General features: G+C 52.3%; 5 protein-coding genes across 7 annotated transcripts; 1 reads left to right on the top strand and 4 right to left on the bottom strand.

Moving 5' to 3' along the window:
• Positions 1-5,220: 5,220 nt before the first annotated feature.
• Fibcd1 (fibrinogen C domain containing 1) lies at positions 5,221-29,791 on the top strand. The gene is made up of 7 exons (XM_042681219.1): positions 5,221-5,292; positions 11,753-12,232; positions 16,775-16,934; positions 17,330-17,466; positions 26,048-26,144; positions 29,025-29,204; positions 29,532-29,791. The coding sequence occupies exons 1-7, from the start codon at positions 5,221-5,223 to the stop codon at positions 29,789-29,791; spliced, it is 1,386 nt and encodes a 461-aa protein (XP_042537153.1).
• Positions 29,792-42,259: 12,468 nt separating this feature from the next.
• Abl1 (ABL proto-oncogene 1, non-receptor tyrosine kinase) lies at positions 42,260-160,213 on the bottom strand. Of its 2 annotated transcripts, none has more exons than XM_042681049.1 (11): positions 159,015-160,213; positions 69,040-69,213; positions 68,233-68,528; positions 59,945-60,217; positions 55,344-55,428; positions 54,324-54,501; positions 52,489-52,673; positions 49,992-50,144; positions 47,772-47,861; positions 47,294-47,458; positions 42,260-45,443 (listed from the first exon to the last, which is right to left on the bottom strand). In XM_042681049.1, the coding sequence occupies exons 1-11, from the start codon at positions 159,148-159,150 to the stop codon at positions 43,723-43,725; spliced, it is 3,456 nt and encodes a 1,151-aa protein (XP_042536983.1). In that variant the 5' UTR covers positions 159,151-160,213; the 3' UTR covers positions 42,260-43,722. The 2 variants fall into 2 exon arrangements, with proteins under 2 accessions (XP_042536983.1, XP_042536984.1); XM_042681050.1 differs by lacking the exon at positions 159,015-160,213 and adding an exon at positions 86,677-86,846.
• A 5,663-nt stretch (positions 160,214-165,876) lies between these two features.
• On the bottom strand, positions 165,877-177,258 carry Exosc2 (exosome component 2). Its single transcript, XM_042681058.1, has 9 exons — positions 177,122-177,258; positions 174,801-174,902; positions 173,539-173,584; positions 173,290-173,379; positions 172,118-172,183; positions 170,013-170,081; positions 168,529-168,705; positions 167,961-168,089; positions 165,877-166,645 (listed from the first exon to the last, which is right to left on the bottom strand). The coding sequence occupies exons 1-9, from the start codon at positions 177,241-177,243 to the stop codon at positions 166,565-166,567; spliced, it is 882 nt and encodes a 293-aa protein (XP_042536992.1). The 5' UTR covers positions 177,244-177,258; the 3' UTR covers positions 165,877-166,564.
• Positions 177,259-182,597: 5,339 nt separating this feature from the next.
• Positions 182,598-200,273, bottom strand: Prdm12 (PR/SET domain 12). The gene is made up of 5 exons (XM_042680870.1): positions 200,051-200,273; positions 198,063-198,253; positions 195,681-195,836; positions 184,270-184,381; positions 182,598-183,025 (listed from the first exon to the last, which is right to left on the bottom strand). Exons 1-5 carry the CDS (start codon positions 200,271-200,273, stop codon positions 182,598-182,600), a joined length of 1,110 nt encoding a protein of 369 aa, XP_042536804.1.
• An 18,395-nt stretch (positions 200,274-218,668) lies between these two features.
• On the bottom strand, positions 218,669-271,170 carry Fubp3 (far upstream element binding protein 3). Of its 2 annotated transcripts, XM_042681114.1 has the most exons (19): positions 271,044-271,170; positions 257,175-257,280; positions 243,177-243,210; positions 240,455-240,504; positions 239,830-239,901; positions 238,480-238,537; positions 236,375-236,537; positions 233,706-233,804; positions 232,884-232,988; positions 231,930-232,032; positions 230,935-231,035; positions 228,707-228,848; positions 224,467-224,627; positions 223,706-223,776; positions 223,520-223,600; positions 223,351-223,427; positions 221,234-221,305; positions 220,445-220,566; positions 218,669-219,969 (listed from the first exon to the last, which is right to left on the bottom strand). In XM_042681114.1, the coding sequence occupies exons 1-19, from the start codon at positions 271,125-271,127 to the stop codon at positions 219,961-219,963; spliced, it is 1,710 nt and encodes a 569-aa protein (XP_042537048.1). In that variant the 5' UTR covers positions 271,128-271,170; the 3' UTR covers positions 218,669-219,960. The 2 variants fall into 2 exon arrangements, with proteins under 2 accessions (XP_042537048.1, XP_042537049.1); XM_042681115.1 differs by lacking the exons at positions 218,669-219,969; positions 220,445-220,566; positions 221,234-221,305 and having other exon boundaries at positions 223,520-223,608; positions 223,709-223,776.
• Between the last annotated feature and the right edge of the window lie 4,142 nt (positions 271,171-275,312).

The raw sequence follows: 275,312 nt of genomic DNA, 5'->3' as shown, positions 1-275,312 counted from the left end.
CCTGGGAATCCACCTACGGAGATAATTAGGTGAGCTAGGCGTGCGAGGAAGGCAACAAGGCCGTCTGCTGGGCATCGTTAGCAACAGCTGGAAAATGGAGCTCAATGTCCAAAAGGAAAAGAGATTTACCACAAACGAGTCCCTGCAGTCCCAGCTCCAGCCTCAGACCCCCAGGGCGGAAGCCCCCCCATCCCAAGCTGTGAGACCTGCTTCTCAGACCCCCGCGGCCGTGACTGGGGAGACAAATAAGACACGGCTGTGGGTCCCTGTCAGGCTTAGTGGAGCACACTCTGCTCAGCCCTTGGCTTCTGGAACATTCTGTGTGCACATCAATTAATACCAGTCGACAGGCTTATGGGTTTTTGGTTTCTTCGTTGCTTTGCTTTTTGATGATACTGGGGTTTTTTTTGTCTTTGTTTTTGTGGGGCTTGAACTCTGGGTCTGGGCGCTGTCCCTCAGCTCTTCAGCTCAAGGTGAGCGCTCTACCTCTTGAGCCACAGCACCACTTCTGGTTTTCTGAGTGGTTTATTGGAGATAAGAGTCTCATAGACTTTCCTGCCTGGGCTGGCTTTGAACCACGGTCCTCAGATCTCAGCCTCCTGAGCAGCTAGGATGACAGGTGTGAGCCACCGGCGCCCGCGGTTTTAACACAGAGCCTGGTGCTTGTGCAGGTGATGTATTGCTGCTTGAACCAGGCCTCTAATCCTGCTTCTTTGCTGATTGTCTTAGAGTCTCGTGGACTTTTCTGCCTGGGCTGACCTTGAACTCAGACCCTCCAGGGCTCAGCTTCCTGAGCAGCTAGGCTTACAGGGACCTGGCAGGGGCCTATGCTAAAATGTGAGGTGCAGGATTTTGAGGAGCCTGTTATCCTAGCCTGGACGCTCCTTGACCCTTGGCTCCATCCTCAAGGTCAAGGACACACAGGCCAAGGCTCCCACCTCTGTACTGGTCTCAGGTGGCCTCTGGCCTGTGTAAACACAGGTTAAATTAGAACTAGCCAGAAGGAACGGGAGAGTTGTGTGGAGCCTGGGCCGGCTGCTCCTGGCTGCCTCCGGGCAGCTTCCTCCACAGCAGCCTTGTGCACTCCGGTGGTGATTCAGAGGTGCCCGGTCAGCACCGGGGACAGGGAGCCGCCACGGGACATGTACGTGGCAGTGTGTGGCACAGGGCACCGGGGCCCTTCTGAGCTCCAACATCAGCGTGTGTGTGTGTGTGTATGTGTGTGTGTGTGTGTGATGAGGCTTGCATTCAAGGCCCAACGCTGTCCCTGAACTTTTTTGCTGGAGGCGAGCACTCTACAACTTTGAGCTACAGCGCCACTTCCGGTTTTCTGGATGGTTTATTGAAGGTCAGAGTGTCATGGACTTTCCTGCCCTGGCTGGCTTTGAATTGTGATCCTCAGATCTCAACCTCCTAAGTAGCTAGGCTGACAGGCGTGAGCTGCCATCGCTGGGCTTCCAGCCCCAGCGTTGAGGGCTGAGCCCCACACGCGCTTCTCTGGTGACATCAGAGGCTTCATGATGGACCTGGAGCCCAAACCCCCCACCCAGGCAGCTCGAGTCAGTACAGAGATACACACATGCACACATTCTGCCTCTCTCTCTCTCTGCTAATTCTCTCCTTTGATCGCCGTCTAGGGTCTGTCCTCACTACTCAGTGTTGACAAAGCAACACAAGAAAAAAGAAAAGAAAAAAGAAAGAAAGAAAGGACCGGCGTGCTGTCTCTGGGGCTCCGCCCCCGCCCGGCTGGGCGGCCCCTCCCGCCTCTGCCTTTGTGTTCCGGGCTTATGTCAGGTATGTTGGATTGTAAATTAAATGTCAGCCTGCTGTACGTTTCTGGCGTTTCTGGCTCCAGCCGCAGAAAACGAGGAGCTGGCGCCGGAGCCTACCCCGCCGTTCGGCTCGCCGTGCCTAACGCGAGGGGTGACAAGCCGAGTGCGTCGCCGCCGCACGGAGCCTTCCCGTGCCACCACCAAGATAAATTCATTTTTAATGACAAGTGCGACTGTCGGGGTTGAAGCAGCTTCACCGGGAGAGCCGAGCGCCGGGCAGCGCCGGGCAGCGCGGGGTAGAGGAAGGCCAGAGGTCCCGACCCCTTGTCTGGCCAGCTCCCAGGCCTCTGGGGACAGATGTACTTGACATGCAGCCCACGCGTGTCAGGCCCCTCTGCGTGGCGGCTCAGCCCTGACAGCCCAAGAGGCACTGAGGCATCTGAGGTCTGGGCCCTGGTACTGCACATCAGGTCCTGTGCCTCCAACTGCTGTGGGAGCTGGGTGAAGTCGGGCAACCTCTCTGAACTTCTTAGAATCTGTTTGGTATGGAGAGTTGAACTCAGGGCCTTGCACCACACGAGCCAAGGCTCTAGCATCTTTTTGCACTGGTCATTTTTGAGGTAGGTACTCTTGCTTTATATGTGGACTGTGATCCTCCTCCTTTGTGCTTCCCCACACTGCTGGGGAAGACAGGCATCGGCCACCACGCCCAGCCACGGGTTGAGATGGAGTCTGGGGAACTCGAACCACCCCACCCCCCCCCCCCCCCCTCTGCCTCCCGGCTGTGATTACAGGCCTACAAGGTGCATTTTAGCACTCACCGCGTCTTTTCACTGCGGGAACTATTAGGGGAACAGCTTACCTTTCTGGGTCAGCTTCCGAAATGGGGCTAACGCCAGGGCCCAGTTGTGAGGGGCTGGGCGACGCCAGGTGCCCGGCGCGGGGCTCAAGAGCTGGCGGGACGTGGGCACCCTCTGTCCCCGCCCACTCTTCCTTGGGTATCTTTGTTTCCATTGCTCCAATGTTGGCCCGCCTGGCCTGCCTCACTGCCTTCCCTGCCCCCTCCCGCCTCCTCCTGCCTCAGGTGGGAGGAGCCACGCCCTCCCACCAGCCACACCCACCTGACCAGGGCAGCTACCTTGGGCCCTCCATGATCTAGGCTGGATGCACCTGGCTCAGGAGGACAAGCTGAAGCACCTCCTCGCTGGAACTGCACCTAAAAAATCCCAGACAGGCCTGTGGCTCGCGCCTGGCGTCCTAGCTACTCAGGAGGCTGAGATCTGAGGATCACAGTTCAAAGCCAGCCCGGGCAGGAAAGTCCATGAGACTCTTATCTCCAATAAACCACCAGAAAACCAAAAGTGGTGCTGTGGCTCAAGTGGCAGAGCGCTTACCTTGAGCTGAAGAGCTGAGGGGCAGCGCCCAGGCCCAGAGTTCAGGCCCCACAACCGGACCCAAAAAAGAAAAACAAACAAATCCCCAACAAGAGGTGGCCATGGGTGTCTTTATGGCACAGACAGGCTGCATGGGTGAGCCGGAGATGACTGGCAGCAGCACCCGGGGTGAGCTTGGGTCTGACTCCTGGCAGGTTGTGGGCCTGAGTTCTGGTCTCCCCCCGGGGTCCTGGCAGGTCCCTGAACTGGAACACTTCCTCCGGAGGTGTCTGGTAAGGCTGCCCCGGCCCCAGGCTGCACGCTGAGCACAGCGGAGCTGCCAGCCTCCGGCAGGGCTGCAGAGGAACAGACCCTCTGCCCCACAGGGCCGGCTACCCTCCTCCCTGGTAGATCTCAGGGCCGGGGGTGGGGGGTTCTCTGCGTCACCCTCTGCACATGCAGCCCTCCCTCCCTCCTCTCCCTGGCTCAGGCTGGTCTGTGACAATGACGAGTTGTCTCCAGGGGTCCTGCCAGAGGCCCTCATACAGCAGTGATGGGTGAGGCCCGCCCCCTGGCACCGGTACCTTCCGCACCTCGCATGCCTGTGGCTGAGCAGATGCAAAGACCCACCAGCAAGGACTGCCAGCAGCAGCCGCTAGGTGGCCCTGGTGCCCGCCAGAGGCCGCTCGGTGGGCCTGGGACAGCCCCCAGGCCTGCTGCCATCTTCCTCAACTCCTCTGACCCTGGTACCCACATCCTCCTGAACTGTCTGTGCACCGCCCCCGGCCCCGGGCACCTCACGGAGGCCTCGGGTCCCACCTCGTGCCCCCCTCAGACCCACACTTCAAACCATCTCCTCTGTGCAGCCTTTCCCATCCCCGCTCCCTGCCGGCTGGCATCGGTGGGATGGCAGACCTGGGCTCCCGCTTCCTGTTCAAAGGGGGGAGCTGGGAGCAGGCAGAAAACACCAACTGTCTGCTCAGAGCCAGGCCAGGAAAGTTCCAGGCCTTCCCTGCCTCTGAACCGCCACAGCCCTTGTAAAGGGGGCAGCGATGCCCCCCCACCAACAGCACGGTGGGGAAACTGAGTCAAGGGAGTGCAGTCCTCTGCCCCAGGCCCAGGGCGGACCCTCCACACCTGCCAGGCCCAGTGCACGCTAGGCCGCTTGCTGAGGCCCCAGGGCCTCCGGAAAGGGCCTGGGCTGCCGCGGGAGCTGCGGCTCGGGCCTCTCCTGACCCGGGCACCCGGTCCCGCCGCTGGGCCCGGCGCCCGCGGGGCCGCGGGCTGGGGCGGCCGCTGGGTGTTGGCGGGTCGCGCCGGGCCGTGGCGCTGGGAGGCTGGGGTGACGCTGCGGGTGCGTGGGGCCCCCCGCCGTCTCCCGCCAGGCCAGGGGGCCGAGGACGGTGCCGGGGAACCGGGGAGCGGCGGCCAAGGCGGGGGGGGGGGGGCAGGGGCGGCAGGAAGTGGGAGGCGAGGGTGCGGTGCCGGGGCGACTCTGGACGCGGGGCGCGCGCTCGGGCCCGGCGGGGACCCCGAGGCCCCGCGGGAGCCGTCGGGCAGCCGCGGGCCGGGCCCGGCGGGGCGCCCGGGAAGTCCGCGCCCGGCCCCGGCGTGCGGGGGCGGCCCGAGCGCGGCCCGGGGTCCGGGGTGCGGCCGGCGGGACCGGGGTCTTCCCGGGGTCTTCTGGAGGCGCCAACTACCCAAGTCGGCGGCGTGCGCGCGCGCGGGGAGGGGGCCGCGGAGTCCGAGCCGGGCGCGCGGGGAGGGGGCGGGGGACGGAGAGGGAGGGGAAGGGCGGGCGGGGGGCGGAGAGGGAGGGGGAGGGCGGGCGGGAGGGGGGAGGGCGGGAGGGGGGAGCTGCCGGGAGGGAGGGAGCGGAGGCGGGCGGCGGGAGCGGCGGGGGCGGAGGCAGGGGCGGAGCGCGGCGGGCTCGGCGGGGCGGAGCGGGCAGCGGGCGGCGGGGACGCCGCGCGGCCGTGGCTCTCGCGCTCCGGCTCGCTCTCCGCGCCCGCACAGCCCCGCACAGCCCGGCAGTCCCCGCATCCGGGGAGCCCGGCGCCCCCTGCGCCCCGGAGATGGCCAACGACCGGTGGAAGACCGCGGGCGGCGCTGCCCAACTTGAAGACCGGCCGCGCGACAAGCCGCAGGTACCGGGGTGCGGGGGTCGTAGGTCCCGGGGCTCGAGGTCCACAGGTCCAGGTGCGGGGCGCGGGGCGCGGGGTCCGCGGGTCCGGGTGCGGGGCGCGGGGTCCGCAGGTCCGGGTGCGGGGCGCGGGGCCCGCAGATCCGGGTGCGGGGTGCCAGGTCCGCAGGTCCTGGGGCGCGGAGTCCGCAGATCCGGGTGCGGGGCGCGGGGTCCGGGTGCGGAGCGCGGGGCGCCGGGTCCGCAGGTCCTGGGGCGCGGGCGGCGGCGGGCCGGAGTTTGGGGAGCGTTCGGCCCGGCGGGCGCCCCCTTTTCCGCGGAGCTTGGAAGTCGGGGCTCGGCCGGGTGCGGGTTCCCCCCCCCCGAACCTCGCCGGACCCCTCGCGCCGGGGCGGGGGCGCTGCGTCCTTTCGCGGCCCGGACTCGCGCGCGGTCGGGGCGCGGTAACCGCCCCCCCCCCTGCCCCAGCCGGGACCGCTGCGTCCCGTCCGCCACGGGCTGCGCGGGATCGGGTCCGTGCGCGGCGGGGCCCGGCTCCGGGGTGCGGAGGGGCCGGCGAGGGGCGGGCGTCCGGGCTCCAGGCTCTGGAGGGGCCCCTTCTCCCCGCGCTCCCCGCCCGCCCCGCATCGCCGCCGCCCCCAGCCCCACAGCACGCCCTGCCGGCCTCCCCCCCCCCCCCCCCCCCCCCCCCCCCCCCGTCGGATCTCCTCCCGGTGCCCCAGAGAACCACGCCCGCCCGCACATCCGCCCCTGCCCCTCAGTGCCGCGCACACAGGCGGGTCGGGGGCTTGAACTCAGGGCCTGGGCGCTGTGCCCGATCTCAGGCTCAGGGCCAGGGCTCTACCACTTGAGCCACAGCTCCAGTTCTGGCTTTTTGCTGGCTCGTTGGAGGTTCGAGTCTCAGGGACTTTCCTGCCTGGGCTGCTTTGAACCTTGGTCCTCAGCTCTCAGCCTCCTGAGTGGCTAGGGTGACAGGCGTGAGCTCTGGAACAGCATCTTGTGCACTTGTCCTCCAAGCCCGAACTGGGCCAGTCCCCGGGCCCCTGTCCCCCCCCTTGTCCGGTCCACCTGTCCCTCACCCACAGGGTGAAGGGTGACTGCCAGTCCTTTGCCAGCCCTGGGCCCCATCGCTTTTCCAATCTTTGCTACCCGTTTAGTTGACTCTCCTGGACAACACACACGTATACATACATACACGTGTACAACACACACACATGGTGTATACATACAAACACAGGTGCACACATGTGTACACCTCCACACACACCCTTCACTCAGGTACACCTACATGTTCTTAAAGACTCAGCTCAAAGGAGGCTGCCTCCTCCAGGAAGCCCTCCCTGGTGCCCGCATCTCTAAACCCGGCAAGGTGTTTAGCCGGTGACCCCTGGCGCTTTATCTGGCCGTCTTGTCCACTCGCTCAGGCCCCTTCTCCATGGGGCTCCGCGTGGCCCTGCTTCCCCACGACCTCTCTCTCTGGGCCTCTGCCTGCCAGGCTCCATTTCTTTGAAGGAATCTAAGTGGAGCTGAGGGCCATTTGCTGGGCCGCTGGAAGCTTCTATAGGAGGAGTCTTGGGAGAGGAGCCAGTAGGAGCTGCTGTGTTGGGGAGCGGTGGGAAGGGCCAGCCTCCCGGGCCGGTCCCCAGCTGCTCCCCCGAACCCCGCCTCTACCCCGCTCTGGCTGGATTTAAACCTTAGACCCTCGATCCTCAGCTCTCCATCAGTCCCATCTTCCCTGCAGGAAAAGAAGTGGGTGGCCGGACTCTGGCCTTAACAGGAGTCCCAGCAGGGGGCGCTCCGGGAGAGGACGCCAGGCAGGGCACCCTGGCCTGCGCCCCCCCCCCTCCCCAACGTGGCTCAGCTCCTGATTTGCAGGTGACTTTGGCACGTTGTTAATGTGTCCTCCCCGCACAGGGACGGGGCATCCACACCTTGGGGGTGGACAGAACTTCACAGTTAGCGGGATGAAAAGCTTTAGAAACAGACATGAGTCTTGTCTTGGAGAGTAGGCAGAAAGGCCCCCCCCATGACCGTCTCCCTCCTGAGGCCCCCACGGCCCTCCCCTTCCCTCCCACCCCCACAGGCTGCCACCTCTGACCCATGCCCAGACAGTTTATTGATGTTGTCAGAACTGGATACAGTCTAGGAAGGAAGAAGAAGAAGAAGAAGAAAAAAAAATCTCTCTTTGGGAAGTTCCTCCTGATGTCTAACCTCAATGTGTGGAATTCGCTTGGTGGCTGTTTACAGACACCTGCGTGGAGCCAGGGGATGCGGCCTGGGTCTCGGGGGCATGGCATCCCCTTGGGCAGACGCCCACAGTCAGCTAGGGCCGCGAACCAGCTCTCTGCCTCTTTCTTCTCATTCCCTGGAGTGAGGAATGAGGGCATGGAGGCAGAATTGAGGGGAGGGAGGGAGGGAGGGAGGAAGGGAGGGAGGAAGAACCCCCCCCTTCGGCCCTCTTGAGCCCAGAGCCACCAAGGCTGGGGCCAGGCAGGGGGTGGAGAGGCGTCCTGGGGACACCGGGTGTGGGTCTTTGAGGCTGGCAGCTGAGCTGGGCGCGTGCTGAGGGGCACCATGGTGGGGAGGGGGCACTGTGCCCCCCCTTTAAGTCTGGGTGGCCAGGCCGCAGCAGGCCGCAGCAGGGCAGTGGCTTCCAGCTAGAGGTGGGCCTGGCAGGGATGGGACGCAGGGGAGGGGGGCCCGAGGAGGACCTGCTTCTGGGGGACTGGGGGGGGGGGTCGGTCCAGCCCCAAGTGTGGGCCCCGGCCGGCCATTGGTGGCCAGGCGCAGTGGAGGGGGAGGTGGGTGAGGCCCGAGGGACAGAGCCGATGTCCCCCTACTTCCCCCCCTCCCCTGTAACTAGAGCTCTGGGACTCAAACACCCCAGGGTGGCAGTGCCAGAGCTCCAGTGCCCCCCAGCTGCTCCTCTGGCCCCTCCCACCGCCCCTCCCACCGCCCCGCCCCAGGCAGGGACTCCGGCCCCTCCCACTGCCCCGCCCACCGCCCCGCCCCAGGCAGGGGCTCCCGCCCCTCCCACCGCCCCGCCCACCGCCCCGCCCCAGGCAGGGGCTCCGGCCCCTCCCACCGCCCTGCCCCTCCCACCGCCCCGCCCACCGCCCGCCCCAGGCAGGGGCTCTGGCCCCGCCCACCGCCCCACCCCAGGCAGGGGCTCCAGCCCCTCCCACCGCCCACCGCCCCGCCCCAGGCAGGGGTTCCGGCCCCGCCCACCGCCCCGCCCCAGGCAGGGACTCCGGCCCCTCCCACCGCCCCGCCCACCGCCCCGCCCCAGGCAGGGGCTCCGGCCCCGCCCACCGCCCCGCCCACCCGGCAGGGGCTCTGGCCGCACAGGCCCCGCCCCTCTCTCAGTGGGGGGCGTCCGGGAAGCAGGCGCTCATATCAGCTTCGAACCTGGGTCTCCCGGCTCCTCCCAGGACTGTTCCCAGGACGCCGGTGTCCTCCCCTCCTCAGAGCCGGGGTACCCCGCTCTGCCCTGAGGAGCTGCAGTTTTATTATTATTATTATTATTATTATGGGTCCTGTAGAGGGCCTGAACTCTGGGCCTGGGCGCTGTCCCTCAGCTCTTCAGCTCAAGGATAGTGCTCTACCACTTGAGCCACAACGCCACTTCCGGCTTTTTTTTTCGGCTTATGTGGTGCTGAGGAATCGAACCCAGGGCCTCATGCATGCAAGACAAGCGCTCTACCACTGAGCCACCTTCCCAGCCCAGGAGCTGCAGTTTTGAGGCGCCCTCAGCACCCTGATCTTCCAGGGCCGGTTTCTTTGCCAGGCGCCTTACAGACAGCCGTAACTCCACTTTCATCTTTAGGGTTGATCTGCCTGCCTCCATGCCCCCCCTCCCCAAGGAACCCCACGGCTTCCTCCCCCATACCCGCCTCCTCCTCCCCTTCCCAGCCACCTCTCAGCTTAATGCCCAGGGGGCAGTGGAGCTGCTCTGCTCGCTGGGGCAGGGTGTCCGGGCGGGACCCGACGCTGCAGAGCTGCCCACGCAGGGCTCCGAAGCTGTGGCTGTGTGGAGGCAGAGGACGGAGGTCGGAGGTGGCTCCGTGACCGCCTGTGGTCCAGGGCTGACCCGTGAGCTGTGGGTCCAGCTCAGCCCCGGAGTTCTTGGAGGTTTCCTTTTTCTTTTTGTTTTCTTTTGTCAGTCCTGGGGTTTGAACTCAGGGCCTGGGCGCTGTCCCTGAGCCTTTCTTTTCAAGGCTAGCATTCTGCCTCTTTGAGCCACAGCTCCACTTTTGGGTTTTTTTGGTGGTTCACTGGAGAGAGTTTCACAGGCTTTCCTGCCCTGGCTGGCCTTGAACCGTGATCCTCAGATCTCAGCCTCCTGAGCAGCTGGGATGACAGGCGTGAGCCACCAGCGTCCAGCTTGTTTGGAGGTCTCTGTGGCGGGGACTGGGCCTGTGCAGGAATGGTAGGGACAGCGCAGGGCCCGCCGGTCAGCTCTGGGCCTGCCGGACCCTCGGAGCAGCTGCAGGTCCCCTCCCGTCGGTGCCACGTCCCCCGAGGTGGGCGCGGGGCAGAGGAGGCCCAGCCTTGGGGCGCGGGAGAGGGGCATGACGGTCCTGAGCCTCTGCCCTGCCCAGCCCTGCCCCAGAGACCGGGCCTGGTTCACCTCTCAGCACCTCTGCCGGTCCCTCTGCCCATCCACCCAGCAGCCAGCCGTCGGGACTGCCCTGAGCCCGGATGCCACGCAGGCCCTTGCTCAGCGGATTCTGAGTCCCCAGATGCCACCTGGGATCAGAGGGTTGAGTCCATGGAATCCACTCCCCTCCCAGCTGGGGCAGGGCTGGGGGCTGGCCTCTCCCTGACACCCCTTGAGGCAGCCCAGAGCCGGGCTCTTGGGGACCCCAGCGGGTGTGGAATGGAGGTGGGGACGGCCGAGTGAATGAGGAAGAATGATTGCTGTTGCTGGGAGGAGGTAGCAGTCAAGGAGGGCTTCCTGGAGGAAGCCCATCTCTTCTCAGGAAGACCCTTTCTTCTCAGGGGTCCGATCAGAGATTCAGGGCGGTGGGGGGGGAGGGGAGCTGTTCCTGGCATGTGCATTTGAGAAGTTTCTGTTCAGCACCCAGAACACAGAAATAATGCGCTGGGAGGAAAAAGAAAAACCACCTCCAGATGCTGTGTGCACATCGATCATGACATAATAAAAGCCGCGAATATTTAGTGCAGAAACCCAACAAGCCAGGCACCGCTCCAAGGGCGTGAAGATGCTCACTCCTTTAAAGATGCGTCTCAAGTGCGGGATGTTGCAAGTGTGTGTCTTAAAGTTGAAGAGATTCGGTGTATGAGAGGTGCCCGGCCCAGGCGGGAAGGCAGGAAGCTGGGGACTCCATCCCTGCTGCGTCTCTAGTTTGCTGTGTGACTCTAAGCAAGCCCTTTGCCCTCTCTGGGCCTCGAGTTTCCCTGTGTGTGAAGCATTCACGGAGTGGCTGGGAGCGATTCACTTCGGTGAATCTGAGTCCACAAGAGTCATGGCGCCCTTTGGAATTGCCAGCTGCGATTGGTCCTGGTTTCTGGTTCCATCTCTGGTCTTAAGCGTGTCTTCCCTGACTCGTTCTCTCCCCTGCTTTGAGATACGGTGTGGCGTGTTCGGGAGAATCACAGCGTGCACAAAGCCTCATTCCTGCCCGGCGGCCCTGTGCAGGGCCTGCCTGCCATTCCTCACCGCCCCATCAGATGCCACCTTGGGACAAGGCAGGGGACAGGGGCCCTGGGGCCGTGTGCTGCGTGGAGGAAGTGGACTCTGGGAGGCTGGGGAGATGTGGGCTGCAGGCTAGAAGAGGCCCTCGGGCCCGGCCCGGCGCTGGGGGCTCATACCTGACATCCTGGCTACTCAGGCGGCTGAGATTTGAGGATTGAGGTTCAAAGCCAGGCCAGGGAGAAAAGCTGGTGAGATTCAGGTCTCTAAAATAACCAGCAGAAAGCCAGGCTGGAGGTGCAGCAGAGCGTCAGCCAGGAACGAGCCCTAGGCCCTCAAGTCCCTGCATCCATCTCCTGAGTCTCTCTTCTCTGGTCCTGGGCTTGCTCCTCCACTTTTCTCTCTCTCTGTGCAGTGTGTGTGTGTGTGTGTGTGTGTGTGTGTGTGTGTGTGTGTGTGTGTGTGTGTGTGTGTGTGTGTGTGAGTGAACTCAGGGCCTGGGTGCTGCCCGTTAGCTTTTTCATTCAAGGCTGGCACTCTACCACTTGAGCCATAACTGACTTCCGACTTTTTGGTCATTCATCGGTGCTGAGTCTCACGGCCTTTCCTGCCCGGGCTGGCTTTGAACCTCCTGAGTGGCTGGGATGACAGGCGGGAGGCCCTGGCGCTGGGCTCCCTGCCTCCCTTGGCCTCCCCCCATCCTCGCCAGCCAGAGCCAGAGGCCCAGGCTGAACTCTCATGCTGCTCTGCTCTCTCCTGTCTGTCTGTCTGTCCGTGTGTCTGTGCGCGCGTCCTGGACCGTCCCCAGCGGCCGAGCTGCGGCTGTGTGGCGTGCACCGTGCTGCTGTCCCTGGCCGTCCTGCTGGCCGTGGTGGTCACGGCCGCCCTGCTCTTCCTGAACCACAGCCCCGTGCCGGGCACGGCGCCCCCGCCCGTGGTCAGCACGGGCCCGGCGGGGGCCAACAGTGCCCTGGTCACGGTGGAGAGAGCCGACAGCTCCCGTCTGAGCATCACCATCGACCCGCGCTGCCCCGACCTGGCCGACGGCTTCGCCCGCCTGGAGGGTGCCCAGGCCTCGGTGCTCCGGGCGCTGACGGAGCGGCCGGCGCAGGCCCGGCGGGCGGGCGCCCCCGGGCAGGAGCTGCTGGACACCCTGGCCGACCAGCTGCCCCGGCTGCTGGCTCGGGCCTCGGAGCTGCAGGCCGAGTGCACGGGGCTGCGAAAGGTGCACAGCGCCCTGGGCCAGGGGCTCAGCACCCTGCAGAGCGAGCAGGGGCATCTCATCCAGGTAAGGAGGGGGATGGCTTGCCGGAAGCCAGAGGGCCACAGTCTCTGCCTAAGTGTCCCCAAGCGGGACTGTCTGTCCCCGTCTGTGAGTGAGCCGCGCCTCCTCCGGGACCACCTGGCCGGCCCCTCCCAGCCTCCCGCCCATGGGCCCCGGCAGCCAGCAGTACCTTGGGGCAGCCAATGGTGGCCTGATGTCCCGGCCTGTCCCGCCAGACGAGGGGTGGGGGGGGAAGGACAGGGTTTGTTTAGGGCCCCTGGGCCAGTCAGGAGCCATACCCCTTTCTGTAGCCCTCCCCTCCCAGCCCCCTGCCATGTGCGGCCCCGCTCTCCAGAGATCGAAAGCTAGGCTTGGAGCCGTCTTCCTCTTCTCCCTTCTACCTCGGGTAGAGGGGCCAGCTTTCCACGCCTCCTCTCCTAGGGCCATTGAATTTGCCTCCGTGGTTCCCACAGGGACCAGCCAGGCCCAGGCCTCTGGGTCCTGCCCAGCCCCTCCTCCTCCTCCTCCTTTTCTTCCTCCTCCTCCTCCTCCTCCTTTTCTTCCTCCTCCTCCTCCTCCTCTTCCTCCTTCTCCTTTTCTTCCTCCTCTTCTTCCTCCTCCTCCTCCTCCTCCTTCTCTTCTTCCTCCTCATCCTCCACCTTGTATGCTGATACTGGGGCTTGAACTCAGGGCTGGCATTGTACCACTTGAGTTACAGCTCCACTTCTGTCTTTTTGGTGGTTCATTGGAGATAAGAGTCTCATGGACTTTCCTGCCTGCTCTGGCTTCAAGCCTTGATCCTCAGATCCTGGCTTCCTGAGTAGCTGGGATTACAGGCGTGAGCCACAGTGCTCAGCTTTCTCCTGCTGTTCCTTAGCACTTCTTGTGATGCAGAGCCTCAGAGACCTAAGCCAGTTCCTGCCCCCACCCTCCTGCCCACCCACCCCAGCCGGTACCGGCATGGCCCGGCCCTTGGTTGCTCAGAAAGTCCCTTCCCCTCCTCTGAAGGCTGCAGCTGGGAAATTACAGCCTCTTCACCCTGTCTGTGTGACTGACAGGGACGGCTCCCCTCTGGGGGGGGAACCTGGTGGGGGGCTCCCGGCTCCCCTCCCAGGCTGGGCATCACCGCCAATTCCTGCTGCTTCACTCCCTGCTGCTTCCCCAGGCCGGTCAGCCTCCAGACTCTGGGATTTCTCTCTACACCTCACCCTTCCTGCAGCCCCACCCTGGGCGGCACAGGCGGGGTCCACAAACGCCCCGCCCCCACCCCCCTTGAGCTGGGTGCTGCAGGTGCCCCGGCCTGCCAGCCCTGCAAGGTAGCTGGTGTCTCTGGAGTCCTGAAGCCATGGCTTCAGGCCATGTGTGTGTGGGGGGGGAGGGGGTGGTGGAGCTGGGGCTGGGGCTTGAATGCAGGGCCTGGGCGCTGTCCCTGAGCTTTTTGGCTCTACCGCTTGAGCCACAGCCCCACTTCTGGCATTTGGGTAGCTGATGGGAGATAAAGAGCCTGCCCAGGCTGTGAGCTGCAGTCCTCAGATCTCAGCCTGGTGAGTAGGTAGGATGACAGGTGTGAGCCGCCGGTGCCCAGCTCACTGTATGTTTGAGTGGAACTCGGCTGGTTCCGGAGGCTTCCTGGGTCTCCGTGACTCATTGGGAGGCAGCTAGCCTTGGCTTCTGACCCTCTCCTCTGCTCCCCAACCCTCTGTGTTTCTCAGAGCCGGGCCCACGGGTGGGGACTGCTGCTCAGAGGCAGTTCCTGGCTGCAGTCCCATCCCTGGCCCCCAGGGGGCACATGGGAGTCTGCATTGGAGCCGGAGCGGCCGTCTCAGTCCGGCCCTGGGGCTGCCCACTGACCAGGGCTGTCCCTGCCCTGCCCTGCTGGTTGAGTCACGCCTTGGGTCACAGCACAACCAGCTGGGGACTTGGGGTGTCCCAGCCCTCTTGTTTTGTTGTTGTTGCTCTGGTACTGGAGCTTGAACTCGGGCCTGCACACTGTCCTCAAGCTTTCTTTGCTCAAGGCTGGTACTCTCCCACTTGAACCACAGCTCCACTTCCAGCTTTTATCTGATGAACTGGAGACCAGAATCTCACAGACTTTCCTGCCTGGGCTGGCTTTGAACCGTGATGCTCACATCTTGGTCTCGTGGGTAGCTAGGATGACAGGTGTGAGCCACCGGCGCCCGGCTCCACATCCATTCATTTGCGGGGTGTAAACGATGTCACGGGCTGTGCCCGCGGGGTTGTTGGACACTTGATGACCATCCGGGGCTCAGTGGGCCTCTGGTGTGCGGCCCCAGGTGCTGCAGGAGAAACGGGTCACCGTGTGACACTCCGTGGCCTGTGAAGCCCGCAGCCTCTGCCCCTGCGCCGTGTCCCGCACGGCTCTGCGGGCAGAGCCAGAGCTCTGTGAACGGGGGCCAGGTTTATCTGTGCCTTGTCAGCGGTCACCATTTGCCCATCTACCCAGGTCCTCCCTCCCCACCAGGGAGCGGGAGGGGCAGTGTCAGAGAGCCACGGTGCCCAAGCATGAGCCACGGGGCCATCTGCCTGTCCCAGGCACTGCCGTGCCCCCCCCCCCCAGGGCTGGACGAGCCCAGCCTCGGGTCACTGCGGACTGGCCTGCAGGCACTGCCGGTGCACCCCGGGGAATCGCATGCCCAGCGGAGGGGAAACAGGCCGGGACTGGCAGGGACTGGCAGGGACTGGCAGGCCCGCCTTGGAAGGAGAAGCTGAGAATCGCATTTTGTAAACTGCTGGCCCGGCGGGTTTCTCTGCTCCTCCCTCCCCTGGGCTATTATCTTTGAGTGACAGCTTCGGTATGGCGGACCTCTCGGTCTGTCCATGTACCCACCCCCACCTCGCCTGGTATGTGGGGGGGGGGGCAGAGACCACAAGCACTTCATGGAGCCCACAGGGCTGAGGCCCCCTGACCCCTCGGACTCAGCCACCTCCCCTGAGTGGCAAGCCTGGGTGGTGGTGGAGGGAGAAGAGAAAGATAGCAGCTTACGGCTGAGGAAGAGGGCAGGGCAGAGGCCAAAACCCAGCCGATGGGCACCAGGGCCGGCCCCGCCCCCTCCCATCCCATGCAGCCCTGGGCTGTCAGTCCTGGAGAAGAGGCGCCAGCCCTGGTCCCCGTGCCTGTTTGCTAGCAGGTTCAGCTCCTTCTGGGCCTCAGTTTCTCTGAGCGTCACAGAGGTGACCACCGCAAGTCCTGAGCCCAAGCAAAGTTCTTAGGAGAGCTGGAGTCTGGGAGATAACACGCTGGCACTTTGGGGCTGTGGTCCCTGTGGCGGTGTAGCCATGGAGAGACGTCATTCCTCTTCATCCCTCTTCCAAGTTCAGTGCCAGGGGCCTTCAGGGAGCTCCTCCCAGGGAGCTGGGGACCCAGTGGCCTGCCTGATGTGGGGGAGGGGGAGCGGGGGGGGCGCTGCAAACCATCCTCACCTGGACTGACAGACCGGCGCTTGTGGTGCACGCCTGTCATCCTAGCTACTCAGGAGGCTGAGATCTGAGGATCACAGTTCAAAGCCAGCCCAGGCAGCAAAGTCCATGAGACTCTTATCTCCAGTGAACCACCAAAAAGTCACAAGTGGAGCTGTGGTTCAAATGGTAGAGCTATAGCCTTGAGCAACAGAGCTCAGGGACAGTGCCCAGGCCCTGGGTTCAAGTTCTAGTACTGGCACAAAACAAAACAATAAAGAACTGTCTAAAGAACATGGACTGGAGTTGGGTGCTGGTGGCGCACACCTGTAATCCCAACTACTCAGGAGGCTGAGGATCCTGGTTTGAAGCCAGCTGGGCAGGCAAATCCATGAGACTTTCTTTTTGTGTGAGTGCTGGGGCTTGAACTCAGGGCCTGGGCGCTGTTCATGAGCCTTTTTGCTTAAGGCCAGCGCTTTAGGACTTGAGCCACAGCCCCACTTCCAGGTGGTTGGGTTTTTTGTTTTTGTTTTTGTTTTGGTAGTTTATTGAAGATGAATGTCTCACAGGCTTTCCTACTCAGGCTGGTTTTGAACTACAATCCTCAAGTCTCAGCCTCCTGAATGGCTAGGATGACAGGCGTGAGCCGTGGGTGCCAGGCCATGAGACTCTTCTTCTCCAATGAACTACCAAAAAAGCTGGAATGGGAGCTGGGCTCCTGTGGTAGAGCACTAGCCTTGAGCAAAGAAGCTCAGGGACAGTGCCCAGGCTCTGAGTTCAAGCCCCAGGACCAGCCAGAAAAAACTTAATATGGAGCTGGAGCCATCCTGCCCCCTCCCTCCCGGCCGTGCCCGCTCCCTCCTCACCCTGCCCCCTCCCTCCTCAGCCTGCCCCCTCCCTCCTGGCCCTTCCCCTCCCTCCTGGCCCTGTCCTCCGACTCCTCCAGGTTCTAGAAGGCCAGCAGCGTCTGCCAGAGCTTGGCTGACCGGTCAGGTCACAGTAGGAGCCAGGTCAGGGCCACAGCTGCCACGGACCCCCGGAACCCCTTCTAGAAGCTGTGAGGGTGTGACCACCCGGTGCTCCCCGGTTCACCCCCTCCCCAGCTCCTACACACACACCCCATCCCCGGTAACCGTCTGTGTGCTGCAGCTCCTGTCGGAGAGCCAAGGCCACATGGCTCACCTGGTGAACTCCATCGGCGACTTCCTGGATGCCCTACAGAGGGACCGGGGGCTGGGCCGGCCCCGCGTCAAGGCAGACCTCCAGAGAGCCCCGGCCCGCGGAGTCCGGCCCCGGGGCTGCGCCAGCGGTGAGTGCCTGGACCCTCCCCCCCCCCCCCCCCGCCCCAGGAGTGGGAAGATTGGGGCGAGGGTCACCCCACAGAGACCCTGGGGCCTCTTCTTGCTTCCATGAGGCCTATGACCCCGTTCTCCACCACCAGCCCAGGGGGCTCTGCTGGCCGGGGGTGTGGCCACCCTCCTCCCCTGCCCCCCATGGCCTGGAGTCCCATTTCCCAGATGGCACAATCAAGGGGGGAGGGGCTTACCCAGCGTGGAGCCCAGCTGAGGTCTCCAGGCCTGTGCTCCTGACCGCGTGTAGAGATGGTGCGGGAGAGCCGCAGACGGCTCCGGGCGGGGAGGGCGGTGGGCAGCAGCTTGTGGGCTGGCGCGCTGTGCCGCGCTCTGACGGGCTCCGCTGTCCCAGGCCCTCCGCCCCGGGACTGTCTGGACATCCTCCTGAGCGGGCAGCAGGAGGACGGCGTCTACTCCATCTTCCCCACCCACTACCCCGCCGGCTTCCAGGTGTACTGCGACATGCGCACCGACGGCGGCGGATGGACGGTGAGTCTGGCACAGGAGCCACCGGCCCGGTCCTTAGTGTGTGTTCAAGGGCTGCACACGCGTCTGGCTTCTGGGGTGTCTGATACATGATGCGGGGGGCGGTGGCAAGGCCCCGGCATGAGACCCTGGGACTTAGCCTGGCTGTGTGTGGCTGCCCTGGTGTCCCCCAGGCAGAGGCAGGCACGGGACAGCTCAGGCCCGCGGCTTTCCAGGGCTGGAGAGCCAGTGGCCAGGAGCTGGGGGTGGGGCCCTGGGGGGGGGGGCCTGGAAGCCTCTCCTGGAGCAAGGTCCTCCCTGTTGTCTGCAAAGAGTTCTGGAAGGGACTGGGAATGTGGGCTTGGACTCTCAGCGGGCACGGTGGCAGCCATCAGCCCCTTTGTGGTTGGAAAATGAGGAGACAAAAGGAAATGGCAGGGGTGTGGCTTTGTTCCAATAATGCCACTTGTAGACAATGAAATTTGAATTTCATAAAAATGTGCATGCGGTCTTCCTTAAGTATTATTCACAAGACAGCTTCAGAAAAATATAAAACTTTTTTTGAGCCATGAAAAAGAATCCAGCTGGGCGCCAGTGGCGCACACCTGTAATCCTGGCCACTTGGGAGGCTGTGAACAGGAGATGGTGGTTTGCAGCCAGCCCGAGCGTCTGTGCGGTGCGGTGGCTCAGGCCTGTCCTCTAGCCACCCAGGGGCTAAGGGAGGATTGAGGTTACAGGCTAGCCCAGGCAGAAGAGTCTTCAAGACCCCATCTCAGTGGAAGGACGCCCGTAGTGGTGTGGACAGCGTTCATCCTGCCCTGTGACAGGAAGTGTCAGTTAGGTGAACACAATTGGCCCCAGGCAAAAAGTAAGACTTGACTTTAAAAAAAGAAAACGCAGGCGCCAGTGGCTCAGGCTTGTAATCCCAGCCACTCGGGGTCTGAGATCTGAGGATGGCGTTTGAGCCAACCCGGGCGGGAACGTTCTTATGACTCTTATCTCTGCCAGCGGCTGATGGCTCACCCCATAATCCTCGATACCCAGGAGGCTGAGATCTGAGGATCACAGTTCAAAGCCAGCCTGGGCAGGAAAGCCTGCGAGACTCTTATCTCCAAGTAATTAGCAAAAAGCTAGAAGTGGAGGTGTGGCTTAAGTGGTAGAGCACCAGCCTTGAGTGATCCAAGCAAGAGCTTGAAAAAAAAAAGGGGGGGGTGGGCTAGGAAGGTGGCTCAGTGGTAGAGTGCTTGCCTTGTATGCATGAGGCCCTGGGTTCGATTCCTCAGCACCACATAAGCAGAAAAAGCCAGAAGTGGTGCTGTGGTTTAAGTGGTAGAGAGCTAACCTTGAGCTGAAGAGCTGAGGGACAGCGCCCAGCCCCAGAGTTCAGCCCCCACGACCGACAAAGAAAAAAAAAGGGGGTGGGGAGACAGAAGCTCTCCTTGTCTGCAACCTCGCACTGAGGGCTGGCGCCCCGTCTCCACCGAGGCCCTGGCATAGACTATTTTTGGTGAGCTGACGTCCAGGCTGGTGGAAGCGGGGGAAGGGTTTCAGGTCAGATAAATGAGCGTGGTGGAAGTGGAGGAGGAAAGCTTTCAGGGGGCCGTGGCCAGCCGTGGGGGGGGGGGCTTGGAGCTGCCATTAGGAGCCAGTGTGGGAGCAGCTGAGGCCCCCGGGGGCCCCAGACGTTCCCATCTCTGAACCCGCCGGAGGAGAGCTTTTAACGCACCCGGTCTGTGTCAGGGGGTTAAAAGCTCTTTTGTTTTCCTCAGCTGGAGGAGTCTGAGTTATGGCGCTTGCCCGTGAGACCCGTGTGACCCGGGGCGGCAGGGTGCTGGCCACGCGGGGCACAGGCTGCCGCCTTCCGCTCAGGCAGCGGGGGCTGGTCCCCCTGCAAGTCTATCAGAACTTGGGGACTCCTTCCGTCTGGGCTTGGGGGCAGGTAGAGAAGGCTGGGAGAAACTCACAGCCCTCCCCCCCCAGCTGGGTTGGGGCTCGGCCGAGTCTGGATGGGTCTGAGGTGTGTTGGTGCAGGCTGTGCCCGTTAATAGTTAATATCCATTCAGGACCCCCACGAGGATCGCTTCCCTGCCGTGCGGAATCTGTGGGAAACTCTGTTGTCCTTAGGGGTGCTGCCTCTGCCCCCTCCCCCATCCTCATTAGGCACCAGCCTGGACTGCCGGCGCCTGGCATGCGCGGGCAGGGCCAGGGCCAGGCTGAAGAACACGGGCCTCTGCTTCATGCCGCCTCAGGCCACAGGGACGGCCTGGATCGAGCGCCCTTTCTGGGGTCCGCACGAGCCTGGCCAGGGCGAAGCCCCTGCCTCCCGCATGAGGGAGAGCCGGGTGTCCCAGGGACAGGCAGCCAGCAAGGAGCAGGGCCGGCCGGGCAGCGGGCAGCGGGCAGCGGCAGGGTCCAGACTCAGGCCCAAGGGCTGGGCCAATGGAGCTCAGGTGGAGGGGACTGGGCGGCTCTGCGCTGTGCGTTGGGGTCTGGAGGGCCGGGCAGGGGGGCTGTGGGGGGACACACCAGGCCTTGGGCCCTGCAGGGGTGGAGGGGGAGTGAGGGGCGCAGGGCTGTGAGCCGTGTCCGAGGCTCAGTCGCAGGGCTCCGAGTGCTCTCTGCAGAAGCTGCTGTGCTGTGGGTGGCTCTCGTGGCTCCCAGGGTGAGAGCAGACGGGGGAGGGGGAGCAAAGGGGAGAGGGGGCAGGAAGCAGGAGCAGCAGGAGGAAGAAGAGGCCAGGAGAAGGAAGGGAGAAGAGGAGGAGGAGGAACAGAGAGGAACAGAGCGGGGGAGGAGGGGGGAGACCAGGAGGAGGCATGGGAATGGGGGAGCAGAAGGAGGAAGATGAGCAAGCAGACAAGGGGAAGGAGAAGGGAGGAGGAAAGGGAGGAGAGCCTCGCCCGCCCCTCTGCTCCAGGGCCTTGCGGCCAGTGGGCCGAAGGGCAGGTTTCTGCATAATGGCTGCGAGGTCACAGCAGCGGGGGCCCAGCTGAGCGTCTCCCTCAGCAGAGCGCCCCGCAAGTCCATTCCGCTCCGCCCCGTCTCTGCTGCTTGGCTCCGCCCCCAGCGCTCTGACACACCCGACACACCCGTGTGCCATGCCGTGTGTGCGGCTTCTTGGCCGCTTGCTTGCTTCCCCGGCTTCCCCTCCCTGTGGGGTCTCGGGCTCCGGTGGGCCTCTAATTGGCTCTGCTGCTGAGGAGCTGCTGCCCCCCCTTGCTGCTCGCTCACTCGCTCCAGAACTTCAAAGGGGCCTGGCGGGCATGGCTCTGGGAAAGATGAAAGCTCCCAGGGGCTCCCTGTTGGGAGGGGGGGCTGCCCCCCCTCCCGGGACCCTGTCCCACCCCAGAGAACAGAGAAGGGCAAGGGGGGTGCTTCAGACCCCCCCACAGACCCCAGCTGCACCCCGCTGGGGCCAGGGTCGCCTGCCTACCCGCATTCCTGTGACCCGGAGCCTGGGGTGCCCCCAAGTTCTCCGTTGCTGCTTCTTTCTCTTGGCATTACTGGAGTTTGCGTCCAGGCCCCCATTGCTGGCTAGGCAGGTGCTCTACTGCTGAGCCACACCTCCACGCTCTTCTGCCCTGGTTGTTTTTAAGATAGGCCCTTTCTTTTTGCCCAGGTTCATGCCTGGACTGTGATCTGCCTATTGTAGGCTTCCCAACCTAGCTGGGAAAACAGGTGCACCACCACGCCCAACTTCTTGCTTGAAGATGGGGTCTCTCTCCCTTTTCTGCCTGGGATGAAAAGCATTTGGGATTATTGACAGGAGTGGCTGGCATCGTTGTGTTTTTACCTAGGGCCAGCCTGAGACCTTGGTTCTTCTATTTGTGTCTCTTGAGTAGCTGGGATTACAGGCATAAACCACTACACTTGGCCCAAGATTTTCAGTCCACTTCCACAGCTCCTCTCTGGCTCCCCTCCCAGCAGCCCCCACTTCACAGGGGAGGAGGTCACCCAGTCCTGCCTGCAACATGAGTCTGTAGCAGTCCCTCGATGCCCCCTCCTGGGGATCCCACAGGCCACCTCGCCTGGGACCCAAGGGTGGTCTGCCCATCCCCACCTCCGGCCTCAGTTTCCCTGACCTCCTGGTCGGCAGCCTGCAGTCCGGCGGCCTCCCCAGCCCCTGTCTGGGCAGAGGACTCTCGGCCCTATGTCCACGGTTACCACTCTTAGCAAAGGCCGGGTGCTGTCCCTAAGGTCCTGTGCTCAACATGAGCTCTCCACCACTAGAGCCACAGCTCCACTTCCTATTTTTTGATGGTTAATTGGAGATACAAGTGTCATGGACTTTCTTGCCTAGGATTGGCTTTGAACCATGATCCTCAGAACTCAGCCTCCTGAGGATCTAGGATGACAGGCGTGAGCCACAAACTGAGACTTTGGAGGTCCTGCTGCCGGCGGCCTGGGTGCCAATTCAGGGTTCGCCTGGGACTGAGGGCTTGATGGGCACAGGGGCGTGGGGCTCAGTGTTCACCCCACTGGGCTTTGGGGCTCCCTATCACCCTATCTGCCCACAGCTCCACCTCCCATAGAGTTCCCGTGCCTTTCCCGTCCGTTCCTCATTTGCCAAATAGGGGCTGTCCTCCCCCACCGCCGGGCTGTGCCCAGCCCCCGAGGCGCTGGCCTGGTGCCCACGGGGCCAGCCCTGTGCTCTTGGCACTCAGACAGGCTGGGATGGGGGGGGACCCAGCTGTCTTCAGAGGCTGCCACATGGGCTCAGAGGAGACCCTGAGTCCTCGGGGTGGTGGCTGACGCGTCTCCCGCCACTCAGCTGCCCCAGTGCCGGCGCCTCTGTGAATCCACAGCGCGATCTGTGGCTCGCGTGGCCACGTGCTCCCACGGCTGAGCTCCCTCCACCACCCCAGGCGGCGGCTGGCTTTGGAGAATCAGCACCAGGAAAACAAGCCCTGTCTGTCTTCCCACCCGTGGCTCTTCCTGGGGAGGCCAGGGTTTCCATACCAGCTGGAAGCTGAGAATCCATCCGCCCCAAAGTTAGCCCGAGATTACTTGGGACCCTTTTTTGCCTCAGCAAGGATGCTAGGGACAGGGGAAGGGACGCAGGGACACCAGAGGCCTGGACACGTGTCTTCCGGTCCAGCCGGTCCTTGCTGCCACTAACGGGGTTCAGCAGGTCTTCACATCGCTGAAGCCACAGCTGGTTTTTGCCCTGGGTGGCTTGGAGTCAGACAAAAGTTCATGGAACCAGACGGAAAACAGCCGATGGTTGTAGGGAGCTTCTGTGTCAGACGGGCAGGTGTGCTGTGTGCGAGCAGGCGTGTGTGTGTCTTCCTGTGTGTGCTTCGGCCCCTGAAGTGGAAGGTGGCGATTGGTCCTCACGCTGGTGACCACGCCCCCTGGCACAAGTCCTCCCCGCTCGGCAGGGGTCCAGTGCCAGCCGTTCTCCACCTCAGAGCCCTTTGCAGGATGGAGGCAAAGGTGACTCCAGGGGTGTGCTTGGAGGTCCTCAGCACCCACATAAGCCAGGGGCCGGGGGGGGGGGATGCCTGTGACTGGCACCATCCAGAGGGCGGGAAAGGGAGCTGGGGCTAGCGGGCAGCTCTTGGCACAAGAGGTGTGCCTGGCAATCAGCGCGAGCACTGCCCTGTACACGCAGATACACAATGGCAGGACAATCGGCCCTCAGGCTCCAGCAGAATGTGCGTGCGTGTGTGTGTGTGTGTGTGTGTGTGTGTGTGTGTGTGTGTGTGTGTGTGTGTGTGTGTCCAGGGCTTGAACTCGGCCTAGGTACCGTCCCTGAGCTTTTCTACTCAAGGCTAGTGCTTTACCACTTGAGCCACAGCTCCACTTTCTGACTTTCGTGGGTTCTCCTACCCAGGCTGGCTTGGAACCGCGATCCTCAGATCTCAGCCTCCTGAGTAGCGAGGATGACCGGCGTGAGCCCTGGCATTGGGCCCTAGCACCAGAACTGAGCAGGCTCGGGCTGTTTCTTACCTGCGCCATGAAGGCCACTGTCCGCTCTGCTGTGCAGCCCCTCTGGCCTTGCCAGCACCCCGGCTCCTGGCCGCTCGCGGGAGGAGGGGGCCTTCCAGCCTGGCTGGGAGGGGTGGTGCTGTGCCCTTCGGGCTTGGGCAGGGGTGGGGCAAGGGTGGCACTGCGGGGCCCGTCTGTCCGCAGCCTCTCAGTCCTCTGCATCTCCCTCACTGGGCCCCCTGGCAGGACTGGACCTCCCCGTTTCCAGGGCTCCTGTCCGTCTGCTTTGCAGCGCTCTCGGTGGGGTGGGCACTGGCAGCTTTGGCTCTGTGGAGGTCTCGGGAGGGGGAGGGCTGTGACCACGTGGCAGGTGGGTGGATGTGGGGTGGGGAGATCCTGCCCTTTCTCCAGCCCCCTGGAGTCCCTCCCCAAAGCTGTGTCCCCACCCAGGGCTGCACTACTTCCTGCAAGGGTGGGTGGGGCTTCCACATGACAGCTTCAGTCCAAGGTCCCTCAGGCTCCCTCCCTTAGTTTCCCTAACGGGCACCTGGCACACTGATGGGACGCTGGCATGAATGGGAGGGTACGGCAGGTCCCTTGGGAAGGCTGGAGGGATGGGTGTGACAGTGGGGGGGGACCGGAGCCCCCTGGCCAGGCCTGCTTTTGCTGAGCACCTATTATGCACCATGCTGGAAGCATAGTGGATGTGGGGGGCTGCACGGGAGTTCTGTTATGATCTTCCCGTCACAGCTGCAGAAAGTGAGGCAGACAGAGGTTCTGTAAGTCACTGGGAGGGGAGGGGTGACATCTATGCAGAGCCAGGGCTTGGGGACCCAAATCTGCGGCCTCGGCGCCTCCTGGACCCCTCCCCCCAAGATACTGTCTGTGTGCAGGTGCTGGGGGAAGCCGGTCCCCAGGGCCTGGGGGCCCCAGCTACAGCAAGCACCTTCAGTTCTCTTTGTCAGAAACAGGCTCAGCCTCCCCCACGCCCCGGGGGAGTGCCCGGCTTCTGCCGGGATCAGGCCTTTCAAAGCACGCGTGCTCGGGGTGCCAATGCACAGTCGATAGCACGCGCGGCCTGCTCAGATCTCTCCCAGGCTTATCGAGTTTCCCTCCGCCCGGCCCAGCCCTCCCAGGACTTTGAAATCTCGGGGCTGGAACAGGATCAGGGCAGCTGAGCAGGGAAAAAAAGAGGTGTCCTTCCCGGCTCTGTGACGTGGGAGCTGCCCAAAGCCCGTGACTGATCCGGCCTCAGGGACGATGCCTGGGTCAGCCGGGCCGGCCGGCAGTTCCACGCGGCTGGAATCAGGCTGCTTAGTAATGGAAGTGGCAGCTGGCATTCTGTAGCCAAGTCTCTGGTACATCAGACGCCAACACAGATGGAGGCGGGTGGGCGGCGAGGGGAGGCTCCGGAATGAGCAGGAAAAGGCTGGTTGGACAAGAAAGGCGATGGGAAGGGAGGGGGCGGGGAACGGGCCCGTCAGCGATCTTGTAAATACTCAGGCAGCCCGGCCAGTCTGGTCCTTATTTGAAAGCAATTTAACCAAAGGGATTCCAGGCTCCCAAATCAACAGCGCTATGGAGATGAAAATCAAAGGCAGGCCAGCGCCGTTGGTGCCCCGTCACACCCCGGCCTGGCTGGGGCTCCTCATCGCCCCCTACCTCCATCAAGAAGTAGAGTTTGGGGCTCCTGGTTACCTCCTTTCCCCCCCCTGTGATCCCAGTCCAGGCTTCATGGCTGGGGAAAGGAGCTGTTTGAGAGAGGAGGCTCTGGAGGGTGAGTGTAATGTAAAAGATCTGTTTACAAAATGAGAAGGGAAGAGGGCGCCGGCGGCTCACACCTGTCATCACAGCTACTCAGGAGGCTGAGATCCGAGGATCCTGGTTCGAAGCCAGCCCAGACAGAGAAGTCCAGGAGACTCTCCACCAGCAAAACGCCAGATGTGAGCTGTAGCTCAAGTGGTAAAGCACTAGCCTTGAGTGAAAAAGCCAAGTGAGAGTGAAGTCCTTGAGTTCAAGCCTCAATACTGGCACAACCAAAATAAAAACCAAGAGCCTGATGCCGTGGCTCACGCCTGTCATCCTAGCTACTCTGGAGGCTGAGAGCTGAGGATTGCAGTTTGAAGCCAGCCCGGGCAGGAAAGTCCGTGAGACTCTTCTCCCCAATTAATTGCTGCAAAAGCTGGAAATGGAGCTGTGGCTCAAGTGGCTGGTAGAGCACTCGCCTCAAGGCTAGTGCACAAAAGCTGCGGGACCGTGCCCAGGCGCTGAGTTCAAACCCCAGTACTGGCACCCAGAAACCCAAGCCAGGAACAAACAAACTGGAGAATGGGAGCTGGCTGCACCCGGCTGGCGGCCTTGCCTGGGCTTGTGTTTGGCTTCATGTTGGCCTGGGAAGAGCTTTCAGGGCCTCTGCCCATCCCCCTTTCTTCTCCAATGGGGAAACCGAGGCCCAGAACAAGAAAGGTCTATCCTGGCATCCTGAGGCAGAGTGGGCCTGCCAGCTGTGCCTCTTGCGGGGACGGCCGAGGACCTTGCTCCTCAGTCACCGCAGGCTCCTGAGCCTCTGCCCCCGGCCCAGCCCTGGCCATCCTGAGTGGGCAGGCCAGGGGCAGGGGGCCGTGGGACGGGGTTCTGGGGATCATGGGTCCCCCCCCTTTCCTCCCTCCTGCAGGTGTTCCAGCGGAGGGAAGATGGCTCCGTGAACTTCTTCAGGGGCTGGGAGGCCTACCGAGAGGGCTTCGGCAAGCTCACGGGGGAGCACTGGCTAGGTGAGTCCTCCCCCCCCCGCTCAGCGGCCTTTTCCAGACCTTCCTGTTACCACTGGGGCTCCCTGTCCCTCCCTGCCCTCAGTGCCCAGGCCTTCCCGGCCTCTGCCTGCCGAGGCCACTCACAGGGGCCACAGGAAGGGAGCCCGAAAAGCGTTGGCTGGGGGGGACTGCAGGAGCTGGGGAATGGAGATGCCTGCAGGAGGGAGGCTGAGGCAGGAGGATGGACGGCTCAAGGCCAGCCTGGGCTGCAGCGTGAGGTCCGCTGCATCCACAGCAGGAGTGGCTACAGCTTCGGATGAGGGCCAGGGAATGTCGCTCCGCCAGCCCTGCAGCCCCCCGGTCCCGCCACCATCTTACGGAGGCCTTGTCCTTTTTTAGCGAGTTATGAGAGCTCTTTATATATGAAGGCTATGGGTCCTTTAGTTCACATGATACATATTTACTCCTCCACAATTATGTGGTCAGTTTTCTGCAGTGTGTGTGTACACGCACACACGCGTGCCCGTGCCAGTCCTGAGGCTTGAACTCAGGCTCTGGGCTCTGTCCCTTAACTTCTTCACTCAAGGCTAGCACCCTTGGAGCCACAGCACCACTTTGGGTCTTCCTGGTGCTTCACTGGGATAAGACTCTCAGACTTGCTTGTCCAGGCTGGCTTTGAACTGAGATCTTCATATCTCAGTCTCCTGAGTCGCTTGGATGGCAGGCGTGAGCCACCGGTGTTCTGCGTGTAAAGCCCTGATTTGCCTGCATGGTTTGAGAGACATCTCTGTTTTTTTCTTTTTTGTAACTTGTGCTTTTTGGGGCTCACTCCAGGCTCAGCTTTTCAATCTACTGGCAGGTTCAGGAGTTGACGGTGGGGGCTTGGAGTCCCAGGGTCTCCCCTCTGTTTCCTCTCATGCTCTAGGCCTCAAACTTAGGGTGATGCATCTTTTTTTTTAAACTTTTTTTGGGGGGTCCGGTCCTGGGGCCTGAACTCTGGGCCTGGGCGCTGTCCTTCAGCTCTTCAGCTCAAGGCGAGCACTCTACCACTTGAGCCACAGCACCACTTCCGGCTTTTTTCTTTTTGCTTATGTGGTGCTGAGGAATTGAACCCAGGGCCTCAGGCATGCAAGGCAAGTGCTCTACCACTGAGCTACCTTCCCAGCCCGGTGATGCATCTTGACTCACCATCAGGGCCTGGGCCTGGGGGGAAGTGGGTCATGTGACGCCAGGATCCTGGAAGGTCAGCGAGGGCTGAACTTGGCCCCCTGGAGGAGTGGGTGGATGTTTCCCAGCATCCTCGGGGCTGTCCCCTCTTGCCCCAGTCTGTTGTGATGTGACCTGCCCTGGGTCAGGGCCGGACGCGGCTCCCAGCGGCACCGTTGCTCCCTTCTGTCTGTCCCATCTGTGAAGAACTGCCCGGCAGATGAACCGCCCGCAGTGCCCGGGGAGGGAAGGCCGCTGACCCTGAGGCTCCAGTCCGGGGCAGGGCAGGAGAGGGGGAGCCCTAGGCCTCTCCTCCTCAGATCCCAGGCCTCTCCTGTCTTGGGAGAGAAAGCCAGGAGATGCAGGAGGAGTTGGCTTCTCCAGCTCCAGTCCCTGGGCCCCAACTACTGGGCACTGGGGCTCTGCCAGGCCGGGGGCCTGGGAGGGGAGGGCAGGCCGGGGGAGAGGCAGACAAAATGCTGCTGCTGACTTGTGAAGCATTTAATTAAGCCCCTGGTCAACTAGAGTTAAGCGCGTGCGATTCCCAGGATGAGCAGGAAGAGCTGGGGAGAGGAATGGGAGGAGGAGGGAGGGCTGGGGAGAGGGATGGGAGGAGGAGGGAGGGCTGGGGAGAGGGATGGGAGGAGGAGGGAGGGCTGGGGAGAGGGGTGGGAAGAGGAGGGAGGGCTGGGGAGAGGGATGGGAGGAGGAGGGAGGGCTGGGGAGAGGGGTGGGAGGAGGAGGGAGGGCTGGGGAGAGGGATGGGAGGAGGAGGGAGGGCTGGGGAGAGGGACGGGAGGAGGAGGGAGGGCTGGGGAGAGGGATGGGAGGAGGAGGGAGGGCTGGGAGGAGGAGGGAGGGCTGGGGAGAGGGATGGGAGGAGGAGGGAGACGGTGTGCCCACAGCAGGCCCTGGGGACAGCGGGGGACTGGAGTGCCGCCTCTCACCTTCCATCCACCAGGGTGCTTTTATTGAGCATCTGCTACGCCTTCCGCAGCTGCGGGGTCACAGGGACTCAGTGTCTGGAGTGGCGACCCCACAGGGAGCTTATCATGGTGAACACGGATGGAGGGTTGCTGGGTTGGAGAGGAGCCAGGCAGCCAAGGCAGTGAGACCAGGAAATGAACAGAAGGTAACCAGGTGAGGAGCAGGACACGTGTCCCAGGCAGAGGGAACAGCAGGTGCAGAAGCTCAGAGTTCAACAGACCCTGCCTGGGTGTGAGAAAGCCAGGAAGGGTAGGGGTCCTTTCACCCCGGAGCCCTCCTGACTCCTGTGATCCCCTGCCGCCAGCTCAGAAACCCCTGCATTTTGGAAAGCACAAACCAGTGTGTGTGTGTGTGTGTGTGTGTGTGTGTGCGCGCACGCGCACACGCAGGTGCATGTGTGTGCCAGTAGTGGGGCTTGCTTGAACTCAGGGCCTGGGCATCGTTCCTTAGTCCTTCCTTCAAGGCCAGCGCGCTACCACTTGAGCACAGTTCCACTCGCTGCGTTTTTCTGGTTAGCTGGAGATGAGAGTAGCTAGGATTACAGGTGTGAGCCACCAGCCTCCCCTGAGCACGGAAAACCAGACATGAAGAACTCCGCTCTGCCTCCAGCCCCCGCCTGCAGGAAGAAGGCAGCAGCGGCGCGGCGCGCGGTGCACGAGCTCAGCTCTTGTTGCTCCTTGCGCCCCCTCCCCCTCCCCCACGCCCCAGGGCTCAAGAGGCTCCACGCGCTGAGCACGCAGGCCACCTACGAGCTGCACGTGGCGCTGGAGGACTTCGACAACGGCACAGCCTACGCCCACTACGGGAGTTTTGGCGTGGGCTTGTTCTCCGTGGACCCCGAGGAGGATGGGTACCCGCTCACCGTGGCCGATTACTCCGGCACGGCAGGTAGGATGGGTGCGGCACAGCCCATCTGCCCCCCCCCCCCCGCCCCGCCACTGCGGGAGGAGAGGAGAGGAGGGGAGCTAGAGGGGCGCCTCCCTGCAGATGAGCCACGGCCGGGGGGGGGGGGCCTGGGCGCACATGTAGCCCCGCACCCACCCCCCTTCCTGTCCTGTCTACCACCCCAAGTGTGGCCACACCTGCCTGTCCAGGACTCCAGGTACCCACCCTGTCCTGTCTATCACCCCAGGTGCGCCCACCCCCTCCTGTCCATGGCGCCCAGCACACCTGTGCCCACACCTGTGCCCACACCCGCCCCGCCTGCCCCCCTAGGCGACTCCCTGCTGAAGCACAGCGGCATGAGGTTCACCACCAAGGACCGGGACAGCGACCACTCGGAAAACAACTGCGCCGCTTTCTACCGCGGCGCCTGGTGGTACCGCAACTGCCACACGTCCAACCTGAACGGGCAGTACCTGCGCGGCGCGCACGCGTCCTACGCCGACGGCATCGAGTGGTCCTCGTGGACCGGCTGGCAGTACTCGCTCAAGTTCTCTGAGATGAAGATCCGGCCGGCCCGGGAGGGCCGCTAGACAGGCACCTGCCCAGCCCCGCCAGCCCCGCCTGGACCCCCAACCTCACCAACCCCCGCCCGGCCCACACCCCGGGCCCTCACGCACCTCCCCTGCCCCCATGCACCTCTGACCTGGCTTCCTGTGGGGGGCCCAGGCTGGCACCCACACTCATTCCCCTGGTAAAGTGGGGTGCGCACTGCCCCCCACAGGCCCCTGTGCGGCAGCTGACCTCTGCTGAGGCCCAGCGGGCAGCCTGACCCCAAACTCTGCCCACACAGACTTTGGCTCCTGCGTGGGCTGCTGTCACCGAGCAGGGACCACAGAGGGCTGGCTTCCAGCCCTGGCTCTCGATGGGGTCCCCAGGCAGCACCCCACTTGCCTGAGCCAGCACCTGGCATGGTGGGCAGAACTCCCTGGCCGTCAGAAGGGACTTATAGGTTTTTTGAGGCCCACTGGCCTTCCCAGCGCATGCTCCCCCCTCGTGCCTGGAGACCCCCCCAGGCCCTGCATTGTGGACTCACAGCCAGCTGCCTGTGCCCTGCACCCCACGGCCAGGTGGGGCAGGCCACCCACAGCAGCTTGCACCCCAAGACTGAGCACCCTGCACAACGAGACCCCAGCCAACCCTCCTGCAAAGCCAGGCTCCGGCCTCGCCTCTCTGGCCTCACCTCTCCTCCGGCCTTGCCTCTCCTCTGGCCTCCTCTCTCCAGCCTGGGGGGGCGGGGAGGGGCAGTGAAGGCAGAGCCTGCCCCCCAGACTTGGGCCCAGCCTCTTGGACAACGTCTTGGTTTTCCCTGCCAGAGCTGAGGCAGCTGTGGGTCAGCGCATGAACCCCTCCCCCTCCCCCACGCTCAAGGATGGACTTCCAGAAGCCCAGCAGGAGGGAGGCCGGGCCAGCCTAGAGGCTGCTGTCTGTGGGGGAGGCTGCCCCCTGCTGGTCACCGTGGGCCAGTCAAGGCTGAGTGGCAGGAGGGGGGGGAGTGCCTCATAAGGGGCTGGGGGAGACTGAGGCAGGGGCCCAAGCACTTCCTGGATACCGCGTGGAGCCCTTTCCATGTCCACGCACTGCTGAGCTGTCCCAGCCGCAGGTGAGCCCCACAGACCTCAGGGACCGCCCACCGGAGGCCCAGGCACTTGCGGGGGGGGCTATAGTGTGAAGCCTGGGTGCTTCCCTGAGCACGTGGGGAGCCCCAAGCTGGGAAGCTGCCCACGTGGGCACTCCTGGGGAGGAGGCTGGGTGACAGGAGGCAAGTAAGTGAGGCTGTGGGGCTCCATTCACGCCCCCCTCCCAGTGCCCACGTGTGCCCAGAGGGCCCTGGCGCTGTGCAAAGACCCTCACTGCAGCTGGCATTCACAGCGCAGCCATGCACGCGGGCAGCAGAGCTGACACTGGAAGCTTCCTCTGAACCAAAATGATGTAACAAGACGTGCAAAGAGCTGGGCATTAATAGCTCACATCTGTAGTCTCAGGAGGCTGAGATCTGAGGATTGACGTTTGAGGCCAACCCACGTAGACAATCCATGAGACTTACCTCTGGAGACTTACCTCCAGCAAAAAGCTAGAAGTAGAAGCATGGCTCATATGGTAGAGCACCAGCCTTGAGCAAAAAAAGCCAAGCAAAAGTTCAAGCCCCAGTACACTCTCTCTCTCTCTCTCTCTCTCTCTCTCTCTCTCTCTCTCTCTCTCCCCCTCTCTCTCTCTCTCTCTCTCTCTCACACACACACACCATGAAAGGACCCCCCTTTCCTCATTCTCTAAAAACCAGGGGAGCGGGGCAGGGGGCTCCCCTAGTCTCATGGTAGAGCTAGGTGGGACCCAGTTCATCTTGGGAGCCCTGCCGCCAGCCCCACGTGCTTCTGCTGTGTCATCAAGCACACTCCCGTAGTGTGGTGCTGCTTTGCAGACATGGCGGGGGGGGGGGGGGGGGGCGCTGGGGCCTCCTGGGCTGGACCTGGCCGCAGAACACAGCAGCAGGTGACCCTCACCTGATTTGAGAGTGACCACAGGACACAGAGGCAGGGACAGCCTGCTGGGACCAAGGCGGCGGCCGGGTCTGCAAGGGGCCCTGGGCCCCCGAACATCGCCCCTGCTGGACCTGGCTTGACGGCTGGGCTGTGGGATGCCCGGGATGTCTGCTTGCCTGGCGAGCAGCACAGAGCCGGGGAGGACCCCAGGCTGGCTCCGTGGACATGGCCGGGGCCCGCCTCTGAGAAGGAAGCCTGGAGCCGGGGGTGAAGGACGGAACGGACTGCCCCTCCCCCACGCGTGCTCAGAGGAAGACGTGTGAATAGGGGCGGAAGTGAAGCTCCAGGCCCGCCTCACCCCACGCCCCTCACCACCACCCACCTTCGTCCACGAGGCCTCCGGCTGGCTGGTCAGAGCCAGGCCGTCAGCAGCCTGGGCACCACGGTCACCACGAGGACTGGGCACACAGGGCAGCTCTGGGTGCAGCCGGAGATCCGCGAGCTGGCCAGCAGCACCAACACGGACTGCCACCACATGTGGACAGAGGGGACGCGGCCCAGGCACGGAGGGCAGGGGCGTGCGGGAGGCTGGGGCGTGGCCTGGCGGGGCGGGTGCTGCCGGGCACCAGCGGAGCAGGGCTGGGGAGATGACACAAGGCTTTGAGCAAGTGCTGGCTGCCTGCTTGGTCTGTCTCCATCTCCATGTGTGTGAAGGCCCAGACTCGGAGGCCCAGCTCTGAGACTGCAAACCAGAGAAGCAAGGTCCTGCCTCTGGCCTCTGGGTGGTGGAGGGGGGCCGGGGGGGGGGGGGGGAGAAGCCCCGAGGGCCGGCGTGGCACTCACTGCTGCGGGCAGACATCACACGTGGTGGCTGTATGCTCTTGGTGATGTATGCGTTCCTGAACCCAATAAAGTCTTGTGACCTGGCCTCCTCTGCCTCTAACCCTGACCCCATGCCACGTGATGAGGGGAGGGGGGAAGGAGGGGGGGCAGGGGGTGGTGAGCCACAGGTTTCTAGGATTGCCCCTGGGAGACCAGCTCAGTAGGTGTGTGACTGGTCTGGTCTGACTCATTGGGGCCAGCTCCACAGATAGGAGTGCAACTTGTGACCTGGGGGGGGGGTCATGGCCAAGGCTGCCTGGCTATCGTCTCCTGGGCCTGGCCTTCACCTGTGGCCCCAGGAATGCGCTGCCTGTGCTCCAGGCCTCTCAGGCTGGGACTGGAGGTCTGGAGCATGGAGGCTCTTTTTCTTCTTTTTTGTGGGGAGGCCAGTACTTTTTTTAAAACTTGGAGCCTGTCCCTTAGCTTATGTGCACAGCCTAGCACTCTATCATTCCACAGCTCTTCCAGCTTTGGGGTGGTTCATTGGAGATAAGAGTCTCATGGACTTTCCTGCCTGGGCTGGCTTTGAACTGCGATCCTCACATCTCGGCCTCCTGAGTAGCTGGGATTACAGGCGTGGGCACTAGTGCCACTTAAACTTCTTTATTAAGACCCAGTAGCCCCTTTATTAGGAATAGTCTCTACTGACTACATAAAACCAATGTGAGGCTTACGGGCTAACAAGGTCCTGAGTTATTTAACAAACTCCAGTGTTTTCGAAGGATGGTGGGGCCCTTGTGGGGTGCTGGTGGGGAGCCCTCACACCTCACACCTGCCAGGGCTGAGCCCCCCACAAACAGACCTGGGGACCTGCTGGCTGGGGCAGCTCACGTTGGGCCACAGAGCTGAAGCGGGGGACGGGGGGGTCGGGGGGACGGACCCCTGGGCTGGTCCATAGCCTCTGCCACCGCCTCCCTGCAGGGCCACGCCCCCTTGCCAGCCCCCCTCCTGCCATCGCCCTCTCAATGCCCACGCCCCAGCGGCGGCTGCAGCTTGCAGGCTCCGTGTCTTCCCGTGTCTTCCCGGGCGGACGGGGCCTGGGCCCTGGCCAGTGTGACTGTCCAGCCCCAGAGGCCTCCCAAGACACCACCGGGAGAAATGAGGCAGGATGGCTTCCTAGGGAACCTTCCAGAAAACTGCCCCTTCCCGAAGGCCACTTCCCACTCAGCAAGTGTCCCCGCTTTGCCTGGCCACGAACTCCTGGCGCCTGGCTGTTCCTCCCACACCCGGACGCCAGCCCTCGCCTCGGAGCTGCCAGCGGGGACCCCAGCTTGGCCCAAAGTGGCCTGGAGGTCACCCAGCCCCTCGGGTACAGACACCCGGACTCAAAGGGGACGGGGACGGGGGCGGGGGGGGGGGTTACTGGGAAGCCCCCCTGCTGCCACTGTGCTGGGCGCCCTTTGACCCTTGACAAACCCGAGCTGCGGGTTTGGGGGAGCACTGGGACCACAGGCCTGTGAGGCCCCGCCCCCATCCCCCTAGAAGCGGGGTGGGGGGTGGGGGGACCTTGGCCTGCCCTAAAGCTGCAGAGCAGGCAGGACATCGAAAAAGGGGGACCTGTGAGACCCTCGGGCAGCAGGTGTGGATGGCGAGGAGTCTGCTCTGGGGGGGGGGCGCCCACACTGCGGGGGGGGGGACACGCTTCCGCCCAGGCACTTGAGGGGCTGCGTCCACAGCTCCCAGCTAATGATGCCACCGCTCTTGTCCAAAGGGCAGCATCCACCCCTGGCGTCACCCCGCATCCGGTCTGCCTGTGTCCATCCGCACGTCCTCCTTCACCGCCAGCCTCCCCTAAAGGAATCCCAGGCCCAGGAATGTGAAGCAATCAGGCAGCCCCGGGGCCAGGATACCCCGTGGCCTATATAACACCCAGGGCAGCCGGGAGCCGCACATCCGCGACAAAGACCGAGAAGCTCTGCCCGGTCGACGCCAGGCCACGGCTCAGCGGCCCAGCAGCGGGGTGAGTACAGCCCGGGTGCAGGCGGGAAAAGCACGCAGAAGGGCTCAAACCCCAAGACTCGGCTACGCACAGCACAGGCCGCCCGAGCCACTGCCAGCCAGGCCCAGCGCCCTGGGCTTTGCCTGCGGCCTCCTGGATAGCGGGGCCTGATGACCCAGTCTGTGCTGGATCCCAATTCTCAGAGCTCAAGGACCCCTAACTTCTATCCATGCCCTGAAAAGGTAGATGACCCTCCAAAGGGGAGAGAGGCCACTTCTGGTGCCACGCCAGCCAGGGTCCCAGGGCTCAGACCTGGAGTCTTAGCTACTCAGGAGGCTGAGAGGTGAGGTTCTCAGTTCAAGGTCATGAGACTCTTACTTCCAATTCACCAGCAAAAATGCCAGAAGTGGAGCTGGGATTCAAGTGATAGCCAGCTTTAGAGTGACAAATCTAAGGGACAGTGTCCAGACCCCAAGTCCAAACCCCAGTACCAGCATCCCCTACCCCCAAAGAATTCCTTTTTCACAGATGCAGAGGCCAGGGCCACGCTCTGTGTAGGGACAGCAGAGACGCGGCCCCCAGCACCGCCCAGGGACAGCCCCCCACTCCACAGCCCTGTGGAAGGAGGCTCACAGGCAGCAGCCCCAGGGACCCAGAGCCCAGCCGGAGAGCGAGGCCCTTTTGTTGTTTTCTGAGGCTTTGTGACTGTGTTCGCTTCTTTGAAATGTTTTCAAGGGAGCCCTTTCTGGAAAGAGCCTTGGGGAATTTCTGGAAGGCGCGCTTGAATCCAGCTTCACTTGAATCCAGCTTCTTGCAGAGGACCGGAGGGGCCTGCTCACTCATGGTATTTATTACCTAGGACGGGGCGGGGGCTGCCAAGCAGGCCAGCAGCCCCTGATTCTGCCCCATCTGCCATCCTCGCAGGGGCCCAGGGCAGCGGCTGAGGGAGGGCCCGCCAGTCTGCTCCCAGCACCGCTGCACTTCGCCTTGAGCTCAGCTCCCTGCCCGCGGCAGTGCCCGCAGCGCCCGGGCGGCCAGGGCGCAGGCATCGTGCTCGGAACCACCTACCCCCACACCTGCCCCCGCTCCTCACTTCTCCCCCTGTGGCCAGGACCACTAAACCCATCTCTGGATATCAGGAGAAGCTTCTTAAGGCGGTGGCGCGTCCCGCTAACCGGCTTAGCCGGATCCATTCGTTATCCGGAATACACAGACTGAATGACAGGTCTCCCAGACTGCCCAAGGCTCTCACAGGACAGGGCCCCGGGGGTCAATAATTCTAAGAGGAGAAAAGAGCTCAGGTGTCCCAAGTTCTCTGGGGGTCACTGGGACGCTGCCGGGAGCTGTCCAGGAGCCGGGGGATCACGGACCCGAGTGGCAAGCAGCAGGGGCTGCAAGAGACACAGGCTGCCTAATTGGTGCAGCCAGCTCCCCAGCCTGCCAACAGAGGCCTGAGCCGCGCGCTCCCGCCTGTCATCCTAGCTGCTCAGGAGGCTGAGATCTGAGGATCATGGTTCAAAGCCAACCCAGGCAGAAAAGTCCGGGAGACTCTTATCTCCAATAAACCACTAGAAAACCAGAAGTGGCGCTGTGGCTCAAGCAGTAGAACACTCGCCTTGAGCTGAAGAGCTGAGGGACAGCGCCCAGGCCCAGAGTTCAAGCCCCATGACCAATAAAAAAAAAAAGAAAAGAAAAAGAAAAAGGGCTGTGTCCAAGGCAGCCTGGTGGCTGCCAGGCCCTGGGGCGGCGGTGGACAGGGACTGAGGGACAGTTAGACCTGGGGCCTGCGTCTTACTAGTTCCTCTCTTCTCTCTGGTCAGATGCGGGGTCCTTGCTTCCTGACCTTCCTCCTCCTCCTGGCGCTGGGCACCTGCTTTCCTCAGCTGAGTGAAAGGAAGCCCCCAGGCGCTGCCGGAGCTGAGCTGGCCTGGGCCTCCCTGGCCGAGGCCCACAGGCCTGGCCTGGTGTGGGCAGACTCCCAGCGGCCATTGCCACGCCAGCCACGGGCCTTGCTCCCGGTGGCCAAGGATACACAGGCATCTGGCAGAGAGCATGCTGGCTTACGCCTGAGGAGGCAGTCTGAAGCAGAGGCCGGCGGCTTCCCGCCCAAGGCCGGTGACAAGACCAGCACCCTCTTAGAGAACCTGGCGCAGGAGCTCAACAAACTCAGCAGGAAGAAAGGCGGCTTCAACTTCCGCTTCGGCCGGCGGTGAAGCGGCCGGGCGGCCGGGAGGGACTGCTTCGGGACCAGCCCTCGCCCTGTCCACTCCTGGCACCAGCTCCGTCTTCTCCAGCCTCGAGGCCGAGCGCCCAGGACATCGATGTGCTGAGCTCTCGGCCTAGGACAGGCTGGCTGTGCTTGCTTTTGACCTCCAACTTCGCTGAAGCAAAAACAAAGAAAACTTCCTAGCTACTCAGGAGGCTGGGATGGGAGAGCCACAGCTCAAAGCCAGCCCGGGCAGAAAAGGCCGTGACTCATGAACGAGCCAGGAAAAAGTCAGAAGTGGAGCTGTGGCTCAAGTGGTAGAGTGCTAGCCTTTTCTGAGAAAGCTGATGAGGGACAGCGCGCAGGTACACACATACACACACACGCACACACACACACACACACGCATACACACACGCACACACACACACACACACACACACACACACGGTAGAGACACTGCTGTACAGCTCCAGCCCAGCAACAAAGGCTGCTCGCCGCCTGTCTCAGCCCCTTCTTCCCAAGGCCCCGGCCGCCGGCCCCCGGGGCATGCAGCAAAGCTGTGGCTGGGCCGCGGCTAGGCAGAGCCGGCTGTGCAGCTCCGGTCCAAGGCAGGTTGTCTATGATTGCTGTGCAGTTATCAAAGTTCTGTCTCCATGGGGACAATGGGAGCTGACAGGCAAAGGATTGCTGCAAACGAGAAAGTTCCACCCGGTTCAGAGTGTGGCTCTGAAATTCAACATGAAGGCCCACAACTAAACAAACCCTCACCATCACCACACACACACACACACACACACATACACACACACCCCTCACTAAAACAGAATGCAACAAACAAACCCAAAGCCCCACTCTTCCTCTCCAGCCTGTTTACACAAGATCCCTTTGTCAGGAAAGCCTGGCCTTGGTGCTGCCCTTCGGGCCGGCCGTCCACCCTCTGGTGGCCGTGGCTCCGGCTTTCTTAGCAGAGTCCCCCGGGGCACTAATGAGGAGGGAAGGTGTTTTTGCTTCAGCGAGGCTGCATTGCAAATGCTCAAGATATGAATGTGTTGGAAATAAAAGTTGTAACAACTGCAGAACTGTAATGGGATGCTGGCCTCTTCTCTCCAGGTCCTCTGGGCCCTAGAAACTTCCTTTTCTTGAGTTGCTGGAGTGCCTTTGCCTCGGGGAGACTGGAATCGTGCTAGCTGTGCCCGTGCACCTTCCTCCCGTCCCCTTAATTGGCATCCGGGCCGAGAAACATGGGGATGCTGCGCGCTTCTGCCGTCTCATCTGCCCCTTCCCTGGTTTTCTCAGAGTAAAGAGCACCAGGAACATGACGGCTTCACCTCGGGGGGGTGGGGAGCCCATAGCACCCCTTTAAACATAGCTGTGGCACCCCAGGCCCCATCAGACACGCCAGTCAGAAGCTGCTCTCTTCGGGGCTGGCTGCCACTGCTGAGATGAGGACTTATATTGATGTTACCATAGCAACATCTCCCCGCCTCCTCTCCCGAGGTGCTTGCCCCTGCTCACAATTGAATAATTTTCCATTGAGCTGTCACCATTAATTGGTGGATTTTTATTAGCCTTTTAGAATCACACTGGGCCCGGCCCAGCTTGGTACCTGGGCGCGTTTCGGTGTTTTCCGTTCTATTAGTGACTTACATTCCCCAGTAGCAGCTCTCAGTCCTCAGCAGCCAGAAAGTCACTTCATGAAGGGTGACAGGGAGGAACCCGAAGCAGGCTGGCCGGGAGGGGCAAGGGCGTGGAGGTGGCACACCTGGCCATGCAGCATGCCGCCTGCCTGCCTCCTCCCTCCCTCCCTCCCTCCCTCCCTCCCTCCTTCCCTCCCTCCCTCCCTCCCTCCCTTCCTTTCCTTCCCTCCTTCCCTTCTTTTTTTTTTTTTTTGTTGGTCGTGGGGCCTGAACTCTGGGCCTGGGCGCTGTTCCTCAGCTCTTCAGCTTAAGGCTAGCGCTCTACCACTTGAGCCACAGCGCCACCTCTGGCTTTTTCTGCTTATGTGGTGCTGAGGAATAGAACCTAGGGCCTCATGCATGCAAGGCAAGCGCTCTACCACTGAGCCACCTTCCCAGCCCCCCTCCTTTCCTTCCTTTCTCTTTCCTTCCTTTTCCTTCCTCCCTTTTTCTTGTTTTTGTTGGTCATGGGGCCTGAACTCTGGGCTTGGGCACTGTCCCTGCACTCAAGGCAAGCACTCTACCACTTGAGCCACTGCGCCACTTTTGGGTTTTCTACTGGTTTATTGGAGATAAGAGTCTCATGGACTTTTCTGCCTGGGCTGGCTTTGAACCGTGATCCTCAGATCTCAGCCTCCTGAGTAGCTAGGATGACGGGCGTGAGCCACCAGTGCCCAGCTCCTCCCTCCCTTTTTCTAGATGCCAGTAAAACTTGAACTCAGGGCCTGGGCACTCACAGTCCATTAGCTTTTTTACTCAAGGCTGGCATTCTACCACTTGAGCCACAGTTCCATTTTCTTCTTTTTTCTTTTCTGCTGGTTACTTGGAGGTAAGGCTCACAGATTTTTCTGCCTGAGCTGCCGGGATCCTCAGAATTCAGCTTCCTGGGATTACAGGTGTGCGCCACTGGCCCCGGCTTCCTTGGGTGCTGGTTTGTGACAGGAGCTGTCCACTGTCACCATTTCCAAGAACCCGGAGGGTAGCTGCGCCCTGCGAGCATCTCACACAGCTCACGCTCTGCGTGGGCACGGCTCACGCTCCGCGTGGGCCCTGTGAGCGTCTCGCACAGCTCACGCTCCGCGTGGGCACATCCTGTCTGGGCACGGCTCACGCTCCGTGTGGGCCCTGTGAGCATCTCGCACAGCTCACGCTCCGCGTGGACACATCCTGTCTGGGCACAGCTCACACTCCGCGTGGGCACGTCCTGTCTGGGCACAGCTCACGCTCCGCGTGGGCACGTCCTGTCTGGGCACAGCTCACACTCCGCGTAGGCACGTCCTGTCTGGGCACGGCTCACGCTCCGCGTGGGCCCTGTGAGCGTCTTGCACAGCTCACACTCCGCGTGGACACATCCTGTCTGGGCACGGCTCACGCTCCGCGTGGGCCCTGTGAGCGTCTTGCATAGCTCACGCTCCGCGTGGGCACATCCTGTCTGGGCACAGCTCACACTCCGCGTGGGCACGTCCTGTCTGGGCACAGCTCACGCTCCGCGTGGGCACGTCCTGTCTGGGCACAGCTCACATTCCGTGTGGGCACGTCCTGTCTGGGCACAGCTCACGTTCTGCGTGGGCACGTCCTGTCTGGGTTTGATTTCTATTTTATTTTACTTCTTTATTTTGCAATGCTGGGTGTGGGGCCAGAGCATATTGGGCAGGCTCCACCACCAAGCTGTACCCCTAACCTGGCTGGTTCTTCATTTAGCAAGATTCAGTTAACCTTGATGGAGAAGACTGGGGTGAAGCAAATGGGGGCGGGGGCAGGGGCGGGGGCGGCTTTGGGAGAAGGAAGAAACCATCGTCCTGTTTTCACCACTAAACAGCACAGCCATTCCCTCCGGCTGGCGTGTGCACCGAGCTCCGTGTAACCCTGAAAATTCCAACTCTCAGACAACCAAGGGCACGGATCTGCTAAACAGCTGCTGCTGCGCTGGCTAAACTCCCTCTTCAACCCCTGGCCCTGGCTCGGCCGAGGTCTGGGCCTGGCCCACTGCTCACCGGGAAAGCCCACCCCGTTCCCCGCTGCCCAAGGTGACACAGACTCTGGAAAGCCTTCACGCTGCGGCCAGAGATTCAAGTTCCTCCCACTCCAGGGGCCTGGAAACCAGCATTCCTCAGCCCCAGCCTGGGGCATGCTGAGCTGTGCAGTTTACTGTAGACACAAAAGACGCCTCCTCTCCATGAGTCCACCTAAAAACAGCTAGCTGCTCAAATGGACAGTATCTGAAATATTAAAATACACAAGGAAAACAAGATGGGCCCCTGAGACTGCTGCTGTGGTGAGCAGGAGGGAGCCGCTGCCCACAACCCAGTGCCAAAAATGCCACAGGACAGATTCCTGAGCCGGGTGCCGGTGCTCACCTCTGTAAGCCTAGCTACTCAGGAGGCTGAGATCTGAGGAATGCAGTTCCAAACCAGCTGATACTCTTTCCTCCAATAAACCACCCAAAAGCCAGAAGTGGAGCTGTGGCTCAAGTGGAAGAGCATCAGCGTTTGAGCAAAATAAAGCTCAGAGACAGCACCCAGACCTGGAGTTGAAGCCCAGGACTGGCACACTGACACACAAAGATTCCTCTAAGGATGCCAACCCTACCAGGTGCTTCTGAAGCCACACCTCCTTGGGCCCCTGTGGGGCCACAGAGGGCAGGAGGCCTGGCCAGGGACTCAGGTGACCAGGGCAGAGGGCAGAAATGATGAGGACAATGTCATGTTAGCCAGGTCCCACCTAGGGTCTCCACTAGCCAAGGTAAGGTTTTGGAAGCAACTGAGGCCCTGCCGGAGGCTGCCGCGCCTCCCCCCCCCCCCGGACTTTGCCGCTGCCAGTGCCCGCCACAGGGGTGAGCAGATCACCGGCTGTAAGCCAGTCTGCTCTGCAAGGCACAAGCTGACACCTGCCGTGTGACCTTGGCCAATGGCTTCCTGTCTCTGAGCTTTAGCTTCTGCGCCCCTCAAAGGGACCTGTCTCGTCGGGGGAGGGGTACAAGGGCCCCATGTGGGGACGCAGGACACCTGCGGAAGCTGTCACGGCACCCGTGTAGGAAGTGTCACCAACCAAGAGTGTGCCAGCACCCACCTGGCTAGGAGCCAGAGCCAGCCCACGCCCCCAGGCAGGGCCTCGGGTGGGACGTGAGCGGCTCCCCTGGGGCTCGGGCTTCGCCAGCATCCCCTCCCCAGCTCTCATGGGCCAGCATGGGAGTCCACACCTGTCACCCCCCCACCCCTGCGTGGGAGAACCCAGACACTGGCCTGAGGATCGGAGGGATGGCGAGTGAGCTGAGGCCAGGCGGGAACGGTGCAGCAAGGAGGGAACCGGCCCTGCCCAGCAGAGCAGCCCGCCGGACGCGGCCCACGCGAGGGCAGAGGCAACGCCCCATGGCTCTGGGAGTCTGAGTGCCCAGGACCCAGGAAAGGCCTGGGTAGAGCCGGACACCGCGCCTGTGCACCGGGCTGAAGGATGAGAATGCTGGAGGTGCGGGCCTCGGCTGGCACAGGCAGCCGGGTGGTGCGGGCCTCGGCTGGCGCAGGCAGCCGGGAGGTGCGGGCCTCGGCTGGCGCAGGCAGCCGGGTGGTGCGGGCCTCGGCTGGCGCAGGCAGCCGGGTGGTGCGGGCCTCGGCTGGCACAGGCAGCCGGGTGGTGCGGGCCTCGGCTGGCACAGGCAGCCGGGTGGTGCGGGTATCAGGGTGGCACAGGCAGCTGGGTGGGGTGGGGTACACCCCTGCTCTGTTCTGTGGAACCCCGAGCTGGGCCTTGGCCCCTGGGAAATTGGAACTCACCCCACCCCTTCCTTGAGGTAGCAGCCAGACGAGCCGTCTGCCAGGAATTCTGTAAACACGTATTTATTCAAAAAATACTACAGAGGGAGATTTGAATTCAAAAACACAGTCATATACAGGGACAAAATGTACTGGACCAAGAAAAGAAGGGGGACACGGCCGCATTCCAGAAGGGAGCTCGGTGGGACACTATTTACACGTCATTTATAAAAGAGCACATCTATAAAAGAGTGTAATACCAAAGTATAAATGCAAAATATAGTGGCACGTCGTGTTAACAAGAGACCAGTACCTGGAGGACATGGCGGTCGGGTGGGGGCGTCTGGTGCCTGGGGGGACATCTGGCTTGTCTGTAAGGCCGCTGGCGGTGTGGCACTGCCTGCCTGGGGCTGCCGTGCGGGCCACGTGGACCCCCCCCCCCCCCAAGGAAACATGGCTCCGGAGGGCGGATGGATGGGCTGTGGGAGGAGGCGCCGAGGCACCGGGTGACAGGTGTCTCCTGGCCACCGGCCCATGTGGAGGGCTGCTCGGGGTCACGGCTGGCAGCCACGGCCACAGCGGCTCCTGTGCCAGTCTCTGCCCTTGGCTCTGCTCCTGGCTAGTCCCGGGACTTCTGATTGCTTCCTGGGGTATCCCGTGTTTGTGGTTTTTCCCAACACACCCTGATCACTTGACAGAAACCAGGAGCTAAGTGTGGCCAGCTCTGGGTGCTGCTCACAGCGGCAAGGCCCTGGAGCTGGCCACCCCAGCCTCCTGCCCTGGAGCTCCAGGAGGCCACAGAAGGGCCCGACAGGAACCCGCTTTATCTTAGAGTTGGGGGAAGGAGGGGAATGGGTCAGAAATCCAGACCTTTCTGGGCACCCAGGTGTGTACAAGATGGGTCCCTGGTGCTCTGGTGAGCTTGGCCGGCACCGGCCAGGCCCGGACCCCTGACTCAAGCTTTCTATCCAGGATTCACAGTGCGGTCCCGCAGAGGACGGATGCCTGCCATGGCTGCTCCAGCCCTCAGCGCCCCCCTGCGGCTGTGTGGCCCTAGCACCCCAAGTCCCTCCAGTCCACAGCTGTCCTTCAGGGCAGGGGAGCACTGGCGCAGGGCCCGGGCAGGGGAGGGCGGGCAACCGGCCGGCAGCGCTGCCGTGCACAACCCAGGGTGGTTCTTCATGGTGTGTGTGTGTGTGTGAAGCCATGGAGACAGACAGTCGCCAGGCACAACTGCCATCGCGGGCCTCGCAGCTGGGTGAGAGGCTCCGGGCAGAGCCCGGTGAGCCCCGCGTGGCAGCTACCGTCCGCGCTACAGGCGGGAACTCCACAGATGCTACTCGGGCCCAGGTGGCCCAGGGAGCCGGGCTGGTGAGTGGTGCGGGGTGGCTGGTGCACAGTGTAGGTAGTAGCTAGACTCTGGGGCCCTGCTCGGCCTGGTGCAGAGCCCCAGCCTGGGCCGGCTCGCTGGTCCTGTGGGTCACATGGGGGCCGCAGGCGGCTCCGGCTGGCGTGGCCGCTGGCTTCTGCTACCTCTGCACAATGTCGCTGATCTCCTTCACCGAGCTGAGGAGCTTGCTGAAGTCCTGCGTGGCGGCCGGGCCGCTGCCTGCAGGTGCTGGGCAGATCTGCAGTTCCCGGAGGTTGTTCTCCAGTTTGTTGATGGCCTCTCGGAAAGCAAACTTGTTCCTCATCTGCTGGATGGAATCCACGTAGCTCACACAGAACGTGTAGAGGTTCTGGCCGGCCTCCAGCACGGCGGTGTGGCTGGCCATCTGCTCCGAGTTCCTGGAGATGGCCAGGCACAGCGCCTCCGTGCTGTCCAGAACCACGCTTTTGGTGATGGCGCCGCTGGCGAGGCGCTCGGGGGGCTGGCGCGTCTTCCGCAGAGACACACGGGTTGAAATGAGGGGGATGAAGGCGGCGGTGGAGGACGGGTCCCCTGCCAGGGCGGAGGGGGCTGCTGGCAGGGTGCTCGGCGCAGGGGCTGGGCTGGTGGGAGCTCCTGGTGGCTTGGTGGCGGACTGTGGCTTTGGCACAGATGGGGGCGCAGGCTTCTTGAAGCCCTCTCCCAGCTGGCTGGGTTTGGCAGCCTCGCTGTTCGCAGCCTCCACGGCTGGGCTTGTGGCTCTTGCTTTGGTGGTGGAGGGCGCCTCGGCGGCCACTTCGTGGCCCGGGCTCTGCGTGGGCTTCCCGGCCTTCCCCGAGGCGGTGGGTGGCGGCGGCGGCGGGGCGGGCTTGAGCTTCGACAGCCTGCCCCGGTCTCGGTCTCGGCCCGGGGAGTCGGAGCACTGCTTGTGCCTCCTCACTCGGGACTCCTCTGGGGGTGCCTTGCTGGGGCCCCCGGGAGCACCCGCTCTGCTGCTGGGGGACACTGGCTCAGCTGCAGCAGGGGTCCCCAAGCCACTGCCCTTCCCGGCCTCATCCTTGTGGGGCAGGCCGGCAGGCGGCGTGGTGGCCTGGCGACGCAGGACTTTGGGAGTCAGGGTTGGGGGGCTGGAGCCGGGGCTGGGCTCGGCTGGGTCCTTGAGCACCTCGTCGGTGGCCTCCTCGGCCCTCTTCCCCAGCCGGGGCGGCGGCGTCACGCCCCGGGCCCCCTGCTCCGACCTGGGCTCGCTGGCTCGTTTCCGGGGCAGGGCTGGCTTCTCACTCTTGTGTCCTCCGAAAGTGGACGAGTCAAACTGCCTCCCCGTGGACTGGAGGTCACGAGGCAGCGTGACCGACCTCCACTCCGTGTCCCTGGCCCCGTGGGGCACGCAGGAGGCAGAGCAGGAGCGCAGGAAGCGCTTGCTGCCGCCGCCGCCACCGCCACCGCCGCCCTCGTCTTCTCCGGCGGCCAGGCGGCTGCTGGTGAGCGTGCTGGTCTTCCACAGGGGCGGGGACCGGAAGCCCGAGCCCCCCGCCTCCCGGAAGGCCCCATTGGGGACGCCCGCTCCATTGCTGGACTTCGGGGACTTGGTGGCCTCAGCTGCATCGGAGAGGGCGAGCGCGGGCACCCCATTGCTGATCTCCCGGCTGTCCTCCTCCCCGGCGCCCCTGCGCTCCGGCTGCCCGTCCATCTCCCGGAAGGAGCTGCTGCGCTTGGGTGGGGCTGGCGCCATCTTCTTCTTCTTCTTTATCAGGGCGCTAAACAGGTTGGTCTTTCTGTCTTTGGGCAGGAGGCGCTCGTCCTCCGCCAGGCCGCCCTCGGGGGGGCCCCGCTCTTTGCGAGGGAGCAGAGGAGACACGGCAGGCTCGTGGTCCGGGGGTTCTGAAACACAGGGAGAAGCCATGAACAACTCCAGCCCAACGCTCGCCGCGGGGCCTCGGGCCTGGCACCCGGGCCTCGCTCCGCCACCCACACTCAGCAGCTTCTCACTTCTCGCCGGGCTAGGCCAGGTCAGGCCAGGACACCACGGCCGTGCAGGCGTCAGTGAGATATGGAAGGCAGTGCTCACAGGGGTCTGGCCTGACCGAGCCCCAAACTCAAGCCACTGTCGGGGTCAGGAGCCATGGATGTGCTCAGGAAGGGTGGGACACAGAAGGCCGATGGCCTGGTCTTGCAGCCCAACAGGTTCACTTTAGTGTCACTGTGGTCGGTAAAAGTGACAAGGCCAAGCAACGGGTCAGGCCTGTGGCTTGCAAACAGCTGGCCCTAAGGCTCCCAAGAGGCACAGCTGGAGGGAGGGGTCCGTGTACCGTGGGGGCCCAACAGTGGACCCTTATGCACGGGAAATGGGAAGGGATGTCCTCACATTTTTCAGTGGGCAGTCTTTGAACACGAGTGATAGTGGATGTGGAACCTGGCTTGTTGCCCAGCTCCGGCCTGCCTGGGGAACCATCCTGCCGGACCTGCACACAGAACACAGGGTCCCGGCCACGCCGGTCACTACATCAGGGTCTCAGAACACCCAGACCAGGGAGGGGCCTTCCAGAACCTTCATCAGGGGGCGGCAAGGAGTTGCAGACCTGGTGATATGCACTGTGCCAGCCAGGGCAGAATCACTGAGTGACACTGGGCCCCCTCGGTGGACACAGCAGCCACAGCACCACGATGGCTCGTGGCCTGCTTTTAGTACACACACATTCACACTGCCTCCCCTCTGCCCTGAAACCCGGACAACCAAGGGAAGGGAGAAAGGGCAAATGGCCCTGTGCCACGCTTGTTTGCGGGATGGCAGCTCACACAGACTTTGTATAACACGTATGCACCTACAGACAGGCTGGACAGCTAGCTTCTTATTAACAGGACTAAACGGTTAAAAATAATAAGGGGCCTGGAAGGTGGCTCAGTGGTAGAGTGCTTGCCTTGCATGCATGAGACCCTGGGTTCGATTCCTCAGCACCACATAAGCAGAAAATGCTGGAAGTGGCACTGTGGCTAAGTGGTAGAGCTGAAGAGCTGAGGGACAGCGTGTAGGCCCAGAGTTCTGGCCCCATGACTGGCATAATAATACTAATACAAACCCTGGCCAGGCACTGGTGGCACACACCTGGAATCCTAGCTACTCAGGAGGCTGAGATCTGAGGATTGTCCCATTAACCACCAAAAAAACTTGAAGTGGAGTTGTGGCTCAAGTGGTAAAGCACTAGCCTTGAGCACAAAAGCTGAGGGACAGCGCTCAGGCCCCTTGAGTTCAAGTGCCACAACTGGCACAAAACAAAACAAAGCGAAAACTCCAAAATGGGGTGTATGGAAAGCACCCCCCTCCCCCCATCTCACCAGCACGGTGCTGCCCACTCTCCTCATCTGGGTCCGCGGCAGCTCTGCGAGCCCAGTGCCTCAGCCGCTGGCTTCGCGCAGTGTCCACATGCAGGAAGGACCACGTGTGTGCTAACGTGACCCTCCGTGGCACCTCTCGGGCCCTCCCAGTGGACCCTTGGCAGCTGGGAAAAGCATCTGGACACTCTTTCCAGAAACCACAGGGATGCTGGCCCTGCTCCGCAGGTGTCTCCTGGGCCTGCAGAGCAGGGCTCAGAGCTCTGTTCCCAACACCTCTGCCTGTCTGCGCTGAGTGGCAAGCCCGCAGCTCCAGGAGCAGCGGAGAATCTTCCCTCCTTCCAGAGCTGGATGGGGGCTATTTGCCTGTCCTGGACAGCTGGGGCAGGGCGGGCACCTACCAGTCTCTCCCTGGCCCCGGGAGTGGGGTGTGTCGGGGACGTCAGCGGAGTCTTTGTGCTCAGCAGCTCTTCTGGAGGTCCTGGTCTTGGTGGGCAGCTCCGGGGCCTGTAGCACGGCACCGGCAGCGCCCCGCACGCCTTGTTTCCCCAGCTCCTTTTCCACTTCTAAGAATCAGACAGCACAGAAGCCAGCAGCTGTCAGAGGCCAGCTTGGATTGAGCTTTCCTTCCCCTTTAAGCTAACAGAGGGCAGCTGCATAGTTACTGAAGAGGGACCAGATGCTGGAGAAACACCTTAGCGTTTTGCAGAACCCTGCAGGACGGCAAAAGACAGCACGCCACCACAGTCCCTGCGCGGGCTCCTGGTCACAGACAACTGTGCGGCTTACTATTTTGGCCAGGAGTGAACTAAAGACCTACACAGCTGCCCCCACCCAACTTTTTGCCCACCATACCAGGCACTGGGGATGAGACTTTACCATCTGAAATGCTGGATTCCTGGAACATGGTTTCGAAGGCCTGGTGGATTTCAGCAAAGGACGGCCGGTCAGAGGGGCTCCACTGCCAACCTGGACAGACGAGTCCCAAGAGAGACCACGTGTGAGGCCTTGCTAACAGCCAAGCAACGGCCTGGATGGGAGAGATATGCCAACTCTGCCAACACCTTACGCTGAGACGTTGAAAGGACAGATGCCCTTACGGTCTATTACAAATATTAAGAATTTGTAGCCAAGCACTGGTTACTCACGCCTGTAATCCTGGTTATCGGGAGGGTGGAGATCTAAGGATCATGGCTCAAAGCCAGCCCTGGAAAGTCCATGAGACTCCTATCTCTAACTACCAAAAAGTTGAAAATGGAGCTGTGGTCGTTCAAATGGTAGAGCTCTAGAACTGAGCAAAAAAGCTCAGGAACAAAACCTGAGAAATAGCACCGAGGAGCTGAGTTCAAGCCCCAGGACCAGCACTAAGAAAAAGAATTTGTACACATCACACTCTGGCAGGAATATGGGTTGCACATCTTGAGAGATACTGACAGCGAAAACTGCATTTTACAAACATTGTCCCAACCCCGCTCTAGGACGGAGAGGGAAACAGCAAGGCAAATAGCTTATTTCTATCTTTGTTTTGACTTGAAGATTTCCAATGTCTGAAATGCTCTTTTTTGTGTATGTGCTAGTACTGAGAATTGGACTCACGGCTGTCTTCAACTCTTGACTTCAAGTCTCTTGTCTCCTAAAAGCTAGGACCACAGGCATACACTACCATGCTCACCTATACATACTGACTAAACTAAGACTAAAATGAGAAATAAAAGGATCGAGAACTCCCAGTGCTGGTAAGAATGTAAAGTCACTCTCCCCACCCATTTTCTTTTCCTTATATACCTCTGACATGAGTTTAAATTCATACATCTTTTTTGGAAGACCACTTGGTGAGCTATTTTGAAGTTTAAAATGCACCTGGTTCTTTGAGGTGCACGGTCAGCCTTTGGAACTGGCAGCCCCAGAGCAGAGAGGTCCTCGTGTGAGAGGATGTGTGTTCTGGCCTTACTTCTACAATGAGCCAGGACTTGTCCCCAGAGGGCGAGGGCCCAGCTGCCTGGGGCCCAGGCCGAGGGAGAGACAGCAGGACACAGACAGCAACACTTTCTGCTTGCACTGCTAGGTAACAAAGGCTAGGGAAATGACTGGATGATCAAAACCACGAAGGTACACAGATACACACACAGGCCCACACGTACCTATGTCAACAATGTAAATGGAACTGGGTAACCACCATGTAGGTGTGGTGTTTATTGCTCTTCTAGCACAGCATTTGCAGTCAGGCCCAGAGGTTAACTGGAGTTTACTAGTAAAAACCCCAGGTCTAGAATCCATCTATCCCATCCGTGATTCAAAACATAAAAACAGCTGGGTGCCAGTGGCTCACAACTGTCATCCTAGCCACTTAGGAGGCTGAGATCTGAAGATCGAGGTTTTAAAGCCAGCCTAGGCAGAAAAGTCCATGAGACTTTTTTTTTTTGTCGGTTGTGGGGCATGAGCTCTGGGCCTCAGCTCTTCAGTTCAAGGCGAGCGCTCTACCACTTGAGCTACAGTGCCACTTCCGGTTTTCTGGTGGTTTATTAGAGATAGGAGTCTCACGGTCTCTCCTGGCCAGGCTGGCTTTGAACCGCGATCCTCAGATCTCAGCCTCCTGAGTAGCTAGATTACAGGCGTGAGCCACCAGCGCCCAGCAGTCCATGAGACTTTTATCTCCAGTTTAACAACTAAAACTCTAGAAATGGAGCTATGGGTCAAATGGTAGAGCACCATCCTTGAGTGAAAAAGCTAAGGGATAGCATCTAGGCCCGAATTCAAGCCTGTGCACCAGCACTAAAAAAAGGAAAGAAAGAAGGAAGGAAGGAAGGGAGGGAGGAAGAGAGGAATGGAGGGAGGGAGGGAGAGAGAGGGAGGGAGGGAGGGAGGGAGGGAGGGAGGGAAGGAGGGAGGGAGGCAGGCAGGCCAATTCCTGTGTACATTATCTGTAAACAAAGATACAGACGCATTGAAACCAGTGTGTGGAGTGGAGCTCTGCTAGGTGCGCTGCAGGTGGGAGCAGAGCGCTCCGGATTGCTCAGCTGCTTCTTAGGTGTAGCCCCCACACTCACAATCTCCCACAAAGCACACTCAGGCTTCTAGAAACGGGCTGGGAAGGCTCACATGCGCGCATAAGCTCGTAGACCTTCTCGGGGCAGCCTTCGGGGCGCTCCATGCGGTAGTCTTTCTCCAGCAGCTCGTACACCTGGGACAGGTCAATTCCCGGGTAAGGTGACATGCCGTACGTAGCAATTTCCCAAAGCAAGACTCCAAATGCTAAAAGAAAAGGAAAAAAAAAAGTGCTCAAGACACAGGTCACGTCTCACCCTGGCCGCGGTGCCAGGCTGCAGGGGCTGAATCTGGGAGGTGGTCCTGTCACCATAGTACAACCTGCCCAGCACAGAACAGGATGCAATGAGACCTGGGGTCCCTTACAGCTGAGGCATGGAGGCCAGCAGGTCTCCCCTCTAGGAAAGAGTTCATCTGGGGGCCGTGAGGTGGACAGCCCGAGGCTGGAAGTCAGGCTCTGTGGACAGCTCTCTGTGTGCCTGTATCAGGCCACTACCTCTCATTTTTGGGTCTCCAGGATTATTTCAAGCCTCCTCCAATTCTCATTTCATAAATGACTTATGAAATCTTTGGAAGGTTTGAAATTCCACTCCACACAAATGGAACCAGGCATCATTGGAGAAAAGCAGGTGGTTCGGGTCGGGAGTAGGGCAGACAGAGTGGAGGTTGTGGGGGGAGGAGGGACTACAGGGCAGGGCCAAAGGAAGGGAGCTGCGTTCCCATCAAGCGGTGGTGAGACGGGGCGGGGATCAACAAGGAGCACCACCGCAGCCAACTGAAACACACGAGCCAGTTAAACCCAAAGTTCATAATCATAGCACAAGACCACTCATTCTGAAAAGTGGTTAGAGACCAACTCGTCACTAAGTGAGGTGGTGGATGGAGGTAAGGTGCTCACACGTAGCTGCTATGCGCCTGTGCAAACAGTATGCACATTTGTGCAAAGAAAACAGCAGATGAGGGGCAGCTTCTTCATCAAAGTATACTGCTAACCAATGAGTGAGTGCAAAAAAATATACATCACAAGATACATACAAGATGTATCTGTAGGCCTCGGCGCAGGCCCCTCCCTCTGACAGTGAGAGAAAGCTCCCCAGACCTCGCCTTCCATTTTCTAGGGGTTTACTGTTGGTAGCCACACCATGGAGACATGATGGTGAAGTCCGAATGGAGGAAACTGGGGGGCTGTGAGTTTTTCTTCAATACACAGTGGGAAATACAGACACGGGGGAATTTAGGACAGAAAGGCTTCAGGCTTAAGGGCAAGATGAACTAACACAATGTTGTGAACCATACTTGGTTCAGGTCAAACTGTAAAAAGAGGTTTGACTTTTATGATTCAATTCCAAGTGGAGAGACACCAGACATTTTGAAATATTCAGAATTACTGTCAAGTTTGGGGTAGCATTATGGTTACAACAATGAGACATCTGTAAGAAACTAATACTGAAATAATTCTGTGAAAGGTAATAATAATTTCTGGGCTCCCCCCACCAAAAAATAATGAGCATCAGGAAGTAGGTGAGCACAGAGGGCCCAACATCACCATGAAGCAGTTTTCTAATGACTGGGTGGTGGGGACAAGGGGGCTCAGTATGGAACTGTCTTTTTTTTTAATTTTGGCCAGGGGAGGGGGGGGGTTGTGGGGCTTGAACTCTGGGTCTGGGCGCTGTCCCTGAGCTTTTTCGCTCAACTAGCACTCTACCACTTTAAGCCATAGCACCACTTCAGTTTTCTGGTGGTTCATTGGAAATAAGAGTCTCATGGACTTTCCTGTCCTGGCTGGCTTTGAACGGCGATCCTTAGATCTCAGCCTCCAGAGTAGCTAGGATGTCAGGTGTGAACCACCAAGTGCCCAGCCTGAACTATCTTCTTCAGCATATGCTTTAGTTTGCCATTTAAACCAAACAGAGCTGGGCACTGGGGGCTCACATACTCGGGAGGCTGAGATCTGAGGACTGGGTTTTGAAGCCAGCGAAGGCAGAAAAGTCTGTGAGACTCCAACTAATGACCCAAAAGTCAGTAGTGGGAGCTGTGGCTCAAGTGGCACAGTGCTAACCTTGAGCAAAAACAGCCCAGGGAGCCAGGCACTGGTGGCTCAAGCCAAGAAATGGAAGTACCCTACTAGCCTTGAGTGAAAAAGCTCAGGGACAGTGCTCAGGCCTCAGTTCAAGCCCCATGACCGACAAACAGGTCAGGGACAGCACCACGGCCCTGAGTTCAAACCCCAGGACTGGCACACATACACACAAAAACCAAACAAACCTGTGGCTCCCTGCACCTAGCTGAAAGATCAGCTAGCTGCCCTGGTAAATCTAAGCAACACAATTGAAAGGAAGACATGTATTAAAATAAGGAAGTTACTATAGATCATTTAGAAAAAAAAAAAAGCCTACTCAATGGGTATTTCATTTTGGAGAGAAAATGGAAGGTGAGACCTTAAAATGAGAAAGCACAGCAATAGGAAAGAGGATGAAGCCAGAAGGGCAGAAGAGCGCAGCGAAAGGCTGGGAGAGGGGAAGCAGTGCCGCGGGGCCCCGGAGGCCCTTACCCCACACGTCCGACTTGATGGAGAACTTGTTGTAGGCCAGGCTCTCGGGTGCGGTCCACTTGATGGGGAACTTGGCTCCAGCGTGGGCTGTGTAGGTGTCCCCTGTCATTAACCTGCTCAGGCCGAAATCAGCCACTTTCACCAAGTGGTTTTCCCCTACCAGGCAGTTTCGGGCAGCAAGATCTCTGAGAAAGCAAACGGTTCATCAGTGAGCACGCTTGGTGAGCACCATGGTGAGCACGCCTGGCAAACTTCCCAGCTTCGCAGACTCTCCAGCATGCAGTGTGGGTACAATGACACTGGGAAACCCAAGCCTGGCCCAGGCGGTGCTTTGGCCCACCGGAGAGCAGTGCCAGCCCTCTGGCACACACCCTGAGCTGCCACCACGGGAGCCCCCGCGACCTGGATCAATTTAGTGACTCTGACACTCAGTCACCTCATCCGTAAAATGAAGATAATAAGAGGCCCATCTCCGGCCTGCCGGGTACCAGCAGATTAGCATGCCAACCTGGCATTTATGAGCTCAAGTGCCACACGGGGCCAGACAGTGGGGACAGACTTAGCCTAGCCCTCAACTGCAAGAAACTCTGGTCTCATCCATCCTGGCAGATTTCACAGGACAGGCGTTGTTTCCCCATGTGCCTGACTTCCCTCTTTCTTCTTGATGCTTACCATTCTATCCTAGAACTCCCCCCTCCCCCGCCGATAATCCATCCGCCTCCTCTCCTTGCCTGCTTCTCCCCAGGAGGCAGGCAGGTGTCTAATCTTTGGTTCATGGATGTTAACCATGAAATCACAAGGCAAACTGGAAGGCAAGGAGAGGAGGTGGCAGCTTAAGTGATGGCTGCATGAGGAAGCCTGGGCACTGGCAGTGAGAGGAATTAAACGCAGAAGCGTTGTGGCTGATAGGATTGTTGGTAAAGCGCTTTCCGTTTGCCTGAACGGGAGGGAACGGAGCTAGCCATGCAAAGCAGAGCTGAAGTCAGGAAATCTCAATTTGTAGCGTCAGAGGGCTGGCTCATCACTGCGCTGAGTGACGGGAACAGCTGGCGTGGGCTCTGCCTCCCGAGGAGCCGCCAGCGCGTCACACGCGCTCGTCTCGTTCCTGGCTAGGAAATCTCATGTAGAGCTTTCACACTTGAGTTAATTGGTAGGAAAGGTCACGGCAGTGGCGTGGAGAACGTCTTGCATTAGAGAGGCCAGTGAAGTCGACGAGGCTCTGCCCGCACAGGCCAGCACTGCTAGGAAGCCACTTCCACCAGCAAAGCATGCAAAGACCAAGATAATTGTGGCACGCCTGAAGGTCAACACGCTCGAGGCTTGACAAAACAGCGAAGACGTTTCATTTAGGTCAGCACACGCACAGTGCTGATGACTAAGCACCATCCCGGAGCTCGGTGACAGCAAGTTAAATGGACAGTGAAACAGTAATAGAGAAGGGAGGGAAAACACAGACTTCATTCCCTGGCTTTCAGGGGAGAATTTGTGTAAAAGCCATGTGAATGCAACGGGCAGGAGTCCTTACCAAGGAGCACTGGGGTTATTCCAAGTACACCTTTTCTGAACTCCATTTAGTATTCCACAGAGTCCAAAACGGGTACAAGTGAAGAACTTCTTACCCCAGGACCGGCTGCTTCCGTGTCCCGGCCCTGGCCCAGCACTTAGGCCCGGCAGCTGCTTGAAGCAGTCATGGGAGGCGCCTAGCACATGCCTTCGGTCCACGGGCCAATGGACTGGCAGCACTGACATCAGAGGCTGAGAGCTGGACCTTGACCGGAGCCAGGGCTTCAGACCCAGGCCGCCGCCTCACAGAGAGGCCCAGGAGAGAGTCCTACCTGTGGATGAAGTTCTTCTTCTCCAGGTACTCCATGGCGGAGGAGATCTGAGTGGCCATGTAGAGCAGAACCACTGCGCTCACCTCCTGCCGGTTACACTCGCGCAGATAGTCCAGCAGGTTCCCGTAGGTCATGAACTCAGTGATGATGTAGAACGGGGGCTCCCGGGTGCAGACCCCTGTCAACAGCACAAGCAAGAAAAGGGCTGACACCCAAGGAAGAGGCTTCCAAACGGAGCTGGTTCTGCCCCAGGGCCTGTGCCTGCTTCCAATAGCCCTGCCGGTGGCGGGACACAGCCACGCTCTCCCCCGCTTCCTTGGAGCCCATGAACCTGACCTTACACAGAGAGACTGCCACTGAGTCCAGACAGGCCGCACGGCCCATGCCCTAACTAAGCCCTGCTCAACAGCCACTCTGGTGAAAATACCCCTGACCACTAAGCCTCAGGAGCCATTCTGAGGTTTGTGTCTGAGAAGGTAGGAACTCTCTCTTACCCCACCTCCTTGTTCAGGAGCCCCGTGCACACGTGAGGACCTGGTCAGGTCGTGTCCTCCACAGGTGCAGGTCCCCCTCATGTGTGGAAGCTACACTTAGCTTAGCAACTTGTAAGTAAACACATTGGTGGTATGCAAGTGTTTACAAATGTATTCACAGAAATATGGTAGATTCAAGGGAGAAATCAGTGTCATTCCTTAGAAAGGCAAAGTCAAAGCTGAACAAAATTAACACCAGGAAGTGGGTACTTGAAAGGGGTGGGATGGGGTCCAGGGGACAGGGGCAGATGAATGAAACGGAGGGGGGGGGGGGATGCAGACAAGAATTGAATGTATATCCTACAAAATTAAGAAGAGTGAGGAAGCGGGGGGGAGGTAGGGGAGGGGTGGGAGAGAAGATGTTGAAAGAGGCGACATTGATCAAGAGGCATTATATTCACAAACCACTGTTAAACGGCAACTCCTTTGGACAACTACTTCAGTAATATTTCAAAAAGCGGCGCCCTCAGAGCCGCACACTCCTCACCCAGCAGCTGCACCAGATTGGGGTGCTTGATCTCCTTCATGACCGCAGCCTCCTTCAGGAACTCTTCCACTTCCATGGTGTCCTCCTGCAGAAGCAACAGGAGCTGCTGAAACTCTGTCTGCCTGCGGACACAGGCTGAGCACCCGCGTCCACGCAGCCCGCCTGTCCCCTCTGCCGCCACAGCCACCATGCTGTGGACATCACGGTGCTTTGTGCCATCATGGTGGCACAAAGACTGTGCCTTTTCTGGCAGCACTTCTGCTTCTCGGCCTGGGCACCTGTTGGCGCTAGGTGGCACGGGTGGGCGGCTGTCATGCAGATTCCATTCACCTCCTCAGCTTTTGGAGGTTCTGAGTTCCATTTCCCCATGGAATGTCTGCTTTCCAGGGCTTAATGCCAACCCAAACCACGTGAGGAATCTCCAGAGCACCTCCCTTAGAAGGGTCCCTACATTACACAAAGAGCACCATCACCCCGTTCTTATCGTCACCCCGATTCTACCATGGCCCTCACGAGTGGCAGTGACCACTTTGCAGGCGGCGTTCCAGAGGCTCTACGCTACGGGTCCTCACCGTCGGGATGCCCGGGGCTTGGTGGACGCCTACATGGACGTGTTACATGTGCACAGGCCTCGCTCACTTCTGGTCCAAGGTCTGGAGTGCCATGGCCCTGGGCTACAGTGGACAGCGGACACTGTCCACTGAGCTGGCCCTCATGACAGGGGCAGACAGTTAACAGGCTTTGCTCGGTGGTGAGAGCCAGGTCTAAGGGCAGAGGAGGCAGTGGGCGGGCTGCCTCGGGGGTCGGCAAGGAGTCTGCGTGTCAAGGCAGATGGGGCGCGGGGAAGGCTAGCACACCTTAGCTTCTATGCGGACCCTTCTTCATTCCTTTAGGACACAAAGCGCTGTCCTATGGGACAGGGCAGTGGCCAGCCCAGGTCCTTGGTGGTGGACGGGACAACCTCTCCTTAGTATGTTCCTGCTTTGGTCAGCCATGTTTACAAGCCAGGCACACGACTAATGTTAAAACGGCAGGCCAGCTGTTCTTAATGTCCATGCCCCCCCCCATTGCCGGTGGTCAGTATGCCAGGGCAGGAGGGCAGGGTGGATGGCGTCTCAGCTCCATGTCCCCACCACTGTCCTCTTCCAGTGCCCTCTGCCCCTGGGTGAGCTCACCGGCGCTGGCTCTGGTGTTCGTGGTGGAAGCCCAATGGCCGAGGCAGGAGCAGTGCCTGCCACATGGGGGCCCTGCGGGCCGAGCCCATGCAGGGCAGGGCCTCGCCAGCCTCCGGGGCCAGTGGGATGTGCCCACATGATCCAGAGAAGCCGGCGAGACCAGGGAGAAGCGCTCTGAAAGCACAGGGTGACAAACCACGCGGAGACGCAGTTCACGCACGCATGTGCTGTGGGCGCTTTACCACAAGACCCAGCAGACATCAGAGGGAAGAGCCTGGCTCCAAAGTCACCCCCCTCCCACCCCCCACCTGTCTGTCTGTCTGTCTGTCTCTCTCTCAGAAGCTGCAGTAATTCTTTGAGTTTCTTCTTTCAGCAAAAATCCAGTGTGGATTTGTCTCCCTCTGCTGGAATCAGGCAGCTCACTTTACCATCTGAACTACCAACAGCCAGCCAGGTGTGTGGCGTTGTTACATGGACATAAACATACAATGCCCCATGATGTTCTTTTGCTTTTATGTTTCAATTTTTCATCATCCCAGGCTGGGAAGGTGGCTCAGTGGCAAAGTGCATGCCTCGCATACATGAGGCCCTGGGTTCGATTCCTCAGAACCACATACACAGAAAAAAAAAAAATGGAAGTGGACCTGAGTTCAAGTCCCAGGACTGGTTAAAAAAAAAACAAAAACACACAGATGAACAAACCAACACAGAGAGAGAATTCATCCATTACACAGTAAAGCAGAAGCTGCTGCTGGCCTCTTCACGAGTGGAGAGCCCAGCAGAAGTCACCTCCCTCGGGAGTCCTGAAGAGCGTGCCTATGCGAGGGTTCAGGCGGCTCAGCAGTAGTGACCTGGGCGACAGCACGCCTCGCTCAGGGAGAGCTGTATGTGACCCTCCTCGTAAAGCAGGCCACTGCGCGTGTGACTGCCAGCTACCAGTGTGGTCACGGAACCCCTTCTTTTTTGGTTGTCCTTGGAGTTCCCCAATAAAACCAATTTCCACAGGGAAAAACTAAACCCAGAGATACCATGCCACAAAGCTAACACAGGTGACATCTTCGGTCCATACACAGGGAGCAAGCCAGCAACAGCTGTCCCAAAGTCTTCTGCTGTCCAGATGTGGTTTTAACCACACATGCAGTCCTTGAGGTCGGTGGCTCACGCCTGTCATCCCAGCTCCTTAGGAGGCTGAGATCTGAGGATCAAGGTTCAAAGCCAGCCCAGGCAGAAAAGTCTGTGAGACTCTTATCCCCAATTAATCACCAAAAATCTGGACGTGGAGCTGTAGCTCAGGTGGTAGAGTGCCAGCCTTGAGTGAAGAACTTTGGGGACAGGGCCCAAGCCCTGACCTCAAGCCCTAGTACCAGCACAAAAACAGAACAAAACCAAACCCCAGTGCCCACCCTTATCCATGCGATTCAGGGAAGGTGAAACTGCTGGGGGCGGGAGCGCACTGCCTGTGATGAAGTTCTGTCATTTCCCACAGAACTGAAACCCGTCATCTCATGAGTCTTGTTAATGTCACAGCTGTCTTTGGGGGACAGGGGATGAAGTACAGAGTTGTGAACTGGGCCTCATGCTTGCTAAGGTGGTGTTCTACCACCTGAGTCATACCCCTAGCCCTTTTGTCAGTCCTGGGGTTTGAACTCAGGGCCTGGGCACTATCCCTGAGCTTCTTTTACTCAAGGCTAGCACTCTACCTTAAGCCACAGCTCCACTTCCAGCTTTTTCTATTTATGTGGTACTGAGGACTCGAACCCAGGTCTTCACGCATGCTAGGCAAGCACTTTACCAGTAAGCCATATTCCCAGCCCGCCTCCAGCTTTTTTTTTTTTCACTTTCAAATAGGTCTGCTTCTGCCTAGGGCCAGCTTCAGATCTTGTACCTCCTACCAACCCTGTCTGTGTAGCTGGGACCACAGGCATGCACCGCCATGCCTGCCTCCCATTCCTCTGCTCAAAGTTCAATGTGGAGTGCGCAGGGCCCTGCGGGAGGGGCGGGCAGCACTGGAGGTGCTGCCTAGGGGGCCAGCAGGACGGAGCTGGGAGGAGACAGGTGCTTGGTGAGCTTGGGGGAAGAAATGAAGCCTGGGCCAGGGCTGCTAGCATTTATTCACGGCGCTCTGCAGAGAGGGAAGTCCGTGGAGCAAGGCGGAACTGAGGCTTAAGCGTGGCTTCCACAGAGCCCAAGTCACCAACAGAGAAAAGCTGGGCTGTGGACGGCACTGTGGGCGTGCGTGGGAGCTGCGGAGCCCTGGAGCTTTCCACCCAGCAGTCTCTGCAAAACTCAGATGAAAGCACCCGTCCCCACCCCCAGCACAGCCCTGCCCCGACCACCCCGGGCATGTGTGGCACAACGCCAACCGCATCCACAGCCATCATATTCTATCTCCTCCTGCCACTCAGACGCCCCCAAGACCTGCGCTGAAAAATGGTCAGATTAATTCTTTAAGTTTTGATTTTGAAATCTCAGGGCTAAGTAGGCCCTGGCCAGCACTCTATAAATCTTCACTAAAAAAAAAAGTCTTATCTGGAAAACAGCCAGGAAATGCTCAAGGAAACCTCAACCACATCACCCTTGCCAAAGTATCGGTTGTGCCCAAATGGCCGAAAGGCAGACACACACTGAACGTCACGTCTCGATGCCACCAAAGACCAGAACATCGTTTCTGCCCTAAAGCAGCCACCTCTATGTTTGGCGCACACTTCTAGTTCCTTTTTACTGTGCCTTCAAGGGAAGGAGTCAGACAAGTGGCAAATAGTGCTGTCAGCCACACCACAACAAATCTAAGACATGCCTAAACGTGGGTCTGTGTCCTGGTGATGTGTCATGTAGTCCCTTTTTCCCCAACAGACACAAACTGCTGTGGGAACTCAATCACAAGGGCAGCAGGCAACACGGGTCAACGGCAGGGGGCACTCTCGCCACAGGGAAAGCTCGGCTCGTGCCAGGAACAACAGAGACCTGAGTGAGGATGGAAGCTTCCCTTGGCACCCTAACCGATCTGAGGGCCTCAGGAGGGTGTGCCCGCAATCCATACACACTGTTCTTTGTCCAGTCAGGGGGGAGGGCGGCTCTAGCACCTGCTCACGGAGGTCTGGCTCACGGTGTAGAGCCCCGGAGCCTGCAGCCACACCTTCACCCTGTCTTCAGATCTGCCCACAACCCCACCCCTCTCCAAACCAGGGGCCGCTGCGGTGATATCTCCTCTTTTCTGAGCTCCCAGCTTTACCTCTCCTCCTCTCTGTGCCACACACCTGGAACAAGGAACCTTCCAGTGTGACTCATCTCTCCAAAGCGCCTGCCAGCTCCCACACACGTGGAGATGGAGGTGGAGATGACCCAGCCCCAACAGATGCTGATGCCTGAGCACCGGTGAGGACGGGCGCATGCGCACCAGCGCTGGCCGGGTGCCCCGAGACCCACCTTCAAGGTCTTCACGGCCACGGTGAGGCTGTACTTCTTCCACACACCCTCGTACACCTCCCCGTACTGGCCGCCGCCCAGTTTGTGCTTCATGGTGATGTCCGTGCGCTCCATCTCCCACTTGTCATAGTTGGGGGACACGCCGTACACCGTGGGCTTGTTGCGCTTCGGGGCGGGGTAGTGGAGTGTGGTGATGAGCCCGTCCGCCACGGTGGAGTGGTGGTGAACCAGCTCCGCCAGGGTGTTGAAGCGGCTCTCCGAGGACACGTAGAGCTGTGGAGAAGAAGACCGGCCGTCACGCGGGCAGCAGCCACCAGGGCCAACACTCGACCAGCCCCGGGGCAGCCTGTTCAATGCACGCGACACCACACAGCAGCAGCTCTACCTGGACTGGCCGGCCAGTCACGTCTCTAACGTCTGAATTTTCTAGCTAAAGAAGCAAGTCACAATGAAAAGCCTCAAGGCCTTTGTACCTGCTGCTCCCTCTGCCTTCAATGCCCATACACACCCAAGCCCTGCCATGTCCAGTTCTCTCATGTCTATGAAGCCGCTGGGTGCTCGGGGGCTCATGCCTGTAATCCTACCTACTCACAGCTTGAAGCCAGCCCGGGCAGAAACTCCTTCATTCCTTGAGACTCTCCAATTAACCAGCAAAAAGCTGAAGTAGAGGTATGGCTCAAGTGATAGAGCATCAGAGAAAGCAAAGTAAGAATGCTAGGACCTGAGTTCAAACCCCAATACTGGTGTACACACACACACACACACACACACACACACACACACACACACACACACACACACACACACACACACACACACACACACACACACACACAGTCTCTGAAGTCTTCTCTATCCACCCAGTCTAAAATCATCATTGCCAGGTTAGCAGGCAATTTCCTGATTATTTGGTTAATTCCTGTCCATCTCTAGCTGGGAGAGTACAGCGTCCTGAGACATCTTTTTTAATCCTGTGGCCTCAATACTAAAAGTAAGAAATGAGCACATAACAGGTATTCAATAATCAGCTGTTGAGGCTGGGGGAGGAACGCAGTGGCGGACTGCCTACCTAGCACATTCAATGCTCAGCACTGCCCACAGCTGGGGAGTAGGTTCTATGAGTGGGAGAACTTAGTACTACTGACTTAAGACAAGAAAACGTGTGACTTTCAATGGATTAACCTAGACAGCGCCGTGAGGAGAAGGTGGCCGCGCAAGGCGGTGCGTGCCTCCCATGCACTGCTGCAGGAAGCAGGTGGGCTCTAGGACAGGAGAGCATCGAGTCTCCACGTGAGATACGTAGATCCACTGGTGGAGTGTGGAGGGCATGGCTCCCCCCCCCCCCCCCCCCCCGCCGTGCTCATCCAGACACCAGGAGGTAGGGGTGTGGCCGGAAGGACCAACACGAGCGTGGGCGGTGCCGCCCCTTCTCTGCAGCAGGGGTGGGGTGGGTGAGCACAGGCTTCCTCACAGGAAGCCGCACTAGATCCCGCACACATCTGCACTCCAGGCCCCACCCTCAAGCTCCTGGCCTGCCAACAGCAAGAAAGACTCTGTCACAACATTGCATTCACAGCCTGGCTGATGGTACAGTCCTGGGAGGAGGGTGCAGACGTGAGGCCACAGAAACCCACGGGGCGTGGGGAAGGAGGAGGAGGAGGAACGGGGCCAAGCTGACACATGGCTGACACGTGGCAAGGCCTCAGGCACAGTATTTCTAGAGTGGCGTGTACGCGGGGTGGCCAGGCAGTAGTTAGGGGGGGCCTGAGGCAAGGTCCTTACTCAGACCTGTCCCCGGCCACCACCCGCAGCTACTGCCTGCCCTTGTGACAGCCGCAGGGGGCTCTCCTGTACCTCCAAGTTCTACCCTGTTGCTGTAAACACAGCAATCCCGGCCCCGCTCTCTCCACGCGTGATGTCAGGCACCTGTGCTGCAGCCCAGACCATGCTGCTCGAATTCCCAGCCTCCCAAACACACAGCTGAATAACGTCTTCTCTTCACTATGGTAACAGAAAGCTCACGAACACAGTCACTTGATGTAAGTTCCTAACAGGAGGTAGTTTAAAGCACTTGTAAAAGGAAGTAAGCCGAGCTTGGTGGTGCACACATAGAATCCCAGCAAGAGGAAGGCTGAAGTGGGAGGATTTAGGGTTTGAGGCCAGCGTGGACTATATGTGTGTATGTGTGCATACATACATACATATATAAACAAGAAAATAAAGAGGGAAATAAGACACAAGTTGACCCATCTATGACCCACAATAGGGTAGATTTTTTTCTTTGTGCTTGGGAAGAGGACATAAACACAATTTTAAAAACTTAAACAAGGCAACAGCCAACTCTGGGTTTCTAGTGAGTCTTTGGTAACAATCCCACCCAGATCAAATTCTAAAACAACCAGAGAGGCCCCTGCGCCCTCACATGGAGACCGTGGCGCAGGGACACTGACTTGTGTACAGAGGCCTCTGCGGGATTCACCCTCAACCCCGCTGTGTGTGTGTGTGTGTGTGTGAGAGAGTGTGTGTGCCTCTCTACCAAGCCGCATGGAGAAGTCAGGCCAAGAAACCATGCCCAGAACCCACCCGCCTCTCCCACCTTGGAAATCTTGGCAGTGAGTGGTGAGCGGGCTCCTGGAGCAAGACGCACCCCCCTACCCAACCCAGGCTCGAGCGCTTTGAGCCCCGGCTCACCGGCATCTGTTCTGGCCTCCCTCAGCTGGGCGAGCGGCCAGCCAGAGTCACAGGGAGGATCGCAGCCCAGGCAAACTTCAACTTTGTCAATGACTTAGTTTACAGGCCCCGGGTCTGCATTCATCCTTCAAAACTTTACAGACCACCATGCACGAAATAGTCCCTCCCCCTTCCTTGAGCAGGCAGTGTCCCACTGTCCTGCCTGCAGCCCACGCGGGTGCTTTCTCCCAGCTGGGGCTGGGTTTGGAGCAGCATCCTGCAGGTGAACTGGCTCATCAGGACTGGGAGGCATGTGCAGAGAACGGCACGTCCTTAGGACACACACACAGAGCTGTAAACACTAGGGTACTCAGCCAGTCATGCATGAACCCCAAAGACAAGTGTTGTCAAAGAAATCCTCAGCACTAGGCACTGGTGGCTCACACCTGTAATCCTAGCTACTCGGGAGGCTGAGAACTGAGGATCACAGTTCAAAGCCAGCATGGGCAGGAAAGGCCGTGAGACTCTTATCTCCAGTAAATCACTCAGAAAACCAGAAGTGGTGCTGTGGCTCAAGTGGCAGAGCACTCGCCTTGAGCTGAAGAGCTGAGGGTCAGCGCCCAGGCCCAGAGTTCAAGCCTCACGACCGACAAAAAAAGAAACCCCAGCACTGGCCCTCCCCCTGACCATGCACGCAAAGGCAGAGCGGGCTCAGACTTGTGCAGCCTCTGCAGATGGGGTCCCGCCTTGGCCATGAGCCTTCACACGGAGGCAAGAGGCAGCGAGTGAGCGTGTTCCCAGGCTGCCCGCGTGCGCACCCGCATCCCGCAGGCAGCCGAGCCCCAGCGAGCCCACAGGCTGTGCAGCTGGCCCTTTCTGCCACCTCTCCAAACCCGAGCCCTGCTCCGTGTCTCGCCAGTCCGAACCCTTCTTGCACCTGGGAATGACGTGCGCTGCATAGCACGTGGCCGCACAGGAGGGCGAGACGCCAAGAACTGGGGGCGCGTTAGGCGGGGGTGCCAGGAACAGCAGCGGGGGCACACGCCTGAGAAAGCACAGGAGGGGCGCCACGTCCTGCGAGCCTGCCAGAAGCAGCGGCAGCTCGCTCCAGCTTGGCCCTGTCAGGAGACCAGCTCAAAGCCCACAGCTGTAAGCCCTTGGGCTGGCTGACTTGGCCACAAGTGGGGCTAGAAAGTTCGGAACACAAGGGGAAAGACCAATGAGAGGCAGGAGAGCGAGGGAAGGGGTGAGGGTGGGAGCAGGTGAAATCTGGGGGGCCCACCGTCTGCTACATTCACTCGTCTAAAGTGGAGCTGATGTGAAAACAAGAACTGAGCCTCTTCAATCCCAGCCAGTCCTTCTTGTAGTCTTAAATGTTATCCTTCCGATCATCCTGAGCTCCGTGGGACGCGTCCTTCAGCGCCGGGCCCATGCCATGCCCACCCGGGCACCAGGCTCCCATGGAAACAGGTTCCCATAGCATGAAGGACTGCCCCCCCCCCCCAGGGACGGCTGCTTTGCAGAGTGGGGCGGACGAGGGAGAGCCCCATGGGAGGGCTGCCTGCTGCTCCTCAGCTGTGTGACCCACGCATCCCACACGAAGGTGCTGCCCCCTCAGCAGCATGCTTCAGACCAACTAATGAGCTGTTCAACTGGATCATGCCCGCCTGCATCTGTTTGGAGGCTGCTGACTGAACTCCCGGGACAACACCATTATCCTGCCCAGCGCCACCGCCCCCCCCCCCCGCCCCCCATCGCCCGCCGGGGATCCCTGGATCAAGGGAGCAGGTGGAGAAGCAGCTGTCCACTTGCTGCCCAGGAGCCCTGCGCCCATGTTCTCACTTATGATCAAGGCAGCACTCTCAGAGCCTGTCTACAATGCGAAGACCCCGCGGTAGCTCTGGGAGAACATGGACTGAGTGGGGGAGGTCCTCTAGTTCCCCCTCCACCCCAGAGCAGTGCCAAAGCTGCCAAAAAGCCACACAGACACTGGCAAGAGGGCTTGAAGCAAAGACGTGAGGAAGGGAAGCGACACTGAAAGAAAGACATGGCACGGGTCAGGGCGCAGGGCACTGGGAAAGGCTACAGAGTAAGAAGGGGACTGGCTGCCACCTTTCAAGCTTGGTCCTGGCCTAGGGACAGAGGTCTTGGAAGGGAGTAAGAGGATCAATAGACCCAGGGACGTAGGTGACTTGGACATATCTCTCTCTCTCCCTCTCCCCCTCCAACCCCCCCCCTTCTCACCAGTCCTGGGGCTTGAGCTCTCAGGGCCTGCACACTGTCACTGAACCTCTCTGTGCTCATGGCTAGCACTCTCCCACTTGAACCACAGCACCACTTCTGGCCTTTTCTGTGTATGTGGAACTGAGGAATTGAACCCAGGGCTTCATGCATGCTAGGCAGGCACTCTACCACTGAGCCACCTTCCCAGCCTGGGTGTATTTCTTTCTTTCTTCTTCTTTTTTTTTTTTTTTTTGGGTCCGGTCCTGGGGCCTGAACTCTGGGCCTGGGGCTGTCCCTCAGCTCTTCAGCTCAAGGCTAGTGCTCTACCACTTGAGCAATAGTGCCACTTCTGGCTTTTTCCTTTTTGCTTATGTGGTACTGAGGAATCGAACCCAGGGCCTCAGGTATGCAAGGCAAGCGCTCTACCACTGAGCCACCCCCCCAGCTCCCTGGGCATATTTCTATCTGAAGAAAAAGGAGAAATGGATTGGATGGGCTAAGGGTGATCCCTGCGTGGCTATGATGAGGTCGGTAGGCTGGTGGTGCGGAGAGGGGCACAGGCAGGTGAGAACCAATCAATGCATCGTCTACAGTGTGATTTGGCAACATCTACACATTTTTTTCTTTTGGCAGCACTGAGGTTTGAACCCAGGCCCTTGAGCTTGCCAGGGCTGGTTCTTTACCACTTGAGCCACGCATGCCTCCAGCCCTTTTTTTGCTTATGTTATTTTTTTAGTGGGGTCTTACATTTATGCCCAGGTCAGCCTGGACTGCTTCCTGCACAGCCGGACAATACACGTGTACCAACATACTCAGCTTTTTACTGGTTAAGATGGGAATCTCAAGAACTTTGTCCAGACAGCCTTGAACTACAATCCTCTTGATCTCTGCCTCCTGAACTGCTAAAATGACAGGCACGAGCTGCTACATCTTCAAAATTCTAAATGTGCAGAGCCTCAGATCAGCTCTAGTAATGTATCTTGCATACATTTACACTGTATTTACATTAACAAAGAGGTAGAAATGTGTAGTTCAAACTAGAGGGCAGGAGCTACTAGCGGGTTTATGACATAGCACATTATGACTTTGAAAAACTGAAACAGAATAGGATGGAGTCTACAGTAAGGTGAAGTGCTGGTTCAGGCAGGTAAGGAACGACTCGTGGAAGTCTGGCCCTTGTCTGTGTAAGTAATGGGTGGTGAAGTAAAATGTGGTTCTGCAGTGGCTTCAGAATTTTTTTTTAAGTTTGGAGGACCCTTATAATAGCATTATTTGTAGTAACAGTATTGTTTGTAATAACAGCGTTGTTTGTTTAGATTGAAGCCGCGCCATCGAGCAGGAGGAATGCTGGGAAGAGTGACTCCAATCAAACAGAACAGGACACATAACTGGAGATGTTCATTTGTAGCCCCTTTGCACAAATAATAAAAAAAAAGATGCCCATCTATGGCCACAAGCATGAACAGGAGGAGGCAGGTGTAATGCTATACATACACTCCCCAAACACTATCAGGTGGGGAAGGAGGAGCAGGCCAGTGGGGAGTGTGTCGGCCCAGCCTCTGTGAAGATAGATACACACACACACACACACACACACACACACACACACACATACACACACACACACACACACACACACACACACACAGCCACGCCAGCGTGGGAGGCACTGCTCATAGGGGCTGTGGCTGGGCAGAACTGACTTAAAAAACAATAGCTTTTCACTAGGATTCATTTTGTCCAATGATAGTTTTTAAACTAAATGTATTACTACAGATTCTTTTTTAAAAAAAATTTTATGTTTTGGTTCTGGTCCTCGGGCTTGAACTTGGCCTGGCACTGTCCCTTAGCTGTTCTGCTCAAGGTTAGTACACTACCACTTGAGCCACAAGCTCCACTTTCAGCTTTTCTGGTGATTATTTGAAGAGTCTCACAGACTTTCTTTCCCTGGGCTAGCTTTCAACCTCGATTCTCAGATCTCAGCCTCCAGAGTAGCCAGTATTACAGGCGTCAGCCATCAGCACCTGGCAACATCTTATTTCTTAAGCTGCCTTACTGCCTGGGCCTTCCTGACAATCCGGGCGTTGCCCACTGCCTGGCCCAGCCAGGTGTGGAGGAGCCCCGGGTGGAATCCCAGGCTGCTTTACCCGCTAAGCTTCCCTTCGTAACACAGAAAGGCAGACTCCACCAGTGCCTCTGCAGGGGACCCAGGCGAGGTTTAGAGATGGACTACAAGGTGCTGTGGCACCCACCTGTAGCTGAGACTCAGGACACATGGATTCCTCCCCTTTGCTGACTCATACAGACTGTCTGTATAAAGACTTTTAAAAAGCACATTTACCAACTCCTTTACAAAAATGCAATGGGAAATCCTAAGTGTACCAGTGTCACATGGTACCACTTTAATCAAAACTTGTGTGCATGTGTACACACACACAAATTATATCTGTAGGAAGAAGGCTATAGGCTAGACCTAATGGCTTGTTTTTGAACTTTTTTCTCATTGAGGATGAATTACTATCAGAGATTTCTTTCTGTTTTTTTTTTTTAAATCCCACATGGGGCTTGAACTCTGGGCCTGGGCGCTGTCCCTCAGCTCTTCAGCTCAAGCCAAGTGCTCTACCACCTGAGCCACAGCGCCACTTCTGGTTTTCGGGGTGGTTTATTGGAGATAAGAGTCTCACAAACTAGGGCTGGGAAGGTGGCTCAGTGGTAGAGCACTTGCCTTGCATGCGTGAGGCCCTGGGTTCGATTCCTCAGCACCACATAAGCAAAAAGAAAAAAGCCAGAAGTGGAGCTGTGGCTCAAGTGGTAGAGCACTAGCCTTGAGCAGAAGAGCTGAGGGACAGCGCCCAGGCCCAGAGTTCAGGCCCCACGACCGGACCCAAAAAAAAAAAAAAAAAAAAGAGTCTCATGAACTTTCCTGCACAGGATGGCTTTGAACTGCCATCCTCAGATCTCAGCCTCCTGAGTAGCTAGGACGACAGGTGTGAGCCATCAACACCTGGCTCAGAGATTTAAGAAAGAACAGTCTTCAAAGGGTGAACAAATGCAGCTGTGGTACTCACTAGATACTACATTGAAAATGAATTATATTAACTTGTGGGTAGGGATGGGAGGAAAAAACAGAGAGGGAAGGGGTAACACTGTCCAAAAGGAAATGTACTCTTTACCTGACTTATGTGACTGTAACCCCTCTGTACCTCACCTTTATAATAACAATAGTAGGTAAATAAACAAATACGTAAGTCTTAGTGTAAGAAGTGTGTCTAAAACCAACAAAGGTTCCTGCTCCTCAATCAAGGCCTACCAGAGGGCAGTGGAATGACCTATCCGCTGGGCAGCAGGACAGACGACCCGGCTGTCCTGGCCGCCCCCACCCATCGGCTCCCCACCTTGCCATCAGAAGCAGTGTTGATCCTGTAGTGGTACACCCTCCCTTCGTATCTCAGCGAGATGGACCGCTGGCCAGGACTGCTCTCGCTTTCCCGCACCAGGAAGCTGCCGTTGATCCCGCTGCTCAGCAGATACTCGGCAGCGTTGCGGGACACGGGCCCGTGGTACCAGGAGTGCTTCTCCAGGCTGTTGACTGGGGTGATGTAGTTGCTGGGGACCCATCCTTGACCATTTTTGGTTTGGGCTTCACACCATTCCCCATTGTGATTGTAGCCTAGGACCCGGAGCTTTTCACCTGAGCAGAAAAGAACCCAATTGGACACATCAGCTTTGAAGCCAGCTTCCTTCCTTCTCGTTTGCTCCTGTGTGATTACTAACCATCTCCAAATTCCCCAGTCCAGTGTCCTTTGCCCAAGTGGACATAAATACACACATTTAAATGCACACATTTACAAGCGTCCAAGAACGCATGCTCACTCCCACACGGGACTTCCTGTTTGTGCTGAGTGTCCGGATGAGGGGGAAGCCTCAGGTTTGTAGTCTATTATGTCTGGGGCGGGGGGGTGGGGGGGTGGGGAGGTGTGGGGGGAGAGGGAAGCGGCTTTCTCAGGAAGACAAGTCTGTCTCCTGCATTAGGTCTGGGTTTCCTCTGCAGCTGAACATGGCAAGCTGGTGTGTAAGGGACTGCTGCACAGATGCTTTCTCAGTGTTTCTGCATTCCAAACTGTAAAGCTGCTCTCTCAGTGGGCAGAGGGAAGCCCACTCCCCAGCTTCTGTCTTTGGCGACTCCCCCACATTCCCTTTACCTTTGGTTATGCTTAGAGTGTTATCTCCACTGGCCACAAAATCATACAGTGCCACGAAAAGGTTGGGGTCATTTTCGCTGGGCCCCGCAAGAAGGTTTTCCTTGGAGTTCCAGCGTGCAGCTTCGCTCAGGCCTTGAGGCTCAAAGTCAGATGCTACTGGCCGCTGGAGGGCTTCTAGAAGACAAGGAAAGAACATGATGATGAAAAGGGAAGAACTGAGTAGACTTCAGTTGCCCTTTCAGGAGCAAAGGAAGGTTGTTTGCAAGAGTATATATTCCTAAGTAATTTCATTTGACATCTGCGTGTCAGAAAGGGGTTTTGCTTTTGAAGGGTTCTACCACATCTTGCGGGACACACTGAGCATTTTCAGTCTCAGGTAGTAACTACTGTTTCCAGATGGTGTAAGCTTTTTTAGGTCATTCATCTAACATGGATTTAATCAGAAATGGGCAATGCCCATCTTCAAATGTCTTTTGCTATTGCTTAAAATACAGAACAGAAGCTGGGTGTGGGTGGTTCATGCCTGTAATCCTAGCAACTCTGGAGGCTGAGATCTGAGGGTCGTGGTTTGAAGTCAGCCTAGACAGGACAAATCTGTGAGATTCTTATCCTTAATAAACTATGGCAGGTGCGGAGGGAAGGCCAGAAGTGGAGCTGTGACTCAAGTGGCAGAATGCTAATCTTGAGCACAAAGCTCAAGGACAGCACACCCAGGCTCTGAGTTCAAATCGTGCAACTAGAACAAAAAACAAAAACAAAACCAGCCCAAATGTCTTGTTTTGTAACACTTAGATGTACAGTGTAGCGTTGGGCTCGTAAGGAGTCAGTGTGGCACTGGCACCCCAGCCTTCTCAGAAAGAACATGGGGATCATCTTCCCTCTAGGTACCTACTGGTCCCTGGCCTTGATGAACTCTCCTACTGCCCTGCTCATCCCTACTGGGCCACAGCTGGCTGGGACACCGGTCCTCCCCTTGCTGACATCCTCCCCTCCCTACCAGCTTTCTGCCTCCACTGCCCACTCTTCTGAGGTCATCCTTACACTGTTTACTGTGGAGATCATTAACAGCCTCTTCTATTCTGGAATAAAAGTCTCCCATGCTGTGCCTAGAGGTAGATTCCAGCTGGACATTACCAGTAGCTCTGATGTCAGGTGTCCATGAGCAACGTTCACTAAGGGGTCAATTAATTCACTACTTTGTCCCTGAAGTTCCCTCCTTTCTTGGATTGTGCTTAGGAGCACTGGTGAAACGAAGGGATTCAGAAGGGCTCTTCCCAACCGGCCAATCTGCCCTAACCTGTATGGCAACTGAGGTGCATTATGAAGTAAACCCAAACACCGTTTAAAGAAACTACAATAACTGCTGGGCACTGATGGCTCACGCCTGTAATCCTAGCTACTCAGAAGGCTGAGATCTGAGGATCGCGGTTCAAAGCCAGCCCGGGCAGGAAATGTCTGTGAGACTCTTATCTCCAATAAACCATTCAGAAAACTGGAAGTGGCGCTGTGGCTCAAGTGGTAGAATGCTAGCCTTGAGCTGAAGAGCTGAGGGACAGCGCCCAGGCCCAGAGTTCAAGTCCTACAACCATCAAAAAAAAAAAAAAAAGGCATGTGTATGTGTTCTGATTTTCCTCTGTGTGGATTTTGAGGGCCCCAGACTTTTTCCCCTGAGGACCACCACCCATCTTGGGAATGGGCCTGCCCTTGTATTCATTTTAGTTGTCAGTCATGGGGCCTGAACTCTGGGCTTGGGCACTGTCCTTCAGCTCTTCAGCTCAAGGTTAGCACTCTACCACTTGAGCCATAGTGCCACTTCTGGCTTTTTCTGTGTATGTGGTTCTGAGGAATCGAACCTAGGGCCTCATGCATGCAAGGCAAGCACTCTACTACTGAGCCACCTTCCCAGCCCCTTGCATTCATTTTAAAACAACCATGCCAAGGCCTGAAGGAGAAGGCAAAGTTTTCGAGAGTTGGTACTGCTCAGTAGGACCCCTGAACCGTTCAGTCTCCAACACACACAGTAAGGCCCTCCTACCCCAACCTCTGCACCAGTAGAAGAGAACCTTCAGGAATGGTTTTTCTAACGGAATAAACCCTAAACTCCATTCCTCCACACTTAATAACGTCATCTCCTGCATTGCAAGGGCTGAGGCGATTTCAGGGAAGAAGGCCCTCTCCTCTTGTCACCTCCTAGGTGTGGCCCTGAGTAACTGCTCCTGCATCCCCCAGCACCCCCATTAGCACCTAGAGATCAAAGGAAAAAACTGGATAAAGCACAGAATTTTTTTGTTGGTTGTAGAACTTGAACTCAGGGCTTGGATGCTGTCTCATGGCGAGTGCTCTACCACTTTGAATCGCAGCACCACTTCATTTTCTGGTAGTTAATTGGAGATAAGAGTCTCATGGATTTTTCTGCCCAGGCTGGCTTTGAACTGTGATCCTCAGATCTCAGCCTTCTGAGTAGGATTACAGGCATGAGCCACCAGCACCTGGCTAGTATAGACATTTTTTGGCTTAATTTTTTTTGGAGGGGTCCGGTCATGGGCCTGAATTCTGGGCCTGGGCGCGATCCCTCAGCTCTTCGGCTCAAGGCTAGCACTCTGCCACTTGAGCCACAGCACCACTTCTGGCTTTTTCTGCTTATGTGGTGCTGAGGAATCGAACCCAGGGCCTCATGCATGCAAGGCAAGCGCTCTACCACTGAGCCACCTTCCCAGCCCCTAGCTTAATTTTTTTAACCTAAAACACAGAACCTACAAGTTGTACATTTTCATGGAGAACACTAAGTAGTGTTTAAATCAGGGACTTGCTTTATGTGTGGGAATCTCACCCTCATCTACTATATGATGCTGATTGCTGGTCTTGACTGTATGTGTGTGTGTGTGTGTGTGTGTGTGCCCTCACGCGTGCACGCACGCATGTGCAGGTGCGTGCTTAGAGCTGATGCTGTCTTCTTTGGCAGTCCTATCTAGAACACACATGTATTCCCAGTTCTTTAGGGAGCAGGGGTCGCCTAGGGCTCAGCAATCCCACTGTAGAATCCTAAATTTCCTCGGCTCTGCAGGGAAGACCAGCACACCCACATTCATAAGTGCAGTGAGGCCCCCACAGAGCATTAGATTCCCTGCTTTAAATTCAGTACAAATTTTGCAGTTTCTTGTCTTTAGTGAGTCAACTTTGATGTTTATAAAGATAATTCTTGGGGCTGGGAAGGTGGCTCAGTGGTAGAGTGCTTGCCTTGCATGCATGAGTCCCTGGGTTCGATTCCTCAGCACCATATAAGCAGAAAAAGCCAGAAGTGGTGCTGTGGCTCAAGTGGTGGAGCGTTAGCCTTGAGTTGAAGAGCTGAGGGGCAGTGCCCAGGCCCAGAGTTCAGGCCCCACGACCAACCAAAAAATAAAAATAATAATTCTTAACCACAGTCCTGCTAAGCAGACACTAGGCACACCACGCTGCAGCTAGACTTTTAGTGTTGGCCTTATTGGTTTTGTTGGGAAGTTGGTTGTAGGTGTGTTTAAGTGATAGTGAGTTTGTAGCAACTGCTTCAATCCCCACCATTTTTCTCCCATTTTTTGAATTCGCAGACAGGGAAAATTAGGCTAATTGCTTCTCCTCCCTCCTATTTTTCTTCTCTGCCAGTACTAGGATTTGAACTTAGTGCCTCTTGCTGAGCTTTATTTCCCTCATGGCTAGTAGGCACTCTACCACTTGATCCATACTTCCAGCCTTTTATTTTTGCTGATTTATTGGAGCTCAGAGTCTCATGGACTTTTTTTCTGCCCAGGCAGGATTTGAACTAAGATCCTCAGCTCTCAGCCTCCTGAGCAGCTAGGATTATAGATGTGAGCTACCAGCATCCAGCCTGACATACAATCCACATTCAATATGGAGATATTAGTTAGATCTATGAGTGAACAGAAAAAAGTCTAGATTGCAGTTTATTACCATTGACAAAGTCATTGACATCATCTGCCTTGATTTCCCAATATTGCATTATTCCTGTGATCTCCACCCCAGAAACTTCCCATCATCCACTGCTCAGCAGGCTGAAGGCAGTCCTGATAAGTGTGGGCTAAAGACTTTGAGATGATGCACCCACACTAATGGTTCTTGATTTCCCTAGCAGAACCCTTTCCTTCTAGTCCAGAATCCTCACATCCTTAGTAATGGACCTTCAGAGGTTGACTCTGCACTCAAGTACCATCTTCCCATATCTCCTTGGCCAGAACTCTGAGCCCAAGGCCCAAGGCCCTAGCACAAGAAGAGAAAAAAGGCTTATGAACAGCTATGGCATGCAGCCTTTCCTAAGGTTGGGATCCAGACAGTGTACGGGAGCAGACAACCAAGCTGGCACACTTGAAATCTGTCCTTTAAAAGAAATATTCGCCAGGCACCGGTGGCTCATGCCTGCAATCCTAGCTACTCAGGAGGCTGAGATCTGAAGATCATAATTCAAAGCCAGCCTGGGCAGGAAAGGCCGTGAGACTCTGATCTCCAATAAATCACTAGAAAACCAGAAGTGGAGCTGTGGCTCAAGCCGTAGAGTACTCGCCTTGAGCTGAAGAGCACAGGGACAGTGCCCAGGCCCAGAGTTCAAGCCCCACGACCAACCAAAAAAAAAAAAAAAAAAAAAAAGATGTGCAGATACAAGGCTTCCAGAAGACCCCACAGAAGTTTCTGTGAACCTCGACCCAGGAGTCCTCTCAGATATCCCACGAGGACAACTCCACGTCTGGACCCATGGTTCACCATCCTCATCATCCTCTCACAGAACTCTCACAAAGCATGGTGGAGCTATTTCTGAGTTTTCTTCTCAGTATCAAGCTCCCTGAATGCTGCATATCCCAGCAGACCAGAAATGCTGGCCCAGAATGACACAGATGGATTGACCATAGGCAGAGGAGAAGAAAGCTGGCAGACCAGAGATCTCCAACTAAAGAAAAGCCACTCAGATGTACTTGTCGTTTCTGTCTGACTAAGCATGGGGACCCTTCAGAAAATGTAAGATTAGGGGCTGAGAATGGCAAAGAGTACTAGCAATTGACACCTGTCGATCACTTGCTGATAATTAACTATAGCCTGTGTTTTGGTTTTTTCTTTCTTTCTTTAACTTTTGTTGTTGCTATAAATGTGATGTGCAGAGCTACTACAGTTATGTAAGCGGGGCATAAAGAGTACATTTTTTTGGGACACTGTCACCCCTCCTTTCCATCTCTCCCAGTTTTTCCCTCCCATCCCCACCTACAAGTTTTTGTTTTTAATTTGGTCCTGTGGATGGATCTCTTCCTAACTCAATGTCAGTAATTTGTTTGCTAAAGTCTAGGAGAGGTGAAATAATCATTTGAAGGCATGGAAATTATACTGGGTAGTTTAGGTGTTAGGTAATAATTAGGGAAGATGACTGATTTATTTTCTGTTTTTCAAGTGTTTGGACAGTAATAAAAGGAGATTTTTATGCATTCGTATGATTGTTAATAGTAAATAAATATAAGGAACTTAAAAAACAATTCTCTCCTCACATCTGTACTTGGCTGGTGTTACATTCACCAAGTAATCACAATTGCTACTATGCATCTAAGGTACATAGTCTTTTGAAATGAACACAAGTGGCTTGGGGGAGCCTCTGGGTGCTATGCCTCCCAGGGCAGTAAGGTTTAAAAGGGAAGGGGAGGGCTGGGAATATGGCTTAGTGGTAGAGTGTTTGCCTAGCATGCATGAAGCCCTGGGTTCGATTCCTCAGTACCACATCAACAGAAAAAGCCGGAAGTAGCGCTGTGGTTGAAGTGGTAGAGTGCTAGCCTTGAGCTAAAGAAGCTTAGGGACAGTGTGTAGGCCCTGAGTTCAAGCCCCAGGACTGGCAAAAAAAAAAAAAAGAACGGGAACTGGACTCCTAATGGCTCACGTCTATAATCCTAGCTATTTCAGAAGCTGAGATTAGGAGGCTCACAGTAAGAGGCCAGCCCAGACAAAAGTTCAAGGGACTTTATCTCAACCAATAAGCTGAGCACAGGGGTACATGCCTGTTATCCCAGCTACATGGGAAGCACAAATAGAAAGAACACAGTCAGGCCAGGAGGTAGTGGCGTATGCCTGTAATCCTAGCTACTCAGGAGGTTGACATCTGAGTTCAAAGCCAGTCTGGGCAGAAAAATCCCTGTGAGACTCTTATCTCCAATTAACCACCAGAAAACCAGAAGAGTGCAGCTGTTGCTCAAAGTGGTAGAGCACTAGCCTTGAACAGAAAAGCTTCAAGGCCTCGAGTTCAAGCCCCAAGACTGACCAAAAAATAAAATAAAAAATAAAAAAAAGCTTTTCTCTAAGGCCCTGGGCTTGGATTAAGCCTTTTTTTTTTTTTTTTTTGTCACTTGTGAGGCTTGAACTCAGGGTCTGGGCTCTGTCCCAGAGCTCTTTTGCTCAAGGCCAGCACTCTACCACTTTGAGTTATAGCTCCACTTCTGATTTTCTGGTAGTTAATTGGAGATTAAGTCTCACAGACTTTTCCTGCTAGGTCTGGCTTCAAACCAACATCCTCAGATCTCAGCCTCCAGAGTAACTAGGATTACAGGCATGAACCATCAGCCTTCAGTGCAAAAAAAGCTTTTGTTATTTACAAAGTAACAACAGCAAAAGGGCTGTTCAATGGTTCAAGAGGTATAGCACCTGCCTAGGAAGTGCAAGGCACTGCAAGTTAGGTAAGAAACTGGTTCAAACAGCTACGTGTTGTTATTCTATTAAGTAAAAATTGTTAGGCAAAGGATCCTTCCTATGGAAGAACTCTTCCTGAAAACAATGAATCCCTCTTCCAGAAACAAATGGGCAGAAACCACAAATGAGCGATGCACGGAATGAAAATCACCATTCAACAAGGAAAGTATGTCATCGGAGAAATGTGACTCGCAGTGGGTGTGGACAGTGACAGTGCTGGGGATGGGCTCGCCCGTCCCCCTGGGAGGCGCTCTGGGCTGTACCACTGCAGGAGGGCAGCGGGGAGAACCCAGCGAGAAGAAAACAAAGTGGAAACTTATCCTGAGATGCACACAATAGTTTGTGCACACTGGGTTTTAATAATAGCACAAAAGGAAAAGGACAAAATACTCATCAATATGAGCTCATTAACATTCCATTATGAAACAGAACATAGTTATAAAGCTATCTAAAATATGTTTTGAAAAGGCTGAGGCGTAGTTCAGTGGTGGAGCACTGCCTAGAATGGGAAACGTGGGATTGGGCCCAGCACTGAATGTGTCTGGGGAAAAAAATGTAATGGCTTGGGAATGTGCTCATAATAATATACTGTGTTTCTGTTACATCCCAGTATGTACAGAATGATTCCAATTTGGTTAAAGCTGCAAAAACAGCAGCAGAAACGACAGTAAACGGACTGGTAGTTAATTCAGGGCAGGGGGGACCCAAGAGAAACTATTTTCTTTATACTTTTCTGTATTACAGCTTATTTCTTAACAATGAAGTTAGCTTATTTTTATCATCAGAACACAGTTACAAAACTAGAATGACTTGTGAATGGAAGCCAACAGAGACTTACATAACTGGTCAGTAACATGAAAGCTTACTGGCTGGAGAGAGGCAGTTTGAGTTGTCCTGAAAGATTGCTTTGTGAGCAATCTTTGTGTGTGTTTGTGTGTGTGTGTGAAAGACACACACACACACACACACACACACACACAGAGGCCCAGCGCCTCTACCTCAGTCCAGGCGCACACAGCTTTGGCAGACCAGGCCCACACAGGAAATTAAACCCAAGCCGTGAATACAGAAATGCTTTTCTTCTCCAATGCCATTTGACCTCCTCTATCAAACGTTCTACAGCATCTGGATTTGATCAAAGTTACATAATCAGAGGAAGTGGCCTGGAAAACACCTGGAGCAAGTAGAACGCAGATGCCCAGTCAAGGGTGACCATCAAGGGCGAGTGAGTGTGGGGCTGTCCCCAACAGGAGACATGCTGGGAATTGGGGGAGGGTGGGCGTGGTGAGCCGGGTGGAAGTGGCCTTTGTTAGGAAGGTAACAGCCGCCCACCGCTTTCCATCCAACAGGAAGGCAGCAGGCCATCTCTGGAGTCTCCTCCCCAGGTCTTGCTCTATTCCACAAATGAATGGCCAAAGTCCAAAGGGAAGAATTGCTCATGCATGTCCCTGGATTGAGATCCTAACGTGTCACCACAGTCCAGCACCAAAACCTTCCAGTCAATTCCCAGTCGAGGCTGATGTCAAAACTGACTCACATGTGCAAACGCCAAGTTCCCGCTTCGCTCCACAGTGACCCATGCTCAGCAGCCTCACAAAGGAGCACAGCTCACAGGCCACAGTTGCAGAATGCACTGAGGCTGCACGGCTAAAGACGTGAACTTTGTGTCAGGTGTCAGGAAGTCAGACCTCCAGAAAAGCCCAAAGGCTTTATTTAAAAAAAAAGAAATGCTGTTCTGCATAGCTCCATTCAACATGGACTTGGCAATTGTTAAGTCTTGAGAAATAAGTGTTAGCATCTGCTATTATTCTTAATTTTAAGTGAACATTTTCTGCTACATCCTTTCTGAGTCATATTTTAAATATTTTTAAATCTGGATATTTAAAAGTGCTTCTTCTCACTTGATTGGAATTCATTTGTACGTGTGTGGAAATGTCACAGTAAGAGCCCCCCCCCCCACAACTAATGTGTGTTAATAAAACCATTCTGTTATTTTACTGTAAGAAAAATAATTGTTAACTTACTATAAGTAAAGAATTGTTACTGTATATAATAACTTATTTTACTATAAGAAAAAGGTTTCCACACACATAACAATGACATGAAGAAAACACCATCAATTAGCTGAGCAACAAGAATTAATTGGTGACATCTGAGACATGCCTTCCAGTTTCTAAGAAGCCTGGGCTCTGAACTGTTTGAATCAAATCACTTCAAAAGTCAGTAAGAACCATGCCACAAAACTCACTGGAGCTGAGCACGATTAAAATTTGTTTGGACAGTACTCTAGGAAAGTAGCTAGAGTCTGTAAGATACCAATTAAAGATCACTTTATGTAAAAATAATCCTTTCTCTAAGTTGTGAGTCACTGATTTTAAAAAAAAAAAAGTTTCTGAAAGATGCTCTGACATGGCGGATCTGGTCTAGACTGCCAGCCAACACAGGCGGGCAGGGAGGGAAGTGTGAGCGCCAGGCTGGAGGTTCACCCCCAGGGAAAACATTCTGGGAGGCGTCTCACCTTCCTGTTGGCACTGGTGCCTGAGGTCACGTATGTACGCTCATTTGTCCGGAAGTTTGTCCCAGGCTTGGGGGCGCTGGGAGAGGATGGATGGATGGGTGGACTGGCGTGGGGGAGGGGCCATCCACTGTCACACACCCCTCACCAGCTCGCTTTCCGTGACTTAAACCCTGGTTGCTTTGTTCTTACTTCCTGGTGGCTGCTTTGCTGTTCCCTTCAGAGCAAGAAACCTCTGTCATGTAAAAATCTATAAAACAGATCCCTCTAGAAGGAGGGGGGCTTTGTGTTCTATTTCACACTCCATTCCAACTGATGAGATCATGCCGAGACTATTCTCCAGTCAGTTTATAACGGTCTCACGCAACTTTTTATAAAATGTGCTTTAGAGAACTTGCTCAGTCACTTTATCTACGTTTGACATGGACCTTTTACTTTGTAATTCATTTATACATTCACTCAGAGCAATTAAAATCTTTTTTTTTAAATTAAACTAAATACAGCTTTTGTATGAAGGTCACGTCTTAAATCTTCCCAGCACCCTAGAACACCACGTCGAGGACAGGACAGAGAGAAGAACCACTGCACATGCCGAGCTCCGAGCTCCGGAGAGACGCAGCGAGGAAGCCTGCGTGCCCACAGGGGACCAGAACACGGACAGGACACGAGGGCTGGGCTCCCTGGGGTGAGAAGGGGTGGTCTCAGAGCAGAGGGTAGGCACGTGGAGGAAAGAGAACTGGTCAGGTCGCAAAGCCACCAGATGACCCAAGGCACTCGCAGGCTCCCTCCTCCGTCAGTGCCGTGCCGGCCCGACCACCATACCTACTGACTCCTTCTCAGAAGAAAGTTTACAAACGACAAAATAAAACACAGAGCCTAATTTAAAAAAACAGGCTGAGTCTTCACAGTATTTTTAGAAACCTGATCTTCAGTACTTCTTTATTAACACTTCTTTACTTGTTTTGGGTATACTAGAGGTTGAACTCAGGGGCTTGGCAAATGCTGTTACCACTTGGGCCACACCTCTTGGCTCTAACTTATTTTTCAGATGGGGTCTTGGGCCTTTGCCCAGGCCAGGCTCAGGCCATGATCCTCCCATCGCCACTTTCTGAGTAACTGGGATTATGGGTGTGTTCTACCACACCTGGCCTTACTGCTTCCTCATTAACACATTAAACAACAAGATCCAATGGTAACCCCTGCCACTTTCAAGTGTGGTAAGTAGAACAATAATCAATTGTTTCGCGACATGAAAATATGATTTCCACTGGAGATGGAGTTACAAGTACAGCTAACAGTCCTTTTGATTTATTACTTACATCTTTTAAAGAAAACAAAATGCAGTCAAGCCTGCAATCCTAGCTACTCAGGAGGCTGAGATCTAAGGATCGTGATTTGAAGGCAGCCCGGGCAAGAAAGTCTGTGAGACTTACAAAAAGTTTTGGTCATTAATTTGATCACAAAGCCAAAAGTGGAGCTATAACTCAAGTGGTAGAGCACTACCTTTGAGCAAAAAAGCTCAGGGGCAGTGAGTGCCCAGGCCCTAAGTTCAAGCCCCAGGACTGGCACGTGTATGTGCGTACACACACGTACACACACACACACACACACACACACACGTACACACACACACACACACACACACACACACACACACACACACAGTTTCAGCTAGAAGTTTGTGAAATAAGTGTTCTGTTTTTGTTTCTCTGTCCAAAGACATGGATCCCCTGAGAAGGACCCCAGACTCACAGAGAAAGGCGCCCGCCCCGCAGAGTCTGGTGTAGGGGAGTCGGTGTGAGTCCCCAGTCCACCAAGTTGTTTAAAACAAATGTCGTCTTATCACTTTCCGCTCATGGGCATTACTGGCAGCAAATGAAATAAGCTTCTACAGAAACTCTTCTAAAACATAGTAATTTGAGCTGGCCCAAAGTTTAAATATTTCCCCTAGAATCTTTTTACATTATAATATGCTTAGCCAGTCAATTAAAATAAATCAAGAGAGCTCTGCATTAAACCTCCCTCTCCCTGCCAACAGGCTCCATTTCTCAAGACACACACGCCTTGTCCCATCTCTCTACACAAATGCAGGAACTGCAAGAAACCGTGTGTCACTTCTAACACTCTGTATCTGAGGTCTACAATGGTGGGGCCTCGTTAGGCATCTAAAACCTTTATAGACACAGAGCCATCTTGCTAGACCACCAGGACACCTGTCATTCAGGCCTATGTCAGTTCACACCCCATGTGAGCACTGTTCCTCAGTTCCTCCTGCTCCCCTCTTTTCCATCCGAGGTCCGCTTGCATGCTCACTCTTGTCAGAGTTGTCCGTCTAACATCAGTCCGGCCATCTCCTGCTGCCAACCACTGGGACGGCTGCTGGCCAAGGGGCAGGAGGAAGCCCAGGCTTGGGAAGTGTCCCTGACTGTCACTACTCGACCACCATCCACTAGCAGGGTCACCAGATGCCTTTCAGGGTTGCTGGTGTGGGCACCCCATGCCACAGCCCTCACAGCCTCAGAAGATGGCTGGTGTTGCCATTCCCATTCCTGCCCGGCCACTGGGCTCCTCGGGAAGCAGCTACACAAAGCTGGACCTGGTCACCGAGCTGCTCCCCTCCCCTCTCCCACCTCCCCCCCCCCGCCCCCGTCTGCACAGCTTCCTGGCCTCCACCTCCAGCCAAGGGTCTCTCCTGTCTCCCCCCCCCCCCCCCCCCCCCGCGAGCAATGTCTCCCTCACACAATAAGGGACTGATTCTTCACACCCTCCAAATTGAAGATGTTTGTGTTTGAGCCTACAGCACACACAGCACTGCTACAGAGCTGTGGATGTGATGGCTGGCTCTAAGGTGCTGCACTACAGGGCAACTTCCCTGACTCTTAAGGTTGCCATTGTAATCCTGGGGCTGGAACCCTCAGGCCAGCCCCTGCACGTTGCAAGGCAGCACACAGTGCCCAGAACACTGCTGGGCTCAGGTGCAGCACATCTTAGACTTGGCTTTAGCCATGAGGCAAAACATTGTCACCAATCCAAACTTAAAAGCAGCACCAATGACACACAGGAGACCCAAAACACAAAGAATGCCTGACCACTTAAACCAGGTATACCTTCATAAAGGCCTTGGCTTGCAATGAAATATAAACCATGGCTAAAATGCTGAAACAAGGTGGAGCATAAATACACACTTCTCTACATTCAAAACAAACAGGCCTCCTCAGAAGTGGCCGACAGGCAGATGTCCCCACCAAAGCTCTGCCTCTCAACTCTGCTCTCCCACCTCGCCTCCCCCCACTGGCACCCCCCCCCCCGTACCCTCCCCACTGTATTCCTCCTCCCCCTTCCTGTTGTCTCCAGTCTTTCCTGTCATCCATTCTTCCTCTCTGTTCCCTACAGGTGTGTCTGTCTCTCCTATCACCACCATCCAACAGGTGGTATCACAAAACAGCCATGGTGTGTCTATTAAGAAAGGAGACTTCAACCACAATTTTGAAGCTGGGTACCAGGAGCTCACACCTGTAATCCTAACAACTCAGAAAGCTGAGACCTGAGGAACACATTTCAAAGCCAGCAAGGCAGAAAAGTCCATTGCTCTTATTACTAAGTAATCAGCAAAAAGCTGGAAGTAGAGGTATGGTTCAGGTGGGAGTGTGCCAGCCTTGAGCACAAAAGCCAAGCAAGAAAGCAAGGCTTTGAGTTCAAGTCCCAGTATTGGCACAGAAACACAGAAATGGATAGAGTGGCAAATCTCATCTAAGGACAAAGAATCACCAAGTGATTCTAGACTGCTTGGGAACTACAGTGCTTGCATGCAAGAAAACAAGGCTGACCACAAGCTGATAAGTATTAAAAAAAAAAAAAAGTGTAAAAATCCAAGGGAGTTCATTATTATTTTTATCTTTTTCTTTTTTCTTTCTTTGTTGATCGTGGGGCTTGAACTCTGGGTCTGGGTGCTGTCTTTGCAATCTTCAGCTCAAGGCAAGCACTCTACCACTTGAGCCACAGCGCCACTTCCAGTTTTCTGGTGGTTAACTGGAGATAAGAGTCTCATGGACTTTCTTTGCCCAGGCTGGCTTTGAACCGCAATCCTCAGATCTCAGCCTCCTGAGTAGCTAGAATTGCAAGTGTGAGCCACCAGCGCCTGGCTATTATTTGTTTTCTACACGGGTTTAAACTTTTCCATATATATGATCAACCATCAGGGAGGAAAAGTTAAATTCTTCCCAAGTTCCCTTCAATCTTTAGTTCTTTCTACATACACATACATGCACTTGTACACACAGTACACTTATGTATATGCAGTACTGGGGATCAAACCCAGAACCTTGTGTGTACTAGTTTTCTACCACTGAGTTACATTTCCAGCCATTGTTTTTTTTAAGACAAGGTCTTGCTATGCAGCTCAGGTTTGTAACACGCCACCCCCCTGCCTCCACCTCTCAAGGGCTGGCAGTCACAGATGTGAACTACCACACCCCACCTCTTTAAAGATGTTTGAAGCCTATCCATTCGTATTTTTTTCCTGTCTCTATTTCAAGAAGACCCTTCAATTTTACAAGGTGCTGGGGGGGGGGGCAAAGGGGGGGTAGAGGGGGAGAGGGAGCATGTCCCTGGACTGTAGATAAAATCCCCACTGTGAGCCAATGTGAATTCTGGTATAGTCAACAGATCCTCCAGGGGAAAGGAGAGAGAGGCTCAAGAGGGGAGAGACTTCTCAGCTTAAATCCAATGACAAGAAGAAGCACTAATTACTGTGTATGCATTTTTTAAACTTAAAAACTAAGAGATCAACAAGAAGAATCATGAGTGGGTTCGACTCAGTTCTATCATCCTTACTTTAGCCATCAGAGAAATTGGTAAAGCCTCCATTTTTCAGACTGCTAAATATCTGTTTCAAATAGCAGCCACTTATACAGGCGAAGGCTCTTGCTCCAGGCCAGAGCAGCTCAAAGAGCACTGCGCCCAAGATCCCAAGACGGTAGCTGGTTTCTGGGTGACGGCTCTGAAGCTGCCTGCCCACAAGCAAGCACTGGAGGATCTAAACTGGGTCTGAGGGCATGGCGGAGGAAGCCCAGGCTTCCAGTAACGCACACATTTGCCTTTACTGTTTTCAAAGTGGCCACTGAGCCATCCCAGGGTCCTCAAAATGATCCTCTAAGGCGAGCTTGACAGAGGATCTTCCCTGACGGAGTGCGAGCCTGAAACACGGCCTCCACATACCAAAGGGAACGGGGCTATTCCCCCCTCCCTGGGGACCTCAGAACCCTGGGAGAATTAAGTGAGAACGTCAAAGGGTTCAGTGCAAGGCCTGTCAGCACAAAAGCTCCAACACAAGGTCTAAGTAACAAAAAGTGCTTCAGATCTTCTTTGTTACCACACGGAAGTACCCGATGATCTCCCGAGACAGTGTTTAGAGAGAGCACATCTTCCCCCTAAAAGTGTAGTCACATGTGCTGGGTGCCAGTGGCACATACCTGTAATCCTAGCTACTCAGAAGGCTGAGAGCTGAGGATCAAGATTCAAAGCCAGCCCTGCAGGAAAGTCCATTAGAATCTTATCTCCAATAAACCACTAGAAAACCGGAAGTGGCTCTGTGGCTCAAGTGGTAGAGTGCTAGCCTTGACTGAAGAGCTGAGGGACAGCGCCCAGGCCCAGAGTTCAAGCCTCATGACCAACAACAACAACAAAAAGTGTAGCCATGTGGCCTTGTGGCTGTAGCCACAGAGCTGGCACTACACAGGGCTCTGGTGGAGAGCAGTGTTTACAAGTGAGCTCCTCAAACAAACTGAAGGTTCAACAAGAGTTCACCTCAGTCTTTGGTGCTTGTTGGGTGCAATGCTCATGCAAATGTATGCAAATGACCCATGGGGTCAGAGAAAAGTCAGTGCTCAGTGTGCTCAGACTAAAGGCAAATGCAGCCATGGTGCTGCGCAGTACACTCTACAATGCACAGAGTCAACTCCACATGCTGTACTGCTCCATTAGCATAAAGTATTTCTAGAAAGACACAGCTTTCTTGAATACTTTAATGATCACCTCTGGGTAGAAAAATGAGATAGAACAGACAAGTAATTTAGAATTTCTTTTACAAGTGTTTTTATATTTATTTTGTATTAATTTTATTTTATTTATTTTATATTATATTTATTTATATTCCAGGTGGCTCACACCTGGAATCCTAGGCTCCACAGGAGGCTGAGATCTGAGGACTGAGATTCAAAACAAGCCTGGGCAGGAAAGTCCCTAAGACTCTTGTCTCCAATTAACCACCAAAAAGCCAGAAGGAGAGCTGTGGCTCAAGTGGTACTAGACTTGAGGGAGTATGGGGGTGGGGGGACAGCTCAGGGACAGCATCTAGACCCTGAGTTCCAGTCCCAAGATCGGTGCAAAAAATAATCACAGTAATCCTATTGCTAAAGATAATGGTCACAGATACTGGGTTTCCAGGAGAGACTGAGCACAAAGTGACAGCTCTTATTTCAGGCATTGCTTAAAGAGTTTTTGAAAACACTGTTCTGAGATTCATGCTGCGTTCTACAGGAGACAAATGGTCAGCCAGCAGGATACAGTGTGGGCCCCCTGAAGCCAGGCAGCACAAGTTCCAACACCGCCCTCCCCACCCCTGCCATGCCTATCTTTTTGGTACCTCATCCATAAGATGGCAATAGCCAGGCCCATCAAGAGAAGTAAATCTACGAGATTAAATCACGTAGAGACAGGGACAGTACGTAGTCACCATCACTGCTGCCTCAGCCGCCAGGCCCAGGGAGCAGGAGCCAGGCACTCTGAACTGCCTTTCTGGCTGAGCCTCCTTCTTTGACAACTTCTTCTGTTCTCTCCCTGACCTGGCATGCTTGCGACACCTAGGTGGGTGTCAGTGATCGCTGAAACACTGATGAACAGCCTGGGTTCTAGCGCACGAGTAGCCGCTGCTCTTCCCACAAGACCGTCATCACCTCCCTCAGTCCTTCCAGAAGCCATCACTGAGGTTCCTTCAGTCCATTCAACCTCAGAACAAGAATTCCCTTGACTTTCTCTAACTATCTCAGTAAGACAGAATTTCTAGAGTGGACCAAGCCTTATCACATAGCAGTTGGCTTTACCAGATGTGTTTCTTTGGAGACCTGTCAACATTTAAGAATTGTTTCAAGGCCTACCCCCCAAAACAGTAATTACACCAGGTATGTAGTCAATCTCAGTTTACCCCCAAGAAAACAAGCTGATGTAGGGGCTAAGCTGTGACCTAAACTTTCCTCCCGCTCGGCAGTTACAAAAGCCCATTCATCCCGCCCAGGCACCCGTCTACAAAATGGAGATGACAGTGCCTAACACTAACTCGTTACAGATGTAAATGAGAATGTGCTCAGAGCTTTGAACAGCTTGGAAAAAATAAGCCATATAATAACTGAAGATGATTCTGACTGCTGAGACGTCAAGTTTTAGGGACATATTAACGGCCTCCTCCCTCCAAATGCCAGGCTTTGTGAGCCATGTCTTCTCTAAGGGGCCCAACGCAAATCCTGGGAAGGGACGGGCGGGACCCACAGAAGGCACAGATTTCCCTGTACCGCTGGCATTCATGTTTGAGCTACACATGTGACACCAGGCAGGCCTTCAAGTCAAGAGTTGAAAAAAAAAAAAAAGAAAAAGAAAAAAGAAGGGTAAGTCAGAGAAGTAATGATGCCAATTTCTCTCTTTCGTTTCTGAAAGGCACAGTGTTAGCACCTCAGGTCCACAGTAAGTCCCACTTGTTCAAAAGTGAATTTCATGTGTTGACCCTTGCCTCAGTCCTACATGGAGGCACCATCACGTGTCTGGGGGCGCGGGCCTCGCCACCCTCCACTACCTTTCCTCCTCATCACCAAAGCTGCAAAGCAGCAAGGAGTGTAAGGGTGACACCACCAGGGCGGGTGCAGGGAGCGGTGGGGCGCAGACAGGAGCTGGGCTCAGGGAGGGAGCCCACAAGAGGCACCCTCGCCCCTGCACCACGCAGGGCGCTTTCCTCTGGAAACGAGGGGGCTGTTGGACCTCTCCGTGGTCCTCGGGGATCGGGGTGGGAGGGGTGGGGGTAGAGAGAGCTGTACCCATAAATGGTAGAGCTGGGCTCCCTTTGTACGCTTAATGGAAATCGTATGCGGTCGCTGCCGCGGCGGGCTCTTCTGCCCCGCAGCGTGGCTCCGGGCGCCAGGCCTGCGGGGGTGGCCTTCTCAACTTTCTGGGTGCAGCCCGCGCTCTGGGGCCCCGCACTCACCCGGCCAGGGCGGGGGGAGGGAGGGCAGGGCGAGAACGAGGGAAGGCGGGAGCAGGGAGGCAGGCGCGGGAGAGGAAGGCGGAAAGGCCTAGCCGGCTCCGCGGAGGGCAGGGGCCGGGCCGGGGCGGCCGGGGAAGGGGAGCCGGGGAGGCGCGCGCCGCCGGCTTACCTTCCAGGTAACAGCTGGAGGACGAGGACAGCCCCTTCTTGGACTTGCAGCCCACCAGCTTCAAGCAGATCTCCAACATCTTCCCGCGCCCGCCCGCGCGCCCGCCCGCGCCCGGGCCGCCCCGCCAGGCGCCCCGGCCCCTCTCGCCCGCCCGCCCGCACCACCGCCCGTCCTGCTCGGCCGCGCCTGTTAACAAAGGGCCCGGAGGCGCCGCCAGGCCCGCCCCGCCCCCGCCCGCGCCCGCCCAGCCTTAACCCCCTCGTGGCCGCGCCCCACGCCTCCGTCCCCCCAACCCCCCTTAGCCCCCTCGTGGCCGCGCCCCACGCCTCCGTCCCCCCAACCCCCCTTAGCCCCCTCGTGGCCGCGCCCCACGCCTCGGGTCCCCTCTGGCCCGCCTGCCCCCCACCCCCTCGGTCCGACAGCGGCAGGAGGCCTCCCCACCTGCCCCGTCCAGTGGGGCCAGGCAAACTCCCGTCCCAAGAATGGTGGTGAAAATGCAAATTCCTCTCCGGTTAGCGACGCTGGCCTCCTCGACACTGGGGCGCAGCCTGTGATCATGGCTGGGCAGCGGGTGTCTGCGGAGGAAGCAGCCAGCGCTGGAAGCCCAGACGACCTCTCCACTCCGCGGGGACACCCCTCCTAGACTGCCCACGCGGTGGCCTGGCCAGCGCGCCGCACCGCACAGAGACCGGCCCAGGCCCAGGGTCTGCACCCTCTCACTGTGAGCCCGGCCCCAGGCCCCAGGCCCAGGGTCTGCACCCTCTCACTGTGAGCCTGGCCCCAGGCCCAGGGTCTGCACCCTCTCACTGTGAGCCCGGCCCAGGTCCAGGGTCTGCACCCTCTCACTGTGAGCCCGGCCCAGGCCCAGGGTCTGCACCCTCTCACTGTGAGCCTGGCCCAAGCCCCAGGCCCAGGGTCTGCACCCTCTCACTGTGAGCCCGGCCCAGGCCCAGGGTCTGCACCCTCTCACTGTGAGCCCGGCCCAGGCCCAGGGTCTGCACCCTCTCACTGTGAGCCCGGCCCCAGGCCCAGGGTCTGCACCCTCTCACTGTGAGCCCGGCCCCAGGCCCAGGGTCTGCACCCTCTCACTGTGAGCCCGGCCCCAGTTCCAGGGTCTGCACCCTCTCACTGTGAGCCCGGCCCAGGCCCAGGGTCTGCACCCTCTCACTGTGAGCCCGGCCCCAGGCCCCAGGCCCAGGGTCTGCACCCTCTCACTGTGTGCCCGGCCCAGGCCCAGGGTCTGCACCCTCTCACTGTGAGCCCGGCCCAGGCCCCAGGGTCTGCACCCTCTCACTGTGAGCCCGGCCCCAGGCCCAGGGTCTGCACCCTCTCACTGTGAGCCCGGCCCAGGCCCAGGGTCTGCACCCTCTCACTGTGAGCCCGGCTCCAAGCCCCAGGCCCAGGGTCTGCACCCTCTCACTGTGAGCCTGGCCCAGGCCCAGGGTCTGCACCCTCTCACTGTGAGCCCGGCCCCAGTTCCAGGGTCTGCACCCTCTCACTGTGAGCCCGGCCCAGGCCCAGGGTCTGCACCCTCTCACTGTGAGCCCGGCCCCAGGCCCCAGGCCCAGGGTCTGCACCCTCTCACTGTGAGCCCGGCCCAGGCCCAGGGTCTGCACCCTCTCACTGTGAGCCCGGCCCAGGCCCCAGGGTCTGCACCCTCTCACTGTGAGCCCGGCCCCAGGCCCAGGGTCTGCACCCTCTCACTGTGAGCCCGGCCCAGGCCCAGGGTCTGCACCCTCTCACTGTGAGCCCGGCCCAGGCCCAGGCCCAGGGTCTGCACCCTCTCACTGTGAGCCCGGCCCCAGGCCCAGGGTCTGCACCCTTCTCTGCCTCCTCAAACAGGACATGGCCCCTTACTGGGCACCCCCAAGGCAGCCAGTTTCATCTCAAGTCCGCTTCACCCCAGTGCTGGGCTCCAGCTTTTCCTAACTAGGCAAGACCGATGACAGCAATGTTATTACAGAAAGTAACAATAATCACAATGAAGTGTTACTGGCGTAAATCCTGAAGTCTGAGTCGGTGGGAAACAATAAGGCCACCAATGATCTAATAAATGCCAGATAACCAAGTTGAAATACGGAGAACGTTTTTTGTTCAGGTCTTGTAGCCCTGAGAGAACTGAGAGGTCCTGAGATGCTACCCTGTACCAGCCTTGTGAGAGCATGTTATGTGCCTTACTGCATGGCATTTTCAACAGTGGGTCTGATGGAAAACCAACCATTATCCCAAGCTGATGCTCAGGAGGCCAAGCACTTTGCCTCAGGTTCTCCAACAGAAACAGCTAGTGATGGTTCAGCAGGCTACTTAGCTCCAAGGATGAGTTTCTGACCATCCCATCAAAAACCTACCTTTGGGGTGGGAGGTGTGGCTCGGGAGGCAGATTACAAGCCAATGAGCAAAAGCATCAGATACTGAGTACAAGGCCAGATCTTGGACCACAAAAAACTACCAAGTAACAGCATGGCATCCCCGCCTGTGAGGAATAACTCAGGTGGTCATGTTTCAGAGAATGCCAGGGCTACAAGAAACCCCAGCTACTGCCAGTGCATCTTGTAACGACAACAACCCAGATCATCTCCAAAGCACCAGGAATGTCTAAAGAACAAGAGCTTCACATAGGTCTGCCAAAAATAGCAATGAAAACTCAAGACTGGGCCAGGCACCAGTGGCTCAAGCTTGTAATTCTAGCTACTCGGGAGACTGAGATCTGATGACCCTAGTTCCAAGCCAGCCCAGGTAACAAAGTCCCTGAGACTCTTATCTCCAATAAACTATCAAAAAAGCCCAAAGTGGCACTGTGGCTCAAGTGGTAGAGGATTAGCCTTGCACAAAAGAAGTTCAGGGGCAGTCCTCAGGCCCTAAGTTCAAAGCCTAGGACTGGCACATTCACACAACTCAAGACTGGACTGGAAGTAACAGGTGTACCTCACAGCCAGGATGTGACCAACTTTGCAGAGATGTTCTAGAATTCTGATGGGTGTATGGAATGTATTTGAACTGCACTGAGGGAACCTACTGCTAATGTCCTGGACCACATCAGGCCTTACAAGCACCGAAGGCGGCAGGTCAGGGCCATAGAGACACAGCCCTGCAGGTGACAAGTGCAATTACCCGATTCCGGAAGACACTGTCCTGCTAGAGGCCTGCATGTAAAGGCTGCTCACTTACTTAGTGTTGTTTCAAACATTTCAAACTCTACATGTATGCCAAAAATAACCTTCAAAAGGGTTCCACCAATACAAATAAGCTTTTAAGAAATACAGTATCTGTCAGCTTTGCTGCCATTTTGGAAAGTCAAAGGTCTTGGATCAGACTATAATAAAGTCTGTCATTATATGGCATTTCAGATTAAAGGGTCACATTCAGATTGTCAGCTTAATGCCAAGAATTACACAGTAATAGGCATTTTTGAAATTCTAACCATATCCTGGAATACAGGCCCAAATATTTATTCACAAGGCCTGTACTTTATACTGAGATATAAGTTTATTTTTAAAACCTAATGACTATTACTAATATTCTGCTTGAGTCTAAAATGACCTTATCCTCTTAAATCCTCTTAAAAAATGAGTAATGCTTATAAGCTGTATCCAAATCTTTTATAGTTTAGACATAAAAGTATGCACCAACAGTTCTGGCAAGGCATTGTGAACTAGCGGCAATGCGCACGGAAGTTGCTGCCAAACTGTATACCACCACTTCAACCTCGGACTGTTCTTTCCACATGCAACTTCTGCAACTCAGGAGATACGAAAATCACTATGCATAAGTAAATGAAGGCAGACCTCTATCATCTAGCCTTCTGTCCTTCTAGGAAAGAAGGACAAAAGGGAGTCTCCAACCTAAATCTAAAAGCCATCAACCTTAGAAAATAAAGGGAAGAAGAACAGAAAAGACTATGAGCTGGTATCTTTGTTTTGATGCACATTAATGTGCACCCAATATGTACCAGGCACTCCAATAATCTCACAACTGTCCAGTAAAGGCTGTACAATCTGATTCTATTTCCCAGGTAAGGGAATGTAGAGAGAGACAGGGCGGGAAGAGAAGTCCTGGCAGGTAGCAACATTTCCATCTTAAGTGGAAGGCAGACAACCGGAACAACACCAAAGGAAGAAACAAAAATCAGTATCTTGGGAAAATATGTTTTAAAATAATTCAGAGATTTAGACCTACCTAAGAATATCTTTGAATATATTGAAAAATTAAGAAAGACAAACTTTAATTAAAGCAAGTGATCTAATCAGTGTTTTAAGAGAACAGTCCACAACCTGAAAAAAAAAATGAGAAGTCAGGCCCAGAAAGACCAAGTACACCTGTTTTTTGGCCTATGTGGAAGCTGGGGCTAATTTACAAATGTACATGTACATGCACATGCAAGTGTACATGAATGTGTTAACTAAATCATGGTATTTGCAGGGGAGAATTCAAGTGGTATAATTCCCTAGAAAACTGAAGTCATCCTCCAACAAATACTTGCAAGATGGGGACGGGTAGTGTCAAGGGGAGAGGTATAAGAACGAAGAGAGGGGATAGGGAAGAACACGATCGTAATATTCAATGCACATGCAATGAAATCAAGAAAACTGGGGAGGGATGGCGGAGAACGATGAAAGGGGTGAATGAACGAGCTGTGCTTAAATGATTTCTTGAGTGGTAACTCCTTGGTACAACTAGTTAAAGATAACAAAAATATGATTTAAAAACAAGAGGTTGTCCGAATCATGAGCTGAGTACATTGGTTCATGTCTGTAATCCCACATACTCAGGAGGTGGAGATTGAGAGAACTGTGGTTTGAGGCCAGCCTGGGCAGAAAGTTAGCAAGAATGCATCTCCATCACTAAGCCAAGCATAAAATGATGTATACCTGTGATCCCAGCTACTCTGGAGGCATATGTATGAGGGCTGTGGAGAGGCCAGGCCTAGGCAAAAATGTAAAACCTTATCTGAGAATAACGAGAGCAGAATGCACTGGAGATGTGGCTCACATGGTAAACCACCTGCCTATCATTCTACCTAACAGAATGTACAGTTCTGTGTCTGTTCTAGTCTAATAGCATCTGACTGTGTGGACTGAGCTGCGAGAAGTTCCCAGAAGGCAAGAAGATGCACTGAGCTGTGGCTGTGTCATTTCCCAGAGAGGACTCCTACCAGAATAGGTACTCTCAGGTCCTGGGACTAGGTCAAGAGCTCAAAAGAAGAGTTGTGATGGGCAAAAATGTTAAAAGCCAAAAGAAGGGCTGGGAAGGTGGCTCAGTGATAGAGCGCTTGCCTTGCATGCATGAGGCCCTGGGTTTGATTCCTCAGCACCACATAAGCAGAAAAAGCCAGAAGTGGCACTGTGGCTCAAGTGGTAGAGCACTAGCCTTGCACTGAAGAGCTCAGAGACAGCTCCCAGGCCCAGAGTTCAGGCCCTATGACCAGTAAGAAATAAATAAAACAAAACAAGACAAAAACAAAAAGTACAACAGGTAAAAATGAGAGAAAGGAGAGCCTAAAAGTTGTTATCCCCTGAACAAGGACATCAATTTCCTTTCTGAAGGAAAAGAAACACTTGCCAGGGATCAGAGGTGGTAAATGAGGTTCACCTTTCATCCTGAAGTCCAGGTCTGCAACCAAGGCCCTGGGTCTCCTCCAGGGAGGGTCTGGGTGTGAGCGCCCTAGACGGCTACCCTACTCCTGACAGCCACTCTTTTGGTCCCTTGGGATTCCCAGGGAGTCTCAGCTGGGGCCAAAGTTGAACTGCACTAGAGCAAATCCACTTTCTAGAAAATCTCATTTTAGAAGACTATATATATATATATTTTTTTTTGGGGGGGGGGTCTGGTAGTGGGGCCTGAACTCTGGGCCTGGGCGCTATCCCTCAGCTCTTCAGCTCAAGGCTAGCGCTCTACCACTGGAGCCACAGCACCACTTCCGGCTTTTTTCTTTTTGCTTATGTGGTACTGAGGAATCGAACCCAGGGTCTCATGAATGCAAGGCAAGCACTCTACCACTGAGCCACCTTCCCAGCCCCTAAAAGATTATATTTTTGTAATTACCAAGTTTAAGCATAGCTGTTAAAACAATTTTTTCCAGATGGGAAATGCTAATACTATTAAGTATGCCCATGATAATTTTTATATTTCATGTTTTTTTTTTTGTTGTTGTTGATCATGGGGCCTGGGTGGTATCCCTGCGCTCTTCAGCTCAAGGCCAGTGCTCTACCTCTTGAGCCACAGGGCCACTTCCAGTTTTCTATTGGCTTATTGGAGATCAGAGTCTCACGGACTTTTCTGCCCCGCCTGGCTCTGAACTGTGATCCTCAGATCTCAGCCTCCTGAGTAGCTAGGATTACAGGCGTAAGCCACTGGCGCCCAGCTATTTTTTCATGTTTAATCAAAGTAATATACATATAGCTTAAATCAATACTAAAATTCTTGCACAGACTTGTGTGTGTGTGTGTGTGTGTGTGTGTGTGTGTGTGTGTGTGTGTGTGTGTGTGTGTGTGTGTGTGTGTGTGTGTGGTGCTGGTCTGAGTATTGAACTTAATTAAGCTTTTGTACTCAAGCTTAGCACTCTACCACTTAAGCCATAGCTCCACTTTTAGGTTTTTGGTGGTTAACTGGGGATAAGAGTATCAGGGGTTTGCCTGCCCTGGTTGGCTTTGAATTGTGATCCTCAGATCTCAGCTTCCTGAGTAGGCAGGATTACAGGTGTGAGCCATGGGCACCTGGCTTGTACAACCTTTAAAAAAAAAAAAAAATGGGGCTGGGAAGGTGGCTCAGTGGTAGAGTGCTTGCCTTGCATGCATGAGGCCCTGGGTTCGATTCCTCAGCATCACGTAAGCAAAAAGAAAAAAGCTGGAAGTGGGGCTGTGGCTCAAGTGGTAGAGCGCTAGCCTTGAGCTGAAGAGCTGAGGGACAGCGCCCAGGCCCAGAGTTCAGGCCCCACAACCGGACTTCCCCACCAAAAAAAATGGAGGTGAAGGAAAGGTACTTTTAAGCCTTGTCATAAAGGCCAGCCTGTGTGTGTGTGTGTGTGTGTGTGTGTGTGCGCGTGTGTGTGTGTGTGTGTGTGTGTGTGTGTTGTGTATATGTGTGCCAGTACTGGGGCCTGAACTGAGGGCTTCATGCTCTCCTTCAGTTTTCTTGCTCATAGCTAGATCTCTACCACTTGCCTCCAGTCTAGCATTTTACTGGTTAACTGGTGACAGAGTTGTGTGGACTTTTCTGCCTAGGCTGGTTTCAAACCTTGATCCTCCAAGTCTCAGCCTCCTAAGTAGCTAGAATTTATAAATGTGAGTTACTTGTGCACAACTTTCCTCCTTTTTTTTTTTGGACAGTCCTGGGGCTTGAACTCGGGACCTGAGCTGTCCCTGAGCCTCTCTGTGCTCAAGCTAGAACTCTACCGCTTGACCACAGCACTACTTCTTCTGAGTAGTTTACGGGAGATAAGAGTTTCATGGTCTTTCCTGCCCTGGCTGAGTAGCTAGGATTACAGGTGTGAGCCCCAGCACCCAGCTCCCCCTTGTCTCTCCAGTCATCTAAGACCCCCCCCTCCTTGACGGTCTCAGTGCCCCTGGCACCCGGGCTTCCTCTGTCTGGGTCCCCCCGGGCAGACCAGCTCCTGTCCCCTCACAACAGGCAGGCCCGAGCCAGCGCCCTCCATCGCCAGGCCACTTCCACCATGGCTCCTCCTTCTGACCCAGCCTGGCCTCCTTGGGTTTCCTCTGTCCTTAGAAATGCTTTCGTCATTTCACAGGGTGGGTGGAAGAAATGGAGATGAGTACAGGCCTCCTATCTCGACTCATCTGAGTCAGAACCCTTGTCCATCTCACCGATGACGTGCTTCACTATGGTGACAGGTGAGTTACCTGGCACTGGGCCATGTGTCAGGTCAGTGGAGAGCTGGGAAACAAGCCCAAGTCTCCAAACCCCTAGATGTCTTTTCCCAGGACATGACCTCTGCCAGGTACCATAACCAACAACCACAGACAAGTGTGAGCACACTAAGCTCCCACACTTCTGCAACTATTCAGCTGCAAATGACAGGTCCCAACTCTTAAGCAATGAACAACCAAACCCCAGATGGTAACTGGTTCCAACTCTGTACCTCAAATATGATTATAAACAAATACAAAAAGTACTTGGAATATTGTCATTAAACTCTTAAATTCTTGAATTAAACTTAAAAGCGATTTTGAGTTTTTATGAAATGGCTCTGTCTCTTAATTTTGGTTAACTTTTGCAGTGAGTACCAAGGAATTTTATTTTAAATCACTAAATATTCTTTGTTTTTAACTTTAATATTGAATTGAGATTAAACCAAGTTAAAATTATGAATGTTACAAATCTGTTAAAATACCAAAGAGTAATGTTGGGAAAGAATGCCCAGACTCAGAGGATTATCTGCAATCATAAGACTTTTAATAGAGCATAAACTTAGCACACCAAGTGGAAACATACATGCAAACCTTCTAGCTGTAGTTTATTCGCTTTGAGTTGGCAAATCAAAGGTTAATTTTCTTCTCTCTCTTTCTCTAAGACTAAAAGAATCTGCAGAGCAGCAGAAGGCCTGGGAGATCACATTACTTTTGGGGGTGGGGAGGAAGGCAGCTGGAAGCAGCACAGAGCTTGAGAAGGGAAAGAAAACAAGTTGTCTAGCCCTTCCTCCCCCTTCCCACCCCCCCAGTGGACCGCAGTGGGGATTAGGAGGCTGTGGAGGAACTCGGTTTATGCAAGTTATCTCTGGGCAGCAGAAACTGGGGACGCTCAGCAGCCCAGCCCTGTAGAGAGGAAATCCAAGCTCTTGATAGTTGTCCCATGGCCTGGAACCCTAGAAACACTAAAGGAGAGGAATGCACTTGATTCTTCAGTTTGCTCAGTTAAGGTTTTAGGCAAGCCCAAAGGACAAATGGAATCTCAGGATTTCTTCCTGCACTTGTTGGGAGCTGCTGCTATCTCAGAGAAGGAATGGCACCGGAAGCAGCCAGCTCTTCCTCCCTTAGAGATACATATGGGGTAGATCAATTGGAGCTGCATTATCAACTAGGAAAAAAGGGCTCCAGTGGAGCCCGGAGAGGCTGTTCAAGGGCTACTGTGCCAGGGTGTGGGGAGCCAGGACCACCTGGTCCCTCAAAGTCAAAGTATAAAATAGCTTGCCAAGCCAGGGTCCAGTGGCTCACGCCTGTAATCCCAGCTGCTCAAGAGGCTGGCATTTGAGGATTGAGGTTTGAAGCCAACCAGGGCAGGAAAGTCCATGAGACTCTCATTTCCAAATAACTACCCTTCCTCCCCCCAAAAAAGCCAGAAATGGAGCTGTGGCACAAGTGATAGAGAGCTAGCCTAGAGCAAAACAGCCCAGAGACAGCACGCAGGCCCTCTGAGTTCCAGCCTGAGGACCATGTATGTGTACGATGTGGGTGTGCGCACGCGCGCCCGAGCTCCTGTGCAACCGCGCCCGCCTTCCAGGCAACCTAAGCTGCCTTCTCAACTGCCCGCCTCCCTACTGGCCAGATATTGACTTCGGATCCAGACAGAATCTGCATTCTTCTCACACTCCCTAAGCATACGGCTGACTTCATGTGTCACCCTGACTGGACTGAAGGTGCCCAGCAGTAGTTTAGTGTGGCCTGTGAGGATGTTTCTAGAAGATATCCGCAGTTAGAGTGGTGGGCTGCCTATACAGAGGCCCCCCTCCCGCTGCCTCTGCCCTCTGGGTCAAAGGCCTTCAGACCACACTGGAGTCTTCACCGTTGCCCAGGGGTCTCAGGCCTATGACCACACTACCCATTTCATAGACAGCAAATTGGGATGTGGGGGGAGACACAACTTCTCAGCTTCTACACTCACATGATCTTATACATTTCATAGAATAGAGGACAGATCAGATGTAATTTCTACAAACAAACTGGTTCTGTTTCACTAGAGACTGCTAACTAAATACACGAAGAAATAGTAATTCATATGTAGAGCTATTTTATATGAACAATATTCTGGTGTAATTCTAAAACAACAGTAAAACCCTTAGAAGAGTTTATTATCTGGGTGGAGTGGTTTTATACCTGTAATTCTCACTCCTCTGGAGGTTGAGATTTGAAGATCATGGTTTAAAGTCAGCCCAGGCAGACAAATCCAAGAGATTCATTCTATTTCCAATTAACCAGCAAAAAGCCAGACTGTAGGTATGACTCAAGTGGTAGAGCACCAACAGTAAGTGAAAAAGCCAAGTTAGAGCACAAGGCCCTGAGGTTCAAACCCAGTACTGGCAAGCATGCACGTGCGCGTGCGCACGCACGCACACCCACCCACCCACACCCACACAAACTTATTAGGCCAAGAAATACATATTAGCTAGTTTCTTTGGGTTTTTTTTTTTTTTTGGGGGGGGGGGGGGGTTCCAGTTGTGGGGCCTGAACTCTGGGCCTGGGTGCTGTCCCTCAGCTCTTCAGCTCAAGGCTAGCACTCTACCACTTGAGCCACAGCGCCACTTCCGGCTTTTTTCTTTTTGCTTATGTGGTGCTGAGGAATCGAACCCAGGGCCTCAGGCATGCAAGACAAGCGCTCTACCACTGAGCCACCTTCCCAGCCCCTAGCTAATTTCTTTGATGAAAATAGAATAGCCACAGAGGCTAGGAACAAGAATCCCTAGTCCTAACAATGGCCCTCATTCTTCTCTTGCCCTCAAACTCTAAGTTTGGGGCCTTACACCCTATATTTTACATGTGGATATCACTTTAGAACTAAGACTAGAGTTCTCAGCCTTTCTCCAAGTAAGGCACTGCCATGGGCTCTGCTCCTAGTCCAACATGTAAGCTGAAGGATGCAGGCAGCCTCTGGGTGTGGGTTAAAGGAAGGAGTGAGTGCAGTTCTCTGTTCTATATGCACCTGGGAGCCAGCGCCATCCTGGATGGGAGATCCAGAGGACTAAGCTGTATCTTAAAGGGTACCGGGGTAAATGCAGCTGGTGCAGCCACTGTCCCCACCCAGGACGGCTAGTGTCGGCCTGCTAGAGAAGGTGTGTTTCATGTTTCACTTGCTGGTGTTTGGGGTCTGTGTAACAGCTAAGAATCCTAATGGTAATGACATGAACACTATCCTAAGGACTTCCAAAGCAACAGAAGTTTCTTCTTCTAGTAAAAACTGCTCATTTCCTGCCAGGTACCAGTGGCTCACACTTGTCATCCTAGCTACGCAGGAGGCTGAGACCTGAGGATCATGGTTCAAAGCCAGCCCAGGAAGGAAGGTGCCCGTGAGACTCTTATCTCCAATGAATCACCAGAAAACCAGAAGTAGAGCTATGGCTCAATTGGTAGAGTGCTCGCCTTGAACTGAAGAGCTGAGGGGCAGTGCCCAGGCCCAGAGTTCAAGCCCCATGACTGGCATAAAACAAAAAAACTCTTCACTGCAGATAAAACAGTCTATGACTTTAGAAAATAAGCAAGTGACCTATATAACCACCATGAAATATCAGTCCAGTGTCCAAATTATACATTATTATTATATTAGCTGTCCTTTCTACTTTTCATAAACTATTAGTGTGAGGAAAATAAAAATTCATGTGTTCTATCTGACCAAGAACTTTTATTCAAAATAAAGACTATTGTTACTACTCAGTAATAAAGACAGTAAATAAACCAAATAAAAAACAGGCAAGCCGGCACTGGTGGCTGCTCAGGAGACTGAGATCTAAGGCGCACAGTCTGAAACCAGTTCAGGCAGAAAAGTCGGTGAGAATCTTATCTCCAATAAACTACTCAGAAAAAGCTGGAAGTGGCGCTGTGGCTCAAGTGGTAGTGCACTAGCCTTGAACAAAAGAAGCTCAGGGACAGTGCCCAGGCCCTGAGTTTAAGCCCCAAGACCAGCAAAAAAAAAAAAGGCAAAAGGTCAGAAGTGAAAGAAACATGAAAAATATACATATATACAGATATACGTATATATATATATATATATATATATATATATATATATATAAAAGAAATACTCAGCATCTCACTCAAGAAATGAGAACTAAACTTGCTGAGAGATAACAATGTATCCCCACACCAACAGCCACAATAAAAACAAAATACAGAGCCCATGTTGACAGAGAGAACTCTCACACACTGCTGGTGGGACCATACAGTCCTTATAGTAAGTAGTTTAGCAATTTCTTAAAAAGTTAAACTTAAAGCCAGGTGCCGGTGGCTCACGCCTGTAATCCTAGCTACTTAGGAGGCTGAGATCTGAGGACTGCGGTTCACAGGCAGCCCCGGAAGTGGCGGTACGGTTCACGTGGTAGAGTGCTAGCCTTGAGCTGAAGGGCTGAGGGACAGCGCCCAGACCCAGGGTTTAAGCCCCACGAAAGACAAAAAAAAAAAAAAATTACCCTTAGGAATTTTACACAGCTATGAGAAAGAATAATATATAATCAACAGGAAAATGGATGGATCTAGAACAAGTCATGTTAAACAGACAGACCAATGGCACGTTATCTCTCATATGCGGAAGTAGGACCTAAAATACATGAGAACATGATAAATTACACAGGACTCTAGGCATTCACACACAGCAAGACCAAAGGAGGATACTCTTCTGATCATAAAATCCTTCTACTAGTGGATGAATAAAAATGGATATCTGTGGGCTGGAAAGGTAGCACAGTGGTAGAGTGCTTGCCTTGTATGCATGAGGCCCTGGGTTCAATTCCTCAGCACCACATAAGCAGAAAAAGCCAGAAATGGCCCTGTGGCTCAAGTGGTAGAGTGCTAGCCTTGAGCTGAAGAGCTGAGGGACAGCACCCAGGCCCAGAGATCAGGCCCATGACCAACAAAAGAAAAAAGGATATCTGGACAATGGAATACTATTGAACAATAAAAAGGAATGGTGCATTGCTAAATGCTACAGTCCCAGATACACCTCAGGAGCAGCTAAAAGAGAAGCGAGTCATGAAAGAACACATACTGCAGAGAACTCTATTCATACAAAGTGTTCAGGGAAGACAACTCTAGACAGCAAGAAAGCAAACCCAGGGCTGCCTGGGGCTGGAGGTCCACGGGAATTCTTCTGAATGATGGGAATGGGTTGTGGTCAGTGTGCCCTCTCTACTTATTTATTTATTTATTTAGGAATCACAGAATTAGACATTTAATAGTTAATTTTATGGTACATAAATTGTATCTCAGTAAAACTTATCATAAAACAGAAAAAAGGCAATGTGTTCTATCTCTCAGTCTGACACCTTTCTAATTATTCCATGCCCATATGATGGATAGATTCCACTCTTATTACTCAAGATACAAAAACTTAAATTCTATTAAGAGGTCAGTGGATAAATATGGTATGATGGAACACTACTCAGCAGTGAAAAGGGAGGAACCACTGACTACACCCAATAACAAAGAAGACTCTTAAATGCATTCTGACTTTAAAAAAATGATGTTAGTACTTATATGATATTCTACAGGACTGGGAGGATGGGCTGCCGACAAAGACATGCAGCGGCATGGGGCCCTGGTGCAGGGCTGAATCCCCAGTGCAGAGGTAGGATTAGAACTGTATTCCCTGTAAGAACTCAGAACTGTTACACTAAGTTCTGTACTGTAAGTTCAGTAAACCCGAAAGCAGGAGAGTGCAAATTACTGAGTCTGAGGAACAGAAAGGACTGTTGGAGTAGTTTGAGTAGCAGAACGACTTGACTAGCAAGTGTGAAGCCCTGAGTTCAAACCCCAGTACCACCAAAAACAACATGATCCTGTGAGGAGCATAAAGACAATTGACTGAAAATACCATGAGCTACACCAATGTATGTATTGTGGTAGTCCCAGAAGGAGAAAAGAGAGACAAAGAGAATATTTGTAGAAATAACAGTCAAACACTTGCAAATTTGATGAAAGACATGACCATAAACACCCGAGCATGAGCTTCAAGGAGACTAGATAGAGGCCCCCAAGGAGACACATAACGTTCAGACTGTCAAAAGACAGAAAATAGTGAAAGCAAAATAAGAAGCAACTCCCCACATACAAGGGACCTCAGCGAGCCCGGCGCCAGCAGCTCACGCCTGTCATCCTAGCTACTCAGGAGGCTGAGATCTGAGAATCTTGGTTCAAAGCCAGTCCAGGCAGGAGAGTCCGTGAGAATCTTATCTCCAATAAAGCACTAGAAAACCAGAAGTGGCACTGTAGCTCAAGTTGTACAGCGCTTGCCTTGAGCTGAAGAGCGCAAGGACAGCGCCCAGGCCCAGAGTTCAAGCCCCACCTCTGACAAAAAAAAAAAAAAAGAAGAAGAAAAAGGAGGGGACCTCAAGGAGACAGACTGTCAGCACACTTTGCATAAGCCACCTTGGAAACCAGAGGTTACGGGTTCAAATATTCAACATGCTGCTGAAAGCAAAGCTGTCAACCAGAGTGCTGGGCCTGGCAAAGACCCCTCTAAAATGAGGGGGAAGTGAAGATGTTCTCAGATAAACACAAGTCATGAAAAAAGTAGAGATCTCAGTGAAGGTAAACACATGAGCAATTCCAAAAGCTAGTTTTGTCATCAGCTTATAACTCTGCTTTTTATTTCTTTATCACTTGAAGTTAATATTTTTAATGATTAGTTTATGATTTTGACATGTAATGTGTGAAGATGTAATTTTGTTATCAACGTCAGCAAAGAAGCAGTGTTTCTGTACATTACTAAGGAAAAGCGAGTATAGATTCGTTAGTGTTGTAACATTAGAATGTTAAATATAATCTCCTTGTGTCTCTTTTGTCTTTTGCTGTTTTGAGATGGAGTACTGCTGTGTTACCCAGGCTGTCCTCAAACTCATGGGCTCTAGCTATCTTGAGTCACTTGGCCTCCCAAGTGACAGAGACATAAGTGTACCATTCCCAACCAGGTATTCCAATAGGTCTTAGAAAGGTTCAAGGAAGACCAGAGGCCAATGTGATGAGGTGCCCATGGCTCATACCTGTAATCACAACTACTTAGGAGGCAGCGGTCTAAGAATCTGGTTCTGGAATTGCTCAGATTACTAAAAGCTGAATCAATTCTTTTTTTTTTTTTTGGCAGTCCCGAGGCTTGAACTCTGGGCCTGGAAGCTATCTCTGAGCTTCTTTTGCACAAGGCAAGCATTCCACCACTTTGAGCCACAGTGCCACTTCCAGCTTTTTTTGAGTAGTTTATTGCAGATAAAAGTATCATGCAAGCCGGGCGCTGGTGGCTCACGCCTGTAATCCTAGCTACTCAGGAGGCTGAGATCTGAGGATCGCGGTTCAAAACCAGCCCGGGCAGGAAAGACCGTGAGACTCCTATCTCCAATAAACCACCAGAAAACCGGAAGTGGCGCTGTAGCTCAAGTGGTAGAACGCTCGCCTTGAGCTGAAGAGCTGAGGGACAGCGCCCAGGCCTAGAGTTCAAGCCCCACAACCGACAAAAAAAAAAAAAAAGTATCATGCAGTTTCCTGCCCAGGCTGGCTTTGAAACATGACCTTCAGATATCAGCCTCCTGAGTAGCTAGGACTACAAGCATGAGCCAATGGTGCCCAGCTTAAAAGTTGAATGAACTCTTATTGCACATTTCAGCTTTGCATACAGTGCAGGATATTGGCAAGCCCTCACTTTGCATTTCAGCTGTCCAGTGTTCCAGCACCAATTGTTCAAAAACCTCTCCAATTCCCCTTCGACTGTTCTAGATCACTGTTGGACATCCGATAATGTATCCTCTTGCGTTCATGGGGGTCTATGCCAGATCTCTGTTCTGTTGCACCGCTGTATTCTGGTGCAAATACCACCCCATCTTAATTCATTTATAGTAAGACTTGTAGTCAGACAATGCAAGTTTCCCAAATTATTGTTAAAAACTATTTTGGCTAGTTTGGGTCTTCCATATTAATTTTAGAATCAGCTGCTTCATTTCTACTAAAAATCTGCTGGCGTTCTGATGGGGACTGTGCTGACTATAAATTAACTCCAGCTGACACTTCCAATTGTTCACTCTCTGAATATCGTAATCACTCTATTAATGTAGATCTTCTCATTCTCTCTGCATTCGGTAGAAGGTCCTGTTTTAAATATCTCATACGTTACTGGAGTTATACTTCATGTGTGAAAAATCAAAATGTTTCTGTGGTGTTTTATTCTGACATCAGTCTCCTTCAATGCATGGTTCTTTATTTTTCAATTGGCACACATAAGTAAACATTTGGTTTATTTCTCATCTCTAAAAGTAATCTTCCACATCTCCACTTAACATATTCAATCCTTCCTTCAGCTTTCTGAATAGCACATACATCTCTAATGACTATTTTAATGTTTGTTACTTAATACTTTCATCATCTAATACTTTTATCATTCTAGTCATGCATTGGCTGTATTTTACTATTTCTCATCTCTAATGTTTCTTATTGGATGACAAACACTACATTTTACCATCCTAGGTCCTTAACAATTTTGTACTCTCAAATCATTCTATAGGCCAGCTGCCGGTGGCTCACACCTTTACAGGCATAATCCTAGCTGCTCAGGAGGCTGAGATCTGAGGATCGTGGGGTTTTTTTTTTATTGTTGTTGTTTTTATCCGGTCGTGGGGCTTGAACTCTGGGCCTGGGTGCTGTCCCTCAGCTCTTCAGCTCAAGGCTAGCGCTCAACCACTTGAGCCACAGCACCACTTTCGGTTTTCTGAGTGGTTTAATGGAGGTAAGAGTCTCTTGGACTTTTCCTGCCTGGGCTGGCTTTGAACAGAGATTCTCAGATCTCAGCCTCCTGAGTAGCTAGGATTACAGGCATGAGCCAACGGCTCCCGGCTGAGGATTGTGGTTTGAAACCAGCCGGGGCAGCAAAGTCCATAAGACCCTCATCTCCAATGAAACACCAAAAACAGGAATAGAGCTGTGACTAAAGTGGCAGAGCACTATCCTTGAGCAAAGAAGCTAAGGGACAGTGCTGAGGCCCTGAGTTCAAGCCTCAGTACCAGCACCAATAAATAAACAGACAGACAGAGACAGACAAAATTGAAAATAAGTGGTAAGTGTAACTGGTCAAAAGAAAATGAACTCTGCATCTGGATTTACAATGCCTTCAATTAACAAATTTAAAGAAAATAATGACGGTATTGGGGGGGGGCAATGTTAACTCAAAGCTAATAGATTTATTCATAAAGAAAGGGACAAGCTGGGTGCCAGTGGCTCATGCCTATAATCCTAGCTACTCAGGAGGCTGAGATCTGAGGATCACGGTTCAAAGCCAGTCTGGGCAGGAAAGTTCGTGAGACTCATCTCCAATTAATCATCAGAAAACCAGAAGTGGCCCTGTGGCTCAAGTGGTAGCCTTGAGCTAAAGAGCTGAGGGACAGCACCCAGCCCTAGAATTCAAGCCCCACGACCAACAAAAAGAAAAGGAAAGGAAAGGAAAGGAAAGGAGGGGAGGGGAGGGGAGGGAAAGAACAGGACAGATAAATCTTCCACTGGAAAGTGCTAAGTGGATGATACAGTAAGAGAAAAATTGGCATCTGAGTTCCCTTTCTGTGAAATGACCAAGCTTTCCTACCCCCAGGTAAGATTCTTTTCTTTTTAATCATCAAAACATTTGGTTCACTGTCTAGGGTTTCTGGCATATTCAGGAATCATTTTCAGAGGGTGTCACAGTTGTTGAGTGTTGTCTTTGTAATCTCTGTGTTTACTGCTGTGTGCTCCCCACAATCCTGTGTCTTTGGATACTCTGACATGTCCGCACAACCACGCAGGCAGCAGCCTAGAGCACTCAGCATTCTGGCGGCCTGAGTCAGGAAAGAATGAACACCAGAGTGAGGTAAGCCGAGACAGGAGAGATGGAGAACTCCCAACCCCACAGTCACATGCCTGACCAACCCTTCTACCACTCAGAGCAAGAGAACAATCTGCTGTCTCTGCAAGTTTGCATCCAGAATATCCAGAATTAGCTACCACACAAAGAATCAAGACAATCCACAGCTTTCTACTCAAATACATGTCTCACCTGCTTAAAAACAGCCTTCAAAACTCTCTCAGTGGAGAACAGAAGGCATGTTTTCAGTGAATGAATGAAAATTTCGTCAAGATCTTTGAACTCCGACCTCACACTTGCTGGGCAAGTGCTCGAACACTGAGCCCCACTTCCAGCCCTTTTTTTGCTCTGGTTATTTTGATATAGGATCTTGCTTTTTGCATAATCCGACGACTTTACGCTTCCTGCCAGATTGGGGATGACAGGTGAATGCTACAATACCTGGCTTCTTTTGTTGAGATGGAATCTCACAAATTTCTTGCCTGGACTGGCCTCAAACTGCAGTCTGCCCAACTGCAGTTTCCTGAGTACTTAGGATTACAGGCGTGTAGCTAAAAAAAATTAAATTTTCCAAGTAAAAAATTCACTAGAGCCGGGCACTAATGGCTCACATCTATAATCCTGGCTACTCAGGAAGCTGAGATCTGTTTTGAAGCCAGCCTTGGCAGGAAAGTCTGTGAGACACTTATCTCCATTAACCACCAAAAAGCTGAAATTGGAGCTGTAGCTCAAGTGGCAGAGTGCCAGCTTTGAGCAAAAAAGTTTGGGGACAGCACCCAGGCCTTGAGTTCAAGCCCCAGGACCAGTGTGCCCACATACATCCACACAACTTTTACTGGCTATACTAACATCTGTGGATAAAGAAGAGGAAGAAGTTTGTACACTTCAAGAAATGAGCTGAGGGCTGGGAAGGTGGCTCAGTGGTAGAGCGCTTGCCTTGCATGCCTGAGGCCCTGGTTCGATTCCTCAGCACCACATAAGGAAAAAGAAAAAAGCCAGAAGTGGCGCTGTGGCTCAAGTGGTAGAGTGCTAGCCTTGAGCTGAAGAGCTGAGGGACAGCGTCCAGGCCCAGAGTTCAGGCCCCATGACCGGACCCAAAAAAAAAAAAAAAAAAAAAAACCAGAAAAAAAAAAAAATAAGTTGAAGCCGGGTGCCAGTGGCTCACACCTGTAATCCTAGCTACTCAGGAGGCTGAGATCTGAGGATCACAGTTCATAGCCAGCCCTGGCAGGAAAGACCCTGAGACTCCTATCTCCAATAAACCACTAGAAAACTGGAAGTGACACTGTAGCTCAAGTGGTAGAGTGCTCGCCTTGAGCTGAAGAGCTGAGGGACAGCGCCCAGGCCCAGAATTCAAGCCCCATGACCAACAAAAAAAAAAGAAAGAAATGAGTTGAAGTTGACCAGGATGAAGAATACAGTAAACAAGATTGAAAGAAAAGAATAAAAAAGCCCGAGACTTGTTACAGGTTATAAAGTGGTCCAACATGAGTAATTAAGTACAGAAAAGAATAGAAAGAAAAAGAAAAAAAGAGGAGGAAAAGAACAGAGAAGTTAGAAGAAATCAGGGCTAAAAATTGCCCAAACATGATCTACAGAAACTTGAAGTTATAATCTGCTAATTAAACACCAACAGAAAACAAAGTAATCCACACATGATCAAACACTGCAAAGCCAAAGATGAGTAGTGTGTGTGTGTGTGTGTGTGTGTGTGTGTGTGTGTGTGTGAGAGAGAGAGAGAGAGAGAGAGAGAGAGAGAGAGAGAGAGAGAGAGAGAGAGAGAGAGAGAGAGAGAGAGAAGAGGTTTTGCTATATTGCCCAGGCTAGTCCCCAACTTGCAATTTTCCAGTGTCAGCCTCCTAGGTGACCATAGCCTCCTAGAATAGGCTATGGTGACTCATGCCTGTAATCCAAGCTACCCAGGAGGCTGAGATCTGAGGATCATGGTTCAAAGCTAGCCCAGGCAGGAAAGTCCCCATGAAACTCTTATCTTCAATCAACCACTCAAAAAATGGGAAGTGATACTGTGGCTCAAGTGGTAGAGCAGTAGCCTTGAGCACAAAGAGGCTCTGGGACAGTACCCAGGCTCTGAGTTCAAGCCCCATACTGACAAAAAAAAAAACAAAACTGGTGGACCCAAATCCTGACATACCATTACAATAAATATTAATAGACTATTCCAGTTAAAAAGCAAAGACTGTCAGAGCAGATTAAAAAACAAAGACCTAACATTATGCTGACTGAAAGATATAAACTTATAAATGAACATCTAAGTTGAAAGAAAACAGAGCTATGACAGGATGTGCGGGAGATCTGGCTGTGACATCTTTCACCCCATTGATCACTAGGGTTGATTCAGCTGATATGGCTGGCTAAGCAGGTGTCCCATTCCTCCCTCACTGCTCCATGTGTGTCCCTCCTGAAGCTGCGCACTTGGTCCAAGAGGAAGACCATCCCTGACAGAGGAGGACCAGTCTTCAGTCAGGGTATAGGAGTAGTTGCGCTCCCCTGCAGGAACCTCCAAACAAGCTCTCAAGAGCTATGCCATGTAAGCGCAGGCAAAAGGGATTCAAGTCCTTATATTAATAACAAAGGGGCTGGGAATGTAGCTTAGTGGTAGAGTGCTTGCCTTGCATGCATAAAGCCCTGGGTTCAATTCCTCAGTACCACATAAACAGAAAAAGCTGGAAGTGGAGCTGTGGAAGTGGTAGAACACTATGAGCAAAAGAAGCTCAGGGACATTGCCCAGGTCCTGAGTTTAAGGCCCAGGACTGGCAAAAATAAAATAAAATTAAAAAAAAATAAGACCACGTTGTCAAACTATAGAAAAATCAACGTATCAAGAATACATCAAGAAGACATAAATATCTAAATGTGTAGAACTGTCATCTGAGCAACTTTGGGGGCTGAGGCTGAAGTACCTCAAGTTTAAGGCCGGCCTGGGCAACTTGGGAAGGCTGTATGTTTGTGTATGTGTGTGTGTGTACATGCGCGCGCACACACGCACACACACACACACACACGCACTTCTGCTACTCAGAGCCTGAATGCTAAACACTGAGTCCCTTAGTTTTTCTGCTCAAAGCTGGTGTTCTACCACTTAAGCCATAGCCCCACTTTTGGTTTTTGGAGTACAGGTGGCAATGAAGGCTGACCAATTTTGAACCATAGCTGCTGAAGACGACTAGCTGTATCTGGTCTCAAGAGAACTCAATTTGTGTGTACAGTTGGGTATACAAATACTTGCTTAGAACAACCAATTAAGCAGAACCTTCTGGTCTGTCCTGCTCATGTAGCTATGGTATCACTGAGGAAACGCTGAAAAACACGAGCAAAGGACCAGCTACGAGGAACAGACTATTCTGAAACCATTTCCAGGAATGAGCTTTGTTTAAACAAACGTATTAAGTGAAAGCAGCTGTCTTAAGGGTGAATGCCATCTGACGTGGAGTTCCAAAACACCCACTTCCTCCTATCAGGTAACAGTTGCTCACGGGCACCATGACAGGGGGCCTGGTGACAGCGCTGCATGGCTAGGAGCTGGTCCTCAAAGGCAGGCCTGCGGGGGTGGGGTGGACGGGTGCAGGGGGGAAAGAGGGAGAGATCAGGAGAGAGCCTGTGTCCACCAGCCAGTCCAGCTAGCTTTACCAGCTCCCAAACCTTTCACTGAAAAGCGTGGAGGGCAAGACAAGGGAGATATTCTTTCGAGGGGAGCAGGAAAGAGGGTCTGGCGGACAGGAATAATCAACAAGGTTTGGTTTGCAGGTGCAAAGGGATGCTCCTGTAATGTAAACTGATGACCAAATAAATGCTCTACTCATTAAAACTATGCTCCAAGAGAACTCTACAATGCATCCCTCTTGGGTCTGGCAAAGAAGGCTTTTTCTTAAGTTGCTGCCCCAACCTCCTTCCTATCTCCTGCACCTGAGCAGCAAGCCCAGCTGTGCTGGAGTTACTGTCATCTTCCTGTTCCCAGCCTGCTGGGCCTGGATAGCATGGACTGTTTTGCTGACTTTTGTTTTCCCAGGAAGATTCCCACTTCTGAGTGGCCTTTGTCCCTTGCTGCCTTTCAGTGGACCACAGATACATGGACTAAGGGTTGGAGTGGGGAGCTTGGCAGTGGCAGGGAGACACACAGCTACTGTAAAAATCCTTCCTGCTGCTGTCCCCCAGTGGGAGAGGGGACTGGATTTGGAATGTAAGAACAGCACAATAAACTTGATACCTAGGGCAGTGGCCCCCATAAAAAAATAAAATAAAATAAAATGCATCCATTTTTTTCATATATGAAAACACAAATCTCAAGGTAATTAAGAGCCTAGATGATAAGTAAGGTTTGGATTATCTAGTGTCCTTTAACTTATAATAAAAGCATGAGAAAGAGCTTGAAATGTCCTAATGCCAAGCCTAAGGAGTACTTGTCATGAAGTCATGTGACCAGCTAAAGGTATTTGTCATGTGACTACCAGTCACCAAGTTTTCCCCAATGTATCACCCAATGCAGCCAGTAGGGCCATAATCAAAACAATGCAATTGAGAAATAAAGCTATTAATAATTTTATTTTGGAAACCAATTTGGGAATGATGAAGGGAGAGAAAAAATTATGATGATTCATTTGTTTTGATGAAATCTGATCTTCAAATGATAAAGCAGGCTAGGGACTTTATGTATTTTTATAGTCCATGGTGTCTTCAAATGGGCCTTGAAACAAAAAGTTCTTCCCAAGCTTGCAGGCAAAACCAGTGCATAATGAATAAAATACTGATAACAGTCAGTTTACACAGCAACATCTCTGGACTATGACATATTTTACTCACTTTATATATGTCAGTTTATGAGTTTAAAAAAAAGAATCTAAGTATAGTATAAAACCTGGAGTTTAAATCACTGAAATTAACAAGATAGCAGGATGCCACAAATGTCATGTATGGGGTAATAGTGGCTTAGGTTTGAAGCCATATTCATTAGCTAGGTGTACCTGTCTCTTGAAAAAGCAGGCAGTGCTCGGTTCTGAAGTTCAAATCCAAATGTGCAATTTGCAACACATCTGCAAAAACCCTGTTTCTCAGAATATCCTGAAACCTCTAAAATGCATGAAAATAATATCAGCAAATACCAAAGGTATAAACAACACCCCAATTACAGGAACACTGACTTCAGGGAACCTCACTGGTATGGTGGCACTGTGACAATGGGGGCCTGGGGAGATGCCACAGTATTTATAGCGAAGAAAATGGCGTACATGCTAAGAACTAGAGGAGCTGGCGAGTGGGAAGCAAAATAAGTCTATAGGTGGAAAAAACTTGAAACTCATCAGAGCCAGGCACTAGTGGTTCACGTCTGTAATCCTAGCTACTCAGGAGGCTGAGATCCGAGGATGAAGGTTTGAAACCAGTCTAGGCAGATAAATCTACAAGACTCTTCTCAAAATAACTACCAGAAAGTGTGGAGCACATGGGCAGCAAATATGGCGCTGGGAGGGGGTTGAGTAGGCAGAGCCTAATTTACTGTAGAGCACATGGCCAGCCAAGATGGCTCTGGGAGGGGGTTGAGTGGGCAGACCCCAATTGATCTTCTGATCGGTGCCTAACCATCCCGTGAAGGTGAATGATAGGGTGTGACCTTGACAGTGATTGGTTCCTCTTCCTCCCTTACCATGCCACCCACCCTTGTTGTCTTTAAAAGGGGCTGCTCTCTGTCAATAAACGAGTTTTTCTACCTGCTGGATTTGGCTCCCCGCTGTGTCTGATTGTCTCCTGGGCTGAGGGAGGCTAAGGAACTGGCGAGCGCCGCACTTACCTTTCCTCGGACCCCGTCCGTCTTTTGTGGGACGGACGAAGACCCAACAAGAAAGCCAAAAGCAGAGGCATGGCTCAAGTGCTAAAATGCCCAATACAGTGTGTGTGTGCACGCACACACACACACACACACACACACACACACACACACACACACAAATTATCTTGACCTGGGCAACAACCAAGAGAACAGCCAGTGTAACTTGTAGCCTTAGGCTATCAAGAGGCCTCCTGGAGGGCATAAGCTCAAATACTTGCTTAGAACAACCAATTTAGAGACAAGAGAAAAGAGGACATGACCCATTAGGAATGGGTAGTTCTGCACAGATTCCTGGAGGCTGCAGGAGTCAGCTTAAGCCTCAGTATATGCTTGCAAAAAGGTAGGGTTTATGCTAGAAGCTTCAAAATATGCAATGTGAACTTCTGGAATGGAATGCTATTCTGTTTATAGTCTGATTTCTAGTTTGAAGAACCATTTGATGTCCAGACCACTGGAAACATGCACTCGGCCTGTTTTGTAATTTTTAAAAATTATTATTATATAGGTGATGTTACAGTTATTATACTGCTGTCCTGTTTTTGTTATTATTGTTGTCTTTTTTTGATCGGTCGTGAGGCTTGAACTCTGACCTGGGCACTGTCTCTCAGCTCTTCAGCTCAAAGCAAACGCTATACCAGTTAAGCCACAGAACCACTTCTGGTTTTCTGGTGGTTAATTGGAGATAATAGTCTTAAGACTTTCCTGCCTAGGCTGGCTCTGAACCACGATCCTCCTCCTGAGTAGCTAGGATTATAGGCATGAGCCACCAGCACCTGGCTGTATTGGTTATTTTTGAGGTAAGGTCTTGATTCTTTTCTCTTTTTTTTTGTCCTAGACCAGGACTCAAACTCAGTATCTGATACTTTTTTTCACTGGCTGGCACTCTACCACTTGAGCCACACCTCCAACCCCAAGGTCTCAATTTGTGCCCCAGCTGGCCTGGGCTGCAGTCTGTGTTTCTGGGGATGACAGACATGTGCCCCCCACTGGGCTCAGGCACGGGGCTTCTTCTGTGGCTCCGGAGACACTGTTCAAGCACATGAGAATGAAATGCAGTCCACGATCCTGGACTGGACCCTACACTAGATTTCAGGGGAATTGCTAGAAAGGGGAGTGCTGGGTTAATGAAGAAAATTAGAATGCAGACAAGATTACAGCAAAATAGTCGATCAAAGCTAAATTTCCTAAAAACTGTTATCCATGCTTGCTCTCAGAAATACACTTGAACTACCAGAACATAAAGGAGCAAAAATGTTAAAACATACTTGCTCCCTACTGACTCAGAAAATCAAATTTTATACGCACGCACACACTGGGCAGAGGTGATAAAGCAAATAGAATGTAGAAGATGCTAAGAATTCATGAATCTAAGTAAGAGGAAAGCAAGACTTCTCTGTCGTACTCTCATAAGTTTTCTCTAAGTTTGAAATTATTTCAGAATAACAGGTGGGCAAACTTAAGGCAAATGTGGACAAAGGAAACACCAAATGCTTGTCCAGCGTTTGCTAGGGGAAACAGAGCTGACCGGGGAGGAAGTGTTTTCTTGGTCGAATCCTGCTGAAGGGAGTTGGGAAGCCCTAAGAAAATACCATTTGCATCCTCACACCCATAAAATCTTCACTGTTCTAGAACTAATCAGAGCTGAGATGACAAGGCTGGGGGGGGGGGGGGGGGGGAGGATTTCCAGGAGTGACAAGTCCCTACACAGAGGAGAGGGCCAAGAATGCAGGCAGAGTGAGCTCATCTCACTGCAGGGGGGGGGGGGAGGGAGAGGAGTGGGAGGGCAGTGGGCAGGGGAGGAGAGAGGAGGCTGCGGTGCACGGGAGGGAGGAGCTTCGGCTCACATCTGTTCTTAGAAAGCCCAGCGCAGGTGAGGACAGCACAGCGGAACCCCTGGAGTCCTGCCACAGGGTTGCCTTGAACTCTGAACTCATCTGCAAGCTCTTTTTCACTGGGCAGCCCACAATTGCTCAGGAAAAAGAGTGGCAAACACACCCCTGTCCACCCTGGACTGGAACCTCCCCGCCCACTTCCTGGACTTCCCTTGCACACTAGGCAATAGCTTGAATCCATCCAAAAAGGGAAACAAAAAGCCCTGCTAACCCTAGGTGCACAAGTACCCAACAGCAGAGCTTCTAAGACACATAAAGAAATACCATAGCCAGTGCTAGTGGTTCACGCCTGTAATTCTAGCTACTCAGGAGGTGAGACTTGGGAGGATCACCCTTGGAAGCCAGCCCAGGGAGTAAGGACGGTGAGATCCATCTCCAACTAAGCAGTAAAATGCTGGCTGAAGTGCGGCTCAAGTGGGAGAACACCGGCCATCTGTGAGCAGGAAAGCCGAGCAAGAGCACGAGGCTCTGAGATAGAAGCCTTGAGTTCACACCCGAGTAAAAAGAGAAAGGAAACAAAGTGGTCCTTTAGTCTTTTCGTTCTGACTAGTCATTTCTTCACTTCTTTTCTATCCGTACTGATCCAAGTTAGCTTTCAACCTATTAAATTATACAATAACAAGATTTTAAAGCTAACAATTATGGGGCACAATGACTCACCACTGTAATCCCAGCTATTCAAGAGGTACAGATTGAGGGGACCGCTATTCAAGGCCAGCCCAGACAAAAAGCTAGTGAGCCCCCATCTAAAAAAATATACCAGGCCTGGCTCCCCAGCTACAAGGGTGGTCTAAGTAAGGAAGATTGCATCCATGCTGGCCTGGATAAAACTCAAGACCCTACCTAAAAAATAAAATGCAAGCCGGGCGCCGGTGGCTCACGCCTGTGATCCTAGCTACTCAGGAGGCTGAGATCTGAGGATCATGGTTCATAGCCAGCCCGGGCAGGAAAGTCCTCATTATCTCTAATTAACCACCAGAAAACCAGAAGTGGCGCTGTGGCTCAAGTGATAGAGCGCTTACCTTCAGCGGAAGAGCTCAGGGACAGCGCCCAGGCCCAGAGTTCAAGCGACATGACTGACAAATAAAATAAACATAAAAATAAAATACAAAACGGAAGTGTAGGGGAAGGGGAGGTTCTATTTGTAGAACTCCTATTTAGCAAGCACCAAAGCCCTGAGTTCCAACTCTAGTACTGCCACACACACACACACACACACACACACACACACACACACACACACACACACACGCTAATGACTAATACAACCTATTTTTCCTGCAGTACTGTTTGGCTTCACAAAATAACTTCAGTGCCCTTCTGGGACAAACTGACAGAGATGTTTACTGCATGGAGGCAGAGGAGGAAATGACACGAGAGGACTCCAGGCAGAGAGAAGCACAGGGCCCAGCCCTTGCTCACATCAAAGTTTGAAAAGAAGAAAGAATGAGAATCAAACGTGTGACATCATTTCCCCTCTCTGCAAATGCAAGAGAAGAGATGTCTGCCAGTTGGGGTCCAGTCAGGAGACAGAAACCACCCATCACTACACAGAAAAACAGGAAGGAACCTTTAATAAAATGTGGTCTCCACTAACCATTGCACCAGGTTTACTTTGATCCTGCACTTGTCTAGTTAACATCTAGAGGTCCTAGGACCAAGCTGACGGCCTGCAAAACTGAGCCAGGCCTGAACCACCTCCTTATCCAACTCATAAACACAAGGCCAGAGTATGTCCTGCCCCAAGCCACCAGGAGCCAGGTTCCACACACCAGGGACAGCCACATCCCCACAGGCCAGTCCTGTGCTGTTTCCTGGCCCTATCTTGCCCTTCCCACAAGAAAGCGCAGCCACGTTCTCAGGGGCTGCATGGCCTGGCCTTTTTCTCTCATGGCACGGAAGCCACGAACACCTTTCATGACACTAGCCTATCTGTGTCACTCACCCACCTCCATCAATGAAGGAACCAATGAGACAGAGGAGTAAGAAAGGACTCTAGGGGTGGAGATGCTGGGAATGGGTAGGCATCTGATGCCTAAACCGAGGGAGCAGATAAGGAAGGAAGAACAACTTAGGTGAGACTCCCTCTACTCTAGACTGGGACCCAGCCCTCTGGCCAGAGGGCATGATACAGGGCTGATCTAGGAGGAGGAGGATCTTGTGGGAGGAGGTGATAGGTAGGTTGTCAAGCTGAGCGGTGCTGGGCATCCAGCTCCCAAGCCCACTGTAATGGAGAACATAGGAAAAAGAAAGGAAGCCCTCTTCCCATCATGGACTCACAGGAGGCTTATCACCATGGCTGCACGCCTAGCACCTAGCAAGGAAGGTAGCTGCAGAGAAGAAATATTAGTGGCAGGGCCCTGCTATAAAGCACAGCAGAAGAGAATGGACTTGAAGATGGGGAGCGACAGAAGGCTAGTAGTGAGGCTGAGAGGAAGCAGTGCGGCTCTGGCCAAGGCCTGGACAATCATCCTGCATCCACCCGCCCAGCCACCTCAAGTGTGTTTGAACGTGGTGCAGGGGTAGCATGCTTTAAGAGGTGAGGGGTACAGAGGGAATTCCTTGAACTACCCTCTCAATATTATTATGGCATGACAATTCTCAAATTGTTTTTGTTGTTGGTAGTGGGGCTTGAATTCAGGGCCTGAGCTTTTTTTGCTGAAGGTGAGCCCTCTACCATTTTGAGCCACAGCTCAACACCAGTTTTCTGGTGACTAATTGGAAATAAGAGTCTCACTGACTTTCCTGCCCGGGCTGGCTTTGAATTGCCACCCTCAGATCTCATCCTCTTGAGGAGTTAAGATTATAGGTAGGTGTGAGCCATCGGCACCCAGCCACAATTCTCAATTTAAAAATAAAATGTTAAAAAACTACAAATATGGCTGAAGGCATGGTTCAAGTGAGAGAGCACCTGCCTAGCAAGTGTAAGTCCCACACAGGCATGCACATGTGAAAACACTGTGCGTGAGACATATGTGAAACACTGAATGTGGTGTGCGTGTGTGTGTGTGCGCGCGCGCGTGTGCCAAGCTATTCGCAATAGACTGTGGGTTCTCAACAGGTCACCTCTGAAAGCCAACTGTGAACACCGCCTCCTCCTCTCCTTCATGACCTGCCCAGAAGCCTTGCTCTGGAGACCAGAGGGAAAAACAACATCGATTTAGATGGCTGAGGGAAAATGGCACTGGGAAATCTCTCATCTCAAACTAAACCAAAATAACAATCTTAGAACACACTAATAGATAATGACATAGCTGGCAAATTTCCTAATACAAAAGGCATATTTTCCAGTAGGAATTTGGATAATCCTCTTAGTGCTTGTTACAGCAAGATGCTGTCCTGATCCTATTAGAAGATATCAATCTGAAATGCAGGCTGAGACCACAGTAAAGATAATCATGGTCAAAGGGTGGATTGGATGGACAGATTCTTCTCTGGCTGTCTTTCTCCACTGAAGGTCCAAGTGCATGTCTACATGGGCTGAGGGTCCAGAATGCTCAGGAAACCATCCTGGCACTAAGGGATTATGTGTGCCTTTGAGGTGGGCGGAAACCTATGGTATGGGTGGGGTCACACATGGAAAACTTTTTTTTTTTTTTACTACTACCCTTGAAGTCCAGCAGTCCTATTTTGGTTACCTATCTACTACTCTCTTATAGATCTCAATCTTTTACTTGTTTTGTTTTATTTATGTGACACCAGGAATTGAACCCAGGGCTTCATGCTTGCTAGGCAAGCACTCTGCCAATAAGCCACATTCCCAGCCCTGGAAAACTACTTTGATAGTGCTCTCCCAGACCAAAGACCCAACTGGATGTCCCATTTAAATGGGAAAAGTGAAGCGTAAGTAATTCCAGGACTGGAGACACGGCTGAGAGGGACAGCACCACCTTTCGAGCATGAGTTCAAACCCAATACTGGGAAAAACCACCCACCCAAACATTGCACAAGTTAAGTTCCGCCATTGCAGGAGGGCTTCCCCTCAGCAGGTGACGGCAGCGGAAGCAAGCGCTATGTCTTTAAATCCATGGCGATCTTTCACTGCTCCCCTGAGAGGGCGCTGACTCACAACATCTTCAGAATGACGCAAGTGAGGCTCTCTACACTGCTTCAAAACAGCCCAAAGTGGGCAGGCCCATCTCCCGGGCCAGCAGGCCCATCTGGCCATGCTCTTGAGCTGAGGGGCTGGGAGGAGAGGACCGAGTTCTCCTCATCGTCTGTTCCACCAGGGCCTGATCCCCTTCTCCAGAAGAACAACAGCTTGGCCAAGTTCCAAAGTCTATTCTTAACTTGCTCATCCGCGTAGGTCCCCACCTCCACCTTCACTTCTGGGACTTATTTAGTCATGAGGTGCAAAAAGAACAGAAGCAAGAGACACAGTCCAAAGGCCTCTAGCCTCAATATCCCATACGCCTGAAGTTCCCTCCTCCCAATGTTTGTAACTAAAGAAAAGAAAACCCCTGCCTGGCATTGACTAGGGAGAGAAGGGGTTGAGGGAGAGTGGGGGGCGGGGAGCAGGGCAGGCTGCAATGCACCTAGAGATGGCAGGCGTGCTTACTGACACCAGGCCAATGTGATCCAAGAGCTAATGCTGCAAGAGGCAGCGTCTGGGGACTGGCAGACACAGGCAATCCAGGCCTGTCACCACGATGAGGGGAAGTGAAGCAGGACACGCCAGAGGCTGGGCCAACACGAAGTTGCTTTCAATGGCTCTTATTTTGGGCCCCACAGTGGTGCTCTGGTCAAGGTAAATTTCAGGCTTCACCTGCTAATAGCACTTCAAGACCAAATGTGGGGTGTCACAGAAAACCAACAAGGCAAAGGGCTAGCTAACCCTGGAGGAAATGTCATTTAGGAAACTAGAGAAAATCCAAACATAAAAATAACTCCAAGGGCTGGGAAGGTGGCTCAGTGGTAGAGTGTTGCCTTGCATGCATGAGGCCCTGGGTTTGATTCCTCAGCACCACATAAGCAGAAAAAGCCAGAAGTGGTGCTGTGGTTCAAGTGGTAGAGTGTTAGCCTTGAGCTGAAGAACTGAAGGACAGCACCCAGGCCCAGAGATCAGGCCCCATGACCAGGAAAAGAAAAAAAAAAAGAAAGAAAGAAAGAAAAAAAAACTCAGAGCCGGGTGCTGGTGGCTCACGCCTATAATCCCAGCTACTCGGGAGGCTGAGATCTGAGGATCACAGTTCAAAGCCAGCCCGGGCAGGAAAGTCCATGAGACTCTTATTTCCAATAAAACCACTAGAAAACCGGAAGTGATGCTGTGGCTCAAGCGGTAGAGCGCTGGTCTTGAGCTGAAGAGCTGAGGGACAGCGCCCAGGCCCAGAGTTCAAGCCCCACGGCCGACCACAGGGCAGGGGGGAGGTCTTCTCTTTGGTGGTCTGTTACCTGCCAGTTTAGAATAGGCTTTAAAAACATGCTATTTGAGATGTGTTGACTCAAATCTATGAGTCTCACTTTTCGATATGCTTAGAAGTTTTGTAGCACTACCTCCTCAACTATTGTTTCTCATCCATCTCTGCTGTCCTTCTGCTGTCAAACCCTTTTGAGCTTTTCATCCCATTCTCTCTTTTGGAAGTACTGGAGTTTGGCAGCAGGACTCTTCTATTTGAGCCATACTTCCAGCTTTTTTTTTTAGCAGCTGGCTGGCATTGGGCTGGCCTCAGACTGTGGCCTTTTTTTTTTTTTTTTTTTGATCGGTCGTGGGGCTACAGCCACAGCGCTACTTCTGGCTTTTTTTCTTATGTGGTGCTGAGGAATCGAACCCAGGGCCTCATGCATGCAAGGCAAGTGCTCTACCACTGAGCCACCTTCCCAGCCCCTAGATTATTCAATTTTCAAATTTTACTTTTGTCTCTCTGCTTCTTTCTTTCTTTCTTTCTTTTTGGTTGTGGGGCTTGAACTCTGGGCGAGCACTCTACCACTTGAGCCACAGCACCATTTCCGGCTTTTTCTGCTTATGTAGTGCTGAGGAATCAAACCCAGAGCTTCATGCATGTGAGGCAAGAACTCTACTACTGAGCCACCTTCCCAGCCCGGCTGTGACCTTCTTAACACTACCTCCCCTATAGTGGAATTTCAGTCACACACCTAATTTGTTGCTTGAGATAGTGTCCTGATAACTTGTGCTTTGCTGCCCAGGCAAGTTTTCCAACTCCTAAGTAACTGGAATTACAGGTCTGACGCACTGTGTCCAGCTCTACTTCTCCTTTTTTTCTTTTTTTTTTGTTTGTCAGTTGTGGGGCCTAGACTCTGGGCCTAGGCGCTGTCCTTTAGCTCTTCAGCTCAAGGCTAGCACTCTACCACTTGAGCCACAGCGCCACTTTTCTGAGTGGTGTACTGGAGATGAGTGTCTCATGGACTTTCCTGCCTGGGCTGGCTTTGAACTGTGATCCTCAGATCTCAGCCTCTTGAGAGCTAGGATTACAGGCATGAGCCACCAGCGCCCAGCTCTTTGCTACATTTTTATGCAATTTCTTCAGCTTTATCTTCCAGTTCATTAAATCTTTTTTCAGCTGTGTCTATCCTGTTGTTTAACCCATCCACTGAGGTTTTGATTTTTACCAATTACATCTTTTTTTTTCTTATTTTCCAAATATTTCTGATCTTTCTTCATAGGGTCTTAGTTCTTGTTTTCATTTATTTATTTATTTATTTTTTGGGTCCGGTTGTGGGGCCTGAACTCTGGGCCTGGGCGCTGTCCCTCAGCTCTTCAGCTCAAGGCTAGCGCTCTACCACTTGAGCCACAGCGCCACTTCCGGCTTTTTTCATTTTGCTTATATAGTGCTGAGGAATCAAACCCAGGGCCTCAGGCATGCAAGGCAAGCGTTCTACCACTAAGCCACCTTCCCAGCCCTTAGTTCTTGTTTTCTATTTTACACTTCCTTAAATGTTATAAATCATTATTCTATCTCCCAATGTGATTATTTTAATGTATAAACTATACTTATACTGCCCATTTTTCTGCTCTGTGTGTGTATGAGTACACACGCACATGTGCATGCTGGTCCTGGGGCTCGAACTCAGGCCATTGATCCTATCCCTGAGCCTCTTTTGCACAAGGCTAGCACTGTACTATTTATGCCACAGCTCCACTTTCAGCCTTTTTGGTAGTTTAGTGGACATAACAGTCTCACAGACTTTCCTGTCTGGGCTGGTTTCAAACTGAGATCCTCTTAGCCTCCTGAGTAGCTAGGATTATGGGCATGAGCTACCAACACCCAGCTCTCCCTTCTTATGAATGGCCATTTCTTCATGTGTTAAAGTTTGGATTGTCAGCTCATGACTGAGGCCTGATCTGTAAGACTCCTACACTAAGACTGGAGTAATGGTGGCAATCACCCCAGAGAATACAGTGACTTTTGCTACCTAAGAATGAGCTCTAGTAACACAGGAGTTCCTTAAAATAATCTCTTCCTGTAACTTCCCAAACCACACAGAAATGGTAAATTGAGATAAAGTTCAAAAGAAGGCAGAGGATGAGAATAAAAAAATTATCCAGAGTTTTCATTTCCTCCTACTCAGAGTACAGGCTGAGTCAAACAAACTTCCCTTAATCTGTAAACGTGCTCATTTTTCGAGTCTACTGTTTTGGTAGAGGTGGAACTCTCTTATCTCAGCTTTATTTAGTGGTCTCAGTTCCAATTCTCTGTTTACCATGAGCCCAAGATTTTGTTTTCTGTTCCTAGTATTTCATTTAAAATTAAGCCTTGTTGACACCCTAGTGTATGACCCAGCCCATTCACTCCCAACTATTTACTTACAAAGATCTGTCCAAAAATGTTCTAGCAGTTTGACTTGCAGTAGCCTTCCAAGTACCCATCGACACTGAATAAACAAATTATGTTGTGTGTGTACGCGTGCATATATACAAACATGTAATTCAACAGTACTTGTCAATACAAAGAAATAAGCGATTGATACAGTGAATCTTGAAATAATTATGTCATGCAAGGAAGAGTAAGTAGTATGTATCTGACAGTATTTCCCACATGTTCATAGAAGTGAAAACTGACCTATGGTGACAGAAAGCAAGTAGTTGGCTGGGAATGGACAGAGGCAGAGCAGAGAAGAACTGCAAAGGAAGATACAGGCATTTAAAATCGATGCCTGTTTCCACAATCTTCACTGTGGTGACGCCTTCACAGGCACATGCATGCGCCATAATTTACCAAGTTGTATTGTCCCAATGGGTGTCATTTACATCATGTCCACAAGACACGAATCACACCGTTAACAGTACTTATGAGCTGGGAGTGCGGCTCAAAGGGAAGAGTGCCTGCCTTGGCACTCTTAGTTTCCGTAGTTACGGAAACCAAAAAGGGCAACCTCCTAGTCCATGAAACACTCAAAGACAGCTGTGCTTATAGCTTGTCCTGCTTGCTTCCAGACTGCCCTTGTTTGGATGCTACTGGAGATTGAACCCAGGACCTGTACATGCTAGGTAAGTGCTCCATCACCAACCCCTGGGGCTTGAACTCTGGGTCTAGAAGCTATTCTTGAGCTTTTTTGCTCAAGGCTAGCACTCTCCACAGCTCCACTTCCAGTTTTTGTTTTTTTTTCTCTGGGGGGGGGGGTTTGGGGGGGGGGGGCAATGGATTAGAGATGAGTCTGATGGACTTTCTTGCCTGAGCTGGCTTTGAACCTCACTCCTCAGATCTCAACCTCCTGAGTAGCTTCCATTACAGGTGTGAACTACCAATGCCCAGCTCCTGTCTTTTTTTTCTTTCTTTTTTTAAGATCTTAAGGAACTCTCACTTTTCCTTCAAGTTCAGGTATTCAACAAAAACGTACTTGTTATACCTTGTGGATCTAGTTAACGTGCTCCAGGATAGCTTCTTGGTCCTGTGGCCAGCCAAAGGCTCCCTCACATCTGTGCCTGAGACGACGGTGGATTTCCCTCTGGCCTTCCTCGAGGCTGCCCCATTTCAAGTCTTCCACATGAACACAGAGTGCGTGCCTAACCTCAGCACCTTGTGTCTTCCTTCCCCACAGACATGCTCAACCCATTCCCTCTGCCAGATCCTGTGTCTCCTGCTGTATGTCTGCTCTTTTCAACAGTTGGGTTCAGGTGTGGGAAATGCCATCTCACTAGCCAGATCCACAGATCCTCTCCTTCATCTGTTCCTACCAAAGGATATTCCCATCTTCCCTAATCAACCATCCGAGTGAGGACAGTTTCTTTCTTCCCAACAACCATCCATCCATCCATCCATCCACCCATCCATCTACATGTATTATTCTTTTGAGCTAGGACCCTGCCACTTTGCCATGCTGATAGTGGGAGCAAGCAATTCTCCTCCTCGACTACAGACTCACATATACCTAGGTCAACCATTGTAATTATTCCTACCTTTATTACATACACCCAATGATGCCTTGTGTTCAGATGTCACATTTACATATTTCATTTATGTCTCTACTTGACTCCTCAAGAGTAGGACAACCTTGGCTCACCCTCTGCCATGACGTGCTGTGAGGACCAGCCTGGCATCCTGATGCGCACCACTGGAGTTCAGCCAGCCACACAGCTGCTTAGAAGTATGCATCCTAAATCGAAAAGGCAAACACACTTTGCTTCAAGAGACCACAAGTGAAACGTTACCATAGTTCTATGGCAGTTATAGGCAGCGTGCTTTCTAAACACTAGCTTTGGAAGAAGAAATGCCTATGACATTTTCTTGCAGATGTATTTGTTTTCCTGTTAAGCACACAGACTTCTGAGTGCAGATCTTTGGAACATCTAAAAAGGACAGCATCAGTTAATGCACATGAATATGTCATAATGCCTAAGAAAGAACAAATGTTCCAATACTCTGACATCTGCATAACTTATTAAGCCAATAAAACAACAAGACCCTTTTCCCCCTATTTCCTCCAAAATCTTATAGCATGAATGTATAGTGCATAAGCTGGCACTCCAGCTGCTCCTAATCAATTCCATGACTAATGCTCAATGCTAGCCAAATAAAAATTTGATTTTGAAGGGAGCGCCACCATGTGGGGAATATTTTTAGTACACTTTTCATATAGATGCCAACAGTGTGTTACCACCACTTGAAAACAGGGGAACAAACTATTCAGGCTTAACATGATGTAGAACAGACAGTCTAATCATGTCCTAAAAAATTAAACATTAAAGCTGGGTGCTGGTGGCTCACACCTGAAATCCTAGCTACTCAGGAGGCTCAGATCTGAGGATCAAAGTTCAAAGCCAGCCCGGGCAGGAAGGTCCCTGTGAGACTCTTTTTTTTTTTTTTTTTTGGTTGGTCGTGGGGCCTGAGCTCTGGGCCTGGGCACGATCCCTCAGCTCTTCAGCTCAAGGCTAGCACTCTACTACTTGAGCTACAGCGCCACTTCCAGCTTTTTTCTGCTTATGTGGTGCTGAGGAATCGAACCCAGGGCCTCATGCATGCAATGCAAGCACTCTACCACTGAGCCACCTTCCCAGCCCCCTGTGAGACTCTTATCTTCAATTAACCACTCAAAAACTGGAAGTGGTGATTTGGCTCATGTGGTAGAGAGCTAGCCTTGAGCTGAAGAGCTCAGGGACAGTGCCCAAGACCAGAGTTCAAGCTCTATGACAGACCAAAAAAAAAAACACACATACACACACACAAAAAAAAACATTATTTGTGTGTGGGTACTGAGGCTTGAACTCAGGACCTTAAGTTCTTGCTTGGCTTTTTAGTTCAAGGTTGACAATCTACTGCTCCACTTCTGGCTTTTTGGTTGTAAACTGGAGATAAGAGTCTCCTGGAGGCTGGGAATGTGGCTTAGTGGTAGAGTGCTTGCCTAGCATACATGAAGCTTTGGGTTCAGTTCCTCAGTACCACATAAAAAGAAAAGGCTGGGGGGGGGGGGGGCTGGGAAGGTGGCTCAGTGGTAGTTCTTGCCTTGGATGCATGAGGCTCTGGGTTCAATTCCTCAACATCACATAAGCAGAAAAAGCCAGAAATGGGGCTGAGGTTCAAGTGGTAGAATGCTAGGCCTGAGCAAAAGAAGCTCAGGGACAGTACCCAGGCCCTGAATTCTCAAGTCCCAGGACTTGAGAAAGTCCTGAGGGAGGGCTGGGAAGGTGGCTCAGTGGTAGAGCGCTTGCCTTGCAATGCATGAGGCCCTGGGTTCGATTCCCCAGCACCACATAAGCAAAAAGAAAAAAGCCGGAAGTGGCGCTGTGGCTCAAGTGGTAGAGCGCTAGCCTTGAGCTGAAGAGCTGAGGGACAACGCCCAGGCCCCAGAGTTCAGGCCCCACAACCGGACCCCAAAAAAAAAAAAAGTCCTGAGGGGGGAAAAAAGTTTCATGGACTTTCCTGCCCAGGTTGACTTCAAACCTCCATCTTTAGATCTAAGCCTCCTGAGCAGCTAGGACCATAGGAGTGAGCCAACACCTAGCTACAGATCACTTTTTTTTTTTCCTGGTCCTTTAGGATGGTGAAGATTATGGTGCTCACTTCCCAGCTGGTAAATGACACCAAGGGTGAATGAAGCCCCGGAGACCACGTCTGCCCCTGGGGCGGTGATGGAGAGGGAGTGGTATTAGGGGTCCACAGCTCTGGGTGTTAGGAGTTCCAGCTACTCTGTCCTACCCTTTATCTCCTTTCTACATGAAATAGAGATGGTTTCAAGACTTCAAACTTTTTATTTATATAACAAACATACAGCACATAGTATGTGCCTACAAACTGTTCAAGGCAATTTATAAATATTTATAAAGCAATATTCAGAAGAAGCCTGGCATGCAGAAAACATTATATAGATAAAAATTTACACCCTCCAAATAATTCGTATTCAACAACTCTTTCCATATGAGGATTGAGAACTAACAGATTATTATAAATAACTATGATCATAATAATCTCTCAGGCTTAACAAAACAGAGGCCCATCTGATACAAAACAGAGAAATGGCCAAGGTCCATCCCCCCGTAGTCACCTGCAGCGCTGCCTGCAGCCAGGGCACAAATGCACAAACCGAGCCCCACGCTTGGGGGCATGCTCACTGCACCACGTTCTCCCAGGGGAGGACACGGGTCACACTGTGCCACATCCACTCTGGGGGGGCACGGCTCACAGCACCCTGGCCATCCCAGAGGCACTGCTCAGAGACACAAGGCAAAATTAAATATCTAAAGCTGGTACCTGCCACAACAAAGATGGTTCTCACCCACGACACTGGGAGTGAAAGAAGCCAGGCTCAAAAGCCACAGGCTGAGCATTCATTGCTAAGACATACATTCTGGGAAGGCAGAGTCACGGGACAGAAAATAGTGCAGTGGCTAGCAGGAGCTAGGAGGACAAGGGAAGGACGACTGGAAGGCTGCACAAACGAAGGGTCAGGGGGGTGACACTGGATCCTCAGCGGGTGGTGATTTCACAACTGTATCCACTGGTTAAAGTTCAAGGAACTGCACGCCTTATAAAGGGGTGAGTTTTACTGTATGTAAGTTAGACCTCAATAAACCTGGCTAAAAAATGAACAAACTAAAATACAATAAAAGACTAGGGCTACTGTTGGGCTTTCCAAATTAAATACTGGTTGTGCTTTCAGAAGCTAAGAAAGTTGCATTCTATAAAAGTTAAACAACAACTGATCAGCCTGTTTTTCTCTATAACTAACCTACTCTAGTTAGACCTTTGGCCTTTACTAATTTATGACCACCTTGTATAATAGTTACAATCTATTGATCCAGCTATATAACAAGCACTACTCTCTTTCTTTACATTTACTGCTTAATGACACTGGCAAGACCAATGGAACAGAACAGCAGACCTAGAAATAAAACCACATATCTATAGCCAACTAATTTTTGACAAAGGAGCCATAAACATACACTAGAGAAAGATACCTCTTGCACAAATGATGCTGGGAAAACAGGGTATCTATATGCAGGAGACTGCAACTAGATCTGATCACTCCTTCTGTACAAAAATCAACTCCAAAAGCACCCAAGATCTAAAAGTAGCATCTAAAGTGCTCTAAGGAAACAGGGAAGGGCTGGGAAGGTGGCTCAGTGGTAGAGCGCTTGCCTTGCATGCCTGAGGCCCTGGGTTCCATTCCTCAGCACCACATAAGCAAAAAGAAAAAAGCCAGAAGTGGCGCTGTGGATCAAATGGTAGAGCACTAGCCTTGAGCTGAAGAGCTGAGGGACAGCGCCCAGGCCCAGAGTTCAGGCCCCACAACTGGACAAAAAAAAAAAAACCTAAAGTAAACAGGGAAGCTAGATATGGCTGGTCCTACATACATTGTTAGCCACTCAGGAATCTAAGATCTGGGAAGTACAGCTTGAAGCCAGCCCAGGCAGACAAATCCAACAGACAATTTATCTTCAAATAAAAATAAATGCTAGGCGGGCACTGGTGGCTCACACCTGTAATCCTAGCTACTCAGGAGGCTGAGATTTGAGGATCACGATTCAAAGCTAGCCTGGGCAGGAAAGGCCATGAGACTCTTATCTCCAACAAACCACTAGGAAACTAGAAAACCGGAAGTAGAGCAGTGGCTCAAGCAGTAGAGCACTCGCCTTGAACTGAAGAGCGCAGGGATAGTGCCCAAGCCCAGAGTTCAAGCCCCACGACCGACAAAAATAAATTAATTAATTAATTAAATGCTAAAATTAGATCTATCTTAATAACCCTGTCATACCACTCTTCAGTATATCTAAAGGAATACTTCGTGTGTGTGGGTGTGTGTGTGTGTGTGTGTGTGTGTGTGTGTTACACACCTGACAACCCACCTGTATTTCAACATGGTTCACAACAGCCAAACAGTGGAATTAGCCAAGGGTCCAACAAGTCATAAATGGATAAAGAAGACTGGGTACATACATAGCATAGAACATTAGTCAGCAATAAAGTGTGAATAAAGTTGGGATACCATTATGCTAAGATAAGACAAGCTTTTAAGCCAAATACTGAACCAGGTACCAGTGGCTCATGCCTGTAATCCTAGCTACTCAAGAGGATGGATCTGTGGACTTCTGTTCAAAGCCAGCCCAGGCAGAAAAGTCTGTGAGACTCTTATCTCCCATTAACCACTAGAAAATTGGAAGTGGTGTTGTGGCTCAAAGTGTAGAGCGCTAGCCTTGAGTAGAAAAGCTCAGGGACAGCTTCCAAGCCCCACGATTGACCAAAAAAAAAGCCAAATACTATGTGTTTTCACTTATTTGTAGAACACACACTTGATAAAGACTTACATATAGACAGACAGACAGACAGACACACATATACACACACACACACACACCTAGAACTTGAGTGCAACTATAGATTTACTCCTTAACCTTCTGTGCCAATTAGTTATGTGGAAAATGACGAGTGAAACACATCCCCTTGGCTCCCCACTCCCAAGAGACAACCATACCTTCAGCTCAAGTTTCTTCTGCAAGATGTATGGGGCTAGGTCACCTTGCATTTCTGCTGAACACTTCTTCCCACCACTACCTTGAAGTCCCCTGTATCTGACAGCACAGAGACGGGCCAATCTCACTTAGCCAGCCTCTTACCGGCTGAGATAGAGTCTCACACACTTTGCCTGGGCCATGTCTCCCAGGTGGCTAGGACTGTATGTGTGAGCCACTGTACCCACTACTGTTTAAATCTGAAGGCTAAACTTCACTTCTTAACTTTACCAGCTGATTTGTTCTAGAGAGTACTCCCTTAGTACACATTTTGATGGCGAAGAATCACATGTTAGAAGCTAAAAATGTTCTTTACTCAAAAGTGATGCTGTGGGGCTGGGAAGGTGGCTCAGTGGTAGAGTGCTTGCCTTGCATGTACCAGGCCCTGGGTTCGATTCCTCAGCACCATATAAGCAGAAAAAGCCAGAAGTGGCACTGTGGCTCAAGAGGTAGAGTGCTAGCCTTGAGCTGAAGAGCTGAGGGACAGCACCCAGACCCTGAGTTCAGGCCCCACAACCGACCAAAAAAAAAGTGATGACGTATTGAGAGTGCAGTAGATGTGGGAGTGGGGTGTGCGTGCGCTATTGGAAAGTGGGGCTGTGGTCCGGTGGAGAAGTCAAATGTGTTTTTTCTCACACAACCTGCAGCGTTTCCAGAATTGACACTTGGTCATGAAAACGAGGCCAAACTCTCTGAGGCATTCTGGGCCCTGTGGCCTCTAGGAGAGTAGACCCGGCCCAGCATTTGGCACAATGAGTAAGTTCAAGGGCAAGGAAGCCCAGAGCTGTGCTGGTGGCACCGGTGCCACACAGGCCCTGTAGACCAGGTCAGCAGCGTAGGGCGCAGTTCTGGGGCAGAGGGGAGGGCAGGGCCAGGAGAGATCATCTGCACACAGGAGTGACTTAGAGGTGACACCTAGGAGGGAAGCAGGCCCCAGGCCCAGGACTGGGAGAGGGGACTCTCCTTGAACTGACTCGCCTCTGGGGACAGAAGCTTGGGAGTGAAGAGCTCTGATGTGAGCTCAGGAAGGCCACGTCTCTGCCAGCAAAAGGTGGCTGGGTGGCGGGGACAGTAAACTGCAGGGGGAAAGATGGGCGTGGGGTTTATTCTGGAGGGCCTGCCTGTAGGAGGGAGGAGAAGGAAGGAGCAGCGATGGCCTCTCAGATGCTAGAGCCATCAAAAGCAGACCAGGAGCCGGGCGCTGGTGGCTCACACCTGTCATCCTAGCTACTCAGGAGGCTGAGATCTGAGGACCGTGGTTCAAAGCTAGCCTGGGCAGGAAAGGCCATGAGACTCTTATCTCCAACAAACCACTAGGAAACTAGAAGTGGCACTGTGGCTCAAGCAGTAGAGCACTCGCCTTGAGCTGAAGAGCGCAGGGACAGCGGCCAAGCCCAAAGTTCAAGCCCCACGACTGACAAAAAAAAAAAAAATTCAGACCTGGAAAGAATATGGAGAGCCACTAGCTACACAAGGCCCTGCTCCATCACCCACACAGCACATGACCTGGAGTTCTGATGAGCACACACCAGTTGTGTGCAAGCCCCGCACTGCATGTGAACCGTTCTGTTCTGAGGTCCAGCTCAGAAGCACAACTACCACCCTCCTTTCCCTCTCCAAAGCAACAGTGAGGCATCTGTCCTGCTTTCCACACCGCGAGCATGCTGGAGCTGGCTCTGGCGAGGGACACAGAGGGAGGCCAAATGTGCTTGGTATGTGTCGGGGAATGCTACTGCCACATTCTTCCCAGCGCACCAACGCACAGCGTGGCCCTGGGCCCTGGCAGTCGGCAGCGAGCTTCTCCAGCAGCCCTGGGAAACTGGTCGTGGGCGATGACCTGCACCCACTTGGCTTCCATGCTGTCAAGTGCAATCTGATGAATTTGGAAGAATTCAAAATGAGACCAACACCATGGCCTTATATCTCCTTACCCAGTTCTGCTGAGCAATGATTTTGCCACCAGGCCACACAGTAAGTGGTCAGTCTGCTGGATCAGTGCCAGGATTCAGGAAGCCTGCCAGATTATTCTGCCCAGACCCCCATGCTCTGATTCACCCTAACATCCAAACTTCCAGTATGTGTTAAACTACTAGACCTGTGGCTTAAAGAACAGAGTGGAAGGGGTCCTGAAGGCCTAAGGGACACAGTAAACACACAGAAGCTGTCAGGTCCACCTGTGGCTCTAGAGCCTCAAATAACCCTCATGTCCTCATCTATCAAGAGAAATAAACACTGGCCAGTTTTAACTAAACATAGGTATACTGATGCCCCTGGTACATCATTTGGAGGGGCACCTAACAAAATGGATCCAAAGACTGATGATGTGGTCTTTTTTGTTTTATATATATATATATATATATATATTTTTTTTTTTTTTTTTTTTTTTGGTCGCCGTGGGGCTTGAACTCTGGGCTTGGGCACTGTCCCTATGCTCTTCAGCTCAAGGCAAGCACTCTACCGCTAGAGCCACAGCGCCACTTCCTGATGTGGTCTTTTTTGAAATTCCACTTTTAGAAATGTATTTTATCCTAGCACTAGTGGCTCATGTCTGTAATCCTAGCTGCTCAGGAGGCTGAGAATTGAGGATCAGTTTGAAGCCAGCCTACCTACACAGAAAAGTCCATGAGACTTTTATCTCCAATTAAATAGCAGAAAGCCCTAAGTGGAGCCATAAGTGCACGAGCCTTGAGTTAAAAAGCCAAGCAAGAATATGAGGCCCTTGAATTCAAGCTCTAGTATCAGTGCCAAAGAAAAGATGAACAGACAGACAGATAGACAAGAAGGAAGGGAAGAGAGGGAGGGAGGAAGGGAGGGACAGAGGGATGGAGGAAAGGAGGGAAGAAGGGAAGGAGGAAGAAAGGGAGGGAAGGAAAATGTATTTTAAATAAATAACGGAAGCTGGGCATCAGTGGCTCAAGCCTGTAATCCTAGCTACTCAGGAGGCTGAGATCTGAGGATTGCTGTACAAAGCCAGCCTGGACAGGAAAGTCCGCGAGATTTTATCTCCAATAAACCATCCAGAAAACTGGAAGTGGTGCTGTGGCTCAAGTGGTAGAGCACTAGCTAATTGAAGGACAGGGCCCAGGCCCAGAGTTCAAGTCCCACGACCACCAAAATAAAGAAATTAACTAACTAAAATAGCTCCTGAACTGCAGTGTCCCTCAATGGAGAGCTGGGGTCATTTTCCACATAGATCAGATTTCTAGCCTCCCTTGTGGTCCTAACAAAGCCCACTGAGATGCTGCTACAGGTCCTTTCCAAAATCACAATCTCAAAACATACAAATGCATCAATGTTTGGTTATAATTTCCAAAAGGCTTGCAAAGTCCAGAAGAAACAATATCATTCATATTTAGCATAAAATCATCTTGATAAGGTAACAATTTCTGAAAATGGACATCTTTGGCCAAAAAAAAATAGAAAGAAGAGCTAGGGAGATGGCTCAAATGGTAGAGTAGCTGTCTACCAAGTATAGGGCCCTGAGTTCAAACCCTAGTATGGGAATGAAAGGCAGACAGACAGACCGCGAGCGAGCGAGCAAGAAATACAAAGTGACAGAGACAGGGGGAAGAGGTAAGAAGGAAGAGTTCACCTTTGCACAGCTGGCTGAACAGGTAGATGGGTGCCCTCACCACACTCTTAATTCTACTTTATCCTCTAAAAGATAAAAACCATCCAAATCCAAGGCTTCAGAGATACAAAACACAATATACATGGGCCTAGACCCTGGTTCAAGTCAGAGCAAAGCAGGTGTCTCCAGAAGGAGGAAATGTACACAGACTGCTTCATCAGTGAAACACACAGTTGCAACAGGCAAAGCAAACCACACTGTCCTGTGAAAAGATCTGCTGTAGCCATCAGCCTACCCACAAGACTTCAACGTTTGTATCCCTCTACCCAATGAAATAGGACAACCTGAAGGTACTGGGTAGTCAGAGGACAGAAAAGCATTCTTCATGGAGGAAGCACTCCAGGATTGGCTCTTATGCACCATGAGTTTTAGCTACATTGCTAGAGAGCAAATCTCTAAACGGCATGGGATGTGCACAGGGGCTCTGCATGCCTGTCCATGGTCTCAGGCACTACCCTACCCGGGTGTCCAGGCTTCTGCCCCGCCTCTGTCTACACAGCTCTCCTTTTCCCTCTCCTTCCTTTTCCCTCTCCCTGTCCTTTATACGACATCTATCTTCTCTCTGTCCTGCTGGCAGGGCTGGAGGTGTGGAGGGATGGAAGAGCAAAGCATGATCACAATTGTGACTTTTTTGTACTGTGTGCAATGACTGTTTCTCATTCACTGTAGCGTGGAGTCCTTGGCAGAAACCAAGGACAGAGGTCCCCTTACAATGCCCACTGCAGACTGTGTGGTGGCTGGCCTCCACATAGTCCATGACGCCTGGCTCACTTGCCCAGTGAGTGTCTTCCCTCATTGCGCAGCATCCCCTGCCCAGAGCCAGGGGGTTGGCTTCCAAGTGAGGGCAGAAGCTTGGCTTATGTCTCCCAGACACAGCAGCAGTGCTGCTGTCACGAGGACACTCAGAAGCCTGTGGAGATGGCTCCAGGATGAGGAAGTCTAGGCAACAGCCACCCTGGCCCTGGGGTGAGCTGCAGAAGGCTGCTTCTGCCCCAGCCCCTGCAGAGCCTCAGACGACAATGGCTGCAGATGACCCTGGACTGTGACTGCTTAGCAACTGCAAGCTGGGACCACTCAGTCAAGCTACTTCTGTGAATTCCTAACCCACAACAACAACTTATTGTTGTAAGTAAGCCCTGTATTTTAGTTGTCGGGGAATAGATAATAGGAAACTCAGAATATAAGTAACTAACTCAAGTCACACAACTTGATGGGGCTGCTGAGGGGTTCTTAAATCCTGCCGGTGTGACTTCAGAGCCTATGCCATTCCAATATGCAGAGGAAAAATGCCCAATAGGCCTCACAAAGGCAGGAACCACGAATTGCTAATGTCACCAATCAGCCATGTGATATACCCAGCAAACTGTGGGCATTATGTCAAAAGAATGAATAAACAGAAGGGGGAGGAATCAAGATGTTAAAAATGGATAGTGGATGGGCTGGGAAGGTGGCTCAGTGGTAGAGCACTTGCCTTGCATGCCAGAGGCCCTGGGTTCGATTCCTCAGCACCACATAAGCAAAAAGAAAAACAAAAGCCGGAAGTGGCGCTATGGCTCAAGTGGTAGAGTGCTAGCCTTGAGCTGAAGAGCTGAGGGACAGCGCCCAGGCCCAGAGTTCAGGCCCCACGACCGGACCCAAAAAAAAAAAAAAAAAATAGATAGTGGAGCTGGGTGCTGGTGGTTCAAACTTGTAATCCTAGCTACCCAGGAGGCTGAGATCTGAGGATCACAGTTCAAGCCAGAGCTTATCTACAATAAACTCCTCAGAAAAAGCCAAAAGTGGCACAGTGGCTCAAGTAGTAGAGCAAAAGAAGCTCAGAGACAGTGCCCAGGCCCTGAATCCAAGCCCCAGGACCAACAAACATACACATACACACACACACCACAACTAAAAAAGGATGGTGGCCTTATGGGTGACAAGTGTTCTTTCCTTGCTAAGTTAACTTTTTCCTGTAAGATACATGTATTATGGTGCTCACTTCGCTTGAATTCAATTCAAAATGGGACCAGAAGGAAAAGAAAGTCAGTTACCCAAACCTACCAGGGCAGGGAGTTGAAGTAAATTTGTCACATTTTAGGGACTGAAAGATGGGTCAACATGGCTGTGAAATGACGCCAAGATGCCCACAGGATCTCAGTCAGCCCACGTAGATGTGAGGCGCCTGGAAGAGCCCCAGCAGGGAGCAACGGGATTGTATTTGCATTCCTGAAAGTATGAAAAGCTGCAGAAGAAGACAGGAAGCCAGAGTGTGGGCAGACAGCCCATGACACAAGTCAGAGTGATGGATGGAGGACACAATGCCTCGAAGTGCTTAGCAAAGCAAACCCCCAGTCCACTGCATGTTCCCCATCATTTTAATTTGTATATGTCTAGCTTGAAATCACCACAAAGTAATTTCCAGAAAACTCACACCATACAAATAAAATTTAAAAACTGCACACTCTATCCAGTGGCACACACACTGTTAAGTTTCTTTAAAGAGACAAATGATAGTATTCATGTGCACATCTGTGAGAGGGCGGGAGAAGGACACAGAATCAGAAGAAAAAAGAGTGAAAAAGTGCAGCAGTGGAACACACTGGCTGCCCCAGACATTGATGAAAGTGAACTATGCCACTCGCGGGTGAAGAGGGGAGGGAGGGATAGGAGAGAATGAGGGAATAGATGAAAGGAAATGTACTTACTACCTGACAGATGTAAAGCTAACCCTGCCATATGTCACCTCTCACATGAATTAAAAAAAAAAAAAAAAGGCAAATGAGCAAAACCAACACATGCACTATGAACCCTTATGAGAGCCAGGTGGCTTGCTGGCAAGTCAATCTCTATCTATGCTTCTAATTTTTCTTTAAAAATAATGAGCATTTCTTCCTTTTATAATGTTATTGGTGTAAAATCATTATAATTTGTGATAGTGGGGAAAAATGCCTTTCCCATTCATTCATTCATTTACTTATTTATGTTTAGTGGTGGGGGTTTAAATTCAGGACCCTGTGCTTGCTCAGCTGACACTCAACACGTGAGCCACACCTCCAGCTTTGCTTTTTCACTGGATTTTTTTGGAGATGGAGTCAGTGGACTTTTTTGCAGCCAGTCCTGGGGCTACAACGCAGGCCTGGGCACTGTCCCTAAGGTTTTTTGTTGTTTTTTTTTTTGGGTCTAGTCGTGGGGCCTGAACTCTGGGCCTGGGCGCTGTCCCTCAGCTCTTCAGCTCAAGGCTAGCGCTCTACCACTTGAGCCACAGCGCCACTTCCGGCTTTTTTCTTACGGGGTGCTGAGGAATCGAACTCAGGGCCTCAGGCATAGCAAGACAAGCGCTCTACCACTAAGCCACCTTCCCAGGCCCTGTCCCTAAGGTTTTATGTTCAAGCCTAGCACTCTACCACTTGAGCCACAGTTCCACTTCCAGATTTTTTTGGGGGGGGGAGTCTGGTTGTGGGGCCTGAACTCTGGGCCTGGGCGCTGTCCCTCAGCTCTTCAGCTCAACGCTAGTGCTCTACCACTTGAGCCACAGCGCCACTTCTGGCTTTTTTCTTTTTGCTTATGTGGTGCTGAGGAATCGAACCCAGGGCCTCATGCATGCAAGGCAAGCACTCTACTACTGAGCCACCTTCCCAGCCCCCACTTCCAGATTTATTTTTTTTTTGGGGGGGTCGGTCATGGGGCTTGAACTCTGGGCCTGGGTGCTGTCCCTCAGCTCTTCAGCTCAAGGCGAGCGCTCTACCACTTGAGCTACAGCGCCACTTCGGTTTTCTGGTGGTTTATTGGAGATAGGAGTCTCACAGTCTCTCCTGCCCGGGCTGGCTTTGAACCGCGATCCTCAGATCTCAGCCTCCTGAGTAGCTAGGATTACAGGCGTGAGCCACTAGCGCCCGCTATCCACTTCCAGATTTTTGATGGTTGAAAGTCTCACAGAGGCTAGGTGCTGGTGGCTTACCCCTGTAATCCTAGCTACTCAGGGAGCTAAGTTCTGAGGATCACGGTTCAAAGCCAGCCCACGCAGCAAAGTCTATCAGACTCTTATCTCCAATTAACCACCAGAAAACTGGAAGCAACACTGTGGTTCAAAGCAGTAGAGCACTAACCCTGAGCAAAAAGAGCTCAGGGACACACACCAATGGCTCATGCCTGTAATCCTAGCTACCAAGGAGGCTGAGATCTGAGGATCACGGTTCAAAGCCAGCCTGGGCAGGAAAGTCCATGAGACTCTTATCTCCAATAAACATCAGAAAACTGTGGCTCAAGTGGTAGAGTGCTAGCCTTAAGTTGAAAAGCTGAGGGACAGTGCCCAAGCCCAGTTCAAACTCCACAACTGACCCCCCCCAAAAAAAAAAAAGTGCTCAGTAGCAGTACCCAGGCCCTGAGTTCAAAGCCCATGACTGGACAAAAAAAAAAAGTCTCACAGACCTTCCTGTCCAGTCTGGTTTCGAACTGTGACCCTCAGGTCTAAATGTCCTGAGTAGCTAGGATTACAGAATACAGGCATGAGTCACCAGCGCCCAGCTTCCTAAGTAGCTAAGATTACAAGCATGATCTACTGGTGCCCAGATTTCCATACATTCAAAAAACAAAATGTGAAGAAATGGCAGGACAGTTCACTAAAGAAAGGTCTGATTTATCTCAGAGGAATATGTTAATTAAAGTGAGCACACTGCACTCTGACCACACTGTAGCCATGAAACCAAAGGCAGCAAGGTGCAAACGCTGTGCTCAGTGCTTGATAATGGGACAGGGCCGCAGGGAGCTAATGTGGATCAGAGACTCTGCTCAGGCTGGCCTCCAACGTGGGACCCTTCAGCCTTCGCACCCCAAGTACTGGAGAGGTGATAAAGCTGAGATGTTTTCAGCAGTGCTTGGCTTTGTTCTCCTTCTAGTTCTAATAATGCTTTAGAACAAGCGCCTTCCTTCCCAGAAAGAAAAGGGACACAGGAGATTCAGGGTTGGGAAGGACCGACAGGCTCACAAATTAAGTCCTGAAGTTGATGAGAAGACAGGCACCACTTTCCTGAAGTCAATATTCAGACTCCAGTGCAACTAAGAATGGCCACAGGAAGGGGAGAAATGATGTCTAGTCTCCCAAAATGCCTATGAGAAACCCTCTTCCACAAAAAGCAGAGGAGCAACATGCTAAGGACATACGAATGCTGGAGGACAGTCATGCTGTACTGGGTTCAGGCCTTTTCACAAAGACCAGCCGCTTGGAGAGAAATCCCAGAGCACATAAGCCCTGAGAACAGGAAGACCCCAGGAACAACAGAGGCCCAAGAATAAGTACCAAAGTGGACAGGAGCTCCTAGCACAGACCCTGAAGAACAGGGCGGGCCCAACCCTCCAGTCCTTCACAGGGGAAGGACCAGGCTGCAGGGCTGCCTTACAGGAGGGAGTGTGAGACCAACACCACTATCACAACAGCATCCCAACACCACCCAATCTACAGATAAGGCAATCACAACGCTCACCCCAGGAGGTCTGTGAGGCATGCATACATAGGTGACTGACCACATTCCAACCCCACAGAAAACTACACTTGCCTCCAGCACATCCTGTCTTAGTAGCATGGGCTCCACTCCTGGTCCACCACCAACACTGGCTCTCCAGATCCAGGCTAGATTCTCCAGTAGCTAGCCCTGCAGGCTTGTGAACACACGTGGCCAGCCACTGATATCACAGTTTCCAGGGAATGTTAGTTTATGCCAGGAAGCCTTGCCACTCAGGAGGCTGTGATCTGAGGATCCTGGTTCCAGGCAGTCCAGGCAGGAAAGTCTGTGAGACTATTAACTCCAATTAACCACCAAAAAGCCAGACGTGGAGGTATGGCTTAAGTGGTAGAGTGCTAGGCTTGAGGAAAAAGCTCAAGGGCAGTGTCCAGGCCCTGAGTTCAAGCCCCAGGCCCAGTAACCACCCCCCCCCCAAAAAAAAAATTACCCCAGGAAACACTGGTGTCACATGTGGAGTGAGGACGCTCAGGCAGGCGGCCGGCACTCGGATGGACAAGACAACGCCCTCTCTGAGTCTACCTCCTTGCCCAGTGAGCTGGGATCACTCTACCGGCTACATCAGCAGACCTCCAGCTGCTGGAGGCAGGGCTGCCATAGGTCTACTTTTAGCCACTCTGCAAAACACACAAAGAACCCTGCACAGGGCCTGACTCTACTTGTCTGCAACCATGCAAGTGAGATGATCGAACTCCCTTAACAACACCCCCTCAAGGAAGGCTTCATTCTAGCCAACTTTATAGCCAAGGCACTGAAGTCAAGTTTCTGGGGGAGAAGGGCTAGGCCCAGAGGTGTGCCAAGGGGCCATAGCTTCTTAGCTTTCTCCCAACTTCTACTCATCTCTTCCAGTCTCATCCAAGCAACTTAGAGAGGGACTGAGTGGCTCCTGGTGGAAACCAGGAGCAAATGCAGTGTGCAGAGCACCAAGCCACTGGTGCATGGGGACTTGGACACCACTAGGCCAGCATGTCAGGAACTACAGGAAGGGCCTCCTGTCCTCATCACCCATTCAAGCTCATGGCACCATCTTTACATCTCTCCTCTGAGACCAGTCAACCACTGGGCTCTGCCACCAGCACTGTATGTGTACCATCACCCCAAGTGATGGGGGGGAGCTAAGTGCTAGCCTATCAGCTAAGTGGTGTGACTTCTCCAAGACCACATTGCTTTCACCATCAGGACAAGAACAAAAGCAAGAATTTACAAGCAGCAAATGATTGGTCAAGTTAACCCACTTGAGAATTTACATTACAGACAGCAACTTAGCAACTTAGCAGACTGGAAGACTAAAGTTTAGCAAGGTCAGCAGGGAAATACCATCGTGTAATTGCAATTCCTGAGCCAGGCCCATGATTACACCAGTCAGAGATGGAAACCTATACCAAAAGTACTCCTTTAGATTAATTGCAAAATATTATATTAAAAGGAACCAAAAAAATAGAATATCATAATGCTAGAAAGGTATGGCCTTTCTCTTCCATCAGTTCTTGACTCTGCTCTACCTTATTTTCTGAATAGAGGTTTTTCTCTTCAAATAATGGTCCTTGGCTTCCATTTCATTCCCCCTCATTACTCTGCAAGAACTCAAGCAGTGGAAGCTATTGTGTGGGACTACCAAGTATATTGAGCACAATTTACTCCCATAAACCACTAAAAAAAATAGCTGGTACTTAAGATCTAGTATAAAAAGTGACTGGCCATCCCAGAAAGTGATCTACAGCAAGTCCCACGCCAGGGAGAGTGGCAGCGTGGAATGGCAAGAAGACACATCCACTCCACCCAGAATCCCGGGACAGCAGGATGCGTGACAGGTTCTTCATTGAAAAAGACAGTTTGGTAAGAACAAGCATGACTTAGTATCTTTATTATTCATTAAAAAACTATGTAACAGTCACATCTTAAATTAGAATCTAAGCATATCATCAATTCAGACACCATGTTTAAAGCAGGTTATTAGGAGATGAGGTAAAGTGGAACAAAGGAGATGCAGGACTTGTTAGCGGACCACACTATAAAACAAGATTCCATCTCCTTTCCTTGTTATGATTTATTCATGACTTTCATCCTAATATTCATGAAGGTAATAGGAAAGGGAAAATGAAAAGGTATGAGGTTTTCACATGAAATGATATTCAATCACATTAGTTATCAGAGAAAAAAATTAATTAAAGCCAAGACAAAATACCCACTACCAGGCATAAAATAAAAAGTATTGACAAGCTAGGTACTAGGGGCTTATACCTGTAATCAATCCTAGCTACCCACGAGGCTGAGATCTGAGGATTGCCATTTGGAGCTAGCCCAGGCAAGAAAAGTCCTTGAGATTCATATCTCTAAACCATCAAAAAAAAGCTGGAGGGGCTGGGAAGGTGGCTCAGTGGTAGAGCACTTGCCTTGCATGCTTGAGGTCCTGGGTTCGATTCCTCAGCACCACATAAGAAAAAGGCTGGAAGTGGTGCTGTGGCTCAAGTGGTAGAGCGCTAGCCTTGAGCTGAAGAGCTGAGGGACAACACCCAGACCCAGAGTTCAGGCCCCATGACCGGACCCCCCCACACACACACAAAAAAAGCTGGAAATGGAACTATAGCTCAAATGGTAGACAAGTGTCCAGGCTCTGAGTTCAAGTCACACACACACACACACACACACACACACACACACACGGCATGTAAGGTACTGACAGGAATACTGTCTCTCTGCAGAACAGTTCAACAGTGTCTTATAACATTAAACACAGACAACCAGAACTACCATGTCTACCAAAGTACTCCTTCCTGGAAACAGTGTATTTGACCTTCTGTGGCACAGAAGGGTCTTTGCAGTCATGACTAAGAATCTAGAAGCCTGTGATTCACACTTACAACCCTAGTTATTCAAAAAGCTGAGCTGTGAGAATCTCAGTTGGAAGCCGGCCCAGGGAGATGAAACCCTAAACTGAGAGATTCTTATTGCCAATTAACCAATTACCAAAAAGCTGAAAGTGGAAGTATGGCTTATGTGATAAGATGCCAACCATAAGACAAAAAAAAAAGAAGCAAGATTGCAAAGCCTGGAGTTCAAGCCTCAGCTGCTGAAGAATCTTGAGATGGGGAGACTGTCTGAGCGGCCTTGAGGGCAATCATGACCGTCTTATAAGCAGAAGACAGAGAGGCCTGACTACAAACCAGAGGAGGGCAAAGCAAAAGCAGCAAGGGAGAGAAGTGGCATGAAATAGGGTCACAAGCCAAAAAACGCAGTGGCTCCAGGAGCCACTGGTAATAATACACAGTAATAATACTCTCCCTAGAGGCTCTGGAGAAGCGAGGTCCCCCCAGCACCACGCCACTGGCCCAGTGACACTGGTTATCTAAGGCTCCTGGTTGTGGACATTTGTAATAGCATAAGAAATTTACATGATTAGTGAACTGAAAATGTATATTCATGCAAAAACAAATCAACTGAAAGGCTTAAAACCACCCTATTCATAATGACCAGTGAGTGTCCTACCAGCAATTAAGAACTCATTGTCCCCAACAGATGAATAAACAAATGTGGTTTATTTGAACAATGGAAGACTATACAGTATTTTAAAAGAACACACTTATTATTATATAAAATATTTAAATGGATCTCAAAAAAGCATTACATTCGGTATAAGTCGCCAGTCTCAAAGGTACATTATTGAACCTGAGTGCCCATGGCTCTTGCCTGTCATCTCAGTTACTGAAGAGGCTGGAATCTGAGGGTGGAAGTTCTAAGCCAGCCCAGGCAGGATAGTGCAGGGAACTCTTATCTAATTAATTATTAATAAAAGCCAAAAGTGGAGCTGCAATTCAACTGGTAGAGCACTACCCTTGAGCAGAAAAGCTCAGGACAGTGCCCAGGCCCTGAGTTCAAGTCCTAAAACTGGCACAAAAAATAACTAAAGTATTCATTGTATAGTTCCAATTATATGCAATTGTGAAAAAGACAAACATGCTGGTAAGAATAGCTCAGTGGGGCTGGGAAGGTAACTCTGTGGTAGAGTGCTTGTCTTAGATGCATGAGGCCCTGGGTTTGATTCCTCAGCACCACAGAGGCAGAAAAAGCCAGAAGTGGCGCTGTGGCTCAAGTGGTAGAGCGCTCGCCTTGAGCAGAAGGGCTGAGGGACAGCACCTAGGCCCAGAGTTCAAGCCCCATGACTGACAAAAAAAGTTCAATGGTAGCCAGGAGCTGATGACTCATGTCTATAGCCCTACCTACTCAGGAGGCTAGGATCTGAGGAATGGCAGCTGGAAGTCAGCCTCACAGGAAATTCTGTAAGAATCTTATCTCCAATTAACTATCAAAAAGCTAGAAGTGGGGGCTGGGAAGGTGGCTCAGTGGTAGAGTGCTTGCCTTGCATGCATGAGGCCCTGGGTTCGATTCCTCAGCACCACATAAGCAGAAAAAGCGCTAGCCTTGAGCTGAAGAGCTGAGGGACAGCACCCAGGCCCAGAGTTCAGGCCCCATGACTGGCAAAAAAAAAAAAAGCTAGAAGTGGAGCTGTGGCTCAAATGGTAGAGCACTAGCCGTGAGCAAAAACAAAACAAAACACTCAGAAATAGCACCAGGGCCCTAGGTTTAAGCCCCAGGACCAGCACGTGCGCATACACACATATACGCACACGCACGCATGCACACACACACACACACACACACACACACACACACACACACACACACACACATGCATGTATGCAGGCATGCATACATAAAGAATAGCTCAGTAGTTCCCAGAAGGTATGAGTGGGAAAGTATGATTGCAAAGGGACAACAGGAGGAAGACTATTAGAATTATGAGTACTAGCCTGGAGCAAAAGAAGCTCAGGGACAAGCACCCAGGCCAAGTTCAAGCCCCAGGCAGGATTAGCACCAAAAAAAAAAAAAACCAAAAAAGCTAAAAACAAAGAAAAGAAAACTGATGGGTTTTGTGAATTAACTAAACAGCTGCAGTCCCTATACAGATAAACAATCTTGTGTACAAGGCAAACTGCCCCAGCCTTTTTTCTATCATCTTAAAAGCAAATAGCCAAAAGTAGGAGACCTAGTTCCCGTTCCAGTAATCTAGTGATAACAATTTTCAAGAATTCCTCCTGAGATGAAGACTGAGCTAATGATCAACCAGGCCACACCTGTGACCTGGGACTGTTAACTCTGCAGACCTTTCTCATCCTTGGACCCCAAGTCCAATTCTCCCTATTTAACCTGAAGCCAATGTCTGAACCTCTGGAGACAGGCGAAGATGTACTTAAGTGCTGTCTTCACATGGGTGCCACAGAATAAACGCCTTTCTCTGCCCTTCAAAAATAATAATAAGCCGGGCGCCAGTTTATTATGGCTCACCCCATTCAAAGCCAGCCCGGGCAGGAAAAGTCCATGAGACTCTTATCTCCAACAAACCACCAGAAAACCAGAAGTGGCACTGTGGCCCAAGTGGTAGAGTGCTCACCTTGAGCTGAGGGGCTGAGGGACAGCACCCAGACCCAGAGTTCAAGCCCCACTACGGACCAAAAAAAAAAAAGTAATAATAATAATTTTAGAGAGGAAAAAAAAAGGCTAAATTAAGAAATTACCTCCCTTCCCCCACTATCTCCAGAAAAGGCATTAAACTCTCAAGGACTGTGTTCTTCTTTTAACGATACTTTAATTATGTATTTCTTTTAATTATGCTTTTAATTTTGATAAAAGTTCAAGATACACAGAAAGTTACAAAAAAATAACAGTGTTCTGCATGCTCTTCAGCTGCCTCCAAGAAAGATGGACAGGACACCCTTCTCTCCTCCTCTCCTCAGGACACGGGAGTCGGGCTAACATTAAAGCACCGTGAAACGCTGCTAGCTTTGCTGAGCTCTCCTTAAGACTTTATTTCAAGCATCCTATAACCTTTTCTTCTCTTGGTAGCAGAAGTAGTAGGCATTAAAGCCTGTGAAGGGCAGTAGCTAGGCTCTTCCCTTCCACCCTTCTGCCTGGGACGGTGAGCCGCCAACCCATAGCAACCAGCTGGACTGCCCTCATGGCAGTCCGGCTATTTTGGACACTTTCTGATCACGCTGAGAACACTCAGCGCTACGACGCCTGCCCCAGGAAGCCTTGCTCCAGCCATGACTGCTTGGGGCCACCTCACAGGGCCCTGGAGAGCAGTAACCCAGGCAACAGAACCCAGTGAACTTTACACAGTCCTGTGGCTATTCTCACTCACGAAACTCAGCAACTCAGAAGCCAATCAACGGTTCAAGGCAGGACTGAGATGGGTCCTTACATAAGGCGGTGATTAGTCTCTATGTGCAACTAGTGGAACTGGTGAAAATACAATCCTTCATGTACATGCCAAACTCATGCTATCACCTCTTCCTGGCTGTATGACCAGTTGTTCAGCCCACTTTGTGCTGCCCTCTGGTGTTGTAACATAAGGCCCAATAAAAGGCTTCTCTAAAACAGTTTAAAAAAAAAAAAGTAGAGTGCAAAAATGCTCCTAAAAAAGGGCCACAGAGAGGGGCGGGGCTGGGAAGTTGGCTCAGTGGTTGAGTGCTTGCCTTGCATGCATGAAGTCCTGGGTTCGATTCCTCAGCACCATGTAAACAGATAAAAGCCGGAAGTGGTGCTGTGGCTCAAGTGGTAGAGCACTAGCCTTGAGCTGAAGAGCTGAGGGACAGCGCCCAGGCCCAGAGTTCAGCCCCATGAATGACAAAAACAAAAAACAAAAACAAAAAAGGGCCACAGAGAAACGCATCCACCTGTTCATTGTCTGGCTGGTAAAAGGTGATGGAAAACAGAATGTGGCTACACAGCTGCAAAGGGAGGAGAGTAAATGCAAGGAATCAGTCTCCTCGTCTCTAAATGATTAGCACAGAGCACAAACTTCCTTCAACCCCTTGACATGTCTTTAAATGACAGGGTCCCAGACTCATGAGCCAAATTATCCATCTTTACCACTTAAAAAAAAAAAAAAAAAGCACCAGCCAGGTGCTGGTAGCTCATGCCTTGTAATCCTACTCAGTAGGCTGAGATCTGAGGATCGAGGTTCAAAACCAGCCTGGGCAGGAAAGTCCATTAGACTCTGATCTCCAATTAACCACCAGAAAACCGGAAGTGGCTCTGTGGCTCAAGTAGTATAGTGCTAGCTAGACTTGAGCTGAAGAGCTCAGGGACAGCACCCAGGCCCAGAGTTCAAGCTTCATAATCAACAAAAAAGAAAAAAAAGTACCAATACTCCACGAGGCTTGTAAATTTTTTAGACTCTGTCCATATAAAAAAATCCTTCTAGCTGGGCACCAGTGGCTCACATCTATAATCCTAGCCAAGCCGGGCACTGGTGGCTCACGCCTGTAATCTTAGCTACTCAGGAGGCTGAGATCTGAGGATCTCGGTTCAAAGCCAGCCCAGGCAGGAGAGACCGTGCGACTCCTATCTCCAATAAACCACCAGAAAATCGGAAGTGGCGCTGTAGCTCAAGTGGTAGAGCGCTCGCCTTGAGCTGAAGAGCTGAGGGACAGCGCCCAGGCCCAGAGTTCAAGCCCCACGACCGACAAAAAAAAATTAAATTAAATTAAAAATAAATAAATAAATAAATATAATCCTAGCCACTCAGGAGGCTGAGATCTGAGTTCGAAGCCAGCCAAGACAGGCAAACCCAGGAGACTCCTGGCTTTTGCTGATTAATTGGAGACAAAACTGGAGGCATGACTCAAGTGGTAGAGTGCTAGCTATGAACAAAATAGCTGAGTGAGAGCTAGAGGCCCTGAGTTCAAGCCCCACTACTGGCACAATAAATAGACAGAAAAGTTTGCTTTAGTGTGCAATCAACATTGGGTTGACAACCACATACACCCACAATGAATTACAAACCCAAACCACTTCATAAGTCCATCTTCCACACAGGTTCATAAAACCTTTGGAGGCTGAGAAAAGAAGGGGAAGAAATGAAATGTGCTAAACAGGAAATGGCAGATTGAGAGATTAGGTAATTTTGTCCCGAATTAGTAAATTCTCACTAGAGGGAGAGAAGAGTGGCCATGTGGTCAGACAGAGGACGCTGAAGGCAAGAATGGCCAAATTCCGGGGCTGGGAAGGTGGCTCAGTGGTAGAGTGCTTGCCTTGCATGCCTGAATCCCTGGGTTCCATTCCTCAGCACCACATAAGCAAAAAGAAAAAAAGACGAAGTGGCGCTGTGGCTCAAGTGGTAGAACACTAGCCTTGAGCTGAAGAGCTGAGGGACAGAGCCCAGGCCCAGAGTTCAGGCCCCACGACTGGACCCCCCCCCCCAAAAAAAAAAAAAAAGAATGGCCAAAATCCCAATCAGGGACCTCCTCAGGTAGCCCTGTCCACACAGCCAAGCCAGAGCGACCTCTGCAGCCTCCAAATGGCCCACAGAAGCATTTCAACAAAAGAGAAGAGGTGCCAGGCGCCGGTGGCTCACACCTGTCATCATCCTAACTACTCAAAGGCAGGGATCTGAGGACTGTGGTTCAAAGCCAGCCAGAAAAATCTGTGAGACTCTTATCTCCAATAAGCTACTCAGAAAAAGCTGGAAGTGACTCTGTGGCTTAAGTGGTAAAGTGCTAACCTTGAGCAAAGGTCTCTATCGGGGATAGAGACTAGGCCTTAAGTTCAAACCCCAGAATAGCCACCCCCCAAAAAAATAAAATTACAGTTAGTTCACTCCAAAGGTTTCTCTCCAGAACTTTCCTGAAAAGCTGTATTCGTGTCTTCATGCAGAACTTATAGATAATCCTGAATTGCCAACCTCTACAACCTCTCTTAGACAAACTACTCACCACAATAGTGGTATATTTTCTCTCCCCCTCTTCTCTCTCGTTCCTTCCCTATAGCCAGCAAAGCACACAGCACAGACGGTGTGCTCAGCTAGAATCCGCTAAGTGAACTCCAGTATATTCTGCACTCACACTGACAATACATGGTCAGTAGATAAAGACCATGATTTTAATGCCACTTTGGTCTCCCCATTTGGCAAGGAGACAGAAGCAGAAGCATGAAACTGTCAAAAGAAAGAACTCTTACATATACTCTAGAGCCTCTTTTGGCTTATGTTCTGAGTCTGTAAAGACAAAGTCCATAGCTGGAAAGGTCTGCCTTAACACTCCTGGCTACAATGTTAAGCCTTACTTGTCCATAGACATTTATTTAGTTCTATCTTCAATTCATTAAAAGTCCACACTACTCTTAAAAATAGCATTTTAGCCATTATCACATGAGCAGTGCTTTAGTCATCTGGCAATTCTAAAGTGCTACAAGATAAGAAATATAAAATTCCAACACTGAGGAACATTTTCCCACATGCCTGTCACAGAGCAAGAGCTAAGGTCTGCTATGGAAAGAATGCGGGCTGAAACCTTGACAAGCTTGAGATGAGAGAGGTGGCTGTAAACGTCACTCTATGAGGTCCCACTTCCTAAACGGGCCAGTACACGCACACAGAAGGAAAGCAGAGGGAACCTGATGGGTAAGTCTCAAGGGTTTTGCTGTGAAGAGTTTCTCCCCCTTCTCTTGAAGACCGAAAATCAAAGCAACATGGTAGGTTCACTATCAGGCAGGCCAGCAAGAAAGCACCTGAGGAGCAGACAGCTAAAAGGCTGGGAGGAAAGGGCGACCCCTTTCTCACCTGCTATAGTCCTTAGCTACTTTGTCTCAGATAAAAGCCAACAGGCAAAAAGCACCATCTTCAACACTCTGTTGGTGACATGGTAGGTCACCTTGAGCTGACTTTAATTTTCCCTCTTGAAAAGGAAAAGCAGAGAAAAGACAGGCAATCTTTCTAGATCCATAGTGAATTCTGCTTTATGGAAGCAAATAAGCACTCAGCCAGTTGGCGTATGGTAGGACAGGTACAAGACAGGAACATCAATATCACAAAAATAACTCAACAGAGGTCACAAATGCTGAAATTTGTCTTAGAGATAAAAGTTGTGCCGGTGCTAGTGGCTCACACCTATCAGCCTAGCTACTTGGAGGCTGAGATCTGAGGATCACAGTTCAAAGCCAGCCCAGGCAGGAAAGTCCATGAGGCTCTTAACTCCAATTAACCACCAGAAAACCGTAAGTAATGTTGTGGCTCAAAGTGGCAGAGCACTAACCTTGAGCAAAAAAAACAAAAACTCAAGGACAGTACCTAGGCCCGAGTTCAAGCCCCATGACTGACACACTGACTGATACACACATACACATACACATACACACACACACACACACACACACACACACAGAGTTTTGTTTTTGATGAAAGGAACTACATTTGTACGTGTCAAGCTCCTTCCAACAGCCACATGTGTTTCTCAAGGGAGGTAGAATCAGTCTTCTGGATTCCTCAAGGTGTTCATTACAGGGAACAGGCTCCTGCCTGACACCCCTACCCTGTACCTTTTCAAGGGACAACTAGATGTGGCCCACTCAGCTGGCTCCTCAGTCCCCAAAGGCACAGGGACAAGCTGCAGCAACCACACCTCTCACTCAGTGAGACCCTGCAGAGCCTGAGCCATCTTGCTTTAAACCCATCCTCTGCAACTCTCCACTTGCCTCATACCCTGCAAACCTGCTTGCTGAATGCCTTGGGCCCATCTCTTCTCTCTCTGGCACCTGCTCGCATGTCCCTAGGAACAGGGGAAGGTCTCCCCTTCCCCTGCCACGCAGGACACATTGCCCTCTTCTGTGTGGGTCTGCAGGTCATGTGTTCTGTTGTGCTGTCGTGTGTCTCACCTGAAGAACACACCTGAACATGCTCCACAGAGACTTCAAGACCACCTTAAAGAACTGAGATTTAAGCTAGGCACCATGGTTCACACCTGTAACTCCAGCTACTCAGAAGGCTAAGATCTGAGAATTATAGTTTGAAGCCAGTCTGGGCAGTAAGAGAGACTTGTTGTTGTTGTCATAATCGTCGTTGGTTGTAGGACTTGAACTCTGGACCTGGGCGCTGTCCCTAAGCTCTTCAGCTCAAGGCGAGCGCTCTACCGCTTGAGCCACAGCACCACTTGTGGTTTTTTAGTGGTTTATAGGAGTTAAGAGTCTCACTGACTTCCCTGCCTGGGCTGGCTTTGAACCGTGATCCTCAGATCTCAGCCTCCTGAGTAGCTAGAATTAATTACAGGCATGAGCCACTGGCGCCCAGCTGGAAGAGAGATTTTTTTTTGGGGGGGGGGCGGGATCTGGTCATGGGGCCTGAACTCTGGGCCTGGGCGCTGTCCCTCAGCTCTTCAGCTCAAGGCTAACGCTCTACCACTTGAGCCACAGCGCCACTTCCGGCTTTTTTTTTTTTGCTTATGTGGTTCTGAGGAATCAAACCCAGGGCCTCATGCATGCAAGGCAAGCACTCTACCACTGAGCCACCTTCCCAGCCTCTTTCTTTAATCTTTAGTTTATAAATGCTAATATAAAAGATTTGATCTGAGGATCTCGGTTCAAAGCCAGCCCAGGCAGGAAACTCCATGAGACTCTTATCTCCAATAAACCACTAGAAAACCAGAAGTGGTGCTGTGGCTCAAGCGGTAGAGCGCTCGCCTTGAGCTGAAGAGCGCACGGACAGCGCCCAAACCTGGAATTCAAGCCTCACGACTAACAACAACAACAAAAAATTTGCTCAGCCGGGAGCCAGTGGCTCACATCTGTAATCCTAGCTACTCAGGAGGCTGAGATCTGAGGATCACAGTTCAAAGCCAGCCCAGGCAGGAAAGCCCATGAAACTCTTATCTCCAATAAACTACAGGAAAACTAGAAGTGGTACTGTGGCTCAAGTGGTAGAGTGCTAGCCTTGAGCTGAAGAGCGCAGGGACAGCGCCCAAGCCCAGAGTTCAAGCCTTGCAACCAACAAAAAATTAAATTAAATTTAAAAAAATCAGTAGCACATAATGTTACCTGGGTATCTATTTATGAGATTTGCTTGCTCAAGAATGGTCTAAGATATCTTTAATGGAGACTACTATTCCTCAGAGTTGTGACCACAGCAGGGCATAAAGCTGCAACGTTCCAAACATAGACTTGCTAGTGCTACCTGAAATCTCACCAAAATTGAAGCACAAGGCCTAGCAACCATAAGACCTGGTATCTGGGTAAGAAGAACTGTTTACACACTATCCATCCCCTGTGAATTAGGGCAGGGCCTCTGGTTTCCCTGGTACCCGGGAGAAGAGAAAGCTTGACAAGCAGCCATCTTGCACGTCACTAAGGCACTGTACTCAATGAATAACTGCAAAGCTATGTGTAGCTCATCTGACTCACCGCTGGCCAAACCCCTCGAGATGATGCCCACCCACCAGCGCTGCAGTGGGGGCAGGCACATGAAGTGGTAACATGCTAGTGTTCCTCACAAAGGTCTATCCTTGCAGTTCATCCGTGGGCAACTGGGGAGCGTGCGTGGCACTGTAACACGCAGGAGCCTAAGAATGCACCTCTCATCTCCACACAGGCCAGGGCACGTGGCAGCCCAGCCAGCTCCTCCCTCTTCACAACTGTATGCAGCACGCATCCCCTGCCCTAGGTCCGCTCAGCGGCAGAGCTGAACCTCCTCCAACCCCTTTTCCTGAGCCATTGCCCACTGTCCTTCCACTGTGTTCTCCCTGGCTCTTCTTTTTCTCTGTCCTAGACAGTATGTGTCTCTCAGGACAGGTGTGATCTTGTTGCCTCTGGTACAACCCAAAGGTCTTGGCTAAAAAGCATATTCCAATATGGTAGCTGGTCTTCTGGCTCCCCTCGCTCTCCTGGGGGCCTGCCATGGCTGTGTGAGTTCTGTGTAGTCCCACCACTGACATTCACACAAACCAAAGCAGCTAACCTCTGGGCCCAGAAACTTTGTACTTAAGCACAGAGAAGCGACAAGCTCTGGGTCCCTCCCAGCTCTGCCACTGAAGAATGGACCAGCTGGGCGTGGTGGCACCCGCCCATTACCCTAGCATTTTGGAGGCTGAGGCAGAAGGAAACATTGAAAAATAGGCCAGATCGGCCTGGTAGCATTTAGGAAGCCGAAGCAGGATTCCAGCAGAGGCTACAAAACAAGTACTAAGGCCAGCCTGGGCTACATTGTAGCACCCAGTCTCAATAAAAATAAAAGTAATTATTTTTAGGGCTGGAAAGGTGGCTTAGTGGTAGAGTGCTTGCCTCGCGTGCATGAAGTCTTGGGTTTGATTTCTCAGCACCATATACACAAAAAAACAGAAATGACACTGTGGCTCAAGTAGTAGGGTGCTAGCCTTGAGCAAAAGAAGCTAGGGACAGTGTCCAGGCTCTGAGTTCAAGCTCCAGGACTGACCAAAAAAAAAAGAAAAATGTTTTAATGGCTATAGGCCTGCCTGACTCAAGTGCTAGAGGCTGCCTAGCAAGCATAAAGCGCTAAGTTCAAACCATAACACTGGGGCAAATGTTTTTTTTTTAATGTTAGGTACAAAAACATGATTCTTTTGTCTTGTCTTGAACATCTTGATACATGGTCCAACACAATAAACTTGAAAACAGCCAGATGCTGGTGGCTCACACCTGGGCAGGAAAGTCCTGAGATTCATCTCCAATAAACCACCAGGAAACTGGCAGTGGTGCTGTGTGGCTCAAGTGGTAGTAAAGAGCTGAGGGACAGTGCCCAGGCCCAGAGTTCAAGCCCCATGATAGACAGACAGACAGACAGACGTAAATAAACAAACAAACCATCCTGAAAACGTAACTTTAACTGAAATATGCCAGACATGAAAGGACAAACATGGTACAGTTTCAAGAGTATGACGGCTCTGAAATGGGCACAGGCACAGAGACAGGAGTGTAACAGGGGTACCCAGAAGAGGAAGAAGGGAGAGGAGGGCTACCATCTCTTAATTGAGGAGTCTCGACGTGGGATGTGAAAGTTCTGGAAATACATGAGGATTGTGGCCCCATCAGGTAATTTTTATGTCCATCTTGCCACAATAAATACAGAGAAAGAAGGGCTGGGAACTAGCAGTGCACACTAGTAATCCTAGCTACTCAGAAGGTTGATACTGAGGATTGAGGTTTGAAGCCAGCTAGGGTAGATAAATCCAACAGACTTATACCTCCAATTAACCAGTTAGTGAAGGTGTGGCTCAAATGGTTGAGCTCCAACCTTGAGTTTTAAAAAGCTAAGCAAGAGCACAAGGCTCTGAGTTCAAGACCCAATACAAGCACAACAGAAAAAAAAGAAAAGAAAAAGGAAGAGAGAAAATGAGGGAGGGGGGGAGAAAGGGAGGAAAGGAAGAAAAGAAGGAAGGAAACATTCAAATATGCTTTCTAGGAAAGAAACCCCAGAACATTACTAGATAAAAATAAATCCTAGAGGGCTGAGAAGATGGCTCAGTGGTAGAGCGCTTGCCTTGCATGCCTGAGGCCCTGGGTTCCACTCCTCAGCACCACATAAGCAAAAATAAAAAAGCCGGAAGTGGCCGGGCACTGGTGGCTCACGCCTGTAATCCTAGCTACTCAGGAGGCTGAGATCTGAGGATCGCGGTTCAAAGCCAGCCCGGGCAGGAGAGACCATGAGACTCCGATCTCCAATAAACCACTACAAAACCGGAAGTGGCGCTGTAGCTCAAGTGGTAGAGCACTCGCCTTGAGCTGAAGAGCTGAGGGACAGCGCCCAGGCCCAGAGTTCAGGCCCCACCACCGGACCCAAAAAAAAAAAAAAAAAAATCCTAGAATACATTAAAAAAAAAAAGACATCTATCTGAGAACTCTCCTCTTCTGTAGATGGATACGTTTGATCTCTTAGTTTAGGGGTTTTATTTTGTGCTGGTCCTGGGGCTTGAACTTAAGAGTCTAGGTGCTGTTTGTTCAAGGGTAGCACTTTACCACTTGAGCCATAGCAAAACTTTCAGCCTTTTCTAAGTAGTTTACTAGAGATAAAAGTCTCACACTTTCCTGCCCAGACTAACTTCCAACTGGGATCCTCAGATCTCAGCCTCCTGAGGTGGATAGGACTACAGGCGTGAACCACTAGCACCTGGCCTATATAGTTTATTGTTGTTGTTGTTGTTGTTCACCCTGATTGTGGGGCCAGAGCACTTTCCCTGAGCAATTTTGCTCAATGTTAGTGCTCTACCACTTGAGCTACAGTGCCACTTCTGTTTTTTTCTGGTGGATAACTAGAGATAAAGAATATTACCAACTTCCCTGCCCGGGCTGGCTTTGAACTATGATCCTCCGATCTCAGCCTCCTGAGTATAGGATTACAGGGGTGAGCCACCAGTGCCCACTAGTTGTTTTTGTTTTTTTTGAGGGGGGGGTCCGGTTGTGGGGCCTGAACTCTGGGCCTGGGCGCTGTCCCTCAGCTCTTCAGATCAAGGCTAGTGCTCTACCACTTGAGTCACAGTGCCACTTCCGGCTTTTTTTTTTTTTTTTGCTTATGTGGTGCTGGGGAATTGAACCCAGGACCTCAGGCATGCAAGGCAAGCGCTCTACCACTGAGCCACCTTCCCAGCCCCCCACAAGAATTTTTTTTTTTTAATGATCTTACTAAGCAGCTCTTACAGGCTGGCCTTAAACTCAAGATCATTCTGCCTGTCTCCAGAGTGTGAGGATTAAAGGTGCTGGCCACCACACCCAACCAACCACACACACACACACACACACACACACACACACACACACACACACACACACACACACACACACACACACACACACACACACACACACACACACACACACACACACACACACACACACAATATGGAGGGCCTTTGTATTACACATTGTGGTAGAATACAGAAATTGGGGTAGTTCTGCCACAGTTTACTTAAGAACCCAACTACACATTAAACTAGGAAATATTACAAGACACTGTACAATTAAGTATTCATTTGTGCTGCAGAAACATACAGGGCAGAGGTCACAGAAACAGTAAGGACCAGAGGTAACAAATACAGAAGGAGGGAGACTAGAACGGAGTGGTGAAAGGTAGGTGGGCTCTGAAGACACAAGGTACCATGACCGAAGAGGTGGGGCCAACAGTGAGGGAGTCAGGGAGCCGCAGCAGCACTGGGAAGAGGCCCCAGGGAGAACTTCCTCTTCCAGAAGACCAAGTCCAAAGTAGCCACTTGAATCTCTCATGGAGACTCAGATAATAACACTGACAGCCTCTCCTCACAGTTAACATGTCTCTCTCCTTCACCCCAGATAAATGCATCTATTTCCAGCACATCCATTTCCAGTCCTTACCCAACATAAACAACTACACATTTTCTTCAGATCTTTGATAGGACACACCAGCTAATTAAGTCAGATAAAATGCTTAGTTAAGACACCTTTGGTCATTTTCCTTTACAGTACTTATTCCGCAAAAAACTCGTTTCCTCCTACATTATAAGTTCTGTTTGCAAATGCTGTTTGTTTTTGGCCAGCTATGTAAGGAACCTTCCTTGCAAGTGCTCTAGGCAAGTGCTCTACCACTGAGCTATATCCCCAGCCCTTGGATTTTTGAGACAGGGTCTCACTTTGTAGCCTACGCTGGCCTCAAACTCACAATCCTCCTGCCTCTGCCTCCTAAGTACTAGAATCACAAGCACATGTCACCATGCACTGCATGGCTTCTAACCACATTATTTTTTTTTCTTTTTTGGGTGCTGGTACCTGGGCTTGAACTGAGCACATCACAGTCTCTCTTGACTTTTTCCCTCATGGCAGGTGCTCTACCACTTGAGCCAAGCCTCCAGACCCACTTTTTTGTGGGGCCTGAACTCTGGGCCTGGGCACTGTCCCTCAGCTCTTCAGCTCAAGGCTAGCGCTCTACCACTTGAGCCACAGCGCCACTTCCGGCTTTTTTCTTTTTGCTTATGTGGTGCTGAGGATTGAACCCAGGGCCTCATGCATGCAAGGCAAGTGCTCTACCACTGAGCCACCTTCCCAGCCTCACCCACAACTTTTCTACACATGGGTTACCCTAGCTGTTTCATGGCTAAGATCTGGCTTCTAGCTAGGTACTCGCAGTTTAGGCTTGTAATCCTAGCTACTCAAGAGGCTGAAATCTGAGGAGCATGGATTGAAGCCAGCCAAGAGAGAAAGGTCCGGAAAACCATCACTGTTTAACCAGCAAAATGCCAGACATGGAGTCGTGGCTCAAGTAGTAAGACCACAGTGAGTTAAAGAAGTGAGTGAAAAAGCCAAGTGAGAACTTGAGGCCCTGAGTTTAAACTCCAGTATCAGAACTTAAAAAAAAAAAAAGAGGAAACAAAAGAAAAGAGGGGCTGGAGGTTTAGCTTAGTGGTAGAGTGTTTGTCTATCATGCTCAATGCCCTGGGTTCAATCCCCAGTTCCACAATCAACAATAAAATAAATATTAAATAAATATCAAAGGCTCCAGTCAACCGGGCACTGGTGGCTCATGCGTGTAATCCACTACTCAGGAGGCTCAGATCTGAGGATCACAGTTCCAAAGCAGCCCGGGCAGGAAAGTCCATGAGATTCTTATCTCCAATTAACCACCAGATAACCAGGAGTGGTGCTGTAGTTCAAAGTGGTTGAGCAGGGCTGGGAAGGTGGCTCAGTGGTAGAGCACTTGCCTTGCATGCCTGAGGCCCTGGGTTCGATTCCTCAGCACCACATAAGCAAAAAGAAAAAAGCCGGAAGTGGCGCTGTGGCTCAAGTGGTAGAGCGCTAGCCTTGAGCTGAAGAGCTGAAGCACAGCGCCCAGGCCCTGAGTTCAGGCTCCACAACCGGACCCAAAGAAAAGAAAAAACAAAGTGGTTGAGCAAAAGAGCTCAAGGACAAGGCCCAGGTCCTGAGTTTAAGCACCAGGACAAAAAAAGAAAAAAGAAAAATGGAAAATGTACGTACAATGTTGCTATTGCCGGCCCTGGTATTTGAACTCAGGGCCTGGGCACTGTCCCTGAGCCTCTTTGTACCTTTGTGCTAAAGGCTACTGCCACTTCTGGATTTTTCTGAGTAGTTTATTGGAGATAAAGGGTCTCAGGGACTTTTTTGCCAGGGCTGGCTTCAAACCTCAGTCAATCCTCACATCTTAGCCTCCTGAGTAGCTAGGATTATAGGTATGAGCCACTGGTGTCTCGATGTGCAATGTGCTTATCTGTAACTTTTCAACTTAGTAGAAAATAAACATAACATGTTTATGTATTTATGTGTACATATGTGTAAACACATATGTTTATGTTTATGTGTAGTGAAGCCTGGTGCCGGTGGCTCACTCCTGTAATCCTAGCTACTCAGGAGGCTGAGATCTCAGGATCGTGGTTCAAAGCCAGCCCAGGAAGGAAAGTCCATGAGACTCTTATCTTAACCACCAGAAAACTGTAAGTGGCGCCGTGGCTCAAGAGTAGAATACTAACTTGAGCTTAAGAGCTGAGAGCAGAGCCCAGGCCCAGAGTTCAAGCCCCAAGACTGACCCCCCCCCAAAAAATACAGGATTGAAAGCTTAATGATGAATCAAAATCATTCCATGCAAACACTGAGCTATTACCTTCTCCACAAGATTCAAACTAATCTACGAAAATGGAAGGAACGTGTACATTCATGAACTACGCAACGTTCTCTCCCATCCATGACTGCAAGATGCGCACGCGGACACTTGGTCCCTAGCAAGCATATCCATTCTCATGCCTTAAATATCTTTCACCAGAGGACACCAGCTCTCCTCTGCAGCCTGCACTGCTTCCCTCAATTCCAGCATGTAGTCCTACCTGCCTGCCTAACATGTCCACCTGGCTGCCTAACACCTGTCTCAAATGTAGCACACCCCAAAGCAGTTCCTGATCTCTCCTCCCACCCTAGTCAACTCCTCTTGTATTTAGAAAAAAAAATTTCAATAAAAGGCAAGTTCATTCCTCCAGTACTCAGTCCACAAATCTGGGAGATACTCTTTTTTTTTTTTTTGGTCGGTCGTGGGGCTTGAACTCTGGGCCTGGGCGCTGTCCCTCAGCTCTTCAGCTCAAGGCGAGAGCTCTACCACTTGAGCCACAGCCCCACTTCCAGTTTTCTGATGGTTTATTGGAGATAAATTTCACCGGATTTTCCTGCCCAGGCTGGCTTTGAACTGTGATCCTCAGATCTCAGCCTCCTGAATAGCTAGGATTACAGGCGTGAGCAAGCTACTCTTAGATATCTCTCATACCTCACACAGAATCCAAAAGCAGATCCAAAGTACAGATAGCTCAGCCTTCAGATAATTACAGAATCTGACGATTTGCCTGCCACCACCCTGGTCCCACATCACATCATCATTCTCATCTAGATCAGTGCAACTGAGTGCAATCGAGCCCCACCCAGAATTCTGCTTTCTCCTCTGTCCTCAGCTAGACAGCAGCCAGGAGAGCGTCTCTCAGATCACAGACCAGGCTTCCCAAACCACAGGCGTGAAAGTCAAAACCTTGAAATAGCCAGCAGACCCCACTCTTCTCGAGACATTCTGCCTGCCGTCCCATTTTACCCTGACACCCCTCCTTTGCTCTCTCTGTCCAGCTACACTGGCCCAACATTCTAGGCAAGCTCTGCTGGGATTTTTCCACCTGACACCCCTGCCTTTAGTGCTTTATTTACTCAACACTTCCCCAAAGCTGTTCCTCCCCTCCCTTCTTCAAATGCCGCCTTTGCCAGCAACCTCCCTACAATTACTGCCTCCAACATTTCCTCCTCAGCACTCACAGCTCTCTCACAGTTCTACATATCCTTATCCAGCCTATGATGCTGTTTCTCCCACTAAAACAAAGTAAGTCCTAGGAGTGTGGGTATGTTTTTTTCACTAACAAATCGCTGGTGACTAAAACATTGCATAGCTCATGATGTGTGCTCTAGAAATATTTTTTAACCAGGTGTCAGTGGTTCCCACCTGTTTATTACCTTAGTTACTCAGGAGGCTGAGACCTAAAGGGTCACAGAGTTCAAGACTAACCAGATCAGCAAAGTCCTTAAGTTGAGGTCCTGAGTTCTAACCCCAATACTGCTAATGTTGAAGAAAAAAGGAAACCCTTAAAAAAATTAAAATTAGCCGGGCGCTGGTGGCTCACGCCTGTAATCCTAGCTACTCAGGAGGCTGAGATCTGAGGATCGCGGTTCAAAGCCAGCCAGGGCAGGAGAGACCGTGAGACTCCTATCTCCAATAAACCACCAGAAAACCGGAAGTGGCGCTGTAGCTCAAGTGGTAGAGCGCTCGCCTTGAGCTGAAGAGCTGAGGGACAGCGCCCAGGCCCAGAGTTCAAGCCCCACGGCCAAAAAAAAAAAAAAAAAGAGGCTTAAGCCAGGTGCCAGTGACTCACACCTATAGTCCTAGCTATTCAGGAGGCTGAGATCTGAGGATCATGGTTCAAAGCCAGCCCCTGCAGGAAAGACCAGGACACTTTTATCTCCAATTAACCACTAGAAAACTGGAAGTGGTGCTGTGGCTCAAAGTGGTAGACTGCTAGCCTTGAGCAAAAAAGCTCAGAAACAGCGCAGGCCATGAGTTCAAGCTCCAGGGCCAACCAAAAAAAAAAAAAGTTTTCTCCTTCAAACTTAAACCTCTCAGTGCCCTAAGAAATCTAAAATCCTCCCATCATCTCGCTACACACACACACACACACACACACACACACACACACACACACACACACACACACACACACACACACACACACACTTATAGATTGGGGCACCAGTGTCTCATACCTGTAATCCTAGCTACTCAGGAGGTTGAGGTCCAGAAGTTAGTATTTCAAAGCTAGCCTGGGCAGAAAAGCCCATGAAGCTCTTATCTCGAAAATAACCAGCAGAAAGTTAAGCTGGAGGGTGTGGCTCAAGTGGTAGAATGCCAACTGAGCAAGCATGAGGCACTGAGTTCAAATCCCAATGCTAGAAATAAAGGTATTTCTGATTTACAAAAATGGGGTCATGCATGTAGACTGGTTTCCAAATGGCCTTTTCACTTCTGTCATACAGACATCTCTTTTACTGCTGGCCTGCAGTGCATACTCTTACATGTCCTCATTTCTGGCCCTCTGTACATCTGAAATTATCAAAGACCTTTAGTTTATATAAGTTAATCTCAATAATTACCAAATTAGAATCTTAAACTGAAATTTAAAGTATAATTGATTCATACAAAAATAAAAAATTTTTATTGTTTCTAAAACTTTTCCCCAAAAGCAAACTTTCTGGATAGCTGTAGACATTCTTCTTTAATGTTATATCAAAACCTCACAAGTGGTAGTTCTTTTTTTTTCTTTTTGGGTCCGGTTGTAGGGCCTGAACTCTGGGCCTGGGTGCTGTCCCTCAGCTCTTCAGCTCAAGGCTAGCACTCTACCACTTGAGTCACAGCGCCACGTCCAGCTTTTTTCTTTTTTGCTTATGTGGTGCTGAGGAATTGAACCCAGGGCCTCAAGCATGCAAGGCAAGCGCTCTACCACTGAGCCACCTTCCCAGCCCAAGTGGTAGTGCTTAAAGGCTGGTAGAGCCAGAAGCCACCACACCAGTGAACCCTAGATTCTGCAACATTAAAATTAACAGAGCCTGGATTCCCTAACTTCTTAATTCAATAAGAACACAGTATAATGACACATTTGCCTACCTATAATAGATGCTAAAACAGAACTATTAGCAAGGGACTGCTGGCTCAACACCATCTTAGCTACTCAGCAGGTTGAGATATGAGGATGGAGGTTAGAGGCCAGTCCAGGGAGGGAGTCCTTGAGACTCTTGTCTCTAACCACCAAAAATGTGGAAGTAAAGCTGTGGCTCAAGCTAAGGGATAGCATCCAGGCCCTGAGTTCATGCCCCAGTATAAGCACAAAACAAAACAAAACAAGAATGTAAGAACTATCAAATACAAGTTCATCCCAGAGCCCTTTTTTATTGCAGTTACCCACTGCTAGGAGGTATTTGTGAATTTCAAAGTACATGCCACTCACAGACAACCTACATTTGCTTACAAGGGGAGGGGGCTCAATTGATGTTTTAATATTAGGTTCAGAGCCTAAAAAATGTCAGGCTCTAACAGTACAAGCAGAACCCTAATTAACTGGTTCCTGGCTGGCCTCTGCTACAGACTTCAGTCTAATCTGAGCCTTAGCGTTAACTTCACACAGAATTACTAGAAGTCAACAAACTAGCATGTACTATCAACACTGAAATGTCAATGGTGTCCATAAAATTGTCAAAGACAACCTTTATTGCCTCAAATGTCATTCTACAGTAGAAGGGAAAGTAAATTAAGGAGAAGGTGGTGTGTATGCTCAGGTAACAAGAAACGCTGTTTCCCCTAGCTGCTTTTCCCACATGGCTCCAAAATGAGTATTTTCAAATTCTCCTTCAGATTAAAAAGGTCAAGAATATTAGTATCTGATTTTTTTTTTTTTTCTTTTTGACGGTGATGGGACTTTCAAACTCTGGGCCAGGGCGCTGTCCCTGAGCTCTTTTGCTCAAAGCTAGCTCTCTACCACTTTGAGCCACAGAACCACTTCCGGTGTTGTGGTGCTTCAATGGAGATAAGAATCTCACCAGGACTTTTCTGCTCAGGCTGGCTTTGAACCTCGATCCTCAGCTCTCAGCCTCCCGAGTAGCTAGGATGTCAGGCATGAGCACCGGCGCCTGGCTGGTCCTGAACTTTTTTGCAGAGCATAAGTCACTTTGAGATTACAATAAAAGTACTCTTTAGGAAACTAGTAAGGGGAGCCAGGTGCCAGTAGCTCACATCTGTGATCCTAGCTAGTCAGAGAGCTGAGCTCTGGGGCTTGAGGTTTAAAGATAGCCTGGGAAGACAAAACCTAAAGACTCCAATTACCAGCAAAAATCAGGAAGTGGAAGTGCAGTTAAAGTGCTAGCCTTGAGTGAAAAAGCTAAGAACACACGAGGCCCTCGGTTCAAGCCCCAGTATACAGGGAGACAAGGAGACAAGAGAAGAGAGAAGGGAGGGTAAGGGGAGAGAGAGGGAAAGGAAGAGAGAAGGGGACAAGGAGAAGGAGAAGGAGGGGGGGAAGGGAAGGGGGGAGGAAGAGAAACAGTGGGGAGGGAGAGAGGGAAGGGGGCAGAGAAAACCATAGTAAAGGATTCAGATACTTCAGAAGAGTCAGTGCCTTTAGCAGGAGCAGGTGACAGAACTGAGAAACCCCCAGGAAATGAAATGAGGCCCTGGAACAGTAAAATGATCTGTTCAAGGTCATTGGCAACAATGAGTAAGTGGGATCAGACAAGAATCAAGGAACTTCAACAAAATGTTTTTAACTCATACCTTTCTGATAGAAAGCTAAGTCCCATCAGAAACCACAAGATAATGTAAGCAGAGAAATGTAAGCAGAACTGGAACCAACAGACATAAAATGCTGCTGGCTACAGAAAGTTCTTTGATGGCCTAGGCCAAATGCACAAAAGGAAACACTGGACCAGAAATCTTGAAAAAAGCACTCACCGTGTTCCACAAAAACATTGCAGTGTAGACCCCCATGCCTCGATGATTCCTTCTTTCCTGCGCCCTTGATAAAGTGCAGGGCAGGCAGACTCGGCCTCCTCTGGTCCCCAAGAACTTTTCCAGGCTGCTGCCCCATAAAGCAATGATAGGCACCCCTTTCCAGAAAAGGGTTCAAGATCTTCCAGAAAGGTCTGTGGGCTTTGGGAGGAAACAGTTATGCAGAATTTCACATTCACCAGTATATGAGGTCAATCTTGTATTACAAAAAGAAGCCAAGTTTTGAGTCGACACGTGTAAACAGACGTTCCAATTATTTTTGCAGTTCCTCAATCTTGAAGTAATGTAGCTGCAAGTCTACCCCCAAAGTTTCTTGATTTTTTTTTCTTAAAAGTTTATTTTACAGGCTGTTTCAAGAAGAAAACCTTCCAACAGAAATGTCCCGAGGGGACGCAGAAGAGGACCAACAACACCAAAGTCGTTTCGATCCCCAGGCAGAAAGGAAATGTGGGTCTTCTTTGGCTGCTGTCCAGAACTTTTCCTGGGGAAGTCACCGACACCCTATCTCAGTTTCTCCACCTTCCCAACAAGTTTCCTGCCGCTCTCCTTCCCCAGCCTGCTCTCCGGAAAAGGACACGGGTCCCTCAGACTTCAGCGACAGCTCACCGGAGCCGGAATGCACAGCCAGCAACTTTCAGGTCCGCTTTTTAAAAGGCCTGTGAAACCAATCCAGACTTTTCCTTTGCATTGAAGTCTGGGGCTGCGCTGAGACCAAAGGGGCCGTAGGCGACATTGGAAGAAATCAGGGCATCAGCGGCTCCCGGGAGCAATCTGGGGAGCAGCGGAAGCCGCTTGACAGCAGGGAGGGGATCTGAATTTGAATGGGGGGTTCCCAGACCTGACCTGGGCCCAGGATCCAGAGCGAGGGGCGGCTCCGGGGTGAGCAGGAGACATGCCCGGGCCGGGCACGGGCGGCTTACTCGGGGGGCGACGTTCCTCTGGCCTCAGGAAACGGGGTGGCCCAGGTCAGGGGAAACTGAGGCCACCCCCCAGCGTCCCGGAACCGGAGCGGAGCCGTAAGGGGCTGGGGACCGCCCGCAGCCCCGAGGGCGGGAGCGGCCGCGGGGGGAGGAGGCCCGGCCGCCTCGGCCTCTAGGAGTCGGGGTCTCCGGCCGAGACCCCCCCTCCCCCGGCCCGGATGCCGCCGCCGCCGCCGCCGCCGCCGCCGCGCGGTCACATCCCCGGGGCCTGCGAGGGGCGCAGCCTCTCCCGCCGGTCGGACCGAGGACGACCGAGGGCTCCTCAGACGCGGGGCCCGGGAACCGGCTCCGGCTCCCCTCAGGGACAGGCGCCGACCCCCGCGGCCGCCATGATGGATTACGAGCCGCCTCACAACGAGGCCCGGCTCCGCCCCCGGGCCCGCCCCCAGCGGGGTCCGCAGTCCGGCTCGCGGGCTCCCCGGCGCCGGCCTCCCGAGCCGCTCCCTCCGACGCCGCCGCGCCTGTCCGCCCAGTGGTGGTGCCGCCGCGACAGCCCGGCCGGCGCGACCTTCCCAGGGTGGCTTTTCTGAGCGCAAGGTGAGCGGTAAGGAAGCGCCCGCCTCCTCGGCATTGTCATTGGCCCGCAGGCCCCCGAGTCAGGCCGCTCTCCTCCACCCCATTGGCCAGTGAAGGCGGTAGCGAGAGCTGCCAGCCAATCGCTTTCGCCGGCGCCGCGGGGCGTGCCGGGAGCTGTGGTCCCAGGCGCCCCCCGGTCCCGCTCGCCCCAGCCTAGGCGCCCGAGCTCCGGCCCCGCCCCCTGGGAGCCAGAGGACTGCAGTCCGCCCTGGGCTGGGCGCAGGCAGCACTGTCAGCAAAGAGCCGCAGCGGAGGAAGGACTGCGGAGTCTCCCAGAAGAGGAGCAAGAGTGCCTCCTCGAGCCTCTTCGCGAAGGGAGGAAACTTGGCGCATTCTTGCCAGCCAGGGCTGCCGGTGCCTCACATCGAATCCAGGGCCGGCGGCAGGAGCGGCGATGGAGGCCTTGGCAGGCTCGCGCGTGGCAGGTGGGGCGTGCCAGGCGAAATCATCCCATGTTGGCACTAGTACCTATCTTTCAGCATGCCCAGTTACCAAAGCTAGCCGTGTAGCAAGCCAAACTTGCACCCTTCGTGACTCCTGCAACCGAAAAGCACCTGGGGACCCCCCCCCAAAAAGAAAACCACAAACCCGGCCCCCGTCCTTCACTCAGCCTCTTGGTCCCGTTGCTGTCACTGTTTGGACTCAGGGCCTCAAGCTTGCTTAGCCCACACCTCTCATCAGCCTTGCAAACTCAATGAGGCTTGAAATTATACTCTCTACCAGGGCAAAGTCAGCCGTGACTTACTGATGGTCACTTCCCTACTTGATGACAGCCAGTAGTTCAACCCGGATTGGCCTTGCCCCAAAACAACTCCTCTACTTTGCCATTCAGTAACAAGTCACCGGAGCTAATGTTAGACAAAATTTCAAAAACTGCTACTGATACCAGGAGCACCACAGCTACGAGTGAATTGTACATTCAGCTGAGTGCATTGTATATTACTGCTGGAGGAATGGCACTTCAACTACTAAACAGCAAATAGGTCTGGAACTAGTGGCTCATGCCTGTAATCCTACCTACTCAGGAGAGATCTGAGGATTGTAGTTTGATGCCAGACTAGGGTGCAAAATCTGAGACTCTTATCACCAATTAACCACCTAAAAACTGGAAGTGGAGCTGTGGCTCAAGTAGGGGAACACTAGCAAAAAAAAAAAAAAAAGTCAAGGACAGCACCTAGGTCCTGAGTTCAAGCCCCCACGATTAAAAAAAAGTTACCCAAAGACACTGAATGTGAAGCAGATCGAAATCTGTGACCAGACTTAGAGCTTAGAATGTGCGAATTAACATGTAGTTGCTTTCAGTTTTACTCTCACAAAATAATCTGGCAGACAGAATGTTCAGATTTTAATAGAATGGCCAGCAAAATTAGTCCTGATCTATACTTTCAAACTCAATGTTTTGTTCCCTTTCCATTGTCCACCCATTGTCTTATTCTGAGTTGTTTTTTGTTTTTGTTTGTCTGTCACGTCACTTGAACTCTGGGCCTGGGCCTCAGCTCTTCCGCTCATGGCGAGTGCTCTACCACTTGAGCTGCAGCACCACTTCCGGCTTTCTGGTGGTTTACTGGAGATGTCTCACGGACTTTCCTGCCCGGGCTGGCTTTGAACCATGCTCCTCAGATCTCAGCCTTCTGAGTAGCTAGGATGACAGGCGTGAGCCACCAGCGCCAGGCATCAGCATCTGAGTATTAATTTTTTGAGATTTCACTTACTCCTGGTTCAGTCTTAATAATTTCCTCATCTGCATTCTCCATTCTCTGGTTTAGTACTGGGCTACCAAACCAGAACTTGAACTCCCATTTCTTAGTTTTTCTGCCAGTACAGTAGCACAAAAGGCTCTTCCTTAACTTTTCCTTAATGGCTGGCATCCTACTATTTGAGCCACACATTCACTTTCAGCTTTTTGGTGGTTATTGGGAATAAGAGTTTCTCTGATTTGTCTGCCTCCACTGACTTCAAACTGAGATTCCCAAGGGGCTAGCATGTAGCTCAGTGGCAGAGTGCATACTTAGCAAGTGCAACATACTGGATTGGACCCCCAGAAACAACAACAACAAAGAAAATAGTTAAAAGAAAGCCAGGCCAGGCGCCAGTGGCTCACACCTGTCATCCTAGCTACTCAGGAGGCTGAGATCTGAGAATTGAGGTTCAAAGCCAGCCTGGGCAGGAAAAGTTCATGAGACTCTTATCTCCAATTAAACACTCAAAAAACTGGAAGTGGCACTGTGGCTCAAGTGGTACAGTGCTTGCCTTGAAGTTAGGAGCTCAGGGACGGCGCTCCAGCTCAGAGTTCAAGCCCCATGACCAAGAAAAAAAAAAAAAGCCAGGGGAATAGGAATGTAGCTTAATGGTAGAGTGCTTGCCTAGCATGCATGAAGCCCTGGGTTCAATTCCTCAGTACCACATACACAGAAAAAGCCAGAAGTGGTGTTGTGGCTCAAGTGGTAAGAGTGCTAGCCTTGAGCAAAAGCTCAGGGACAGTGCTTAGGGTCCGGAGTTCAAGCTCCATGACTAGCAAAAAGAATGCCAGGTGTTGGGCTGGGAAGGTGGTAGAGTGCTTGTTTTGCATGCATGAGGCCCTGGGTTCGATTCCTCAGCACCACATAAGCAAAAAGAAAAAAGCTGGAAGTGGCACTGTGGCTCAAGTGGTAGAGCACTAGCCTTGAGCTGAAGAGCTGAGGGACAGCGCCCAGGCCCAGAGTTCAGGCCCCATGACCAGACCCAAAAAAAAAAAAAAGCCAGGTGTTGATGGCTCACACCTGTAGTCCTACCTACAGGAGGCTAAGATCTGAGGACTGAGGTTGAAAGCCAGCCTTGGCAGGAAAGCCCATGGAACTCATCTCTAATTTTTTTCCCCCCAGTCATGGTGCTTGAACACTGGGCCTGGCCATTCTCCCTGAGCTCTTCAGCTCAAGGCTAGCACTCTACCACTTGAGCTACAATGCCATGTTTATGTGGTACTAAAGAATCGAACCCAGGGCTTCATGTATGCTAGGCAAGCACCTACCATTAATCCCAGCCCACCTCATCTCTAATTAATCACAGGAAAAGCTGTTGTGGGGCTGTGGCTCAAGTGGTAGAGCCCTAGCCTTAAGCAAAAGAAGTTCAGGGACAGTGCCCAGGCCTTGAGTTCAAGCCCCAAGACCAGCAAAAAAAAACCCCTGAGATTCTGCGAATGGAGTAGCTAGGATTATGGGTATGAGCAACCAACACCACCAAATTCACTTACCAATCGTCTACTGAGTACCTGGACTACAGGGCTACAGTAATAATCAAAACAATGATCAATCCACACACAGGATCAGAGCCTGTGCTGGACACTAAATGTCCAGATTCATAAATTTTCACAATCAGTTCAAATTGGCCTCCTTTATAGGGGATGGCTTTGATGCCTGTAAAGTTTAAACCTGCCCCCGATTGGCCATCTAAATTCTGAGTTGGCACTTGGGTCATCACTATGGCTTTATTCAGTTATTCTGAGATAAACTAGACCTTGCTAGGTTTCAGAGCCCTTCGCAGGCGGAAGTCAACTGCACTTGACCTGCTGCCTCAGGAATGACCCTGAGGCCCAGTTATCACATTGACCGGTTTTTCTGGATTTAGGGGAATACTATGCCAACCATACATTTTTCTACAAATAACACTACAGCATACTTAAAGGACTTTAAAACTAGAACTTAAAACCCAGAAAATGACTAACAAAATGTTCCCCGAGGGCTGGGAAGGTGGCTCAGTGGTAGAGCGCTTGCCTTGCATGCACGAAGCCCTGGGTTCGATTCCTCAGCACCACATAAGCAAAAAGAAAGCCGGAAGTAGAGCTGTGGCTCGAGTGGTAGAGCGCTAGCCTTGAGCTGAAGAGCTGAGGGACAGCGCCCAAGCCCAGAGTTCAGGACCCACGACCGGACCCAAAAAAAAAAAATGTTCCCCGATATTAAGCAAATCTCTTTAGGCTCGTATATTATGATCTTTACTGAGTGATGTTACATTTCACAGGAGCGCCCCCTTGTGGGCTATGGGAAGCAGCCCATCACCAAGAGGTGCTTTCAGACCTTTGCATTTCTGCAGGAATGGGAGATCACCATTCTGCTGGCAGCTTGGAAAAAGCCAGGCGAGGAGGGACCCCTCTGTCAGGAGGAATACAGCCTGGATATTCACAGAAATATGACAGGTAAGCCTACCTAAAGTTGCCTTTCAGCCTACAGAAATATGCAGGTGTCTGCAAACTCCTCAAAGTAGGTGGCTAACGCAGAAATGAGATAAAAAGCTGCCTACTGGAGGATGCTACAAAGAAACATGCCATCTGATGCAAGAGAGCTGAAGTGTAGGGTAGTGGGTAGCACTGAAGCCATAGGGATTTGCTATCCTGGCACCCGCTCAGCGAAGATGGCGAAGCCGCTGAGCCTCGGCTGTTATACGCAGCTACCCTGCACCTAACACCCTAAGCAAAAGTGTTCTGATATATTACATACAGTACATGCACATACAGAACCTTCCAAAACTGTTTCCCAGGCTGGGCATGGCGGCTCACTACTGTAATCCTAGCTACTCAAGAGACTCAGAGCTGAGGACCACACTTCAAAGCCAGTGAGGACAGAAAAAGCCACCAACAAAGCTGGAAGTTGGAGTGACAAGTGAAAGTTCTAGCCTTGAGTGAATACTCAGAGACAGCACCTAGGCCCTGAGTTTAAGCGCTAGTACTGGCACACACGTTTTCTAAAACTATCTCAGGACACCAATTGTATGTAAGTGCATATGCACCCGAGAGTCCAGGGGCTTACTTTACCAACAGGGCCTGGGCACCATCCCTGAGTGTTTTTTGCTGAAGGCTAGAACTCTACAAGCCACAGCTCCACTTCTGGCTTTTTTGGTGGTTAATTGGAGATGAGTCTCATGAACTTTCCTGCTTAGGCTGGCTTCAAACCATGAATCCTCAGATCTCAACCTCCTGAGATTATAGGTATGAGTCACAGGCACCCAGACAGAACATTATATTTTTTAAGCAGAATCCAACATTCTTCCAAATTGTAGTATCTGGTTTCTATCTTTTAACCCTCAATTATTCAGAAGTGAAATCATTCATTACAGGAAGAAAACAGCTTTGCTTTCCCTATCTCCATTTTTATGTTTTCTTCATATTGATCAAAGTACCCCCAAAGTGTTCAGAGCATCCTCAAAAGCAGAACAGGTAAGGCAGCCTGGTGTATCCCTCAACTCTAACACAGGGACACGCAGGAGATGAGATTCCAGTCTAGCAAAAGGCCGAGCTTTATTGCACTGCTGGGCTACCAGTACCAATGATAGTCTTAAACTTATTTGTTTTGGCTCATGCCTGTAATCCTAGATCCTCAGGAGGCTGAGATTCCAGGATCAAGGTTCAATACCAATCTGGACAGGAAAAGTCCTCTCCAATTACCTAACCAAAAGCTAGAAGCAGAGGTGTGGCTCAAATGGTAAAGCATCAGCCTTGAGTGAAAAACCTAAGGGCTAGCACTCAGGCCCTGAGTTCAAGCCCCAGCTCCAGCACATACAAAAAGCAAAAGTAAAAAAGTGATAAAGTGTTGGTAATGCCGTGTTTTCTATTGACTACCTCACCAGGCACGCGCCTTGTAAGTGACAGGGAGTGGAAGACAAGAATTCCATATTATTCCAGAATTGAGGCCAAGGGGGGCGGTGACATCTAACTGGATGCTGCTCACTCTGAAGGACCTAAAAACCAACAGCTGCACCGGGACTCAGCCAGGACCCAAGGGGCCAGGGGCAGCGTTCACTTCCACCCAGGCTGCACCAGCACAGCACAGCAGTGGGCAGGCCCTGAGCTGAAGGCAGCCATGTGTAGAGAAGCAGGCGAGTAAAGAGTGTCAGATCCATCTGAGTCCACCGACTTGTCCCGTCCACATCTCCAGCGAGGTCCACAGTCCCATCTTCAGGAGCCCCTCCTCAGCCCTCCTGTTCTAAAAGCCGCTGGCGTGTCTCCAGTACAATCTCCTCCATTACATCTGGCTTCAAGATGTCTTTGATCTGAAAAAGAATCATCTTCGTTTTTTGGTTCTATAAACCAATCATCAATCCAAATGTAGAAACTAAGCACATTGAATATAAACCTTCTGTATCCTGTGCCTTTATCAGACTCTTAAGTATTGCCAGACATGGCTTGACCAGTCAGCAAGACTGCCTGGGGGTCTAGCGGACAGGAACAAAGATATTCTAACTTTCATTAATAAGATAGTTGATACCAGGTGCAAAGGCTTACACCTGTAATCTCAGCTACTTGGGAAGTAAGAAATTGGTGGATTGGGCTGGGAAGGTGGCTCAGTAGTAAAGTGCTTGCCTCGAATGCATGAGGCCCTGGGTTCGATTCCTCTGCACCACATAAACAGAAAAATCCGGAAGTAGCGTTGTGGCTCAAGTGGTAGGGCGCTAGCCTTGAGCTCAAGAGCTGAGGGGCAGTGTCTAGGCCCAGAGTTCAAGCCCCACAACCGACAAAAAAAAAAAGAAAAGAAATTGGTGATGATTTCAAGCCATCCCTAGCAAAAAGGTAATGAGACCCTCCCATCCACAAAAAATGAGCCACATGTGGTAATTCGCAACTGTCATCCCAGGTACCTGAAAGTCATAGGTAACAGGATTACAGTTCAGGGCAGCTGGGACAAAAAAACAAGACTCTAGATGAAGAAATTAATAAAGTAAGCTAGAAGCTAGTGCCTCATCCCTATAATCCTAGCTATTTAGTAGGCTAAAACCTAGATGGTAACAGTTCAAAACCAGACTGGGCAGAAAAATCCACAAGACTGAGTGAGCTGTGGCTCAAGTGGTAGAGCACCTGTCATGAAAAAGAAAGCCAAGCAAGACTGTAAGGCCCTGAGTTCAAGGCCTAATACCAATAATATACACACACACAAAACACAAAAGAGTACAGATGTGGGGCTCAAATGGTAGAACATCTGCCTACCAAGTGTGAAGCCCCGAGTTCAAATCCCAGTACTGTCAAAGAGAGGTATATAATTTGGTATGGGGAAAACCAAGTCAAGCAGGCTGCTGTCATCAACAAGTCCAACCTAACACCTCTACCTACCCCCAATCCCCAATCCCTAGCCTGACTGGATATTGAGTGTCCTGGGGAAAAGATCTGCAAGACAGCACGAAACCAGTTCCCAATGATGCACAGACAGGTGAAATACAGGCTGCTGACTGAGGAGACACAGGAACAGCTCCAGGGCAGAGGGACGGGGAGCTGGGGTACCTGACGGAGGAGAGATGGGGAGCTGGGGTACCTGACGGAGGAGAGATGGGGAGCAGGGGTATCTGGCAGGGGAGGGACGGGGAGCGGGGATACCTGATGGGGGAGGGAGGCCTCGTAGCAGTACAGGATACTGGTGTCATAGAGCAGCATCTTCTGGGTCACCAGCAGGACAATGCAGTTCCGGAGCCGGGAGATCACCTCTCGATCAGCAAGAGAGACAGGCTTTGAGGGGACACAGGAGTCGGGGGGAATATAAGCAGGACCACAGTAAGTGAACAGCCCCGGAAGTCACAGAAAAGAGATCACACCCCAGACCTTGGGGACTTCACGTCTGTCAAACAGCTACGTCTGAAGGAGGAGACCAAGCAGAGGCTTGTTCAGTGGTGCTTTGGCAAATACACTGCAACTACACATCTCCACAAGCAAGTGTTCAGGAACACCCCCAGACAGAACCCAAAACTCCTGACCCCAGCAATCACACACAGGCAGGCTCAGCTCGGCGGCGTTCCAGCCACTGCCCGACATAGACTGACGGAGTAGACACGGTGGTCTCCTAAGCTAGACCGCCAGCACAGGAACATCTTGTGTTCATCTGACAAAATCACGCACACACATGCCACGGGGTAGAGACCGTGGCTCCATGCCTATGGCACTTCCTCACCTCCAGGTTGGCAATGAAGCCCCCAGCATCCTCGTCTTTGTGCTCGGGGGTCGGATAGATCCAGATGAAGCCATTGTTACCCAGAATCACCGAGGCTCCGCAGGGCAAGTCATGGAAGTGAGTCTTCTGCCGCTTCACCAGAGAGGGCGACACTTGCACCAAAACGCCCTGACCTAGCTAGACACACAGATGAGAGGCCTGGTCAGCGTTGACCATGGGCAAGGTGAATAGAGTGGCTTAACAATGCCGCTCGCCGGCGTGTCCAAACCAGCATCCTGCCCCTCACTGCTGCACCTGCTCTCTACAACGCATGTGCCTCTGAACCCAGAGGCCCTTTATACATTCTCCCCAAAAAGGAAGGCAGGGGCCAGAGGCTCATACCTGTAACCCTAGTTACTAAGGGCCCTGAGATCTAAGGATTGGGGTTCAAAGCCAGCCTAAGCGAGAGGCTATCAGACTTTTCCTTTTTCTTCTTCTTTGTTTAAAATGCCGGCTGCTGGGGAGGCCGGAGCCTGCCACCAGCCAAGGAATGCTGTCCCGTCCCAGGACCTTCCTCGGCCTCAACCCCAAGCACTCATCTTCCCCACGAGATGTGTGTCACTGCTTTGGCCAAGAGCTGGTCCTGGCAGGCCGGTTCCAGGCCCGCGTGCTGCTGGGAAAGGGCGCACAGCACAGCCTTCAGCCCCCACCTCAAGTACACAAATATGGCAGGGGGGACCTGGGAAACTGCTCACTAAGACAAAGCCAGCGCACACATGCAGCACAGCATCATGTGCTTCAGGATGTATGCATGTCTGTTCAGCAACATAACCTCAGAGAAAAGCGGTGAATGCCCATCGAGACTTAGATGATATACAACTCTTTCCAAGCAGGACCAGAGGCTGGACCGCTCTAGATACAGCCCTGGCTTCCCTGTTCTAAGGACCGCCTCAGCTGAGCCAGCTCCAGGCAGTGGGGCTCTTCTACCAGAACCATCTCAACTGGAAAAGGCTAAGCTTAACAGTGCTGTGAACCATGGAAATGCCCACTCCTCCCACTAGGCTCTGGGCACAGGGGCAGGCTACGAGATGCTGGCGGTAGGACGAAACTACAACCCTTTCCCCATTTTCCTTGACACAGTCTTGTTATATAGTCCAGGCTGTTCTTAGACTCTTTTATTTTTGGTCGGTCATGGGGCTTGAACTCTGAGCCTGGGCACTGTCCCTCAGCTCTTCAGCTCAAAGTGAGTGCTCTACCACTTGAGCTACAGCACCACTTCTGGTTTTCTGGTGGTTTATTGGAGATAAGAGCCTTTCCTGCCCGGGCTGGCTTTGAACCCTACTCTTCAGATCTCAGGCTCCTAAGCAGCTAGGATGACAGGCGGGAGCGACTTGGCACCCGGCCTACTTGGGTTCTTTATTGCAGACAGCATGGCCGGGAGCTCTGAGAATCTGAAATGGTCTTGAAGTCTGTTGATAAACTGAAATGGCAAGAATTCAACTTACCTTTCCATATTTCAGACTCCTCGTGTGCAAAGAGACAGCGCCATCTGAGAACACCGCCTGGACCTCAGCCTGGCCAGGGTGCTGGTGAAGGAACAAATGGTAACCTTGGCAGCCTGCTCTGGCAACACCTGCCTCCCCCACCTCTGTCTTCCCCTCCTGTCTCCAGCAGCCCATCTCCATATCTTAGCAGCATCCGACATCAGTGTGGCCTCACATTCCCTTTGGCTGACACCTGCCTTTCCACCCCCTGGGAAAGTTAGCTTTAGGCTGGGCATGATGGCTTACGCCTGTAATCTCAGATACTCAGGAGGGTCTGTTTGAGGCCAGGCAGGGCAAAAAGATTTTGAGTCCCCATCTGAATCAGTAAGTGAGATGTGTTAGGACACACCCATCATTTCAGCTACACAGGAGGAATAAAGAGGACTGCGGTCCAAGTCTCAGCAAGAATGCACGACACTAAAATATAACCAAAAGCAAAAAGGCAAAAGGACAGGAGTGGCTAAACTGGTTTTACCAGCACAAGGTCCTGGTACAAACCCTCATACTACCATAAAAAATAAAACAACAACAACAAAAACCACCATTAACAAAGCCCAAGTCTAGCCTATTACAATCCAGACCACAAGGCTATACAGGTTAGAGTTACAAGAGGGGTCTGAACAGCGCTAAGGCATCTTCCTGAATTAAGGAGGCAGAGAAGCCTGGTGCCGGTGTCTCACATCTGTAATCCTAGCTCTTCAGAAGACTGAAATCAAGGATTAGAGCCAGTCCAGGCAGACAACTCTGAGAGACTCATCTCCAATTATCCAGCAAAAAGCCAGAACCAGCAGGTGCCGGTGGCTCACGCCTGTAATCCTAGCTACTCAGGAGGCTGAGATCTGAGGATTGCGGTTCAAAGCCAGCCTGGGCAAGAAAGTCCGTGAAACTCTTAGCTCTGGTAAACCACCAGAAAACCAGAAGTGGAGCTGTAGCTCAAGTGGTAGAGCCCTTGCCTTGAGCTAAGAGCTGAGGGACAGCATTCAGGCCCAGCGTTCGAGCCTCATGACCAGCAAAAAAAAAAAAAAAAAAAAGCAAAACCAACTCATGGCTCAAGTGGCAGACCATCAGCCTTGAGCATAAAAGCTAAGACAGGGGCTGGGAAGGTGGCTCAGTGGTAGAGCGCTTGCCTTGCATGCATGAGGCCCTGGGTTCCATTCCTCAGCACCACATAAGCATTAAAAAAAGCCGGAAGTGGCACTGTGGCTCAAGTGGTAGAGTGCTAGCCTTGAGCTGAAGAGCTGAGGGACAGCGCCCAGGCCCAGAGTTCAGGCCCAGGACCGGACCCCAAAAAATAAAAATAAATAAATAAAAAGCTAAGACAGTACAAGGACAAGTTCAAGCCCAGTATTAGCACACACACGCATACAAATGCACACACACACACACACACACACACACACACACCTGTGAGTGCACACATACAAATGAAACAAGCCAGGCACTGGTAGCTTTTACTTGTAATCCTAGCTAATCAGGAAGCTGAAATCTGAAAATAGTTTCAAAGCTAACCCTGCAAGAAAATCCAGGAGACTCTTATCTCCAATTAACCAACAAGAAACAAGTGTGGCCGAGCTCCAGTTGCTCACACCTGTAATCCTAGCTATTCAGGAAGCTGAGATCTAAGGATCACAGTTCAAAGCCAGCCCAGGCAGGAAAGTCTGCATGACTTCAATCAACTACCAAAAAGCCAGAAGTAGAACTGTAGCTCAAAGTAATACAGCACTAGCCTTGAGCACAAAAACTCAGAAACAGTGCCAAGGCCCTGAGTTCAAGCCCCAGTACTGGCACACCCACACACAAGAAATGGAGTTCAAGTGGTAGAGTGCCAGTCTTGAGCAAAAAAACTCAGAGACAATGCCCAGGCCCTAAATTCAAGTTCCAATACTAGCACACATACAAAAAAGGAACCAGAGAAAGACCACAGCAGAGCCCAGGACACTTGACGCAGGACTCTGGTCCCTCCTGTCATAGAAGACATCCAGCACAGCTGACATAAAGGACATCTCCATTTCCAGTCCTGTGGGGTGGGGGTGGGGGCACAACAGGAGGCTGGGACACAAGGATACACTGATGAGGTCCCCTTCCTGCAAGAAACCTCTCATGGCAAGCTCATCTTCTGCTGATCTCCTCCTCTGAAATACACAAAAAACAACCATGTTACCTGAGTCAGGTCCTCAGAGAGCTCCTTCACCACTTCTGGATTTCGCCTCCTGAGATCTTCGAAGTCAGCCCTGCTATTTAAACATGAGGGCAGGAGGGGGACCCTAGGCCCCTGGGGAAGGAGGTGATGGGGACTCTCCAGGAGGAAGCCCCACCCTTCCTCCCTCCCTCCCTCCCACGTTCAAATGCCTCTCCTGCTCTCTGAAACCCCTCAGCTAACCCAGCCCTTCCATGATAGCACCTGCTCCTACAGGGCCTGCTCTGAGCCCACGTCATTCCCCGAACTCACTTCTATCCTTCAACAATCAACTCCAATGCCAGTCTTTCCTATGAGCTCCTCTCTCGAATTAATCATTCACGTGGCACACGCTTGTTCCCTGCCAGCCTGGAAGCTCCTGGCATTTCCCACAGGAGTGAGCACAGAGTGCTGTCTGTAAGACAAGCTGAACTGAGGCAGGTAGTACACAAAAGGCTACAGCTGTCTGGAATAAATGTCATTCAATTCACCGAAACTTAATCTACAGATAACTTTTTTTTTTGTGGGGGGGAGGGAAGGTCAGTCATGGGACTTGAACTCTGGGCCTGGGCGCTGTCCCTCAGCTCTTCAGCATAAGACTAGCACTCTACCACTATGAGCCACAGGGCCACTTTCAGTTTTCTGGTGATTTATTGGAGATCAGAGTCTCACAGGCTTTCCTGCCCAGGCTGGCTTTGAACCGAGATCCTCAGATCTCAGCCTCCTGAGTAGCTAGGATGACAGGCGGGAGCCACCAGTGCCATGCTTACAGATAACTCTTTGAGGCACGCCTTCACTGTGGGAAGCTTATGCGGCGAAGGGAAAACGATCAGCACCAGGATCTAAGAGCCTCTCCGAGTGGATGTCTCTGCTCTTACCCCACGCCAGCTGCTGTGTGTGCTGGGAGGCAGGGGCAGGTCTAAAGCCTGCATGCGCCAGGCAGCACACCTCATAGACAACAGGAACAGCTACCTCTGCACAAAGCAAAACACTGGCAGAGCGAAGCCCCTGACCAGCTCCTACTGGCCACCTGCACGGTGCTAGGCCCCTCGAGGCCCTTACCAGCTCTCCTCCAGGCAGGTTCATGGATGAAAGCAGCAAGACTGAGTCCAGCCGAGAGTTAGTCTCCACCTTCCACCTCTTCTGCTGAACCTAGGAGCAAGATTCACACCTAGACACACACTCCGGGGCAGCTCACACCCTAAGCAGCCAATTAATTCAGTGGAACAAGCTGCAGGCCACACAACAGCCAAAGGCTTCTATGCCACTAGCTTGCCTCCGCTTCATAAAACCCAGCAGCATCAGCTTTACCTCTGTGATTCTGCCCACTACAATGTCTCCTACTTCACCGTTGTATCTGAAACACAAAACAGAAGACGCCCATCAGCCAACAGGCTTTCTCACAACATGGAGCACCTTCAGAGATGTGGGGGAAGCAGCAACAGAGATCTGCACACAAATCACCAAATGCCAAGTAGTTCCTTTAGCTTCAATCACCCCTGCCCTGCCCCTGCTTTGCAGGGAAGCAGAGTACACCACCTCCGTGCTGCCATCCCTTTACATTACAGTTCTCTAAGCCATGTCCATAAACCTGCCCCATCCTGCTTCAATGTCCCCAGCACACCAACGACAATCAGATTAAAACCTAAGTCAGCCAGGCACTGGTATCTCACGCCTGTAATCCTAGCTTCTCAGGAAGCTGAGACCTGGAGGACTGTGGTTCGAAGCCACCTAAGGCAAGAAAGTATACAAGTCTCCATCTCCAACTAATCACCAAAAATGTAGTACTAGGCTCGAGTGAGCCAGTTGTGAGAAGCAAGAAAGCAGAGCAGGAGGGCTGGGAAGGTGGCTCAGTGGTTAAAGCGCTTGCCTTGCATGCCTGAGGCCCTGGGTTCGATTCCTCAGCACCACATAAGCAAAAAGAAAAAAGCCGGAAGTGGTGCTGTGGCTCAAGTGGTAGAGCGCTAGCCTTGAGCTGAAGAGCTGAGGGACAGCGCCCAGGCCCAGAGTTCACGACTAGAACCAAAAAAAAAAAAAAAAAAACAAGAAAGCAGAGCAGGAGCGCCAGGCCCTGAATTAAAGATCAGGTATAAGCACACAAAAATAACCTAACTCAGATCACAGCCCTCCCCTTCTCCTCCCCTTTGCTAGCAGCTTCCTGGATCACAGTGGAAGCCCAAAAGCTCACCATGGCTACCAGACAGATCAGCAGTCCACCCAGCTCAGCTCCTGCTCTTCCGTCGCCATCCGTACCAACTCCCCTGGCTTCTTTCCCTAAGTGTTAATGACCACTTCTAGGTACTGACCTTGCTGGAAGTATGTTCCATGCATCATTCCATGAATTCTAACAAAAGCCCTCTGGATAGGTCATGCTATTTTCTGAGGTCAGGTGACCTAGGGAAGCTGCACTGACCACTGCTAAACTACCCTCCACCACCCTTCCTCTAGTAGCACTCAATATCCCAGACTCCAACTGGATGGGGCAGACGGCAGGTGGACAAGGAAGTGGTAGGGATTAACAGGAGGCAGCGATGACCTGCTGTACAAGGGGAATCCACACCTTCTGTTCTCACCTGGTTTTCAGAGCTTTCACGCAGATCAGCTTGTTCACTCTCTCCACAGAGCCAGCCACAGATGCAAGGAGCTTCTCTTCCCCCATATACGTTCCATGACCTCTGTTATAACACAGGGTTCCAGTGTCACGCCGAAGGTCACCTCTCCCATTAACAATGTGATGATTAAGGCCAGTTACTCACAGGCAGATAGATAGGCAAGAAGCAGAGAAACCAGGCTTTGAGACTGGAGGGAGAGGGGGGGTGCGGGGAGGGGGGGGGGGTAGTAAGACTCCATCTTAACAAATAAGCCAGGTGTGGTGCTTCATATCCGTGATCCCAGCTATGCTAAGATCATGCAGACAGGAGAAAAGGCAAAAAGCATAAGAACCTCTCTGAAAACCAACCTAAAGCAAACAGAGCTGGAGGTATGGCTCAAGTGCCTAGCAAGCACAAGCCCTTGAGTTCAAACCCCAATACCACAAAAAAGGAAGGGAGGGAGGGAGGGAGGGAGGGAGGGAAGGAAGGAGTAATGTGTTCTTCAAACTTAACAGGACCAGCTCTCCTGGAAGAGCTACAGGAACACCTGTCTGGACAAGTCATCTTACTCAGATGTCACCTTCTCCAGCAAGCCTACCTCATCACCTGGTAACCACCCTGTAGCCGCACGTCCACTCTTTTCCCACTACAACCATCAATTAATGTTCTGAGTAACTAACTTGTGCCTATTGTTTTTGTTTAACTTACTTGTGTTATTGTACTAGAGTTTGAACTCAGGGCCTGGGCGGTGTCCCTTACCTTTTTTGTTCAAGGCTGGTGCTCTACCACTTAAGCCAAACCTCCAAATCTAGCCTTTTGTTGATTAACTGGAGATAGCGGAGTTTCCCCAATTTTTGCAGCTGAGATTGGCCTTGAACCTCAAATCTCAGTCTCCTGTGTAGTTAAGATTAGAGGTGTGAGCCACCAGTACCCAGCTTGTTTATTGTTTATTACTGGTCTCTCCCTGTTAAATAAATTCCATCAGGATAGAGATTTCTACTTTTTTCAGTGTTATACCCCAGCTGCACAAAATATGGGTTAAAAGAATGTCAGAATGAGCCAGACGCCAGGGGCTCACGCCTGTAATCCTAGCTACTCAGGATGCTGAGATCTGAGGATGGCGGTTCAAAGCCAGCCTGGGCAGGAAAGGCCATGAGACTCTTAATCTGCAATAAACCACTCAGAAAACCAGAAGTGGTGCTGTGGCTCAAGTGGTAGAGTGCTAGCCTTGAGCTGAAGAGCTGAGGGACATCACCCAGGTCCAGAGTTCAAGCCCCACGACCCACAAAAATAAAGGAATGTCAGAATGAATCCTAACATTCTAGTATCCAATAATCCAAAACTAAAAGCTGTAAAGGCAGTGCTACAAATGTTGTAACCCTCCTTATTTACGTTCATGTATTAAAGAATAAAATAAAAATAAAAGCCCACCAGAACTGAACTATCAATACTGTAATCGACCATTATTAATGTTGGATTTTGCGACTTTTCTTATGATGTCATTTAACTCTGGTGCTAAAAACAGCTACTGTTCTCACTACTAACAGATGAGGAAGCCCGCCCTGGAGAGGAGAGGCAAAGGAGCTGGTAACAAGGTAGCAGGACCAGAACTCCAGTTTTAGTCCCACATCTGTTCTACTCTGAAATGCAAAGTTTGTATAATTACATGCAAGCAGCCTCAAGGTTTGCCCTAACCCCCAAATATTAGCGGATTCAAAACCAAATCCCCTTTGCCAGGCGTGGTGGTGCTCGCATTTGGGAGGCAGAGGCAGGCAGACAGCAGGACGTGGAGTTTGAGGCCAGCCTAGGCTACACAAGCCAGTTCAAGGCCAGTCCATGCAACCTAAGGAAACCCTTGTCTGGGGGGTCGCGCTATGAGCACGACCCTGAGACCACACCGGGGGCGGGCGGGGGGGCAGCATAGCGCACGACCCTGAGACCACACCGGGGGCGGGCGGGGGGGCAGCATAGCGCACGACCCTGAGACCACACCGGGGGCGGGCGGGGGGGGGGGGCAGCCGGGGTCCCCGCACACAGCAGGAAAGTAAGGAACGGTCAAAGACCGTGGCTTCCGCGGGGGACCCAGAAGTCCCGCCGCCAGGGACCGGGATTCCGCGATCCCCGCGGAAAGCGGCGCGCGGCTCAGGAAGTGGGGCGCTCAAGCTCGGGACCCGGGCGACCGCGCGGCTCCGCGGCGGAGCCCGCGCAGAGGGGCGGGATGTCTTGGGTGCGGCCGGCAGGCCACGTGCAGCGAGCCCCGCTGCCGTTCCCTGCGGCCCCGGGGGCCCCAAGTCCCCACGTACCGCATGAAGCCCGTGTCCGTAGTGATCGTGTCCCCCGGCACCACCAGGTGTTTCTTAGAGTCGCGGCCCAGGCTCTCGCTGAGAGGCCTGCGAACCACTGGAAGCCTCATCTCCAGCGCCATCTTGGCGCCAGTGACTTGCGCAGGCGCAGTTTGCCTGGGAGCCGGCGGACGAACTCCAAAACTCTTGCACACTCCCGGAGAGGCGGGGCCTCAGAACAGCAACCAATGGGAACGCAGGGTCTTGCGGCCATGTTGACTACTGGCAAGCTTTGAGTTCACCTGAAGGGACAGAGGGAGCGTAGTTGCCATATTTACTGTTGGCAAGGAAGCACCTGTGCAATATTAGCCTCTCACGTTGTGTGGCCTAAGACTTTTTAATCTAACTTTTTATCATCATTACCAACCTACTTATGGTTTTCCAGGTGTTTGAGGTGCTTGAGAAATAGACCTCTGAATTTCTGTTCAACTCCAAACAGGTTATTTGGTATTTTATATGAGTTCACATAAGAGAGTTGGGAAGGGATTGGGATCTACTTGAACAGAGGAAAAGCCCTTCCCGGTAGCCTCAGATTTGTGTATTACAGCTTCCTTATGGGTGCTTGTTCCAGCCATCACTTGTACCCCCAAACATAGCTCCTCAATCCTCTCAAGCTGATTTACTCTAGCATTTCTGTAAAAATTAAAATAAAAATGATGGGCTGGGTAGGTGGCCTTGCATTCATGAGGCCCTGAGTTTGATTCCTTAGCACCACATAAGCAGAAAAAGCCAGAAGTGGCGCTATGGTTCAAGTGGTAGAGCTCTAGCTTTGAGCTGAAGAGCTGAGGGACAGCACCCAGGCCCAGAGTCCAGGCTACATGACCAACCAAAAAAAAAAATGGGGCTGGGAAGGTGGCTCAGTGGTAGAGTACTTGCCTTGCATGCATGAAGCCCTGGGTTTGATTCCTCAGCACCACATAAGCAGAAAAAGCCAGAAGTGGTGCTGTGGCTCAAGTGTAGAGCTCTAGCTTTGAGCTGAAGAGCTGAGGGGCAGTGCCCAGGCCCAGAGTTCAGGCCCAACGGCCTACCAAAAAATAATAATAATAATAATTAGTTAAAATAAAAATTAAAAAATAAAAATCACCTAAGAAAGCCAACCAAACCTTGCATGGCAGACATATCTGGTTGGGAAGTCAAGTGCATGGGTAATACAAAGATCTTCCTACAAAGATCTTTTGTCTCTACTCAGAAAACTGAATTCTGTGCGCCCTGCACCATTCTAAGGATTGGGCAATGGATGAACAGGTGTCATTTATGTGCTTTTATCCTATTTAGCAAGACTATTTCCCTGGTCCCTTCTCCCTAGTCTCTATTGCTCACCACTTTCTCTTGCCCTACAAAGTGTGCAGCACAGCAAGATTCTAAAGAAAATTTAATAAGCCAGGCCAGATGATTTAATTGCGCCTCTAATCCTAACTACTGACCAAGATCTGAGGATGGTGGCTCAAAGTCAGCTCAGGCAGACAAATCCATGAAACTTGGCTCTAATGAACCTGAAAAAAAATCTGAAAGTTGTGCTGTGGCTCAAGTGGTAAAGCACCAACCTTGAGTGAAAAAGCTAAGGGATAGTGCCCAAGTCCTGAGTTCAAGCCTGAGCACCAGCACAAAAAAAAAAAGAAGGAAAGGGAAGAGAAGGGAAGGAAAAAAAAGGAAAGGAAAGGAAAAAGAAAAGCCAACCCTATTACAAAGTGGGCAGCTGGACCTTTGCTCTCCTGGCCACCAGGAGGCAGTTGCTAGTACAGATAAAGACCTGTCCATCTTGAGCCCAGCTGTGGCCAGTAGTGGGCGACTGTGTCCTCTGAGCCATAGCCTCGCCCAGACAGCTCTGGAAGAAGCATTTGGGTGGTGTGTCCTAGACCAATGGCGATTTAGTACTGAAACCACTCAGGTTCAATCCCTGGGAGAGGGACATAACTCTAACCCAGCTCATCTACCCAGTACTCAAGTTCACCGAGCCTGTGGCAGGGTTGCCTTTGTGGATTCCTGTTTATAGAGGAGAAAATGGAGGCCCATAAAGGACTAAACAACATAGCAGATGGCCGCCAGCCGCATGCTTCTATCCCTCCTCTGAGAATCTCCACAGCCATCCTTGGAGATCTGTTTGTCTCCTCTCTCGCTAGGATAACTACAATGACCTCCTAGCTGGCCTTCCTAATTCTACATGTGTTTCCCCCCCTCCCCCTCCCCACACCCCTTCCAAACTCCATCTAGCAGCCAGAGGGAGCTTTTAAAACACGGATCATATTAAATCAGTTTCCTGCTTAAAAATGCTCTGGCAAACTTCCCTGTACACTAAGAATAAAATCCAAACTCATCATTGTGGCGTCCCTGGCTGTCTGGGACCTCACTTTACTCTGAACACTCTGCCCATCCCTCACCATGCTGCAGCCAGACACTCTGGCCTCCCCTCCGTTTCACGAACGCCACACTCACTACCACCCCAGATCACTTAGCTTTGGGCCTTTTTGGCATGGAGCCTCCTCTCCCAGATCTTTGTTTAGCTGGCGCCTCCTCTCCTATCTTTGTCTTCCTCAGGGAAGGCGTCCCTGACCTCCTTGTCATGAATAATTCTCCCACCAAATCCTCTTTTGCCACTGGATACTGTTGAATGTCTTGTCTTTGAATTTTCTTGTTTATCCATTGCAGTCTCCTCTATCAGAAACGGATTGCTTTTGCAAAAGATCTGAATGGCCAGGCAGTGGTGGCTCACGACTGTCACCTAGCTACCCAGGAGGCTGAGATCTGAGGATTGAGGTTCAAAGCCAGCCTTGGTAGGAAAGTCCATGGGACTCTTATCTCCAATAAACTACCAAAAAGCTGGCAGTGGAGCTATGGTACAAGTGGTAGAGTGCCAGCTTTAGAGCAAAAAAAGCTCAGGGACCACGCCCATGCCAAGTTCAAGCTCATAGACTGGCACAAAAAAAGAAAGAAAGAAAGAAAGAAAGAAAGAAAGAAAGAAAGAAAGAAAGAAAGAAAGAAAGAAAGAAAGAAAGAAAGAAAGAAAGAAAGAAAGAAAGAAAGAAAGGAAAAGAAAAAGAAAAGCTCTGAGCTTACTCACAAGGGTGTGAATTCAGGACAGCGCTCACACGTGAGGCACCTCCAGGTGCAATGACTGCACATTGCCACCAGGTGGATTCTGGAGCCTGTGTGTGTTCCCCGGGACCTGTTTGCTGAGACTTGGCACAGCAGAATTACTGGTGGAGAACAAATTAGGTTTTTGTTCAAAGACCCTACTGTTTTCTCTGAAGTCTTACTCAGTGAGCCTTTCTTTAATAAGTGAGATTGCCCATTTGGAGACTCAACAAGTGGATGTTTGCTGTGGCACTGTTGTTTTCCTGGTGGTGGTGGAGCGTGTGTGTGTGTGTGTGTGTGTGTGTGTGTGTGTGTGCGCGCGCGCGTGCGCATACACACACACACACCACACACGCGCATACGTGTGCTCCAGTACTGGAGCTTAAACTCAGGGACAGAGCACTGTCCCTTAGCTTTTTCTGCTCAAGGTTGGCACTCTACCACTTGAGCCTTGCCTTGTCTTCTGGCTTTTTGTGGTTACTTGGAGATAAGGCTCTCAAGGACTTTCCTGCCTGGGCTACTTCCAACATGATCTTCAGGGTCTCAGCCTCCGGAGTAGGTAGGAGTATAGATATGATAGATGTGAGCCACTGGTGCCAGTCACACACACACACACACCCTACATTGCTCTTACTGACCTGGGGAGGAGAGCCAGGCCTAGCCCTGTATAATCCTTAAAGCCCTTTGCCCTTCATTGATGACCTTCCTGCACCTGTTCATTGAGGTGGTTCTGGGAATGGATACCCAGAACACCTGGAAACTGGAGAAGAGCACCACTATCATCTTCACCCATCCCCACCAGCTGCTGCCATCCCCTCCAAGTTGGCCCTGGAAACAAGAATCCATAAGTAAAAACTTTGGGAAGTAGCAAAGCAAGGACACCCATCTCCGAGTCACTGGACACCAGGAGAAACCTGCCTAGCTGCTTCCACCATTTGCATGTATTAGCACATATTGTGGCCTGGGCTCTCACCCTGTGACATGGACTTTTCTTTATTCCGGGAAGTATTTCAGCCTGGGATAGCACAGCCATGCTTTCCAGCTCCTGGGAACTCTGTATTTCTTTCTGGTGTGGACAAAGGTGTAAACTCAGCCAAGCACAGGTGGCTCATGCCTGTAGCTGTTCAGGAGGCTGAAATCTGAGGATCACAGTTTGAAGCCAGCCAGGGCAATAAAGTCCATGAGGCTCTTATTTCCAATTAACCACTAAAAATCTGGAAGTGAAGCTGTGGCTCAAGTGGCAGTGTACTCTAAACTAGTGCACAGAAGCTCCGTGGCAGTGCCCACCTCCCCTGCCCTCCCCCCCAGGCCCTGAGTTCAACCCTAAGATCAGCACAAAGGACTGTGTCAACTCATTCAACTGCCAAATGATAAATGCTCCAAGTAATTTTTATTTTAGAATACAAGAGAGGTACAAATGTATTTACAGTTATACAATCAAATAATATATATCACAGTTTTGTAAATATCATTTCAGATAAATATTTACAAGGTTTAAAGTGACCATTTTCTGGAAGTAGAACACACTTTTCTTGAAAACTCTATACATTTTATACTTTTTTCATTAATATTATTATAGTTTCTTTATTTTACAAAATGTCCCCACGAGGATTCTGGTCACGGACGGCAAGGTGTGAAGGCGACGCCAGAGGGCGCCGACGGCGGGGCTGGGAACCCACGCGCGGGGGGCGGGGGGGGGGACCCCGAGATCTGGGCAGAGCCGTCCCCTGGCCGCCGGGGCAGCCCCAGGCCGGCCCTCTCCGTGCTGGGGTGTGCGTGTTGGGTGGGGTGAGGGTACCTCTTCCTTCCCAGGCACGATGTCACAGACGAAGAGCTGGGGCACCGGCCCAGCAGACGGGACGCTGGGGCTCCAAGAGGCCGGGCGCTGGCCTGGGCCTCTCGGTGCCTTTCCACCGCGCCTTCGCCCTCCCGCTGCCTGGCACGCTCGTCATGGGGGGGGGCCCCCAAAGAAGGTCCAGGCAGGGCCGGGATCGCGCCCCCCCCAGCCATCCGGGACCCATGCCCGGGGGCGGCCTCCCCCCTCCATTCGGGGAGTCAGGGTCCCCGGTCCCCCCCACGCCCGCTCCCGCCGCCACAGGACGGACCCGCAGGGCCGCCGTGCACGGTGCGGGGGAACCCCTCCAGCTGGGCGGCTTGGAACAGGGATGTCTCCCCTCGGTGGTCCCCCACCTGCGAGATGGGGCAGAGCGCGTGCCGGGGAGGGGGGGTCATTTCCGGGGGCGCCCCAGCGGCGCGACGGGGCAGCAGCCGGGAGCTCAAGCCCGCAGAGGGAGGGGGCGCCCCGCGGGGAGGCGCGTGCGCGTGCGCGGCCGGGCGCGCGCGGGCGGAGGCGCGGGCGCGGCGCTCACAGCACCATGGCGGGCAGGTGGTGCGCGGCGGCCGCGGCGGCCGCGGCGGCGGCGGCGGCGGCGGCGAGCGCGGGCGCATGCGCGTGCGGCGCGGGCAGCGCGGGCGAGTGCGCCTGCAGCGCGGCGCTGGGCGGCCGGTGGCGCGCGCTCTTCTGGTGGGCGCGCAGGCCCGCCAGCTGCGAGTAGGCGCTCTGGCACACCTGGCACTTGTAAGGGCGCTCGCCCGTGTGCAGGCGCACGTGGTTGCGCAGCGTGGACGACTGGCTGAAGCGGCGGTTGCAGAAGCGGCACACGAAGGGCTTGTCCAGCGTGTGGATGCGCATGTGCGAGCGCAGGTTGCTGCGGGAGTTGAAGCCGCGGTGGCAGATCACGCAGCGCATGCGGCCCGCGGTGCCGGCCGCCGAGTCTGCGGGGTGGAAGTCCTCTGGGCGCGCGGGCGGGGCGCGGGGCCGGCGGGGCGGGGAGGGGGGGGAGAAAGAGAGAGCGCGCCCGTTAGAACCCCGCCACGCCCGGCCCGGCCCCCCGCGCCCCCCGCACGTTTGGGTGTCGGTGCGGGACGCGCGTGGGAGCTGCAGACCGAGGGGACGGGCAGCCAAGGGCCCCGGCTTGGGTCACCTGGGGAGAACGGTTGCCTGGACCCCAGGAAACCTCAGCTTTCTCATCTGAAAGCTGTCGACGTCTAGCGGGCTCTGGCGGCACACGCCTGCCATCCTAGCTACTCAGGAGGCTGAGTTCTGAGGATCGAGGTTCAAAGCCAGCCCTGGTGGGAAAGTCTGTGAGACTCTGATCTCCCCTTGACCAGCAGAATGTCACAAGTGGGGCTGTGGCTCAAAGTGGTGGAGCATCAACCTTGAGTGAAAAGACGAAGGGACACCCAGGCCCTGAGTTTAAGCCCTAGGACCAGCAAGCACCTCACGCACAAAATGTAGAGGGCCCACTCTACCCCGGGGGGACTGCACCTCAGTTTACTCACTGGGGAAATGGAATAATAGCATTGCTCCATATGTCTGTAAGAAGGATCAGAGAAATCAATATAAAACATTTGCTACAGAGCAAGGCCGCCATGCACAGTAAGTAGCGCAGGAGCTCCGGGCTGCTGTTCTAAAAATAACAATAATCAAATTTCATAAGGATTTGGGGAGACCCCAGAGGGATGATACCCATCAGAGGTTTTCATTTCATACCCACCAGAACCAATTAGTTCGATATTTGGCAGACATAGGCCTTGAGCCAGTTGTGATGGGCAGTGCCCCAGAACACGGTACCAGGCTTTTTCTGCCCTGCTGCAGAGCTACAAAAGGACTTAAGAGGTCACCTTGGCCTTTCCTTTACAGATGAGGAAACTGAGGCACAGAGCCCTTCTGAAGATGGCACAGAACTAGAGCTCAGACAGACTCTTGATGTCTCGCTGTCATTCCCTGCCACTCCCCCATTGCCTCCTCTGGGATCTCCCTCGCTTGTGATCAGGGCCAAAAAGCAGGACTGTCTCTCCTCCCTACCCTATGCCATGCTGGCCACAGCAGTATCAGCCTCATGGGAGGTTGACCCACATCTGCAAGAAGCCCCTGGAGGTTGAACGGTGGACTCATGTGGCCAAGGAGGCCCTGCTCCTCTCCCTCTTCCCACTCCATAGTTCTTGGCCATTGTGGCCCCAAGGAGAATACCTACCATGTTTGTTCTTCTTCTGCTCCTCTTCCAGCCCTGGCACACCCGGGATACCCAGGAAGGTGTTGTGCGAGTTTCCATACCACACCAGCAGCTCCTGGTCAGGAGGAATCATCTGTAGAGAAGGAGGAGAGAGAGGGTCAGGGAGGTGGTAGCTGGTGGTAGGGTGTAGGGGTCTCGGCAACCCCTGGCAGCCAGGAGATGGGTCAGCCCTGAGAAGGCCACAGCTGGGTTCTGCCCTGAGATGCCCCCAGGGACCTGTAGTGACACAAAAAGAGCCAGGACATTATTGTTCCTCTGGGCTCACACCACCACCCGAAGGTCCTGGCTGATGGTGACAGGCAGAAGGCTTGGGACAGGCAGAAATCACAGCAGATGAAATGCTAGAAAACTTCCTTCCTTATAGACCAGGGGAAGCAGAGTCAGCAGCCCCCAGAGCCCCAGGGCCAAGCCAGATGTTTCCAAGGAGTGTGGGCTGTGAGCCATCCTAGGGTGCTTTGCTTTTTCCCTGCCTGATAATGTTCTGGAAATATCTCTTTTCCCAGGTAGCTAAGGTCTGCCTCACCCCACGCATTTCCTCACAGGGCTCTGCGTGAGTCCGTACACAAGGTAGATGTTAAAAAGGAAACACTTGGACTGACACACACCTCCACACAGGAACGACTGGGATGTGCAGCCAGGAACAAAATCTGCTTTCATCAAGTCACAGGTCTGTTACCAAGAAACCTACAATGGAGGGCTCCCTTTTCCTCAAAGAAAGGAGCTGCTGCAGGAAAATGGGCCAGAGTTTTGCAGTGACCTTTTTGGAGGCTGTAAGGTCTGCTCCCAAGGCTGCACCCTGGGACACCCCGAGGCCTCTGTTGAAAGCCGGTTACCTCCTCCAACAGAGCCTGCAGGCTTCAACCAGCGAGGGCAAATGAGAGAAGAGACAGCCCAACACTGTCCTGAAATCCGGTCCTCAGAGCTGCTGTCACAGCATCCGCCTTGGGGAGCCACTGTCTGAGGTGAGAAACCAGGGCACCCCTCCTCCCCCTGGCAACAGCTGCTTTGTTTGTCTGCTGGATCCTTTGCAGTTGAAGCACAAACGATCCCACAGCAGAGTAGATCCCTCGACCTCCACATTTCAACAGAGGCACTGGCACCGGCCTGCAGAGCCCTGCTATTTGGGTTGAGCACCTCTGTGCAGAGCCCAAAGCTCTGCTCCTGTCAGGAGGGGGAGCTGAGAGAGGAGCAGAGGGCTAGACGGTGTGGGGCCTTTGCAACTGTCCTTCTCTTGAGACTCAGCCTGAGGCTGCCATGCCCCTTCCCGTGACCCCTGTGGTCCACAGGGCACCACAGAAACCCAGAGGCACTGCATGGTGAGATTCTAGCAAAGGCCAGGCCCAAGAGGAGCCCCAGAACCCAAGGAAAACAAGGCATTGCCTCAGAGAAAGCAGAGAGATTATAACCTAGGACTCCAGCAAGTCACTGAGGCCTCTGTCATTGGTGGACCTGGCTGCTGTGGGAGGCCCATGGGCAGAGCTGGTAAACCACTAGAAAACCGGAAGTGGCTCTGTGGCTCAAGTGGTAGAGCACTAGCCTTGTGCTCAGGCCCAGAGTTCAAGCCTCATGAATGACAAAATTAAAAAAAAAAAAAATCCACAAAAAAACCAGTGCTGGTGGCTCACACCTGCAATCCTAGATAAGCAGAAGGCTGAGATCTAAGGATCTCAGTTTGAAGCCAGCCCAGGCAGGTAAGTTTATGAGACTCTTATCTCTAATTAATCACAGAAAAAGCCTGAGTGGCGCTGTGGCTCAAGTGATAGAGCGCTAGCTTTGAGCAAAAGGAGCTCAGGGAGAGTGTGCAGGCCCTGAGAACAAGCCTCAGGACTGGCAGAAAGGTGGAAAAATGCTAATTGGCAGTTCAAGCCCTTGTATGTGCATAACGCGCGCGCGCGCACGAGCACGCGCACACACACACACACACACACACACACACACACACACAGAGCAGTCTCTGAGAGGTTCAGGTAGACCCCAGGCCACAGCCACGTGGTCTCTGCCGCTTTGCCTCTGTAAGCTTCTCTTCTAACGAGGGCTTTGGGGAGCACAGTCCCTAAGGCCCTCCACCCCACAGCTGCTGAGAGACACGGACACACCGGACGGTAGGTTCTTCTGAGCAGCCAGCCCCCGGCATTGGCAAGGGCTCTGCCGAGCTTCAGCCCAGCCCTGGAGCCCAGCAGGTCAGGGTCCACTCATTTCCCACAAGCTACGTGAGTGACCTTGTTCTCGTGGCCTCATCTCATGGTGCCTCAGTTTCCTCAGCTGTAAAACACAACAGTCTCATTGCCCTGGCCTCCTTCAGTAGCTCCTGGGTCATCGAGGCCACAGGCACCCCGTGTACCGCATGTGTGTGCCACATGTGTGACTGCATGCGTGTACCGCATGTGCAAAGCTGGCTCTCCAGCCTCGCGGAGCAGCTGGCAGGGATCCAGGCATGCAGAGCCCCTGCAGTGATGCCATGGAGCCGCAGGAAGGCCTGGGGCCCCTGCTTGGTGAGAACCCAAGGTGACTGTAGGCTTTGCCCAGTCTGAGTTGGCATGCCCCAAGGACACAGCCCACACAGTGCCATGGCCCTGCTGCCTCTCCCCCAGCAGAGCTCCAGCCCCGCAGCGGGTGAGGCTGAGCCAGCTCAGTGACGGAGCCCTGAGTGACACGCTCACCTCCCCACCCTCCACCCGAGAACAAAAACTAAAGCAACGCTAGTCTTCCCATTTTAATTGAAAATAACAGCCAAGTGCCAATGGCTCAGGCCTGCTCAGGAGGCTGAGATCTCCACTCAGACCCAGCCTGGGTGGACAAATCCTTAGAGACTCTTACATCAAACAACCAGCAGAAAACAGGAACTCCTGAGAAGTAGAGCACTAGCTCTGAACAAGAAGCTGAGCAAGAGTACAAGGCCCTGAGTTCAAGTTTCAGAGGAAGGAAGGAAGGAAGGAAGGGAGGGAGGGAGGAGGGAGGGAGGGAGGGAGAAGGGAAGGGAGGGAGAAAGGAAGGAAGGAAGGAAGGGAGGAAGGAAGGAAGGAAGGAAGGAAGGAAGGAGGGAGGGAGGGAGAGGGAAGGGAGAGAGGGATGGGAGGAAGGAGAGAAGGAGAGAGGGAGGGAGAGAGAAAGAAAAAGGAGAGAGATGGAAAGAGAGAATGAGGAAGAAAGGAAGGAAAGAAGAAAAAGATGAAAGAAAGGGGAGGGAAGGGGAGAGAAAGAAAAGAAAGGAAGGAAGGACCTACTGTTAAACAATTACAATAAAATAATGAAGATGATGGATGAAGATCACACAGCCCTGAGTACTCTGTGTGTGTGTGTGTGTGTGTGTGTGTGTGTGTGTGTGCATTATACATGCATGTGTGCCAGTCCTGGGGCTTAAGTCAGGGCCTGGGCGCTGTCCTATAGCTGTTTCACGTAGGCTGGCATTCTACCACTTGAGTCACAGCTCCACTTCTGGCCTTTTGGAGATTAATTAGGATAAGAGTCACACAGACTTTCCTGCCTGGGCTGGTTTCAAACTGCAATCCTCAGATCTCAGCTAGTAGCTGAGTAGCTAGGTTTACAGGCATGAGCCACTGGCACCTGGCTCTGAATACTCATTCTAAATGGTGACTCAGGATACTGTTTATAAAAAATAAGCACTTCCAGAACTTGCCTGCTATGCGCAAGGCCCTGAGTTGAATCTCCAACACTACAAGAGAAGGAAAAAAAAAGAGGAAAATATATGCAAATCTCTTTTTAAAAATGTATTTAAGAGATTATTATACTAAGGGTGAATCTTGTATGCGGCAGCGTATTTTGTGATGGCCTGGAGTTGATTTTACTCATGAATTGAAAAAGTAAAATCCCTGCACACAAAAGCATAAGCAGGCAATGCGGCAGACAAGGAGAAGCGGCTCTCTCCCTGTCCCGGTGGCCAGCGGCCGCCGCCGGCTCTGCAAGCATCTTTCCCCAGAAACATTTCTCACTTTGAAACTAGAAAAAAGTGCTGACTTAAGGTTTGTGTAGAGAAACGGGGTGCCGCAGAGGGGCTTCTAATTTTGGTTGTTTTGTTTTTGTTGGTTGGGGCTTGAACTCTGGGCCTGGTGCTGTCCCTCAGCTCTTCAGTTCAAGGCAAGCGCCTACCACTTGAGCCACAGCACCACTTCTGGTTTTCTGTTGGCTCATTGGAGACTAGCGTCTCATGGACTTTCCTGCCCAGGCTGGCTTTGAACAGTGAAGCTCAGATTGCAGCCTCCAAAGTAGCTGGGATGTCAGGTGTGAGCCACCGGTGCCTGGCCTAGCTTCTATTTTTAATAGGCTGAGATTTTTTTCTTTGTTTGCTTGGGTTTGGTCATTTATTTTTGAGTGGTAGAGGGGATTGAGCTTAGGGCCTCTAGCTTGTCCAGCCCCACATCTGATTTCTTTTTCTCTTTTTTTTGAATGAGCCAGGCTCCGGAGGTCACAGTTGTAAACCTAGCTATTCAAGAGGCTGATCATGGTTCAAAGCTAGACTGGGCAGGAAAGTCTGTGAGACTTTATCTCCAATTCACCAGCAAAAAGCCAGAAGTGGAGCTGTGGCTCAAGTGGTAGAATGCCAGCTTTGAACAAAAAAGCTAAGCCAGGGCTGGGAAGATGGCTCAGTGATAGAGTGCTCGCCTCGCATGCATGAGGCCCCGGACTTGATTCCTCAGCACCAAAGAAGCACAAAAAGCCAGAAGTGGTGCTGTGGCTCAAGTAGTAGAGAGCTAGCCTTGAGCTGAAGAGCTGAGGGACAGCACCCAGGCCCTGAGTTCAAACCCCAAGATCTACCCCCCCCAAAAAAACCAAAAAGCTAAGCCAGAGTGTGAGACCTTGAGTTGTTTGTTGTTTTTTGTCAGTCAAGGGGCTTGAACTCTGGGCATGGGTACTGTCCCTGAGCTCTTTTGCTCAAGGCTAGTGCTCTACCACTTTGAGCCACAGCACCACTTCCCGTTAATTGGAACTAAGAGTCTCATGCACTTTCCTGCCCAGGCTGCCTTTGAACTGCGATCCTCAGATCTCAGCCTCCTGAGATAGGATGACAGGCCTGAGCCACTGGCACCTGGCTGAGTTTGTTGTTGTTGTTTTTTAAAGCACATATTCCTTCTACATGCATACAATTTTTCCCCAATATGAAATTCATTCAAGATACAACAAAAAGTTGCCAAGACGGAGGTACTACACACAGATCAGTCCCTTGACTCAACATTCATCAAACTGGGATCTCAACTTTTCCTTTGAAACCTGAGGTGTGAGATGCAAAAATGATGAAACAAAATATAACTTTTGCTGGGTTCCACTGAATTCAGGAGAAAAAGGAATACTGAGGGCAGGGTTAAATGACCGTCATGCAACACCACAAGGCGCCGGCATCCCACACGCTCCTGCCGGAAGCCCATGAGGCCCCGGCACCTGCAGCTTCTTCAAGACACTGGAACTGTCCTACGCTTCCTGGCGCCATCAGCTGCCTGCCCAAGTGCAGGGGACAGCCCTGGTCCCCACAGGCTCCCTGGGGACACAGCTGCCACTAATGCTCCGGCTGGGCCTGGTCAGGTTCTATACAGGGGACTCACAGCTTGAACCAGCCAGCTGTTCACACAGCTGCTCAGGACACACCATGAATAAAGCAATTGCCGAGAGAACCAATTTCTACAGCCATGTCTTTGTCAAAACTTTGGAGCAAACATCAGCTCCTGAGGTGCTGTGTTGACAAGTTATATGACTGCATAACTTTCTTTCTTTCTTTCCTAATTTCTCATTTTTCTTTCTTTTGTGCCAGTCCTAGGGCTTGGGCAACATCCCTGAGCTTTTTTGCTCAAGGCTGGCGTTCTGCCACTTGAACTACAGCTCTACTTCCAACTCTTTTGGTGCTTAATTGAAAATAAGAGTCACAAAAGACTTTCCTGCCCAGGCTGACTTCAAATCAAGAGCCTTAGATCTCAGCCTCCCGAGGAGCTAGGATAACAGGCGTGAGTCGCTGGTGCCCAGCTTGGCTATATTTCTATTATAAATTGTCAGTGATAAGCTTTGGGGGTTGTTCTCCTAATACAAATTCATGACCCATCATTGAACATGCTCCCAGGAGACTCAGATGCCCTCCCTCCCCTTCTCTGAGCGGCTCAGATGCTCTGGCCGAGAGGGATCGCTGGGTCATCTGGCTGAACATTAATTTCCATTGTACACAGATGTCCTGACACACCAATTAATAGAGTTCTGGCAAATAGATATCCGCCACACGGGCATGGTGGTCAAGCACTCCTGCTCCGCAGCCAGACAGGACTGGGTTGCAGCTACAGCTCAGTCCTCGCCCACACTCTCCCCAAACCTGGGTTCATCAGCATTGAAATGCTAACGGGCCTCTGATGGGAGGCTCACAGGCAAAGCCCTCATCCAGCATCTGCAAAGCCCTGGGTTTCATTCTCAGCACCACAGAAAACAAATGAGTCAAAATAAGTGGGGTTAGTAATGACATGCCCGAGGGCATGCTTGGCCATTTCAGCTCCATGATAGAGCACATACTAGGGCTTGTACCAGGCCTCAGCTTCCATCCTAAGCATGCACACACATGCATATGTGCACACACGCATGTGCACACACACACACACACACACAGTTTAAGACCTTTTGGAAAGGATGTTAGTGCAATAGCCAGCTACCCCTAGCTCAGGCTGGTAGTCCTAGCTACCTAACAGGCTGAGATCAGGAGATTTGTTGTTCTAGGGCAACCCAGGCAGAAAAGTTCTGGAGGGGGGCTGGGAAGGTGGCTAAGTGGTAGAGTGCTTGCCTTGCATGCATGAGGCCCTGGGTTCGATTCCTCAGCACCACATAAGCAAAAAGAAAAAAGCCGGAAGTGGTGCTGTGGATCAAGTGGTAGAGCGCTAGCCTTGAGCTGAAGAGCTGAGGGACAGCGCCCAGGCCCAGAGTTCAGGCCCCACGACTGGACCCCCCCCCCAAAAAAAAAAAGAACTGGAGGGACCCTTCTCGATGCATGGCTGGATGCAATGCCATCTACCTGTCATCACCCCAGCTACGAGGGCTAAGTTCAGAGCCCTCCAGGCAGAAAAAGTCCATGAGACTGCAGAGGACAGCTGGATGCAATGGCGTCATCCTGTCATGGCAGCGAGCAGAAAGCAGGGCAAAGCTGAAAGCAGAGATTGAAGCCCAGGCCCACTCCTGGGCAGGAAAGGAGACCCTGTCCTAAAAACACCTGGTGAAAAAGAGGGACGCTGGCCTAGCCCAGGGTTTTTAAGCCAGCTCAACAAGCATGAGGCCCTGAGGTCAGTCCCACCAAAAACCATCAAAGGACGTTAGCAGGCAGGGAAAAATGCTTGCCTAGCATGCATGAGGCCCTGGGTTTGATTCCTTGGTACCACATAAACCAAAAATAAATAAATTTAGAAAAAGGGGACATTAGCACGGTGGCAGCCACGCTGTGTTCTGTGTGACATTATTAAAATGAAGCCAATCATGAACAATTAGAGCAATTAAAGAGCACCCACCGATAAAGCAAGGTCAAAGAGATAAACAAAGTCAGGAGAAAAATGGTGCTCACCTTCAGCACCAAGACACAGATGTAGCTCTGGGAAAAAAATTAAAAGCTCAGCTGTCTGAAATGAAAGGGAAAATTGCAGGAAGAAAAAGCCTACATTTCAGGGCATAATAATTTGCCAAAGAATAGGGAAGAGAAAGACTAGAGGTTTTCTTAGAATTACAAAACCGAAAGTCGTAATAACACAGTTCTAAATCCTTTCCTTGTGCAGACTTCTAAGTCTAGACGAGCCAGGCATGCGTGGCTCAAGCCCGCCATCCTAGCTACCCAGGAAGCTGAGAGCTGAGGACCGTGGTTCCAAGCTAGCCCCAGGCAAGAAAGTCCATGAGACTCCTATCTCCAACGAACTACCAAAAGGCTGAAAGTAGAGGTGAGGCGCAAAGTGGTAGAGCGCTGGTCTTGAGCAAAACAAAACCTCAGGGAGAACACTCAGGCCCTAAGTTCAAACTCCACTACTGGCAGAAAAATAAGCACATATATACAAAATAAATACTAGGACTGGGAAGGTGGCCCAGTGGTAGAGCGCTTGCCTTGCATGCATGAGGCCCTGGGTTCAATTCCTCGGCACCACATAAGCAGAAAAAACTGGAAGTGGCGCTGTGGCTCCAGTGGTAGAGCGCTAGCCTTGAGCTGAAGAGCTGAGGGACAGCGCCCAGGCCCAGAGTTCAGGCCCCATGACCGACCAAAAATAAATAAATAAACAAATAAATGTCAGACAAGATCTTGCTTTCTTCCTGAAACAAGGAGTTTTGTTTTTGTGGAAGAACTGGGTCCCTAGATCCCCTATGGGTTTGGCCCCTTTCACCTGCTGAAAAAACCTTTTCCATTCACCAATTGATTACTCTTCCCTGGCTATGTGCTGGGAACTTTCTAGAAATGCCACGAAGACCCACTAGGTGAGAGAAAGGACCTTGACCGATGTGAGCATGGACCGGGCCCAGGATATCCAGCCTGGGATAAAGCTCCTTGCAGCCCTGGGTGCTGAGAAACGCCATCAGCACCTTTGATTGTGTTTGGAGATCTGAGCATATGTGTTTCTTTGCAAAGTTGCTTTTTCCATATTTTGGCAAGCGATGGGTTACTGTTATGAAGTATAAATAGCCCTCATGAGTGGCAGAAAGATCAAGAAAACAGATGGCGGCCAAGGTCCCTCTCCTCGGCTAACCCCACACAGGCGCAGAACAAACAGGCGATTTATTGCAAAGATGTGGGGCAAGCAGCCTGGGGGAGCGGCCCTGGCTGTGGACTAGCCCAGAAGGGCTCCTGAGCACTGAGCCCGGGCCTGCCCTGGGGTGGGGGGTGGGGTGGGCGCCCCCCCCCCCACAGACCCACATGCACACTCGATTTATCCTCCTGCTAAGTGCAATCTGACATATCTGACATTGTGTCAATATGGTTCCAGAAAATTGCTACTGAGGAAAAAGCTTGCAACTTCCCTTGTGAGAAGAAACGTGGGGCTTTTCTGTGTATCCTTGTCCCTCAGTCACACAACTCCTTTACAGCAGGCTCGGCTGCCTTTGACAGCCTGCTAGCCACCTCTGAGGTAGCTCCCAAAATCACATACACATCAAACGACTAGTAAACGCTATAGATACATCCCGTTCCTTTATTATCTTCCATTCTGGAGCAAATGTAGACTAACCTCCCAACCAGTCACACTGATCCCTTCCTGGAAATCTTCTTCTACTCTCTCCTCTAACTCTGAACTTCTTTTTTTTTTTTTTTTTTTTGCCCCTTTACGTTGGTCCTGGAGCTTGAACTCAGGGCCTGGGCACTGTCCCCTAGTTTTTTCACCCAAGGCTGGTGCTCTACCACTTGAGCCATAGCTCCACTTCTGGCTTTTTGGTGCTTGATTGGAGATAAGAGTCTCACCGATTTCCCTGCTCCCTGCTGCCTTCAAACCACAATTCTCAGATCTCAGCCTCCTTTAGTAACTAGAAATACAGGCCTGAGCCACCAGTGCCTGGCTTTCTGAATTTCTTTCTTTCTTTTTTTTTTTTTTTGGTGATTGTGGGGCTTGAACTCTGGGCCTGGGCGCTGTCCCTCAGCTCTTCAGCTCAAGACGAGTGCTCTACCACTTGAGCCACAGCACCACTTTTGGTTTTCTGGTGGTGCATTGGAGATAAGAGTCTCATGAACTTTTCCTGCCCAAGCTGGCTTTGAACCGTGGTCTTCAGTGTCTGTATTTCTTTAGAAACATCGATTGCAATGTCCTGATGAGTGGGGCTCCCTAGCCGCTCCAGCCGGGAATCCATCCTCTTGCCAAAATGACAGAGGCATTCCTAGCAGTCTCGGTCTGTACCGGCGTGTGTGTGTGTGTGTGTGTGTGTGTGTGTGTGTGTGTGTGTGTGTGTGCATGCGTGTGTCTGTACGGGAATCATGGTACGTGCCTGCCCTCCATCTCCGTGGCCGGGAAGGCATGTACACAGGTGGTGATGCACGTGTGTGGGAGCCTGAGGAAAGCTGACCCCCCACCCCGCAGGGATGTGTTCAGATAAAGGTGGAGTCCAGCGGTCTCTGAAGCTCATTCTAGAAGGGCGTGGCCCAACTGGTGGGTGCCAAAGCCACCAGCCCAACACCCCCAGCCCTGCCTAGACCACTTTTGGTCCTACACTGGCCTTGACCCGGCTGTGTGGGCACTCTGGACTCCAGTGGAGGCCCAGCTCACCCTTCCTGAGCCTCTACTTCCTGGTCCTCCAGGGCCTGCCCTGCACTGTGTTCAGCCCCCACCCCTACCACACTATCGCTGGTTAATAAGGGACAAAACCAGGCCCAGGTCCATAAGCGACTAGGCCTGGCACCTCAGAAATGCTAAACGTGCCTGGAGGCTGGGTCCCTGAGAAGTGGAAGCCATCGCTGTCCTGAGGGGCCTGGACCACTTGGCCAGCCCACCCAGGCCTCCGCTCCATCCCACCGGGCTTCTTCCACACAAAGGAGCCAAAGGCCAAAGGCCAGAGGACACTGAGGGGCACAGCCACCCACCCCAAACAGCAGGCAGGAGAAGCTTCTAGCACTCTGGGCCAGACAGACATAGTTTCGAAGAGATTCTAGCCTGGGAGACTCACGTCAACTACCAGTGAACGACCACAGCTCCCAGAACAGCTCTAGCACTCCATCCCCAGCTCAAGCCTCCCCCTAAAACCTACTCTCCCACCCCCAGAGCCTTCCAACCACCCTGACCCTGCCCTGCCCTCCCCCACTTCTCATGCCTCTTACTAACCCCCCCCTTACCCTCCCTTGCTCCTCTGAGAAGAGTCCCAGAACCACTGTCTTCCCCCCACCCCCAGGCCCTGCAAGCGCTGCCTGCCACACTGCAAGACCCCAGCTCCCATGTCTGAACTAGAATCCATGTCAGAGTCCTCCTCCTCATTCAGGGGTTCGGTACGATTAAATAAAGGATGCAGAAAAGGCATCTGGGAAAAGCCTGACATGCAAGGAGCTATGGCTGAGACTAGCTGCCCATCCTGTCAGCACGGCAGACATGCAGAATGAGGGGGGACAAGCAGCTAAGCCACCGGACACACACCCTGCTCCTCCCCCCAGTGCTGTCCCTAGCCCGCCTTCTACTTCACACCTTGTTTTTGCGTCTATTACTCCACGGACCAGCACACCCTCCAGAGACCTCTGGGACCTCACATCTAGTTCAGGGCATTTAAAACCACAAAAGTTCCAAGTCCATCCTTTCCGTCATGGTGTGATCCTGTGAGCTCAGACCAGTGGCTAGGCCTGGCCCATCTGGCCAGTACATGTCTCTCTGTCCTTCCTGGGTCCCAGACACAGATGGCCCGCATGCCACCCCGTGGGACCAAGCTGGTCCCTGCACAACAACACATGCACACACCTCGATGGCCTTGTAGAAGATGCTCGTGCCGATCTGGACCACCTCCAGGTTCTGCTCCTGTTCGTTCCGAGCACACTTGATGTAGGTCATCCAGCTCCGGTGGTCCTCCTGGCTGGCATCAATGAAGTAGCGCACGGTGCCATCCTCATTGAACACCTGGGCGTGGGTGCAACAGGGACCAGGTGAGGTGTGGCTAGGCCACATTTGTGGTTCCTAGAGCCCAGGCCCGTCACACATGTGCATGTGAATGTGCATGTGGGCATGCACATGCCCACACACACACACACACACACACACACACACACACACTTCTTTTTTGCATGCTGGTACTAGGGCTTAAACTCAGGGCTAGTTGCTATCCTTGAGCCTTTTCACTCAAGGCTGGCACTCTACTGTTTGAGCCACAGCTCTACTTCCAGCTTTTTGGTGCTTAATTGGAAATAAGAGTCTCACGGACTTTCCTGCCTGGGCTGACTTTGACCCCTGACCCGAGGTTCTCAGCCTCCTGAGCAGCTAGGATGACAGGCTGGCGCCTAGCTGTACCATTCTTTCTTCTCAGCAGAGGAGCGGGAGGCTGGGGGTCCAGTGGCTTGCTTGCCATGAGCCCCACGGCCAGCACTGACCATGACGGGCTTCCCTTGTCAGGTCTTCCCACACTCAGAAGCAAAAGATCTTCAAGGGCTACTGAGCGGGCAATAAAGCCTCCCGCAAGCATCCTGATGATGATGATGATGATGTTGATGTTGTGTGTGTGTGTGTGTGTGTGTGTGTGTGTGTGTGTGTGTGTGTGTGTGTGTGTACAGAGGTGCTTCCAGGGCAGAAGAAAGCCCTGACCAGGACCTTAGAGAGGGACACAAGGCCCTAGAGAGGAAAACCTGGATCCCTAGGACACCTAGGTCTAGCTCAGAGCCACCAAGAGGCCAAACTTTACCCCAAACTTCCTGGCTTGGTGACAACTGGAAAGATCATCACTACCCAGACTCCAGACAAGGGAGAAGATGAGGTTAGAAGATCCCCAGTCCTCCTCCTCTTCTGCCTCCTCTGTGCTCCTCCCTAGTGCCCTTGACCCGTGGCAGGCTCCTCACACTGGGCTCCTCAGGGAGCTTTGGGGAGCAGGAAGGGTGGGGGACGAGATGAGAGAGGAGCTATGCCATCTGCCTCCCAGGAAGAACCGCCACAGCCCACAGCGCTGGCTTTGTCCTAGGGGCAGCCCTCTCCCCTCCCTCCCCCCGGCTGCCGGATGGCAGCCTCTCTGAGCCTCGCTTCCTTCTATAAAATGGGGATGACAAATCATAGGGCTGCTGAGGTAACGCCATGGCTTGCAGGTTGGAAACCTGGCCAGCCGCCTCAGCGCTCAGTGGACAACCATCATTTGGGATGACACTCTGCTGAGAACAGGAAATTGATTTCTAAGAAGCACTCACTCCTTCCACTGTCCTCCATACAACCACACACCCACACCTCACCCCCCAGGCCAGGGCAGCCCACTGCAAGCCAGGGCAGTAGCCTTGAGGAATGTCCCTTATAGGTCCTATGGCCAGGAAAAGAATAGAAATGGCAAGCCGAGCTCATGGCTGGCATCCTAGCTACTTAGGAGGTTAAGATCTGAGAATCCTGATTTAAAGCCACCTGGGGCAGAAAAGTCTATGAAATTTTATCTCCAATTAAGCACCAAAAAAAGCTAGAAGTGAACTGTAGCTTAAGTGGTAGAGTGCTAGCCTTGTGGGAAAAAATGATCAGAGATGGTGCCCAGGCCCTGAGTTCAAGCCCCAGAACTCAAACACACACACACCAAAATGGAATTGTCCGTTCTGCCTGAGCATACAGCCCCTGAGCAAAAGCCCCAGCCTGTCTGGGTCTCAGTGTCCTCATCTGTGAAATGCTGTTGAAAACCATCCTGGTCCTCAGCATTGGCCGGAGCTATTCCCTAGGCCAGCCTGCATCTGGTGTCGTAGGAGGAAAAGAGTCAGTGAAAGCTCTAGGTGCCCAGGTCTTAAGAGCCTGTCTAGGGGAGTATCGGGCTCCTGGTAAGAATGAGGCTGCCAGCTGCGGGCCTTGGGTCCAGGAAGCTGAGAACTGAGGATCTCAGTTCAAAGCTGGGAAAGTCACAGAAAGTCCATGAGACTCTATAATCCCCAATTAACCATAAAACAAGCTGGAAGTAGAGCTGTGATTCGCATAGTAGAGCATGAGCCTTGAGGGGGAAAAACAAGTTTAGGGACAACGCCCAGTCCCACTTACAACAAGCCCCAAGACGGGCACCAAAAAAGAAAACAAAAAGGAGGCTGTTGAGGCGTGTGGATGGGGGAGGCCGTCCTGTCCTGGACACCCCGCAGCAGGCCAGGCCGCACCCCGCAGCAGGCCGGGCCGCAGCGGACTTACCTCCCACATGAGGTTGTTGTTCTTGCAGATGTCCACGTGCTCGGGGGCGATGATGCGGCCGGTGAAAGGCCCCATCTCCGTGCCTGCCTTGATCCAGGTCTTGGAGAAGATGCCGAGGCCCTCGCCGGGGATGGAGCTCTGGGCGATGATCACCTCCACCGGCAGCACCAGGCTGGAGAGCTTCTGCACCTCTGCGCAGGGAGCGGGGGACGGGGCGGGCGGTCAGCGCGGGGAGCGGGGCCCGGGGCGGCCGGGCGGTCAGCGCGGGGAGCGGGCCCGGGTCAGCGCCCTGCCCTCCCCGAGCGCCGCCCGGGGCGCCGACGCGTCCCCCCTGAAATGGAGCCGGCTCTCCAGCGAGGCCGAGCGCACCTGGGCCCTTCGGGACGCACCCTCGGACTCTCCGCGCCCCGGAAGGAAAGCGGCGCCCCACCCCTCTCCCTCGCTGTTTTTCGTTTTGCCCTTTTTGGGCGTGACGGCGAATCGAACCCAGAGCCTGGCGTGCGCCCTTCGGCTGGGAACCCCTCCCTCCGGCCCCGGGGCTCGTTTGAAGAGCCGGGGTTTGCGGGGTGTGGTGTTGTTCTGTCCGTCTTTCCACCCATTCGTAAAACATCCCCTCGCGAGACCCGCTCCACCCAGGACAAACGTCCCGCTCCGCCGCGCGCGCGCCGGCCGACGAGAAAACCAACCGGGACGCGGGCGGAACGCCGCACCCGGGTCCCTGCCGGGCGCCCAGCTCCCCGGACGGCCGGATGCGGCCGGCACTGGGGACCGATCTCCAGAGTCGAGGACCCAGAGGTGCCCAAGAAACACCGACTGACGGGGGGGGGGGGGTGGGGGCGTGGAAGACCGGCTCCGCTCGTCCGGTGACCCCCGGCGACGCCCGAGAGCCGGTGGCCCTCGGCTCCCAGGGGCGCCCCGATCGGGGTGGGGCCGGGGGAGGGGGTGGGTGGGAGCGGCCGGCGAGGCCGGCGGGCGCGCAGGGGCGGCCGCCCCGTCTGACAAGCTTTGCCCCCCTCTCCCCTCTAAGCTACCTGGGAAAATACCGGGGAGCAGGGAGCGGCGGGCAGGGGGAGGGGGTTAAACGGTGTCCGTGGCGGGCCCAGCGGGCGATTTGTCACGCCGTTAAAGCGATCGCATTCATTGGGCTCCATTCGAATGAAATCGCTAATTCTAAATTCATTAGCCCTGGAGAAAAAAAAATGCTGTAGCAGTAAATTGTCGCTCAATGCGGACGGGACTTGTTTAAAAGGGGCCGAGGAATTCCCCTTACAAAAAGGGGGGATTAGATGGTTGACATAGCGTGAATGAAAGTGGAATTAATCTTCACGGTACATTAAGAGAGGAACCGAGCTGGCCGAGCGGGCGAGGGCGAGGCGCCGGGGCGCCCGCGCCCGGAACGACATTGTTTGCGGGTTGATGAATGAGGAATAAGAACTTGAGACACCGCAAAGAAAAGAAACTCTCCCCGCTCGCTCGCCCGCTCTCTCCCTCGCCCCCCCCCCCGCCCGCCCCTCACCCCCTCCCCGGGCCTCCCCCCCCCCACTTTTTTTAAAGTTCTTGGTTTAAGTGGGAACTTTCTCGGGTCAAGCCCAAGTTAACTAAATGAATTTAAAACCCCTTCTTTGGGAGTCAACTGCTATTACACGCCCAGCGAGGCTTTCCGCGGCGGACCCCGCCCCGGGCCCGCCAGGGCGCACGGGGGGCCGGGTTGGGGAGCGCGGGGCCCCGCCCGGCTGCAGGCCGCGGGGTCGCCCGCCCCGCGGTGGATGGCGCCGGGCGCCGAGCCTCCCCCGCCACCACCCCCTCAGTGGCCAGGCCATGGTTAGATCCATGGGGTGGGAGGGGGGAAACTGAGGCACCCGGCTCGGCACCAGGTCCGCTCCGTAGCCCGCCTGGGAAAGGGAGGGATGGATGGGTGCGGCGCGCGCGTCAGGAGGAGGGAAGAAGGGACGGGGCCCCGCGCCCCGACGGCGCCCGCCCGCGCTCACCTCCGGAGAAGGACTGCGCCAGCACCTCGGCGGTGAAGGCCGTCTTGGGGCTGGCGTGGTGGCTCTTGTCCTCCAGCAGCTGCTCGCCCAGCACGTTGCGCCAGCGGCCGTACAGGAAGCTGTGCAGGATGTCGGACGTGATGACCTCGGCCAGCGCCAGCCCCGGCGTCTTCAGCCCGGTTTTGAGCACCAGGGCCTCGGCCGGGAGCACGGAGCCCATCATGGGCGGCCCGGGGCTCGGCGGCGCCGGGAGTGCGGGGGGACGGACGGGGAGGCGGGCGGACGGCCGAGACGGAGCCGCGGGGAGGAACGCGAGCCGGGCGCGGGCTGGTGCGCGGGCGGAGGAGGAGGAGGAGGAGGAGGAGGGCGAGGCGCGGGGAGCGCACGGGAAGGAGGGAGGGAGGGCAGGAGGGAGGGAGGGCGGCGGGCAGAGAGACAAATCCGCTGGGATGGCAGAGGCGGCGCCGCCGAGGGCTGGAGCGACGCGGGTGCGGACGGAGGCGGCGCGGGGTGCGGGCGCGGGTGCGGGGTGGGGGCGGCTGCGGAGAGCGGCTGGCCGGCCGGGGGCTCCGGGACGCGCGCCGCCCGCTCGCCCAGCCAGGACCGTCCTCCCTGCGGCAGTCTCCGCGCCTTTATAGGAGCCGCAGTGACCCTCCTAATTGGTTATTAATGACCCCCTGACGTCGGAGGACAGACTCGTACCCGGCCGGGCTCGGAGGAACCTTCGAGGCGAGAGCACGAGGGGCGGGGGCTCGGACAGCTCAGAACGGCCCCCTCCGCCCCTCCCTCCCTCCCTCCCTCCCTCCCGATCCTCGCCCTTCCTCCTCCTCCTCCTCCTCCTCCTCCTCCTCCTCCTCCTCCTCCTCTCCCGTGGGAAGCTCCGAGGAGGGGCCGGAGCAGGGGTGGAGGTGGGGGGGGCAGTCCAGCTCGCCCAGACTTCTGGAACTGCCCCGGGCCGGGAAGAGGGCGCGGGGACGCCCCCCCCATCCCGTGGGCCGCACTCACCTGTCCCAGGCCAGCTCTGTCCTCGCCGCCCTGCGGGGGTCTGCCTCCCCCCCCCCCCCGCCCGGGCGGCCGCCTCCCCCCTCCCCGCTCGGCCCCGGGCGCTGCGTCCCAGGCTCTCCCCGGGGCTCCGCGCCCCAGACACCTGCTCCGGGCCCGGCGATCCGCGCGCTCGGCCCTCGCTGTCCGAGCCTCGGCCGTTCGCTTCACGCGGGCCCGATCCCCGCAACCCGGCCCTGCCCGCGGCCCCCGCGCCGTCGGGGCTGCGCCCGCAAAAGATGGCGATTTCGGGGTCTCCCTCCCCCCTCCCCGACCCCGAGGGCTTGGCTGGGGGTCGGGAAGGGCTGACCGTAAATCCACACGGCCAGGTGCTCGGAAAGCAGGCGTTTTCCCGCGGAGTGCGGGGGTCTCGGGAGGGGTTCCTGCGGGCCTCCTAGGGTGAGAACCGGGGGGACCCAAAGCGAAGGCGGCCCGAGCCCCGCGCGGGGCTCCTCTCGCCGCGGGTCCCGCCTGGGAAAGCCGCGCCCGGGAGGAGCCTCCCCCCTCCCCTCCCCTTCCTGCGCTTCCTCTTCGCCACCTTCTCCTACCTACCCTTCCCTCCGCTCGCTCCTCACTCACCCACAAATAGACCTGCCCCATCTTTCCGAGGTACCCCGAGTTCCCGCATGATTTTCCCTCCCCCAAACCGTCTTGAGAGCCGAGGCAGGAGGATCTGCGTCCCCCCACCCCCCGCCCCGCAGGCTCGGCCTCAACAACCCCCCCAGCGCCCAAACACATGGCGATCACAATGGGGACACTGCCAGCCCCTGGGGGCCACCCGCGGGGTGACGGCCCGCGGAAGGCTGGGGCTGCTTTTAGGCTCATGGTTTAGGACGAACTCCTCAGCCTTCCTCCGTGGGGGGGGACTGCCACCTGGGGGCCCAGCCACCTGCCCTCCCACAGCTGACCCGTCCAAGTGCTTCTTAGGAAAGAAGGGCCCGGCCTGGGCCAAGCTCGTCCGGCACCCGCAGCCACGGGCCCAGGCCCCCGCGTCCCAGCCCGGCGTCCCGCGCTCTCTGGCGCTCTCAGCTCCGTGGACCCGAAGCAGAGAGGACACGAGGACTTCTGCGGACAGCGCCCGCGTCCGCCCGGGGCCGGCTCTCCAGCGGACGGGGTCCACCGGCCACAAAGCCGGCCGGCGGGGCCGGGCGCCGGCAGAGGGCGGCGCCGCGAGGACCCGGCCGCGCCCGCAGGTGAGGGCCCCGCGCCTCGCCCCTTCCCAGGCCTCGGGCGAGCGAGCCCCGCGGAAGACCCGGAGGGGGGGACCCAGGGGTGCAGGGGCAAAGGTCAGAGCCACGCCCAGAGCTGGGAGCTCGCTGGGCCCCTTCCGGAGGTGCCCCCCGCAGCCCCGCGGCGCCCGGACCCCAGGAAGGCCCGCAGCGCTCCCGCTTGCCCTGGTGCGGTGGAGACGGAGGCTTCTTTGACCTTAGGGCTCTTTGGGTCCTGTCCCTCACTGTCCCCTGCAGCGGACCCAGGTGTGTGTGTGTGTGTGTGCACGCGTGTGTGTACATCTCCGGCCAATTCTCCCCTTCCGCACCGCAGACACGAGTGCGTGTCCGTGCGTCGTGCAGCCCTAGCGAGCAGCCCCGGGCTTCAGATCCGAAAGTCAGAGGCTCAGGCAGCCGGGCCAAGAACTCCGACCCTTTCCTCCTTGACAAAGTTGGGGCTCAGCGCTGCAGCGGGGTGGCCTGCGGACCCCGGGCCCCGGGTTCAGCCTTGGGGCGCAGCGCTGCAGCGGGGTGGCCTGCGGACCCCGGGCCCCGGGTTCAGCTTTGGGGCGCAGCGCTGCAGCGGGGTGGCCTGCGGATCCCCGGCCCCCGGGTTCAGCTTTGGGGCGCAGCGCTGCAGCGGGGTGGCCTGCGGATCCCGGCGCGCTCCAGGGTTCCGTGCGCCCCGACAATCGCCCCTAGGGCCGGCGCGGGGCCCCCTGGAACCGGGGAACCACCGCCCGCGTGCGCGTGGGGCGTTCCGAGGGGCGCGCCGCGCTCTCCGCGGAGGAGCGTGCCGGTGCCCGGCCCGAGGCCCCTCCCCGGCCCCGCCCGGCGGGGTGGGGGTGGCGGGCGCCGCCCCCTCCGGCCCGGCCGCCGCGCGGCCGCCTCTTTCATATTCATGGCGTTAATAGAGAGGCCCCCAGTATATCGGTCCTTTGTGGGCGGCTCGTCGGCTTGAATAGGCCCCGGGCCCCGCTCTCGGCGCGGCTCCCCGAGGGGCCGGCCAGGAGCCATCGTCCCCTCCCCGGCGCCCTCCCCACCTCCAGCCAGAACATCTTTATCCCCCGCCGCCGCCGGCCCGGCCCGTCCGCCCCGTCCTGCAGCCCCGGCCCGGGCGGAACGAATCCATCGGCCGCGGCCGAGCGGAGGTCATCCTCGCCGCGGCCCACGGGGCCCGCGCCGGCGGACCCACGCACGGGGCACCCCGGGCTGCGCGGGTCGGGCTCGGGCCCGCGGGCGCCCCCCGGGGCCCCCATGTCCGCGGGCGGCGACCCGAGCCGGCCCGGTGCGGCCCGTGGGCACCTTCCTCCGCCGGGGAGCCCAGGGCGAGTTGGGGGGGGAGGCGCTGGGCGGACCCCGCGCGCGCCCCGGGGCGCAGAGGGAGCCACGGTCACTTTGGGGCCGATAGGCAGCGCCTCTCCCTTTTGAACGTCGGAGGGAAGTCTCCCACCCTCGGCCCTCGGGGCGGGGATTTGCCCCCCCCCCCCCGGGGCCGGCGCCTCCCCCTCCAGAAACATCTGCCGGGCCGTCCAGCCTGGAGGCCAGAGCCCGCGCTAAGCCCCGCGAACTCATTAAAAAGATATTAGCGGCGGGGCGGCCGGGATCGATCGACGGAGCCCCGGGAAAGAAAGGGAAGAATGCGCCCGGGCCGGGCACCGCCCGCACCCGGCCCGCCCCGCAGCACGTCCCTTAGCCCACCCGAAACCCTGCTGCGGGAGTGGGGAGGTCCTTGCCCCTGTGGCTTCTGGGCACATCTCCTCCATGGCTCCCCACCTCTGTCTGTCTGTCTGTCTGCCTGCCTGTCTGCCTGCCTGCCTGCCTGTCTGTCTGCCTGTGGTCTGTCTGTCTTCCCCTCTTCACCGCTCCCCACCCTCTCTGCATCCTCCTTTCTAGCTGCTTCTCTTCTCCATGGCCCAGGAAATGTCTCCTATGTGGGGATCCCCGTGTTCCTACCCCTGCCTGGCTTGCCTGAGGAGGGTTGGGGTTCCAGGGTGCCCCACCGACCTGGCCTGCAGCTCACAGGGCTGTCCAGGTACAGTGTGGAGCCCGAGGTGCTTGGTGGACGGGACTGTGGGCAGGCCAGGCGGGCCGGCAGAGGAGGCCATGAGCCTAGCCCATCGCCCATCGCCAGCTCCCTCCCTGTCCGGGCTCCAGGAGGCTCCAGGAGACAAAGACACACCGGAGGTGGCAGCAGGCCTCCATCCGTTCTGCATCCCCCCTCCCCCCATCCCCTGGTCCCCGGGGATCAAAGCACTGTGAGCAGAGGGGAGAAATGGGGGGGCGGGGTGGTTGCAGAGGAGAGCGCTGGCATCTGGAGGCAGAGGGCACAGAGGAGGAGAGACTGAGCGGCCTTTGGCCACTGTGAGGATACAGGTAAGATGAAAATCTCAGCGATGGAGACACAGAGACAGGACAGGACTCCCTGGAGCCCAAGGCCCTGGAGGCTCTCTGGAGTTACAGGGATTGAGGTAACCCTGGCTCTGTGACTCATCCCTGTAATCCTGGCTACTGGGGAGGCCAAGCTCTGACAGTCACCACCTGTCCTATGCATGTCCTGGAACCCCCGAAGGTCCCCGCAGTCCTTCCTTCACTCAAGTTGTGCCAAGTTCTGACCACTGTGCTGCCCACAGAGCAGACCAAGTTCTCCATTTCAGCCCACTTTCTGGTGGCCAGCAGTGTCCTCCCCCCTCCTGTCCCTTGAACACAGAGGCTGTCAGCAAGCGAACACCACGGTTGCTGAGTGCTCTTAGTGTGTAGCTTCCAGTTGTTATTGGGAAGAACAGCCAAGATGGGTCATCATTGTTAACTGCGTGGCCTCAAGCTGGGGTCGCTGTTACTGCACCCTTGGCCTCGTGTGTATGGCTTATCTGGGAAGTGTCAGGCCTGGCTCCCACAGATACTATTGTGTAAGGAGCAAGAGGCACCTTCCCCCCCCTCTGGGCCTCAGTTTCTTCATCTGCACAATGGGTATAAGGAACCTCCAATGGGGAGGGCCATTGTCTGGGCTAGAAGATAAAGGGTGTGCAAGGTCTACTGGGTATAGGAAGATATAATGTGTGCAAGGTCTACTGGGTATAAGATGTAGTTGACATATGAAAAATGCTGGCAGCATTGTTACAATATTTTATTTACTTGCCAGTCCAAGGGCTTGAACTTAGGGCCTGGGCACTGTCCCTGAGCTTCTTTTTCGCTCAAGGCTAGCACTGTACCATTTGAGCCACCGTGCCACTTCTGGCTTTTTCTGCATTTGTGGTACTAAGGAATCAAACCCAGGGCTGCATGCATGCTAAGCAAGCACTCTACCACTAAGCCACATTCCCAGTCTACTTCCAGCTTTTTCTGGTGGTTAATGGGAGATAAAAATCTTACTGACTTTTCTGCCCAGACTGGCTTTGAACTGTGATCCTCAGATCTCAGCCTCCTGAGTAGCTAAAAGCAGGTGTGAGCCACCAGCACCTGGCCCAGATTGTTACATTAAAAAAAGAGGGGGGCTGGGAAGATGGTTCAGTGGTGGAGTGCTTGCCTTGCATGCATGAGGCCCTGGGTTCGATTCCTCAGCACCACATAAGAAGAAAAAGCTGGAAGTGGGGCTGTGGCTCAAGTGGTAGAGCGCTAGCCTTGAGCTGGAGAGCTGAGGGACAGCGCCCAGGCCCAGAGTTCAAGCTCCACGACCAACAACAACAACAACAAAAAGATAAAAAAAAAAAGAGGGGCTGGGAAGGTGGCTCAGCAGTAGAGTGCTTGCCTTGCATGCATAAGGCCCTGGGTTCGATTCCTCAGCACCACATAAACAGTAAAAACGGCTGGAAGTGGCACTGTGGCTCAAGTGGTAACATGCTAGCCTTGAGCTGAAGAGCTCAGGGTTAGTACCCAGGCCTAGAGTTCAAGCCCCATGACTGACAAAAAAGAAAAAGGAAAGAAAAGAAGGCTGGGAGTTGGTGGCTCATGTCTATAATCCTAGCTACTTAAGAAGCTGAGATCTAAGGATTGCTGTTCAAAGTCAGCTGGGGCAGGAAACTCTTGGCGCTGTGGCTCAAATAGTAGAGCACTCACCTTGAGCTGAAGAACTGAAGGACAGTGTCCAGGCCCAAGTTCAAGCCTCATGACTGACAAAAAAAAAAAAGAAAGAAAGAAAGAAAGAGAAGAGAAGAGAAAAACTGGCCAGGCAGGTACATTAGTGCACATGCCTGAAATCCTAGCTAATTGGGAGGCTGAGATCTGAGGATTAAGGTTAGAAGCCAACCAGAGCAGACATATCTGAGAAGTTATATCCAGTTAACCAGCAAAAAGCTAGAAGAGGAGCTGTGGCTCAAGTGGTAGAGCATCAGCCTTGAATGAAAAAGCTAGGCTAAGAGACAGTGCCCAGTCCCTGAGTTCAGGCCCCAGTACTGGCATGCACACATGCACGCACGCGCGCGCGCGCGCGCGCACACACACACACACACATCCCAAATGAGAAAACCAGAGGACCGTGCTTGAACTTTGGGAGATTCTAGAAAGTACACAGGTAGAGGAATAGCACCTACAGAGGGACTCGGGAACAAACCCCTATGCCACAGAAGCTGGCTGTGTTGTCAAGATACCTGTGAGCTGTGATTAGTTTGAATCAAAATTACCACAGGGCTGGAAGGTGGCTCAGTGGTAGAGTGGTAGAGTGCATGCACGAAACCCTGGGTTCCATTCCTCAGTACCACATACACAGAAAAAGCCAGAAGTGGCGCTGTGGCTCAAGTGGTAGAACACTCACCTTGAGCTGAAGAGCTCAGGGCCAGAGTTCAAGCCCCATGACCAACAAAACAACAAACCAAAAAACTCACCACAACAATACTAATTGTAATGTAACCATAATAGAATTAGTATTTTTCAGGCACTCAGTAAGTAGCAGTTGCTATGTTAAGCACTTTCTGTGGGTCCCCTCAGTCTATTAGTTCCCCGACACAGGGGCTCAGGAAAGTCACGCCAGATATAACTAACCATGGTGAATTCCATCTAGAAGAAGGAGAAATGGAGCCCTGAAGGTCCCAACAGGAGCCCTGGCCTCAGAGCGCCCCCAAGCAAGAGGCTTCTGAGGTAACAGTGTGGAGTGGTGTGCGGCTATAAACCTTGGCTCCTGTGAGGAAGGGAATAAGGCCTGCAGCTCCCTCTGTTCTCAAGGTCACAGGATGGCTGCAGCCATCTTACCATCCCATTCAAAGCAAGAGGAGAAAGGGCTCCACTATCACAGACAATGGCCGAGCGGAGCTGAGGCTGAAATCCAGACTAAGGCCCTCACCACACACGGCCTCCTGCAAGCTCAGCTCAGCCCCACGACACTCAGGGAAGCGATGCTGCCTACGTCCTGCCGGCCTGGGGGCCTGTCTAGGAGTCTGGGATGCATCCAGGCGGAGAACGCACGGTCCCTTAAACCATCCTCAACACACAGAACCTGTCCAGGGCAGGGCCTTGGCTCTGGGCCTCCAGAAGCAGTAACTGGGGTGTGGTACACTGGGCCACCTGGGGGAGGGATTAAGGACCTTCTTAAGATGGCTCAGGGCAGTTTCCTAGGCCAAGAGTGTCCAAGTGGCAGGAGCCACAGGCTGGTGGGAGCATGTCAATGCTAATTATTATTATTATTATTAATAATATATTTTCCTGAATCAGTGTTTGAACTTGGAGTCTTGTTCTCGTGGCTAGTAACTCCAATCTGATTTTTTTTTTTTTGCTAGATGGAGTTCTCAGAGACTATTTTTCTTGTCAGTCATGGGGCTTGAACTCTGGGTCTGGGCGCTGTCCTCAGCTCTTCAGCTCAAGGTGAATGCTCTACCACTTGAGCCACAGCGCCACTTCTGGTTTTCTGGAGATAAAAGTCTCCCAGACTTTCCTGCCCAGTCTGGCTTTGAACTAAAGTCCTCAGCTCTCAGCCTCCTGAGTAGCTAGGATGACAGGCGCGAGCCACCAAGGCCTAGCTTCTCACAGACTTTTGTACTCTGACTAGCTTCAAACATTGATCATCCAGATCCTAACTTCCTAAGTAATTTGAATGACAGGTATGAGCCACCTGCAGCACTGCATGGAGAGTAGATTGTCAGAGTCAGGAAGTCCCGTGGGCTGGGAAGGTGGCTCAGTGGTAGAGCACTTGCCTTGCATGCCTGAGGCCCTGGGTTTGATTCCTCAGCACCACATAAGCAAAAAGAAAAAAGCCAGAAGTGGTGCTGTGGCTCAAGTGGTAGAGCGCTAGCCTTGAGCTGAGCTGAGGGACAGCGCCCAGGCCCAGAGTTCAGGCCCAAGACCGGACCAAAAAACAAAACAAAACAAAAAATTCCCAGAGTCAGGAAGTCCCAGGATACTTGGGGGACACAGGTTGACGGCCTTCTAGGAGCCCCCAGGCTCCGTCAGAGAGAGACGCTAGCAGGCTCTGGAGAGGCAGAGGCTCTCTACAAGATACACTAGAGAAGCAATGTGAAGTCCAGGGGAAAAGCATCGCCCCATGAGGACACTTGAGGTCCCCGGGACACAGGTCCACAGAAGGACGGGCATTTCAGCCAGGCCTGTCATCTCAGTTATTCAAGAGGCTGGGATCTGAGGATCAAAGTTCAATGCCAGCCCATGAGACTCTATGTCCAATCAATTACCAACAAAACAGGAAGTGGAGCTGTGGTTCAAATGCTGGAATACCAGCCTGGAGTGAAAAAGCTAAAAGAGAGTGCTCAGGTCCTGAGTTCAAGTCCCAGCACTGGAAGAACACCAGCCAGAGATCACAGCTGGAAGAACTCCATCCACTGGGAGGAGGAGGAGGGCTAGGGAGGCCAAAGACCTGAGGGAGACAAGAGCCCTCCCTCCCCTCCCCCCCCCGCCCCCCATGCTCCCCTCCCCCCTCGCCCCAGCCTCCCACTGAAGGCATCTGGCTTCAGCTCTGAGGGCCTGATGCAGCATGTCTAGCCTTGCATCAAAAACTGCAAGCCATGCTGAAGAGAAAGGCAATCTGAAGACCCGAAGAGGGGGAGCCATGACTGGCACCAGGCCAGAATATGACAGGGAGATAAGATAATTATGATTGATACGCTCAGAGCACTGATGGAAAAGGAATGGCATAAGAGGAGCTGGACAGAGGGAGGTGGACACTGGAAGAAATGAAAAGGAAATGCTAGAGGTAAAAAAAAAATCACTCCTCGGGCTGGGAAGGTGGCTCAGTGGTAGAGCGCTTGCCTTGCATGCATGAGGCTCTGGGTTTGATTCCTCAACACCATATAAGCTGAGGGAAGAGCTGAGGGACAGCGCCCAGGCCCAAAGTTCAGGCCCCACAACTGGAACCCCCCCCCCCCAAAAAAAAATCACTCCAGTAGCTGGGGCCAGTAGCTCACATCTGTAATCCTAGCTCCTCAGGAGGCTGAGATCTGAGGATCACAGTTCAAAGCCAGCCTGGGCAGGGAAGTCGGTGAGACTCTTACCTTCAATAAACTACTCAGAAAAAGCTGGAAGTGGTGCTGTGGCTGAAGTAGTAGAGTGCTGGTCTTGAGTGAAAGCTCAGGGACAGTGTCAAGACCCAGAGTTCATACCCCAGGACTGGCAAAAAAGCCGTGGAGCCCTCACGTAGTACATACGTGCACACCGGAGGGAAACTAGGAGGAGGAGACAGAACTAGAGGGAAACAGGGGAAAACGTACCACAGTGGGACCCATCAGCTGCACTGGACATTGATCAAAATGCACCAACCAACTCAATGGTAGCGATGGGAAGGGGGGAACGAGGGGGAAAGAGGGAACTGCTGACACTAAGCAAAAGGAAAGGAATGCACACATCAGCCAAGGTGGAAGAAATCACTGTATTGTCAAAGCTCATAGAACTCATAAGCTTTATAGACCACGATAGACAATTTGCCCCATGAAAGTTAGCATGTGTTTGTGACTTTAAGCATCACTATCCCGCAGTATTGTGAAATTTGTGAAATTATGTAATCACTTAAGCACAATAAAGAATTTGCAAAAGAAAACCCAAACAAACGTGGAGCTGTGGCTTAAGGAGTAGAGCACCATTCTTGAGTGAATGTGAGGCTGTGTGTTCAAGCCCAGCTCCAGCCCCAACAAACAAACACACAAACAGAATATAACCCAAACCCTTCATTTAATTGTCTGAACTGGGGTCCCATTACATTGAACCCCAATTCAGAAAGAATGTGATGCTGAGGTTCATGTGACCCTGTTAGCCAAAGTTTTGCCATCAACCAGATCGGTGAAACTAGAATGATGGAATCTGGGGAAAATCCTTTTTTTTTTCATTTTTGCCAGTCCTAGGGCTTGAACTCAGGGCCTGGGTGCTGTCCTTGAGCTTCTTTTACTCAAGGCTAGCCCTCTACCATGTGAGCCACAGCACCACTTCTGGCTTTTTCTGTTTATGTGGTGCTGAGGAATCGAACCCAGGGCTTCATGCATGCGAGGAAAGCACTCTACCACTGAGCCACCTTCCCAGGCCTGGAAATTGCTTTTGATGGTGGAGGTGAAGAGGGAGAGCGGTGGTGGAGTGAGGGCGATGGACTGTGTTGTTTCCAGGTGTGGAAGCCTCACAATGAAACCTCCCTTGTACCAGGAATGCATGCTAATAAAAAATCTCTGGGGTGGGGGGGGGGTCCTGGTGGTCCTGGGGCTTGAACTCAAGGCCTGGGCACTTGTCCCTGGGCTTCTGTGTTCAAGGTTAGTGCTGTGTGTGTGTGTGTGTGTGTGGTTAATTGGAGATAAGAATCTCACAGATTTTCCTGCCCAGACAAGCTTTAAATTGTGATCCTCAGATCTCAGCCTCCCGAGCAGCTGGGATTACAAACATGAGCCGGCTAATGAAAACTCGTTAAACAAAAAGTTTCATTGTGCATGGCAGGTAGGGAGTGTTATCAGCATGACTTTATAAAACTATTGTCATTTAAATGATATTTTTATCTGTTGTTTTTTTGTGTTTGAACATGTGTGTGTGTGTGTGTGTGTGTGTGTGTTTCTCTTTTCTTCCATTTCTCTTGTTTAGTGCTGAGTTTCCTGGACATGTGCTTTGCTACTTGTTATTAATTCTGGAAAGTTCCCAGCTGTAATCAATTGAAATACTTCTCTAGCTCTTTATCTTCTGTTTTCTTACCACACATATGCTTTTCCCTCTGAAATAGTCACTGTTCTTGAATTACCTGTTCCTTTCCTTTCATTTATGGGTAATTTTCATAAATACAAATGAGTCAAATGAGTCCTTATGAATATATATGCAAGAATGCTCAATAAAGATGACAGCAAAGTCAAACCATTGATGTAAAAACCAAAGAGAGGGGCTGGGAAGGTGGCTCAGTGGTATAGTGCTTGCCTTGCACGCATGAGGCCCTAAGTTCGATTCCTCAGCACCACATAAGCAGAAAAAAAAAAGCTGGAAGTGGCACTGTGGCTCAAGTGGTAGAGTGGTAGCCTTGAGCTGAAGAGCTGAGGGACAGTGCCCAGGCCCAGAGTTCAGGCCCTAGGACTGAAAAAAAAAAGAAAAAGAAAAAAAGAAAAAAACCAAAGCGGGGGGGAGGGGGGGGGTTGGGGGGGTGTGAGGGGGGGAGGACACATCTTAAGTGGTTGAGCAGCAGCCTAGCAAGCAAGAGGCCCTGAGTTCAAGCCCAGTGCTGGTTACATACATACAAAATAGATAATCCACTCTGACTAGTCTAAGGTTTGGTCTTGGAGTGCAAGGCTGGTTTGACTCTCAGAAATGAATCAGTGTTATTCACTGTACTGAAGTGAAAATGAAGTAAATCGCTTAACTTCCACAGATACAGAAAAACTTTTTGAAGATTCCAGCAGAGATGGTGATGAAGTCTTAGCAAGCAAGAAACAAGGAGAACTTCCTTACCCGGCTATTGTATGTATAACCTCTGTACACAGCCAGCATCATTTATGGTGAGTTACAAAAGCTTCTCTCTGAGATTACAAACAAAGCCAGGCTGCCCAACCTCACCATGTTCCACCTGACAGTTACTGGGGGTTGTGGGCAATCAAGTTAGGAAAAGAGACAGATGAGTCAGGCACCTGCGGCTCATAAGCATAATCCTACCTTCTCAGGAGGCTGAGACCTGGAGGATTACAGTTCAAAGCCAGCCAGGGCAGAAAACTCAAAATAACCAGCAAAGTACCAAATTGGATGTGTGGTTCAAGTGGTAGAGTGCCAGCTGGGTGAGCACAAGGCCCTGAGTTGAAACTCTGATACTGTCAAAGTAATAAGAGAATAAAAAAATAGATTGGAAATTGAAGCCAGACACAGTGGTAGAATCCTCTAATCTGCATACCCAAGAGGCTGACACAGGAGGACTATGAATTTGAGGCCAGCCAGTGTTGCATGGTAGGACACTGAATTTAAGCAAGATCATTAGAATCAAGATCCATATGTACAAGTCTTTCTATTACTAGCAAGATAGGAATTAAAAAGGGAAATAAAACAATGCAGGAATAAATGAAAACAAGAGCTGTAAGAACTCTACACTGAAACTTACTAAATGAGAAAGAAATAAGAGAACTAAAGGATCTGTCACAAATTAAAATGCTCAGGAGTAGCAGGGTGCTGGTGGCTCATACCTGGCATCCTAGCTACTCAAGAGGCTGAGATCTGAGGATCGCAGTTCAAAGCTGGCCCAGGCAGGGAAGTCCGTGAGACTCTAATCTCCAATAAAGCACCAGAAAACTGGAAGTGGTGCTGTGGTTCAAGTGATAGAGTGCTTGCTTTGAAGTGAAGAGCTCAGAGACAGTGCTCAGGCCCAGAGTTCAAGCCCCGCGACCAATCAAAAAAAAAAAAAAAAAAAGCCAGAATAGGCAGGCAAATCCTTGAGACTCTTATCTCCAAGAAACTACTCAGAAAAAGCTGGAAAGCTGGAAGTGGTGTTGTGGCTCAAGTGGTAGAGTGTTAGCCTTGAGCAAAAGAAACTCAGGGACAGTGTCCGGGCCCAGAGTTTAAGCCCCTGTAATGGCAAAAAAAAAAAGAGTGTTAGCAAAATGCACTTCCTTCCCATAGCTTAGTCCCCTTCCCCTCCCCACAGCTTGGCACGCTCCCTTCCTAGGCAACACCAGGCCCCTGTAGTACAGGCAGTGAATCATCAGCCGCCAGCCCTCTTTACCTCGGGATGGCACTTCTCTGGGGCAGCTTCCACCACTGAAGGCAGCAAGAGCCCCTTAGAGTGACCTTCAGCTCTGGGCAGCTGCAGGACCCTTGTCTACTATTTGGGCAGCAGCCATAAATCCTAGTCCGCCATGATGAAGCCCCTGGCCCACGCGTCCACACCAGGGTCTCTGCCTCCTAGCCCCTTCCAGCCCCTCCTAGACCTCCTAGGTGAGTGATATAGGTCACCCCAGACAATAGCCGGCGCTGCTTCTCATTCCTCCCTGTGAGAAGGGGTCTTGCCGGCCCCCTTCCCAGCAATAAACTTTCTTTGTTCTCTGTACCTGGATGTCTGTGTGGCTCTCTGGCAAAGTCTATTCATCTTTCAAAAAGGATCTGTCACAAATTGAAAAACTTGATAGTAGCCAGGCACTGGTGGCTGATGCCTGTAATCTTCAGGAGACTGACATCTGAGGATCGAGGTTCAAAGCCAGCCCAAGCAGGAAAGGCCATGAGACTCTTATCTCCAATTAACCACCAAAAAGCCCAAAGTGGAGCTGTGGCTCAAGTGGTAGAGCACCAGCCTTGAGCTGGACAGGGCCAGCCTCAGGACTGGCAAAAAAGAAAAAAAAAAAAAAAAGGGAAAGAAAGAAGACTCAGTAGTGTTAAATGGCCACTTCTTCCCAATGCAATCCCAAAGCAAACCACAGATGGTTTTAGGTTCCTTTTTTTTTTTTTCTTAGTTGCTTGAACTCAGGGCTTGGGTGCTTTCCCTGAGCCTTTTCACTCAAGGTTAGAGCTCTACCACTGTCTGGTGATTAATTGGAGATAAGAGTCTCCTGGACTTTCCTGCCCAGGCTGGCTTTGAACCATGATCCTCAGATCTCAGCCTCCTGACTGGCCAGGTCTATGGGCGTGAGCCGCCGGCGCTTAGGTTCTTTTTTCATTTTGGAGGAGGCAGGGATTGCAAGCTGATTTAAAATTTATACAGAAATACAAAGGACTTGCCTTGCATGCAAGAGATTCTTGCAGCCAAGAGATTCTCTTCTTTTTCTATTTTTTGTACTGGCCCTGGGATTTGAACTCAGGGCCTGAGCTGGCGCTCTACTATTTGAGCCATAGCTCCATTTCTGGCTCTTTGCTGCTTAATTATGTATAAGAGTCTTTCAGATTTGTCTGCCCAGACTAGCTACGAACCTCGATCCTCACATCTCAGGCTCTTGAGAAGATAGAGGCGTGAGCCACCAGCGCCCAGCTTACTAGTTTCATGATAAAGCTGATAAAAGTAGAACAATAGTGTTAAGTTGACACAAGGACCGAACACGAAGGTTGATAAAATGGAAACACTGCATCTAATGAAGGGGAGTGCATGACATTTTTGTTTTGTGCTAGGGGTGAAACATAGGGCCTCGCCTACTTTAGGCAAATGCTCTACCCCAGGCTACCCCGCCAGCCGGGTGCACGGCTGCAAAGATACATACTATTTATATACATTTAATTTGAATAAAACAACTGTAGAGCCCTTGACACACGTGATAACAATTCAGATTTAGTCCAGTTCCAAGGATGAAAATGAGAAGAGATTAGCTTTGAGCAAAAGAAGATCAGGGACAGTGCCTAGGCCCTGAGTTCAAGTCCCAGGACTGGCAAAATCAAAAACAAAAACAAAAACCTGGCTAGGTGCTGCTGGTTCATGCCTGTAATCCCAGCTACTCAGGAGGCTGAGATCTGAGGATTGTGGTTTGAAGCCAGTTCAAGCAGGAAAGTCCATGAAACTCTTACAGACTTCAATTAACCACCAGAAAACTGGAAGTGGCGCTATGGCTCAAAGTGTGAGGCACTAGCCTTGAGTAAAACAGTTTAGGGACAGTGCTCAGGCCTGAGTTCAGGCCCCACGATTGAAAAAAGAAAGATATGATCTAGACAGGGTTAGCAGCTCACATCTGTAATCCCAGCTACTAGGGGTGAAGGGAGGGAGGGAAGAGAAGGTTGCAGTTTGAGGCTGGCCTGGCCATAAAAATTTGTGAGTCTCGGGCTGGGAAGGTGGCTCAGTGGTAGAGTGCTTGCCTTGCATGCATGAGGCCCTGGGCTTGACTCCTCGGCACCACATAAGCAGAAAAAGCCAGAAGTGGTGCTATGGCTCAAGTGGTAGAGCGCTAGCCTGGAGCAAAAGAAGCTCAGGGACAACACCCAGGCCATGAGCCCAGCCCAGGACAGGCAAAAAACAAAAAAAACAAAAAACAAAAAACCAAAACAACAAAAACAACAACTCCAAAACAAAAAAGTTTTTGAAGTCTCCCTCTCAACCAATAAAAAGCCTGGTGAGGTGACACACACCAGGAAACTAACTAGGTGGAATGAGAGACAGTCTTAGAAAACAAACAAACAAACAAACAAGCAAGCAAACACAGCCAAATGTTACCTGGGGGTGTGGCTCAGGTTGTATAGTGATGGTTTAACAAGTAAAGGGCTTGAGTTCAAACAAATTCTGCCAGAAAAAGAGAGACAGACATGTGATCTAGTCACAGAAGATCAGCTGTCCCAGGTGGCTACAAAAGGCCTCCTCTGGGTCTGGCGGCTCCTGCCTGTAATCCCAGCCTTTGGGAGACAGGCAAGAGGATGGCCAATTCCAGGCCAACCTGGGGCTACATGGAAAGACTTTGTTAGCCTCTGGCTGTCCAGTTGATTGTCATCCTCCCCTGACTGAAGAACTCTCTGGAATATACATTTTGACAGGTGACAGCAGAAATGATGGCGATCCTGAGAGCGAAGCGATTTCCCCCTCTGGCTGCCACCCAGGCTTGTCTGATTTTTTTTTCTTGAGGGGGGGGGGTCAGTCATGGGGCCTGAACTCTGGGCCTGGGCGCTGTCCCTCAGCTCTTCTGCTCAAGGCTAGAGCTCTACCACTTGAGCCACAGCACCACTTCCAGCTTTTTCTGCTTATGTGGTGCTGAGGAATGGAACCCAGGGCCTCATGCATGCGAGGCAAGCACTCTACCCCTGAGCCACCTTCCCAGCCCCTCTTTTTCTTAAAGCCAGTGCTGCGGCGGGGAGCGGGCCCCTAGGCGGGGAGAGGGCACTTGGTCTGGGGTTTACTCATCTCAGCAGGGTGCAGGCAGTGGCCAGATAATGGAGGCTGGGAATGGAGGCGTGGCACAAATGGTAGAGGGCCAGGCGCCGAGTTCAAGCCTGAAGTTCAGCCAACCCTAGGCCTATCCCATCCCAGCTCTGCTGTGGTCAGGGGCCCTAGACCCCTTCAGCTTCCTGTTTGAGCCGCGTGGCACAGGACGCCTGGGTGCCTGGCACAGAGGATGAGACCTGCGGTCAGTTCCAGGAAGAGGTGAATCTGCAAATGATGGCTCCTGGGGCTGGGCTTCCGGGCATGGCCACCGGCAGCTGGCATGGCGGCTTCTCCGCTCTCTACTTCACTGGGTGCTAAGTGCGAGAGTGAGCTGGAGTCTCAGCCCGCACGGAAGCCGGAGGAGGACACTGCGGGCAGCGCGGCACACCCCCGAGGAGGGGGCTCTGGCGGGTCAGCAAACGGCCTGGGAAGGGCCAGCACGAGGTCGCTCTGCGGCCACTGACGGGCATCTCGCCGGCCTCCCACGGACAGGAGGCTGGGAGCTCAGGGCAAGGGTGGAGGAGCCCGTTGGAAACTGAAGCTCCTGGGTGTTGTGGCTGCTTGGACTGGCACACTGCCGCTTACCCCGATGGTCACTATTTCTGGGGACACTTGGGGTGCACATGGAGGCTTGTGAGCTACAGAACCCCTCAGCTTCTGGGGAAGGTTAAAGAGGCCCATGCATGCCACGTGTGGATGGTGGAGGTGGGGGCGGGGTGCATTTGGAAGATGTGGCCTGGCCGCACCCCTGCCTCTCCCAGGCAGACCTGCCCCCCTGATGACCGCGCAGCTTTCCTAATGGAACACAATCGCTGAACTTGGTACATGGCAAGCACTTTAGCGGGCCGGCCAGCGTGGCAGACTGCTGATGAGAATCGTCTTTGGAGGGCGGGCGCCATGTTAATGAGAGGCCAAATTTCATATGCTTGCAAACTTCCCTCCTGCGGCCCCGCACCCCTCCCCCCCAATAAAAGATTGCATCAGAGAGAAAGGGAGAGAGAGATTTCCATAATTTATAGTATGGGCATTTCACTGGGGACAAGTGCTAATCTGTACTTACCGATACATTTAAGAAAATGCATCCTCCCGCAAGCCTGCACCATTTACGACTCTTGGCACAACCGCAAAAGCTCAGTCTTCAATTAAGGGACACCTTAGGGTTCATTATCACACAACCGCTCCCTGTGAACCATGCCAAATGCTGTTTTGGCACAGAGCTTGGAAGATGAATTAGAAGGAAGTCTTCTCTGTAATGCCCATTACCGTCATCAGTGCTCATGGCCTCCGCTCCCGGCCTCCTCCTCCGCGCGGCTTTTACCATTCAATCTCTCAACGTCAAAGTGGATTCTCTAGAGGTGTACTTAAAAGATGCCACATCTCCTCCTGGTCTTCCGGCTCTCAACAGGCCCAGCGCACCCCAGATGGGACGCTCTCCACCCCCTTTCGGGCTAAAGGAGCCACAGATGTCTCTCCCTCCTTTTAGAGGAGTACACACACACACACACACACACACACACACGCACGCAGCCTACAGGGGCTTCTGAGCAGCATCTAAGTCTACACAGACGATTTCCAGGTGGAAGCAAGGTGGACTCAGACGCTGCCTCAGACACCTGCAGTTCAAAGCCAAGTCACTCCAGCCAATGGAAAGATGGGGGGGGGGGGGGGGAGGCGTGCCTTGGCCTCATGGGTGTGCATGTCAATCCTTGCACAGGGCCCACTAGTGGTACACACTGTTCTGGTCTTACATCTACGGGGGAAGGCTCACTTTCCCCCCGAATCCGTGAGGTCCAGGGCCCACAAGAAAAGGGAGCAGGTCACCATCCGGCCAGAGCCCCATGTGGGGCTGGAGCTGGGACAAGGTACCAGCCAGCAGCAGCCCAGCCCAGCCCAGCCCAGGGGACGGAGGGGCACGGTGGCGGCGGCGGCCTGTGGGAAGGTTGAGTTCAGGTGAGTGGGGGCCAGAGATGAGTGTGGGTGGCAAGGGAGGCGGGCAGGAGAAAGGTTGAGCTGCGCAGCCGCACAACACAGTGGCTCTCGGGTCCAAAGGGGAAACTGTGCAGCCATTCACGTAAAATGAGCTCAGGCAAGTTTCTGGACATCTACGCTGCGCTGCACTGTGGACACAGGAGACCGGGTGGGAGGGAGCCCAGCAAACAAACGCACCCGAGATACTTGGCCCACAAGTCACTTGGTGGGAATTTTATTATATAGAGTGTAAAATGAATTGTCAGTCAAATAAAAAGAACATCTTTTTAAAAACAACATGCATAACATCCCCCAACGGCCTGTTTCAAAGTTAGACATTTCAAGCTTCGTAAGGAGAGGCAAGAGCAGCAACCCAGAAACTGTAACCTCTGGGTGCGTCAAACAGAATGTTCTTCAGGTCCATGAAAAATGCAAGAAAAAAATAGCTTCATTCCGTCTTTTTTCCTTTAAAAATACATGTTATCTGTACAAGATACACTACAGTAAACATTGGAAATCATATTATCCCTTTTATTAAATCAGAGTTATTTAATTCATATTGTGGTTAATACTAGATTATTTATTCATCTAATTAATTCGACAAATATTAAGAAAATACTTAAAAGAAAAAATCAAAAACACCCTGGAATTAAAAAATAGTTACTACATTTTTATACGGTTTAATGTTCCACAGTGTTTGTTAAAAGTTATATTGAATTTCTTTTTAATATTAAAAATAACAGTATTTATATTTCTGAGAGGCTAGAGAAAAGTTTTTTGTTTTGTTTTTAAAACCAGCTTGGAGGTCTTAGATACACAATTGCAACTGGCAATGGAGACATGAAGAATGTACGCTAGACATGACACATTTTTATATTACCCTTTAGAACTCTAGAAATTATACAAACCCTATAAAACGCCCCTTCCCACCCCTGCTGGACAGCAAACAATTATCTGTTTCAATTCAGAATTCACATAATTAATTACAATACATAATAGTTCAGTTTTTTAAAAAAATGCAATAAAACCAGACAGCCAAGATACAAGAAATTAGAAGGAAAACACTGAATTTACACATTTAATATTTAAATACTGTTTAAAAAAATTTTTTAAAGAATTTCTTACATACCACCTAAGACTTCCAAGCCACTTTCTGTTGCAACAGAAAAAAAACAAAAACAAAAACAAAAAAACGGTAAATAAAACGACAGAGAGGCGAAGGGCACAGCGGTGTGGCGGCAGGGCACGCGGGCGTGCCCGGCACACGGGCGTGCAGGTACTGCTCCACACTCGAAAGAACGAAACCAAAATTATCAGCCATTTTTAGTAACTAATTTACCCGATTTTTAGAAAAATTCTGTTAATCTAAACATAGTGTTTCACAGAACAAAACAAAGGTTCTTCATCAAAAGGTTTGCAAATCTAGAAAGCTCTGTTACAAACAGGTTTTCTCTCACACTGATCGGGGAAGAGCCAGGTCGCCCCAGGTTGCCCGTCTACTGCTCCTGTGGGGGGAGGGAGAGGGTCAGCCTGAGGGCAGCACCCGCGGCCGCCTCGGGCTCTCAGGTCTCTGGGGTCGGGAAGTGCTCTTTTACCTGCGGACACTGGGCAGGGGCACCAGCCCTGGCCACTGGGCAGGGAGAAGGCCAGGGCCTGGGCTGGCCGGCCCTGAGGGAGCACCCAGCGCTCTTCCCTGGGGCTCAGCTGGTGGCCCCCCCCCCCCCCGCACCCCTGTCCAGCCCCGCTGTGGGGATCCCCTCCCGCTGCACACATGTGCGAGCCTGCGAGCGAGCTGAGCTGGAGTGAGCTGGGGCGAGCTGTCTCCGCTGCTCCGGGGCAGGGCCAGCCGCCCTCAGCGCTGGCTCTGGGGGGCTGGGCCGGGCCGAGGCGCTCACCCTGGGGCCGGGAGAGCACTAGGCCGGGGCGCCAGGACTAGGGCTGCTCTGGGAAGCGTCGTAGTGCTGGGGAGCGGCTACAGACCTGGCTGTGGGCCTGAGCCTGCCCTAAGGTCTGCCCGTAGAACGCGACCTGCTGTCGGTAATATTCCGCCCAGGCCATCGTGTAGTCTGGCGGGGAGCTGGCCTGAGGAGCAGCGCTGTGACCTGGCCGACGGGGAAGAAGCGAAGAAGCGAGCAAATGACCAAATGACCACTGCAGGGAAGGAGGGGCGGGGAGGGGAGCGAGGGGAAGGGTCAGGCTGGCACCTCCTGGGGACCTGCGCCCCGTGGGGCGGGGGAGGGGGCTGCCGCACCCTCTGTAGCATCTGTGCACATGCCCAGCAGCTCCCAGGGCTCACTCAGTAGGCGGCAGGGGGAGGGGAGGGGAGCACCCGGGGTGGAGCTTGGGGAGCTTCCTCTGGGCCCCCGAAGAGGAGGACCAGCAGACACCTTCCCCAGCCCCTAGAGTGATTCTCCCCCGGGGTGAACCAGCCTCCACCACCCTCGACCTCAGGCCAGAGGCACAGAGCCCCGTGGGAGGGGTGGGGCGGGAGGGTAGTGGGGGTCTGCTCCTTGGCCCACCCCTGTGGCCTGGGAAAATGCCCAGCAGCACACCTGCACTGGCTGTGCTCCTGAGCTTCACCACCACTCTCCATAGCCCAAGCTGGGCACACGGGCAAGGGCGAGGTCCCCGTGGGACCCATGGGAGAGGCGCGGGTGGGGCAGGCAGGCTGGCTGGGTCCTGCTCTGGTACCTGCTCAGCTCCAGGCAGCAGGAGCAGGTGGAGCGGGGTGGGGGAGCTATGGCTGCGTGCGCATGCGCGCACACTCACCCTGTTTTTTGTAGTAGTCTTCCCAGGCCTTGCTGTAGTCAGGCTGGCTGCTCTGTGACTGGCCCTGCTGACCTAGGAGGACACAGCGTCAGGCGTCAGCGGCCTGCACGCCCGCGAGGTGCTCAGCCCAGGCGCAGGCCCTGCAGACCTCCAGATGGAGCCATTCCACAGCCCTGGAGCCCCCCAGGCCGCCCGCAGGGGAGCCGTCCTGGAGCAGACAGAGGGCCGTGCGCGTGTGCACAGGCCACGCCTGCCTGCTGCTCAGTAAGACGTGAGCTCCTCTGGACAGAAGAGCAGAGCACAGGGCCAGCTGTGGGTCTGGGTCCCGGCAGGGTGGAGGCCTGGGAGAGGGGAGGGAAGGACACCTGCCTGCTGCAGCGGTGCTGAGGACAGCGCTCGCCTCCCCTGTGCTGGGAGGGCCATGGGGACTGCGAGGGGGACACGGTGGGGACAGAACAGCGCACATAGCTTGGAAACCAGAGTTAAGGGCTGAGGTGTGGGGGGGCTCCGCTGCTCCCCTGAAGAGTGGTGGGAGAGGAAGGGCCACCCAGCGTCACACGCGGGGCTGAGGAAGAGGCAAGAAGGGGAGCAGGGGAGAGAAGATGCCCCCCCCACCCTTCCTGGGTCTCCAACAACGTGGTGAGTGAATCCCAGGCGGAGAGGACGGCTCTCCTTTTAGGCCTCCTCGCCGCCGCAGCAGTGAGGGAGCAACCCCACCACCTGGAGTCCGGGCCCTAAAACCCAGCCGCTGCCACCCACCGACGACCCCAGGTGGGAGGTGAGCACAGAGGGGCTGGGCAGTGCCAGTAGGGGTGCAGCGCCCTCTTGGGGGCAGGCAGGTGCCGACCATGAAGTTTCCAGCTAACTCGAAACAGCGAATCCAAGTATTGGGGATACTGGACACTTGCTGGTGGCTCACGCCTGTCATCCTAGCTACTCAGAAGGCTGATACCAGAGGATCACTACTCAAAGCCAGCCTGAGCAAGAAAAGTGAGTGAAACTCTTACCTCTAATTAACCACCAAAAATCCACAAGCAGAGCTGTATTCGAGTAGTAGAGCACCAGACTTGAGCAACTAAGAGATAGTGCCCAGGACCTGAGTTCAAGGCCTAGTACTGGTGAGTACATGTGCCCACACACAAAATATCGGACGGTGGGGCGGGATAGCCATAGTGTTAGGCACGCAAGCCCTTTAGAAATCAAGCTTGGGGGGCTGGGAAGGTGGCTCAGTGGTAGAGCACTTGCCTTGCATGCTCGAGGCCCTGGGTTCGATTCCTCAGCACCACATAAGCAAAAAGAAAAAAGCTAGAAGTGGTGCTGTGGCTCAAGTGGTAGAGCTCTAGCCTTGAGCTGAAGAGCTGAGGGACAGCGCCCAGGCCCAGAGTTCAGGCCCCACAACCGGACCCCCCCCCCCCCAAAAAAAAGCAATCAAGCTTGGGTTGGTTGGCACCAGTGACTCATGCCTGTACTCCTGGCTGCTCAGGAGGCTGAGGCCTGGAGGATCATGATTTGAAGCCAGCTAGGGCAGAAAAGTCTGTGAGACTCCATCTCTAATTAACCAGCAAAAAGCTAGAGGACAGTGCCAGCTTTAAACAAAATAACTCAAGGCCCTGAGTTCAAGGCCTGGAACCTACCAGCACAAAGCTACAAATCAAACCCAAGCTTTTTATTTCACAAACAACTGAACCAAGCTCTAGGGAGGGAACATGCTTCAGGCCTCACCGTGCATCTACCTCTTGCGTATCCGTGTGTGTATAAATGCACAGGTTGTGCACCCCCTTTCCCCCCCCCCCAACCTTCTAAGATGTTGGTGAGAACATAGATCTCCCTGGGGCAAATGGGAGAGTTGCTTAGGGGAGAGGAAATGGGGCGGGGCTCCTCAGGATGAGGAGAGGAGAGGAGGGCAGGAGAGGCTTGGTGGAACTGTAAGACAGCCCCCCTGCTTAAGGGGACCAGAGCTCCTGCAAGGTCAGAGGCTCCGCTGCACCCTTGGTGTCTCTGGGGAGCATGGAGCGGGCATGCTGCACCTGTCACCGGCTCGGGCCCCGGTCTGAGAGCCCCACCCGGGCCACACTGGCCTTTCAGGGAGCATGCGCAGCCACCGCGGCGTCACTTACTTGGGACCTGCTGTGTGGGCTGCTGCCACGCCTGGTAGGTGCTACCCCAGCCCTGGGTCAGAAACGCCGGAGGAGCGCTGTGGACGGACGACACGGGGAGTCACGGGTGCGGGGGTGGGGCACGCCGGCTCCTGCTCACCGCCTCACCCCCGGGCCCAGGGCCACCTACCTCACAGGGGTGCTGTGGGGGTTTCCGTTCACTTTAGCAGCCATGTTGGGGAAACAGCCCGAGCCTCGGGGAGCAAAGGTGCTGCGGGGAGAGGAGCAAGCAGAGCTGGGCTCTCCCGGGCCGCGCCGGGAGACGGGGGAGGGCAGGCAGCGCGGCCGGGGAGCAACGGCAGGGCGGGAGACTCACTTCTGGTGAGGCGCGGCGGGCTGGCTGAAGGGGCTCTGTCCGAAGGCGGTGGGGGCTCCGAGGCTGGCACCCTGTGTGGGCACAGAGGAGCCGTCACGCCCGTGCCCGAGCCGCGGCGCGCTCTCCACCCCGGCCCGCCCAGGACAAAGCCCGTGTCTGGGAGACAAGTGAAGGGCACGGCTCTGTGCTCACGCTAGCTTCCTTCCCACGCACGCCATGTCTGCAGCGGGGCTCGGCCCTCTAGCGACCGAGACCACCACACGGCCATGAGTGCCCTGGCACGTCCCCCGGGGAGGACCAACCTGCTTGACTCTCGCGTCAATTTAGGCTGGCCCAGGGCTCTTTCTGCCATTCTACGTCCCCACTGAGGTGAGCAGTGGCCCATCTGTCTCCATCAACTCTCCCTTTCTTTATCTGCTTTGAGGCGCCTGAAACTAAAGGCAGAGTCAATGAACGCAGCCTGCGGCCGGCGGCCAGGGCGACACGAGGGAGCCCGGGCAGTGCGGGGGAGGGCCTCGCCCGGCTGCTCATCTAAGCTGCGGGGACATGCTCTGGACTGACGCTGCAGCCTGCTAAGCTCTGCCAGGGGCTTCTCCATGGCGTCTGCCCCGGCCCTGGCAAAGGAGGGGGGCCGCCTCCACGCCTCTGGAGGAGGGAAGGGCGCAGGAAGTTCCAGGTGCCGGGGCGGAGGCGGTACCTTGGCCATCCAGAAGCAACGCCAGCTAGCATTAAGGCAGTTGGGGAAAGGCTCGAGTACGTACGCCAACTCTCTCGTCTATGAGATGTCTGGCCACCTCGATCTGCGGAGGACTGCCTCTGATGGTGAACACCCGGAGGCCGGGGTCGGTGCTGGGAGGCGGGTTCCGCTGCAGCTCCACGTGGGCCCCGGACTGCTGGTTGATGCTTTTGATGTTCTCTCCCCCTGTGGGCCAGATACACAGGGTAAGGCACTGGTGGCAATGCAAAGGCCCTGTGGCTGGAAGGGCGCTTCCTGTGGGTCAGCTCTGACTGAGAAGAGCCGTACTGAACAAGTTCTGACAAAACTCAGGGTTCCTTCCGTTGTGTCCACGGGTGCGCTCTTGAGTAAAGCTGTGGCCTGTGTGGCCAGCAGCACCCAGGTCTGCCCTGAGACTGGAGAGGCTTCCCGAAGACTGCTCCAGCCCCCACCCCAGCCACAGCCGTGGGCATGGGGGCCACCTCAGCCTAACAATGAGGACCTGGAGGCCCCAGCACGCACAATGGGCTCCTTCAGCCTGGCCGGGCCCTGGACCGCTCTCCCGCCCTCCATGGGTCAGACGGCCGGCCACAGGTCCAACAATGCCTGGAGTCCACTCAGACCTCACGATCCTGTCCCTCCTCAGGTCCCGGCCGCCTCCAGGGGTGGGGGGGTGGGGTCTAGACAGAGGCAGTCCAAGGAGAGGGAGGGGGGTGTCACAGGGGCTGCGCGGAGTGGGGCTAATGAAAATTAAGTTGGACTCTTTGAAAAACCCGAGTGTCCCAGTCTGTTAATGAAATTTGCGTAACAAAAGCTCTACCAGCCTAACAATGGTCCAATTCTTCTCTTGAAATTTCACACAACTTATAGATCTGTCAAGCCCCCTGCGCCACCCTCCCCCCCCGCCCCCCGAAGGGTACCAAAGAGGAGCCAGGACATAAGGAAAAGTTAGACTACAATTCTGCAAAGTTAGAAGGATAAAACACTGACATATCTGGAATCGACGAGTAGGGAAGCTCAAATGATGAGAAGCGAACACAGGGCAATGCTGTACCATCCCCAGTCAACATGTACCCCACAACGCCCTCAGCACCCCACCTAGCAAGCAAGGGAGGAGAGGAGACAGCAGAGATGAACGTATCTCATCTTTTTATTTTTTTTGGGTCCGGTCGTGGGACCTGAGCTCTGGGCCTGGGCGCTGTCCCTCAGCTCTTCAGCTCAAGGCTAGCGCTCTACCACTTGAGCCACAGCGCCACTTCCAGCTTTTTTCCTTTTGCTTTTGTGTGCTGAGGAATCAAACCCAGGGCCTCATGCATGCAAGGCAAGCGCTCTACCACTGAGCCACCTTCCCAGGCCCGAACTTATCTCATCTCCAGGGGTCAAGAAGCAAGCAATGAAGGCTGGAAAAGCAGAGCTGTGGCTTAAATGGTACAGCGATAGACTTGAGCAAAGAAGTCAAGTGAGAGCACAGGCTCTGTGTTCAAACTCAAGTACCAGCACATGCAGATGTGTGGGCACACATATGCACACATGCACGCTGGATCTGATGATCCCTCAGGCAGCTCAGCATCTGCCTTAATTTATACCCACTTTAACAGAAAACACCAACAAAGGGCATGTCTGACTATGCACACTGCAAATAGCTCCACGTGGCCTGCAGGTAGCCCCCACCCTCTGCATTCAGAGGCCTGGGTTTTACCTTCTTGGCCCCTGAAAAGGAAGCAGCTTAGCTTCAGGCATCTGTTTTGGGAAAGCAACAGAGAGCAAAGAACAGCGGCCACTCTCCCAGGCACCTCAGTGTTCTGGGGCTCCTACCAGCCTCTGTTGGGCTGAGGCCCAGCGGGCCCGAGACTCTCCCGGAGGCCACAGGAGCATGCTAATAAGGACAGCAGGCCCCACAACCGCATGGGGCCGGAAGGAGTTAATTTAAGTTCATCTTCTCTCAAAATGAGGTCACCAGCTTGGCACATGGTGGTGGTCTATGGACTCATTCAGTAGCCTGCTCCATTCTTCCACCTGATGGGGGGCAGAAAGGGACAGAAGCGACCCACTGGTGGCCCCCGGCTGGACGTGAAATCGTAAAGCAATTAATCAAATCTGCTAAAAGGCCTGGCTGACAGAGCAGGGCTGGCCACACTGTTGCCGGCGGTGCTGCGTTTATCATGGAAATCCAGCAGGGGCCCAGGAGGCTTCGGTCTGTGCGAGGGCAGGCCAGGCAGTGTGGGACAGGCCAGGCCGCCTGCGGTTCCCCCGCCTCACCCAGGCTCCGTTCCCTAGCCTTGGGTTGTGTGAAGACCCTCCTCCACGAGACAGGCAGCACCACTTCCCTCTGTCGTCCCTGATCCCTACAGCACGGAAGACACAGACACAGAAACACCCCCACCCCCCCTCAAATCTGTTATGATGGCCACAGTGTCACTCTCCAGGATCTTCAAGTCACATGCTCAAGTGAAAGGCTCACTGACAAATGGGTCTCGAGAGGCAATCTTCCACCTCCAGGCACGCACAGATTTAATCTCCAGATGCCCAATGGGCAGCCCTGCCAGTGTGTGGGACACACCCAATGTTCCCAGCAGCAAGAAGTACCCATGACATACCTCAGTATTATGTGCCAGAAAACCAATACAAAGCTGATGTGCTGGTCACACCTGTAATCCCAGCACTGAGGAAGGTAAGGTTGGAGGAATAGGTTTGAGGCCAGCCTGAACTATGTAACAAGACCATGCCTTAAGACAAAAACAAAACCCCTTAACGAAGCAAAACCTATTCTGCTCCTACCAATCCAGTGGTCAGTAAGGAGCATCAAAGTCCCTCCAAACATCTTAAAGACATTTGGTAATAAAAGACATCTAGTCAGGCGCAGGTGGCTCATGCCTGTAATCCTAGCTACTAAGGGAAGCTGAGATCTGAGGATTGTGGCTTGAAGCCAGCACAGGCAGAAAAGCTCATGAGAGACTCTTTTTGTTCTGCTTGTCTATCTTTGGGAGGGACAAAGGGTGAACAAATGCAGCAGTGGTACTCACTAAACACTATGTTGAAAATGAACTATACAACTTATGGGTAGGGATAGGAGCAAAAACTTGAGAGCAACAAAGGGGGGACTGTCCAAACCCTCTGCACATATCTTTACGATTAACAATTAAAGAAAGACCCCAGAGGGCTAGCTGCTTAGCCCTTCTGCTGTGTGAGGAACACGATGGTAAGAATAAAACCATCAGAACCAAAAAGGAGACCTTCAGAGACAACAATCTGACAGTCTTTATCTTGGACTAGACAGCAACCCAAATAATAAATTTCTGTTGTTTATGAAAAAAGAAAAAGGTAATGCCAGAGGTAGGTAGAGCTGTGACTCATGTGGTAGAATGCCAGCTTTGAGCACAAAACCCAGGGACAGTGCCCCCTGGCCATCCCCCCCTCAAAAGAAGAGGGGTGGGAGACAGACACACACAGACAGAAAGACAAATGAGAGACTCTGGGGAGTAAATAGATGATCTTGCTTCCTCCATATGCTTCCAAATGAAGCAACAGAGAAAATACAAAACAAGGACAAATAGAGGTCTGGGCCAGCAACAGGGCTCAGTGTGGCCCTACAAGGAGCTCCTTGCTGGAAGGGACCATGGTCATCATCAACAAGGCTCTCCACCCAACCATCCCTAACATGTGCACAAACAATTAAGAACTCACAACCAAAGCCAGGAGCCGGGGGCTCACACCTGTACTCAGGAGGCTGAGATCTAAGGATTGCCGTTGAAGCCAGCCTGGGCAAGAAAATCTGTGAGACTCTTATCTCCAATTGATCACAGAAGACACTGGAAGTGGAGTTATGGCTCAAATGGTAGAGTGCTAGCCTTGAGCACAAAAGCTCAGGGACAGTGCCCAGTTCCAGAGTTCAAGTCCCCAGTACTGGCAAAAAAAAGAAAAAGAAAAAGAAATCATAATCAGGAAGGGGTGTGTCTAAGCGGGAGAATACCTGCCTAGCACTCGTGATGTCCTGGGTTTAATTCCTAGCACTAGAAGAATAACACGAACTCCACCTTCACTTGTTACTAGTAAGGGGCAACGAAGAGATGTGTGCCACAAACAGCCTTGCTGGGACCTTGCCCCTGCGGGCCTCTGCACAGCCCGAGCCGCTCCCCTAGCAGCTTCGCCCACACGCACTGTGCTCTACCCTTGTCAGGGACAGGGGCCTCCGAGAAAGCCAGGCAACGCAGGGCTCCGCAGAGGGCGGTGGGCACCACACCACAGCTCCTCAGTCAGCAGTGCCCATGGCCTGCCCTGCCTCTCACCTTTGCCGATGACCAGGCCGCACTTATCCGCCGGCACAGTGTACGTTACTTCTTGGATGCCACCAGGGGTGCCCACACTCCAGTCACCTCGGCCACGGCCTCTTCCTCTGGCCACTGCCAGGCCTCCAAAGCCATCTCTTTCCTAGGAAGAAGACAAGGTTTGTGTGGCAGTCTGTCACCAGCACCCACACGTGTCAGGTTTTCTGGGGAAGCAGAAACATGAACAGGCTTTCAATCCATCATGTGCCCAGGGAGGATGTGTGCAGAGACATGCACATGTGAGTCATGTAAACAGCACGCGCGTGCACACAAACACACGCGCGCGCACACGCACGCGCGCACACACACACGAAACACACAGGCAGATGGAAATGCCTGCTTAAAGCCCGTGCCCTTCTCTCTGGCACTTTAATTACAGCACCAAATCTCTAGGGCCTCCTCCAAGCTGAAGCTGCTCTTTCTGTGGCTGACACATGCTGAGCCTGACGATGCTAAAGCACTCTCAGAGCTACACGAGTGTATCACATGACCCTGACTTCCCCTGGCCAGGCTGCACTGAGGGACAATTTAGTCACTGCTGTCTGAGCCAGAAGACCTTGCACTCAAGCCAGCAAAAAGGACAAAAACAGGTTGTCTTGTGCCTCAGAAAAAGCAGAAAAGTCAGTCAGGGGATCTCTGCAGGCCACTTGAGGAAGCAGAGTAAATGCTTTCAGTGCTGAACCTGGTCAGGCCAGTCCACCTCCAGCAAGAGGCTGCTCAATGGCGGTGCAGCAGAGTGAACAAGTATTTGGCAAAACCTGCTTATGTCAACTTGAGAGAACTCAACATTTATCCAGATGCTTAGCCAGCAGAAAGCTGAGGTAACTGGAGGGCTTTCCCCTGCACTCCATTTTCAGGAAAGACGACTGACAAGTAAATGCAGTAATTTGAGAGACTTCTGTTAAAACACTCACAGCCAGCTTTCTGGGTTCTTATGAGAGGTTCTCTTCAGCTGCCTCTGAAGCTTGAAACTCACAAACTTACTACAGAGAACATCAGGGACAATGCAGTGGCTGCTTCTAATCTCAAGAACTGCTGGGGATTTTGTTCAAAGCCCAGCCTTTGCTGGGTGATGGTGGCTCAGGCCTGTAAACCTACCTACCTAGAATGCTGAGATCTGAGGATCACATTTGGAAGCCAGCCCTGGCAGGAAAGTCCGTGAGACTTGTATCTCCAATGAACTTCCAAAAAGCTGGAAGTGGAGCTGTGGTTCCAATGGTAGACAGTCTGCCTTGAGTGAAAAAGCTCAGGGATGGCACCCAGGCCCTGAGTTCAAGCCCCAGTATCGGTACACCTATGCACACACCTCACAGTCCTGGATGCTAATGCAGGACATCCAAGTGCAGTGGAGGCTGTGCTTCCCCAGCACCAAGACTCAGTTTCCCCCTGCACCAAGGCTCTTTCCTCCAGCCCCAAGATTTCCGTTTCCCCCAGCACCGAGGCTGTTTCCTCCAACACTGAGATTCCATTTCCCCCAGCACTGAGGCTCTGTTTCCTCCAACACTGAGATTCCGCTTCCTCTAGTACAGAGGCTCTGCTTCTTCTAGCATCGAGGTTCCTCTTCCCCAGCACCGAGACTTAGCATCCCCCAGTACCGAGGCTGTTTCCCCCAGCACCGAGATTCCATTTCCCCTAGCTCAGAGGCTCCACTTCCTCCAGGTTTAAAGCTCAAGATGGCTGCAGAGGAAAGGAGGCTTTGGTCTTTGAGCTTCCGAAGCTGGTCCCAAGGTCACATGGCTAAGGGATGAGCTGCGAACACAATTTCCAAACTGCTGCTTTTTCCTTTGCTTCTAGTTGTTCTGACTTTTTCTTAGCCTGCACATGTGGAGGGCACTGCTAATTGGTTACCCCTCAGAGTGACTCTTTAGTACAACTGACACTTGCACTAAAAAAGACTCAGAGAGAACCAGGAGAAGGCAGCACCGGGCCTCCGCAGGGCCTGGACTGTTCCCTTGATTCCACTTCATTTAAAATACTCAGGCTGTTGAGAACTTGGCATTCTGCTTGGTATTTTCCCAAACCGTTTAAACAGGCAGAAACTTACAGGGTAAAGAAAGCCTGTGTTTTTAGATACAACAGGAAGCAATAAACCAGAAAAGGTCTCAATAGGCAGATTTAAAGAAGGCTCTGTGAAGGTGCCTCTGTTCCTGGGGCCAGATCTGTGTATCCCAACAACTGGACACACCCACCTGGGCTGTAAGAATCAGCTCGTTGATGATGTGCGCCGCGTGCTGACACCGGTCGGGAGGGCCCATGACTTGGGCTGCTCTCTCTGGACTAATGCCATCATCTGTGGAACCAAGTAAGAGACAATATTAGGAACAGCCCAAACTGGGAAGGAAACCAAAACAGGCCATTTTCTTACCAGTGCCAAAAAGGCAACGAGACTGTCACCAGTCCTACTCTTTTGCAGTGGCTCGATCAGGAAAATGTGTGATTGTATCTTTTTGCACATTTCAGGTCAATAATCACCATGCAAGTAGTTACTCTGAAACGGTATCATTAGAAGCAGACTGTGGTGGTGTACACCTGTAATCCCAGCACTTGGGAGGCTGAAGTAGGAAGATTTGAGGTTCTAGGCCAGCCTACACTACACAGTGAGATCCTGCCACAAACAAAAGCTTCTGTGTATGTTATTGTGTGTGTGTGTGTGTGTGTGTTACTGGTCGTGGGGCTTGAGCTTTGAGCCTTGATCTCCTGAGCTTTTTCACTTGAGGCTGGCATTCTACCATTTGAACTATGCCTCCACTTCTGACTTTTGGGTGGTTAACTGGAAATGAAGAGTTCCATGGACTTTCTGGCTTTGAAACTAGATCCTAAGATCTCAGCCTTCTGATTAGCTACGATTATAGGCGTATGCTTCCCACAGAGAGTGAGAGTGTGTGAAGACTTAGCAAAATTACAAGGTGGAAATGCCCTGTCCATTTCCCCACATTGTATTAACAAAACAACAACAACAAAAAAACCAAACAAGAAACCAGGCCTGTAAATGCTTAGACTAGGCATGCTGGCTGGAGGAAGGTATGTGTGAGTCAGTAAGCATGCAAAGGGCCAAGAAGAGGGAGATCAGCAATCTGGCGACACAATGTTGCAAGAAAAAAGGGGACCATATGTGCTTAGGGTCACCAGCCTGGTTTCTGAGCTGTGAAATGTGACCTGATACAGCTGTACCATGACAACCAACCTGGTTTAAACTGAATCCTCACACCAGCGTCGTTCTGGATCTTTTTGATCATTTCTCCATTTCTTCCTATCACTATCCCAACAGCAAACCTAGGCACAGACACCTAGTAACACAGACAAAACTTCATCACACCTTCTGCAAACCTGGCTTATTTTTGAAAAAGGGCAAATCATTTTTTTTTTCAAAAAATGGTTTTCATTTTATTATAAGACAATAATGGAGATAAAAATATAAGGCAAATTATAGTTGACTTCATTTTTCATGATTATTAGAGCTGACCAAAATAGTTACCAAAAAGGAAAAAAAAAATCTTACAGGTAAAAAGGACCCATTTGATTATACCAGTGATACTTCTAAGTATAGTTTCTTCATTGTGAAAGTTGTGCTGATATACAGACACCATGTCAACCTGCCATTAGTGGAGACGCAACTTTCACTGGCATTACATACATCCACCCTGCTGTGTAATCATGACTCACATCCACTTGAAGCTCTACCCATCACCCAAGCAGCTCTGTCCATTAAGCAATGCCTGGCTATACCCCCAGGCGCTCTGCTCTGATGTCCATGGTTCTACCTATCTTGCAACTGTCCTTCCATACCTGGCTGACTGAACAAAGCATACTATTTGCGATGTTCATCCATATGGTAGGAATACCAAGCGTTTCAGTGGATGAGGAAGGTAGCTCAGTGGCAGAGCGCTGGCCTGTCCCTGGGTTCATCATAGCACCACCGTCTCACCTCATCAGTATATGGGATTCTAAGTTTGAAACCATCATAACACAGATCACCGGGAATACCTGGACTTTGGCCTTTATCGGGGCAGCAAGTTAACCTTTCAAGTAAAATCTCCAATAATCTCCGCGCCCTGCAATATGCAGCTGCAATTTCCCGCACTCAGCCCCTGCCTGTCCTCACCCGTAGACAGCAAGTGAGCGCTTGCTGTCTGCTCACCTCTATGCTGCCTCCTCCCACTCGGGAGCCGAAATCACCCCGCACACCTCGAAAGTCAGCTTGGTCCTTTTCTCGGATGATCTCCAGTACCATTTCTTTTGCTTGCTGCACAAACACAAATGAAAGGTATTGTGGAAGAAAACACAAAACACATCAATCTGGGAGAAATGTCAAGATAGAGCCCTCCCTACATGGATCCAAAGATAGAAGGAACTTGTGAGAAAATCTGCTCACCATATCTGGGACTCAGGCAGGCTGCTGGTAAGGCTGAGGTGGTGAGTTTCACCAGCACTCGAATTCTACAACCAGCAATATGGCCCCCGATGGCTAGGGACTGAGCCCTAGCTACTTTCAGCAGCAGGGTGAATTCCTAGGAGTGCAGGTAATAAGCGCCTGCATGTCTGGGCTGTGGCCTATGTCCATCTCCACACCAGCCCAGAGGGCCTGCAGAGAGGCCAGGATAGGAAGGACAAGTGCCTTGGAGGAGCTGTGGGAGCCGAGCACAGGCCAGCAAAGCCAACACTGCCTCTCCTCTGAGCAGCTGCACTCACCACCACCTTCCACTCTGGGAACAGTTGAGCATGGCTCTGTTCCTGGTGCTACCCATCCTCATGCTGCCGCTGAGCACTTGAAATACAGTGAGTGAAAAAGAGGAAATGAACTTGTATTCACACTGAATGCACTCAAGTAGCCACATGTGGCCAGCGGTGCCTACACTGGACAATATACTCTTTCCGCAAACACGGGACCCCCTAGATCTGTCAGCTAACACCAAGACCTAGCCCCATATCGGGAAGCCCCGGCCCCTACAGGCTTTCCTACCTGTACTTTAAATGGATCGCCAGTGATACGAAGAGGCTTGTCTGCTCCCGTGGGCAGTGGGCCATCTTGGATCATGACCATTTTCACACCTGTCCGCTCCTGTGGAACACAAATCACACAGTGCTCAGGGCCAGAAGACGTGGACCGGACAGCACATGTCGCACCCATAAGGGGCAGCCTTCTTACCCATGGAGCTGACTTCTGGAATGTGACATATAAACCCCTTACCAAAACTATTGCCTTTCCTTTGTCTAATCCTAACATGTATATCTAAATATTAGCGAGCCTGGTCTTACCAAAGGCTGTGCTTCACGTATCTGAGCAGCATGCATGGCCACCCCGCTTCACAGGTGAAGAGGGCTCTCAATGGACAGCCCAAGGTTCCAGGGCAGCTCAAATGTGGATTCTGGACAGCAATCCCAGCGTTGTGGAAGTCTACACTAGGTTCTGAGTATGCGCACGCACGCGCACGCGCGCGCGCACACACACACACACACACACACACACACACACACGTCTGGCCACGCCCTCCCCTGCAGCTGCAAAATCCCCAGAGCTCTGCAAGCAACATTTGTTCAGAAGCAACAAGTTCAGCAAAACGGAACTTAATACATTTCTAGCCCTTCTCCTACGCCAGTATAGCTATTATTATGTTCACTGGGAAAATATGCACTTGGCAAACTTGCTGAGGATGCTAAAAGCTAAAATGTGCTCGGCCCAAGTCCTGAGGTGAAGAAGGGGACCTTGCCACTAACAGCAGCTGCTATTCATGAAGTGCCTCCCAGAATGGACATCATTTCAGCTCTGTAATGACAGAAGGGTGTGCACTTCCTGTCTCACAGAGAAGGACCCTCGGCTCTGAGTGTTTGCCTGTGTGTGTGTGTGTGTGTGTCCTGGAACTTGAACTTGGGGTACTGTCCCTGAGCTTTTGTTTGTTCAAGATTAGCACTCTAACACTTCAGCTACAGCCTCACTTCCAGATTTTTGGTGATTAACTGGAGATGAGTCTTACAAATTTTCCTGTGGTTTTGAACCACAGTTCTCAGGGCTAAGCCTCTTGATTAGCTAGGATTATAGGCATGAGACACCAGTACTGGCTTGGGTGTTTACTTTTTGACGCAGGGTCTTTGTATAGTCCACACAGGCCTTGCACTAAAAATCCTGCTCTAGCTTCCTGTATGTGTGTGTAATCACTCTGTGAGTTTTCTGCCTAAGGCTAGAGCTCCACTTGTGGCTTTTTAGTGGTTCATTGGAGATAAAGAGTCTCAGAGACCATCCTGCTCTTGCTGGCCTCTGTGACTGGTGCTCAGATCTCAGCTTCCTGAGTAGCAATGCCTGGCTTCATACCCAGCTTTTTTTTGGTCGGTCATGGGGCCTGAACTCTGGGAGCTGTCCCTCAGCTCTTCGGCTCAAGGTTAGTGCTCTACCACTTGAGACATAGCACCACTTCTGCCTTTTTCTGCTTATGTGGTGCTGAGGAATTGAACCCAGGGTCTCATGCATGCAAGGCAAGCACTCTACCACTCAGCCACCTTCCCAGCCCCCCAGCTTTTTTTTTTGGTTGGTCATGGGGCTTGAACTCTGGGCCTGGGCGCTGTCACTCAGCTCTTCAGCTCATGGCAAGCGCTCTACCACTTGAGCCACAGTGCCACTTCCAGTTTTCTGGTGGTTAATTGGAGATAAGAGTTTCATGGCTTTTCCTGCCTGGGCTGGCTTTGAACCGCAATCCACAATCCTCAGATCTCAGCCTCCTGAGTAGCTAGGATTCTTATAGACGTGAGCCACCAATGCCCAACCATACTCAGCTTTTTTTTTTTTGGTTGGTCGTGGGGCTTGAACTCTGGGCTCAGGCACGCTGTCCCTGCACTCTTCAGCTCAAGGCAAGAGCTCTACTGCTTGAGCCACAGCACTACTTCCAGCCATACCCAGCTTGAAATGAACATTTATTTTTATTTTTGGGTCCGGTTGTGGGGCCTGAACTCTGGGCCTGGGTGCTGTCCCTCAGCTATTCAGCTCAAGGATAGCGCTCTACCACTTGAGCCACAGCACTACTTCCGGCTTTTTTCTTATGTGGTGCTGAGGAATCGAACCCAGGGCCTCATGCATGCAAGGCAAGCGCTCTACCACTGAGCTACCTTCCCAGCCCCTAAATGAACATTTAAGAGCACAGAACTAATGAGATGAGAACTAGGGCAGGGCCCCAGATTGATGCTGCAGTTTCACTGGAGATGTTGCTATGTGATGGCACACTAACGGTCCTGACAGCCTTAGGGCCATGATGGCTATGTGCCAGGGGACACCTGTCCCAACACATGCAGGCACACTTGGCATGGGGCCTGGCCACAGCACACGCTCAGCATGTGCCTGCTGAATGGAGGAAGGCCTCTCTTACATGGGCAGAGATTTGGAGGGGAAGCTCAGCATCCATGTGCAAGGCCAGCCCCAGAGGGGAAGCTAGATATGATACCCCCCCCAGGAGGATGAAAGCCCACCGGCCCCTCCCCCCAGGGGGATGAAGGCCCACTCACCCTTTCCTCCCAGGAGGATGAAGGCCCACTCCCCCCTCACCCCCCCAGGCGGATGAAGGCCCACTGCCCCACCCCTTGCCCCCCTCAGGAAGATGAAGCTGCTGTAGGGCAGCATTCCTCCATGCTGTGAGGCTTACACACCTGCAATTGCTTAATTGTTTCCCCTCCTTTGCCAATGACCAGACCCACTTTTGATGCAGGGATAAGGATCTCCTGGACTGTGCTGTTGCCATCGATGTCGTTATGAAAGCCAGGCCCATTCCGACAGCGGTCCACAATCTGCCCCAGGAGTCGTTTGGCTTGTCTTTGGGAGGGAAGAAAACCAAAGAGAACCAGCATTAAATGGGTGCCTGAGGTCAGCAAGGAAAGGCAACAGCGCTGGGAAAAGCACGAGGACTCAATCAGCTCCAGCTCCTGCCCCACAACCTGGGAGGTCTCTGCGCTATCCACCATGTTTCTGGGCTGGAATTTAAAAGCAATGCACACCACAACACCGCTGTGTCCACACAGAGCAGGCTACTGACAGACACCATGGTGCTCTACATGGCTGCCTGGCGCTGCCTCCCGCTGGAGCGTAGCTGCCCTGGTGGCAGGGAACCCCCTCTTACCCCTGGGTACATCTCTCTGCCTCCCAACCCAGCGCAAACCCCTCACAGAGTACAATTCAGTATACACTTGTTCAACAAGGGCAAGAGGGAGAGGGGAGGGGGAGGGGGAGAGGAAGGGGAGGGGGAGGGCCAGCGCGCAATGAAAAAGACGGGAAGAAAGCAAGCAAGGGTTAGTAGTTGTTGCTCCAATGCCACCAAACTCCCAATTTCTTCTCCATGACCAATCAAACTGTCCTACGACTCTCAAGCTACAGCCAGGAAGGACAGCGTCATGAGACGAAGGAAGGGGGGCAGGGCCTCGCCCTGCTGCAGCCATGCACTCGCAGGCAGGCGCCTTTTGGTGCAGCCCGTTCACAGTAGGACCCAGGGCTTGGCTCAAAGGCCATGCGACTAGCGTTCACGCCTGTAAGATGTATGTTAGAAGTGTGACCCAGCCTACCAATGTTATCTGTTGGGCCAATTTCTTTTTCTGCACCAGAATCTTCCCTGGCTGTTGGTTATTTGCTGCCTTTCTCCATCTCTGAGACAGCAGGATCTGGCTACTGAACATCTGGCTGTAGTAATGTCCACTGGAGAAGAGGGAGATAGCCTCCCAAAGTCACAGTCCTGGCGACTCAAGCCCTCTGGCAGGCGAGAGGTAGGGACGGTTAGAAGAGTGGCAGGAAGAAGGAGAGGGGAAGCAGAGGTTGCCTTCTCAAGTCGTGAGCCCTCGTGTGCACAATCAGCTTCACAGCCTTTCTCCACTGCACAGCTTTGCAGCATTTTGCTGGCGGACTAGATTAACCTGCGCTGGAAGAAAATATCGCGACTCCAGCAGACCCATCCAGCTTGCCCTATAATGCACACCTGCCAGCCACAGTTATTCTGGTTCACCGCTTGCAATGTTACAGCAGAACAAGAGAATTTAAACTCATCTGGACTCCCCGAGAAATGGAAACAATAAAACAACCCTACCTATTGAGCCAGACATAATCTCAGCACCCTGTCTGCATGTACAACACTACGCTAGATTGAAAAGGGAAAGTGAGCTGCCTCAACTCAACACCCCACCCCCAGAGGGAGCTTGGGTTAGGAGGCCTGTGTCTGGCACAAGGCTCTGAGCAGCTGCACATCAACACAGCAAAGAATGCCAATGCTGTTGCAAGGGCTCCAAAAAGTCAAGACACCTCTGCGCCAGTTCCACTGGCCCCTAAATGGAGTGAAGGCAAGAATGGCTTCATTTGGCTCAGAAATATCAGAAAGTAAGAGGATCAGCCCAGGCAAAGATGTGGTGCCAGGGTTCTCTGTAGCTCACGAAGTGACAGGCCCTCACGTGAAGGTGGTGTTAACAAGAACAAATCAATTGGCATGTGGACGGGCGAATGTCCGCTCCCGAGACCCTGGTTTATAAAGGGGATGCATGACTGCTGTGGGGCATCCTGCAGGTTTGGAATAAAGGCAATACCTTGTGTATTTAAGGCAAGAGAAAAGCCCCTGGCATGGCAACCTCCCAGATCTCTTTCCTGTTCGAGTGTTGGCTGTGTGGCCAGACCGCAGCACACATCAACAGGGTTCAGTAGCGGTTTTGCCCTTCCATTGCTCCCCACTTGGGGAAGGAGGAAAAAGAGTGAAAGGAAAAAGTAAATAAAATAAACTTACTCAATACTTTCTGGGGTTCCGGTAAGTACACAGGGCCTCTCTGGAATCCCAGAACTCTCTACAAGAAGAATCAAGAAGATGAGGTGTGTTGGTGGGCACCGGGCAGCCGGGTGCCAGGTGTGTTGGTGGGCACCGGGCAGCCGGGTGCCTCTGCCTCTGTGTGCAGGCCGTCTCTGCGCTGTCCCTGCAAGCTGGTTCCTACACCAGTCGCACTGGAGTCCAGGCTCCCTAAAAGCCAGTGTGCCTGCTTTGTGCGGGGACAGCAGAGGAGCGGGCAGCTCCATCCTAGCTTCTCGGGCAGCGAGGAGGTCAGGAAGCTCAGGTCTGTGACCCACCCAGGGGCTACTAATCCCCCAGCCACCTCGCCTTTCCTCAACTCCTCCACTTCTAAAGCAGGCTTCAAGTAGCTGAGGCACACTAGAGAGGAACCAAACGATCAACACATTGGGGTTCCCAGTTACTGCACGAGCACCTCAAGAGATCAACAACGGCACTGTGCCGCTGGTCCCAGGCTGCTCAACAACACTGCACACCATGAGTTCACTCGTTTCTCAAAACTACTTCTCTTAATCCTTCCTCAAAAACTTGAAAGAGAGGCTGGGGATGAAGCTAACTGGTAGAAGTATTTGCCTAGCACGTGAGAGGCCGAGTTCAATCCCCAGCACTGCCAAGAAAACAAACAAACAAAAAAACCCAAGGGGGAGGGGGGAAGAAAAAACTTGAAAAGAGAAACTAGCTCAGGCAGTCACTGTCTTCCCAGTGTCTTTTTAAACAACAGCATGTCACTAGTCAAATGTTCTCCAGACTCCTCTCCAGTGAAAGAGGTCAAATTCAGATGAGACCATACAACTATAAATAAAACAAAACACGGTTTTTTTTTCAGTCTGTCTCCTCCACAGCCATGGCCAAATCTGAGCCTGGTGGGAAGGTCCTGAAGCAGCCGGAACCCACACGGGTCCTATTCCCTCGGGGGGGGGGGGGGGGGGGGGGGGGAGCCAGCGTGCAGCCCCTGGGAGTGACTTCAAAGCTACACGGCTCCTGGAGGCCCCACTATGTCTGGCATAACATTCTGGTGCAGAAAACCAGGTCCTAGACAGCAGGTGTTCAGAAGGGGCACGCCTGGCCACAGAGCTGCAGAAGTCCTACCCAGCAGGCAGGTGGATGCTGTGTGTCTGGGTTGGCTCTCGCTCTAGTGCTCCCGTGGGAAGCCAACTGCAGAGGTGCAAGGAGGACACCGCACATACTTACCCAAGCCCCACACTGCTGAACGGCAGCAAAGCACTAAACCTGGACACTGTGCAAAACACTGATTTCTATGAAAGTAAGAGCTATCAGTGAAGAAGCCCTTACCTGAAGCAATCTGAATTTTGCAACCAGATTCTGCCTGAATCCGTGAGATCTGCTCACCTCCCCTGCCGATAACTGCAACAAATTGAACAGGGTCAGAATATGCCTTTCATTCCATGTTCAACCACGCATAAGTGACTCAATTAACTCAATAAACATCTGCACCCGGCTTGCTGCTCACTACAAATCCAGTGGGCCTTGTGGGCAGATCTCAACTCTTCAGGCATTACAGCAACAGAAAGCCCATGTGAGACACTGCAGACAGAGCACTTGGGCTGCTGGGGAACTGGGCCCAGACTCCATTACTCTGCCTTCTCCTTGGCCTAGGGAGAGGCTGCAGTGCTCCACAGCTGTATAGAACACGTGAGAAGCATCCTACTAAATCACTTCATGAGATATAAAGAAGAACAAACAAAAACAAGACAGAGGGGGAGGGGGGAGGCTGGGAAGGGAGGTGAAGGGTTAACAAAGGAGGAGGCTGCACTGCTTGGTAAGAAATGTATGCATTATCCTGACCATGTAATTGTAACCCCTCTGTACAGTATGTTCTCAAATAAAATAAAATAAAAATTAAAAAAAAAAAAAACAAGACAGAAATTAGGGGAAAAGAGGTACTGTAAATACTTACTAAAGCCCACCATTTTATCAGGCACTTTGAATTCTTCTGTTATTACTGCCCTAAAGACACAAAACAAAACACCATTTTGGAGGGGAAAAAAGCCACATAGAACACAGAATTTTATAACCATTTTAGAACCTCAACTTTCCCATACTGCAATGAGGCACGACAAAGACTTAAAAGAATCATGCCAATTTGGCCAACGACTCGTAAGCATTGACTCAATGTCATTAAGTGATCCTTTGGGTTTCCTTAAACCAGCTCCTCTTTTTCTTCGAGGGTGGGGAACGTTTTTTCTGGCCAAAGGCCAAGTTAGCACATGACATTTGCTGGTACTGAAGATTACGTTGCTCTGGAAAAGCTCCCAGACCCATGACGTTTCAAATCCCACTGTGGTTGCCTTGGCAGGGCCAGACCAAATGATGCTGAAGGGCTTACGTAGCCCTGGGCCCGATGTGCCCCACTCCTGACAGCTGCCCCACTCCTGTCGGTTGCTCTGTACACCTGTTAGGCCCTCTCTCCTGCATCGGCCATCTATCCCAGAACACTAGGGACCCTGCAGGCTTTGGGGAGGTGTGCAGGCGGTTTAGTATGTCATCTTCCTCTACCTGAAGAGGTAACAACTTTTCCTTAACGCTTCTGGTTTCCCCATCTTTTTATTGTTTTCTGGTCTCCTTTCAATTGATCTATGTCTCTGAACAAAAAAAGGTGAAATGCTTCAAATGAACAGTATGCAATGAAAGTCTAACCAGTGTTGACCAAGACAGAACAGTCGGCTCCCTTACGCTGAGAGGCGCTTCTTCTGTCAAGCAGCATACCATCCATTATGTTTTGTTTTTTTTTTTTAAACCACTGCACTGGCTCTTTCAACAAACCCTTGAATTTGCCATACAGTGTATTGTGGACAATATCCAATTTGCCTGACACCCCAGAAAGCAATTAAATCTAAACATTTACCTTAGGAGGAAGCTAAATGCAAGTAGTTTTGGGGGAAAAAAAGGCAAGCATTTTTAAACATCTTTCACACAGCTGGATTTTTACCCATCACAGAAAAGACTGAATAAAGTGCATGTTTTTTAGAGGAAATGCAGCACTTACAAGAAATGCAATAGCATAAATAGCATTTGCCACTGATCACAGTGATAGAAGCAGACAGTCTTTTTGTGTTTACATCCTCAGGCTTGTGTACAGGTGTGCCCTCTCTCTCTCTCTCTCTCTCTGGTGTATGCATCTACCTTAAAATCAGGCAATTCTTGGCTTCCTAGTTAGTGACACTGTGATGCCAATGCTAGCTCTGGCCGTCTAACAGGCCGAAGCAGGCTGTACCTGTGCACTGCTGTCTGTCAGGGATGACAGCACTCCTGTATGTGTGGCTGCCGCACGTGCGCGCGCGCTCTTACATGCACGGCACACTGTCTACTCTCAGAAGGCATTACAGGAAACTGACTAGAGGGCCTTCAACAACCACAATGGGAATGTCACAGAGCTCGGCAGCATCCTGGCCTGAGAAATAAAGCTGACAGATGCTCTGGGGAAGAGGTGCACCAGGATGATCTCTCCGGCTTTCTGGAAGAAAAGGCTCTGTTCTAAATGCAAGGCTAAACCTTGCTCGTCTAATGCTCTAGGCACACACATTTTGGAAAGTAACATCTTGACTAATTATAGCTTATTTAACAGAATACGGTTTAATAGGAAAGAGTTTGATACTAGCAATCTTGTTTCAGTTACTGCAATTCATTAATTAACAAAAGAAAGCAAACAAGAAGAAAAGCAGGCTATAACTCTGGGGCAACTGACAGCCTCTGGTGACTTCTTGAAGAGCACAGGCAGACCTGTGGCGCTGACGGAGCTGCCATGGAACAGAGTCCCTGGGGAGAGTGGCACACTTCCTTCTTTTTAGGATGACCTTCAGACCTCAAATATCCTGCCTTCCAGGCTGGCCTTTTCTTTTTCTTTTTTTTTGTTGGTCGTGGGGCTTGAACTGTGGGCTTGGGCGCTGTCCCTGCGCTCTTCAGCTCAAGGCAGGTGCTCTACCGCTTGAGCCACAGCGTCACTTCCGGTTTTAGAGTGGTTTATTGGAGATAGAGAGTCTCACAGACTTTCCGGCCTGGGCTGGCTTTGAACAGTGATCCTCAGATCTCAGCCTCCTGAATAGCTAGGATTGCAGGCGTGAGCCACCGGCGCCTGGCTCAGACTGGCCTTTTCAAAGGCACCTCACAGGTCTTTGAATCTCTCAAAATCCTCAATACTTAACAAGGCTGTAAGGGGAAATGGAGGCAGAAAACCCATAAACCAACTGGGAGCTTGGCCAAGATTCTCTGGCCAGTCCCTATCACCGAGGTGGGGCTCTCACTCCTGGTCTCCCCAAACCCTGCCCCACTCTCTGGGCCCCAAGACCTCATGTACTTCCTGAGTGAAGAGGCTGAGGGAGGAGAGTCCTTAGACCCTGGGAAAACCTCTAAAACCAGGTGGGACAATTTCACATTCTCTCCTTTCAAATTAAAAATGTGTCGTCTCCTAACGTTAGGCACAAAAGGGGTGGCTTTTTAGCTCTTGCCATCAGTTTGTGCGTGGGCTTATGCAGTCCTGGGCGGTCCTGGGAATCTTAAGGAAATCTAGCCTGTGGCTTCCACACTCCCAACCTCTGACTTGCTAACACTCCAGTACAGATGGTGGATCAATAAACAATTAGAAATGATCAATAAATAATAAAACATAACCCACTGCTTACCTTTGATGTACCAGGGCCCCTAACTGGTTACCCACTGTGGCAAAGAGAAAGAGAAAAGAAAAATCAAAGCATTAGCACGGATAAACTAACTTCATCCTCCTAAGAGTTCTTACCATTTCAGGGGGAAGAAAGGCAGACAGAGAGAAAGCAAACAGTAATTTAGGCTCAGTGGCTGAAATGAATGCGGTATATGATATGAAACAGGAGGGGACATCTTGATCAACACGGTCTCCAACCCAGTGTCCAGCTGAACGCAGGCTAAGACATTGATCTGTGTGTGCACACGCTGTGAGGCCTAAATCCCTCTGACTTCCTACCTCCCTCCTGTTTCAGACCCAAACTCAATGTGAAGGCAGAAAGGGCCCTACTCTCTCTTTTAAAAGCAAATGAGAAGACTTAACCCCCTGGCAGCATTGTTGGGGAGGCTCGGGGCAGCTGCTGCGGTCACTAAGGACCTGCACATATGTTCCTGGCTCCCTAGCACAAGCAGCCCCAGAGAGGACGAGGCCTTCCTCCTCTGGCTTTCTGGATGCTCAGAACACACGGCAGCCTCCCCAGCCCATTTCACAGATACGGCGCTGCCAAACAGCCTCGGATGATTAAAACCCACGCTGTAATCACAGTCCCACTACTTTTGCTATGCTGTATGCTTCAGCTTCTCCTCTTTCAGCTATTGATGAGTGTCTCCTTTGCCTACCATCAGCAGAAATGATTCTGTGGTGTTTCTCGTTTGGAAAATGCAGCGAAAGAAATACCGTCAGTAGACAATGAAAAAGTATAAAACCCAAACATAATACCTTCCCAGATGCTAAAAAGAGCATTAAAAAATGTCTCTGGCAAAGTTATTACAAGGACAGACTTGCAAGAATAAGAAGGAAAGGACCAACTACACTAACTTCAGGACAAAGCAAAAAGGTCTGACACCTGAAATATAGAACTGACTGCCCTTCTTGCAGCTCAAATGCTACCTGCCATTCTAACTGAACAGTCGCTGGTCATAAAGAGACAGAGGAAAAGAAACCAGACCACAACACTCTCAAAGAAAACACTGAAAAACAATGCCAGCAAAAAGTAAATGAAGACACTGAGTTTATTGAAGCTATTGATCCAGAACAAATACTGTATCTCTTCTGGATCAATAGCAGGATAATGGTTTGCAGCCAAAAAGATAGACACAGTATTCTGTTAATCTGCTTATCTCAGGAATAAGAGAATTGATTCTTAATTGACTCTTAAAACTTTTTCTGCGTGTTTCCAGTCTGGACTGGACGTGTAGCACTTCCTCATTCACTTTTCTCCCTTAGGAAAGGAATGCTATCAGCTGGGGCCTGTGTGGAGCAGGGCCATCTTCTGATGAAGGCCGGGAGGAGAGGAACGCTGAGGACAGAGCATTGTTCCTGTTCGGCAGTGCAGTGGAGCTGGGCTCGGTGGCTCACAGCTCCTGTCCCTGCTGTGGGCTCTGTGGCCTAGGCTGCATCGAGGCGTCAAGAACGCAAGCTTAGATTTACCAACTGTCTCCACAGTTCCTTGCCTCATGAGAAACCACTGAGGACAGAGAACTAAATGTCTTCAAATGAAGGAGGACACAGGTAGAGTACGGATGCCCCAAGGAGAGCAATGTGGCTAGACGGTGCTTCTTGGCCTGGGGTGCGAGTGAGGATCATCAGACAGTGGTATGTCTAACACGGGGGAGCCCCAAAATAGAGAAATTCAAGAGAACATTCCCGAGGGCTTCTATAAAGGCCACTCAAAATTCTGTGCTCACCACAAACATGGAAATGCATGTCTATTAGTAGGTGAGGGTCAGCAGCTACCCTCGGGTGGAGGGGCAAGCAAAGACAAACCTTCCCCACTGTGATCCCTACCGCCGCTGCTCCCCCTCAGGTGGAGGTATGAGCAAGGACCAGCATAACTGCCCCACCTAACAGTGCCCACCCCACAGCTACTCAGGAGCTCAGATCTGAGGATGAGGTTTGAAGCCAGCCCCGGGAGGAAAGTGACTTTTTTTGGGGGGGAGAGGGAGGGAGGGAGGCAGTCCTGGGGCTTGAACTCAAGAGTATAGGCACTGGGGGGAGGGGGGAGGCTGGGAAGGGAGGTGAAGGGTAAACAAAGGAGGAGGCTGAAATGCTTGGTAAGAAATGTATGCATTATCCTGTCCATGTAATTGTAACCCCTCTGTACAGTATGTTCTCAAATAAAATAAAATTAAAAAAAAAAAGAGTATAGGCACTGTCTCTGAGCCTCTTTGTGCTCAAAGCTAGCACTATACCACTTGAGCCACAGTACTACTTTTTGGCTTTCTCAGAGTAGTTTATTGGAGATAAGAGTCTCACATACTTTCCAGCCTGGGCTGGCTTTGAATGGTGATTCGCAGATCTCAGCCTCCAGGATTACAGATAAGGGTCCTGACTGGGCGAGACTCTTCTCTCTAATTATTCACCAAAAAGCTGAAAATAGAGCTGTGGATCAAGAAGTAGAACAATAACCTTAAGAACAAAAGCACAGGGACAGCACCCAGGCCCTGAGTTCAAGTCCCAGGACCAGCACCAAAAAACCTCCGAACCCAATGACAACAGTGCCAGTCAGTGCTCAAGACAGGCCGATGGGGGAGGGGAAGGGAAAAAACAAAATGCTTAGATACAGTTGACCCATTGTAACAATGAGATGTACAAGATGCTAGGTTGAAAAAAGAACTTTACAATTTAGGCGTGGAGGGGCGTGGAGGGGGAGTATAGTTGTGGAGGTGGGAGGGAAGGGATAGTAGGGGAAAAACAAAGGAGGAGGCAACAATGCTTGATAGGAAATGTACTCATTATCTTGCTCATGTAACTGTAACCCCTCTGTACAGTATTTTTTTGTTGTTGGTCGTGGGGATTGAACTCTGGGGCCTGGACGCTGTCCCTGAGCTCTTCAGCACAAGGCTAGCGCTCTACCACTTGAGCCACAGCGCCACTTCCGGTTTTCTAGTGGCTTATTGGAGATAAGAGTCTCCCTTGCCAGGGCTGGTTTTGAACCATGATCCTCAGATCTCAGCCTCCTGAGTAGCTAGGATTACAGGGGTGAGCCACCGGCACCCAGTGTACAGTATTTTTATAATAAAAACATATTGAGAGAAAAAAAAGGCAGGCAGATGACAGGCAGGCATGGTACAGAACAGCAAGTCAGTGATGACACACCCAGAGGCAACCCCACACCATGGGACTTCCAAAGGGTCCCTGCTGCTGCCTCTTCTGAGGAGTTCCCTCTCATGGGACTGTCACAGTGCTCTCCCAGGCCCAGCCAGTGACACGCAGTGGCTGAGGGGACGTGAGGCTTCCTGTAGCCCGCAGCAATCCTGGCCTGGGCGCAGGAGAGCTCTGAGGCCCTAGGCCAGTTATCTGTCACTGATTTTGCCAATTATTTGGGGTTTTTGAAATGAGGAAATTCTTCGGGGCTGTCTCAATACGGGACTCTTGCTTGCAGCTCCTCTTGTGAATGAGGAAGAACAGGTGAGTAATCTAACTGCTGCGGAGGGGAATGAACCGGGACTTGTACCCTTCTCCAGAGCAATGGACACCGAGAGAAAAATCATCCGGACCAGGCACAATGCCACAGCTACTCAGGAGGTGAAGATATGGGTCGCACTTTGAAGTCAGCCTGGGTAAAAGTTAACAGGACCTCATTTCAACAAACCAGGTACAGTGGTTTGCTCCTGTGATCCTAGCTATGAAGAGGCCTAGAATAAGAGGTTCACAGACTGAGGCCAGCTCCAGGCCCAAACACAGATTAAAAACAAAAACTAACGTCAAAAATAGGGTTGGGAAGAATGGATCAAGGGGAAGAGCACCTGCCTAGAAAGTACAAGGCCTTAATTTAAAAAAAACAACAAACAAACAAAAAACCCCTATACCACAAAGAGACAGACAGCACTAAGACTTATTTGCAGCTAAGCAAGTAGACATGAAATCAACCCGGGAGCCAGGCGCCAGTCGCTCACGGCTGTAATCCTTCTCAAGAAGCAAAGATCTGAGGATCACAATTCAAAGCCAGCAGGGAAGTCTGTGATGCTTATCCACAATGAAACACACCAAAAGGTGGAAGTGAAGCTGTGGCTCAAGTGGTAGAGGTAGACTTGAGCATAAAAAGCCCAGGTCCTAGGGGCTGGGAAGGTGGCTCAGTGGTAGAGCGCTTGCCTTGCATGCCCGAGGCCCTGGGTTCGATTCCTCAGCACCACATAAGCAAAAAGAAAAAAGCCGGAAGTGGTGCTGTGGCTCAAGTGGTAGAGTGCTAGCGTTGAGCTGAAGAGCTGAGGGACAGCGCCCAGGCCCAGAGTTCAGGCCCCATGACCGGACCCAAAAAAAAAAAAAAAAAAAAAAAAAAGCCCAGGTCCTGAGCCTAAGCCCCCGGACCAGCACAGAAATCAAACACAACAAAAACAAGAATAACAACAACAAAAAACAACCAGTTTTGTGAAAACAAAAGAATATACTGTGGGCAATAGGGTTATCTACAGTGATCCCTCATCTGTATCAAGTTCCGTTCCAGAGACCCCCGCGATGGGTAAAAATCCACAAAGTAGCAGCGTTAAACAGTCATCCCTTACTGTATCATAATTCATTGCTATTTCTCAGATTTTCACCTATCACAGGGGTCTCTGGAACGTATCTCCCACGATAGGTAAAGGATTACTGTGGATTTTGTGGTTTTGTTTTTTTAAAACCCACAATACAGTAAAGCCATAACAAGTATATGCAATATGGTGAGGGATGATTGTATTTCATATGTCTTTATTTCATTTACACATGTATTTTATGTGTGCAACTAACTGGTTCTGATTAAAATGATTATCTTATTTGCACTGCAACTGGTATTTTGTATGTATGTATGTATGTATGTATGTATGTATGTGCTGGTGCTTGAACTCAGCCTTGTGCTCAGCTTTCTGGGTTGTTTTTGTGTCCGTTCTGGGGCCTGTGAACTCTTTTGTTTTTTCATTCCAGCCTAGTGCTCCTACCACATGAGCCACAGCTCCACTTCAGGTTTTTTGCTGGTTAACCGGAGATACGATTTCATGGACTTTCTTGTGCGGTCTGGTTTTGAGCCGCAATCCTCATATCTCAGCTTCCTGAGTAGGTACCTCTCAAGCTTCGTTATCTGCATTTTCAAGCACTACACTTACTGTGTATCACACAAAGACCTAGGTTTTTGTGTCCTTTCTGTCACTGACCAGCTAGGTAGCAAACTACTTCTTCCTTATCTATCTGTACAATAAGAAGTTCCTTCTGAGCCCAGGGCTGGTGGCTCACATCTGAAATCCTAGCTACTCATGAGTCTGAGATCTGAGGATTGAGGTTCAAAACCAGCCAGAGCAGGAAAGTCGGTGAGACTCTTAGCTCCAATAAACCACTCAGAAAACTGGAAGTGGCGCTGTGGCTCAACGTGGTAGAGCGCTAGCCTTGAGTACAAAGAGCTCAGGGACAGCGTCCAGGCTAAGTTCAAACCCCATGCCCAAACCCCTGTCCCCCGCCCCCCCAAAAAAGGTAAGGAGGATCAGGGTGTATGCACTGTTTCGGGATTGGCTTATGCAATCCCATAAGCCCTAGAGATTCAGCCACACCATTTCACACTTATTCCTTTTCAATGTCAAGTGATACTTCACAGTAGCAGTTGGATCTCGGTTGGATCTCGGTTTGTTTGGCCCTGCACCTCCTGAAGACCTCTGAGATGTTTTGATTTGGGGGCTATTAGGCAAAAAGCTGCTAATGAGGATTTATAGACAGGCTTTTATATACATGAATACTTAGTTTTCATTTCTTGAGGATAAATGAATGCTCGGGAGTGCAACTGCAGGCTGTGTGGTAAATACATTCAGTTTCAAAAGGTTGTTATACTGTTTTCTAGAGGGGCTGTACCATCAGGTGAGCCTTAAAGCCCCTTGAGTGATGGAGCAGAGAGCCTCTACCATTAACATAGCCTGAAAGCACTGTAGAGACCCAGGAACCTTCTTCTGACCTGACAACTGCATTCCCCAGAGGTTAAACAGCCTCACAGGTGCTGCAGGTGATGGACAACTGAGGTTCTGCCCTAACACCAGCTGCAGGTTTCGCTCTCCGTCCCCTTCTTGGAAAGATGTTTACCACCCGACCTGCTGGCTGCCAGATGCCAGCCAACCAGCCAGGTCATACTTTGCCAGGAAAAGATCTTCCTTTCTTCTTCCACCTGCACAGAAATCCTGGTGTACGCAGGAAGCCCACTGTCACAGCAGGAGTGGAGGGTGGGACAGGGCACAGAGTCCTCACTAGGGTTGTTTCTGGAATAAAAGCTCAGCCCCTCCACACATTCAGCTAACACCATTCAAATATCATTCTCTTAACTTTAGAGCATACTTTTAAGCAAACATTAAAAATGCCAATGAGATGATACACAGAAGGAACTACTACTACTTTCCTCGCTAAGGCCACAGAGAAAAGAAGACAGTCTGCCACAGTACATAAAGCTCAGTAGAGAGGGGCATAATGGGACTTGGCACCTGCAGAATAAAGGAGGGCATGTTGTATGCCACTAGAAGGGGTCATTGGTGAGTGTGTGAGCAAGGGAAGAGATGTGGAGGGGAGAGGGAGGCAGATAGGGGAAAGAGGAGGGAAGGAACAAGGGAGAGGTGAGGAGAATGAGAGAGGGAAGGGTGAAGAGAGCCTAGGAGTCAGAGCCCACGGGTCTGGCTGTGAAGAGGAAGTGCTATGATTATGACCTAAATCCTAAGTAGAAGGTAGCCAGGAAGCTGGGTGCTGGTGGCTCACACCTGTAATCCTAGCTACTTACTAAAGAGACTGAGATCTAAGGATCACAGTTCAAAGCCAGCTCAGGCAGTAGAGTCTGTGAGACTCTCTCTCTCTCTGGGTCTGGGCACTGTCCTTTAGCTCTTCAGCTCAAGGCTACCACTTGAGCCACAGCACAACTTCTGGCCTTTTCTGCTTATGTGGTGCTAGGGAATTGAACTCAGGGCCTCATGCATGGGAGGCAAGTGCTCTACCACTAAGCCACCTTCCCAGACCCCGTGAGACTCTTATCTCCAATGAACCACCAGAAAACTGGAAGTGGTGTGTGGCCCAAGTGGTAGAACACTAGCCTTGAGCTAAAGAGCTGAGGGACAGTGCCCAGGCCCAGAGCTCAAGCCCCACAACCACCAACAAAAAGGCTGGGAAGTTGGCTCAGTGGTAGAGCACTTGCCTTGCATGCCTGAGGCCCTGGGTTCGATTCCTTAGCACCACATAAGCAAAAAGAAAAAAGCCGGAAGGGGCGCTGTGGCTCAAGTGGTAGAGCTGAAGAGCTGAGGGACAGCGCCCAGGGCCAGAGTTCAGACCCCACGACCGGACCCCCCCCCCCCCCAAAAAAAAAAAAGCTGGAATGAAGGGCTGGTTTCAGGAAGAGCAGAGACAGACCAGTAGGCTGGCGAGGAATGTGCAGAGTAGAGTAAAGGATTCAAAGGCCAGGGAGGCAATCACCACATAGGGAAAGCTGGATATCCTTCAACTGCTGGAAGCAAGCACCCTTAAACACAACAGGTCAGACTGGCTCCGGGAAGAGGCTCCAGCCACAGCAGGGTGAACAGAGTATTGTATGAAGAAGGTGCCACAAGTCAGAGCCAGAGCAGGATTCCTGAATTCTGGTGCCACCATGAACTCCAAGACTGCTGGGAAGTGTGAGTGTCAAGACTGAAGCTGTTACTGCTCAGATCAGCCAGTCTGAAGCCAGACGCAGGAGAAGGAGGTCGGCTCTTCTGGAGCACAGCACCCCCGGGCAGATAGATCCTCAAGCAGAGCTGAGGTTCCTTCTGGGTCTAGGCAGACTCCAGGAGCAGCCAGTTCACATAGCTCTATGCTGCCAGTCCCCGTTACCTGCCTGGTACACTTTCAGGCGCCAGCAGTGTGCAAACTCCTGTCCTTGACAAATGTGTGTTAGCGATTCCTCCTGGTTACATTCAGAATTGAAGTGTTTGCCAGGCATTGGTGGTTCATACCTGTAATCCTAGCTACTCAGGAGGCTTCAATCTGAGGACCACGGTTCAAAGCCAGCTCAGGCAGACAAACCTGAGACTCTTACCTCCAATTAAAACTGAGAAATGCCGAGCGCTCACACCTGTAATCCTAGCTACGCAGGAGACTGAGATCTGAGAATTGTGGTTCAAAGCCAGCCAGGGCAGGAAAGTCTGTGAGACTCTTATCTCCAATAAACCACTAGAAAACCAGAAGTGGTGCTCAAGCGGTAGAGCACTCCCCTTGAGCTGAAGAGCGCAGGGACAGTGCCCAAGCCCAGAGTTCAAGCCCCACGACCAACCAAAACCAAAACAAAAAACCAACTGAAAAATGAGCCAGGAGCTGGTGGCTCAGGCCTGTCAACCTAACTACTCAGGAAGCTGAGATCTGAAGATCACAGTTCAAAGCCAGCCCAGGTAGGAAAATCTGTGTGACTTTTTTTTTTTTTGGGGGGGGGGAGGAGGTCAGTCGTGGGGCTTGAACTCTGGGCTTGGGCGTTGTCCTTGAGCTCTTCAGCTCAAGGCGAGCGCTTGAGCCACAGCACCACTTCTGGTTTTTTAGTGGTTTATTGGAGATAAGAGTCTCATTGACTTTCCTGCCTGGGCTGGCTTTGAACCTTGATGCTCATCTCAGCCTCCTGAGTAGCTAGGTTTACAGGCGTGAGCCACTGGCACTCAGCTTCTGTGAGACTCTTTTTTTTTTTTTTTTAAAGTCGGTCGTGGGGCTTGAACTCTGAGCTTGGGCACTGTCCCTGCGCTCTTCAGCTCAAGGCGAGTGCTCTACTGCTTGAGCCACAGCGCCACTTCCAGTTTTCTAGTAGTTTATTGGAGATAAGAGTCTCACGGACTTTTCTGCCCAAGCTGGCTTTGAACTGTGATCCTCAGATCTCATCCTATAAGACTCTTATCTCTAATACATCACCAGAAAATCAGAAGTGGTGCTGTGACTCAAAGTGGTAGAGCGCTAGCCTTGAGCTGAAGTGCTCAGGGACAGCACCCAGGCCCTGAGTTCAAGCCCCATGGGTCAAAAAAAAACCCCAAAACCTGAGAGGTAGAGTTGTGGTTCAAGTGCTGCAGTGCCAACCTTGAGTGAAAAAGTGCCGATGGAGAGCACAGAGGTTCTGTACTAGTACACACTTGCACACGTACACACACGAACTGAAGTGTTATTAAACAGACCTAAATAACACCTCCAAACATTTTAGAGGACTGAACTTTAACCTCCAGGGGTCAAAGAACTCTGCTGCATGGCAAAGTTAGAAAGTTCATATTGCTAAAGAAGCAATCCTGCAAGCTTCTGTCCAAAAATACCCAACAAGCCAAATGAAACAAACATAACCCACGAAGCCATTGGATTTTCACTTCTAAGAAGGAAGCACTGTATCCACCCTGCGCTTTCTGAACTTGCACTCACCAAGAAGGACCCTTGGGCTCACACATATTCTCCTGGCCCAGTAGCAGACCAATGAGAAGAGGAGACTGAGTCTGGCTTACCGATTTACTGAGGGCAAACAATTTCATAACTGTTATTTAGCATTGCTCAAGGGCAGGCCAAGATTAGTTTTATCAAACTGATATACAGAATGTAAAGTGTCTTGTTCTTTCAAGTTGGTCTGCTCTGTCCTAGACAAGGTATCAAGAGACCTGGGTGGAGGCGGGACAGGGTGCAGAAGGGTTCTCCCGTTACTCTCCACTAAGAGGGGGAAAATGAGAACCCATTATGCTTACGAGGACTTATGCTTCAAAATAAGAGGGGAATGATATAATAGTGACATTGGCTTCCAGGGTGAATGTGGCCAGGTTGGTGACATCTGCTGCTGCCCAGCTCTCTTATCAATAAATTCAAAGCCTTTTGCTGATTTATTTCAAATAGCTCTACAAGGACTGGTGGGAGAAAAATGCCTGCACAGTGCCAGAGGGGTCAATGTGCAAGTATTTAATTAGGGTACCTTACAGAGGACCCGACAGCCATCTGTGTAGGGCATGCCCAGGTTTTGAGATTTAAGTCCACGTTGTAGGTGAAAACAAGAAGGAACTGTGAAAGGCTGGGTGAGCTGGAAATGTATTGATCTTGATTTCTGGAAACACTGGGCTTTAAGGAGACCTGTGCTCAGAACCAGACAATGCAATTTGCTTTTACACTGGTGTCCCAGAGGAGAGAGCAAATTATAGAAGCTCTGGGAAGGTAAAAAGGTTTCTTCTCCCTACACCTCTTCACAAGGTAAAAGTGCAGGCAAGTGCATTCAGCATATCTGGTCTCAGAAATCATGAACACTGGTCAAACAAAAGTGATCCCAGCACATCAGTGTGAAGGGTGCTTGTTATCTTGAACAATGTTGTACACAGACAATCCTCCCACTTTGCATCACTTCTTTGCCCTGTGAGTTCAGACATTTCCAATGTTTAAACCACCTGGCCACTCATTTGGAACCCTTGCTAATCCAGAGGCTAAGATCTGAGGATCTGCCCAGACAAGCAAAGTCCAGGGACCTTATCTCCAATTAACACTAATAACAAGAAGAAAAACAAACCAGAAGTAGAGTTCTGGGCTCAAATGGTAGAGTGTTAACTTTGAGCAGAAAAGCCCGGGGACAATGCCCATGTCCTGAGTTCAAGCCCCAGGACTGGCACAAATAAATATGTAAATAAAAATTTAAAAATAATCACAAAATAATCACATTGGCTATATTTTCTTTTACAAGTCCTAGAGAGACTAGAGAAATCAATCCCACTTAATTAGATTTGGCTAAGTACTTTTATAGAAACATATTTGTGGGAGAGGAGATCATGTAGTGCATACCGTTAAGTAAAAAAAAAAAATTTCAGGTACACAATCACCAAAGCACATATATAATTAGTATACATGCAGACTGACCGAGAATAGAAGAGAAAACCCCGAGCCCCTATCACACACATAAGCTCACATAAGCTAGGGCACACCACCCTCCTTGTACACTACTACCTTGCAGTAGCAGTTCCAACTCTGTAGCCACTTTTTCCTGGGGCTTGAACTCAGGGCCTGGGCACTGTCCCTGAGTTCCTTTAGCTCAAGGATAGCACTCTACCACTTGAGCCACAGCACCACTTCCAGCTCTTTCTGTTTGTTTTTGGGTCCGGTCGTGGGCCTGAACTCTGGGCCTGGGCGCTGTCCCTCAGCTCTTCAGCTCAAGGCTAGCGCTCTACCACTTGAGCCACAGTACCACTTCCGGCTTTTTTCCTTTTATGTGGTGCTGAGGAATTGAATCCAGGGCCTCATGCATGCAAGGCAAGTGCTCTACCACTGAGCCACCTTCCCAGCCCTCCAGCTTTTCCTGTGTTATGTGGTACTGAGGATTCGAACCCAGACTTCATGCATGCAAGGCTAGCACTAAGCCACATTTCCAGCCTATGCAGCCACTTCTGATGGATACTGTGCTCATGTGCTGACAATGGGCACTTGTAAGTAGTTTCAAATTATTTTGGGGTTGAGTAGAGCATCAAAGCAAACCAAAACAGTGAATACAAAAAAAAAAAAAAAAAAAAAAGATTGCTTCTAGAAAGATTTTATTGCACATGGAAGTACATAGGAACTATTAGGGAAGAAGGTCTCTACTGATGTGTGTCCATATGTTCAAAGTATGTAATACACATATATGAAAAGGTCACAATGAAACCAAGTATAGTGCTGCACACCTGTAAGCCCAGCATTTGGGAAACTGAAGCAAGAGATTTCAGTCCTAGGATAGCCTGGGTTACATAGTTTAAGATCCTGTCTCAAAAAACTTAAAAAACTAGGGAAGTGGGGGAAGGAAGGAGGAAGGGCAGGGGGAGGATGGAGGACAATGAGCCTGTCAAAAGCTATGTACATTATGACCATACAAGATGCTGCTGCTGGGCGCCGGTGGCTCACACCTGTAATCCTAGCTACTCAGGAGGTTGAGATCTGAGGATCACGGTTCAAAGCCAGCCCGGGCAGGAAAGCCCCTGAGACTCCTATCTCCAATAAACCACCAGAAAACCGGAAGTGGCGCTGTAACTCAAGTGGTAGACACTCGCCTTGAACTGAAGAGCTGAGGGACAGCATCCAAGCCCAGAGTTCAAGCCCTACAACTGACAAAAAAAAAGATGATGCTAAGTGGGCTGGGAAGGTGGCTCCATGGTAGAGTGCTTGCCTTGCATGCATGAGGCCCTGGATTCGATTCCTCAGCAACACATAAGCAGAAAGAGCCGGAAGTAGTGCTGTGGCTCAAGTAGTAGAGTGCTAATCTTGAGCTGAAGAGCTGAGGAGACAGTGTCCAGGCCCAGTTCAGACCCAACAACTGACAAAAAAAAAAAAAAAAAAGCTGTGCGCCGGTGGCTCACATCTATAATCCTAGCTACTCAGGAGGCTGAGATCTGAGGATCGCGGTTCAAAGCCAGCCTGGGCAGGAAAGTCCGTGAGACTCTTATCTCCAATCAACCCCTTGAAAATTGGAAGTGGCACTGTGGCTCAAGCGGTAGAGTGCTCGCCTTGAGCTGAAGAGTGCAGGGACAGCGCCCAAGCCTAGAGGTTCAAGCCCCATGACAGACCAAAAAAAAAAAAAGATGATGCTAAGTGAAATGAACCCCAAAATATGGACACAAGAGGTTTTTCTTTGTTGTTGATGTTTTTAATGTACTATTTGATTTTTTTCATTGTTTCTTTTATATGTTGTTCTTCCTATGGTATATCCTTGTTGACACTATATTTGATTTTGGTACCCTGCATCTTGTATATACATTTGTCTAATTTGAGGAAGGGACGGGGAATAACAAAATGCTGAAACAAGGACACAGGATGACGTATTTCAACAATGATATAAGACACTGTGTTGGAAATGAACCTTACAACTTTTTTTTTTTTTGAGTCCGGTCGTGGGGCCTGAACTCTGGGCCTGGGCGCTGTCCCTCAGCTCTTCAGCTCAAGGCTAGTGCTCTACCACTTGAGCCACAGCGCCACTTCCGGCTTTTTTCTTTTTGCTTATGTGGTGCTGAGGAATCGAACTCAGGGCCTCAGGCATGCAAGGCAAGCGCTCTACCACTGAGCCACCTTCCCAGCCCCTTACAACTTTTTTGAGGCGGGGGGGGGGGGGGTGAGGGAGGTAGGGGCAGGAAGGGATGGTGGAAGAAAAACAAAGGAGGGGGTAACAATGCCACACAAGAAATGTACACATTACCTCTCTGGGTACAGCATCTTTACAAGGAAAAAACAAAACAAAATTTGGGGGGAAGGGGGAAGGAAGAGGGGGAGGAGGGAGAAGAGAATGAGCCTGTCAAGTTGAGCCTGGTACCCAATTCTGTAATCCTAGCTACTCGGGAGGCTGAGATCTCAGGATCAGGTTGGAGGCCAGCCTGGGGAGAAAAGTCAGAGATACTCTTATCTCCAATTAACCACCAAAAAGCCAGAAGCGGAGCTGTGGTTTAAGTGGCAGAACATTAGCTTTGAGAAAAAACTCAGGAACAGCACCCAGGCACTGAGTTCAAGCTCCAGGACCAGCACACGCACATGCACACACACAAAGAAAAGAACGACAGAACACAACCTGTCAAAATGAGCATGGTGAAAGCCAGCAGCACTGTAGTAAGTGTGCCGCCCCCTCCCTGTCTTGGGGCTCAAGACAGGAGTTCCTTAGTGCCCAGCTCCAAATCTCAGCTTTTCCTAGGAAAGAAGTGGGGACTTCAGTTCCCGCACGTGCACAGCAAACGAAGGGTAATCAAACTCAATTCTCAATGGGTCAAATTATTTCCTAGCAGATGCTCAAGGCCAACCCTGCCTTGGAGCTCAGCGGAAAAGATTCCTGTATTATCAAGGCAAATAGGAACTCAAATGCTAGAGAATTGCTGAGAAAAATCATCCTAAATATGTTCCCCTTGTCATTCCTTGAAAGCGAGCGAGGCTGGAGAGCCGTTAAGGAAATGGCTGACATAGATTCAAACTTAAACGGCAGGTTCACTGCTGCTGGAAAGGCAAGGTGTTCACAGCGGCTTACCTCCATCATCCAAGGGCCGCTTCTGCACTCCATATCCATAGACCAAGGGGTCCACTAAAGGCGTGGAATTATTCAAGTGAGGAATTGAATCAATTTTAGCAGCAATCTATGGAGAAAATCAGATTTAAATACTGAGTAACAGGTCGCTGTATTTGCTGAAGAAAGACAAGTTTTTAAAGGACTTATCACCACCATTTCCTCCCACCGGGATTAACATAAGGCAAAACAAGTATTTTTCTGTTTGCTGAGCTTTCTTCTAGTCTTAATAATGTGCTTTAGAAATAAAACACTCCCCAAAATGTGTCTTCTACAAGCAAATTAGTATTTTGAAGCAGCCACTTAACATGTAGGTATGCCACATCTCAAGAAAGCAAAGCTGGTAGGCATGAAGGGCTTTGAAAGGTTTTATTATCACCAAGTACCTTCCTTCAGACTCTCCAGGATGTTTAAAAGGCCTGGTGGCTCAACAGTGACAACTCCTCAGGAATACAGCATCCTATTAAGGTTAATACCTATGAACTGTTCAGGAGATGGCCGACATACACCATTTCTCATCCTCTCTGAAGGATTCCTGCACCGGATAACGGGGACAAGCTCAGAGCTGCCTCAGCAGTTAACATTTACTACCAACAAAGAACAGAACAGAGCTATTAAATCTTCTCTCCAGAAACAAAAGGTACAGAAAACTTCTTAGTATCTACGTCGTTCTCATGAGGAAATCAAGTGTGACCTTCATAATAAATCAACTCTCGCTGAAGCAAGGGAGTATTCACCATGACTGCCCTTGGAGTGGGTCCAAGTTCAGCTCAAGAAGCAGCGTGACCAAGGACAGCTAGCGAAGCCATCCTCTCACATAGCCACGCGTGCAGGCAGTTCTGACCTAGTCTGAGGGTGCCAAGAGGTCTGAGGCCTTCCGGGACCAACACACAAACAAATAAGCAACCAACCAAAGACAATTATTTGGTACTGCCAACTAAACTCAGAGAAGATGCCAGCCATCCTGCCATCCTGGTGGTGCCTGGTCTCTTCCTTCCCATTTGCCAGCTACAGGATGCTGGGCAAGGCTTTCCTACTCTGCCTAAGACCCCTAGGGTGTGATACCATTTACTTCACAGTTTCTGAAAAGACAGTTAAGATACTGTGAACAAAGGAGCTAAGAACACTAGGAAGCACATCACAAATGCCGCGATTGGAAAAACGAGGCAATTTACCCCACAAATGTTCGTTGCCTACTGTGCAGTGGGCTCTGCTCCAGGCCCTGAGCTGCTGTGGAGAGGAAGACCAGCAACAGCCTCCTCTCCTGGAGTCAGCCATTGCGGGGGAAGAGAGGGGATCACATGGCACACAAGGTGAAATAAACTGACCATTTCAGCGGGTGACATACATTACGATAATGAATGATGAAGAGCGGGTTTGGAGCTGCTTACAAGGATGACCAGGGAAAGCCTCTGTGGGGAGGTATCCACTTACGAGACCTCAATGACAATGAGTTGGACACAGCAGAAAAATCAGAAGCATGTCCTAGAAAGCCTGTACAAAGGCCCTGAAAAGCAGGCTTAGAACTAGGTATGAACAGAAGAGAAAGCTATGCCAGAGTAGAGGGAACCAGATGTGCTGTAGCACAGAGCCTTACAGGTCAGGGGCAGAGCTTGGACTGTACAGACTGGCTGACGGGAACCTGCTTTGAGTCTCAAGGAAGAAAGAAACACGCTACTATATGTGTAAAAGGTTCCTTGACTGCCCAAGAGAAAGCCTGCAAGGAGATAAAGGTAGGAAGAACATTGGGAGGTACTGGCCTAGTCTAGGCCAGGGTCAGCAAGCTACTGCAGGCAAGCCACCTGATTTGACAAGGAAAGCTTTGTTAGAATGCAACCTACAACTGGGCGCTGGTGGCTCACGCCTGTAATCCTAGCTACTCAGAGGGCTGAGATCTGAAGATCATCATTCAAAGCAAGCCTGGGCAGGAAAGTCTGTGAGACTCTTATCTCCAGTTAATCACCAGAAAACCAGAAGTGGAGATGTAAACCTGGTAGAGTGCTAGCCTTGAGCAAAAAAGCTCAGGGACAGCACCCAAGCCCTGAGTTCAAGCCCCACAACTGATCAAAAAGAGAAAAAAATGAGGCTGGGAATGTGACTTAGTGGGTAGAGTACTTGCCTAGTATGCATGAGGCCTTGGCTTCCATTCCTAAGTACCACATAAACAACAACAACAACAAAACCGCAACCCACCTATTAGTTTACGTATCTTCTATGGCTGACTCTGCACTGTGTGTTACAGCTGAGGAGCCTGAGATCACAGCGCAGCCAGCACGCAAAGCCCATGAACGCCGGCTGTACAGGCCTTGAATGACACTGTGAACAAAATCTACTCTCAGACATTGAATTATACAGGCCTTGAATGACACTGTGAACAAAATCTACTCACAGACATTGAATGACACCGTGCACACTGTCTACTTACAGACCTTGAACAACACTATGTGCAATACCCACTGTACAGATCTTGAACAGACACCACATACAATGCCTACTGTATAGACAGTTAACGACACCGTGTACAATGTCTACGGTACAGTCCTTGAACGACACCACAAACAACATCTACTGTACAGTCCTTGGATAACAAGGTTTCCTTGTCTGGTCAAGTGACAAGGGTGGCCGGGTTGAGTACTTCTCTAAGACACTTTTTTCCTCAGTAAGTAAAACACCAGAATGCCTCATCTCATACACCCGAGTTGCAGGTAAGACGGTCATTTGCTCCATTACTCTTGGCTTCCAATCTCCTTCTCCACATGTCTGGGGCAGGCTGGCGAAGGGGGCGGCGCAATTCGGGGGACTCACTCTGCTGGAAGCGCCCTGTACCCCACAGAGACCTAACATCTGCAACAACTGCTAAGTGGCTCTGCACATGAGGTACATACCTCTAACTCTCACCTGCCTTCCAGACTCTCTTCCATCTGATTCCCCAGCTGCCTTACAACAGGAGTTCTGCACCTGTCTGCAATGTAATTTCTTCCCTATAATGTGGGTATATCACAAGTAGTACAAGTTTCCTGTACCTAATATAGATTATATTAAGTTCTCTAAAAACAGGCATCCAGATTTGTTCTCTACTTTGCTAGTACTGGGGATTGAACACGGAACCTCTCATTCACTCAGCTTGCTTGCTGCATTAATGCTCTACCACTTGAATCACAGCTCCAGCCTTGCTTTCTGCTGGTTATTTTGGACATGCAGCCTCAAGGACTTTGTTGCTCAGGCTGGTTTTAAAGCTTGATTCAGTGTATCTGAACCTCTTGAGCAGCTAGGATTATAATTAAGAGCCACCAGCACCCAGTTCACATTTGTTAAGTTACATTTGTTTTAGTTATCCACATTTTGGGCAATTTCCACTGAGAGCAGTGTTGAATGGTCAAAAAGTACAGCCCAAGAAGAATGTAGTAGTGCACACCTGCATTCCCAGCACCTGGGAGGCTGAGGCAGGAGGATTGAAAGTTCAAGGCAGCCTATCTCAAAAAATAACCAAGTACAGCTCTGAAGCCAGTAGACTAATTTTTTTTCTTTTTTTTTTTTTTGTCGGTCGTGGGTCTTGAACTCTGGGCTTGGGCGCTGTCCCTCAGCTCTTCAGCTCAAGGCGAGTGCTCTACCACTTGAGCCACAGCGCCACTCCCAGTTTTCTAGTGGTTTATTGGAGACAAGAGTCTCACGGGCTTTCCTGTCCGGGCTGGCTTTGAACTGTGATCCTTAGATCTCAGCCTCCTGAGTAGCTAGGATTACAGGCGTGAGCCACCAGCGCCTGGCCAGTAGACTAAATTTGACTACATAAATGTTAGACATGAGTTCAACATTATATTAAACTTACATTGTAGCATCTATAGTATATATTGCAACATAAAATGCATTCCTTTATACAAATACCATCTTGTTACAAGAAGTAACTTCAAATGTCTAATAAAACAATCCTATAATCCTAGCTACTCAAAAGGCTGAGACCTGAGGATTGAGGTTCAAAACCAATCTAGATAGAAAAGTCTGTGAGACTCTTTTCTAGCCAGCAAAAAGCTGGAAATAGAGCTGTGGCCCAAGTGGTAGAATACCAACCTTGAGTGAAAAGTGAGAGTCAAGGCCCTGGGTTCAAACCCCTGTTCTGATGTGTAAATCAGCACCACAGAACTTAAGCCTCCAGAGTCAATGCTTAGCAGAAATGGAGGCACAGTAGCACTGTACCAGCAGCCACAAGCCAGCTCTTCCAACGTGTGGCCTAAATAAGACCTTTACAAGGTGACTCAGTGGTAGAGCGCTTGCCTTGCATGCATGAGGCCCTGGGTTCAATTCCTCAGCACCACATAAGCAGGAAAAGTCGGAAGTGGTGCTGTAGCTCAAATGGTAGAGCGCTAGCCTTGAGCTGAAGAGCTGAGGGACAGCGCCCAGCCCAGAGTTTAGCCCCCATGACCGACCAAAAAAACCCTCCATGGGGGCCCTGCTCCTTGGTGTGTCCCCTGTGAAATGCAGGGCAGACTAAACCAGTATTTTCCAAAAGCCAACAGAAGACAAAGTGATTCTAGGAAATGCACGGATCAGTTGTCTGTTTTGTTATACTACTGACATTTTAATTCAGGGCCGCATGTTTGCTTGCTCAGCTGAAGCCTTACTACCTGAAACATGTCTCTAGCCTACTTTTTGCTATTTTGGACATGGAATCTAGTGAGATGATCTCAGCTTCCTGAGTAGCTAGGATTACAGGTACAAGCCACTGGTTCCTAGGTGGGTTGATGTACTGTTTTTCTTTTTTGCTACCAGCACTGGGGTTTGAACTCAGTTCCTGGGCATTGAAGAGTCTCAAGGATTTTTCTGTCCAGGCTGGCTTCATATCACAATCCTCAGATCACGCTCCTAAGTAGCTAGAATTGCAGGCATGAGCCACTCACTGGTGCCTGGCTGGATCGATGTTTTTAAACTCAGACATACAATTAGCTTCTACGCATAACAAAATGTATTTTCCTTTAATAATATACTTAATAAATCTCAATTTAAAAGTACATTGAGGGCTCACAGATAGGACAAAAATCCTAAAGGTGGAAGATAAATGACTGAAGTTAGGAAACATGGCAATCAACTTTTCCTAGTATACTTGCAAGAAAAAAAGTTCTCTCCTGGCCAATTAATCACAACAGTCCACCTCATAAACCAAATGGTGAGCTGTGAACATCATTACCACACTCCATCCTTCTCAGAACTTTCCTCTCAACAGAAATGGGCAAAGCCACCCAAGTGCCAGGAAGAGAGCCGTCCACACACCATGTCCTTGTTGCTAAGTATGGCCACCACTCCACCCAGCATCAGAAACAGCTCCAACCCAACCTGGGAGCAGGAGCCCAGCTCCCTCCCTGCAAGCTACTTCCTGCAGCCACTGCAGAGGCTCTGCCTGGGAGAAAATCCAGGTTGGACTGGAATAGTCTCTGCTCCCCATGGCAAGGGGAAACTGTGGCAGGGGTCTTAGTGTCCAGGGCTTAGACAGGAACTAGTCCAAAATACAGGTCTGGAGTCATGCAGGAAAGGGCAAAGAAGTCCTGCACCCACTCCCTAGAGCAGGTAAGAGACAGGAGGGCATCAGCCGCACTGCTCACTCCTTTAGTGCCTGCTGGTGCCCTCATAAAGCAGCTCCCATTCACATTCCTGAGGGATTTGGAGCCAGTAGGCCTAATTACAGCCACGCTGGACAACAAGGTTAACAGGTGTAAAGCACCCAGACCAATACCAAGCACACAGTAAGGAACCCCTCACTGAAATGGAACAGTAATATAGAAAAAGGCATGAACCCACTGAACTTGCACACACTAAAATGTCTATGCAGCTAGTACCCAGACAACAGACTACACTGCGATGGGCAAAGCTCAGGAGGAGAGCAAGTGCTCAGCATTCCAGGTGCCCAGGGGTTCAATGCTAAGCACCAAAAGGAACACCACTACCCACTACCACCCTGGTAACATTAGCTTTCTCTTATCTGGTTTGGTAGCACTGGGTGTGCCTCCAAGCACTTGAGCGATGCCTTCAGGCCATTTTCTGTTTCAGTTGTTTTCTGTGTAGAGTGATCCTCCTATCTATTTAGAGCTCGGGACCACATATATGAATCCCTAGGCCCCACCTGTCTGTTGAGATGGAGGTCTCTTTCTGCCAGACTAGCCTCAAGTCATGAACCTCCAAAGTAGCTAGGATTTGGGAGGTCTTTTTCTTTCTTTTTTTCTCTTTCTTTTTTTGAGATAAATCATAATGTATGCTAGGCTGGCCTTGAACTCCAGATCTTCCTGCCTTGCCTTTCTAGGGCAGAATAAGGCAAGTAACCACCCCTACCTATTGTTTTGTAAATTACTACTACTATGGATTTCTATTTTACAGGAGAGAAAACTGGGGCTTGAAGTTAAAATAAAGTGGTGCTGTGGTTCAAAGTGGTAGCAGACTAGCCTTGAGCAAAAGAGCTCAAGGACAGCACCAGGCCTGGAGTTAAAGTCCCAGGGCTAATTAAAAAAAAAAAAAGTGAAAGCTGGGTGCCAGTGCTTATAATCCTAGCTACTCAGGAGGCTGAGATCTGAGGATCACAGTTCAAAGCCAGCCCACGCAGGAAAGACCATGAGACTCCTATCTCCAATAAACCACTAGAAAACTGGAGGTGGTGCTGTGGCTCAAGTGGTAGAGTGCTTCTCTTGAGCTGAAGAGCTGAGGGACAGCGCCCAGGCCCAGAGTTCAAGCCCCACGACCAGAAAAAGAAAAGAAAAGTTAAAATAAGCACACAGGAGGCTGGGGCTAGAGGATCACCAGTGTAAGGCTTAGACTACATAATAAAATTTTAAAAAGAAAGAAAAGATTAAACAATTTGTCCACAGTCTCTATGCTATTAAGTAGCAGAACCAGAACTTGAACTCTCAGTCTGGATACAGTCTATCCTCTGCCCCTATCCCCTTTCTTTTGGTGCCAGTCCTGGGGTTTAAACTCAGGACCTGAGCTCTACCACTTGAGCCACAGCCCATTTCCAGTTTTTTTAGTGGCTCACTGGACATGAAGAGTCTCATGGGCTTTCTTGCCTGGGCTGGCTTTGAACCATGATCCTCAGACCTCAGCTTCTTGAGAAGCTAGGATTACACAGCACTTAGTTTCTCTACTTAGTCAGCGTTTCGTGGATTACCATCCCTGAGGACTCTGTGACCATCAAATGGGGGAACATATCTAAGATTCCTGGCCTGGCATCCATACAACACAGCTCCATGAATGGTAGCTATTGTTGTCATCAGAGATGGGGCACAGGCTGATCCTGCCCTATTTACTGGCATTAACAAAACAAGGAATTCCGTTACAGTGCCATAGGATGTCAGTCCTCAGCTCTGCCTCAACCTCATCTTCCTTTCGACAGCATAGCCTCTTGAAGGAGCGCCGGTTAAAGGGTGACCCCCCCCCGCCCCCAGAGTGGTAGCGAGGAGTGGGCCACCACAGGCATCCTCGTACCCCTAGGGTACGAGTTCTTAACTGGGGGCTCTTCCTAAAATGTAAGTATTTCTGGAAAGGTTCAGTTTCCAAGAGTTCCAAAAGGGTTCACATTCTCGTCGAGTTTAAGAACACCTTCCCTGATGTTTCTTAGCAGAATGTTTGGCTCGTTCAAAAGCTATCTGCTGAATTTTCAGTGGGTTCAGAAAAGCCCTCTGGAGGTAAGATGCCCGAGAAGCAGCTGCAGCTCCAAGTGGGCCTAAGAACCACAAAGTCTCCCATCCACTTCTGTTAGCCCCGGCAGAACCTCACCTTGCGAACTGGAAAACTAACCCGCTAACTGCATGGGTCCAAGAACTACTACACATACAGCACTGACCACGTGCGTCTTTCTGAGAAAACTACTTTATCTCCCCGTGGCTATCTGCAAGTATGAAATGAGAATTATAGCCCTCGATCTAAGTTGGTTATTATGAGGATATAAGCAACTGCAAACATGTCTGCTCCGTCTTTGCCCTGGCCCAGCACTCCACCAGAGGACAACGGCACGTGGCCTGAAGCTTATCACCACCTCCCAGCCACAGGCCAGTCTTGCTAGTGATTTGTTTCCATCTGGTGTTGGGATAATAGTTCAAGACTCCCACAGAAATGCTGGTAATTCTTTCCCAGTTGTCAGTATATTTATACCACGTGGCTTCCACCCTTGGAGGAGTTAAGGCACAAAGGCTCCTACATGTGCAGAGCAGTCCTGACTTCCCGAATCTTCAGCTCAGGGGCTACTAGTGTGAGATGTGTGCTTCAGATATCAATTACAGAGAAACATGTTTGACAACACACAGTAACTACCAGATTTTAGCAAAAACAATTTCAGCTGAAAGCGAGAAAAGCCTGCAGATACATTCATTCACTACCTACTGTTCAGGACCACACAGGAAGTTTAGTGCTCCCAGTCACACATGGCCCAAATCCCTTACACTGGTTGTTGTTGTTTTCTGCCAGTCCTGGGGCTTGAACTCAGGGTCTGGGCACTGTACCTGAGCTTTTTTTGCTCAAGGCTAGCAGTCTACCACCTGAGCCACACCACCACTTCTAGCATTTTTGTTTAAGCTGTACTGAGGAATTGAATCCAGGACTTCATGCATGCAAGTACTCTACACCACTAAGCCACCTTCCCAGCCCTACACTTCTTTTTTCTTTCTTTTTGGCCAGTCCTGGGGCTTGAACTCATGGCCTGGGTGCTGTCCTTGAGCCTCTTTGTGCTCAAGGCTAGCACTCTACCATAGTTAGGATAACAGGAGTGAACCACCAGCATTCGGAAGGTTGAGTACTTTTTTTTTTTAAAGTATTCTCTGCAGGGTACCCTACTGGGTCCGCTTAAAGGAGAGCTACAGAAAGTCAGTGGATTTCCTATAGACACTGGCTTCAAGTTTTTCAGAAAGTCACAGTAAAGTTAATTCCCAGTAAAATGTTGACTTGAGTAACTTTAACTGCTGGACATGTACAAGACAACCAGTGGCACAGCAATTTTCAACTTCTGTAGCAGAACACTTGACTTTGCCATGAGTCAAAAAAACATCTATTAGTTGGTTGCCAATAGCACATGCCTGTAATCCTAGCCACTTAGAAAGCTGAGATTGGAAGCCGGGTGCTGGTGGCTCACACCTGTAACCCTAGCTACTCAGGAGGCTGAGATCTGAGGATCGTGGTTCAAAGCCAGCCAAGGCAGGAAAGTCTGTGAAACTCTTATCTCCAATAAACACTCAGAAAACCGGAAGTGGTGCTGTAGCTCAAATGGTAAAGTGCTCACTTGAGCTGAAGAGCTGAGGGACAGCGCTCAGGCCCAGAGTTCAAGCCCCATAACCGACAAAAAAAAAAAAAGCTGAGATTGGGGAGGACTGCAGTCCCGAGGCCAGGCTGAGCAGAACAGTTCAGAAGGCTCCTCCTCAAATGAGCTGGATGTGGGAGCACATCACTGCATCCTAACTACAAGAGATAAAACCTGATCTTATACATTACACCAGTAAGCTAGGCAGCAGGAGCTCATGCCTACACTCACAGCTCATCAAAAGGCTGAGCTACTCCATAGGAAATTTCAAGCCAGTAGAGTCAGAAAAGTCTATGAGACTCCATCTCCAAAACAGCCAGTTAGAAGTGGTGAGCAAGTAAGTTGCATAAATGAGCCAACCAAGTGGAAGGCACTGAATTCAAACCACAGAAATGCACAAAACAGGTCTGGAGGCATGGCTCAATAAAGAGCACTTGCTAGCCGGTACCAGTGGCTCACACTTGTGAGCTACTCAGGAGGACTCTGAGGACTGCGGTTCAAAGCTAGCCTGGGCAGGAAAGACCTTCCAATTAACCACCAGAAAACCAGAAGTGGTGCTGTGGCTCAAGTGGTAGAGTGCTAGCCTTGAGCTGAAGAGCTCAGGGACAGCGCCCTGGCCCAGAGTTCAAGCCCTGTGACCAACCAAAAACAAAAAAAGAGCACTTGCCAATGTTAGCACAAAGTCCTTAGTTTAAACCCCAGTACCACAAAAGCTATTATTATGGGCTGGGAATGTAGCTTAGTGGTAGAGTGCTTGACTAGCAGCATGAAGTCCTAGGTTCAATTCCTCAGCACTACATACACAGAAAAAGCCAGAAGTGGTGCTGTGGCTCAAGTGGTAGAGTGCTAGCCTTGTGCAAAAGAAGCTCAGGGAGTACCCAGGCCCTGAGTTCAAGCCCCTCAACTGGCAAAAAAAAAAAACAAAAACTATATGAAATGAACAAGGGAATAACCTCTCAAAGAACATGTAATAAATATACTATATCTTTACTTTCTAATAAACATAGATATTGCTCTCTTAAAGGAAATCCAGCGCTTCAATAAAAAAGTCACCATCTTAATGCACTCAAGTTCCACGTAAGCCCAAGGTATATGGCACAAATTCCAAATGACTTACTGCTCAGGCTCCAAGTGGGAACCGTAGCATGAGAGGCATTTTCTGGAGAATTGCCACACAGCGATCAACATTTCCCAAAAACAAAAGGCGTCACTATTATTTTCTATTGATTTTACAATGGCTTGTGACATTTGTTTGGTACAAGGCCACTGACCATGCCCAACTCCACAAGGACCACTTAGACTCCATTTTACAAGTGAAATACTGTGGAGGTAGGCAATGAAGAGACATTGAGGAGGTCTAGATTAAATCAAGAGATGGACATGGCAGTGCATGTCTGTAATCCCAGCACTAGATAGACTGAGGCAGGAAAATCTTGAGTTTGTGTTACATATCAGAACTCTCTCTCAAACAACTAACCACCACCAGTGAATAGAAACTATACTGAACAAAAACTTTCAAGTCTTGAAGAACATTAGCAGTCTGACAAGAGACCATCTACAGGTGAAGATGGGCAGATACCTTGCCCAGCTGTAGAAGGCTGCTGGAAACAGAGGTGGCACAGCACCCTGTTAGTGTGCACCGGAGGACTGGTGCTGCTGTACTACTGGAGGACCTTCCAGAAACATTTTTTGTGTATGTGTGTGTATGTGTGTGTGTACACACTGTTAATCGAGCTTGAACTCTCTTCTTCACAGCTGGCACTCTATTAATGAAGTCACCTCCAGTCTGGATATGGAGTCTTGCAGACTTTTCTGCCAGGGATGGCTCCGAATTTCAATCTTCCAGGTCTCAGTAGCAGGGATTATAGGTGTGAGCCGCTGGCTCCTAGTTGCCATGTTGTTTAGTACCGAGCAATTTGGGGACTGGGTCAGATCACATTTGTACTACTGTTTAGAATTACTTCCATTCTAAAGGGTAATTGGTTGATGCCAACCATTAACTCAACGGACTGCCCATTACCAGGTAATTTTAACATTTTTACATGACATCTTCAGAAATTTCCTTTTGATCTGCGGAGTCCATGTAGGAGTAAAGTAACAGCAACCACTAGTTCACTCTGTTAGAAAGATTCCAAAAGATATACAAGGAGGCTTCAAGATGCAAAGAGGGAAGCGCAGTGGTTGAGGGGCTGGATCTGTGTACAGAGACGACCAGAAATGCAGTTCCAAATCCCAACAGGGTCAACATCATGACTTGCCAGAGAAACAGCACAGGGCAGCTTACTGCTGTGAGGAACGTGAGAGGGCCTTACTTGCTGGTATTTAGAAAGACTTAAGAGGGAGAAAGCACTGCAATCACTTAAAGAAATGTACTGTCTTATTCCTATTTACTGGAGGAAAATCACATCTTTTCACAGGCTATGTATACAATGGAGAACTGTGACCATCTAGATGTCTGAAGAGCTCTTCTGAGGTGTGCTTCACTGTAACTATAACATTCGATTCTTGCCTACAACAAAGCTATGGAATAAATGTAGAATGACCCAGAAACCTGCTTTTCTTTAGTTTTTAACAGCCATCAAATCCTTGGTGAGAATATATACCTCCAACTGCTGGTATTCAGAAGGAGCATGTTTACGGTCCTATCTCCATGGGGGCAGTCCTGCTCGTCAATGGTGCATTTCAGAGCTGGGTACAATCCCAGTGAAGTTTTTCCTTGCTAGTAATAGTAAACACCATGGCTTTAACTCTCCACACTAGGTCAGCATTTAAAAGAAGGCCTTGCTGGGTACCAGTGGCTCATGCCTGTAGTCCTAACTACTCAAAATACTAAGATCTGAAAACAGGTTCAAAGCCAGCCCGGGAAGAAAGTGTGGGAAGCTGAGCACCAATTAATCAGCTCAAGTGGTAAAACACCAGTCCTGAAAAAAAAAAAAAAAAGCCAAACAAGAATGCCAAGCAAAGCCCCAGGAGCCCCAGTACTGGAACTAAACAACAAAAGCAGAATCTCCCTCTGGAGCAGGGTAAGAACAGGAGTTCAAGTCAGTGGCTCATACCTGTAATCCTAGCTTCTAAAGAGGGTTTAGGTCTTAGGATCACAGTACCAGTCAGGTCAGAAAAGCCCAAGACTCTTATCTTCAATTAACCAGCAAAAATCAGGAAGTAGAAGAGTGGATCAAATGGAAGAATGCCAGCCTTGAGAAAGCTAAGAGACAGTGCCCAGGCCCTGAGTTCAAACCCCAATATTCGCACAAAAAAAGAGGACCTCCCTCTAAAGCAGGCTACAAAAATATGAGAAGCAGGAATTCTTTTCAATGATTCAAAATTCACTTAATATTCAACTACAGGCTTTCTGCATGTGGGGGTTCTGAGCCCCTTGAGGCAGGGAATATAATTCTTCCTGGACACAGGAAGGTCAACAAAGTGATGGTTACAAATCAGTATAGAGTGAAAGCCATGACATAGTAGTTGCCAGTGAGAAACAAGGTTCAGGACCCGATAGCAGAGAACCCAATACCACACTGCCAGCCAGTGAAGTGGGGGAAAAGAGGTAGGTGACACAACTCAACCATTACCACGGTGGATTAAACCCACTACTCCACTGGCAGCAGAAAGTATCATTCATTCAGCTCATAAAACTTTCGGTGGGACTACACGTTTGCAAAGTTCTGGGATCCAACATAATGTCTATAGGAACTTGGTATGAACTGAAATGTCAGTATCTCGGGAAACCAGTAGGGTTTTTCCTCTTGAATCCTAGGAAGAGATGGAAAGACCACATCTCCAAGAGCCTGAGTGGAGACCTTCCTCTAATACAACCATTTCTGTGGCTTTCTGTGAGGGATCAAACAGCCATTAGTTACAGAAACATAAGCAGAGATGATGGTGGCAAGACACTCAAGGAAATGTTGGAGCTGACTTGTTACTGTAACTGAGATCAAGCTCGGTCTTAAGCCGGAGAGCATCTCTGGCAGATCCCGTCGTCACGCTGCTGGCAAACCTGAGCTTTCTCGAAACCCCACATTAAGAAAGTACACGGCGCTGTCTGATGGTGAACAAGCTCACCGGACTCCAGTAGAGGAGAACTGTCGCTGTTTCTCCCTTCTGAGTACCGCCCGCTGAACATCTTCCTCTCTCCAAAAAGTTTCCGCAAAACTATGACAGCCTCTGAGGGTTTTTCCCCTCCCCTTTTCCCAACTCCACTCTAGAAATGCAGGAAATCTAAGTGATGTTTTCCAAGGCTTTGGGCGGGAACAGGAGGCTGCCCAGTCCGCTGCGCTCTGGAGGCCCGGAGGCCCCGGCGGCCGGGAGGCGCGCGGGGCGAGGCGCTGGGGACGGACCCTCTCCCCGCCGCTCCGCACACCTGGGAAACGCGCCTGGCAGGCCGGGTCGGGCCTCGCAGCGGCGGCGCGTCTCCCCGCGGCAGCGCCCGGCGGCAGGAGCCCCGGGACAGCGGGACGCGGCCGCGGCGTCGGCCCGGGCCGCCTCCCGCCCCCAGACCCGACCCCCTCCTCCCCGCCGGGCCCCGCCTCGGCCTCGCGTGCTCCCGCCAGCTGGCCGCGCCGTACCTGCCGGACCCGGTGCAGGGCGTCCACGAAGCCCTCGGCCTTCATGCCCACTGGTGCGCTCTGCCCCTGCACCAGCTCCGCCATTACCGCCCCCGCCGCCACCGCCGCCGCCACCGCTCGCCTCCCCGGTCCGGCCTCCCGCTCCGCTCCGGGACCCGTAGCCGGAAAGGGAAAGCCGCCCCACTTCCGGCGGAAGAGGCGGTTCGCTCTAGCCAAGTAGCGCTGAGTCTGAGAGGCGGGTCAGAACACGTGGTCTCGGCCCGGCCGGAAGTATGGGCGGGGCCGCGGGCCGGAGGGGCGGGCCCTGGACGCCGTCCGTCAGGAGGCCGCGGCCGCGGCCCCGCCCTTCCCCGGAGGGCTCGGCCCGGGGCAGCTGCGGCGGGGACTGCCCTCCAGGCCCCCGGGCCGTCGGCCGGGTGGGAGTCTCTGCGAGGACGGCCCCGGCTGTCGCAAACTGGGCCTTGGCATCTCCTCCTGAACTAGCACTGGTCCGGCGCCTGGGGGCTGAGCCTGGCAGCGGTGCGGGTTTAGGGTTCCAGGGTGGAAGGGAGTCCCGGGCCCCGGTTCTGGTAGTCGGTTCACCCGGGATGGGCCTCGCCACCTCCCGCGGGGTGGCCTGCTGACGCGCCCGGGAAGGAGGCCCCCGGGAAGGCCAGCCTGCTGTCCACTTCCACGTTCTGTCAGGAACCCCGGGAACTGGGGGGCGGAGGGGGGGAGCAGGAAATACCGCAGGGCCACCCTTGCTTCCCCGCCTGCTGAGTGACTGCTTGGAATGTTTAAACAGTTTGTAAAGTCCTGATGGCTGGTAGTGACTGGGTACCGGTGTTTCAAAGCCCGGCCTGTAACCTTAGTGCTGGAATACACCTGAGCCTTTGGGGCTGGATCTTCTTATAAACAAGCAAACACACACACCCCAAAAAATTAAAAAAGTCAGAAGACTTAGTGGCTTACACCTCTCATTCGTGGCCATTCCAAGTAGGGCTGTCCAATTCTGGATCAACTCCATTGCCTTAATGACATTTCTGATATTTCCAAGCCCTTCGATGCCAAGGAGTTGGATTTTATGGACAACTATGTTGTCATTGTGTTTGTGGTGGTACTGAGGCTTGAACTCAAGGCCTGGGGCTGGCCCTTAGGTTTTTCATTCAAAGCTGATGCTCTACCATTTGAGTCACAGCCCTACTTCCAGCTTTGGGTGGTTAATTGGAGATCAGAGTCTCATGAACTTTCTTGCCGGGGTTGGCTTTGAACCTTGATCCTCAGGTACCAACTTCCTGAATAACCAACACCTAGACATTAGTTAGCATCATTTATAGGTGAAGAATTAGAGGTTACGGGCTGGGAAGGTGGCCCAGTGGTAGAGCGCTTGCCTTGCATGCATGAGGCCCTGGGTTCGATTCCTCAGCACCACATAAGCAAAAAGAAAAATGCTGGAAGTGGTGCTGTGGCTCAAGTGGTAGAGCGCTAGCCTTGAGCTGAAGAGCTGAGGGACAGCACCCAGGCCCAGAGTTCAGGCCCCACGACTGGATCCAAAAAAAAAAAGAATTAGAGGTTAGGAAGGGAGGGACTTGACACTGAGAGCCTCAGAAACTGGGTCTAGTATCTGTTGCCTGTTTGGAGACTGCTTCAGATAACACAGAAAGCAGGTGTGACCTTCCAGAGCCCCTGATAGTTCTGGACCATCGGGATCTATGGAGGCCAGGTTGAAGGTGTGGCCACCTAAAGGCTGACCAACAGTAAGGAAGCCCAAGCAACATGAAGACGCCACAGTTAAGTGCTTTAGGTAGTTGCCCAGCTGGGATGAACTCAGGGTCATGGGTCATCCTAGCTCAGTATTAGTATTTGTCTAGCTTCAGGATGATTCCTGTTGGTAGGCCTTGGAGTCTCTGCAGAGTAGAGTGTTCCCAGTGGGTGCCTGAGACATCAGGGGTAGAGCCAAGCACTCCCCAGTGGGCTCTTGAACTTCCCTTCCCATTGCTTCCCTTCCCCCCTCCACTCACCCATCATCCTCTCTCCTTCCTTCCCCTCTCTCTCCCACCCCTCCCCCTTCATCTCCCTCCATTTCCCCCTTCACCTCCCTTCTTTTCCCTTCTGCCAGCTCTGGGCCCAGCAGGGCTCCCCAGGGCAAGCAGAGGAAGGAAGCCTCCAGGCAGGCCTGAGAGCATCTACTGAGCTGTCGGGTTTGGCTGGGCAGGGACTGACAGCTCAGTAGTCAGAACTTGAACCCTTTGCCCTGTGGAGCCTAAGCCTGCTTTGGACTCCTCTGAGGACAATATCCAAACCCTTGATACAGAGAAGACTGGACACAAGCTGGAAGTTGCTTTGTGACATTTGCGAGAAATTCTAGCCTGGTGATCCATCCATGCCTCTGGGACATGACATTACCCCTTTCCCCGCCCCCCCCCCCCCCCCGCCGTCCCCTCCTGGACCATGCAATTATTCTCATGTGGGTTTACGGTCAGGAAAGCAGGAATGGACCAAGGCTACCTTCTAGGAGGGGCTTTGTGCATCCACCCCTACCTGTCTTCCCACCAGGCTCTTCCGGTGAGACTACATCCCTGAGGACCTGCCCTCTCTTTTGTTTTTGGTGGTGGTGGTGGTGGTGGTGGTGGTGGTTTCAGTCGGTCGTGGGGCTTGAACTCTGGGCTTGGGTGCTGTCCCTCAGCTCTTCAGCTCAAGGCGAGCACTCTATATGGACCTTCCCTCCAAGGTCCCCCGGGGGGGCCACATGGGAGTTCTGAGAGGGGAAACACTGCTGCCTTGGTCATACCTGCCACCAACGTACTCCATAAATTCCGTTCCGCAGGGAAATAAGACTAGATGCTCAATTTTGTTTCATGTGTGAAAAAGTAAACATAGGCTTTTCTGACCAGCCCATTCCACAAGACCCCTCCCTCCGCCACTTCTAGTTAGAAGTCTAGTCCTGTGCCAGTAGCTCATACCTATAATCCTAGCTACTCAAGAGGCTGAATTCTGAGGATCAAGATTCAAAGCCAGCCTGGACAGGGAAGTCCATGAGAGTCTTCTCTTCAGTGAACCACCAAAAAGCCAGAAGTAGAATTGTGGCTCAAGTGATAAGAGTGCTGTCCTTGAGTAAAAAAGCTTAGGGATTGTGCCTAGGCTCTGAGTGCAAGCCCCAGGACTGGTGCAAAGCCCCAGGACTGGCTCACCCCAGGTGACCTTGTTTTTCCCTTGGAGCAAGATGGTGTTTGCCTATAAAAGAGACAAATTGCCACCAAAACCTGAGTGTTTGTGTTATTACTATCGCTCTCGGTTCTCTTGTCTTTTCTTTGTGCTAGGTGCTTGAACTCAGGACCTCATGTTCTTGCTTGGATTTTCCACTCAAGGTTGGAGCTCTACTATTTGTGCCACACCTCCACTTCCAGTGTTTTTGGTGGTTGAGCAGAGGTAAAAAGTCTCTTGGATTTGTCAGCCTAGGACTGGTTGGGAAGCACAGTCCTCAGATCTCAGCCTCCCAAGTAACTAGGATTACAAGTGTGAGACACCATTGCCCAACATCTCATTGGCTTTTTTTGTGTTGTTTTTGCTTGGGAGACAAGGTCAGGGGAGTCAGTGACTAGCAAAGACATTATCATCACCTCTTCCACAGATGAGGAAATGGAGCTCAGAGAAGTCTGAAGTCACAAATCCCAGAAGTAGTAGTCATCACTTGCACCCAGAACTACCCCTTGCAGCTTCTGCCGCCTTCTCTGTTCACACTTCTTTCAGGCAGATGGGTCTAGTTCTACAAGGCCAGTCGGCCAGTGACCCAAAGCCACCCTGGAGAGGCTGGTCCCCAGGGCTGGGTGGCTGGTGGTTGGGCTTGGAAACCAACTTAGGTCATTATGAATGAAAAGCAGTTGTGATTTTCAATGCTGGGCTTTAGCTGCCCATGCTGGGTGAAGCTGGGCCCTGGTGAGCAGTCACACCAAATAAAACATATTATTTAGGAGTGATTGGAAAGCAGACAAGCTGAAAACATGTGCACAGAAGGGCTCCCGCATTCTGCTCATGAGCGTCCAAATCGCTTCCCCTGCCTCCTCTGTGGATTCACATTTAGGGCAATTTCTCTCATGGTAACTCAGCTCCAGGAATGGGCTTGGGCTCTGGGATGTGCAATTTCCCAGCCCAACAAAATGTTGGACTCAGTATGGAGAACAGGGCCCAGGGTAACTAGCTTTCCTGGACTTCCCCCATGCTGCCCGCTGAGATGCTTTCTAAGTTGCATCTCTTTGGCCTTCAGGTTTCACGAGGAAGGTGGGCAGAGCT

This window comes from Dipodomys spectabilis, unplaced genomic scaffold (assembly GCF_019054845.1).
Source record: "Dipodomys spectabilis isolate Male_0828 unplaced genomic scaffold, ASM1905484v1 ptg000067l, whole genome shotgun sequence".
Lineage (NCBI taxonomy): Eukaryota > Metazoa > Chordata > Mammalia > Rodentia > Heteromyidae > Dipodomys > Dipodomys spectabilis.
The sequence above is the reverse complement of the archived record's forward strand: the minus strand, read 5'-3'. Positions and strand labels throughout refer to the sequence as shown.

What these genes read in the sequence shown, in the direction of transcription:
- Exosc2 (XM_042681058.1), bottom strand. Translation starts at nt 177,243, where the DNA reads ATGGCGCTGGAGATGAGGCTTCCAGTGGTTCGCAGGCCTCTCAGCGAG. An exon ending in ACGGACACGGGCTTCATGCG is followed by an intron (nt 174,903 to 177,121) that starts GTACGTGGGGAC and finishes GTGTTATAACAG; the next exon opens with AGGTCATGGAACGTATATGG. An exon ending in GCTTCATTGCCAACCTGGAG is followed by an intron (nt 168,090 to 168,528) that starts GTGAGGAAGTGC and finishes GTCCCCTCAAAG; the next exon opens with CCTGTCTCTCTTGCTGATCG.
- Abl1 (XM_042681049.1), bottom strand. Translation starts at nt 159,150, where the DNA reads ATGGGGCAGCAGCCTGGAAAAGTTCTTGGGGACCAGAGGAGGCCGAGT. An exon ending in CACTCTAAGCATAACCAAAG is followed by an intron (nt 68,529 to 69,039) that starts GTAAAGGGAATG and finishes TTTTCTGCTCAG; the next exon opens with GTGAAAAGCTCCGGGTCCTA. An exon ending in TGGCCGTGAAGACCTTGAAG is followed by an intron (nt 55,429 to 59,944) that starts GTGGGTCTCGGG and finishes TTGCTTCTGCAG; the next exon opens with GAGGACACCATGGAAGTGGA.
- Fibcd1 (XM_042681219.1), top strand. Translation starts at nt 5,221, where the DNA reads ATGGCCAACGACCGGTGGAAGACCGCGGGCGGCGCTGCCCAACTTGAA. An exon ending in GGCCGCGCGACAAGCCGCAG is followed by an intron (nt 5,293 to 11,752) that starts GTACCGGGGTGC and finishes GACCGTCCCCAG; the next exon opens with CGGCCGAGCTGCGGCTGTGT. An exon ending in CCGACGGCGGCGGATGGACG is followed by an intron (nt 17,467 to 26,047) that starts GTGAGTCTGGCA and finishes TCCCTCCTGCAG; the next exon opens with GTGTTCCAGCGGAGGGAAGA.
- Prdm12 (XM_042680870.1), bottom strand. Translation starts at nt 200,273, where the DNA reads ATGATGGGCTCCGTGCTCCCGGCCGAGGCCCTGGTGCTCAAAACCGGG. An exon ending in ACAACAACCTCATGTGGGAG is followed by an intron (nt 195,837 to 198,062) that starts GTAAGTCCGCTG and finishes ACCCACGCCCAG; the next exon opens with GTGTTCAATGAGGATGGCAC. An exon ending in GCAGAAGAAGAACAAACATG is followed by an intron (nt 183,026 to 184,269) that starts GTAGGTATTCTC and finishes CCGCGCGCCCAG; the next exon opens with AGGACTTCCACCCCGCAGAC.
- Fubp3 (XM_042681114.1), bottom strand. Translation starts at nt 271,127, where the DNA reads ATGGCGGAGCTGGTGCAGGGGCAGAGCGCACCAGTGGGCATGAAGGCC. An exon ending in TGATAAAATGGTGGGCTTTA is followed by an intron (nt 239,902 to 240,454) that starts GTAAGTATTTAC and finishes AATTTGTTGCAG; the next exon opens with TTATCGGCAGGGGAGGTGAG. An exon ending in CAAAATTCAGATTGCTTCAG is followed by an intron (nt 238,538 to 239,829) that starts GTAAGGGCTTCT and finishes TTCTTCTTGTAG; the next exon opens with AGAGTTCTGGGATTCCAGAG.